The 280138-nt window shown below is 36.6% G+C and overlaps 30 protein-coding genes, 1 long non-coding RNA gene and 6 pseudogenes across 51 annotated transcripts in view; 16 read left to right on the top strand and 21 right to left on the bottom strand.

Annotated features, from left to right (window-relative positions):
• The first annotated feature begins 3448 nt into the window (after window positions 1–3448).
• Window positions 3449–17323, top strand: LOC113050390 (protein kinase C delta type-like). 4 transcript variants are annotated; one of them, XM_026213315.1, is made up of 18 exons: window positions 3449–3522; window positions 10609–10737; window positions 10927–11126; window positions 11220–11286; window positions 12459–12618; window positions 12699–12730; window positions 12959–13044; window positions 13113–13242; window positions 13496–13596; window positions 13707–13797; window positions 13889–14019; window positions 14119–14292; window positions 15007–15098; window positions 15531–15593; window positions 15687–15825; window positions 15910–16098; window positions 16177–16305; window positions 16387–17323. In XM_026213315.1, the coding sequence occupies exons 2-18, from the start codon at window positions 10620–10622 to the stop codon at window positions 16543–16545; spliced, it is 2061 nt and encodes a 686-aa protein (XP_026069100.1). In that variant the 5' UTR covers window positions 3449–3522; window positions 10609–10619; the 3' UTR covers window positions 16546–17323. The 4 variants fall into 4 exon arrangements, with proteins under 4 accessions (XP_026069100.1, XP_026069099.1, XP_026069098.1 ...); XM_026213314.1 differs by lacking the exon at window positions 3449–3522 and adding an exon at window positions 4346–4582 and having other exon boundaries at window positions 10607–10737; XM_026213313.1 differs by lacking the exon at window positions 3449–3522 and adding an exon at window positions 4347–4587.
• A 6112-nt stretch (window positions 17324–23435) lies between these two features.
• On the top strand, window positions 23436–30537 carry LOC113050388 (protein DDI1 homolog 2-like). Of its 2 annotated transcripts, XM_026213310.1 has the most exons (11): window positions 23436–23593; window positions 23700–23912; window positions 24774–24900; window positions 24986–25246; window positions 25330–25456; window positions 25572–25699; window positions 25961–26089; window positions 26189–26292; window positions 26706–26898; window positions 27628–27678; window positions 27903–27973. In XM_026213310.1, exons 2-10 carry the CDS (start codon window positions 23775–23777, stop codon window positions 27636–27638), a joined length of 1218 nt encoding a protein of 405 aa, XP_026069095.1. In that variant the 5' UTR covers window positions 23436–23593; window positions 23700–23774; the 3' UTR covers window positions 27639–27678; window positions 27903–27973. The 2 variants fall into 2 exon arrangements, with proteins under 2 accessions (XP_026069095.1, XP_026069094.1); XM_026213309.1 differs by lacking the exon at window positions 27628–27678 and having other exon boundaries at window positions 27903–30537.
• Window positions 30538–31193: 656 nt separating this feature from the next.
• On the top strand, window positions 31194–34658 carry LOC113050395 (rho guanine nucleotide exchange factor 5). Its single transcript, XM_026213324.1, has 12 exons — window positions 31194–31437; window positions 31654–31809; window positions 31932–32005; window positions 32092–32342; window positions 32454–32614; window positions 33053–33205; window positions 33293–33422; window positions 33523–33597; window positions 33736–33828; window positions 33911–34062; window positions 34164–34325; window positions 34471–34658. The coding sequence occupies exons 1-12, from the start codon at window positions 31292–31294 to the stop codon at window positions 34511–34513; spliced, it is 1596 nt and encodes a 531-aa protein (XP_026069109.1). The 5' UTR covers window positions 31194–31291; the 3' UTR covers window positions 34514–34658.
• Window positions 34655–35289, bottom strand: LOC113050410 (mitochondrial import receptor subunit TOM6 homolog). Its single transcript, XM_026213346.1, has 3 exons — window positions 35133–35289; window positions 34879–35003; window positions 34655–34802 (listed from the first exon to the last, which is right to left on the bottom strand). The coding sequence occupies exons 1-2, from the start codon at window positions 35225–35227 to the stop codon at window positions 34907–34909; spliced, it is 192 nt and encodes a 63-aa protein (XP_026069131.1). The 5' UTR covers window positions 35228–35289; the 3' UTR covers window positions 34655–34802; window positions 34879–34906.
• Window positions 35290–35442: 153 nt separating this feature from the next.
• On the top strand, window positions 35443–36874 carry uqcc2 (ubiquinol-cytochrome c reductase complex assembly factor 2). Its single transcript, XM_026213343.1, has 4 exons — window positions 35443–35614; window positions 35845–35919; window positions 36264–36333; window positions 36492–36874. Exons 1-4 carry the CDS (start codon window positions 35477–35479, stop codon window positions 36587–36589), a joined length of 381 nt encoding a protein of 126 aa, XP_026069128.1. The 5' UTR covers window positions 35443–35476; the 3' UTR covers window positions 36590–36874.
• A 696-nt stretch (window positions 36875–37570) lies between these two features.
• On the bottom strand, window positions 37571–39601 carry LOC113050405 (translocator protein). Its single transcript, XM_026213339.1, has 4 exons — window positions 39420–39601; window positions 38603–38776; window positions 38312–38450; window positions 37571–37967 (listed from the first exon to the last, which is right to left on the bottom strand). Exons 2-4 carry the CDS (start codon window positions 38773–38775, stop codon window positions 37791–37793), a joined length of 489 nt encoding a protein of 162 aa, XP_026069124.1. The 5' UTR covers window position 38776; window positions 39420–39601; the 3' UTR covers window positions 37571–37790.
• A 4780-nt stretch (window positions 39602–44381) lies between these two features.
• On the top strand, window positions 44382–55483 carry LOC113050393 (fibroblast growth factor receptor substrate 2-like). Of its 2 annotated transcripts, none has more exons than XM_026213320.1 (8): window positions 44382–44689; window positions 46733–46857; window positions 47030–47118; window positions 47255–47441; window positions 48096–48257; window positions 49023–49144; window positions 49545–50462; window positions 50844–55483. In XM_026213320.1, the coding sequence occupies exons 3-8, from the start codon at window positions 47053–47055 to the stop codon at window positions 51273–51275; spliced, it is 1887 nt and encodes a 628-aa protein (XP_026069105.1). In that variant the 5' UTR covers window positions 44382–44689; window positions 46733–46857; window positions 47030–47052; the 3' UTR covers window positions 51276–55483. The 2 variants fall into 2 exon arrangements, with proteins under 2 accessions (XP_026069105.1, XP_026069107.1); XM_026213322.1 differs by lacking the exon at window positions 44382–44689 and adding an exon at window positions 44703–45225.
• A 5379-nt stretch (window positions 55484–60862) lies between these two features.
• Window positions 60863–66419, top strand: LOC113050394 (sodium- and chloride-dependent GABA transporter 2-like). The gene is made up of 14 exons (XM_026213323.1): window positions 60863–61272; window positions 61904–62038; window positions 62671–62811; window positions 63092–63179; window positions 63423–63555; window positions 63774–63908; window positions 64065–64168; window positions 64309–64433; window positions 64700–64812; window positions 64909–65046; window positions 65280–65382; window positions 65463–65563; window positions 65679–65849; window positions 66034–66419. Exons 1-14 carry the CDS (start codon window positions 61104–61106, stop codon window positions 66148–66150), a joined length of 1773 nt encoding a protein of 590 aa, XP_026069108.1. The 5' UTR covers window positions 60863–61103; the 3' UTR covers window positions 66151–66419.
• Window positions 66420–67817: 1398 nt separating this feature from the next.
• On the bottom strand, window positions 67818–69739 carry LOC113050404 (peptidyl-prolyl cis-trans isomerase-like 1). Its single transcript, XM_026213338.1, has 4 exons — window positions 69559–69739; window positions 68751–68905; window positions 68415–68483; window positions 67818–68210 (listed from the first exon to the last, which is right to left on the bottom strand). Exons 1-4 carry the CDS (start codon window positions 69612–69614, stop codon window positions 67990–67992), a joined length of 501 nt encoding a protein of 166 aa, XP_026069123.1. The 5' UTR covers window positions 69615–69739; the 3' UTR covers window positions 67818–67989.
• A 7586-nt stretch (window positions 69740–77325) lies between these two features.
• LOC113050398 (alpha-enolase-like) lies at window positions 77326–80514 on the top strand (annotated as a pseudogene).
• Window positions 80515–81319: 805 nt separating this feature from the next.
• rereb (arginine-glutamic acid dipeptide (RE) repeats b) lies at window positions 81320–93230 on the top strand. 3 transcript variants are annotated; one of them, XM_026213305.1, is made up of 17 exons: window positions 81321–81582; window positions 82479–82527; window positions 82746–82870; window positions 83017–83116; window positions 83400–83498; window positions 83645–83725; window positions 84134–84287; window positions 84436–84528; window positions 85384–85580; window positions 86067–86243; window positions 86370–86480; window positions 86706–87853; window positions 88140–88374; window positions 88893–89577; window positions 89647–89787; window positions 91045–91222; window positions 91458–93230. In XM_026213305.1, the coding sequence occupies exons 1-17, from the start codon at window positions 81557–81559 to the stop codon at window positions 91489–91491; spliced, it is 3633 nt and encodes a 1210-aa protein (XP_026069090.1). In that variant the 5' UTR covers window positions 81321–81556; the 3' UTR covers window positions 91492–93230. The 3 variants fall into 3 exon arrangements, with proteins under 3 accessions (XP_026069089.1, XP_026069090.1, XP_026069091.1); XM_026213306.1 differs by having other exon boundaries at window positions 89647–89742; XM_026213304.1 differs by having other exon boundaries at window positions 81320–81582; window positions 88893–89787.
• A 368-nt stretch (window positions 93231–93598) lies between these two features.
• LOC113050411 (uncharacterized) lies at window positions 93599–98434 on the bottom strand (annotated as a pseudogene).
• Window positions 98435–98958: 524 nt separating this feature from the next.
• On the bottom strand, window positions 98959–101348 carry LOC113050399 (RING finger protein 223-like). Its single transcript, XM_026213331.1, has 2 exons — window positions 101027–101348; window positions 98959–100155 (listed from the first exon to the last, which is right to left on the bottom strand). Exon 2 carries the CDS (start codon window positions 100129–100131, stop codon window positions 99445–99447), a length of 687 nt encoding a protein of 228 aa, XP_026069116.1. The 5' UTR covers window positions 100132–100155; window positions 101027–101348; the 3' UTR covers window positions 98959–99444.
• Window positions 101349–102785: 1437 nt separating this feature from the next.
• On the bottom strand, window positions 102786–107267 carry LOC113050401 (uncharacterized protein C1orf159-like). 2 transcript variants are annotated; one of them, XM_026213334.1, is made up of 9 exons: window positions 107209–107266; window positions 106627–106706; window positions 106412–106496; window positions 106138–106224; window positions 105514–105555; window positions 105270–105404; window positions 105053–105078; window positions 104905–104935; window positions 102786–104697 (listed from the first exon to the last, which is right to left on the bottom strand). In XM_026213334.1, exons 2-9 carry the CDS (start codon window positions 106687–106689, stop codon window positions 104600–104602), a joined length of 567 nt encoding a protein of 188 aa, XP_026069119.1. In that variant the 5' UTR covers window positions 106690–106706; window positions 107209–107266; the 3' UTR covers window positions 102786–104599. The 2 variants fall into 2 exon arrangements, with proteins under 2 accessions (XP_026069119.1, XP_026069120.1); XM_026213335.1 differs by lacking the exon at window positions 106627–106706 and having other exon boundaries at window positions 107209–107267.
• Window positions 107268–107655: 388 nt separating this feature from the next.
• On the top strand, window positions 107656–111119 carry LOC113050412 (uncharacterized; annotated as a pseudogene).
• Window positions 110349–113293, bottom strand: LOC113050406 (kelch repeat and BTB domain-containing protein 12-like). Of its 4 annotated transcripts, none has more exons than XR_003276761.1 (4): window positions 113171–113293; window positions 112883–112920; window positions 112618–112715; window positions 110349–112479 (listed from the first exon to the last, which is right to left on the bottom strand). XR_003276761.1 is itself a non-coding variant. In XM_026213340.1 (4 exons), exons 2-4 carry the CDS (start codon window positions 112700–112702, stop codon window positions 111973–111975), a joined length of 438 nt encoding a protein of 145 aa, XP_026069125.1. In that variant the 5' UTR covers window positions 112703–112920; window positions 113171–113293; the 3' UTR covers window positions 110349–111972. The 4 variants fall into 4 exon arrangements, 3 of the variants coding, with proteins under 3 accessions (XP_026069125.1, XP_026069127.1, XP_026069126.1); XM_026213340.1 differs by having other exon boundaries at window positions 110349–112127; window positions 112282–112479; window positions 112618–112920; XM_026213342.1 differs by having other exon boundaries at window positions 113156–113293.
• Window positions 113294–114460: 1167 nt separating this feature from the next.
• LOC113050383 (myosin heavy chain, fast skeletal muscle) lies at window positions 114461–125316 on the bottom strand. Its single transcript, XM_026213300.1, has 41 exons — window positions 125297–125316; window positions 125024–125080; window positions 124471–124677; window positions 124241–124384; window positions 124006–124162; window positions 123860–123887; window positions 123651–123762; window positions 123425–123517; window positions 123266–123329; window positions 123079–123177; window positions 122829–122932; window positions 122551–122689; window positions 122323–122441; window positions 122061–122210; window positions 121807–121977; window positions 121386–121692; window positions 121180–121250; window positions 120994–121081; window positions 120761–120878; window positions 120285–120408; window positions 120069–120205; window positions 119724–119979; window positions 119374–119616; window positions 119119–119295; window positions 118833–118978; window positions 118628–118718; window positions 118161–118550; window positions 117939–118065; window positions 117722–117840; window positions 117441–117637; window positions 117175–117358; window positions 116916–117081; window positions 116683–116807; window positions 116288–116596; window positions 116007–116210; window positions 115803–115928; window positions 115506–115676; window positions 115013–115117; window positions 114837–114932; window positions 114620–114751; window positions 114461–114481 (listed from the first exon to the last, which is right to left on the bottom strand). Exons 3-41 carry the CDS (start codon window positions 124666–124668, stop codon window positions 114461–114463), a joined length of 5808 nt encoding a protein of 1935 aa, XP_026069085.1. The 5' UTR covers window positions 124669–124677; window positions 125024–125080; window positions 125297–125316.
• A 3090-nt stretch (window positions 125317–128406) lies between these two features.
• LOC113050413 (uncharacterized) lies at window positions 128407–130256 on the bottom strand. The gene is made up of 5 exons (XR_003276762.1): window positions 130137–130256; window positions 129924–130028; window positions 129754–129849; window positions 129522–129648; window positions 128407–129409 (listed from the first exon to the last, which is right to left on the bottom strand). It is a non-coding gene; the product is annotated as an uncharacterized LOC113050413 (long non-coding RNA).
• Window positions 130257–134015: 3759 nt separating this feature from the next.
• On the bottom strand, window positions 134016–138212 carry LOC113050403 (actin-related protein 2/3 complex subunit 4-like). Its single transcript, XM_026213337.1, has 6 exons — window positions 138070–138212; window positions 136973–137091; window positions 135955–136066; window positions 135274–135369; window positions 134928–135098; window positions 134016–134837 (listed from the first exon to the last, which is right to left on the bottom strand). Exons 1-6 carry the CDS (start codon window positions 138070–138072, stop codon window positions 134832–134834), a joined length of 507 nt encoding a protein of 168 aa, XP_026069122.1. The 5' UTR covers window positions 138073–138212; the 3' UTR covers window positions 134016–134831.
• A 536-nt stretch (window positions 138213–138748) lies between these two features.
• Window positions 138749–139848, bottom strand: h1-10 (H1.10 linker histone). Its single transcript, XM_026213332.1, has one exon. It carries the CDS (start codon window positions 139760–139762, stop codon window positions 139148–139150), a length of 615 nt encoding a protein of 204 aa, XP_026069117.1. The 5' UTR covers window positions 139763–139848; the 3' UTR covers window positions 138749–139147.
• A 7684-nt stretch (window positions 139849–147532) lies between these two features.
• LOC113050415 (GATA-binding factor 2-like) lies at window positions 147533–153644 on the top strand. Of its 4 annotated transcripts, none has more exons than XM_026213350.1 (5): window positions 147533–148601; window positions 149444–149986; window positions 150851–150993; window positions 152508–152633; window positions 152902–153644. In XM_026213350.1, exons 1-5 carry the CDS (start codon window positions 148343–148345, stop codon window positions 153133–153135), a joined length of 1305 nt encoding a protein of 434 aa, XP_026069135.1. In that variant the 5' UTR covers window positions 147533–148342; the 3' UTR covers window positions 153136–153644. The 4 variants fall into 4 exon arrangements, with proteins under 4 accessions (XP_026069135.1, XP_026069134.1, XP_026069133.1 ...); XM_026213349.1 differs by having other exon boundaries at window positions 147534–148601; window positions 149441–149986; XM_026213348.1 differs by having other exon boundaries at window positions 147534–148601; window positions 150848–150993.
• A 7506-nt stretch (window positions 153645–161150) lies between these two features.
• On the bottom strand, window positions 161151–163774 carry LOC113051180 (selenocysteine-specific elongation factor-like; annotated as a pseudogene).
• Window positions 163775–164730: 956 nt separating this feature from the next.
• On the bottom strand, window positions 164731–165591 carry LOC113051098 (selenocysteine-specific elongation factor-like). The gene has a single exon (XM_026214708.1). The coding sequence runs from the start codon at window positions 165330–165332 to the stop codon at window positions 164964–164966; it is 369 nt and encodes a 122-aa protein (XP_026070493.1). The 5' UTR covers window positions 165333–165591; the 3' UTR covers window positions 164731–164963.
• Window positions 165592–165934: 343 nt separating this feature from the next.
• LOC113050417 (ruvB-like 1) lies at window positions 165935–170838 on the top strand. The gene is made up of 11 exons (XM_026213351.1): window positions 165935–166218; window positions 166601–166687; window positions 166792–166924; window positions 167345–167496; window positions 167614–167703; window positions 168373–168522; window positions 168607–168670; window positions 168762–168960; window positions 169920–170022; window positions 170132–170223; window positions 170368–170838. The coding sequence occupies exons 1-11, from the start codon at window positions 166078–166080 to the stop codon at window positions 170525–170527; spliced, it is 1371 nt and encodes a 456-aa protein (XP_026069136.1). The 5' UTR covers window positions 165935–166077; the 3' UTR covers window positions 170528–170838.
• A 71-nt stretch (window positions 170839–170909) lies between these two features.
• Window positions 170910–172273, bottom strand: LOC113050418 (musculoskeletal embryonic nuclear protein 1-like). 2 transcript variants are annotated; one of them, XM_026213352.1, is made up of 3 exons: window positions 172116–172273; window positions 171924–172041; window positions 170910–171276 (listed from the first exon to the last, which is right to left on the bottom strand). In XM_026213352.1, exons 1-3 carry the CDS (start codon window positions 172122–172124, stop codon window positions 171188–171190), a joined length of 216 nt encoding a protein of 71 aa, XP_026069137.1. In that variant the 5' UTR covers window positions 172125–172273; the 3' UTR covers window positions 170910–171187. The 2 variants fall into 2 exon arrangements, with proteins under 2 accessions (XP_026069137.1, XP_026069139.1); XM_026213354.1 differs by having other exon boundaries at window positions 171924–172038; window positions 172116–172257.
• Window positions 172274–175228: 2955 nt separating this feature from the next.
• On the bottom strand, window positions 175229–179599 carry LOC113050419 (protein RFT1 homolog). The gene is made up of 14 exons (XM_026213355.1): window positions 179363–179599; window positions 179163–179248; window positions 178964–179083; window positions 178545–178734; window positions 178345–178446; window positions 178118–178252; window positions 177964–178042; window positions 177824–177874; window positions 177608–177738; window positions 177376–177520; window positions 177139–177244; window positions 176299–176548; window positions 176031–176211; window positions 175229–175840 (listed from the first exon to the last, which is right to left on the bottom strand). Exons 1-13 carry the CDS (start codon window positions 179423–179425, stop codon window positions 176047–176049), a joined length of 1623 nt encoding a protein of 540 aa, XP_026069140.1. The 5' UTR covers window positions 179426–179599; the 3' UTR covers window positions 175229–175840; window positions 176031–176046.
• Window positions 179600–179660: 61 nt separating this feature from the next.
• Window positions 179661–181569, top strand: LOC113050420 (UPF0739 protein C1orf74 homolog). The gene has a single exon (XM_026213356.1). It carries the CDS (start codon window positions 179999–180001, stop codon window positions 180809–180811), a length of 813 nt encoding a protein of 270 aa, XP_026069141.1. The 5' UTR covers window positions 179661–179998; the 3' UTR covers window positions 180812–181569.
• On the bottom strand, window positions 181459–185044 carry LOC113051181 (NAD-dependent protein lipoamidase sirtuin-4, mitochondrial-like). The gene is given in 5 exon segments (XM_026214764.1): window positions 181459–181560; window positions 182103–182391; window positions 182527–182623; window positions 182626–182873; window positions 185037–185044. Coding segments are annotated over 5 exon segments (744 nt in total).
• On the bottom strand, window positions 184805–192964 carry sxph (saxiphilin). Its single transcript, XM_026213357.1, has 17 exons — window positions 192555–192964; window positions 191663–191826; window positions 191466–191565; window positions 191152–191331; window positions 190325–190487; window positions 190173–190237; window positions 189862–190019; window positions 189381–189567; window positions 189095–189243; window positions 188489–188579; window positions 188330–188380; window positions 188066–188248; window positions 186166–186313; window positions 186003–186085; window positions 185744–185928; window positions 185478–185664; window positions 184805–185306 (listed from the first exon to the last, which is right to left on the bottom strand). The coding sequence occupies exons 1-17, from the start codon at window positions 192610–192612 to the stop codon at window positions 185263–185265; spliced, it is 2196 nt and encodes a 731-aa protein (XP_026069142.1). The 5' UTR covers window positions 192613–192964; the 3' UTR covers window positions 184805–185262.
• Window positions 192965–193202: 238 nt separating this feature from the next.
• Window positions 193203–199192, bottom strand: LOC113051183 (protein SFI1 homolog; annotated as a pseudogene).
• A 2266-nt stretch (window positions 199193–201458) lies between these two features.
• LOC113050422 (eukaryotic translation initiation factor 4E transporter-like) lies at window positions 201459–222575 on the top strand. Of its 3 annotated transcripts, none has more exons than XM_026213358.1 (20): window positions 201459–201599; window positions 202100–202187; window positions 202624–202760; window positions 207187–207260; window positions 207570–207697; window positions 207784–208058; window positions 208153–208351; window positions 209501–209658; window positions 210498–210636; window positions 212590–212766; window positions 212941–213215; window positions 213732–213815; window positions 214869–215001; window positions 215104–215174; window positions 215961–216094; window positions 216228–216303; window positions 219005–219134; window positions 219239–219571; window positions 219686–219862; window positions 221545–222575. In XM_026213358.1, exons 3-20 carry the CDS (start codon window positions 202680–202682, stop codon window positions 221739–221741), a joined length of 2841 nt encoding a protein of 946 aa, XP_026069143.1. In that variant the 5' UTR covers window positions 201459–201599; window positions 202100–202187; window positions 202624–202679; the 3' UTR covers window positions 221742–222575. The 3 variants fall into 3 exon arrangements, with proteins under 3 accessions (XP_026069143.1, XP_026069144.1, XP_026069145.1); XM_026213359.1 differs by having other exon boundaries at window positions 202660–202760; window positions 221545–221741; XM_026213360.1 differs by lacking the exons at window positions 210498–210636; window positions 212590–212766; window positions 212941–213215.
• An 803-nt stretch (window positions 222576–223378) lies between these two features.
• On the top strand, window positions 223379–233744 carry LOC113050423 (POZ-, AT hook-, and zinc finger-containing protein 1-like). 3 transcript variants are annotated; one of them, XM_026213361.1, is made up of 6 exons: window positions 223379–225240; window positions 225338–225401; window positions 227070–227241; window positions 227569–227730; window positions 229502–229711; window positions 231094–233744. In XM_026213361.1, the coding sequence occupies exons 1-6, from the start codon at window positions 224069–224071 to the stop codon at window positions 231555–231557; spliced, it is 2244 nt and encodes a 747-aa protein (XP_026069146.1). In that variant the 5' UTR covers window positions 223379–224068; the 3' UTR covers window positions 231558–233744. The 3 variants fall into 3 exon arrangements, with proteins under 3 accessions (XP_026069146.1, XP_026069147.1, XP_026069148.1); XM_026213362.1 differs by lacking the exon at window positions 229502–229711 and having other exon boundaries at window positions 223382–225240; XM_026213363.1 differs by lacking the exons at window positions 227569–227730; window positions 229502–229711 and having other exon boundaries at window positions 223386–225240.
• A 3229-nt stretch (window positions 233745–236973) lies between these two features.
• On the bottom strand, window positions 236974–239179 carry LOC113050426 (solute carrier family 2, facilitated glucose transporter member 11-like; annotated as a pseudogene).
• A 2310-nt stretch (window positions 239180–241489) lies between these two features.
• Window positions 241490–254397, top strand: LOC113050427 (protransforming growth factor alpha-like). The gene is made up of 6 exons (XM_026213366.1): window positions 241490–241949; window positions 244261–244401; window positions 245477–245591; window positions 246524–246673; window positions 247529–247638; window positions 250262–254397. Exons 1-6 carry the CDS (start codon window positions 241907–241909, stop codon window positions 250267–250269), a joined length of 567 nt encoding a protein of 188 aa, XP_026069151.1. The 5' UTR covers window positions 241490–241906; the 3' UTR covers window positions 250270–254397.
• A 141-nt stretch (window positions 254398–254538) lies between these two features.
• On the bottom strand, window positions 254539–255872 carry LOC113050425 (haloacid dehalogenase-like hydrolase domain-containing protein 3). Its single transcript, XM_026213364.1, has 2 exons — window positions 255391–255872; window positions 254539–255142 (listed from the first exon to the last, which is right to left on the bottom strand). Exons 1-2 carry the CDS (start codon window positions 255718–255720, stop codon window positions 254747–254749), a joined length of 726 nt encoding a protein of 241 aa, XP_026069149.1. The 5' UTR covers window positions 255721–255872; the 3' UTR covers window positions 254539–254746.
• A 3450-nt stretch (window positions 255873–259322) lies between these two features.
• LOC113050429 (ectonucleoside triphosphate diphosphohydrolase 8-like) lies at window positions 259323–265941 on the top strand. 2 transcript variants are annotated; one of them, XM_026213369.1, is made up of 10 exons: window positions 259323–259508; window positions 259794–259925; window positions 261728–261845; window positions 262119–262269; window positions 262349–262508; window positions 262878–263108; window positions 263264–263530; window positions 263870–263980; window positions 264146–264280; window positions 264960–265941. In XM_026213369.1, exons 2-10 carry the CDS (start codon window positions 259803–259805, stop codon window positions 265149–265151), a joined length of 1488 nt encoding a protein of 495 aa, XP_026069154.1. In that variant the 5' UTR covers window positions 259323–259508; window positions 259794–259802; the 3' UTR covers window positions 265152–265941. The 2 variants fall into 2 exon arrangements, with proteins under 2 accessions (XP_026069154.1, XP_026069153.1); XM_026213368.1 differs by having other exon boundaries at window positions 259324–259508; window positions 259789–259925.
• The window catches only part of rab44 (RAB44, member RAS oncogene family), a 31607-nt gene continuing 16985 nt past the window's right edge, over window positions 265517–280138 (bottom strand). Inside the window, exons 2-10 of the mRNA XM_026213367.1 lie at window positions 268096–278652; window positions 267916–267998; window positions 267724–267836; window positions 267514–267636; window positions 266874–266955; window positions 266683–266797; window positions 266487–266585; window positions 266315–266391; window positions 265517–266216 (exon numbers count right to left, since the gene is read on the bottom strand). Of these exons, the coding sequence (XP_026069152.1) occupies window positions 266132–266216; window positions 266315–266391; window positions 266487–266585; window positions 266683–266797; window positions 266874–266955; window positions 267514–267636; window positions 267724–267836; window positions 267916–267998; window positions 268096–278652 (11334 nt within the window). The 3' untranslated portion in view covers window positions 265517–266131. The remainder of the gene's footprint in view (window positions 266217–266314; window positions 266392–266486; window positions 266586–266682; window positions 266798–266873; window positions 266956–267513; window positions 267637–267723; window positions 267837–267915; window positions 267999–268095; window positions 278653–280138) is intronic.

The following is a 280138-nucleotide window of genomic DNA, read 5'->3' on the forward strand; positions in this document are numbered from 1 at the left end:
ATTTCTCATTTTCTAAATGGTGTTAGCTGTCTTGATTTACAATACTGTTAATACATAGGGAATAAACTCACCTCTAAAAAAAAAAAAAATATTCATTTTTCCACTTCCCTTTTATTTAGTGCCTTTTATAATTTTTTTATTCCACTTTAAATTTATAAGTACTTATACTCTTTTCATTGGTTTGTGGTAAAAAGGGGAAGAAATGTGGCTTCTACCAAGGCATTACCAGTCTGTCAGACAGCTGTTTACAGAGTGTTTGTATGTGTGCATCTTTATGTGAACGAGTGTGTCAGACACAAATTTCACTAAAACTAATGAATCTGTATACTTAGTCGAGCTATTTCTATAAAGTTATTTTCATAAACAAAGAAGAAAAAGACAAATTATTAAATATAATTTAATTAGTACTAAAAGGTATTTTACATTTAGCAACAGACCATTTATCTGTGTAGATCTGCTTGATCACAGATAAGGGGAAGCAAATCAGCCCCCTCACCACCTCCAATTCTGCACCAGATATCTACACACACATAGATACTGTTGTTTCTTTGCTTTTTTAAAATCTCACCCACACACTTAAATCTAGGACATTCACTCTACAGCACTGTGGACCAAGAGGAGGAAAGCAGGACAAGACTATAGGCACACACACAGAATGATGCTGATTTTCACATTTTGCATCCTTCATACCCACATTTATGTGACCTTTCAGCATATATTTTATAGGTAATATTCCATCAAAGCAATATAGAAAAGAGACATGGGACCTGTTCTTCATCTTAAGGCATCTTGAGTAAACTATATATAAATCACCAGCCAGCACAATCACTGTTTCTGGTTGCATGTGTGTCCAGCTGAGGACATAACGCTGGCACATGTGGCAAGCTGTGTTAACATTAATCGCTTAATATGGTACTGGTCTTACCAGTATGCTTATTTAAAATTTTACTAGTTACTGTTTAGTGCTAGTAGGGGAGAACCGGGGCGAAAGTAACACGGGACGAAAGTAACAAAGCGATTTTCTCCGAGCCTCTTTCTGCATTTGCATTCCCAGATATGACAGCATGTTCAGCATGCAATCCTTGACGGAGCTGAGAAATATCATGTGATTTCCTCATTGTTTCCCGAAGTTAGGTCCATAAAACTGTTTTCGAGTACAAAAAGTAAATTATTGAAGCAGTAATTTTTTTTTTTTTGTCGTGTTGTTTTTCTTGTTTCATGTGTCAAAGTAATGATCAATCTACAGGTTATTTAGTGTTTTAACACATCCTAAAGTTTTTCATTTTCAAATTTTTTTTATATAAAATTAAATCGAGTTAAAATGTCAGGAGTTCCTGTCGGGACGAAAGTAACAGTTGTTACTTTTGTCCCGCTTGTCACAAAAAGTATTTATTTTGTTCCAGTGCAAGCTATATTGTGAATTTCTGTGTCTTGCATCATTTCTTACAAATGTTAATGTCATATTATACCAAAAGAATATGTCTTAGTAAGGGTCAGAAAGACAGACAGAGGTCTGGTTTTATCCAGATGTTTTTGAGAGGGCGTTTCTAGACATGGAGGAACATCACTCTCTGTGCAGCTGCTACATCACATTTATAATTAGGTTTTAGCCGTATCTTAGCCTTTACAACTCCACCTGTGAATTTGCAGTGTTTCCAGATGTTTTAATGCACATTTTTAATTCATGCATAAAACAACTGGATGGAAACATAAATAGGCCTACTGTTATATTGTTTAGAGTTTTTTTATTATGCTAATGTGATAAAAATTTTATATTGTGCATTCTGTAGAATTTTCTTATTATTATATAAAATACATTGAAATTTACAATAAAAAAATACAGTGAGGTTTTAAGACATCTGATGAAACTTAAACTTAAATTTAAAATGAAAATATGAAAATGTAATTTAATAATATTTTTGCAAAGATAAAAGGACAAAATATGTTTGCATTAATTTATTAACAAGATCACAATCAGGTATACTTAAGAAAAATAAGACTAACAGAAAAAATTCTAGCTTATATTGTTGTGTTACTTTTGACCCACCTGTGTGTTACTTTCGTCCCAACCGATGGGGTCGAAAGTAACAATGTTCAACTTATGTTCAAAGTGAAATTATACTGAAGTCTTTCTACATTTCTACAAAATAGCACCTGGTATTGTTAGACCACACTTCTGAGTTACTGGCCACAGCAGAAATATATCTCTGTATACAACATTATCTTTTAAAATTAAGTTTTTCTGAAAAATGGTACTTTTGCCCCTGCTCTCCCCTATTAAAAAAAAAAACTACAGACATAATTCTGTCCTCTGCCATCTTTTAAGTTTAGGGCCTGTAAGTGTTAATAAAATTATCTAGCTTCCCATTCATTAATACAACTTGAGGGTCCACTCATGTCCACTTTATGATAATTGACCTATTGGTAAGCCACTCCCCTTGATGAGCCAGTGGCATTCGAGTATCAGTTGCATGGGGAGCAGAACTTGTCTCAGACATCTGTAGGTTTCGGCGTCACGTTCAAGATCTGAAGCTTGCATCATTTTGTGGGGTTTGCGCTTCAAAAATTAAAAAACTATGTGCCTGAGGTACTTGTAACAGTGATTCCAGCGATCCTGAGAGGATAGGCAATGGAATTTATTTTATTCTATTTCCTAAACCCAAACAAAACAGAGCAAAATGTCCCAAAGCATTCACCCCCAATCCCAATACAGACAAAAACATTACAGTAGTTTTCTGGTTGTCATACTCGCATTAAGTTGGAGTTTTTATCTTCTCATGCAGAATGTTAATGTCAACTTGTGCTTTAGCAAAGTATCTCTGGCTGAAACTAGCTATCATTAAAGTTAGTGAGTCTAAAACCTAAATAGTGCACTGTTCTCACATCTTTTACAGTGTACAGTTTCACTGTCTCTTCATATTAAACTGGTTAAATGTTAATTAATTTAACCATACCCTGCTGCGATACATGAACAATGTTGGGCTTCTCCCATTTGCACTGTGATCTGTAAACCCTCACTTCCAATAAATACCCACAATATTTATTTTAAAATCTCTTATATATCCCTCCATGGTATGTTTAAATCCCACTTGAATGGTGGTCCTGCTGTGTCAAAAATCTATCAAAAAAAAAAATATATATATATAGGGACAAGGTTTTCACACTGGCAGCTATCATTGTAAGACAGTTAGCAACTCCATTTGCGTTTCTGAGTTCGCAACAGTAACTAAGGGGGGCAGGGCTTACCGATAGGTCAATTCTGACAGCATATTTTCAGTAGTGACTTGTAGCCAATTAGTCACAAGTACTTCTTTATTACATATATCAAGGGCAGATATATTGGACCGATATTTGTCTCTTTTGTTTGTATATAGGCATCGGCCGATTTCCGTGTTTAGTAGCGCCGATTTAAAGTCAGGCACGTCCGTGGACAGCCCTGTGTTATTGGTATGGTAGAAAATGCTGCTGCCATATGTGAAGGACCCCAATCCAAAACTTTTGTTTTGGAAGATTCAACAACAGGTAAGGCTTAAATTCTGATATTTCAAAGTCATATGGACATATATTTACTATATATTACTAGTAAAATATGACCTGTTGCTTCACTTTGTGAAAGAAAAAACAAATAGCATAGAACCGTCGGGAACTGGCATAATGCTACAACTAGTTAAAGATTCAGTTAACTTTAACTTTAAGGAGTGTAGTCATAAACTATCAGCAGCCTTCTTGCTAACATATTAGACCCAATGTTATAAGTTCTGTTTTATTTTTCCTGTATTGGAGTCAGAGAATTTCACTGTGCGTGGAGAAGGTGGCAGCTCTCACAAACACTACACAGCGTGATTGAGGGCTACGTTACTCTGCCCCGCTCAGACTGCACCATGCTCTGAGACACAGAACTGTCCTGGAGCAGCCCAAAACAGTGTATGAAATTTGTTCGGAAGCATGGTTTGATGCAGAAAATAGCCGGGTTTCCATCCAACTTATTTGCATTTAGGGATGTCAATTTTCATTTCCATGATTGATCGTCGTTAAAATTAATGTTCAATAATTTGTTTATTTAAATGTATATTTAAGTTTACATTTATGTTCCAACAAACTTGAAAAACTCTGCCTTGATAAACGCTGTAAAACTGTTATGTAAATGATTGACAGATTCAAGATTCAAGATGTCGGCCCTAAAAATCGGCAGCACATAGCGGCCATCGGCAGAGCCTGACCTCTAAACATCGGCATTTGTTATAGGAATATAGGCTATGTTTAAATTGCTTGCCATAAGTTGGCTCTCAATAGTGTAGACTCTAGAAGTATACTGAAACCTTCGCAAAGAGGTCACTCACATACACACTGGACGGACTCTACAAACCCACCTGTGCTCTCTGTTCAGCGCAATGCGCAATGGCTTAATAAAGTGTCATCTGAGCGCACGCCCAAGACAGAAGAGGGATCGCGCGAAGAAAGAGAGCACCTGTGCGACGTCACTCCGCCCTACTTAGAACTCTACGAGCGATTTGTACTTCCTCAAACAGTTCAATCACTAAAGCAAGCAGGCGTCTCAGAGAAGAGTCTGCTTCTTCCGGAGGAGAGGTAAGTTAGCAGCCCCTATTTGTGTTTTAGTTGTTTATTTTGTAATGTTGCTTGGTCGTGACCGAACTTTGGTAATGTTGCGGAGTGTTTCACTTATTCTCTGTTGCTGTTTTTTTCTTTTTTTCCGACTGATGCGCTGAACGGATTCGAGCGAAGTGGAGGCAGTCTGTGTTTTTGGATAGGCTACTTAAGACTTCAGTCCTTCTCCTCCTCGATGTTTTATATGACTTTCTGTTTTCAAAAAAAAAAAAAAAAAAGGGCGCAGTTTCACACCGCACTCTTGTGTACGCTGCTGTCTAATGGACCTTGAGAGAATCGGTGCTTTCACACTTTGTCTTACTAGACAACACTTCTCCGTAATTGAAAAGGGAACAGAGATTACGTCTCAAGACCTAGTGACCTACCTAGATAGAACTTGATACATTACAGACGAGTTCGCAGTCAGCTGGTGCTACTAAAAAATTGCTGCACGCGCCTGTGAAGTGCAAAGTCTAGGTAATTTGTTACACAGAACTGTAACAAAAAAACATTATTGATGAATTTTAAAATGTTGTTCATAGTCCAGAAGTAACAATAGTTTGTGACATTTAGGTTGTCTAAAATATCGAGGACATGGTCCTCTGAAATATATCAATAATTATTGATCTAATACACAAAACAGATGTAGCGCTGTTCTATTTGAGATGACTAAGTGTTTGTGTGTGTGTGTGTGTGTATTGGGGCATGGTGGAAATGGTTGTTACATTTTTACAGTAATTATGTGCTGCTTTAGTTGTTGTCGGCGGTTTCTAGACAGATTTCAGTTAATTTCCTTCAATATTAAATATCCATCACTACACTAGCATGTGACTGACGTGATAACTCTCTGCAGTGGAGACACACATCCTGCTGTGGTCGAACCGTTTACACCATACTCTACTCTTTCATTCTTTTCAAGGGTGTCGATAGTTCCTTCCTGTCCTTTACATTAGATGTTGAGTGTATGACTCTGGACATGAGTGATGAAACCTTCTGCTCCTTTTGACATCAGTGTTAGGCTAACTGTTAACTCACCGAACTGAAAGACCCCAGAATTGTTGTGCAATCGTTGTGTATTTCATGCACTTTAAAGCTTTAAAATTTCAGTAATGCAGTCGCTAAGGACTAACTGATCATTGCTAGGGTGTTCTGAGTGGTTTCTAGGTGGTTGATTACAGGTCAAATTAAGACACTCTGAAGTATTTATGATTTAAATTCCTAATATGCAAATCCAAATATGTAACACACCTCAATGTCCTTAAGTTGAACCATTTGAGATTTCTGTTGCACTAACAGTGCAAGATCAGTTACACCAGGGGTCTGCAACCTTTTTCGGCATGACGTGCAATTTTTCTGGTTAACCACTGTGCCAACATCCAACCCCACCCCTCTCCCCTTTTTAGTGCATTCTGTATTTATTCAGTAAATACACATTTTTAAATGATATGAGAAAAAAGCAATAGGCCTATCTGATTTTCTTGCAAGTAGTTGCTGAGGATTTTTTCATAATTTTTTTTAAACCTTTCGAAAGTTTCTTGAATAACAGATATATATAGTGTGACCATCCTGAACACCACTGTTTGTGTGTGTGACAGGGCCAATGCATTTAAACCATTCAGTTTGATCACCATTCTATATTAATGCGCAGCTTTAATTGATGCATGCACGCAAACACACATACACAGACACCACTCGCACACAGATATCTGATAAGCTCATGAACTTTATGTCAGCATTGCCATGTGACCAAATCCACCACAACTTTTTAATCTATACTGAATCGCTACATTATATTTCTCAGCAAGGGGGGGGGGGTTGGGGGGTAAAACTGCTGTTTTAGTAACTAAACTCCTTTTCATAGTTTGCAAACGGATGCAAACAATTTACACACCTCTCTCTCGCTCTCAAAATGGCCACATTTAAGAAAAAAAGTTGTTTGCATTAATCGATATAGTGGTTGGTCATTTAAATTTCTGTCGTAAAACATATCGTTACTAATTGACTAATATTAAATTATTTGCAGTTTAATCTTACCTCGCTCTTTAGTCTCTTTAAAGGGATAGTTCACCTAAAAACATAGAGTACCCCCAGGTCATCCAAGATGTAGGTGACACTTGGGGCTTTTCCACTGCATGGCATGGTACGGAACAGTTCGGTATGGTTCACTTGTGGGGGGTTTTCCACTGGTTCACTTTTGGGGGGTTTCTTTATTAGTACCACCTCGGCTGAGGTTCCCGGTGAACCTTACTGTTACCAAAACATGACGTGTAAACTGAGACACAAACACAACAGAACCCCTAGATTTAAAATCAGCACAGCCAGCGAAGGATAGAACACAACTGTTTTGAACAAGCACCTTTTTTAACAACCAAAAAATGGCCGTTTTGTGGTCTGTTGAGGAAGTACAGACGTTCCTCTCATTGATATCAGAGGATCGGATCCAGCGAGCGATTGACGGGGGCAATACGGAGTATTAGAGCAATACGGCAATAGAGGCGGTGCAATAATAACGCCATGTAAATAATCCCGCCTCTCTAAAGCGGTACTAAACGGCAGTGGAAATACAAGCCAAGTTGTACCACACAGTTGAAAAGCGGCATTTGTTTCTTTACTATAACACAAACGAAGATTTTTAACACAAACCATTACAGTCTTTCAGTCTTATAATGGAAGTGAATGGGAATCACGGCTAAAACATACAATAAGACTAATTTACATACAAAAACAAAACCAAATTAAGCCCTGCGCCTTGTGATGATACATTGATGTGTAAAGGCACCAAATGATTGGTCTGTGAAAGAAACTGAACCGTATTTTTTGTTTTTTTGTTTTTTTTTACCTCTGATTCACACAATGTCTGTACTGTTAGAACTGTTAAAACTCTCCTGAGCACGTTCTCAGCAGCAGGCGTGTGAGGCCGACTCACGGGCCTTCATGCTCTGCTTCTGTGAAAAGTAAAGCCCGCCTACTTTGATTTGATTGGCCATCTCAGTCATTTTGACATTGACAAGCGCTGTTAGACTTTAATGAGGCTTTTGCTGAGGCTTTAATCTGAAGTGCCTAGTATGTGCAGCGGATGCGCACCCATCCGTAGACTAGTGCAAGTTAATTCTCACACTTTCTCACACCCATAACAGGGTGTGTGACTATGAGAAGTTATTACCTCAAAATGTACGACAGTATGCAGTTTTCCCTATTGCTCGCGTGCCAGCAATTACTTTGTGTGCCACGTGCCAACATCACTTTGTTGGATTTACTCATCCTCAAGTAGTTACAAATCTCTATGACTTTTTTTTCCTCTGCGGAACATAGGAAAAAATATTTTAAAGAATGTTGCACACCAGTTTGTTTCGGTAAGAAATACAAAGTCAATGGAAAACAAAACAAAAGAAAATCTTTCATGTTTGGGACTACATGACGTTGAGTAAATGACAATTTTCATTTCTGGGTGGCCTATTCCTATATAAAACAAACCACTAATCCGAAGTATGTGCAATAGCACTAGTGATGCTTACCTAACAAGGCCATGCACACACAGACACACACTTCCTACACCCTTGTAATTGTGTGTCAGCTTTTATCATGGCTAATGAGTACAAACATTCTCTTAACACTCATTTTAACTTATTATGCTCAAGAAAGCACATGGAGCCTATTAATCACACCTGCCTACCCAACACCCTTGCAATCTCTCTCCTTCTCTCTATCGCTCTTATTTTCGTGCTTAAACTAACACCGGTCCACAGGCTCTTCTTGACTTTTTTTTTTGCTGAATTTGGTTGAACAGGATTAATTATACATGTGTGATCATCCAGAGAGACTCTGACTGATGTGACATGGATTGTTTTTGAATTCGATTTGTACTCTGCTGCAAGCTTATGTTATTGACACAAACCTCCACAACACAACTGATTTGCTAGCTCTTACACACACACACACACATACACATTTTGGGCTTCCATGTTTTATGTGGACATTGGGATAATGGTTTCTATATTGTACAAACTCTTTTTTTCTATCCCCTTACCCTAAACCTACCCCTCACAAGACACTTTCTGCATTACATTTTGAGAAAAATTTAATTCTGTATTGATTTCTTAGCTTGTTTCCTCATGGGGACCACAAAATGTCCCCACAAGGACAAGGGTATTTTGGATATTGTCCCCATCTTTGTAGGGACATTTTGTACCCATAATGTAAGGTATACCTGAACTACACACACACACACACACACAAGCAGAGATGTAGGTTTACGAATGAGATGCTGCAATGTGTTTGGACATTTCAGACATGGTTTCAGACATGTTTCGACAAGTGCGCTTCATAATTGAAGTAAAGCAGAAGTGTGTTTCTGTGTGTGTATGTATGGGTGTGTTCAAATATCTATCTCCCTGTCTTTCTTAGTATTACACACTCCGTAGTAATACAATTTAAATAGTCACTGCAACACAACAAACAAGTTTGTTCTGAAGCTTCTGTGTTCCAGTCACAGCCTGAGTCATTTCATTGTCTTTCAACAGAAGTGGGTGGAGTCTTGATGTTACACAGGACTGATCAATTTCAGCCCCATAACCTATAAACCTCATCTGGGTCATGTTCCAAATGTTCTGATCCACCATTATAAAGTATGATAATGTAATAGAAATAAACATGATGTACTCATAGGGTAATGCTATGGCTAGGGACGCTTTTTCTGCTTACTTCTGTGCCATGAATGAGAATTAAAACAAGGAACCTTTGCATTGAAATATATTTGTATTTAATCTTAGTCATTGGGTTTGTATTTAAAGAGCTTTTCAGTTACAAACCTTGTTCAGTTGAAAATTTTGATAAGTAAATATTGTGCATAATTTAATTTAAAATTTCTAAATTGAATTTCTTCAAAAATGTAGTTGTAGTAACTCAATAAATTTGTCTTGTTAACTTTGGAAATGTCTAGTTCCCAGCATGCTTAGCATAGAACTGGATAAGGAGAGTAAGTGTTGAAATTAAGTATTATTTTATGTGTTTTTAGTGAGTTTCAGTTATGTTGAAGTTTTTGTGGTTTCCATAGTGCTGAAGAGTAGACCACATGAATGTAAGCACTATATTGACTCTATTAGCAACCACTGTGGTAATGCCAGTGACAACCTCTTACTTGTTCATTAAATACACATGCTAAATAAGTAAAATTAAGCAAGTGCTATGATCGCTGTGGATTTGAATTGAAAAAAGATCATATAAATTGGTTTCAGGCCCACAAATCCATTAAAACGTTAATATTTTGAGTAATTAACTTAAAAATACATACATTACAAATTAAGTCAGTGTTGCTCTAACTCAGTGTAGTTTGCTGGTTGAACTTAATTTCATTAGAAATTGTGATAGTTTTTGTCATTTGAAATGTTTTTTTTTTAGGTAATATATTTTTTTAGTGTGTAGTTTAACCAGTTACCTTTTAGGTTTACCACACTTTAACACACAGACAACTTACATACACTAAATGTGTCACTTAATATGGAATCTAAGTCTTTGGAAATAGATTTTGATATAGAACGTTTAGAAGTTGCATAACCGTAATCTTCAGAAATCAAAACTTTAACTTAATTCCTAAAACACCTTCTGATGTTCTGACGCCTGCATTAACAAATAATTGTCTCTTTGGTACATAACTTGCTCCACCGATTCAATGTGAGGTAATAAAAAGGAAGTATTGTTCTTTTAATTCTAAACAGTGGTAATACTAATGAGAAGAGTTCAGTTGTGATGATACATAGCACCTGCCAGTCTACATTCCTTTTTGATGAATCCCAGTGTTAGAAACTGCAGCTCAAGTGTTTTTATTTCAAGGTCCCTGGTCATGTCACTCTGATCATTTCAGCAAGACTAAACAATTTCCTCTGCATGTACATGCAGTTAATAAAGCAGTTTAATGTTTTTTTCTGTATTGCTGTATGCAGTGATGCTGCTGTACTCAGCATATCAAAACATCAGAATTTTGCTTGTCTGTATCTTTTTTTTTAGGCTGTGTTTGAATGTCTGCCATGGCCCCTTTCCTGAGGATTGCCTTTAATTCCTATGATCTTGGCACATTCTCGCCAACGGCTGAGACGCCATTCTGTGCCATCAAAATGAAAGAAGCTCTCAGCACTGGTGAGTAAATGTGTCTATGTGGTTGTGCGTGTCTGTGTGTGTAATAGGTTTCAAGTACATGGCTATGTTTGGAATGCCTGCCATGCTTCTTGTGCTGATTATAATATAATTTTTCTATCTGATTAATGTATCAAAGCTGGCAAGACTTAACTTAGTTAAATCAAAAATGTCCACCTTTCCTTTTTTAAGAACGAGGAAAAACATTGATCCAGAAGAAGCCCACCATGTATCCTGCTTGGCGATCCACATTTGATGCACATATTTATGAGGGACGTGTCATACAAATCCTACTCATGAGAACCGCAGAGGAACCTTTAGCTGAAGTGACTGTGGGTGTGTCTGTGTTGGCAGAAAGATGCAAGAAGGCAAATGGACGTGCAGAGTTTTGGGTTTGTGATGACATGGTTATGTGTATACATTTGTATTTATATGTCAGTGTTTGCACTTTTACAGGTAATATTATAGTCTTGCTTCATTTTCAGGTTGATTTGCAGCCTTCAGGGAAGGTTATGATGTCTGTACAGTTCTTTTTGGAAGATTCAAATACAGGTAAGACTCGATCATACTCTCACTTAAACACTCTTTCTCTCTTACTGTACAGCGATTTAATGTTCACAGAAAGGGTTTTTCCAAAACTGAGCTAAAAGTCTCATTAACTTGAGACTGGATTGGGACTCTCATAAAAATGTCATTTCAATAAAAACATGGTAGATTTAAATACAGATATTCATATTATGCTCAACCAGTTTAGTACATCCACCCTAAGTTAATGTGTTTTTTTAACCTCAGTGCTACCCTTGAGCTCCTTCTCAATAGACACTGCAACCCCTGTTTGATTCTAACCTGTTATCATTAGCAGTGGGAGGGGTCATTCTTATCTGATCATATGTATGGGCATGTGTGAATTCATTTGGACTCACTTTAAAGTTCTGTGCTCAGGAATGTCTCCGCTGAACATGTTAGAACAGCTTGTCCCTGCATTACACTGTCAAACATTCTGTCTGTCTCTTCTCTTCCGTTTCAGTGTTTTCAGAATACAAAATGTTCAACTGCAGATTTGCAAAATGTGTAAAATTAGATTAACATTCAAAAGTTGTGGTCCTTGAGAAATCATTCTGATATGCTGATTAGTTTCTAAAGCAAAATTTTGTATTACTTTCACATTTGTAAACCGTTGAGCTGCTTAATATTTTTACAGAAATATATTTTTTTAGGATTCTTAAAAGAACCGCATTTATTTGATATTCAAATATTTTTTACAATGTTAAAGTCTTTACTTACACGTTTGATTTATTGCATACTTGCTGAATAAAATAATTCCTTTAAAAAAAATCTTACTGGCCCCAAAAATTTTAACGGTAGTGTAATTAATCAATCAATCAACTAGTCGGTTAATCAGTTTTAAAGAAACCCTTTACAGTACATTAAGGCTGGTTGTGGATACTCTTGAGCACAGTCAGGTGTGTTTCTTAGGGGACATTTACATGAGATGCTTGTTCATAACAGCTAGACAAAATGTAATACAGTGGATTGGTAAAAATTTGGTCAAAAAATGTATCAGGAAATGAATAAATGCATAATATTTAATATATGTATGTAAAAGTATTATTAATTAAATTGTTTTCAGGACATAAAGATTTCATTAAATTATTGTCAAAAGGTTTCCTGTTATGAACTTGATTCTTCTCTCCTGTTGAATTTTTTTTCCCTTCATCTTTCAGACTTTCGTAAGTCAGTAGTGTTGGAAGAGGAGGCACCAACTCTCAATCGCCGTCGTGGAGCAATCAAACAGGCGAAGATTCACGTAATCAAAAACCATGAGTTCATTGCCACCTTCTTCAGACAGCCTACCTTCTGCTCTGTCTGCAGAGAATTTGTTTGGTCAGTCCTGATTGTTCAGTTGTAAGATTTAAGTACTTCGTAACTCAGGCGTACTTACAATTTTGTCTTTTGTTGCCCAGGGGTCTTAACAAGCAAGGTTACAAGTGTAGACGTAAGTATATTTTGATGTTATCCTAAATACTTCTCCACTTATATCTGCAGTTTGTTTTAGTAGGAATGTGCCCTAAATGAGAGAATACGTGAATAGATTGCTTCCCATTGTTCAGTGTTTAACTTGTATGAAGCTTTTGAATGTTTTATTCAGAATATAGCAACACTATGAAAGCACATCCTGTCCCAATGCCTGAACCCCCCTTAAATGTATTTTTTTCTCCACCAGAATGCAATGCAGTTATCCACAAGAAGTGTATTGATAAAATTATTGGAAGGTGCACGGGCACTGCAACCAACAGTAGAGAAACTATGGTATGTTTTGTATTGTATTATTTTATTTTATTGTGCAATGGTTATTTAAAGTTTTTGTGTGCCTACAGTTTCAGAAGGAACGTTTTAAGATTGACATGCCACATCGCTTTAAGACCTACAACTACATGAGCCCCACCTTTTGTGACCATTGTGGAAGTCTGCTGTGGGGTCTTGTCAAACAGGGCCTCAAATGTGAGGGTGCGTATACTATGTGTGGAGGAGGATGTGTATGTATTGAAAAGGCCCGAAATTAACTGCTAGCCATCATTCGTTTATATTGAGGTTTCAGGCATTTTAATAATTAGAAATACTTAAAATGACCAGCCCACTAGTCAGTAACTTTATAAATGAGCTAGTTGTAATTTCTTGGAAAAAAGGCACTTTTGTTATTTGATGCTAGTCTTAATGTTGGACCCTGATTATATGTTTGCAATCACCTCTTCTCTTTCAGACTGCTCCATGAATGTCCATCATAAGTGCCAAACCAAAGTTGCAAACCTGTGTGGCATCAACCAGAAACTACTGGCGGAGGCTCTTACCCAAGTCTCAAGTGTAAATATTAATGTTTGCACAAGGTTGCACAAAGTTACGAGGCACTTAACATACTGTTTCAACATATTAATGCTGTTATGTTTTTAAGTGGTGTGTTTTTGTTGTCACAGAAATCCACCAAGCGACCTGAAAGCAACTCGCAGAGCAACCCCCAGGATCTTGGTGTTTACCAGGATTTTAATAAAAGTCCTGATGATAAAAGTAAGTATGATTGGTGGTAACTAATTGTGAGAATTAAAAATAAGATTCTGATTTGACCTCAATTTAAAAAAACTATTTTTTTTTATTGTAGATGGGGCTCCTTATGGTCGTCTGTGGGAGGGTTCGAGTCCTCGTCCCCCCTCTCGAATCACTCACCAAACACGTATCACTACTGAGCATTTCGTTTTCCATAAAGTCCTGGGCAAGGGAAGCTTTGGCAAAGTAACAAACAACTTCTCTCTCCCCTCAAACACATATTCATATACACTTGTGCTCAGGGTCACACACACTAACACACGTTCATCATCTTCCTGTTGTCAGGTGCTGTTGGCTGAACTAAGGGGCACTGGTGAATGGTTTGCTGTGAAGGCACTGAAGAAAGATGTGGTGTTGATGGATGATGATGTGGAGTGCACCATGGTAGAAAAACGAGTGCTGGCTCTCGCCTGGGAAAATCCATTTCTTACACACACATACTCCACTTTTCAGACCAAGGTACACCAGACATTTACTCAAAAAAACAGCCAGAAAATAGTAACACACAACTTTGTATGTATGCAGTTGTGCCAGTCACATTTATTAAATTATCGCTGGGGCATTTTAAAACGTAAATTATTTTTCTCAATAAAATTCAAATTTTCTACTTCAAACATTCACATTCTAGTAAGGACCTTTTATATGGCACAGATCAAATTTTTTTTTATTATTCTTAAGACAGAATGGATGTAGTTTCAAAGCTAAACTTGACTACATCTTGATCTTAGCTCAGTAAAATAGGACAGAACATTAATATTAGATTTTCCAAGAAAGTATCAGAGTGGCTCAGTGGTCTTTGCTCATGATGTATGTAGGTGACCTGAATTCAATTCCTGACTCATGTGAAGTGACGTGTGGCCAAGTATGGTGACACATTCTCGGAATTTGTGCTCTGCATTTAACTCATCCATGTGTGCACACACACAGTAGTGGACACGCACATCCAGAGCAGTAGGCAGCCATATTGATGCTGTGTACAGAAAGCATTTGGGGTTTTGTGCTTTGCTCAAGGGTCCCACTTCGGTCGTGGTGTTGAGGGTGGAAAAGAGTGCTATTTATTCACTCCCCCCACAGGTTTCTAAATCTTAGCAACAGTGCCAAACAATATATTAATGGAGAATGTCATTATTTGTTATAGTTACAAATCAAATTTAATTTGTTTATCTTTAACAGGAGCACTTATTCTTTGTGATGGAGTATCTGAATGGAGGAGACTTGATGTTTCACATACAGGAAAAGGGGCGTTTTGATCTGTACAGAGCCACGTATGTCATCCATATGCAAATAAAATAGTTTCAGTAATAGAAAAATATAGTTAAACCCTTGATTTAAAGGCAAAGTTCAACCAAAAATGAAAATTCTGTCATCATTTACTCACCCTCATGTCGTTCCAAGCCTGTATGAGTTGCTTTCTTAATTTTGATTGCTGGTAATGAAACAGTTGGTGGTTCCCATTGACTTCCATAGTATTTATTTTCCTACTATGGAAGTCAGCGGGAACCACCAACTGTTTAATTACCAGCTATTTTTAAAATATATTCTTTTATCTTCATCATAAGAAAGCAACTCATGCAGGTTTGGAACGACATGAGGGTGAGTAAATGATGACAGATTTTTCATTTTTAGGTGAGCTATCGCTTTAATGGGCATTATAAATGGCACCAAAGTAATTGTTCTGAATGGAATTCTTCTGCCAGGTTCTATGCAGCCGAAATAGTGTGTGGCCTGCAGTTTCTTCATTCCAAAGGCATCATTTATAGGTACACAACTGTTTTAGTAAATACTCCACTCAGAATTCATAGAAAGGCTTTCTGGATAATTTTAACTATTGCTCTCTCCCTTTTTTTTGCCAGGGATATCAAGCTGGATAATGTGATGTTAGATGGAGAAGGCCACATAAAAATAGCTGATTTTGGAATGTGTAAGGAGAATGTGTTTGGGGACAATCGGGCCACAACCTTCTGTGGAACTCCAGATTATATCGCTCCTGAGGTATGAAACCCACTTTGATGTTGGTTCACTCTCAGGCCGTAATGTCCTGGTATTGACCCGATGTGTTTGTGTGTGGGAAATCAGATTCTGTTGGGTCAGCAGTACTCCTTCTCAGTAGACTGGTGGTCATTTGGCGTGTTGGTGTATGAAATGCTGATTGGTCAGTCTCCTTTCCATGGTGATGATGAGGACGAGCTGTTTGAATCAATCCGAATGGACACACCTCATTATCCCCGCTGGATGACAGTGGATACGAGAGACATGCTTGAAAAGGTACACATGCCCAAATACACATTTACAAACATTACACACATTTAAATGTCTGCAATAACACATTACATCTGTACACAGCTGTTTGAGCGTGACCCATCACGCCGTTTAGGGATTGTGGGTAATATACGAGGCCACCTATTCTTCAAGACTGTCAACTGGTCTGCTTTAGAAAGGAGAGAAGTTGAGCCCCCCTTCAAACCAAAAGTGGTATGTTTTCCCTCTCATATCCAATTCTCTTCTTTTTTGTCTTTGTTTCCACATTATTAAAAATTTTTTATTTAATTGCAGAAAGCTCCAAATGACTGCAGTAACTTTGACCGGGAGTTTTTGAGTGAGAAACCCCGTCTCTCACACTGTGAGAAAGGTCTGATCGATTCCATGGACCAAAACGCTTTTGCTGGGTTCTCGTTCATTAACCCAAAAATGGAGAAATTTCTACAAAAGTGACACATTTCCATTGTAGTCCAAAGGAAAAAGCTCTATTATGTGCATGAGAATGTAGTATTGAGCCAGTTCATTGCTCCAACCAAACCAATCGTGAGCACTCTCCCAACTCTTCCTTTAAAATGACTGAACTATAACCTTCTATGACACGATAGGCCCTTTGTAACCCAACATATATTTTGAGCCTTCTCATGGTGCATCAGTGAGATTGCAGTCTTGTTGCATTTTAGGGTGCCCCGATCTCAATGCAATTTTTAACTTGTCCTCTCAAAGTTAGGATGTCTAAAAATAATTTTGCTGGGCTTGTACAAACTTGACAGTTGAATGCAGGGAGTGTGCTGTTAGCTCTGTTTGGGGAAAGAGCAATTTAAAAAAAAGTGTACAAAAACAAATTAGGTCAGATATTATATACAAGTGTTGTTTAAATCAATATGTGCATGCTACAGTCATAGATTATGTTGTGCATTTCTGCTGTGATGTGGGTAATTATGTTTGAACAAGGGATTGACCTGAATTTGTGTTGAATGTGTGCTTTGTGAGTGTTGTGTGTATATATTGTATCTTAAGTAGTTTGAAAACAATTTGTATATCTGGTACATAAACATAGCTATCTTAAGCTCAGAGAGTCATCAGTTTTTTTAGTGTGTATGTTGTTGCATTATAAGGTGTTTTTATAAAATGTACTTAAGAGACCACATGATTAAATGCTGTACATGACTCTGATTTAAAATTAGAAACTTCACATGGTCCAATAAACATTTTGATGGTGAAAAAAAATGACTTGGACTAAGATTTATTTTTACTGTCAGATTTTGTTTTAAGAAAGTCACTGGCCTTAGGTTTGTTGTATTATTTATACACCTAAGAGGGAAATCCTACAAGTGCTGGTCCTATAATTAGAATATCATCAAAAAGTTGATTTAATTCACTAATTCCATTCAAAAAGTGAAACTTGTATATTATATTAATTCATTACACACAGACTGATATTTCAAATGTTGATTTCTTTTAATTTTGATGATTATAACAGACAATTAAAGAAAATCCCAAATTCAATATCTCAGAAAATTAGAATATAACTTAAGACCAATACAAAGAAAGGATTTTTAGAAATCTTGGCCAACTAAAAAGTATAAAAATGAAAAGTATGAGCACAGCATTCAATACTTAGTTGTGGCTCCTTTTGCCTGAATTACTGCAGCAATGCGGCGTGGCATGGAGTCGATCCGTCTGTGGCACTGCTCAGGTGTTATGAGAGCCCAGGATGCTCTGATAGTTGCCTTCAGCTCTTCTGCTTTGTTAGGTCTGGTATATCGCATCTTCCTTTTCACAATACCTCATAGATTTTCTATGGTGTTAAGGTCATGAGAGTTTATCCCTATTGCTTGTACACTTTTTTTCTACCACATCTTTTCCTTCCCTTCGCCACTCTATTAATGTGCTTGGACACAGAGCTCTGTAAACAGCCAGTCTATTTTGCAATGACCTTTTTGACTGAGACTGAGAGACCATTTAAAGGCTTTGCAGGTGTTTGAGTTAATTAGCTGATTAGAGTGTGGCACCAGGTGTCTTAAATATTGAACCTTTTCACAATATTATAATTTTCTGAGATACTGAATTTGGGATTTTCTTTAGTTGTCAGTTATAAACATCAAAATTAAAAGAAATAAACATTTGAAATATATCAGTCTCTGTGTAATGAATTAATATAATATACAAGTTACACTTTTTGAATGGAATTAGTGAAATAAATCAACATTTTGATGATGTTCTAACTATACGACCAGCACCTGTATGTCAGTATAATAATTTTACTAAAAAGATTAACTGAAAAAATGATTTCTGACCTTTTGGACAGAGGTTCACAGTCAATGTCACACATTTGCTTATTTAATTAGTGATCTGGAAATGGGTTTCTTTGTACCTTGATAAGTGTCTTTCCTCATATTTATTATAACAGTGTTCATTTAATTATACGTCTAATATTAATTAAAACTGATATAATTGTATTTTTTTTTCTCAGAAAACTAGTCAATATCCAGTCCAGGGGTGATGATTTTAGTTGTGCCGTAGCGCCCTCTACAGTAATGTTGTTCAAACAATCAAACGTCTCAGTAATTCAAAATAGTATGCATACACATATTGAATATTATGTAGTAATTTCATGTATTTTTGTTGTGTATGTGCTATTAGTACAGTTAATTAATCTGGTTGTAAATCTTGGAGTAATTACACAAACAAAAAGTCTAAATAAATAGCCTGTGCATTCATGTATACATGGGAATAAAAGTCTAAAGCTACACTGAAAACAGAGCATCTATATACAGGTCCTTCTGAAAAAAAATAGCATATTGTGATAAAGTTCATTATTTTCCATAATGTAATGATAAAAATTAAACTATTTTAGATTCATTGCACACCAACTGAAATATTTCAGGTCTTTTATTGTTTTAATACTGATGATTTTGGCATACAGCTCATGAAAACCCAAAATTCCTATCTAAAAAAATTAGCATATCATGAAAAGGTTCTTTAAACGAGCTATTAACCTAATCATCTGAATCAACTAATTAACTCTGAACATCTGCAAAAGATTCCTGAGGCTTTTAAAAACTCCCAGCCTAGTTCATTACTCAAAACCGCAATCATGGGTAAGACTGCCGACCAGAAGGCCATCATTGACACCCTCAAGCGAGAGGGTAAGACACAGAAAGAAATTTCTGAACGAATAGACTGTTCCCAGAGTGCTGTATCAAGGCACCTCAGTGGGAAGTCTGTGGGAAGGAAAAAGTGTGGCAAAAAACGCTGCACAACGAGAAGAGGTGTCCGGACCCTGAGGAAGATTTTGAGAAGGACCGATTCCAGACCTTGGGGGACCTGCGGAAGCAGTGGACTGAGTCTGGAGTAGAAACATCCAGAGCCACTGTGCAGAAGCGTGTGCAGGAAATGGGCTACAGAGAAGCAGCACTGGACTGTTGCTCAGTGGTCCAAAGTACCTTTTTCGGATGAAAGCAAATTTTGCATGTCATTCGGAAATCAAGGTGCCAGAGTTTGGAGGAAGACTGGGGAGAGTCCAGTGTCAAGTGCCCACAGTCAGTGATGGTCTGGGGTGCCAAGTCAGCTGCTGGTGTTGGTCCACTGTGTTTTATCAAGGGCAGGGCCAATGCAGCTAGCTATCAGGAGATTTTGGAGCACTTCATGCTTCCATCTGCTGAAAAGCTTTATGAAGAGATGAGGAGATGAAGATTTCGATTTTCAGCACGACCTGGCTCCTGCTCACAGTGCCAAAACCACTGGTAAATGGTTTACTGACCATGGTATTACTGTGCTCAATTGGCCTGCCAACTCTCCTGACCTGAACCCCATAGAGAATCTGTGGGATATTGTGAAGAGAAAGTTGCGAGACGCAAGACCCAACACTCTGGATGAGCTTAAGGCTGCTATCGAAGCATCGAAGCATCCTGGGCCTCCATCCAGTGCCAAAGGCTGATTGCCTCCATGCCACACTGCATTGAAGCAGTCATTTCTGCAAAAGGATTCCCGACCAAGTATTGAGTGCATAACTGAACATAATTATTTGAAGGTTGACTTTTTTTGTATTAAAAACACTTTTCTTTTATTGGTCGGATGAAATATGCAAAAATTTTTAGGAATTTTGGGTTTTCATGAGATGTATGCCAAAATCATCAGTATTAAAACAATAAAAGACCTGAAATATTTCGGTTGGTGTGCAATGAATCTAAAATATATGAAAGTTTAATTTTTATCATTACATTATGGAAAATAATGAACTTTATCACAATATGCTAATTTTTTTAGAAGAACCTGTAGAATTAAACAGAAAATGATAGGATTTCAAACAAACAAAGGACAAAAAAAGACATACACTCAATCCAATCCAAATTTCTGATATTAATATGTTAACTTTTAATTAAATACTGGATGATTCACTTTTTTTATTTCATTGTTCAAAATACATTCAGAGCCTGTCTACGGAGTATGGAAGCATATGGGTAGCATTATTCAATTTGGGATGTAATATGCAAAATGACAATGCAATATGTAAAATGGCAATGCATTTCTGTATTTACATTTACATTTTCCAATACATCTGTGCAACGTTTGGTGCAAAATGAAAATGAAAATTAAATTACATAATTTTCATTTGCCATTTACTACACCAGTTTTAATATGTAAAATGAATATTAATTTTAACGCTTTATAAGTTGCAAAATTAAAATGAAAATTTATTACAGAAATGATTAGATATGTCTAACATGTTAAAGCAAAAACTGTGGCAAAATGATCATTTAAATGCTATTTTTCTTAATTGCATTAACACTCACACGTCTCACAGTCAAGACACTTACGATTGCATTTTCATTCGTTGTCCTGCAATGAACGTAGCAAAACTCAATGTGCACATTGAAAATGCATTCCGAGCCGATCACGTGTCCCCGCCCTCGCGCCACGTCAATCATTGTGTGAACAAGGCGGGGCTTACAGAAGGTCAGAGACTCAAATCTCAAGAAGAGGATTCAATCAAGTGAGACAACATGGACAAGACAGTTGGTCCGTGTATGTTTTGATCATTTCGGTTTATGGCTTCAATATTTCATTCGGACTTGTGGGCGGAGCTGAAACGCTGCTTTCATCTGATTGGTCGAATCGGATCGGTTTTCATCTGACAGCCTTCAGCTGAAATGTCTGAAACTACACTCACTGTTAATTAGCATAATATTTGAATCAGATGTAGCTGGGCACATAATTCGTGCTGCTGAGACCTGCAAATTATTTCTAGGTTGTAGTATTGTATGAATATTGTCCCACTGATAAAAAAAAAAAACAGTGCAAATAGTTCTGTCTCTTTGGATAACAGTAAAGTGGAAATAAATATAGTTAAATTTATTAAATAAAATTAAATAGGATTTTTTGGGAAGGAAAGTCTGGCCAGTTATACAAGCAACACGATCTCGGACGAGTCTAAAGATATGAGCTGAATTGGGTGAAACATTAAAGTTCTAGTCTGTGTCAATTACTCTCATTATAAATAATAATAATAATGTTAACTGTATTTTTCGGTATAAGTTGCATCAGTCCAAAAATACGTCATGACGAGGAAAAAAACATATATAAGTCGCACTGGACTATATGTCACATTTATTCAAGACCAAGAGAAAACATTACCATCTACAGCCGCGAGAGGGCGCTCTGGGGTAGGCTACAGGAGCACTGAGTAGCATGGAGCTAATTTTACTATTTTTATTTAGAAATGTAACTATATTCATTTTTACAATTATTTATTAATGTCACACACACACATACCTAGTGCCTTATGACTTAAAAGATGAGAGTGGTAAATGTTACAGACATGGAACTGTTCAGTCTATTATTGATTTTAATTTCCACTTCACTGTTATCCAAAGGGACAGAACTATTTGCACTGTATTTATCAGTGGGACAATATTCATACAATACTACAACCTAGAAATAATTTGCAGGTCTCAGCAGCACGAATTTGCCCAGCTACATCTGATTCAAATATTATGCTAATTAACAGTGAGCGTAGTTTCAGACATTTCAGTGCTTCACTCGCACTGACTCTTATTCTGCCTGAAAGAATGAGAAGACCGAGCTGAAGGCTGTCAGATGAAAACCGATCCGATTCGACCAATCAGATGAAAGCAGCGTTTAAGCTCCGCCCACAAATCCGAATGAAATATTGAAGCCATAAACCGAAATGATCAAAACATACACGGACCAACTGTCTTGTCCATGTTGTCTCACTTGATTGAATCCTCTTCTTGAGATGTGAGTCTCTGACCTTCTGTAAGCCCCGCCTTCTTCACACAATGATTGACGTGGCGCGAGGGCGGGGACACGTTATCGGCTCGGAATGCATTTTCAATGTGCACATTGAATTTTGCTACATTCATTGCGGGACACCGAATGAAAATGCAATCGTAAGTGTCTTGACTGTGAGTGTTAATGCAATTAAGAAAAATAGCATTTAAATGATCATTTTGCCACAGTTTTTGCTTTAACATGTTAGACATATCTAATCATTTCTGTAATACATTTTCATTTTAATTTTGCAACTTATAAAGCATTAAAATTAATATTCATTTTACATTTTAAAACTGGTGTAGTAAATGGCAAATGAAAATTATGTAATTTAATTTTCATTTTCATTTTGCACCAAACGTTGCACAAATGTATTGGAAAATGTAAATGTAAATACAGAAATGCATTGCCATTTTACATATTGCATTGTCATTTTGCATATTACATCCCAAATTGAATAATGCTACCCATATGCTTCCATAACGGAGAGCCTTCCCACTCCCTATTAAGTCCTATTGTACCGAATTTTGGTTGCAGTACCACCAGATATCCACTGGGGGCGATCGCCATGAGTGCAAAATGAATGGGAGTCTATGGGGCTAGACGGCTAAATTTGTCCCTTTCACCCGATTGCCGTTGAGAAATCTCAGATCTGATTGTAGGTTTTGCAAGTTCAACATGTGTTATAGGTCGAAAGTTGAATGAACGAGTACTTATGTCCTTTCGATTTCTTACAGGTTGAGTTGTTGTTGCCCATAACACGCTAGCATTCTGCTAATTAATGTGAATGTGTATGACGTCATTGACATTTTAAAAGACTTTTTAAAGCAAATAAGTGATTCTAAAAAATCTATCACCCAGCAATGTGTACTTCCTTTGCATCTCCTTTCGAATACAACATTCAAATTACTAGACAAAAAATCATATTTTGAGAAAAGTGGATTTTGAGGGGTATACCGTCATTGACCTCCATTCATTATGCACTCGTCCTTTGTGCGCCCTCATATGGAATCAGAGTGGAACTGCAACCAGTTCAGAAGTCGGAAGTGTAGTGAGAGTGAAACTTCTCGCCATATTCTCTGATGCATTACTGTTTTGACGTTGTGTGTTGTTTCTGACTTCCTGTCTCAGTATGCTACGACACACGTACTCGGTTTGCGGCAGTATCTGAACAGCAGTGGAAAGGAAGTGGACGAATTCTTTTTTGGTGAATTGTGTTTGCTTGTTGAGTTGTTTCTCCATGCATTTAAGCTTTTCATAACCAAATATTACACAGCGTTTTAACGGGACGGTCCTGTGCTCATTTCCTACAGAAAAACTCCGGAGTAACGGCAATTTCTGACAGCGACTAAGTTAGCGGTAACCGGGTTCGAGCGACCCCGAGCACAATGCTGCTCACAGTGTTTTGTGCACCGAGAGACCGCTCGGAAACTACTTTCGCCTTGGAAGTGTCCCCGGAGCTTGAACTCAGGGATTTTGTGGCGCTTTGCGAACTAGAATCAGGAATACCAGCCAGGGAAATTCAGGTAAACATCTTTCAAAAGTGTTGCAACAGTTATTTAGCCTCTATGCTAAGCGACCTGACTAAACAAATTGGTGCCAAACAAGCCAGCAGGTCCATTCTATTAATAGCACACGGAGCCTATGTCAACACTTCTGGAAAACCCCAGATCTTGAAAGATTAACCGGCCATATCTGCGTTTGCCACGCTAATTTCAATTAAACCTAGTTTGTTTGCTAAATATGAATCATGTCAGGAAACTGTAATACACGGAATTGTTCAGTTAAACATGGAAGCCCATTTCCACCTCGTAACAAAAACAAAAATCATGCTTTGGTAAATCAAAATCATGACATATATTGTCGTGATTATGAGATAATACGTCAAAATGGTTATTTAAGCCAAAATATGAGATGAAAATTTCATTACGACCTGTAATATGCCTTTATTTACTTGTTTTTTGCCATAATTATTTCTTTCTATGTAAAGATTTCAACTTTTTGTGTAGTAGTAATGATTTATTATCTCATAATTTCAACTTTGACTTTAAATGTAGTTATTATGATTTTTTTTATTCTCATAATTATGATTTACTAAAGCATATATATTTTTTTCTAATGTGGTGGAAATGGGCTTTATTTGAGTCTTTATTTGATATGGGCGTATTGAGGTTGTTAAAATCCGAAAGTGAAACTTTCTTTATTTATGCCCATTTAATGGTGCATGAATTGAAACTGTAACCCGTAATTTATTAACAGAAAAGCTTTGAAGCGTTTGTTGTATATTTTAGACCTAAAATGCTTAAAATTTCTTAGGTGTTTTGAGAAAAAGAGGATATGTTGTATTTTCACATATTGAACAAAATAATGCAACCTTTTCTGTACAGATCTCATATGCTGAGCAGCCTTTAAAAGATCCCACCCGAGCCCTGGGGAACTATGGGCTGAAGGATGGAGATGTGGTAGTGTTACGACAAGCTGTTAGGTTACTAGGGCCACAACCCACAGTTCCTGGTAAACCAGCATATCTTGATCTATTTTAAAATGGATTAACATGAGCTTATCATGGCATTAATCATAACAAATCTTAATATCGTAGGTCTGCCTCGCATCGATTTCAGTTCCATTGCGGTCCCTGGGACCTCCTCGGGCCAAAACAGACAGCACCAAGCCCAGCGTCCCAGTGCCACCCAGTCACAGCCGCCTCCTGCCACCACCACACCAGGCTCAGCCCTTTCTCCTCAGGGATTGGACAACCCCGCCTTGCTACGTGACATGTTGCTGGCAAATCCACATGAGCTGTCATTGCTTAAGGAGAGAAACCCTCCCCTTGCTGAAGCTCTACTGAGTGGAGACCTTGGTAAATTAAGATGACGGTGCTTAAATGCATTTATATAGAAGATTGACTGTTTGGTGAAAGAATCATTTTGATTCCTTTGTCAGAGCGCTTCACCAAGGTGCTGTTGGAGCAGCAGCAGGACCGAGCCCGAAGAGAGCAGGAGAGAATCAAACTGCTGACTGCAGATCCTTTTGACTTGGAAGCTCAGGCCAAAATTGAGGAAGAAATCAGGTAAAAAAATAAAGGGTGAGATTATTTGCACAGCAAAAACATTGTCTGTGGCACAGGGATTGTAAAAACAAAAGAAAAGCACTGAATCCGTGACTTTATGTAATTTAATTTTCAGACAGCACAACATTGAGGAGAATATGACCATTGCTATGGAAGAAGCACCTGAGAGTTTTGGCCAGGTGGTCATGCTCTACATCAACTGCATCGTCAATGGACACCCAGTAAAGGCCTTTGTTGACTCGGGTAGAAAATCATGTTTTTTTTTTTATTCATTTTTATTAAGTCTTCTGGAAATTATGTTGTTGAGTGCTTTGTTATATATTGCTCGGCGTAATGTCACGTTGAACATTATGCCTTAATAACCAAATGCTAAATATTTTGGGTAAATATACAGCATCAAGGTGATTTATTTTAATCGTACGCTATTTGACACTACTTTTAATAAATTTTTGTCCAAGTTATGTACTATTTTTTTTTTTTATCCTTCTGGTTATCCTTCTTTAGGAGCTCAGATGACAATTATGAGCCAAGCATGTGCAGAGCGATGTAATATCATGCGTCTAGTGGACAGACGCTGGGCAGGCATTGCCAAAGGTGTTGGCACCCAGAAAATTATAGGCCGAGTCCATTTGGGTATGGCATTTGAGTCCTGCTTCTTTTAATATTCAGTATCCATTTCATCCCAAAAAAAAATTCCAATCTTATTATACTAAATATATATTTTACAACCAGCCCAGGTGCAGATAGAAGGAGATTTCCTGCCTTGCTCTTTCTCCATTTTGGAAGATCAGCCCATGGATATGCTGCTCGGCCTTGACATGCTGAAGAGACACCAGGTCTGCTTGGAAACTTTGGTTCATAGCCAGTCAAATAATCTATTTTCCGTAATGGAATCTGTTTGCCTAGCCATTAATGTTGCTTTAATGGAATAAAACAAAGTTGAGGATGCAGACTTTTTCCATATTCCCTAGACACATAGACATTAGCATGTGAGATTACTTTGTCTGCATGTTATTGTCAGTGTGTGTGCTCAGAAAAATATTTTATATCTCCTTTAATCTTACAAATATCACCTAAATAGTTTATTAGCTTTATGTAATATTATTTCAATTGTATTTTATTGAACAAAAGTTTTAGAGATTACTAGTAGAAGTTTTCATTGTCTTTCATTCATTACTTGAAATCTGAGCATGCAAGGTTTGCTATCTTCTACTGACTGTTGTTCTTAACTTCAATTGCTTTCATTCAGTGCTCCATAGACCTAAAGAAAAATGTCCTCCTTATTGGGACAACGGGAACAGAGACACGTTTTCTACCTGAGGCAGAGCTGCCTGAGTGCGCCCGGCTGGCATATGGGCCAGAGGGACGAGAGGATACCCGGCCTGAGGAGATCGCTGATCGAGAACTTGCAGAGGCGTTACAAAGATCTGTGCAGGACAGCGGTGAGATGCATGATATGTTGGCCAAGAGATGGCATGTCTAATAGGGCTGGAATAAAGGCTAGAGCTTAAAATTTAACACAATGAATGAATACTCATTAGTGGTTTGTTGTAGAATTATGAGGCTTACCTTATAAAAATAATGTTTTTAACAGTTTTATGTAGTTTGTTTATCCTGGTTGCAGTGCAGAACAACTCATCTAGTTCACAAGGTGGTGGACAATGTATAAATGAAAAAGACTTCCATTTAAAAAGTTTGGGGCCAGTAAGATTATTTGAAAGACATTAATAGTTTTATTCAGCAATGCTGCATTAATCAAAAGTGAGAGTAAAGACATTTGTAATATTTGTTTTTACTGCATTTATGATTATATAAATGCAGCCTTAATGAGCATAAGAGACTGCTTTTAAAAAAATTACACATTTTAAAAATCTTACTGACTCCAATCTTTTGAACAGTAGTGTATGCTTGTACATGCCTGACAAAGTAACACTAATGAAACTATCTGAGGAAGCATGGGTTAAAACGTTAGTAGGACATTGGCTCTTCAGAATATATTCTTCAGTTTTAACATGTTCACCAAAAACTTATTTAGGTTAAACATCACCTTGTGTATCTAATGAGATTTTAGGTGCATGCCTCTTTTCTCTTTTTTCTGGATGTGTTTTTGCTAATTTTTTGCCTCTTATTGCATGAAATGTGTGGCGTTTGTGTGCCCTAACTATGAGCAGGACAAAACTGATGTCATATGGACAGGCACAGGAGAGGGCTCTACTTACCAGGTATTATGTTGACAGTGGGTATTTTTCATTAGCTTAATAAAGTATTTTACCCAGTAAAAATTGGACATATACATTGGTATGAACAGGAATGGCTTCCATTTTGTGAGTAATATCCTGCACATGATGTAACTATTTTGCATGGTTTGAAGTGTTTGCTGAATTTGCATGGTTTAACTTATTTCAGTGTAGACTCTCAACTTCATCAGTTCCTGTTTCTCTTATAGATATCGAAGATGGAAAAACTACCTCACCACAATCCCTGCCATTTAAACCCCTCAGCCAACCTCAACCAACCCACAACAACTTAAGTCAACCCCACAGTCTCACCCACGACCATTCCAAGTCTGCCCCAGTAAACCAAGGAGTGTCCCCAGCTGAAATTCCCGCAGCGATTGAATCCTCTTTACTTCAACCCTTGAAAGTGGGTGAACCCTCTCCAGATCCCTCTGATGACACCTTCAGATCGCAGTCCCAAGGACTGGCAGATCCGACATCGGCTTGCTTGCAAGCAGATGCTCCTATCCCAAGCGCTCTTCCCTCTCAGGAACCACTCTCTAGTACTGTGCCCGAGGACAATGAAGTGACAGGCAACATTGTTTCAGGAGATTCCGGGAGTCCGATAGATGTGGATTTGGGGAAGAATATCACTTCCTCTGGGACTGCAGCAGCAGAATCACCCTCTATTCTTTTTAACCCACGGTCTCAGACTCTCACTCTGGATCAGGAAGTGGACATGGATGTTTCTTCCAATGCAAAACCAGAACCTGGCCATGACTTTTCTGATCAGTCCCAGAGAGACCAAGGTAGTATGATGGAGGATGTTTCAGGGGCTCAACCACAACTCATGCCTGTTTCAGATTTAAACATTGAACCCTGTCATGCTGAACCAGCCATTTCTTCTGTCCATTCAGACTCTGTGAGTGTAATACCCTGTGAAAGAGAACAGCAAGAGACAGAGAACACCCCTTCCTTGGCTCAAGCCCTTAAGGAGCTCCATAAACTTCTGATGTCTAACAGTTGTCCAACAGTTTCTGGAAGGATTCCTCTATCTAATACTAATGATACTACACCAAGACAAGATGTTGTTGAGGTGGACCAGGATCCTGCTGCAACAAACCATGTCACTCTGAACCCAACTGTTGACTCATCCTCAAATACTGCCACATTTAATGACATGGAAGAAAGTGATGCTAAAGCTGACTTGACTTCTCAATCAGTGAGGGACATTCCAGATGTACCAACACCAAGCAATCCAGGGCACACAGAGAACCAACCTTCTAGACCGGTAAATCCCATAGTGGAACAAATGACTGAGTGCCCTAATGTGACTGAAGAAAATCAGACCTTTGTTGTTGAAGAAGGTTCTGGGACAGTGACTTTTTCCCAGGGAGATCTTGAGCTCCCAGAGGGTCAGCAAGGGCAAGACATTGTGGACAAAAACACCTCAGGCATTGACATCTCTGCTGATCTGTTTCAGCAGCACCCGCTTTCTGTAGCAGCTGGCTCATCAGCCAACTCCAGCCTAGAGCCTGTTGCATCTCCTCAAACTCAAACCACTAAGACGGATCCTCTTTTCCTTGGAGACTCCATCCAACCTGCACCACAACTCTCAATGGGACAGTTTCCACTAGGGCACATTCAGAGGATCCAGGCATCAGGGTTTTCAGCCCTTGAGGCTGCTGAGGCATTGGAACAGGCTCAAGGCAGCGTGGAGCTTGCCTTATTGGTGCTGCTTGCAAGAAAGATCACTGTGCCCTCATAGAATCAACTCTTAGTTGTGGCATCAGTTAACATACGAGCCTTTTTTATCATGTGGCTTTCCTTTAGCAGTCCTTGTGGTTTTGTAGTTGATCTTCTTCTGGCTCTTCTTCTTTGCCAACATACAAAATGTTTAAAAAATAGATTTGTGAGAAGCTGGCCATATTTCCCTTTCAACAGAATGATGATGTCTGTGCAGACATTTTTTTTTTAAAGTTTTGGATGTTGCCTCAATAGTTCGTAATAGAGTGTTGATTTTATGGTTTGGTTTGAAAAAGATTGATAAACTGTCAAACAATTTACAGGATTTTGAATAATTACAGGTGGTGGGGCTCAGTACCTGTTTCCAATCTTCAAACAACTGCATGTTTTTACATCTCAAAACTGATTTACATGCCTGATGTATATTGATCTTAAATAGAAACCTCTGAAGCATCAAACTAAATTTATTTTGTAGAAATGTGGTTATAGGAGCAGAAAGTAAACTGGTAAAGCACCCATTTCAGAGTCCCCTTTCCTATTTGAATTGGCAATAATGTTCAAGCTGAGGTCATTTTCTCTTTATTATTTTATTTGATAGTTGCCAATCCTGTATAACTTGACATGTTTTCAATAGGTTGCCTTAGGAAATTATTAAAGAATAGACTTATCATTTCCTATGCGTTCATAGCCCATCCTTGAACAATATTGTAAGCCTCTTGGTAATGATATAAAACAAGTCTAAAGGGGAAGTTATAACATACTTTTATTGTGAGTAGTATCTCTTTTGATCAGATTCATGATGTTGTGGGTGTGAATGTAGTGTTTTACATTGTGTTTTTGATTTAAATTAAAATGGACAGGGAAAAGCTGGTGCTGACAACGTAATCTACAGGAAGTTTTTTTTTTTTTTGGCCATCTACCACTAAGTTGTTTTATTCTCGTATTTGTTGTCCCTCGTCTAAACACTTGATTTTGATGTAAAGTCCTGATGTTCCCTTTCCAGCTGTCTGTGATCTTTTGTCATTCTTATTTTGTAACCTCTGAATCATATAAATCAGTTCAATCTTGTATACAGTTTAAAACCAAATAAAAGGAAAAAAGAGATTCTTATATTTCAAATGTGCAGATGTTGTTGTTTTTGTATTGTATATAGTAGACTGCAAAAATGTGACAAGTGCATAAGCACAATGCCTTCTATGTTTTAATTTGTATTATTTGATAAACTGGACAGATTTGTCAGTTTTGAAAATCTTGTGCTAAAATGCCTATTTACTCTAGTTAAATTACTTAAAATTAACAATGTCATTCATCTTTCATAATAATATGGTGCATTTCACACTGAAAACCAAATACATATATTAATACATATTTTAATTATGAAACAATTAAGTTTTATTTATATGCAATTCTTCGTTTGTTCTTATTAATACATATAAACTGCAACTAACCTAACGAATTAAAACTGAAATTTCGAGGGCGTGAAGTTGTATTTTGTAAAACGTATTTAAATACACTTTGTTTCATTTACATCTTACAAAAATCATTTAAACAGTGTGCAATGTGATGACGATTTTTATTATCTGAAATCATTCTTCAAATAAAAAAATGTTACACGTGATAAGACACAGACATTAGGTTCAGCCAATAATAAAGGGATTTTCATCGTCAAAGCAACGCCCAATCAATTGCAGTAAAATTGGTTGGGCGAAATTGGACAGGTGAGAACGCTCTTCTGAATCAATTAGACTGGTGACTTGCTGTGTAAAAGCAGTATGTTGACTGCAATAATTCATTTAAAAAAAAATTCAGATTCAGTATTGAACATTAAAACTCTTGAAAGTTAGTAAGCCACGAGGAGGTTCACCGCTTTCTTATGGCTCGTGTCGTGGAGGATGAGGGGATCTGGTCCGATAGAGATCTCACAGAAGCATTATTTGGTGACACTGATCGCCCCGGGCTGGATGAACAGCCCTCTAAAACAAATGTAGAGGACTGTGAAGCGTCTGGTGGACTTAACTGGTATGTTATAAAACGAAATGAATACTACATTACATTACATTTGTTCGTTATTCCTATGCTCTAACTTTGGTCCGGTATCACAAGTGTTCCTATCCTGTTGTTTTGCTTCCTTTTTAACCGCCTATCACACAATAAGGACCAAGACTGGTAATGCATCTTTTAAAAAAAGGGTTTAAATGGTGTGTTGAATTTCGTCTTGATTTCTCTTTTTGTTAGCACATCTGAAGGGTTGACTAAAGCTCTTCAATCAGTTGCAAGCTTGCAATTATGGAACTTAATGGGCTTTTCTCTGCCTGTGCCATCCCTCTTCACTCGGGAGAGCTCCAGTCTGAAATCTTCTGACGTGTACTGTGAGGAGAGTGAGGTGAAAAGGTAATGATTATGATTTCACAAAAAGGCATTTCAAGGCACCCAGTGTTGACCATTTATTCATGTTCATCAGCCTCTGCACAGAAAATGAAGCAGTTTCTTTTCAACCATTTCCCTTGTTTTAGGGAAGATGCAATGGAAGTCAGTTCTCCGCAAGAAACATATGTTGCCCAGTTTGAATCCGAGTACATCAATCATTGTAAGTTTACAGATGAGTCTTACCAAACGTAAAAAAATGCGTATCATAAAAGCCTGATATCTGAAGTCTCAATTTTGATTTCCTAGCGGTCCCCTTATATCAGGAGTTTTGGATGAGTTCTATGAAGAAGGATTTACACCGAGTACAGCACACTGGGTTGTCAGAATTTGTGTCCTCTATACGGGTTTCTGGTCTGAAAACTCCCCCTGCATCAAGCCCATCCTCTGTGTTGAGCCCTCCAGGACTACAGGCCAAGTCATACACTCTATGGCATCAGCTACCGCAAGTAAAGCCTCATCTGAACTCTCTCAGTATGCATGAGATCCAGCTTCAGGAGGTGCGTGTGTGTATTGCAGAACACCAACAAATCTTGCATGCAAATTATGACACTGGTCCATCTACTGTTCTTCCACAATACTTATCCCTTGTTTTTGTGCTTTCGGTCAAGGCCATGTTTGAGCTGATTGTGTCCGAGGCCTCGTATCAGAAGAGTCTGATCGTAGCACTGAATGTGTTTCAGTGCTCCGCAGAACTCAAAGGGATCCTGCCCCGTGTGCAGCACCATGTTCTGTTCTCCAACCTAAAGGATGTCTGCAGAGTCAGTGAACGGTAAGGATGGATACTTGAATATGCTGTTATTAACTTCTAGATCTTATTTTATACAACATAGAAGTGAGCATGTAGAATTGTATACACTAATTCGAAAGTTATGCTTGGTTAAGTTTCAGCAAGCATTTACTAAACCGATAAACTGACTGTAGACATTTTGTAACTTTACAAAAGATTTCGATTTCAAATAAATGCTCAAAGAAGCCTGAAAAAATGCATCATGGTTTTCAAAATGTTTAACCTTGATAAGCGTTTCTTGAACACAAGTCATCATTACTAGAATGAGATTCTGAAGACCGCTATAACCACTGCTGAAGTTTTTAAGCTTTGCCATCACTAGAATAAATTTCGTTTTAAACTGGAATCCGTCATTTTCAATATTACTACTTTTTTTTTTTTTTTTTTGCTGACCACTTTTTTTTTTTTTGGTTAATTCAGATTTCTGCAGGACATGGAGTCCCATTTTAGGCAGTATGTGGTAATGTCCCGGGCTGGTGATATTGTTTTGAATCACCAGCAACGTTTCCAAAAAGTCTACGTGCCATATATTACCAACATGATGTACCAGGAGGCTCTTGTCGCTCAACTGACGTTTGTTCTGTTTTCATGCATCTTCCCTATTGAACATAATTAAATGGCATGCTAGCATTCTGATTCCCATCCTGCTCCCCCCACCAGGCAGGAAAATAAGAAATTTGCACTGATCCTGAAGAAACTAGAGGGAGATCCACAATGCCAGAGACAGACCCTGAAGTCTTTTCTGATTCTTCCCTTCCAGAGGATCACAAGGATGACGCTCTTACTTGAGGTCGGCTTTCATTTACACAAGCCAGAGAGATGTGCAGACTCTTCAGAGAAAATCCCTTTTGCCATCATTTAGTGAATGTGAACATTTTTGTTTTGTTCAGAACATCCTCAAACGAGCTGAATGTGTTTGTTCTAATGTCCCTAATCTGATGGAAGCCATTGGAGCTGTACGTAAGGTAGGCTGTATCATGCTTTTGCTTTCAAAATAATAAATGCCTTCCATTTATAATATCAGAATTGGATACTCATTTATTACTTGCTGATAAATATTACGTATAAATCATGTTACTTTACAAATGCATATAAATGTCTAGATAGTGGAAGAGTGTGACCGGAATGTCGAACAAATGAAGAGGACGGAGTTGCTTGTTTGTTTGGACAAGTTAATGGACTTTGGAAATGTTAAGGTATAAAATCTTATTCCTGTAATTCCCTTTTTGTGTTTTCTGCTGCCATATTTAAAACCACTCTCTTCCTGTTCTCAATTAGTCAGTTCCATTAATCACCAGAGGGCGTCATTTAATTCAAGAGGGAACTTTCAAGCATCTAATGATTGGCGGCAGTCAAAGAGGCTCTACAGTGTCTCGCAGAGATGTGTACATACACCTTTTCAATGATCTCTTGCTCCTCTCTGTTAAAAGGTATGATATGCTAGAAGATCTCCATTTTTATGGACCCTTTAATTTAAGAATTACCTAGGTTTGGTAATGGACTTTTTTTTTTTTTTTTATACTCCACTCAGCGGAAACCGGTTTGTTGTGCAGGACCATGCACCATTTCCTGATAAAGTAAGTGTAAAGGAGCTCGAAACAAGTTTGGGATTTCCTCCTGAATCCTTCCTGCTCGATCTGATCAAGAACTACAACCAATCTTCCAGAGGCCTGATACTGGCTGCATCAACGAGGTAACTTTCAGCTTAACTTTTTTTTTTTTTTGCCTTGTCTTGGCAATACAATCTATTGCACAGTGAAAGTGTATTCATCCTTATTTAAAAAAAAAAAATCCTTATTTAAGGTAACTTCTAAAATGGGGAATCATTGTGTCCTCAGGTTAGAAAAAGAGACCTGGATGAAAGCTTTCTCTTCAAAATAGGAGGCAGAGAACGTGGAAACGCAGCAGTTTGTTCTTAAAGAAAAGGACACCATGAAGTGCTCTAAAATGCTAATTTTACTGGACCTTTTAATTTTAAGTTTCAATATTGATATGTATATTAAATAAAAGGCTGTACGCAACTGTTTAAACATGAGCTTTATTTCAACAAAACGCATAATGTACATTGTTTTTACATTTGTAACCATCCAATTGCTGGGACTTATTCCCTTCAAGAATTAAATGGTCCTCAAGACCATCGGAGAAAAGGTCTCTGGCCTTCCATTTTCACCTGTGATGAAAAGACAAAATAAAGTCTCAGATCTGTTTTAGATGTTTAGGGGTGTACAATGCTCAAGATTTTTTACCTGTTAAAATATTTCTTGGGAAATAACATTACGTGACTGGCTGAGGAGACATCAAGTCAAAGTCTGAAAGGTTCCTTGCCACCCAAACACCCGCTGCAAATAAACCCAGGTTCACAAGGAGATTCCTATAACATGGAAACAAAGGAGATGGTCACGGGGTGGCAAATATTTAAAACCATAACGTACGTTACATCTGAACGTCATTTCGAGTAACGTTATGAGTTGCTAGTAATTCGTTTGAAACGGTAACAAACCTTCTGAAGTCATTTCTGTCCGCTGCGAAATGGCAAGCTGAGCTAATCCATCCCATGAGACCACCTGATGGCCCTTCTGTTTCCTTTCCGCTCATTTTATTTGACTTTATATTAGTAATGCCGAGCAAGCCAGAGGCACTTTGACATTTACCTTGAGATTTCTACGTTAAATAACGAGGTTCACGATATCGCGCTACGGATCCTCGACTGGAACAAACCGTATTGAGACACGTGCGGTTTCATTTTATCAGGAATCAATTCTGAAACGCCGTACCACTTGGCCTTTCACGGCTTACATATTTTCAGGACCGTGCATGCATTGAGTCTTGAAACCGACTTTAAACATGGCTGCCACCAGATACCGTCGATTTCTGAAGCTGTGCGAGGAATTGCCAAAGGACGAATCCAAGAAAGGCCGAGATTTAGGAACGTTTTTACGCCAAAGAGTCGCTAGTGCTTTCCGAGAAGGGGAAAATACGCAGGTATTACAATTATTGCAAGATTTACCGTTATTTGCAGTATTATGTATGAAGAATGTATTGTTTGTGCAAGTACACTTGGCAATAAAGCTCTTTCTGATTCTGAAGGTTTATTTCCTCAAGTGTCTAATATGTTATGGTTAATGTGATGTTAAAATATCCTTTCCCAAAATGATTTAAGCAGCTGTTCAAATATCTTGCATTGCCTATGTTGTCTTGTGTTTACACTTTAGATTTCAGATCCAGAGAAATGTGATCAGATGTATGAAAGTCTGGCTCGCATCAACAGTAATGTGTACAAAGAAAAGGTGAGCCTAAACCTTTATGGAGAACAGAAACCTGCATGTGAGCGTGCTGCTGAACTTGGACGATAGAAACCGGGCATATCTGCATTGATTGGAATTATTATTTTTAGATTTATTTCAACTATTACGTTCTTTCGGCATTTTTATATTTTAGTATCCTTTGAAAGATGCATATCTTGTCTATTCTTTAGGGACTTTGAAGTAGATCAAGACACTTACAGTATGTGCGTATACTGGATTTATCGTCAAAAGAACTTTCATAACATTTGTTTTATTTTTCTTATATTGTTGTTTTAATTTGCCCTACCATCTTTAAACATGACTGCATCATAATGTTTGTTTTTCAGTTTCCAAGGGCAAAAGATACAAGTTTTACAGGTGTAACGGTGGAGGAGTGCCGAATACTTTTGGCAACAGGTGAGGATTTCCTAAGCTCAGCTGTTAGGAAATTTCAATGTAACTACATTAATTGGTTGATTTAATTCTCATGCTCACCGGTGATGTGGTGTTTTTAATATATATCTCAATAAAAGGTAAAAAGAAACAGCATTTTTACTTATTTCTTGGTTTTGCAGGAAACACAGATGAGGAGAAAAAAGGATTGTGGAAGACACTAATGGAGCGCTTCTCCTCCAAACCTGAAGATGGAACCCCTGAAAAAGCTGAAAAATAATCCTCATATTGGCACAGCTCTTATTTATTCCCCTTTGCACTTTTTCAAATAAAAGGATTAAGGCGTGTATGTAAATCTTCAATTCTCACAGCTGCAGCTCTCTTCATGTTGATCTTTTATGTTGGACAGAGACTTCTAAGATTTAAAACTGATGGTTTTATTTGGAATGCTGTTAAAAATGGAGAAATGTGATTAATTCTGGAAAAAATATATAGTTATACAATGTTAATCTTTGGTTTTATTGCATATTTTCTCTTGAATCCATAATAAAAATATTTTGTGTTTCACATAACAGTCCAGTATCTCTCATTTTGATTTCACTGGATAAATGCCATGCTGAATTATGTACACTCTTTATGGTTTTTGCTTCTATATGCGTGTTTATGCCCTTCATTTATTTTATATTTTTTAGATTGTGAATTATTTAAAAATGGTCAAAGGCTTTCATTGAGGGATATACAGTTTTTTTTTTTTTATCCCTAATAAATTAATGTAAACTTTTTATTGGCTCAATGCATGCCCCATATAAGACAGTTAGTATGCTGGTTTTTTTATATTTATATAATTTATGATGTTTGTGAACTTTTGTATAATTTAGGTTTATGACTGAATAACAAAGTGCAGTTTAGCTGCAGTACATAAAGCTGATGCACACTGGGGAATTTTCTGGCAGATATTGATAATATGGTTTGTGCCATGAGAAAATATGTTCACAGAAGATAATGATAAAATCTTTGCCAAACCACCACCCTTGCACAGCCACAAAGGTTTATGACGAGATCTTATAGTTTGGGGAAAAAAAAGTGTGATGTTTTAACTAAATTTCCTTCCAAAAAACCAAGAGTCATGAAAACATTTTTATTCATAAAGAATTGTCAAGAACCAAGCAAAACATTTTTATATTTGAAGAGCCTATAAAGTGATCTGTGTGAAATTCTGAACTCGAGTGAATTGATAGAACAAGTTTATATAATTCATGGATGCATTAGAACATTTTAATTTTATTGCCTTTCCTTCTCTTATAATTAAGATACATTGTTCAATTTCTGATGTTACAAAATGTTAAGTAAAAAAAAAATATATAATTCTTCAGAATTAAAAGGTAACTTCAAAATGACCAAAAAGCAAAATAAAAAAAGCATGATTGCATTTGTGCTCTATTCAGTGGTAGTTAGAATAGTGTTTATTTTTATTTGCCTCTTTAGTCATCTTTTTTGGGGTCTGGATTGTCCCTCAAAATGCAGTAGTTGAGGCTGGTAGCGAGGCAGAGCCAGGCCAAGTATGGTACCATGAGAAGTGTTGCAGTGCGGCTGATGGGATACCAAGACACCATTGTGGCTGCCACTGTGCCGGTCAGCATCACTATCTCTATCATTGCCTAGATATGAAAGAAGAATAGAACATTGCTGTAGTTAATCATACAAGATATTATATAAACACTGACAAAAAATACAATAGAAGTCAATGGGAACCATTTGTTTACTAACAGTCTTCAAAATACCACATTGTGTGTTCAGCAGAAGCAAGAAATGCATATAGGTTTGGAATGACAGAGTGAATTAATTTGGAGTTTTTCCAAGTCTTCAAAAAAAAAAAAATCTCTGATACTATCTCACAACAACAACTGCAGAAAAACTGGTCCCGGTTTACCTTTGACACAGTTTCTCTGTATTTTAACCCGAAATATCAGTAGGATTTTTGAAACTCAGAATAATATCTAACCAGTTTAATTTTGTGAGCGCCAAAGAAGATGGGGGTCCAGGCCCAATTAAGCGCCAACTGCATCCCATAGAGCCCCAGTGGTACCAATGCATCCTGGGTGAAGCCTCCAAGCTCTTTCCACACAAGGTATGAACCGTAGCTTTAAACAAAAAAGAGAGAGATAGATACAGAAAATCATTTACACCATCTGGAATTACCTTTAGTTACTCATTAACTTTTAACTACAACTTCCTTCAAAGTTACTAAATGCGTAACTGCCAGATATAATAAGTGGCCAATGTTTGAACAAACCCCATGCCAGTGTAGAGAGTGGTCCACACCACTGGAAAGGCAGCATTAGGTGGTCTCCATGAAGGTTTGTTGAGCGTGGTGTACCAGGTCTTCACCTCTTTCCGTGTAATTAAACCTCCAAATATTCCACCAACGTGTGGCAGAGCAGTAAAACTTAGCATAGGAATCCACATCCTTTCAGAGCAAAGTGGCAAAATAAGGTTTCTTAACGTTTGACAGTGTACATTATGTAACATTTGTTTTTGTGTAAATGCTCTCCACCCTTATGTCTCTATAACTTCTTCCAAGTCTGAAAGCTTATCTCCACAGAATGTGAGACATGAGAGCTTTAGGGCTCGTTTGCAGTAAAATAATTAGGACAACATAATTAGCCCTTCTCTCACAATTAATTCAACTGCCAAAAAGCTCAAAAAATAGCAGCACAAAAACAAGTAAATAAGTAAAACATTCATATATGACTACACTTATGATATAGCTGATGGTTAAACTACTGAACAACAGAACAAAAGTAACATACTAAAAAAAAAATCTGGTTCATTGCCAGTTCAGTTTGTCCTACTCTGGGATCTACTTCACGTATGTACTGGTCGACTCGTAAAATTGTTTTTTAAAGACGAAGATATAATTAGACTTTTTTGTGCAAAGAGTGTGAAACAGTATGACGGGTTTGCATAATGTTAGTCACGAGATCAGCAGAACATTATTTAACGCGCGATACTGCTTATGGAATTCAGTTCACAATTCATACGACGAACTAATAAGAGACATAGCAAAGCAAAATACCTGTTGTATTAAATAACAACGCTGCTGACTTTACCTGAATCGACTGGTCGAAGCGCTGTTTGTAGAACAGAGGCGTCTCGATGGCCTTCTATGACCGGAGTGATCTTGAAATCATGATACAAGTTTGTGTAACAGACAGTGGGCGTGCAAGAAGGCTGCTCTCGCGTTTAATACTACTGAAACGCTGGCCACTTGAGAGAGGCATGTGAACATCTGAAATGTGTTGTGAAACGATCACATAGCATAGTAATGCTTGAAAAGTGTGTTCAAGCAGATCAACGCGGCGCTGCGTTGGAACAAATGCCGGTTTTGAAAATTAGCTTTCCCAAAATGTGTCAAATATCACAAGGGCAAAAAGTGCTGGTATAATCGAAGACGAACCGTTTATTGCCTCAAAAACAACAACAAAACCCTGTCACTGACAATAAATATATGAATATTTGTTGAAATGTGTGTGTATACGTTTATAAATTTAATAAATGATGTGCTAGCGTGAATATTATATGCAAAAGAACACAAAGAGCTCATGGAAATTAGTATTCCCTTGTTCTGGACGTGTAAGAGCACCAAGGAAACGTGCAAACATGCAGAATGTAGCCTACAGACTATGAACACGACTCCCTCAGTAGGCTATCTTCATGTGTTTCATAGACTGTTTCTGTGACAGATGCACTATGTTTTTACTTGTAGACGTGATGTAATGTGCACACTAGCTATTAGAAATGTGCAGTGCTTTATTGTAATTCATTCAAAACACTATTTTATTGAGATATGCACAATAAGCCGCTGTGTCTCATACTTCTGTGGTAAATCAAAATGGACATTTCTTTAGTTCATTATTTTAAGCATGGTTATGTATAAACTTTTTCTTTAAAAATTTTCTTTTAAATAGTATAGTAGTATAGCAGTATAGTGTTATATAAACGTAAGAAATTAATTAAATGTAAAAAACAAAAAAACAATTAAATTAGTATTGTAAATTATTATTTATTTGAATTTTGTTGTGGTCAAATATTTAAAAAAAAGAAAGAAAGAAAATCACAATGGTTTATGCAAAACATTTAAAATCTAAGTATTTAAGAATGTTTAAATATTTAAAAATGTTGAACATGTATTCTGTATGTTATCTATATATCTGCATATTTGTGTATTTTTGTGAACATACATTTTTTGAATTCATGCAGCTGTTAAACTTGAAACTATAAAATCCTAACATTAATCTTTTTATAACAGATGAGAATATTGAGAGCTAATTGTGCTGGTATTATCTCAGCTGAGCATGTGTGTCTTTTTTTTATTTTTTTATTTGAGAGAGCAATTTTTTTTTCACAAACATATACTTTTCAATGATTTCCCACAGCTGGTCCCAGAACAAGCCAGGGCACGAGCAGCCTTCTTGCTCTCCGCCATCTCAAATATGCCAGAATAATGATAAGAAAGTATGATTTCCTGCTTGAACTGACTGATTTAAACCAAATTAATCTACAGTATGTAAACCTTATAGTTCTTAACTTAGTTACCTAACTGTCCGTATTAGCAAGTTATTAAATAAATAATAAATTTTTCATTCTTCCAAAATGCTTTGTTTAATGTATGTACATCAATAATTTAAATGAGATTTAAAGATTTTTTGCAAGTTTAAATTAAATGGCATTGCATAATTCTTAAGGACCAATGGGGAAAGAAAATAACTTCGTCCCCCCTCTCTCACAGGATTACAGAGTAAAGGGGCCATCTACCAGCCAGTTTTTGGTCCTTCCCAGATCTGATGCAATTGAGACCCCATTTGGTGTCATTGGTGATATTGGTATGCTTATTATGGTTTTCATACTTAGATTTGATCTGGGATCCTTCAAATCTACATGAGCTTACTCCACTGAAATTATTAGGTGTTTACAACCTTCTACCAGCCTTTTGACCTGTCAGTCTAAAGGATGAGGTGAAGAATCTTGGCATATATGTGGATGAGACAAACAGAGCTGATGACAGCAGCAACATGAAGAATTCATCCTCCTCTGTGCCTCATAATATGTTTGAGGAGCTTCTTGAGAATTTGGATTTCTCAGCACCTTCTCCTCAAGAAAATGAGGAATTTTTTTAGGCCTCTCTGTTGATGAATACAATGAACATAATGAGACTCATAAAGCAGGAAGAGGATAAGGACAAGTTCCCTCTCAGTCCTTATGTCATCATGCTGTTTATGAATTAAAAGTCTGCAAAGTTTTCTTTTTGTGTGTAGTCATCTGGGCATATTAACCCTAAAAATGTCATATGTGACCCTGGACCACAAAACCAGTCATTAGGGGTACATTTTTTCTGAAATAAATAAGCTTTCCATTGATGTATGGGACAATGGAAACAATATTAGGACAATATTTGGCCGAGATACAACAATTAGAAAATCTGGAATCCGAGGGTGCAAAAAAATCTAAATATTGAGAAAATCGCCTTTAAACTTGTCCCAATTAAAGAGCCACACAGATGGGAAATCAAAAATTACCTGTATTACAGTGTATGATGTAGCTGCCCATCAGTGTAAACAATGTGTAAAGTAATTAAACCAAAAAGTACACGATTTATAAAGTTATTGGCTTCTAAAGTAAGGAGTCGACTCTGAATCGCTGAAACGGGTCGTTATAGATTTCAAATCTTTTGCCCATCTCTATGTACGTCACTAGGAACACTTTGCATAATAATCTCCGCCTACTGTCTTGGGAGAAACAGAACTCTGACCTGCCCCACCCCCCACACACAGATGCTCTGGTTGGTGTGATAGCATCATGTCGAGGAGACAGTGTGTTTTTAATTGTAAAGGCAAGTTTTTTTTATTTTCACTGCCAAAGAATGAAGATCAGAAGAACCAATGGCTTAAATTCGTTTTTACCACAATAACAGAGCAGTAACGTACAACAAATCCCTTTTGTTGTGTTCACAACATTTCACTGATGACTGCTTTTCTAATCTCGGTGAGTACAAGGCGGGATTTTCAAAGCGTTTTGCCATAACAGAAGATACATGAGAGAGATATCTATAGAAAGCTTGACATGTCTACTAAACAAGTGCCTAAAACAGATATTCTGTGATAAAGTAATCCATATGAAAACAAAGCGAGGTCCGTTTTTCACGTCTCCCTTCATTATATCTAATGTGACCACGCCCCCGCGCTTGAACGCGCTATTCAGATTCAAACTGAAGCGCTCGGCTTGAATACGCCCACACAGAAGAAAAAGCAGCAAGACTGTTCAAGTTTTTATTTTACTGTTTGCTTCGCGATGAGAGGAATAAGACATAATTCACCCCAAAAAGATGCTAACGAATTGTTTACCATGAAGTTGTGTGCAAAACAACCAATCAAAACTATGTTAGTTGACCAATCAGAACACAGTATGATACCGAAAGGTGGGATTTAAGGAAACTGAATCTTTTAAACAGTTTCGCGCGAACCGTTTGGGGATCTCTGAGAATTGAGGTAATTTTAAAATGATATTTTGACAAAATGACAATGTTTTTTAACCTATTGTGCAGGACTTATAAACAGTGATAGGAAGCTTAGAATTTTCATCTTACTGGCTCTTTAAGTTCTTAGCAATGCATATTACTAATCAAAAATGTTTTGATTAAATTACAGTAGGAAATTTACAAAATATCTTGTTCTAATAATTTTTGACATAAAAGACAAATCAATCATTTTGACCCATACAATTTATTTTTGGCTATTGCTCCAAATATACCCCAGTGACTTCAGACAAGATTTAAAGCTGAATTCAAAGTTACACTTTCTGGGCGGAAAAAAATGTAGTGGAAAACTATATCTGAGCTTGGTACTTAGAGGCTGCAGGTGAAATCACTGAAAGGGGTGATCCATAAATTATCATCAGTGTTGAACAAGAAAGTCAATGTGAATTACCATTTTACTTCCATAATATGAAATTTTATATATCATATGTCATCATATGATATATGATTTTATATATCAGGAAAGGATTGGTTTTTGAAATCATGTGATCCTAATGTGGTCGCCACAATGATGGAATGTGCTCCATGTAAAACCAACAGCTTATTCTATCCATCTGATATGCCTTTAACTTCTTCAATCAAACTTGCAGCAAAGTTGTTGTTGCCTTTTACAGGCTGACAGACATGTAATTGATACCTGATGTTGATGTATCCATTTACTATAGTTGTATGCCTTGTCTGAAAAAGATTTATAGTCAGGATTCATTTCCTAATTAAATATAATCAGCCTCAGTAAAAAAAAAAGATGGACTGAGGTTAAAAAGGATATGCTATAAGATTGACGGATATTCCTAACTTACTGTATTATAAATAAGAAAACATTTAACCATTCATAAAATATTTTTCAAATATTAGATATTTTACCTATTTATGACTTATTTCCCCAAAAGAGACATTTATACATTTTATCTTTATATATTTCTCATTTTTAAAACTTATTGAAAATAATGATTGTTATCTGTTTTTTTCAGAACTTAACCTCAGATATTTGACCTTTTTAAGAAAAACATAGAAACCCCCTCAAAATCCTTAGTATTTGTACAAATAATATATATATGTTTTTCAAAAACGTATGAAACTAAAATCTATTTAAAAATGTAGCATAGTTTCTAAAAACTTACCTGTGTTTTTTTAGATAAATGTTGAATTATCTTTTTATATGACCTAGGGCATTCTTATTTGTCCATAAACTCATACAAATGGCTCTGAGATTAAACGTTTTCAACACTTAGGTAGCTAAATTTCTATTCTTCTTCTGTGCGCTCTAACCAAAAGAACATGGCACAGTTACAAGCGATTCAGAAGTAAAGTTTTAGCCATTTGTCTAATAGTAAAACACCTGTTTGGGAGAATGCTGAACGCATAAATCCAATGGGAATTTGATTCGTCTGTCTTAAATGACTGCAAGGTGGATTTAAACAGAGCTGCTGCCAACACGTCATCGTGTGATGCTCAAACACATTCACACCTCATCATCTTCTGGTCCTCCAGCATATTCTACCTTCTTGTCGCTCCAGCAGCCCTCGTTGTCTGCCTGAACTCTCACCCTGGTGGTCGGGAAATGTCAAAGAGAGGCCCGTGCCGCAGCAAGGGGGCGTTACGGGGGGAAAACAATTGCCTTTATTGCTGTATTTTCACGCATTTCGCTTTTTCTTAGTCTTGCCACTAGAATAAGCATCAAAAACGACCACCACGCCGACCGACAAGTCCGATGGTGTAGCATCCAGCGTAGACTGCTGTTCGCATCCTTCATCTCTCTCGTCTCGTATTGCAATCATTGCCAAACATGTGAGTAGCAACCGCAGCTGAATTGTTCTGCAGTAGCCTAAACATGTTTTGATGCTGCTGTTAGGCTACAGCGCGAGCTCGATCGCATCCTGCTCTCATTCATCTCATTAGTTGGCGTGAATGTGCTGTGTTTGATGCACAATAGTTACTAGCATCCAGCTGCAAACGGTTAGTGGTAGTGTAACACTAACGTGGATACAAAGGCTGGAACACAGCGAACCTTCTCCTAGAACACCGCAAGTATTGCTTTTACTGGTTCGACTTGTACTTTGCTTTTCTGTCTGAGCATTAGAAAAGCTAGCTCCGCAGATCTGTGCTGCATTTCTCCGGTATTTCGACTGATTTTTGGCGGTGATGTGCTACAAGACGTTCAAGTTGCATCTATTTGTCACTCAGTGTCTATTCGAGAGACCTGCTGCACGAGATTCGGATGTAAGCTTCTGGGTTATTGCGTGAACTGCAGAAAGAAAAAGAAAACACACAATTTTCCAGGTGCCAAAGTCCTGCATAACAGACTTCAGAGAATCAGATTTCAGGTTCGAACTGCTGTGTGAGGCTCTTGTGTGGCCTGATGTTATGAACTGACATGCTCACAAGATATCAAATATTCAATGCATTATCAATATATTATTTCCTTTTTCTGTCTACATTACTTAGATATACTTTGTATGTTAGTTTGGGTGTATGTGGAAAGCAAATTTATGACTGGGCCTTCATGTGCATGACAAACTTTATGAATGAATTGCTCATGAATGTTAATGAAGAGTCTTGCATACTTTTAAAATGCTGCCATCTTCCATCATTAAACGTTTTGTATTTAATCATGCATTCTTTATTTTACTGAACACTTTTATACTGTTGTTTTGAGATGCTCATGATGCTATATTGACCAGTGTGAGCACTGGATTATTAATTTTGAGTGTGGTTAAATTTGATATTAATATTAGACATAAAACAGACAACATATGACTATGACAACTTATGATATGATCATTATATCATGTATATATTAGTTAATAGTTGATACATTTCCTTTAATATAACGTTGGCATTCATAAACTCAAAAAAGAATTTCTCTCTCTCTCTCACCATGTTTAATGTCATTCATTTCGACATGCTTACAAATAAAATTAAGATTCATTAAATGAAAGGGTTTAAAATCATGTTTATTAGGACAGAGGTTCTAGATAGGATTTAGTGGTTATTACACACTAAGTAAAGACACCTGTTGGATTTTTGTCTGTGGGGTTTAATATAATAATGCACCCTTACAGTACCTTAACTAAGTAAAGATTTACTACAGACACAGTAAAACAGCAGTTCATGAATATGGTACTCTGTACTCAGAGTTATGTGCATACTTTGTGCTTCAATAGATTCATAACATAACACAAAATCTCATATATTAACAAAACCAATACAAAAATCTAACTTAAAAGTTGCATTTTTACTGCATGTTCTATGTGTTTCTACATGGCAGCAGAATTTTTACATTAAAGGGATATTTTATTTAAAAACTAAAATTCTCTCATTATTTACTCACCGTCTTGTTCCAAACCTGTATGGATTTCTTTCTTCTGTTGAACACAAAATAAGATATTTTGAAGAATGTGTGGAAGTTAATGGCTACCGGCAACTGTTTGGTTACCAACATTCTTCAAAATATTGTGAGGGTGAGTAAATGATGACAGAATTTAAAATGTTTTGGCTGAACTATCCCTTTAAATTGGAATAGCACAGAACTGATTTGTTCATCTTCTTTGCTGAAGCCATCTGAAATATAAGTTGTGCCTCTCAGTTATTTTTCTAAGTATCTGTGCATATATTATAGGACCTGAAGGTGAAACCAGTTGTTGGCTGATTCCACTTGAGAATAAGATTCCCAGTATAAAGTAATTACATTTTATTTATCCAGCGGGAGTCAAGAGGAGACAGAGCAACTTCATTCCCTGTATCTTAATCACAGCTAAGGCGTTTTTGAAAAAGAGGACAGGATACTCAATGGATTGTACATCAAGTTCTTTCTTTTTTTCTGCTTCATAGGAAAAATGAAACATGTGTGCCCTGGGACTGGATGCTCTTACCAGCACACCCCACTTCCACCATGACACCCAGCAGAGGATTCTGGGATTGACACAAGCATCACTCCCACTGATGGCCTGGACCAGGTGAGCATATAAGCACTCTTTTTGTCTTCAGTCATCTCTTCATGCATTACCCATTATTTTATTTATTACTATTATTTTTATTTTTATTTTACTTAAAACAATGTTTGTTTATGAACTTTCAGTTGTCTCCATATAGTCCCAGCAATTTAGAATCTGTTTGTTACTGTTTAAGGTTTCAGCTGGCCTGCTGAAGCTATGGGGAGCTGCTGGAGCTGTCTATACAGAGACGCTCTCCGAGACAACCATCTCAACAAATTTAAGGTGCATTTCACAAGACACTTTCTGATAAAGCAAACCTTTAAAAAATAGTGTTGCAGTAAATATACATTTTAAGTGCAACATTTGAGAATAGTTAGCCTAGGAGAGCATTGCTGTAATAACCTGTTATGTCTGACAGGTGACCAATGTGGACGATGAGGGAAATGAGTTGGGCTCAGGAACAATGGAGCTCACACAGACAGAGCTCATCCTGCACACACGTAAACGTGATGCCATCCGGTGGCCATACCTTTGCCTGCGTCGATACGGTTACGATTCCAACCTCTTCTCTTTCGAGAGTGGCCGTCGATGTCAGACAGGACAAGGTGAGATGATTTTTACTTTTACTTTGTGCAGATTTAAGTCTAAATTGTGTGTAAAGCAAATACCAAAACCTTCTGTGAACTATTTTTTGATCTTTTGGTAGTAACACTTTCATTTAGGGACCATTTCTCACTATTAACCAGTTGTTTATAAGCATGCATATTGGCTGTTTTTTAGTATTTATTTCTGCATGACCATAGTTTAAATCCCTTAATCTTATCCCATACCTAGAATTAACAACTAACATTTAACTATTATTAGGCAGCAAATTAGGAGTTTATTGAGTCAAAAGACATAGTTAATAATTTGTTTATAGTGAGAATTTGTTCCTCAAATTAAAGTGTGACTGATTTGGTTAACTGGTCTTTCAATGCAGGGACAGAAACCTTTTAGGTTTCATTAAAAAATATATACATTTTCCAGTGGGTTTGGAACGACATGAAAACATGTAAATTTAAACGTTTAGGTGATTTACCCTTTTTTTATGTGTATTTTAGTAATATTAGTTATAGTTAAATTAAGTTCAGTTTAATGCTGTCAATCCTAATTTAGGATTTGCGTGCCACTATATTTTTGCACTTTCTCCCATGCAGGAAAGTAACACTCCACCTATTAATTAATTAATTTTTCTTGCTATTTTATTGCATGTTTGACAGGGATCTTTGCATTCAAGTGTTCTCGTGCAGAAGAGATCTTCAACCTGCTGCAGGAGTTGATGCAATGTAACAGCATCAATGTGGTGGAGGAGCCCATGATCATGACCCGGCCTGGGCATGCACCAGAGATGGACATGCCTCGAACTCCACAGACACCCAATAGTGAGTTGGAATATCTACACACTTGACCACACAGGGTTTCATATCTACTTATATGTGTACATCAAAACTGTTTTCATCAGTTGATCTGTCTTTACTGTTTTAATACGGTCAAAATATTTGAACAGTTGTGATCATGTTAGAAATCAGTTATGAAATATGGATAGACAAGTTAATTATTATCACACGTCAACCGTATTGCTTTTTTTAGCAGTAGAAAAAGTGCATGCACATTTAAGCACCTAGCCACCTGTGTTTACATATTTTCACACTCCAATCATTAAATTTCTCTCACAACTTTATTTTTATTTTTAGGTGTGCTATGAAGCATTTACATTTCTGTCATAACACTGACATTAAGATTTTTATAACATTTATCTAACTAGTCACCAATTTTAGCTTTTTGGAATAAAAGTTTATTTGTAAAGCGCATTTACAATACATGTTTTTTCAAAGTAGCTTTACAGAAAATGCTTGTTTCAATGTTACAATTCAGCTAAATAATCATAATGAATTTTTGAAAGCATAGCTATTTTATGTAGGTATTCATAATTATTTACAGTTTTGTGGCTTTTAGTCTTATAAGCATTTGGCTTTTGTTAGACAGACCATTGAGGTCATTAGGCAACATGGGCCAAAGATAGCAACACCTCATTTAAAATGTTCTGGATTACATATCTTGCCCACATATCAACAGAATGTAGCTTATAGGAGGAAGACCTAAATGTTGCCTGCTTATGTGTACTGTGCTTTGGCCTTTTTGTGTAGCCCCTGCATTCCCGATGCAGGGTTTTCCTAATGGATACCCAGGATACCCAATCAGTGCAGACTCATCGCAGCCCTCTCTCACCAACGATCACAGACACGGCCTCATGGGACTGGAAGACCAAGTGAGAACCAACACCTGCCTGTGCACACATACAGTAGCATCAAATAGTATCTGGATGCTCAAGCAGCATTGCATTAGACAAATAATGTTAGACATTTTCTCAAAACATAATTTGTTTTATTCATTTTTACTTGAAAAGCATGTTGTGTTGCTTTATATTAAGTCAATTATTTTATATTAAGTAAAAAACATAAAGAAAACTTTAAGATTTACGATATCATGAGCGTATGTAATAAGAGTCTATTTACAAATGGACAGCTCAGATCCTGTGCTTCAAAAGTGGACCACTTTATTTTTATACAGGTGTTAAAATGTTTATAATACAAAATGTAGTCCAGGTAAAAAGTGTGTTGTCAGTCGCTTATACATCAATTTAACTACCTTTTCTTATTCGTTTCCAGACCCATACATATGTGAATACAGTGGGCATGGAAACTGACCTCTCAAGCCGCCACTGTGTCCACTCCCTGCCCGAAGTGCGGCCCACCACCTACCCGGAAACCTCAACTACCACCACCATACGTGGGGGCCCAGTCCCAGGACAGCCCAGCATGCACTGTTGCTCCCTGGATGACCCTCACAAAGACCCTCAGGTCTTCCTCCAGCCTGGAGCCCAGGAGGTGAAGTTCATGTTAGGTCCGACCCCAGCACAGCGCCACCTTATGGAAAGAGACAGAGACCGCCATATCACTCACCCCCTTCGAGCACCAGATGGCAGCTCTGAAACAGAAGGAGAGGAGACTCCGACCGTACACATGTGCAACACACACTCTTACCACCATTGCCATCATCTAATCCACCGACACCCTAGCATGGAGCCTTGCCCGGAAAGCCAGCTGACATATGAGAATATCAACGGACTCCGTGGGGCACGTAGGCAACGTCTGAGTCCGAGCACTGTGTCTCAATCTCAGTCTTTGGGCTCCAGTAGCAGTAGCAGCACCACCGGTGATTCCCGCTCACACATGCATCCACACTCTCTCCCGCTAACGCACACACATGCTTCCCCGCTGCCTCCACAGGGATATGGGTGTGACCGGGGAATGGGGGTCGGTGGTCATCGGCGCACCACGTTGCTCAACTATGAGAACCTTCCGTCACTCCCCCCGGTTTGGGAATACCGTGCGCTTCAGCGTGAGGAAGAAGAGGATCAGGATGAAGACGAGGATGAGGACGAATATGAGGAGGAAGAGGAAGAAGAATATGATGAGTATGAGTATTCCGAAGGGCCCATAACCCCAAATGGATACCATCAAGAGAGTGGTGGCAGCGGTGGGATTCATCGTGATGCCCTACAGAACTATGTTAACACTGAACAGGTGCGTCAACAAGAGCATGAGCAAATACATGTAGAGAATACATGCCAAATCTAATCCCAGGGTAATATCAGGGAATTGGAAAAAATTGATTTCCAGGCCTGGGAAGTCATAAATATACAGAAAAGTTGGTGGAAGTCGTGGCCTATTGGTTAAAGAGTTTGACTCCTAACCCTAAGGTTGTGGGTTCAAGTCTCAGGCCGGCAATACAATGACTGAGGTGCCCTTGATATGAATTAATCAAATGTCAATCAAATATAATAAAATTACAAATTAAATAGATACATATATTTAAAAATAAAATTATAATACAAATGAAATACAATTTTATATTTTATATTGACTAGTAACACTGAAACGTACTTACATGCAAACTCTCAACAGCTACAGCCTCCAACACGTCTTCGTCACTCTTGCCCTCCCCACCCTCACCCGCCTGAGAGGGCCAACCGAGTTTTCAACTTCGACTTCAGACGTCAGCGAGCGGGACGTGGCAGCGGCACCTGTGAGCAGCACAGCCGTCACCCGCCTCCTCCTCCCTCTCGCCAGCTCAACTACATCCAGGTGGACCTGGAGGGCGAGCCCTCCATTTGCTCGGGACATGGAGGAGGGGCTCCGGTACCACAGAGACCCCCTCCCCTCAAACGTGGCATGGCTGCCGCCACCGCAGCAGCTCCGTCCTCCCGCCGTGGAGAATGCTACGCCGTGATTGACCTGAAGAAGACAGCAGCCATGTCCAACCTACAGAAGGCTCTCCCTCGGGATGACGGCACCTCACGGAAGACACGCCACAACAGTACCGACTTACCTCTGTGAGCGGGAAAAAGAGAGTTACAGGTATGACAGGAATAAAAATGAGGGAAATGTTCGGGAAAGAGCGTTTTGGTGGTATTTCCTCCCACCATTATAGTGAAGCCTCTATTTTCTCATTTTCTACACTCATACCAACTGCTGCTTGATGAAATAGTAACTCCATTGAGCCGAACACTGAACATTTTATTGTATTTTTTTTTTCTCACATTTTGCGTGGGAAGGTTGGAAGATGATAGTTGACTACTTATCACCGTGGTTTTTGGTTGCTGTCTGGGCTTTGGGCCAAAGAATTGGGTTCAGAAAAAAATACTTCATTCAGGAAACAATCTGTAATGTCTTAATCCTTTTTTCAGTTTTGGTTTGTTTTTTATACTTGTCATTTATGGTTTGTTGATTTAAAGGAATAGATCACCCAAAAACTAAAACAGCGGCCTGCTAGATAACCAAAATATCATATATATTTTGAGTGAAATTAAGATGAATAGTAGATTTTTAGGTGAGCTATTCCTTTACTTTTCAATAAGGCAGCATAGCATTTTGACACTTGAGCAGAACAGACTTGAACCACCGTAAGTGTTTCATTACCACATGTCAGATCATATCAAAACAGATAAAAGTTTCTTCCGAAACTAACTGAAGACAAGCTCTTCATCAACATAAAGCTACTCCAGAAGTCTCTCTCATTGTCTGTTTCACTTCCCATATGTAGCTATTTGGAGGCAGCATCAAGGATGAATTGAGCTAATTGTTCAGTATTTTTATTTATTGATGATTCGATCAATTCAGTTTGCACTTATTAGTCTCAAATTGTAGCTGAGCCTCCCGTTATTTCAGTTATAGTAAAATAAAGTTAACACAATTAAAAGTAATTCTTTAGAACATGATTCATTGTAACTCTTTGGGTTTGTGGTGGTTTTGAAATAGAGAATTCAATGTTTTAAAGTACTCTGTTTTGAGTACTAAGATCCAGACCTTGGCCCAGCAAAACACATTGAGAGGAAGGATAATTCTGATCCAAAAATTAGCTTATTCTGTTCAGTATCTGCTCAATCATTTGCTCTTTGATAGTCCTTTTTTATTTGACTAATATTTATCTTTTCCTATCGGAACACGGTCAGATATCAGAGCAATTTAAGGCAGACATTTACATTGAAGAGTAAGTAAAAAAGTAAAAAAAGTAAAAAAAAAAGTTAAAGTATGATACAATAAAAAAAACCCTGCTATTCTCACATCCCTGAAGTGACAATATACCTGAGAGTGACAAATCTCTGTGAGTTTCGAGAGTGTATTTATGTACATCTATGTTTTGTAAAGCTACGTAAAGCACCATATGCATATTCAGAGGTAAGAATGTTAATTATTTTTTTATATCTTAAAAAGTATGCCAGGCAAACATATTTATTTAATTTAGAATTATTTATCTATCTAGCTGTCTGTTAGTTTATTTATTAATTTATTTGTTGTTTCGTATTTGAATTATTCATACAAGTAGATAACATGTTGTTAGATTAGTTGTTTTAGAGATACCAAAGGAGGTATGGGAGACCACAGAATCTACCTTGGTATTAGTTAATGTCTTTTTTAAACTGCAGTTTCATGTTGAATAATATCTGTATTTGAACATATTGTGCCAAAAATATAATGATATCACTGAACTATGTGCCATTGGTAAATGTTGAATTTTAGGGCTAACAATCAGCAAAATGTAAAACATAAATGCAGCTGTTCTTTACAATTACATCATGATCAGTTCAGGGCTTGATAATATTTTGTCTACAAGTACACTAAAAAAAAACTAGATGTGTCAGTGTATTCCCAATGAAATCCCATTGTATCTATCCTAATTAGTTGAAGGTGATATTTTATAGTCTCTAACATTTACTGCAGTTTTTCATTGGAAATTCATAAATCAGCTATTTTTATAACACAGTGTACTAATATAGTTATGCATATTTTGTTTCTTGATTTTAGCATTTGCTTTCTAATGGTTGTTTATTCAGCCCTAAAATGAATTTATCTCTCACCAACGATACTGATGTAGCTATACATTTCTGATGTTATGAAAATTTTGCTAGGGACCTCCAAGAGCTGAGGTTTTTATCTTACTTGCTGGGCACGGATGTAGACCCAGTTTTTCAGAATCTTATTGGCAGCCATATTGTTCTGAGCGCAAGGCTTTGTGGGCCTTACTTATTGTACATATATTTTTTAGCAAAAAAGTGATCCGAACTTGTAATTTAGAAATATCTAATGTGAGATGGGTTGTACTTACTATTTTAACTCCATTGGAAACTAACAACATCACAGTAGATTTCAATGTTTTGCCCGAAGCCATAATTGAAAGAAAATATTTTATGGGTCAGGTACCAGTAACTTGTTTTTAAAGGAAAATGTTTAGAGTAATAAATGTAATAAATGTGATTTATTTTTCTACCACCAAAATTTTCCAATTAAAAAAAAAGTGAAAATAACTGATTTAAAGATTATATGCTACATCGTTGCAACGTTTTCATTTTGAGAGCCTTGCAGTTCAATACAATATTGCTGCCAAATAGTAAATCCAAATAAAATCAGCATAATACACTCACAATCACATTTACATACTTGTACTTTTAAGAATGCGATGATGAACTATAAGGACATTTTAGACACTTTTCAGAGGATCAATCTAGTTTTTAACATCTATATTTTGGTATTGTGGTATGATAAACATTTTGCAATAACAGCTAATGGATTCATATCAGATATATTTGTTTGAGTTGTTCAAGAGCATGTTCTGTGATACAAGTCACAGTGTGTGTATTCAGAAAGGACTGGATCAGCAGTGGGTTTACTGTCTTTCTCAGGCTCCATCTCGATAAACATGCGCTATATGTGTATTTAAACCAGGCTTGAGGAGAAAAAAATCATCATCTTGTTGTAGGTGTGGGATCATAGAGAACTTGATTGTGCCATAAGTGATTTTCATCCACTCTTTTAAAATAAGGTGTAGCTATAGTGGAAATTTAAAGGTACGGTAGCACGTACTAACTAGAATCCTGTTTTGACTTTGATTGCAAGGGGCCACTTTGGAGTGTAATTGCCTGTTTTGTTGGTTGGTTGGTTGGTTTTATATCTTCCATAAACCTTGTTAATTTCATTCATCAAGGGAAATTAACCTTTGAGTTACATGTAAGTTAGACCCAGGTTAAATGCACTTAAATTGTAATTGGGTGAGCAATCATCTGAAAGTACTGTAAATCCCTATGTGAAATTTTTTTTTTTTTTTTTTTTAATTGACCAAGACGTATAATGACTGAATGTGACTATTGACCTAAATGGGAGATAGTTTAAACCTTTCAGTTTTTTTTTTCGTTGTTTCCAAGAAAACAATATTGAACCTCTTATTTATGGAATGCCAACTCTCATCAGATGATTATAATTCAGTTTCTCATCTAAAGCTGGGAAGGTATTACACTTGAAGAGGGTTTTGCAGTGACCTTATCAAATGACCTGTAAACTTACATTGCCATAATAAAGCTTAGGGTGAAGCTCAAATGACTGTGATGTACTGTACATTAATGTGAATGTGTCTCAAATGTGTCAGAGAACGAGGGCTGCCCATGCATGGACTCTTTACCAGAGACTGCATTTCTGAAGCTCCTCAAACTGTCTCGCTCTCGAACCATATTACTCTCTGTATGAATGTACCACGCAGAGATGGACTTGTAAAATGCTCAGATGAGGTGATTTACACTCAATGTTTTTATCCTCCCTGATGAAAAGATGTGTTAATGTTAATGTTTCGTCTCAAGAATTCCGATTTCAATTCGATTTTTTGATTGTTACTTTATATACAGTATTTACATTTTCTTGTATGTAATTCTGTGTATGTACATAACATATATGAGTATGCAGTTGTAGTCAGCTTCTCCTGTGTTTGTTTGTGTTGGCGCAACACACTACTTTTGCCACAGCCATTTGTAGAAAGAGCATCGCCTTGACAGTCATTCCATTAGATGGACATTGCAGTCTCTATAAACAGATCAGAGATCTCATATAGTATGTTGATGTTGCAGTTGCAACCCTTCCCCATTCTTACAATGCAAAGCAGGCATGCTCCATGTTGAATGTTATTTTCGGTCATATAAAGTTTTGAAAAGAAAGGCTTGTATAATAAAAATGAATTTGATTAAATGTAATGTCAATATTAAAACTGGAAATGTCATCAAGTGTTTGCTCTGATGCATGTTTGAATGTCTGAGAACAAGATGGATTGTTCTCGAAAGAAATGAAACATTATGTACTCTCATTTTCCGTTGTGAGCTATATACTTAGTACACTAGATGGCAGCAAAGGCTACAAGAATAAGTTAAAGACGACCAAAGAAATGTTCGAATCTGGTTGACTTTTCAATGAGAACACAGTAACACACACACACACACACACACACCGATAAGTAAGTAAACGAACAACGGAATAAACATACGCTGTAAAACAATCTTTAAAGTAAATTTAAAATAATTTAATAAAAACATGTTAATTCAACATTAATTTGTTATTAATCATCTGTACTTTTTATAGTATTTGCGGAGTCATTATTACTATTGCTGACTGGGTTGGATTATAGAAAATAATAGGGTTATCTTGTTTTATTTAAAATGTTTAGAGTAAGACATAGTTTTAAAGCAGTTTAAAAGTAAGAAAATGATCAATATAATAAAGACCATGAGCTACTCTTGTCTGATCATTATTACGTTTTCATTTCATCATATTACACTCACAACAACAAGTAGGCTAACGTATATGTTGTAGCCTACTTGAAACACTTTCAGGCGCTTTTCAGGGGGTCAGTCTAGTTTTAACATCTATATTTTGGTATTTTAAAAAATATTTTTAATATTTTGGGGGGATTTTAACAAACTATTTAAAATTTACTATTTAAAAAGTAATAACACTGATAAAAACACTGGGAATGCCATAACACTGTAGGCTAGGCTATACCATATAGGCTATGTATGCATATCTATGGGCAACTGCTATGTAGCCTACACATAGTTGTAGAGAGGCAAGCACCATTCACATTCTTAAGAAATAGTAAAATCAAGCTTATTAATAATATTTGTATATAGGGAGAATTCCAAACGGATTCCTTCGAATGCTACCTATAGTTTAAAAATATTATTAATAGGCTTGATTAAGAAGTTAGCGATGGTCACTTCACTTAAGTGACTTCCGATTATGTGATCTTCAGTTAGAAAATCTTGCAACGCATTTTAAAGCAAAGTTGTGGTTGATTTAAACTTCACATAAACGTTGCCTAGAATCTGTTAATTAAATTTGTCTTTATTTATACAGAAATAGTATTTAAGATGGTAGTTTAAGCAAGTTTAGTTTGAAAAATTTTAAACTTAAACACAATTAGACAATATTTAAATAAAATAATAATGAGAAGAAATATAGAATATTTGTAACAACTGGTAGAGAACTGAATGCTGCACGCACGCGCAACGTTGTCAAAGTCTGTCGTTCCCATAGACAGTAAAAGAAAGGGTCTTTCCCTTCGCCAAATGAGTTCCAGACGCTTTTATGAGACAGCCTTCAATTTGTGGATTTATCTCCCGGATAGCAAGATGTCAAGGCTTTGAGAGTCTCGTTATGGTCTGGTTAGATGGATTTTAAAAAGAAACTAATATAGTTTCGTAGCCTGTGTCATTTACATTTCACCAGGTTAAAATAATACATCATGCTTTATGCTTTATTTATTTGTAACACATTAACCTCGAAACATTTTGAGCTTTTTCTTTCTGCAAATTGTATAGTTGTATGGTGTATTTATAGCGATATGACACCCAAAATACTATCAAAACACTCCAACGAATCTCCATTCTTCGCAAGGATGGTTAAAAAGGCGCAAAGGAAACAAAAACCTCGAAAAATTATATAGGCTAGGCTACGACCCGCCAAATGCTGGCCAAATCACAGAGATGACGATTCGCACGGGACTAATGTCATCACTGGACCTCGGTGCTCGGCGAAAGATATGGTAGGTCATTAGTGTGGGAATTTTTACTTTATAAATTATAGGCCGATTCGCACGGGATTAAGATCACAGACGTCCCTGCAATTATTACAAAATACCGGAGGTCACCAGGTAATACTAATCCCGTGCGAATAGGGCTTTTGAATAGACCTCAAACTGGTGATTTATTAGCGTAATCTCCATACAACAGGTAGCCTAAGAAATAACTTCAATGAAGGAAAATGCTGTCAAATGGTAATTAAAAATAGCCTACAAACTGATACAGGTTATTTTGTGCTGATTGTACATTATTTCTACTTTATTATTTACTCAATATTAAGGTTATTTAGCAGCTAGCAGAAAGCTTCTTAAGTAAATGTTAGCGTAATCGCGTGGAATTGAACTGTAAAGTCACTGGGGAAAATGGGAGTTAAACGAAATGCAATCCCAGTTTAATTGATTGGATTGAGATTGCATGTCTAGAGATAAGATACAGCTTTCAGACCATCCATGAGTCTAGCTTTAATTGGATCTGTAAACATTAGAAATATGCCTACAGATAATCCAAAATCTGTGGTTTCTGCTTTAGCTAAACTGCCTTATTTAATTTATTTTTTGGACAACTAGGCCTATTTGTGATATCATTTAGGCTAATGGAGAGCAAAAAGATTAGATTTCTTAAATGACTAAACCCTAGGAAGCCCGACAATGTTACTTTCCCACAAACAAGATCAGGCTAGAATGTTTTGAGGTCAAGTAAATATTTGTTATTTTGTACTTTTTTCTGTTCTTCTCTCTCTCTCTCTCTCTCTGCCCCCTCAGGCACAAAATGGTCAGTAAAAAAATTAAAAAAAATTTAAATTTATATTTTACTGTTTTACCTATTATAACTGCAAAGAATGAAGGAAAACAAAACATGAAAATGTCAAGATGCACTTCGGACTATGATATAAGCCTATGTATAATGATCTGACGATCAAAATAAAATCTGTAAATGTGTAAATGGATGTGTACATGCATTTTAACAATAAACAAGGCAAAAGAAAGTGAATGTATGGTTAGAGCAATTTTACAGTCATTCATCTTGTGATGAACATATTAATTAGAACCAATAATTCAGTTTCACCAAATTTGGATTCATTAATATAATTTTTTTAATTTTATGAACTGTATTGTAAACATATTGCAACAAAAAATATATAACTTTTATTTATTGTTATTTCACGCTTTACTTTTTTCTTGTATTTATTTTCATTTTAAAAAGAGAAAAAAAAATAGGAGTTGGTCATGCACTACATTCAGGAGCTCTGACATTTAGACTAAGTAAGATACTGTGCAAAAATATCATGATAAAAACTGACAAGCGTGGTAAATTTTTGATGTAATTTTAGAAGAATTTGCCAAAGATGTTGAAAAGGTGTTAAATGTCCATGCTCTAATTTTAATTGTGATAAAATTGTCAATACTTGAATCTGTACAAAACTCTGATCTAAAAAACTGCATTATTGTGTTTAAATCAAATTGCTGTTAATAAACTACCTGAATGATTATTATGATTTCACTGATATATAGATAAATTACAGTTTTTCTCAGTCACTTTGGTGCATTTTTCAAAACAGAAATGAAATTCTCAAAACTACTTGTACAACCTCCACATCATCTAGCCATTTATACACATCATAAAACCAGTTTCTCATTCTTTTGAACAAGTTGCGATTGGTTTTGTACATTCATGCAATTGATTATGCATGTTTATCGGCAGTTTCCTACATTATCAGTTGCTCATGTCATGTTGCTCAAAATGTATTGCATAGTTTTCTGTGCAACAGTCTTACCCTTCAAAACATCTAGTCTTTAGTTCATCATATAAGTCATTAAATGCAAAATGGTTAATCTAGTTATCAAAAACTGCCTAGCACACTTTTTATATTTATTTTTACACATTATTATTAGACTTTTTGTACATTTGGCATGAATTGTCCAAGTGAATCTTGACTTATGAAGAGAATGTAGATGATAAACCAATGATAAACCCTTTCTCTGAAATAGCTCAAAGGTTCATCTCATGAATCTTCAGTTGAAAAGCTTATACTGTATAGACAGAGGACAACACAAGAGTTACACATTCTGAAAATGGACTTATTTTCATATTTGTGTCCATATTTGTTTTTCCTTTTCTATATCACAATGACATTGTAAAGGTTTTTTTTTTTTGGTCAGACTTTGTAAAAGTGTAACTGGGAATTCTATCCAGTCTCTTTCAGTCAATATCCCACACACAGTAATGTGTAAATGTGTACGTTTGAAATGGATATGGCATACATAAGCATATGGCATATTGTTCAATACAGAGGTTTACATCAGATCATCCCTCCAGAGTAAACTGTTATATTGACAACATGACTAAGCAATTTGACTGTCTTATCCGTACACTATGACACAAGGACTTGTCATTCTGATGGCACTGATATGTTCATTGACACAGATATTTACTTTTGAGAGATGAACTAAGGATTTTGAGCAGGAGACTGGCTTTTGCAGGTAATCCATGGTGTTTTGCTATTTGTGCGGGTTGTTTTGAGAAATGCACTTTATGTTTTGCAAATTGTGAGTTTGATTCAAGAAATGTACCAAAGCGACTGAGAAAAACTGTAATATGCATGCCATGCAGTATGTGATCTACAGTGCCTTCTCATCCTTCACCTAATCTAGCAGGAAAGAATCTGTAATCATGTGGATAATTCAACTCTTAAATAACAGTTTTTTTTAAGAATTCAGTCTTGAGTTATATCAAATCCTGTTATAAAAGCTGTTGTGCAATTTACCCATTAGTCATTTATTGTGATGATATAAGCATGAATTTTGTAAGAAGGGCAGAGTCAAGACACTATAAGAGATTGCTGAGCAAGTTTAGAGGTCAAATCAAGTTATAAAAATACTCCATTTAGGACGAGATAATATGAGAACTTAAAGTTTTCATCTATTATTGCAGTGCTTGAGCCTTACTATTATTAAATTATTAATTAAATCACGTTTTTGAGCAGTTTAACCTTAACACAAGGCCATCTTGACCTTGCAATTGTAGACACAACCAAGCCATTCTCAGATATGTCTCCCATGAAAACAATGAACACTTATCAGAAAACACAGTCTTAATGAAAAATTAAGAAAAAAACGATTTAAATGGCAGTAGGAAAAACAACATTTTAATATTAATTAATTGTGTAAATTTATAAAAGACTTCTTATTTATTACATAAACATACACAAATATTTTTAAATACACACACACACACACACACACACACACACATATATATATATATATATATATATATATATATATATATATATATATAAATCGCACGGTATAGACATAGAATATGCCATTATGAAATTCCTTCTCTCAGGACATAATGTTTCCATAAGAGACGTTTATATTTTATATTATAAAATAAAATATTTTTCAGAAATATATTTCTGTTTTATATATGTTTGTTTAATCTCAGTTTTAGCCTACAGGAAGTATACAGTCCTGCTGGTCTTGAGTGATTTTATGGGGAATGAACGTCAAGAAACCTTTTTTTTTTTTACTAAAATGCCTGCAGAACTACTGGACTGAATGGAAGAAGTGAACACATCTCTACTCTCACCCTCAGGATAAAAAAAACCTGAGAGGCTGATCACCGGCCGCCCACCCTTGATAATGCTTAAAAGCTGTGGTGAAGAATCACGCCCCAGCGAGTCTAGATATTCACTGTGTCTAGACTCACTTCTTCAAATCATTCACACACATCTACGAAAGCACTGACGGACATAAACACTGTGAGTATGGCAGGCTCCTCCACCAGCCGGACAGGGAACCAACAGGTTAATCAAAGTCCTGAAGAGAGAGGCCAATGGGCAAACAAGGTTGAATTTCTGCTAACTGTGGCCGGAGCTATCATTGGGCTCGGAAATGTTTGGAGGTTCCCATATCTTTGTTATAAAAATGGAGGAGGTGAGTAGTTTTGGACTAGTTGTTGACAGATTATTATGGTTTTTAATTTATGTGTGATTAAGGGACTAAAACACAATCTGGAACTTTTTATGTGTTATAGTCTTATCATTCACTTCATGTCTGTGATATTTATTGAGAAGCATTTATAAACCATCTGTCAGTTTACATAAATTGCTGTGCTTGTTTATTATATCATACAGCCAGATAACATATTCACTACCAGGTACACCTTTATATGAGATCTGCATTTGTATTCCATTAGGTAGATAACATTAATCCTAAAAAAACATTTTATAAAAATTCAAAAATGTAAACTTTTCCCTAAACAATATTAAAATGTTGATTTTTATAATTTATTTAACATTTTATATTTATACTAATGTGCCCGACATTGAAAAGTGTACAAAATGAATGTGACATGAGGTCACAATAACCTTAGTGATGTTTATTAAAACATTTGACCTTGTAGTACTGATAATGTATGTGGAAAAGTCATATCTTCAGTTGAATTGGGAGATTCCACAACTTGAACAAAGTATGCATAGGGCCAACTGACTGTTATACTGGACATCACTGACCTTCTAACGGTACACAAATGATGTCAAATAAATACCATCTCTTAAATCCTTAGGGGCTTTTTTCATTCCATATGTCTTGTACCTTCTTACTTGTGGTATCCCACTTTTTGTGCTTGAGACATCTTTGGGTCAGTACACGAATCAGGGAGGCATCACATGTTGGAGAAAGATCTGTCCTCTTTTTGAAGGTATGTTCCTCACTTCTTGATTAGTATGCATTGTGTGATACTTATTATAATTTGGTGAAATTACATGTTTGTCATGTTTTTGTGTGTTTTTTTAAATAGATAAATGTCTGAAGCATATAGTTAATATTTAGATTTCCTTTTTTAAAATACTTGTTGCTTGCAACTACAGACGTGATTCTGCTAATTAAAATGCATTTGCTAACAGTTTCTGTGGCCTTTAAGTTAATGTGCTAAAAGTCTATATTTAAAATAAAGCATAGTGAACTGCAATAATGGAGTCTGCTTGAATTATTTTTATTAGACTAATGGGATATGCAGTGACAATTACAGTTCATGTTAAAATTAAAACTTTTTCAACAACTACATTTAGTGGCAGAAGCTATCTCCCTTAAGATAACTAATTTAGTGGCCCATAACACCAATCTCTTATTTCTAACCAAAATAAACCTATAAAGAAATATAATAATAAAATATAGCAAAATATGTAAACAGTATATAGTTATAGTAAACAGTGTACTCTGTCTCTAACATGTACATTTTCATATTTTATTGCATGCTGTGTGTTACATTATTTAGATTTATTGTCAAGTATTTGTTTAAACAGTTAGTACTAACACAAGTCTCTTTTTCAGGAATGGGTTATGCGAGTCAAATGATAATTGTCTATGGCTCAATCACCTACATCATCATCATAGCTTGGGCCTTTCTGTACCTTTTCTCAGCCTTCAGTGTGGAACTGCCCTGGGCCAGCTGCAGCAATCTGTGGAACACAGGTACATTTGGTTAAAGATCAGATGTATGTATATATATACATGGAGGCCTTGTATCACATTTCCTTGTAAGTAAATATGGAGTTTTTAAGGCTATTTTTGTCTCCTCTTTCACCTAACATTGATGCTTATGCCAGGGTTGGGAGTGGGATATCTACTGAATATTATTTAGTTACTATATATGAACCAGATGTTTTGTGAAATTATTGCATCAGGTAAGGTCTTGGTATATGAGTTCCTGATGTATACTTTTTTTACCGTATTTGGATGTATTTGATTTTAGATACTTGTACTGTGCTTGGTGGGAAGAATTCTAGTTCAAAGTGGATGACTCCTCTTAATGCCTCTTCCTCTGTGATGGAGTTCTGGCAGTGAGTTAAATGAAAAATCAATGAACAAACACTAAGATCAATAATAATAATAATTAATATAGCAATAAAATAACAGTCAATATTAAAGTTTGACATTGTAGAAATTTTATTGTACCATGTAAATACAATGCTGTATGAATATGGTAATGTTTTGCTTGTGTCTGTCTCACATAGCAGTTGATTTACATAAGTCTGCCAACTCACCGTTTTTTCATATTGCTTAAACACTTTGTGTGTGTTCAGTCACAGAGTTTTGCGGCTGTCCAGTGGAATAGAGCATTTGGGCACAGTAAGGTGGGACTTGGCTCTTATTCTGTTACTTGTCTGGATCCTGGTCTACTTCTGCATCTGGAAAGGCGTGAAATCTACTGGGAAGGTTACAGTCTTAACAGACATACATATTAGCTGTCATTAAAAAACTAAGGGCGTAATGACAAAATGTTACTGCAAATGACTTGTATAAGAAAATAATTTCAAATCTTTTTATTACCGGTTTTAGAACTGAAATCAATTTCCAGCATGCAGTACCCAGACCGTCTATGTTATTGTCAATTAAAGATCTAATTAAAATTATTATTATTATTATATTTACAGGCAGTCTATTTCACAGCAACATTCCCTTATGTTATGCTCCTGATACTGCTTGTACGAGGGGTCACTCTACCTGGTGCCATAAACGGCATCTACTATTATATATACCCAGACCTGGCACGGCTAGCTGACCCACAGGTAAAGGCATAAGAGAATCTAGAGTGAGTTACAGAAAACAGGACTGGAGAATTTAATCGACCATCTCATCTCAATTTTCAAAATCAGCATGAGTATACATATTCTGTATCCTGTTACTCTTTCTGAATTGTATTACTTGTTAATTTCTTTGAAAAGGTATGGATGGACGCTGGTACTCAAATCTTTTACTCTTACGCCATATGTCTTGGATACCTCAGCTCTCTTGGAAGCTACAATCAATATAACAATGACTGTTATAGGTGAGTGTGCATTGTATGAAGGACAACAATTTATTTGAACTGATAGATTCACTTAATGTGTATCTCACTTATTCATGTTTGAATTAGAGCTTTAATTCAGTGAAAGAATCAGAAATTGGTCCTGCTCACTCTTTCTGCAGGGACTCTTTCTACCTCTGCTTTCTGAACAGTGGAACCAGTTTTTTAGGTGGATTTGCTATTTTCTCTGTTCTGGGTCACATGGCACTGGAGCAAGGGGTGGACATATCTCTTGTAGCCGAGTCTGGTAAGAGAAAACATATTTCAATCGTTCTACCAAATGAACTATTAAATTTAAATTTAAATGGAATAACATTGTTTGTTTTAATACCTAATTGTCATTGCATATCCCAATGGTCTTAAATAATACAATTATTTAAAGCAGACTCCATTATTGCAGTTCACTACCCATTATTTATTTGATCACTAAGTAAGAGTGGGGTAATGCACGGATACTGTAAAGTACTTTAGGTGGTGTTGGTCATTGTACCCCCTTCCCTTGGCTGCCGTTAGGTCCAGGACTTGTGTTTATAGTGTACCCTCAGGCGGTGACATTGTTGCCGTGGTCTCAGTTCTGGGCTGTGTGTTTCTTTATCATGATCATCCTTTTGGGCTTGGACAGTCAGGTTGGACCCCCTTCTCTTTCTTAGCCTAACTTCTGTTGCTTTGCTCTTTTCCCTCTTCCTGCCTCCCCATCCAATGTCCTTTTTTGTGTCACTCAGTTTGTTGGACTGGAGAGCATAATGACGTCAGTGACAGATATCTTTCCCACGGTGTTGAGACGTGGCTTCAGAAGAGAGATGCTACTTTTAGGGATTTGCCTCGTCTGCTACTTGATGGGCTTCTTCATGATCACAGAGGTGAGCCCAACACAATTCAGCTAATAAATTAGAAAGTAACTAATGAATAATTTATGTTTTTTTACTGGAAGTCATTTGTGGTCCTACAGAAGTTCACGATCAACCTCAGAATCAGCTCAGATTTTTAACTCACTTATGTTACACTGATATCAAACATAAGGCTTGTACAATCCATGGCTGTGCATTCTGTTCATTAGAATATCGTTGCTAGTGTTCTACTTTTAATTTCCCAGGGTGGTCTCTACATCATTCAGTTGTTTGATCATTACGTCTGCAGTGGAGCCACTCTCCTGTTCTTGGCTACATGTCAGTCTGTGGCCATTGGATGGGTATATGGTTGGTAGCTTACATTTAAATACTCTTTAAATTGCTCTAACTACTATTTCATTGGACTTAATGTGCTTATTTTCACCAAGGTGCTGACCGATTCTATGAGAACCTAGAAGACATGATTGGCTACAAACCCTGGCCCATGATGAAGTACTGCTGGCTCTATGTCACCCCCTCTGTCTGTGTGGTAAGTTTGTTTCTGTCACATTTTAAAATCAGAACAGTTTAGTGATACATTATTTGATGGGCAATAATTTATATAAAAATGTTTTTAAAAATAATTTGATAATTATTTCCTATAGGGCACCTTTATCTTCTCTCTGGTCAAGTACAGTCCCTTGAAGTTTAATAACTCATATGTGTATCCATGGTGGGCATACGCTATTGGCTGGTTCCTTGCAGTATCTTCTCTCTCCCTCATCCCCATTATCATGATCTACAAACTCTATAAGCAGAAAGGGACCTTCTGGGAGGTAGGTGTTATCCAGAAAAATTTTCAGCATTTCAGCACTATATACATGTCTGGAAATATTTCTGAAACCTTTAACAGAACCAGCTGGCAACTGCTTCACAAACAGGAATTAATTCCTTTCATTTCCTTTGGATTCAAATGCAATAAGGTTAAGTGAAAAATGTCTTTGTATGTGTTGCCCTCAGCGTCTCCAGTTGGCTTGCACTCCAGCAGAGGATCTACCTCAGTCTCAGAGTCTCTCAGCACATCATTATACTCTGTCATCATGTAAAGACAGAGAAAAGACCCCAGACCACCATTAATATTTAAATACCATTACCTCAATTGTCCTTAAATATTAAATAGCAGGTCAGTCAATTAGTCCTAATGGCTTAATTAATTAAGTTTTCCAGTTTGAAGAAAAAAATTGTTAGGTGGCCTAGTGAAAGTTAAATTGATATATTAAAGAGGCAAAACATTAACGTAAGGTATCATCTTAAATAACTCCAGATATCCTTCCTTCTGTATAAAATAAGATAATATGGACTGTAATCTATTAGTGCTGTTTCTGAGCCCAAGTTATGACAAAATACTTTTTAAAAAAAAGTATGCAGATACTTTACAGATGCAGATACTTTTACTATACAAACATATACTGTACAAGATGAACAAAGCAGCCATGCGTTTTGACAGTTGTCTGTTCTCTGAGGACAGCTTATTAGAGATTTTCTTTATGATTTTCTCATGCAAGTTAACCTGCTATAAAATCAATAAAGCAGTCAGGCATTGTTTTTAAAGTAGATCGGCTATGATGAATAAAGCAGTCATGCGTTTGGACAGTTGGGTGTTCTCCGAGGACAGCTTATTTGGGATTTCCTTTAAGATTTTCTCATGCAAGATAACCTGTTACAAGATAAATTGAGCTGTCTGGCATTGTTTTTATGTGATCCCTGGTCAGAGCTTTATTGATATTTCTTTCAGTGATATTCAGTGTTTCACATAACTTGAGGGCATTATGTAAAATTTGCTTAATCAGCACCAAGGTTTTGGAAAGTACAAGTCACAGACAGGAATGATGTATTTTTCTACTTGTATGTTTTGTAGTATGTAGTCTTCAGTCATTTTTTTAAAAACACATATTCTAGTTTCTTTTTAGATTTATCATACATATAAAACAGATTTTTTTTTATACATATATATATAGATTATGTATTAACAGAATGTATAGCAGAATCTTTTTAACATCCGTCAGATTAGTCTACAAATCAAACATATCTTTATTTGTATAGAAGAGAGTTTCATGAATTTTAGAGACACAATGAACAGACTGAAGAGAGAAATAGTTTTTGTTTCTGTCTGGAAATTTTCCAATCTCCCAGATGATAAAATTTGAAACTCTATTCTACTCCTTCTTGATAGGATCTGATTACTAACTTCACAGACAAGCACCCATTTTTAGGCTCCAACAATAGGATTTTGTAGGTCATAACCTCTATGACTTCGTTTACTTATTTCCATAGTCATAGATTAAACTTAATCCAGGATAGCTGCACTCTGAAATGTGGGCTTCCATAAAAATCCTTTGAAGTCTTGGATCATGAAACATCTGTTTAGAAAACCAGGATTATGGTGATAATGATTCAAACTGATGTTGCTCTGCCAAAAAAAGTCACTGCTAGGCCACATTGTGTGCTATTTGTTTAACCCTTTTTAAAGTTCTCTGCCTAACATATATTCAATATAATTGTAAGTATTGAATATTTAATAATTAGCATCACTGGCAGGAGTTAGAAAACACACAATGATTTAGAAAATTGTATGATCAGGTTTTCTCTAATTCTATTCCAAAGAAAGCATTTCAAATCTATATGCAACTAATGCAGAGTGACTGTGTTGAAATCATGATTGTCATCTCCAATTACATTCAAGCTTGATGCCAAATAATTAATAACCATTTGGTGTAATGTAAAGGAATGTACACATTAAAAAGTCTTATTTCTTTAATGAACCCAAACTTGTACTGATGAGACGCCACCATGTGGCCAAGGGTTTTTACAGGAGAATCAAGAGAGCACAGAGTATATTTTATGAAAACTCTGAAAGTTTAATGTAATAAAAGGACTGTACAAAAATAAGGCATAAAGGTTATGCAAGCATACGTCTTAGTTAGGTAGATTCACTCTGAGAATTTTAATGTCATCCATAGGGCGGTCCTGACTGTTGGTTTCAACCATGCCAATACGATTAAGAATTCCAATGCCCTGGCAGACCCGTCCAAATATAGTGTGTTTCCCATCCAGCCACTGTGTGGGAGCCAGCGAGAGGAAATACTGGCTTCCATTTGTATCTGGTCCTGCATTGGCCATTGCGAGAATTCCAGCACCTACAAAATACATAAATAAATCAAGCACTTGCTGATTTGTAATTTAAAAACTTAAGGTGTAACCTAGTTATTATGCTGGACATTTTTGGGAACGGACAAAATACTTCCCTAGCATTTTATTCTTCTTATTCTCCATAGGATCTATTGAAAATAGCAGTGCTACTTACAATATTATTAAATCTACTCATGCATTATATTACTCACCTGTAAATTTTAACTCTGGATGCAATTCGTCTTCAAACTGCTTGCCATATATAGATGCACCACCACGACCTGCAAATATAAAATACATTTTTATATAAATAAATTGTGCAAACTAAACAAACCATTACAGCAAATTAAAATCTAAAGTCTACTGCACTAAAGACAAAAGTAGATGGTATCACTTGATAAAACATATTCACCACCTTTATTTCATCCTTCATGTATGTAGAATTTGATTCCTTTAACATCAAACAGCTGCTTAAATGAGCGTACTGTGTTATATATTGAATGAAATATCTAAAAGGAGTGTTGAATGAGTACTGTTTTCATCCTCACCTGTCCCTGTTGGATCACCTCCTTGAACCATGAAGTCTTTGATGATGCGGTGGAACTTGGTGTTGTTGTAGTATCCTCTTCTGCCCAACTCTGCAAAATTCTTGCATGTTTTTGGCGCATGATTCCAGTACAGTTCTAACACGATAGTTCCCATCCTGGAAAGACAGTGTAAAGCGATGGTTGGTCGTAATATGCATGCTGGTAAAGGTTAATGTCTACTAATCTCAGATTTGTGTGCGAAACAGTTTGTTTTCCCTTAAGTATCTGACTTTTTTTAAGGAACCACTGTAAGTTACAACAGATTGAAACAGATGGTTCATAAAAGACAAGTAAAGATTACTTTAAAATATTACCATTCTGGAAAGAAAAATACTTTTAGAATATTTTTGTTTGTGAATGCTTTAACCTATTTGCCATGCCATCTTGCTTCCGTATATGAGCATGCAACATCTTTCAGAAACTTAAAAGTTAAAATAAACTTTATAATAACAATCTTTTCTTATATATATGATTCATAAAAATGGGACGACGTAATAACGTTCCATTGTAAAATAATCAGTGAACGTGTGACTTTTTAAACGGCTCAAAAGAACCGAATGAGTCGTGAATCACAATCTACGTTATCCATTACAACTGAATTACGTGATTAGATCTTTCCTTTTTAATACAAACATGCGGGAAAGCTTAGTATTTTCAACATCTATAAATAATGAAACAATTACAGCAATGATCAAAGCTTGTTATATGTTATCAAAACGTGTCTCATTCATTCACAGATCTATTTACTAATGTCTATACTGCGACTTACGTTGTGTCCAGCGATACTGTGGGGGGTTGCCAAGAATCCGGCGGAATTCCAGACATGTCTTTTGCTCAGCAAATATGTTTCTGATAGAAACTATTTTTAATTTGTAAATGATGTCGTAAAGCGTGATAAGGAAGTAATAGTTCGGTTTATTCGTTTTTGTAAACAGTCAAGGCCACATGTTGTAAGTGCTGCCTCCTAGAGGACTGGATGTTTAAGTCATGCTGTCTGAGTTTATACATCCACATACCTTTGATCTCGCAATATAAAAGCAGTCCTAAATGTGTGGCTCTCTATTGCTCTGCAAGTTTTTGAGGAAAGTAAACGCTGTCTGACAGATATTGTCTGATAACTAATATATATCTATATATCTATATATCTATATACATATATACACATATATATATATACATACATGTATATATGGTTTAAATCTGTTTGATACATTTTTTAAATTTTTTTATCTGGCATACAGATTGAATTATATAATTTCAAGTTTGTATAAAAATCCTTATCCAGCAACCAAATAAATAGTTAATTAGTTAATGGACCTTATTGGTCAAAGTGTCAATCCGGTTTCATCCACAAATCAACACACAAAGTCACTTACATATTTGATCGGAATTCAGTTTTATTGAGTTTATTGACCAAAATACAGAATAAATTTACATGTAGGGTGCATTTAAACAAATTAAGTTAAACAATATGGCAAGGAAAGGTCAGAACCATATTTATTAATACATGTTATAAGAAAATTTGACATATCAGGTACAGCATTCCTATTAGGCTACTTTTTTTTTAGATAACACCTTTGAACACTGTTTAAAAAGTAAATAAATAAATGGGAAAAAAACACTGTTCCATTGTGGCAGTGTAGGTATGGAGGGAAAAGGAAAAATGGTGATCAAATTCCTTGTGATTGATGGCATTACCAGGCAGTATTAGACAGAGTATCAAAATCTAAACTTGCCTGGTAAGACACAAATCAGTGGATTTTACTGCAGTGGAAAAGCAGAGGAAAGGGTCTGATGTCATGTCACTGCAGAAGAGATAAAAGCAGAGTGACAGAATTAAAGTGGTTATTTTTTCAGGAGAAGGATCTTGAAGGAAACTGTTTAAAGGGTCTGTTAGTAAAGGATAAAGTGCAAGCAGAGGTTCAAAGAGTCACTGTCAGAACCGAGCATCAACATCTAAATGGATTTGAGACAACTTGTCAGTTTATGTTTTATATGGACAAAAACAGCTGCAATATTCTTCCAAATATCTTCTTCTGTGATCGTTTATGTCATACAGGTTTGGAACGACATGAAGACAAATAAAAGATGACATCATTTTAATTTCTAAGTAAACATACCCCTGAAATTACTAAATGAATAGAAAATGCATCATTTCCTTCTTCCCATACAACCAAAAGTTTTACGGAGTCATGCCTGCAGATATATTTTTCATATTTTTGTCATATAAGTTGTCCCATCAGTCTGTTTTATTTATATCTCTCCTGTATTATTTACTTGTTTTATTCACATAAAGATTTTGTCTTTTCTTTGTACATTCCATTGTAGAATACATAATGACCTGAAAAATATGTAAAATGGGTTTAAAATCAGTAACTTTCTCTCTCTCTCTCTCTCTCTCTCTCTCTCTCACACACACACACACACACACACACAGAAAGAAATCAACCTTAATGATTTTTTAAATGTTCCTGACTGGCATTTCTTCCTTTTCGACGTGGTGAACAGGAAAGGTGAACTGGTGCACTTCAATTGGTGCTTGTCACACAGATCTCAGGTGTCATGCACACAATAAGATGCAAGAAAAGGAGGATGAACTGATCGTTGAGTGGCACATAACACATTAGAGGGTGTGTGAGTAAGATGGAATTACTTTTGTGACATTCATGAAGGCATTTGGATATAACAGGGTGGGGTTCAGAACTTTACTGATGGCTTCTTTTAATTATATTTCCTTTAATTATAATCAAGCAGTCTCATCCAGTCTTCCTGTTTTAAATCATTAACTTGATTTATTAAAGTACATTTAACCATTCTGAAGTCAAAATATTCTGCATTCCAAACTTGATCACGTTTTATTTAAAAAAAAAAGCATTTTATGTTCCTTTTCTGTTAAAGTCGTAGTCACTGAGCCCCCAGTGTGCATCGTTACCAAACAGTGTTAGAACATCAGTGAACAGCCAAGCACTGCTGGGTAAGATGTACCCTAGAGACAATGAACAAACTTCTTCTGCATGAAAGTATTCAAATGATCCAGCCAAGAAATGCACATAAAACCACAACATATTTTACTTTGTGTATTTGTATGTGCTTGTATTTGCATAGTCTGCATCTCCACACCCAGATGCAAAGCATTTTTAACGATGCTCGTGGAGGACCATATGCATCATTACCAGGCAGTATTAGAGAAGATATAACATCCAAAACTGCCTTGTAAGATGGAGACGGTCATCCAGTGTTTGCCACATTGTTTTTTTTTTCATCTAATTGTTTTCAGTTCAGCATAAAACATGAAGGGAGACAATGTGCTTTTCTCTGTCACTATAAAATGATAAAAGTTTATATATAAAAGTTACTGTAATTTAGTAAGACATTGTAAGGAGTTTGTTAATGATTATCTTTTTTCCTGACTGGCCCGTCTTCATTTATAGCTTTAAATATTTCCAATGCCACTCATCTTGCAACAGACCCCAAAGGCTTTTGATGCAGGCATATTTACATGTTCATTCAGACTGGACCACTTCCAGTTTCACGATGCATTTATGCATTTTCTTCACAACTATTATTAGAAACAACGAAAACGTCGTAACACCAGAAGTTTATTTCTTAGGTGTACGCCCTGGTCTGCCTCCTTAGAAACCATGACCTTTGAGACGTCTCCATGACCTGGGAGAGTTTGACTAATTAGTCGCACCTTCATCAAAACAAAATTGCGTCTACAGCTTCCAAATCCCATTACAGCCACACAACATAAGTGCTAAGGAAAGCGCTTAGTCATGCTAATCAAAATGGCTGATCTTTGTCACCTATACCGGAGTGTGCACCTGACTGACCCCTCACCTGTACAATAGATTAGATAAGATTCGATTAGATAACTCGCTTACTTCTGAAACCAAGCTAAGACAGTTTTTACATTTTGGCTCTATTGTTGTTTAATGTCAAAGCTTACAGTAACATTAAATATATTAATTTTATCAGGGCATATTTTCTCTTCCCTGTACCTTTTCATTAGAACACGGAAAATATAAAATTTGAATACAGGAAAAATTGTGTGTATGAGATTTTATCAGAGCGTGGGTCCATGTGTCAATCAATTTTAAAAGTCTTTCAACAATTTCTCGCATCCAAGTCTAATTCATGTTTAATTTGTACAATACAACTCTATATTATAACATAAAAAAATTAGTTTCATTATTTAACATCATTTCTTTCTTTTAATGCTTTACATATTCTCCTTCATACCCCTTTGTTTTAAACTGATCCAACAGGTTTGACACATTACGGAAGTGAAAGTTAACATGCTGTGCACTCTTAGTCTTTTATGTTTCATTGATCTTAATGATTCATATTTCATCCTGAAATTCATACTAGATTTTTACATTAAAGAGCATAAGGAAGATTGTGTTTATCTAAAATATAATTTATATTGGTTTACACCTCATTGTGTTTTTTAATAGTTTGCTATTAGCATTTACTATTAGTAAAATATACTAATGTATATATTAACTGAAATACCTGAAAATACAAAATAATTTTTTTTTGTAATTAATGAATTATTAAGTCAAATTGTTGAACGTATTAATTAAAAAAAAAGTTACCCTATGAATTCCTGTTGCCGTCATTCGGAATGGAGTCATGGACAAGAGATGCCATTGTGTCGCAGCGTCGCTTTAGCTGAGGAAGATCACTTCCTGGTCCTTCTACTTGATAAAGGCATGATTGCTCCTTCTACGTTATACCAGACCTCTCGAACCGGTCTGAAGGTACCTGATGAAGATGCATAGACAATAGTAATGGAGTCTCAAGCATGAGAAGAAACACAATCTCCAAAAGCCCCTGAAGCGAAGAAACTGTTCCTACAAAACATCTAGGTTTTCAGGTACACCTTGGAGCCCTGCCCAGGTGTCATTTTTATGCTGGGGCCAATCCCTAGCCTTCTTCTAAGAGCAGGTGTGTCTTGTGTTCTGTGATTGGTTAGTTTAGTGTGGAAGTGCCTCAGGGTTTCTGAGTACACAAATGAGACAAGCTTTTAACCTTCAAAAAGGCCACGCCCCATCCTCAGTTTCTCTTGTTCTGGGACAGACTTTAGGGCAACAGACTAGAATAAGTCCTTCTCTCCTTTTTATTCAGTGTTACTCTCCTTTCCAGTGCTCATCATTAGATTAGAGTTTAAAAAAAAGACATTCAGCAATCAGTAAATGTGTCCTCTGTGTGCCCCTATGATCATTTACATTGTTTACACTGACAATAAACTCCACTGGGGCATGGAATAGGCAATATGAAAACTGCAGAAATGAAACCCAGCTGATAATTATGCCTTTTACACTATTTTTACATGATTTACTTATTTGCCTGTAAAAAGCAATAGAAAAGAAATAATATCTAATTACATGCTAGAGAAATTGTAAAAAAAAATTTTTTTACAAAGATTATGCAAGATTATCACTGTCAAAAATATTTAACATCATTGAAAATACTTTTTCATTTTTTATAGATTTAGACAATTTGATTGTTATATTCAGACTGACTTATCAGCAGTGAGAACTTGTGTTCCTTTTTAGAACTTAAAGATGAAGAGAAAGTAAGAATTCTGCCCACCTGTAACATTTGAACTTAAATCTGGAATATATGTGGGAAAAGGCAGTTTGTCAAAAGACTGTTGACTATAAAAATAAGGATCCACTCCCTATGCTGTCATAAAAGCACTATTAAATTGTGCTGTTAGCATTTAGAGATATATTTAAGGTTTCACTGGGACAACGAAGTACTTGTGCTAAAGGTCTGTTCAGGACAGGCCTACTAAACAGGTTTCAGGGATCGGTAACATCACTTGCATATTAGGCAGCTTCAAAAAGAGCAGGTAACGAATGTCAGTACAGTATTACGGTATACAATAGATTTATGCACACTACACTTTTCTGGCCATGAATCTGCAGATCTTATGTTTTTAGTGTATATATATATATATGTGTGTGTGTGTGTGTGTGTGTGTCTGTTTGTTGCACATATAATCATACTTCTTTAAACAACAAAAACTACTGAATATATGGGGCTCTGTAGTTTTACAGCCTATTATTGATTCACATAATAAATAATTATTCAAACTACTTGTTCAGTCAGTTATCACAATTTAGAGCATGCATCTGAACAAAGAATCTGCGAAATCCAACTCTAGCAGGAGTTTATGCTGGGACACGAGGACTGCATTGTAACCCAGGCAACAGGTCAATGCCTCACCATATCCACAAACCTTTGTGGATTGCTAATGAGATCCCTGAGGTCTTATTTGTGAGGCGAGAGGATGGAGGAACACAGGGATCAGCTGGCTGTTAGGAAGGCCTCCTGAGAAACCTGTACCTGAAAGAAGCAACAAAACATCAAGCATCAACTGTTTCCACAACACAAACATGCATGAGGGGAAATACGCACCTGTATGTGAAACTGATCTACACTAACTTGACTGCTTTGAGCATTTTAGGAAGAGTGAGTAAAAGAATAGTTGGACAAAGGAAGTGTATAAGTGTGAGACGAAGGTGGAAAGAGAGCGGGATAAAAAGAGGGAATGGAAGAGGGAGGGTGGAGGCAATGACCTGAGGGATTATTGGCCCAAGGGAATGAGTTGCCAGGATTCTCCAGCACACAAACACTCTATTGTGCCTCTTGTTGTTGCATCACATTCTCCCCACAGACAAGAATATGGCAGAAGGTTAATGATTTAACAATCTGAGATTTTGAATTTGAGTTATTATATACATTTCTTTCAGCAGCAGATTAGCAGAGTAGGACTGTGCATCATCCTCTTGCTATTCTGTCATAAGTACATTGGCCAACTATTTTGCTGCTATTTTGTTTTTACAAAATCATAAGACCAGGCTTCAAGTCTCAGCAACATTCTACATTCTCAACAATTCAAATTATTTACAGTAAATTATCTATATCAATATGGCATGTAATAAGATTTATTCTGAAAAAATGAATTTCGGTGCATTGCTGGAGAACGCCAATAACATATCGTATTATTTACCCCCACTAGGTGGAAAATATTGCTAGATAATCACCGTTTCATATTAGACAAAAGTTTCTTCCTCAAGGGACGAAGGGAGTGCATGGCTGCTTAGAAAGCCGAATCCTCCATTGACCTGCATTCAAATTTCAGATAGTTTTTATCTTAATGCAGATATTTTTACTTATCTATATAATCGATTATATGGCACTAAATCTATTAATTCCAAAGATTTTACCTGTCATATGAATGAAAATAATTCAAAGCAATCGCTACTAAATTTAATTTTATGATATCTTAGTCTCGTAATAATCAACGACTTTGATTGATTAAGTCTAAGCAGCGTTGCGAAAAGTAACACGTAACACGTGAAAACTCCGTCCCCTTCGCTAGCGTTCTGAACAATAATATACTCCTGACCAGAATCGTATTATCAATTAAATTGTAAATATACTATTAAGTGTTAAAAAAAGAGGTACAATAAAATATATATATCCGACTATTTACCACCCGTGAAGCTGCGCCCATTTCCGCACTAAATGTTTCAAGCCAACTGCCATTCTCCTTAGTTAGTCTTTCATCTCCCCCTATGGGCGAGTTTCTTCTGAGAGTGAGCACAGGTGAGCACTTCTACCCAGAGCCTCTAACTGTGTCTATAAACTTGAGTTAAAGCTTGATTTCTTCATCTTGTCCTTTAATTATACGTTATCTCTGAGGTAAGAAGAACTCCATTATGGACTTACAAATATCCACTTTATTTTGACCATCTTCTAGCTGATATCACATTTGTTTTACATTGTAATCAGGCTTTTCTTTAGTCCCTGGGAATCTCAGTACGCTTATATGCAGATATTTAGACAGAAAGCATTACGTTCTCATAAATTAAAATAACATAAAACTCTGGATGAGAGTCAACATGCATAAGCACGTGATAGAAGACCGTGATGAGTCTTGCTTTCCATCACGCCCACTCATGTTCACACGCTCTAATGGGATTAAATATTTGCAGAACAAACTATACGTGAAAGAAATCCGATTCCAAGAAGGAAATGACTGAATTTGAGATTCACCATTGCCACTCATAATAGTGTACAAATATTTTTTATTATGTGTATGCAAAAACTTATAGACCAGTTCAGTAAGATTTGCCGTTGACCGCATAATGACCAGAGAGTGACTGACATCTGCTAAATTAGATGTAGAGCTTCTCATGATGCCCAAAGGATAGCACAATCTTCAATACACTATGTGCATATTTGAAAGCTAATAACTATGTATTTGCTTGAAAGAGATGTGGATTTATTAATGCAGATGTTTCCCTTTAATATTGATAAGGCCTAATAGCAGGAAAGAGGATTTGACAAAGTGACACTGTGGGCCAGTTGTATTACAGTACTGCAGATGATGTTCTCAGGTTTGCCTGAAATCTCCTTTAGATGTGTGGTTAGATTTGTGGAGATAAACATTTCAGTAGACACTGACCCTTTAATCTGATCTTTTTTTATTATGATTATTTTTATTTTTTTAAGAAACATGTCTATCCTGAAGATACATGCCCATGATATTTTTGATTCTAGGGGCAACCCCACTGTCGGGGTGGACCTCTACACAGAGAATGGTGATTCCCTTTGACATTTCCTTTTTAAAGTGAAAACTAAACTGAAATGGCAGAACTAAAACTCATCTACTGGTTTTGAAACAGGTCTGTTTCGAGCTGCTGTCCTAGTGGAGCGTCTACTGGAATCTATGAAGCATTGGAGCTGAGAGACAATGATAAGTCACGTTACCTAGGCAAAGGTAACTCTGCTTTTTATGTTTTTCGATGAATTCAGAATGATATTAGAAATCACATTTCATCTGGTTTTACAGAATTTATTGTTAATTGTTTTGGAAATAATCGAGACTTATTGAGCTTGATTTGTTTACCAAACACAGGGCTGTTACTCTTTCCCAGCTCTGTTTTTTTTTTTTTTCTATTAGACTGGAAAAGAGGACTTATCAAATGTCCTGATTAGTGGGTTCAGCCTTGTGATAACAGGTACCCTAAATAACTAATGAGAAAACTTTTTTTTTGGTATGACGGATCTGAGTTATTCAACCCAGTGGCGAATTCTGGAGTTTGAATTATTTATTATGAAAAATCTATGTAAAATCTGAAATGCTTGTGCATGTGATTCAGATCAGTGAATAATGCAAGAATCTTTACAGTGACACTTCAATATTATTTAATGCACAATGTTTGCATGGAATAAATCAGATGGCTTTTGCTTGTCTGACATTTTCAGATTTTTTTTCTAATTTGTAATCTAAAGCTTCGTGGCATAAACCATGCAAGGGAATGTAGAGGCATGCATGTGTCTAATTGCAGCACCATACAATTCACAATAACTTGTGCATATACCTGTAGAATACTGCTCATATTGTCCGTCTTTTTGTGTAATGTAGGTGTATCAAAGGCTGTCGAGCATGTGAACCAAACTATTGCTCCTGCCCTGATCAGCCAGGTGAGTATTTCAGAATGTTAACACTGAAACAAAAGAAAGCCAGTGTTATCACTGTAAATTTGTTGGGTTGTTAATTATATTTTATTGTCTGCCTTGCTCTCTTTCTCTGTCACATAGGGAATTCCTGTACTTGAGCAAGAAAAGATTGACCAGTTCATGCTGGAACTGGACGGAACTGATAACAAGTGTAAATCATAATATTTACATGTTTACACATTTAACAATAGGAAAGCGGTTGTTAAAATAGTTTCCCCTTAATGGGTCTTCTCCTTTTTTAAATTTCTTACACCCAATTACCCAAACAGTTAAATTACACTACACTACTGTTCAAAAGTGTAAACCAGTGAGAAGATGATTAGATTAGATAGCCAGTAATTTTTTTTACATAAATTAATTCTTTAAATCAGCTAAGGATGCATTAAACTGATCAAAAGTGACTGTAAATATTGTTTATATATTTCACAATATTACCATACAGCTTTAACTTTTGAACAGTAGAGTACATTAAAAAAATATTCTCACAAAAAAAGACAAATATATACTCAAAAGTGATTGTTTCCCAAATTCTGAGTAATGCGAATATTGTGTGTTGTGTCTAGTCATAGTCCTTTAATTCCTGTGTCTGTTTCAAACATCAGCTAAATTTGGAGCTAATGCCATCCTGGGTGTGTCCCTGGCTGTGTGTAAGGCAGGAGCTACAGAGAAAGGTGTTCCTCTGTATCGTCACATTGCTGACCTTGCTGGAAACCCAGAGGTCATCTTGCCTGTCCCGGTAAAAAAAACATAACTAATACAATTTGAAATTGTACAATAAGAAAAAGTGTCATGTGACTGAATATATATATATATATATATATATATATATTTGTTTGCTATTTCAATCTCTCTAAGAATAGAAAAGCAAATTATAATGTAAAATATTGTTATGCTTCTATTGAATTTTGCTTATTGTTTTCCTAAAGACTTTTAATGTGATCAATGGTGGCTCACATGCTGGCAATAAGTTGGCAATGCAGGAATTCATGATTCTGCCTGTCGGGGCCAGTAGCTTTAAGGAAGCCATGCACATTGGTGCAGAGGTGTACCACAATCTAAAGAATGCTATTAAGGAGAAATATGGAAAGGATGCCACGAACGTTGGGGATGAGGGAGGATTTGCACCAAACATCCTGGAGAACCAAGAAGGTATTTAAAAAAAACAAATCACACTGATTGAGACTATACAGCTGAAATGACATAATTTTTATTTTTTGTTTGCTTATAATAGCCCTAGAGCTGTTAAAAGTAAAGCTGGATACACAGATGAGATTGGTGATTGGCATGGATGTGGCGGCATCTGAATTCTATGGTGATGGAAAGTATGACTTAGACTTCAAGTCTCCTGATGACCCCAACGGTACATCAGCCCCGATGAGCTTGCTGACCTTTACAAAAGTTTCATTCAGGATTATCCTGGTATCCATCAGTCATATGCTCTCTTTTTAATTACATTACCTATTTTTTCTTTGAGCACAGATGCAAAGATGTGATTTTTTTGTTTTTATCATTACTCTAATGGTCTCCATTGAGGACCCCTTTGATCAAGATGATTGGGAGGCCTGGACCTATTTTACCAACAGCACAGACATACAGGTGCTGGGAGATGATCTTACTGTCACCAACCCCAAACGCATTGCTAACGCAGTGGAAAACAAGGCTTGCAACTGCCTGTTGCTCAAAGTCAACCAGATCGGAAAGTGTTACTGAATCTCTGCAGGCTCAAATGCTTGATATTACATATAAATGAAGAATAACAATTTGCCCATATATTTTTTCAGTGATTTTTGGTTATAAACATAGAGGCATAAATAAGGAAATGTGTTTCACTTTTTCTGCATACCTGCTTGTTTTCTTCATGCACAGAATTGAAGAGGAACTGGGGGATAAAGCTCAGTTTGCTGGGAAAAACTTCAGAAATCCACTGAACTGAGACGACAAAAGTAAAGTTTGAACTACTTACCATCCTAGAGTAAATGGACTAATAGTTCAGTTCAAGATGTGGCAATACCAACAGGAAGTAGCAGTCATATTTGCTATGACTGAAGATTAGGAGGATACAGGGACCATATCATCAAGCATACAGATAAAAAGCATCATAAACTTTTTGATTGTGACCATTTGGATGAGTTTTACATGTAGTTGAGTGATAATGAATGTATTGCAAAAAAAATAAAATAAAAAGCAAACCTGCTGCATAGCAGATTCCTGGGGTGCTTGTGATAGTGGATACTATTAAAATAAAAACATTTCCTCAACTAATGAAAGGCCTTTGTGTTGTAGGCTATTATAATTAAAATAGTCTCACATTTGCCTGTTTCTGACAGGTTTGAGCATGTCTTGTGTTTTGTTATACAAATCTTTTGATTCTGTTTAACTTTTCTTTTTTATATACCACAATGGTTGTTAGTTTTCTATAATGGCATGAAGCTTTTAAATTAGAAAATAAATGTATAAACTGCAACACTGGTTTGGGGACCAGTTCTCACTATTAATTAGTTGCTTATTAGCATGTGTTATACTGATATTTAATAACTATTAATACACAACAAATTAGGAGTTGAGGCAAAAGTTGTGGTTAAAAGTGAGAATTGGTCTCCAAACTTAAGTGAAAAAAATAATAATAAGGAAAAACTATTGAGGTTAAATAATAATAATAATAATAACAACAAGTATTATGATTAATAGAAATATGAAGCTGAAACTTACTTGTTTTAATCAGATTCACCGACCCTCTTGTTAACAGTAAAGCTGTAGAGATATGAATCCATCTAAGCATACACAGTTGTATTTATATCCTACAACCCCCACACTGACTATAATAAGACGAGATTGTTATTGTTCATTGTTCGTGCATGGTGCCTTTTTATTAAAGATGCAAAGTAATGCCATCAAGACTAAGGTGGTAATATTGATTGACACATCTATATTCGTATGTGATTATTGACACGGGAGGATGTCCAACACATCTCCCTGAAGCTGATCTCCATAGACAGCGGACACGGAGATGATCCCATTAGCGCTGGCTGCAGCGGCACATGCTCAGTTATGCTTGTTGAAGGAGATCTCAGCAGGCTGTGCTTGAACACTGAGGTCATCGCCTGCGCGGAGTAAAAAATACTCCGCGCAGCCTCCATTTTGAGTAGTATGAAATAGAGGAAAGCATAGTTTTGAGCCGCCGCCGCCGCAAACAAACTGTAAACACTAGCGAAACAGCCTCTGCCATGGACGACCTGTTCAGTCCGCGAAGGTTTGTTGTTTCTTTTTATTACAAATGCATGGTTTTTGCGCGCGCCAGCGCTTTTTGCGACATCGTGAATACTTTTGCATTCTAGTGCAAACCGAGATGATTTTGAACTTGACAGCTCGTCTCGCTCGGCCACACACACGCAGAGGCCAGCTAGGAGCCTGACGAGATAAAATGGAGCAGATGTTGTGCAGATAACGTTACTGTTGCCGACTGCTAAGTATTAATGCACGTTGAGCGCGGTGCTGCTGCTCTTGCTAATTAGTTTGATTCGTCTGTTATTTACATTAAGTATCTGTGCAGGAAATTGTTTTTAGCATAACGTTTTCTTTTGCGCTAAATTATTCGATAGCGTACGGCGTTTGTGCATATCACGCTGTAAGTGCTTTGTACTGATTTTGATTTGCACTGTGTTTGATTCTGCACGCAGCAATGTAATGATTTATGTGTAAATATATGAGCTGGACGTCCAAGCCCCAGTTTATATAACCTTTGGAGGGAACGGAGCAGGCGGACGTTGATTGGCTGGATATGCAACGTAGGCGGGATTTGGATTGATCATCACGACTGCTGATAGGCAAATCACATTTTATGATTAACACTGAAAGGAGGCGATTTAAAAGGGTGGAAAACAGAGACATGAAACAACTCACGTGATATGGACTAAGTTTTTCAACTTATAGTACATTTATACGTATTTCTGTGACAGTATATTATAGTATGTTTCTTTTAAATATGGTGTTTGCATTCATGTATTGCTTATTATAAGCGTAATTGTTTAGTATTTACCTGTGGAATGTTGGCTTTACGTAGTGCTTCGGTCTTAATATTTATGTAATGATTGATTAATGCACTTGGACAGCCATATTTCAAAAAATTAATAATATTTTGTCATTCAGGCAGCTGAACAGCACACAAGGAGAGATAAGAGTGGGACCAAGTCATCAGGTAAAAATTATTACAAAGAGTTATAAAGTCATGTAGATATGCAGTGCATTAAAGACAATGTCAGTAATTGTTGATAATTTAAAAATAAAAAAGTTTTATTGATAAAAGTGAAGTAGGAAAGTTCACAACAAAACATTTACTTAGTGTAGCTTTAAAGATCCTTAAATAAGTTATGTTGTCCTCTGTTTTATTCTTGACCGTTATATTGTCATATGCAGGCCAAACTACCTGAATTACAGCCACCACCTGCTCATGGAACAGAGTCTGTCACAGAAAATGAGGAGCTGGTGTGGGCACCTGGGGTCAATGACTGTGACCTTCTCATGTACCTACGTGCTGCCAGGTAATGGTTTGCTTGGCTGGATGCCAGTTCCTATTCATTGTTTTACATTTATCTTCATAATCGCTTTAAGGGTATGTCTAAAAAGGGATCTGAATTGGATGGTGTATGATTCAACATAACCTGTTCTGTGTTCTCTGAATAAACAGGAGCATGGCAGCGTTTGCAGGGATGTGTGATGGAGGTTCAACAGAGGATGGTTGTCTTGCAGCTTCACGGGATGATACCACATTAAATGCTTTAAATACGGCAAGTGCTTATCATTTTGTGGTTTAACTATGATTTGTCATAAAATACATTTTGATCATTAATTCCTCTGAATTCAAGTGAGTTTCATTTGCTGTAGCATTTTTCAGAAATTATTGTTAGTATAATTGAATATCGATTGTAATTTATGATCTTTGTTGTAATTGCATTGAAGGATAGAATATAAACTAGGACGAATATAAACTTTCAAGATATATATATTACCTCCACTCCAACTATTTGCTGTGCAACTAGATTATATCATTTTATTTTGATTTGTGCACAGCTCCATGAAAGCCAATATGATGCAGCCAAAGCCCTGCAGTGTCTGGTGAAGAAACCTGTTCCAAAACTCATTGAGAAAAGCTGGTCAGAAGATGAAGTGGTGAGAAACTGTATTTTTCACTTCTATCTTGACATTTTTGACTGATACAGCCTGGTAATTTATAGTGGAATGTAGAAGTGTGATACTAAAACTTTTCAAAAAGTCAAAGTTAAGATTTCTGAATCTGTTAACATGTTCATTTACAGAAACGGTTTATCAAAGGTCTCAGACAGTATGGCAAAAACTTCTTTAAGATCCGTAAGGAGCTGCTGCCTAGTAAGAAAACGGTATGGAAACCTGCCATTGAAATCTAACTATAAGTGAAAGTGGAAGTGAAGTGACATGTGGCCAAGTATGGTGTCCTATACTCGGAATTTGTGCTCTGCATTTAGCCCATCTAAGTGCACACACATGGCAGTGAGTAGCATATACACACACACACACACACACACACACGAAGCAGTGGGCAGCCAGTTTTGCTGCAGCGCCCAGGGAGCAGTTGGGGGTTCTGTACCTTGCTCAAGAGTCTCACCTGAGTCGTGGTGCTGAGGATGGAAGAGAGTACAATCCCTGCCGAACCCGCGACCTTTCAATGTTACAAGTCTGACTCTTTGGCTATGACTGCCCCCTTAAATGTGTGCTAGTTTCTGTCAAACTGGAGTCTTTTATTTTTTAAAACACATTTGTCATCTCAGGGTGAGCTAATCACATTCTACTACTACTGGAAGAAAACTCCTGAAGCCGTGGCAGCACGACCTCATCGGCAGCAGAGAAGGCAGCCAGTGTCTCGCAAAGTGAAAACTCGCAACGCGACCGCTGCAGCCAATGCAACATCTCGCACTTCTTCCAGTAAGTGCAGCACTATGCACCATTTGTCTGTTCATTTATTGCAGACTCTCAAAACATGATAGCAAGTCTAATATGGTTCTAATTTAAAGGAAGTAACTCCTCAAGAAGTGAATGTATTTTTTTGCATTTTCTGTCTCTCTGTCTGAAGTGGAACTTAGTTCAGCGAGTGAAGATGATCTGGATAGTGAAGATAGTGAGCAGGGTGGCAAAGGTCAAGCCTGCAGTCACTGTCTAACCACTAGTAAGTTTTTCACCTTTCTCCAACGGTGTATATAGCTTCTATATTGAGAAAGCTGTTTATACTTTATAATTTGCTGACCACATGCGTGTGTCCATCAACCATCATGCTCTTCTGAAAGTGACTTTATGCAGTACTTCGTTAGTCACCCTACACTGCATTCAACCTGCTTAGGTTTAACAGTTCTTGAAGTCAACTTGAGATACAAAATTGACCCTATTTCCGTAATGTAGATTCCTGGGCTTATGAAAATGTTTGCCCCACTTTTGACAATTCAGACAATTCCCGATGGATATAATCAAGTCCTCTCTTATTAAAGTAACAGCAGAATAATAGTACTAAACATGTTGCTGCTTGTCATTAAAGGGATAGTCCATCCAATAATTCAAATTCTGTTATTATTTACTTATGTTCTCCCAAATCTGTATTAATTTCTTTCTTTTGCTGAACACAAAATAAGATATTTTGAAGAATGTGGGTAACAAAAGTTGCTGGTCCACGTTGACATTGATAGTGGGGAAAAAACACAATATGGAAGTCACTGGGGACACTTTAATATTAATAAAACAACAAAACACAAAGAGAAAAATCCCGCACTGCTCTCGACTGAAGAACTTCAATACAGTTGCTTTAATATCAATTAATGTATAATTTATACATTGAAGTAGATATAGTGTTTTATTTTTATATTTTTCATTCAGTTTCTTGAATGCTACTGCTAAATACACCTGTCCCTGAAAAATAATAAACCCCAATTAACTTTGACGTTAGCCTTTTAACTTTTTTGACTTCTGTATATATTTTGAATTCATTTGTGTCGTCTTTTTTCAATATGTCTCTCACAAATGTTTCCCTCAGGCTCCAAAGACTGGCATCATGGAGGGAGAGACAATGTTTTGCTGTGCTCTAGTTGCCACTCTCACTTCAGCAAGCATCGGCGCCTGCCACCTGTTCCTAAACCAGCAGATCCGCCCTACCTCTTCAAACCTGTCAAAGAAGAGGAAGAGGGAGTCAGACATGGGATGAAGACCCGTCGGAGCCGGGTGCCATCACATGTAGGTCTATCTTCCACATTAGTTGTGCTCAGGGTGATGTAAAAAGTAGTCATGCGTAGCCAAACCTTTAGACTGACGCTGAAGGACTGAAATCCATGAATGCTTTCATTGGCCAAGACCCACCCATGAGGCTGTTTTTAAAGATTCTATGCTGTGAAATGATTAAATTATAATGTTTCACATTCTTTTGAGAATCCAGCGTTTATTTGATCCTGAGAAGTGTTTGTCTACGGCTTTCTTGTTTCGTGAGGGGGTTTGGCGCCACTATCTTTGATTCTGGGCAGAATGTTAAAGAACACACCACACTTCCCCCGGAATCCTGTATAATTAAACCAAGCCAATGAGGAGTTTTTCATAATTTCTGAGTGTTTCACCTTTTGTGTGCCGTATGTATCAGATGTTCAGCCAATGGTCTGTGGGCATGACGTCTGAGGCTGAGACTTTATAAAGAGTAGCTTGCTTATTTTAGTCTTACTGTACATGTAGATTTCATCTCTTCGAAGTGGGCGCAACAGACCAACCGGAAGTCCCGAGAGGGACATGTCTCCCACCCTCGAGGATGTGCGATCTAATGGACAGCCCCCCAGAGCCAGTTCCACTGCGATGGCAACCAGGGCTTCCAGCTCCGATATCAAGAATGGAGTGGCTGGGAAGACTAACAAGGTAGTGATAAAAAGGAACCCACTCTGTTTTAAGTTAGCAAAAAGTGCAAACCTGTGTGTTTGTCTTTTTTTTTTTTTTGTGTTGTTTAACCTTTTCATTTTCAATTATTTTCTTATTTAACTTTAGAAGATAAAAGTAGAGGCATCTATAGAAAAGGGTGTGAAAAGACAGAGAGAGTCAGCAGCTCCGGATGCAGATGAGCCTGAAAGAAAAAACATGAAACGACCCAAGAATCATGTAAGGGAAACTCTGTTTTATCTCGTTAGTGGAGTATAAAATCTTAAGTATTAAAAACTTGGCTAAGTGATCATGCCATGCCATTTTTACATGGCAGATGATAAAACTGGTAGAAAAAAATCCATAGACTCCCACTGATGGAGGGACTGAGCCACTGTTAATAATGTCTATACCATATAGCGATGCCATGATGTCTAGTTTTTAAGCGTTGTTTCTCTAACCCAGGAGGGTCCTGATTCTCCATCAGAAGGTGAGGGTGAAGGCGAGAGCTCAGATAGCCGCAGTGCCAATGATGATGGCAGCAGCGACACTAAAGACATTGATCAGGACAACCGCAGTTCTTCCCCCAGTCTGGCGAGTCCCCTGCAGGCCAACGAAAGTGACTCGGACTCCCCAGCACCACCCCCTGCACCAGGCTCAACCCCACAAACCCAGCCCCAGCAGCCTGCTGCAACACCCACAACACATGCCCCCTCTGAAACACCACCATCTCCTCAGCCCTCTTTGCCTGAATCCTCATCTGCCCCTTCACCTGGAGCTTCTACCGCCATCTCGAAGGCACCATCCCTAGAGGTTTCCCAGGAGGTTTTATCTCCAACCACTTTCAGAAGCGGTCCCAGGGGACCCGAAGCCCCCACCTCTTATTCAAACTCCTCGTCTCAGCAGGTGCAGTGTCCAGGGCAGGGGCAGTCATTTCCTGTGCCGCTCAATTATCAGCACAATTCAGGTCAGCTGCAGAATCCTTCATCCGGCGTGAATCCTCCATCAGGATTTGCTTCCAGACCACTCCACCTTCAAAGAGAGAGCCCTCTTCCTCCTCTTCCCTCTACAGCAGCATCCCAAATCAAGCCCCCTCCGACCACTCCAATTCCACCTTCTCACAAGCCGCCCCCTCACCTTTCTGCACCTCCACCCCATTTCCTGCAGATCCATCCCAATTTGCCTCCACCTCCTGCTCTAAAGCCTCTTGCTTCCTTGCCCTCACAGCACTTGCCTTGTTCCCAGCCTCCTCCGTTGCACATAATTCCACAAAATCACCCCGCTCAACCTTCAGTTCTGACTCAGTCACAGTGCCAGCAGGTCAAAGGTCATTCCAGTGGTGCCCCTCCAACTGCATCGAGTTCTCAACCATTGCTCCCACAAAATCGTCCTGCTCCTGAGTCCACTGCTTCATTTCCTCTTTACACTTCTCCTGTCCCTGCCCATCAGCCTTCCACTTCCTCCTCAGCAAGCACTCCTGTTGGACAGGCTCATATCAAAGAGGAACCAATTGATGAGGAGGAAGAGTGTGATAGCCCACCTCCGCCTCGCAGGAGTCCCTCTCCAGTACCAACAGTGGTTGATATACCCAGTCATGCAAGTCAGTCAGCAAGGTATGGCGATCACATTTGTTGGTATTTTACATTTTTCATATTTATTAAATGAAAAATATGCAGATATTTATAAGTTTTCCCAAAGTAGAAGTCTATTTTTTTATATTGCAAACATATTTTGATAAAATGTATTTTAAATTTACTTTTTTTTTTCATTAAGGAATCTGAATTTCCTTTTGAAAACATTTCAAAATGCCATTCACTAAGATGAAACATTTATTATAATAACTGTGCATACATAGCACATTTTCAGCATACATAGTAAATTCTGTTTTGTCAACTGCAGATTCATCAAACACCTCAGCCGAGGTTACAACTCTTGCTCTCGCACAGACCTGTACTTCACCCCACTGGCCTCCTCAAAACTGGCCAAAAAACGAGAGGAAGCTGCTGAAAGATCTAGAAGAGAAGCAGAGCTGAGCGCTCGACAGGGACGGGAAAGAGAAAGAGAAAGAGAGCGTGAGAGGGAGAGAGAAAGAGAGCGGGAGCGAGAAAGGGAGAGAGACTCTGATAAAGCCTCTGTAAGTATACAGTATGTGGTGTTTACTTATGAATTTGACATATTTCACTCTTTAAAAAAAGTAAACTATGGTTTACTTAAACTATTTCTAGCAACATTTGTTATGGCAGTTTCCCCTCAAAGTATTCTTACTGTAATGTAAAAAATGTCATGCTAAGTACTGTAATCCAAAAAAAAAAATTATATTAGTATTTATACATCATTATAGTATTTCTTTTTACTATTAAGATAATGTTTATTTTATTGAATTTATATATAAATAAAAGAATGAATGTAATATTAATTTAAAAACTTTGCAAAAAAGAATAACCACTTTTTGTGGTTTTGCTTTTGTGGTGAAATATGTCTCCAACATGCTTTTATAAGACTGCTCCTTTTTCAAAAATGTTTTTAATATAGTTTGCCAGTCACAGATCTGCTTTCTCTCTAAAATCACTTTTTACTAATTTTGATAAAGAATCTCGCTTTAAAGAAGGTTATAATATAACATCTTTTTTTGTTTTTTCTTTTTTCACATAGCGTGCGTCAAGCACCTCACACGATGGCCGAATAGGTGAACACCTGCTTGCTGCCCATGTGCAACCAGGCCGTCCATCATTCGAACCTCCAACCACTGTGGCTGCAGTCCCACCATATCTCGGCCCTGACACTCCAGCCCTCCGCACACTCAGCGAGTACGCCCGCCCCCACGTCATGTCACCCAGCAACCGCAACCATCCTTTCTTTATGCCGCTTGGGGCAGGTGAGCACCTGCTGGCTTATCACATGCCAGGGCTGTACGCAGCAGACCCAGCCCTTCGAGAGCGAGAGCTTCGTGAGCTTCGAGAGAGAGAGATCCGAGAAAGAATGAAGCCCGGATTTGAGATGAAACCGCCAGAGCTTGAGAACCCACTTCATCCGTCGGCAAATCACATGGAGCATTTTGCCCGCCATGGTGCCCTGCCTCTGCCTCATGTGGCTGGGCCTCACCCCTTCGCTCAGTTCCACCCAGCCATGGACCGCAGCATAGCGGCACCCCCTCGGCCAGAAATCAGCTATGCTGAGCGTTTGACAGCTGAACGGCTTCATGCTGAAAGGATGGCCTCTGTTGCTGCTGGTGACCCTGTTGCACGGCTACAGATGCTCAACGTTACACCACACCACCACCAACACTCACATATACACTCCCATCTTCATCTGCACCAACAGGACCTTCTCAACCAAGGTGAGAACTTATCTAGATCACATTTTTTTCAAGAAAGTAAATGGAAATATCAATGTATTTGTCTTTTAGCCCAAGGGCCTCATCCTCTGGTGGACCCATTGGCTGCTGGCCCCCCTCTGGCACGATTCCCCTACCCACCTGGAGCCATCTCCAACCCCCTACTCAGTGAGTTACCCAATGAGCATGAAATGCTCCGCCACCCTCTGTTTGGTGAGTCACCAAATAGACTCCCTGTTTCACTTTTAGGATAAAAGAAAGTTCAGAGTTAATTCTGAATGATTAACATTTTCCACTCATATAGCCAGGTCCAAACGTAACCCATGTCCACTGCTGAGAAGAACCGAAACACCCTCCCCTTTAATTAGCCATATCTCCGTTAGTTGCATGCTTCTTTATTAATTATGAAGCTTTCAGCAGCCAGTAAGAATGGAGTACTCTCAGCTCCTTTTTTAAACCATGTTTAAATCCATTCTGTGGAATGAATATGTAAGATTAAGATTTAATGTATTTATTATATTTATATTTTAGTCAGTGAGATGTTTTTGAAAGTCTCTCAAGATCAGAAAACTGCATTTATTAGAGAAAAAAATTATTTTGTTTGAAATAAAATGTTTTCTATGTTTTAAAAATGTCATTTATTTCTGTGAAGGCAAAGCTGAATTTTCAGCAGCCATTACTCCAGTCACTTTATTCTTAAGAAATCATCCCAATATGCTTATAGTTTCTGCTCAAGAAACATTCCTTATCATTATCACTGTTGAAAACTGTATCTTAATATTTTTTTGTTAACTGCGTAATTGTTTTTCCAGGGTTCTTTGATGAATAGAAACATCAAAAGAACAGCATTTATTTGCATTTTAAGTATTTTGTAATGTTATAAATGTTTTACTGTCACCTTGATGACTTTAATTTAATTTAAAAGTAATGAATACAAAAAAAACTGACCCCAAAATGTTTAACTGTATATTAAACTAAATTAAATTAAATGCATGTATAAAGCAGACACTTTTATCAAAAGCGACTTAGAGTGCATTCAGGCTAACATTTATTTTACCTAACATGTGTTCCCTCGGAATCAAACCTACAACCTTTTGCGCTGCTAACACAATGCTCTACCACTGAGCCACAGGAACATATAATATTAATGCAATTTAATATAATTTAATATTTATACAAACATATCCTGCTCCAAATCAGTATAACAAATGTCTATAGAGTCTGTCTGCGCCAGTATTTTGCTGCTGATAATAATCAGTTGTGACTTTCATTATTCAAAGAGCCAAAATGGCTGAAATTTACATCCCTAATGTAATGCAATAATGTTTGTAAACCTGTTGTTGCTTTATTGTTACTTCACAAGACTATCCAGCATCTACATAAACATTACAGTACCACGGTAGGAAATAGTTCTCTACTATTTGAGGGAGAAGTAACCAAAGTAAGACATTATTTGACTTTCTTTAATAGGAACACCATTCCCCAGAGAGCTACCAGGACCCCTGGCTCCGATGTCAGCTGCGCATCAGTTGCAGGCGATGCAGGCACAGTCAGCAGAGCTGCAGAGGCTGGCCCTGGAGCAGCAGTGGCTACATGGACATGCACACTTACATAGTGCTCCTCTCCCCAGCCAAGAAGACTACTACAGGTGAACCACATTAACATTCTGTTCTAGAGTGCATGAGTAAATAAGCCTATAGCAAGATCTTTTGATTTAAAGATTCCAAAGATTTTTTTCTTTGAAGTAGCGTGCCCATAAACCAGATAAGCTGTGTTTACTGTGAAATTTGTCACCCCACAGTACACTGAATTTAAAAAAAATGTATTACCTGTTTACTCGGATTCTTAAGTGACAACATTTTGTTCTGTTGTCTATTTGACAGCCGTCTGAGGAAAGAGGGAGACAAGCAGTCCTGAAATGAACAAATCCTCTACTGTGGATTACAGAGTGATTCTGTGTTAAGGGTATCAGGGCTTTTATTTCAGAAAATCCAGTGTGGGTTTATCCCTGTTTTGGCACTTATAAACAGTTGACCGAATCATTTGTGCTGTATGAAATAACTAGCCTTTTGGAGCACAGTGAATTTGCTTTCCTTGCATGAACACTATTTAGAAATTTCTGTAATTTAGAAGTTTCTGTAAGAAATTAAATTCCCACGTAATATTGTTATTGTGCTGAAAGCACAGTACTGTAGATTTACTAAGTATTTGAAAAGTGCTGTCCAGTATCCAGAGTTTATCACAATTTAGTGTCAATGTTTTGCTGAAACATTGGTTTTAAGATTGTAAATATGTTTGAAATAATATATTAACTGTTGAAATGTAAAAGTTGCAATGATAGATTTGGATACAAAAACTTCAGATGTGTGCAAGAAGTGCATGCTTTCCATTCTCTATCCTTCCCTTTCTATGTCAGCCTCTTCATCTATACCTCAGTGAGCTCATCGATATACAGTAAAGCCTAGCTGTAGTAAACTCCACAACACCTTATTTTATTGAGCAATTTAACTTTTTTTGATTTTAATAATGTAGACCAAATCTAGGCTGAGTATTAGCATTATGATTGTATTGTTGATCCTTCCCTGTCTGGAAACAGAGCTTCTCCAGCTCTGCAGAACAGCCGCTTCACTGCCATGGACAGACATATGATGCTGTGGAAGACTGGTCAGGCCAACAGTCACCTGCTTGAAGTGTTTACAGGCATGCTTAAGGACACAATCTGATAGAGGAGGTCAGTTTCTGGGCCCTCCCTACTTGGCACAGAAGTTTAGGAAGTTAATTTATGGAGAGGTACTGTACCTGCAGTTAGCAATAAAATGCATATGGTATATTTAATGGTATCATCAATACCAGCTTTAATTAAACAACCAGGCTACTGTTTAGTAAGTTACATTTTCATAGGCAGGCTGGTTGGGAAAGAGCACAGCATTTTCACAATAAGATGAAATTCATTATACAATACAAGTGTATTGTTGTGCACTACTATTAATTGGTAAAATAATAGAAATCGTGAAATGTAGTGCCATTGTTTTGTATGTGTTGAACCAGACAGTTGATGAGTGTTATCTGTTAATGCCGTTATTGTGGAAATTTGATGGGTCCCTTTTTCCAAAACTGCCAAAAAGTCATTATTTTCTTTGAATTAGTACAAAACATTTGTACTAGCATTTTATAAAGTATATGGATATTTTTAATGGGAAATATATTCAAATTTTTAATATCCATGTCTTTATGTATATTTGTCTGTACATGCACAGTGTTGTCTGATTGCAATTACCTTATAGTTGGACATTTCAAAGATGAATGCATGATTACAAACAGCTCAAATAATTTTTGCTCTTCTTTTAACATGTCATATGAACATAGTCAACTCGGCTCTTTTCATTTTTTCATCAGTACATTTTCTTTTAGTAATAAATTCATTCGTTTTTTTTTTGTAAGCATATTTTCTTGAGGCTGTTTCATATACACTTAATACACTGACATCAGTCTTTGCTTATGTGTGATTGAAATATTTGACACTCAGAATCAGTCATATTTTTCTGGCACTTTCTGATACCTCCTTAACTTCCAACTATATTTTATGTGCAAATTTATATTCTTCATGAAATGTGCTCAAATCTGATTCTTCACTGAAAAACTATATTAATTATTATTATCAAAAATGTTTTTTAAAGCTTTGGCTGCATGATGTTTTCACATTTAATAGATGCATCTAGAGTGATGATCATAGAAATGTTTTTTATATGTACACTGCAAAACGGTTTACTTGTTAGTTACATAAATATGTATAGCACAGCTTGAGTCCTGAATATAACTGACGCAAAACTTAACAGTTTTTTTTTTTTGGTCCATATCAAAATAATATTTAAAGCAATATATGTCTTCTAACTGAACAAGTGTTTGTATGGAAAACAACAACTAATGTTTCCTCCTTTGCTTTGTATGCTTTTCTTTAACAAAATTGTCCTTTGATAAGTTATTTATTGATTGAACACCTATTTTGTAACATGAATATGTTAAACATGAAAATATCAGACTGTTAGTAAATATGGAATACAATCTAATATGTGTATTTACTAAAGTGTTTGTTGTGGATTTGTGCAAAATGAACCCTTTTCCTGTACACTGGCCCCTTGTGAGAAATCCTCAGAAAGCTCTAATATTAGATTTTTATGGTTCATCCTTCTTTTACTTATCGCCGCAAGTACTGGATGGCAGAGATCACACTCATGTTTGCCAGAAGAGCTGAAAAATAATAGAGGGAAAAACGATCATGTTAATTTTGTGTGCTCATATTATCTGAATAAATTGCCTAATTTAATATGTAACAGTCTGGTCTTTGTGTCTTATTGCAGAAATACATGGCGTTCTTACCTGCTTTCACATGTCGTTAGATTGTGGGTTGCTTGACATCAATACCCAAGACGCAAAAGCAATGCAAACAAGGCACATGTCTGCTTGCTTTAATAAAAAAGGAAGCAATCTCTATCTGTAAGCAAAATTTTTCAGTGTTAGACTTGACATTTTCATATCTATTTCATCTATTTGGTCTCAAAAATGCCCTTAAGATTGTACCTGCATTTGCAAAAGTTGCCCCAACATGTATATGATGTGCTGTCATTTGTCCAAGGGCCTGGTTTTCTAGGAAAAGCTCTGGAAGCTTTGGATGTGCTAGACCTTGATGACGTTCTTGTTCTATAACCATAGACTGTGTCAGCTGACTTGGGAAAATACCCAGAGGTGGCCATTCTATACCAACTCCTTCCCATTAGAAGTTTTCTCCAGGTGGTTCTCCAGCTAGTGATAGCTGGACTTTTTCAGAAGGGCTCGTACACCTCATAACTCAGACTGGGGCGTTCTTCACAATCTGACTCTATCACCTCTTCTACCTCTGGAAATTTTAGGTCTTTAATTATTGAGTGAGAAGAGGAATAGATAGGTACCAATGTTTTCTCACTCTTTGTTGAAACTTGAATGAGAAAATTCCCAACCTCAAAATCTGAGCTGAAGTCATCATAATTCTCAGCCACAGATGAGCTCTGTGAAAAACAAAGCCAAGTTTTACTTTCTGGGATCCAAGTCTGGTTTTGGTCTGCTTTGATGTCAGTTCCCAAGATTTCGAAGAAAGACAGCAGACACTGATCGTCTAGAATATCAGTATTTGAAAAAAAAAATGGGCTGTTGTTGTTTTAGCTTTTAAAAATACATCCTGCATTTCTGCTTCTGTCTCTGAATACAAATATAGCGAGGGATCACTCTCAGGGCACAGCTTCACCATCTCATCTATGCCAGACTCAAGAAAACTTTGGGTTTGCTCTTTGTCTTCAAGGATTTCAGGGCTAGGGTTTGCACTTGCATGAAGAGGTTGTACAAACTCATCATTGAAATCAAAATAAGTTGAGAATTTTAGAGTAATTTGAATGTGTGAAATAGTCTGAATCCGTTTCGTCGTCTACCGGGCCAATCTTCTAAACTACCATCTTTAGGTTCCACATCATCCCTATCTGGAAGATGAGCATCGACAGTGACCACAGGGCTGCTTTCTTCTGGAATTATGCTTTCTGTTAATAGAGACCTGTTATTGGCATAGAATTGGCTATTCTAAGCTGCAAAGTATAATTTATTGTCAGGTTTATAACCAAATATGGGTCGAGTTGGACCTGAAGTCTTGGCACTGTTATTGGAGGATTGTGTCTCTTGGGAGGATTCTTCTCTATTATAAGTCTGTCTTAAGGGCTCTTGCGATTCTGTTTTTTCTTCTTCAGTATCTAAAGGAGCAGAGGGTTTAGAGGCACCCAGAATAAATCTGGGACTTTCCAACCCTGAGTCATTATTAAAGTGGCTCAAATTATCAGATGAATGTTGACATTCACAGCTAATATCTACTATGAATTTGTCATATTTATCACACACAGTGCTTTCCTGATCCCAGGCAAAGGGTCACTGAGAAGTGCCATCTGTTTGGGGGTTAAAAGTGAATTTAGGGAGTCGGCAGGATTTCTTTCTAATTTAACGTCTGGCATTTATGAAATGCTTTCCTTTTTTAGAATAATAGGACAACTTGTTTTCCCCCCTTCATCCTCAGACAATCCAGTGGGCAAAATACATTTTACATCTTAAATATGAAGTACCTTTTGAATATTGGGTGAGTCAGGAGAAAAATGTTCTTGTTTTGTCCTGTGCTGTTTGTATCTCAGTAATTTCTTTATCTGGTTCTGTAGAGCACTTCATCACTCTGCTATTCTGTCTAAAGTGATAAGAAAGTGTTTTTTATTTTCCGTCTTTTTTTGAGGGGGATCCTTTACTCTCAGGCGGACTGGGCTGTCATTTACAGTCACAAACCAACGTTCCTTCTCTTTTTTGGCAACTGGTGAACAGTCCGCCACCTCAGTTAATGTTTCTTTACCATCCTTTCTCTTTTCATGCTTTATATCTTCTAAAGACATTTCTCCTAATTTTTGTAAGTTTAACTTCTCAGTCAGGTTGCTGTCTTTATTAGCTTTGTTGTGACATTCACATGTAGCCCATGGTTCATTTGCTCCAGAATCGGACATCTGCTCAGCGGACCTGAACTCTGAGTTCTTAGGTTTATGTTCTAATTTAAATTCTCTTATTTGTTGTTGCTTTTGTCCTTCTTTTTCACAGAGTTGATCAGGGCTGGTCTGGCTGGAAAGAGAGGACAAGTGGACAGAGGTTTTGTCGTCATCAGTGTCACTGAAGCCAGACTCGTCTAAGGCTGCAAGCTTGGCCTGCTGAACAGAACATTCCTTAGTGTCCGTACAGAAACAGTCCCAGTCCTGCTCTGCTATCAGTACACTGTGGTCTAAGTCATCCATTGCAGTTGAGTGCAAAAGGTTTTTTATGACATCTGAAAAATAAAAAATAAAATACAATTATAATGTTCTTTTTTTTTTTTAACTAAAATATATACACTACCATTCCAAAGTTTGGGAAAATATTCATTTTTGAAAGTATTCTTTCAAAAATGAAACTAATAAAAACAATTCACTGACCCCAAACTTTTAAAGAGTAAAGTATTTTATTCAGCTGATCAGTATAAATCAATAAAGTATATATATATGTATGTAAAAATCATCATTCATGCAAACTTTTGAGCAGCAAGGGTTTGAATTCAAAGGCATCAAACGATTACAGTAGAAAAAAAATATTGGACATCCATAAATAATTTAGGAAAAAGTATTGTGTGAAAACAGAAACTATACTTTAAATGTGGTATTTTTAATGCCTTTGCATGTAAACCTAATTTAATATTCTTGGCTGTCTGTGAAAAGTTAACATAAATGACAGATAATAACATTATCACTAATATGAGATTTATTATGGTTGTGAGAATTTTTATTTTTAGTTACAAAAAAAAAAGGTCAAACTCAGCTGAAAGATCTATATTAATCTGCTAAATAAAACTGTTTTAGAAAAGAACAAAGGAAAATAAACTTCAACACTTTTTTTTAAGTGTGATTAGTTAATGAATATCGAACATTTTTGACTAGGCCAATCAAATGCAAAAGATGAGAACCCAAACTCCTTTTCAACAAATTCAAATTCAATTAGAAATATCCTTAAAAAATACAGTAATATGCTTAGACTGTCTCCAAAGCTCCTGTGAGGATGATCTTGGCCTGACTGTCACCTGACTCCACAGCAGACTGTACCGAGAGTATTCACAACAACTCACTGCACGGTGATTTGTGGATTGAAAGATCTCAGTGAGAGAGCTCCATAAAACACATCAGCCTGATGTGCTGTTTGGGTGACTTGCCTTTTACAAATGTGACCCTGGACCACAAAACCAATTTTTCGAAAATTTGTCAATTTTTTGAAATTGAGATTTATACATCATCTGAAGCTTTCAATTGATATGGTTTGTTAGGATAGGACAATATTTGGCCGAGATAAAGATATTAGAAAATCTGGAATCTTAGGTGGCAAAAAATCAAAATACTGAGAAAATCACCCTAGAAATTGTCCAAATTCATTCTTAGCAATGCATATTACTAATCAAAAATTAAGTTTTGATGTATTTACGGTATTAAATTTAAAAGATATTTTCATGGAACATAATCTTTACTTAATATCCTAATGATTTTGGCATAAAAGAAAAACATATTTTCAATAATTTTGACCCATACAATGTTTTTTTAGGGTGTTTCTAAAAATATATCCCAGCGACTAAAGACTGGTTTTGTGATCCAGGGTCACAAATATTTTGCTTTGTCCAGTTGCTTAGAAATTACCTAGATGTGTCTCTTGATGGCAAGAATAACGATCCTGATTTTACAACCTTTAATGAGAAATGGTCTTATCTCATCTAGCTTGTGGTGGGTTTTCTTACAAACACACGTGGATGTGCATTTAGCATACAGGAAATGCATTCAGCTATACTCTGTTTTTTATTTATTTCCCAGGAGCATCAAAACTGTTGTGAAATTATTATTTGATCCAGCCATTGTCTTAATACACAAACTGAGTGTTGTTTGATTATTTAATATTAATGATGCCCTGTGCATGATGTCCTTTTATACTGAGTACATGGTTAAGTGGCTCATTTTGATACAGCAGCACTAGTACACACAGCATAGGCCAATGGAAAATAGTTCCAACCCAAAAACTCCTCTTTGGAGTTCCACAAAGTTCTAGCTCCACAGAATCTGCATAGTCAAATTTCTTCTCAACATCTCATCTCTTATATATTTTTCCTACCTTCAGTTGTCAGTTATGCTTTCAAAACACTTCAATGTTGATCCGACGCTGCCATGGCAGGCCTTCCAAAACCCCAATGCCCTTGCGATGGGAGAGAGGGGCCCTGCGTCCAGGTCTGTTATAAATAGAGATATGTGTCTGATCACATGGATCATGTGTGTGTGTGTGTGTGTCCTGCATTCTGAGAGGGCCATTCCGTTTCACATTTATAAATAGGGTTTCTCCGGGGAGATGGTACGAATCTGTCACTGATCAGCTAAGCTGCTATTCAGTAAAGGGTTAAATCCTAAAACAACATGCTGGATGGAAAATCTTTTGCTTTAATGGTTTAACGGAAGTAAAAGGATCAATAGCCACTTATCTGTGGTAATAAAAGTCTGACAGTGTTATATAGTGTCATGAAGTATTACTGTAAATATGATAAAATCATATTATATTTAGTTAAAAGAGACGTTTACCAAAAACAGTGGATAAATGGCCAATAATTAATCTGCAATAAGTTAATTTAGTTAATAAGTTCATTTAGTGGTGAAAATAATAGAATAGATATAGTGTGACACATTGAATAAAAAGAAATGCAAATGTTTTATATTTTACAAAATATATTTTCATAATACAATCATTTAAAAAACTCATTAGTTAATATGCATGGTTAATTAATAATAATAACGATAATAATAATTTTGCAAATAAGCATACAATAATAATAATAACAATAAGAATAATAATAAATTTCAGGCGTATCATTTTACAGAATGTGCAAAGAGCATTTAAGGGGTTCCAGCCAAAGCAAGCAGGATCTTATTAAAAAGTGTCAATTATAAAAACTCTTTTACCCTAGTGTTTATTTTGTTTATTTGTTTTAGACACAGATAATTTTATATATTTACAGTGGCATTTAGGAAGTATGTGATATGGCAAGGAAAGTTCATGGTAATGACAAAACAAATATTGAGTTTAAAGGAGAAAGTAGCACTTTAAGCATGGTTTCCTGTCATATGAAGCTGTAAAGGTTGTGGCTGCGTTTTCAGCTTATCAGCCATGTTTTTAGACCGATGCCAATCCAACCTGAATGTCATTTGTTATTCATGAACTTCAAACTGTTTTTGGGTTTGGATAAAAGCTTCTTGTGTCCACCTGTGTGTCTTATGTACCCACTGTGGGTCTGGGAGTAGTGAGCGTAGCTGGAATACCTGAAGATTCTCTGAAGCATTCTGACATGGAGTTTGAGATGATAAAGCACTGGAGAGGCCACAATATAACAAAGAAGATGACAAGAAGCATTATGATGAAAAGCACAAGCCTCTTCCAGTTCCCATAAAAACCCAGGAATCGCAGCAGCTTGTGTCCACATCCCTCTCTTGTCTCCTCTCTCCTCGGTGTCTCCTCTGATTTATGCTCACCAATGTCAATGCAGACGCAGTTGGGGATCATTGGGTTTGAGTAGCACAGCCTCTTTCCATCTAGGAAAACGTTCTCCAGGTGTTGCTGGTCGCCAGGAAGTTGACCCAACACTACCTGGCTAGTGGCTAGATCTGGTGTACCATGCTCAGGCACGGATGTTGGCTGCCGACAAAGAGGGCAGGTGATCTGGGTACCTTCCTGCTCTGGTGAAATAGCCACAAAGCGAGACAGACATTCCAGACAGAAGGTATGGGTACATTCAAGAAGCTTTGGTGTCTTGAAGGTGTTGTCATATGCGCAAAAGCAGATTGAACACTCTGGACCGTCATCCCAGGCATTGTCCTGATCATCACCGGAGGCCACTTGTGTCATGTGTTGGTGCCGTATTGAATTGGTACGTGATGCTGTGGATACTTCAGGTTCCTCCATCCTGTTGTGTGATCAGAAGAAAATCTGACATGCAAAATGATATTTAAAAAAAGTTATTCAGTGGCACAATGATTACTAAAAAAAGATACATATGCTCTTCTCCTACACTAAAAAAAAAAAAAAAAAAAAAAACCTTGCTAGTTAATGAAAAAAAGAAAAACTGAATTTATATTTTAAACATACTTCAATAATTTTTGTTTCATTTAAAACATGTTTTTTTAAGTGAATCCATTTATGAGTTAAAGTATGGCAATATATGATTAAAAAACTCAAAATATATAATATGTAACAACAAATATAAATGCTGATGCACTGCTAAATATATATAACTGAATTAAAATCTTAATGCTAAACTTTTCTGTAAATCTTTTGATATTTTATTGGAACGCTTACTATGCTATGTAACTGAATGAATAGTAAAAGAGTAGGATCCTTTTTGAATTGTATAATCCTAAATGGTTAAATGGTAAGCTAGCAGTATCTGACATCAAATGACTACCACATGTAAATGTGATTGCTGTGAGCATCACTCAGTGCTGTATTTGATACATGTATATGGAAGTGATGCTGAGACAAAACATATGCAAATATCTAAAAAGCAATCATGAAAGGAATATATATTGCATACTATTTAATACAAGGACTGCCATGGTGCATATCATCTTAAATTTTAATCAGCATCACATATACATGTTCATCATTTTTACATTTATTGTACTGTGACTAAACAGGAGTACACAAAAAAAAAAAAATTGCTGATCAAAGACAACTGTTTTTAATTATTTTATTCTTTTTAAATTATGTATGTAATTTTATGTATCTATTTATTTATTTTTAATGTTTGTTGGGACAGTGTAAACCAAAAAAAAACAAAAACAAAGGATTACCTTATTACCTTAAAAGTGCAAGACAATATTCTTCTTTTATCTCATAGATGCTTGCTTCTTCTTCTTGTAGATGGCTCCAGCAATGGCTGAAAGGTTTGAAAAGTTCCCCAGACAATTATTTAAATGCCTGACTTTCTCCAGACCTGTCTGTCCTGCTCTTCTGAACTCTGAATGAAACTTCTGAGCTGTGACTCAAGTGAGCATAAATCATTACCTTGTTCTCCCTCTCTCTCTCTCTCTGATCCTCAACCACTCCTTCACACATACACTGTCTGATACACGTACATGTGCCAACTATGGAAAAGCAGGAGTGGTGACAAAGAGAAGGAAGTAGGAACCGATTTCCCGATAGTATTAGGTTACAGTATTAGGTTGTCATTGAATACCTTAGTTAACATAAGAATGACAAAGCATAGCAAGTGACTAAGCTTTAACACAACTTATAAAGCACATTCATTTCAAGCATTGTGAATTATTAAGATTTTAATAGTATCAGCTGGAGAGACACATAAACTGAATATTTTGTATAAGATATAAATGCGTTTGTTTTTAAAGTGGTACTTTACCCCAAAAATGAAAATTCTGTCATTGTTTAAGCAGCCTAAAGTTGTTCCAAAGTTGTACGAGTGTCATTCCTCTGTTAATATATTTTTAAGAGTGATGGTAAACAAACAGTTGACAACAGCCACTGACTTCCAAAGAATGAGAGAAGAAAAAAAAAAAAAAAATATATATATATATATATATATATATATATATATATATATATATATATCAATCAATGGCTGCTGTCAACTGTTTGGTTCTTAAAAATATATTCTTTTGTGTTCAATAAAAGAAAAAAACTCGTACAGGTTTGGATTATCTTGTGTTAGTAAATGATCACATTAGTTTCACTTTTGGGTAAACTATCCCTTTACATAAATAGAATCTTCTAAAAAAAAAAAAAAATTGTGTTGATAAACTATAACATTCTGCATGTTTATTATTATTCATCTGGTTTCACAAAAACAATGCTTACGGGAAATTATAAGATAAGGTTATGTTATTCACATTACACACATAATAAAACCATAATAAGAAATTGATCATAAATTCAAACCATTTTCAAAGTCACATGATGTTTGAATATATAACCACTTTCTCTCACCTGGAGATAAGCAGCCAGGTATAAGGAAAATGGTTGGGATGTGTTTATATGTGCAACAAAAGTCAGGTTTTTTTTTTTTTTTTTCTCACTGAGGGTGTATGCACAGTGACTCGTGTTTTCAGTATAGTGTGCCAACTACTGTTGTGACTTCACTTGTACTGAATGCTTTAAACAATCCCTTATAAATGTGTATATTTGCAATTGTATTAAATAGTGAGACATGATAAAAAATCACATAAAGGATTGAGGTAATGGAAATACAGTCATGTCGTACTTGCTCCATTCTGATCTACTGTCTTATAAGGAAGTGCTTATAATATTTTAGGTAAATGGGATCAAAGTCCCTCCATCTGTTTACCAAAGACTGACGCAAACTGGTGACTGGTGACATTCACAGGAGCGGTTTCCTGAGCACAAGGATAGTTAAGTTTGATTATGTTAAACTCCAACATAATATTTGACCATTTTAATAACTGTTCTACAGATGACAAAGCAATGATGCAACTACAGCAATTAAAATGCTAAAGAGTTTCATAACCAACACTCCAAACCACTTATAAATGATATTTTATGATACAAAGTTTTTATTTTTATTTTTTAAATACAAGTCAATGGTGTCTCATAAATCAAAATATTTTTTATTTCTGTAAACACTGAAATCTTCATCAAATATAATTCAATATGTGATTAATACTCTGTCAGGACATCAACATACAAAAAAAAAGAGTTCATAATCAACACCCATCGAAATGTAATTCATATACAAAATCTATTGACATGCTTTCCAGTTGCTGCACAACAGCCAATAAAATGACATGAGAAAGAAGTTGAATTTAAACCAGTATCACAGATGTATCCCCGTGAAACCACATCATTTACCTCCACCTAAAGTAAACAATCCTTGCTTTCGGTTAATCCAGCATACTAAAGATTTTAAACTTTACAATAAAAATGTTCAAATAAATACTCTTCCCAAAATGAAATAGAAAAGGTGTAGAAAAACCATAATAATACTTTAAATAAACAGAACCATTATTACAAATGAGAAAACCTAAAAACTACACTGAAAATCATCAAAATATATATAGGCATGGGGGATGATATGGCATTTTAAAGGCCGCTATTTGCAAAAACATCTACAAAATAAAGTAAAACAAAGGTAACGGACTTCTCCGGTCTCCTTATATAGAAATACCAGTGTATTACTCCTTTTATAACACTACAGTGATATCAAGCATTTTGCTTTGTCCAACCAAGAAACAAGATAAACTTAATTGAGTTCTTTCAGAATTTGACATTCTAATTTTGTGTAAAATTTCCAAAATCAAAAATGTTGACTGTAGGTCTTGTAGGTCACTTAATGGCACTTTGTCTTGTACAATGGAAAGATGGGATAAATAGTTCTGTGTTTTGCAACAATTCCTTGCTTGTATATAGTGTATTTATAGCAAGTTCACAACTTTAAGGCCTAGCAAATTTTTATTTATCATTATTTATCTTAAATGGAGTTTTAGAGCATGGATTTACAGCAACCAATGTATTCACAATAGTTATGGCTCTCACATATGTGAAATTATTCCAAAGATTCCTGAAGAGAAAAGACAAGAGATACCTTGGTCTCTGGGATTTCTAACACAAAAAGAGCAGCACTGAGGATGTAGTAGACTCTACTCATGATGAGATTAGTTACTCCTGTGGGTTAAATGGAGTCAATATGGATCTGAAGACCTTTATGTTTATGTTCTAAAATGCCCCAACTGGAGGTATGCTGTTTTCTGTTAATTCTATGTCATTTTATAAATAAGAACTTAGGGTGGGAGTTCTTTCAATACTAGGGTATTTTATACGGCATTAATATGTGCTAATGAAATTTGTGGAGATGGTACAGGATTCATAGAAAATATATTTGTGTATACAGGTAAAAAACAAAGATTTCAACTGAATAGTAAATATGCGAATGTCTTCTTTTTTTTACTTGAAGTGGGAGGAGCTGGTAGTGTGCAAACATGACTAACTCCGGAAGTCCTGTTTTGGATCCTAGTTACAATGTCACAAGATTCAAAAGTACAATATCACACAAAAATACTGCTAACAAATATAAATATTACAAAATTCTTTCAAGAACAACTTACTAGACTTAATTACAGCTCAACAATCAAAAATACTCTAGTAGTGCAACACCTGGTCTCTTAAAAAAAAAAAAAAAAGGGGAACAATGCATTGTGTGAAAAATATATAAATATAAATAAATAATTTGCTTCAGTGAAAAGAAAAGAAATTAAGAAAGATAAATCCTACATCAAGACATGTCACTTCTTCATGTAGCCAACAAAGAAAAAGTTTCACAAAAAAGGCGATCCTATAAGAAAATAGTGCTTTGGGACAGACCCATGTTTTAAAAGGTTCCTCATAGCTGGCCCATGAAGGCTGGTCACACATTGTATACCTTGGTTACTGCTCCCGTCGCCACAGTAGCACTGCTGGATGCTGATGATGGCCTCTCCCTCCTAACATATCTTGGCTTGCGGACTGTAGATGATTTAACAAATAAATCAATAAATTATATTATATATGAATGAATGAATGAATGAATGAGATATATATTTTCCTAAAAGTTTTTACAATCAGATATTCTCAATAGAGGTTTTGAAATGTAGCACATTAGGAATTATGACGCACCACCAATTTAAACAACTAAATTCAAAATACAGATTATGTAGTTCAAATTTCTCCTACCTGAAGATGTAGTTTCTGGAATCATGACAGCCTTAGAGGAAAAATTAACAAGTTAATACTTTGGTATCCACACAATGTTGTGTTTGTTCATAGAACAAAAAAGTATTTAGACAAAAACAAAAAAGGAAATTGATTATGGATATCTTACCCTCTCACTTGGTTGGAATATAAAATCTGATAAAAGAAAATTACATAATTTCACAATCCCCCCATAACTAATTTTGAATTAAAACACCACCAATAATAATAACAACAACAATAATTAATATATACATACATAAAATATTCAACACAGTTGGGTAAACAAAGTTAACCAAAGCTTTAACCGATTACATATTTAAGGCTTTTAAGACTTTTTTTTTTACCCTTGTTGCGGCTGTAGAAGACACCAGGGAGGCGGTTGGAACGCTTCAGGTAAAAGAAAGATGCAACCGAGAGGATGAGACACAGGCTGATCAGAAGAGTTCCTAGAAGGACAGAAGCTGCTACACCTGGACCACCTGCCATTACAGACACAACGCACAAAAGATGAGATTACGGAGAGCAATTCAATAGAGAAAAAAAGGTTTTAAAGGTGCCCACATAACTATTATTATGGTAGTAACTTACCAATCACTGAGAATAAAGGTACTAGAATATGACTAGTCCTTGCTAGAGGGAGAATTAAAAACAAACAATGAAATTAATAAAAAGATTAAGAAAACTAAATGCATCAAAAACAACGCATATAATGTTGCAAGGAATAATTCACCAAAAAAAACCTTTGCTGAAAATGTACTTAAGATAGCTCTACATCCAGTAAAAAAAACCATACTGTTTTCCTCTCATATCAATACCCACCAACATATTTGTTCAGAACTGGACTTTTTTTGTGGATTTTTGTGATGTTTTCATCAGCTGTTTATATCAACTCATATATTGCAGAAGATCCATTGGTGAGCAAGTGCTGTAATGCTAAATTTCTGCAAATCTGTTCTGCTGAAGAAACAAGCTCATTTACATCTTGAATGGCCTGTGGGAGATTACATTTTTTTGGTGAACTATTCCTCAAACAAAACAAAAAATCCAAAAAAAAATCAACCAACTCCCAAATTGCAGCTTAAACATTTCAATAAAGCATGATAGAGGAATGGTGCATGCATGTGCACAAAGTGTGTTTACTTATTAAAATACATTATAAGCAATCTTTCAGACTGTACAGATGTTAATTAATGAACATGTCACAGCACTCACTATTGTTCAGTAAAGATGAATTCCCCTGCTCTGTTGAATTGCAGGAAACACAAAAAGTTGTACTGTTCTCCTGAACTTGAAGGAGTCCTAGAGGAGGATTCAAGGTTACAAAATATATATAAATCATACCAAATGTCCATGTCAATTACATACAACATTGCTCAGGAACAAAATGTGCCTTTAAAAATATGAATTTGCTCATGTTGTATTAAAAGAAGGACATTTGTTTGCAGCTGTTTAAATTTAACTAAATTATATTATTTTAGAAACATACCAGGATCACAGAGTGTAATATTCACACAGGTTTCATTCATTCTCTTTATTCTTTTACAACAGTCATTGGAGTTTTCTAGCAGCGCCTGAAACACATACATAAACAAAATGCATCAAGAATGGAATCGATCTTGATTTGAGTTTTCACAATAGTTATGGCTCTCACATACTGAGAGTTTATTCCAAAGATTCCTGAAGAAAAAAGACAAGAGATACCTTGGTCTCTGGGATTTCTAACACAAAAAGAGCAGCACTGAGGATGTAGTAGACTCTACTCATGATGAGATTAGTTACTCCTGTGGGTTAGATGGAGTCAATATGGATCTGAAGACCTTTATGTTTATGTTCTGAAATGCCCCAACTGGAGGTATGCTGTTTTCTGTTAAATCTAGCATGTCATTTTATATATTTAAATGAAAACGTAGGGTGGGGCCATCAGGGTTTTCTGTGGACATTATACCCATCACCTCAAGACTGGCCCCTTCCTAGACGTTTAATTCTACAATCTGATTATTCACGCTTTATTTTTATTGTATTGGTCGGTGGGTGTATATTATGTAAAGAAGCACAATTTAACACCATTATAACGCACGGCATAAATAAAAAAGCTAACGTTACCCCACCAAACAAGTTCTTCAACAGTCTATTTTCTAAGCAGCTGGCTAATTACTTTAGCTTGCTGTGTGGATAACTAGGATGTCATAATACAAAACAATCTATAAATAAAAGAGAAGCCATGACTGTTTCGTTTACCGACGACATAATTCAGATTTTATGATAATAAACACGTGAACTTACCTGTGAAACGCAATGTGTCAGAAATCTGTAGTCAACGGCACTTCACTTCCTGATTAATAAACTGAACTGCCAAAATACAAGTCTCTTACTGTTGTAGCTTTGCTGTCATTAGATAGCGTTTGTTATATAACCACTATTAGAACATTTTCATTATTAATTTATGCTCAGGCTGTGATGTGAATTCTAGTAACTAATGCATGAAAGAAATCTCAGAAGTCAATTTCGTTGTACGATTGAGATTTTATTTATCGTTGTGGCATTTGAAGCATTTAAAGAGTTTCTACTGAAAACATATAGGCGTATTATAAAAATGAATAAATTAATGGACACGAGATGCAATATCGTGTTGCTTTGCATTTGCTAAGCTCTATGACTTTTATTATGAAGACACAAGAGGTTTCGTAGTTTTGGTTGCTAGGATACAGTTTAGTCGACGATTATGGTGAACCATACCATAGATATACATAATAAAGGCCTTTATTATGTATCTCTATGAACCAGAACCACACTGCTTTTCTACGCAGAAGGATGTTATTGCAGTAAGTACGATTGTTTAACAAGACCAGTAACTCTCGAGTAGTGGTGAAAATTTCACGAATCCACACTATACCACCGCACTAAGCTTTTAAATGCCACAAGCATATAAATATTAGATTTAGCTACGTGAGACACTGTACAATGCCTTCATAATGTCACTACAAACACGCAATTTAATAAACTGCAATGTAAAGTTTATGTTATGTTGTACATTAGCTCAATTGTCTTGAACCTAAGTTGTCTGTCTGAAATTAACTAAACTAAACTAAAACAAAAAAAACTAAATAAATAACTGAATGTATGAAAAAAAGCATACATACTAAAATGAAATATATATATATATATATATATATATATATATATATATATATATATATATATATATATATATATATATATATATATATATATATACTACTTATCTTAAATTATAAGTATTTAAATAGCGCCATCTAGCGATCTTTCCAGGGCTAGGTGATTGGTCTATTTAAATTCAGTAGCCCGGGAAAACAGTAACTGCCAGGCTAGGCCAGCATCAGCGAGCACCATAATTTATATCACGTTACGTTGCTTTAGAATCTTTACTGCATATCAAACAAGTAATGTTAAGGTAAGTATCATTTCTTTAAACATTAATTTCTTCTTTAGCTCAGCTTTGATGACGGCAGTCGCGAGAAAATTCATTTTTAACACTTGGCGTTCGCTCACATAAATTCTAGATAGAATATATATATATATATATATATATATATATATATATATATATATATATATATATATATATATATATATATATATATATATATATATATATATATGTATATTATTTTTAACAAAAATCATTGTTTAAATCAAATACACACAGACAAGTGTTTTGTAGTAGTTTTGATTTCATGTTTATTATTTCTAGTAACTCTTGGGTAATTTAACTTATGTCCCTTAAATTAATTATTTAATTGAGAATTTGTCAGGAAACATTTAACGTTACTATTATTTAAACTTAACCAATTAATTACCCTGAAATATGACCTAATAACATAGTGTTTAATATTGATGTTTATTCTGCTCTCTGTTTGTAAAAGACGGATAAACAATGATAAGGGTCTGGGAACCAGTGACTACTCCAGCCTGAGTGACTCCCAGTTTCTGTTGGGCTCTCAGATGTGGCCTGACATTTCACAAGGGTTTACCCACGAGATGAGTGGACAGTGCAGAGGTTCTCAGCATACCTCACAGGAGGTAAATATTTCAGGCCTAAACTATTTATTTGGTATAAATAACATGCCATGTTTTGTTTGGTATAATATAATGAACATGTTCTTGATTGTTTAGTTTTTTTCCTGGTCAACAAACCTTTAATAAATGAAAATGAATGTGACATTGTTGTAAATGAGTCTGTAAATTTTTTTTCATATTAATTCCAAATTGTTTAAATCCTCTACAGATGAAGGAAATGATGGTGTCCGGCAGTTACAGTTCTAAGCCGTTCTTGTTCGGTGGTGATGGCAAAATCTCAAACTCCACTAGTGGCAAATTTGTTGCCACGTTGGACAGATTTGAGGAGGAGAAAAGAAAAGCCAAAGAAAAACATGAAAGGTAGTTAGTCTATTCTTGATCCTTGTGCAATGAAAAACTAGCTTTCCTTGTGTCTGTTTTTAAGTTTCCTATTGCAGTTTTTCACATAGCTCTGGTTCTGTCCTGACATATTGTTTAATACATATTTTATTCCCTTTTTAGGGAAATTCTCACAATTGCAGGAAACTCTGGAAAAATGTAAGTATTGTACTTAAGGCACTCATGCATCTTTAACACATTTAGAATGTTTATATTAAGTCATGGTTTTAATACTACAGACTTTTACTTACATTTTTCCTTTTAGACCAGAGAGACTTTGTTAAATCGCATTGGTGGAAGTAATGACATAACCAAAGTTGTAGTGGAGAAAATGGAAATTTTCCAAAACAAGTATGTTTAGCTTATTCTTTTAACTAAAAATAACAGGTAGCCCATGCTGGCACCCTAAATTCCATAAATACCATATCATCAAAGATAATTATTGATCATATAATAGCAGATACATATTTTAAAAGTATTGTCAGTGTTGTAGCTGTTATTCATAAGGCTAAGACGTTATGTTGTCTATTGCAGTTAAAGGCTTTTTAAACAGTGTGAACGAAGGTATAGCATGTCAATTTGAGACTCTGCAGAGCCAAACATTAAAAAAAATGGCAGACAGGGAAGCCAAGGTAAGGACTGCATATGCGGTATAACAGATGCAAAGCTAATCCTAATGTATTTTATACTGGCCTTGGTAATAAAGCTACATTTATTTTCTATTAAATAGAACAGTCTGGCTGCAAAAGAGTTGAGCACAAGCATTTTTAACCTCCAACGGTATCTGGAGCATCTGAAAGCAGAGCAGAGCAAGGAACAGGACATGCTGGGAAAAATTCTGTCTCAACTTAGCACTTTATTTTCTATTCAGAAACCGATGACAGGACCTGGCACTGCTAGAATGACTGACAGTGAGGTCCAGACATCACCTGGTTTATTAGAGAGGTTCTGTGTCATGTCAGCTGAAAAACACCACGAGAGCCAGATGATATGCATCACGCCTGTCATTTATTCAGGAAAAGCAGTAGAACAGAACCAGTGTCCACTTACAACACAGAATACACAAAACGGAAATGAACATGCACTGCTTGTAGATAGACAGCAGACAGCAGTCACAGATGAGGTTTCACCAGATACTTCGCAGAGATTATGGTGCAAACTATTAGTTGAGACCAGACCTTCAAGCCCACATGTGGATGTTCAAATCACTGGATCCATTGAGGACAATGGAGGACAGTATGTAGACAGACATCTGGAGACTGAAAAACCATTGTTTGGGAGAGAGAACGGATGTGTCACTGATGAGATACCACCTCTGAAAGTACCTAGGAGGCGCCAAAAACCACTGAATTATAGGGGGAAAAAGAGAGCCTTTGTTCTCCCACAAAGACAGATGGTTAGAAAAAAAGGAGCGATGAAGTTCTCAAAGGACAGCCAGCAGAATGTAGACCTTCAGTGTGAACAAAAAGACAGTACCTTTGGCTTCTCTTTGTGACAACTGGAAAATGACCAACAAGTCTACTGCAGAGAATCACTTAAAACTACAGCAGCAAGCCACTGTAGCACCAGTCAGTATGTGTGTAGCTGAACAACCACTAAACCCCTTCAGTTTGTGGTCTGAAGACACAGACAGCTCCCAAATTATTATGGAATACAAGTTGGCTGAATGGGAAAATGTGGTGCCTGAACCTAAAACTAGTGTCATAGGAGCAGAAGGTGGCCTCTGGCAGCTTTTTGACTTTACTAATGACTCAGAATGAGAAGCAGAATTCAGAATACATTTGAGAAGTTGCTTAGAGTATCTCCTATGTTCATTTTTTAAAAAGGTAGAACTTGAAATTGCCTGTGAACAAGCAAACCTTGTACTCTACCCCCTTTCCTTGCTATAGACACCTGTTCTTCTTCTGTTGATTGGCCTTGTCAATTCTTTTCAAAATATGAATATTATAAAAACTTAAAGACAAATAGGCAGACTTTACTACATGTAATAATGTTTTATTCTATTTTACTTGTATCATATGACTCTAAAGCGTTTACATTCAAACACATTCTGTAATTTAGGCATGTCATATAAAAAAATTGGCCTTGCAAATATTTAGGACAAATACAAATAATTGTACAAAATAGTTTAAAAACATATTAAACTGTTTTAAAAAACATATTAACCTATTGTTTGCAGTTGAAACTTGACAGATTTTGCTGTTAACAATGACAAATTAACATGTTTAATAAATTGCATTCACTGCTTAAAATTACAGTACATGTACTGTATTGTGCAACTCTGCAATGTATTTTTACTTACATATTTTAGCACAGTGTCTTGGAGTGTTACTTAATCTGAGCTGTAAATGATGTGAGAGTTTATCATATCCTTCGGCATGTATCTTAACTCATACTTTATACCTCAGCTATTGGTAATATTATCTGAAACCCCAAAATGTAAAGCATATCAAAGTTAAAATCACTAAAAAACTTGCAGCTTTGTAAATCAAAATTGTTTCATAACTATTAAAGAAAGCCTTCTTCTACAGTTTTCGTACAGTCTTGTGAATGAAAAAAAAAGCATCTTGTCTTGCAAAATCACATGGATAGTGTTGTCATTCCTCTACCAAGTCAGCAGGAGGGGGCATGAGTCCACGAGGATTCAGTTTTTCCCACCAAACACACATCATAACTGTCGTGCATCAGCGCCTGCTTTGCCACCACAGTCCATACGTTTTCCCAGGGATCCAACTGCAGGATGTCTTTAGTGATGGTATCGTGACGATCTTGGAAAAAAGTGGAGTACTAACAATGTTGTCTATTAGTTTAATTAAATGTAAATGAGTGTTGAATTGAATTTTTTTTTTTTTGATTGCATGAATTTAAATTCAAGTTGAAGGCTGAAGTAAGTGGACTGATACTGACATTACAAGATTTTACCTGCTCCTTTGTAGTATCCACAGACATAAAGTTTTCCGTCAACAACCCCAGCATTTGATGCATTGCTGCGAAGTGATACGAGTGGCCATGGTAAAGGAGGACCGTCCCTCCAGAAATCCCCATCAGGGTTGTAGATCTCCACTACATTAAGGCAGTGACGTGACTGGCCACGATCCACACCTTCACACCCAATACCAACTGCAGGAGGAGACACTAAAATTCATTCATGGGCTATGCCTAGTTTTTGATATTACTTATTTTTTTCTCTTGAGGTGAACAAACATGCAAAATTGAAACAAGCAACATTTTTGAAACAAACACATTTTTTAACACCACCTGATGGTTGGTACACTCTCGCAGGCCACAGGTGAACATTACACGGAAGTAGGGGCTGAAGGCAGAAAGCACCGCATGGTGGCATGGGAAGCTAACACCTTAAGCAATTAAAACCACATCTGTTAACTGCTCAGCATCCCGCATTCGATTTAGCTGTTCCAACAGCGTCAAACCATGCCTGGCTCTCAGATCCATTTTGTTTTTTGTCTCTTGACAGCGTAAAACTTAGAGAAAATGTTGGAAAAGAGAAGTTTAGCCTACATACATCCTGGAGATCCTTTAGAAGTGTCAAGGAACTTGTATCTGAAGAGATAAAAGACAAATTAATAGCTAATGCAGCTAAACTGGCAGGGACATACTAGTGCACACTTTAATGAAAAATCGACAGAATATTATTGTAAGTTCATTTTGATGCAGCAATAATTTTATCTTGCTCTAAGGGTCAGTGCTAAACAGGTCAATGTTCCGACATGTTAAAAGAAGTCAGTTATTGTTGTATGAGTCACATTATTGGAAAAAAGCTGCATTAAGCACATACATCAGTGAATCATACCAGATCTCTGGCTTCCTGTGATGTCTGCCTTCAGGCAACGATTCGTCCATTACCCTCAGTCGACCCAAACACACTGGCTGCCTTGCGTCTGACAGTAAACACTGGGAGAGAGAGCATGCTCAACCTTCATTGCCCATTCCAGCTAAAACAGAGCTAATTATAGACCATGATTTGTCAAACTACCGAATGGGGGAAACAAGAAAAAAATAATGACAACTGAACATTAATTGTTATTACAGCATGTTTAGAAAGTTTTATATATCTATATATATTGTCAGTTTGCTTATTGTCTTTGCAATGCTTATGTTTTGGTATTTTTGGCATGAAGGTTTGGGAAAGGCCCTCAGTACTTGAGAGCTGAGGTCAGATTTCACCCCGTCATGCTCTTAAAGTGACTACACAATCTATGTGTAAACATGAGGTTGTTAGAAATTAGGTTGTTTTCTTAAAAGAAGAAGAAGAAAAAAAAACACTTTTCTGTTTTAACATTTGACATTTTGCAAATAGATTCTCATAATATGTTGTCAGTATATTTTGCAACAATCCTGTACAGGTAAAATAAAACCATAAAATACAATACAAACACAAACATATTAAAGAGCCACACAGATGGGAAATCAAAAATTACCTGTATTACAGTGTATGATGTAGCTGTCCATCAGTGTAAACAATGTGCAAAGTGATTAAACCAAAAAGTACACGATTTATAAAGTTATTGGCTTCTAAAGTAAGGAGTCGACTCTGAATCGCTGAAACTAGTCGTTATAGATTTCAAATCTTTTGCCCATCTCTATGTACGTCACTAGTAACAAGTAGTAAAGTAGAGGGACACCACTTGCCACCGCAATTGAAGAATGACCCATTTGCTGGATGCTCACATGGCGTTAGGGTAAGTAATGGCTAATTCTGTCATAGCTATGGAGTTTTTAAACCTCTGTTTTTCTCAGTAGGTTTTTCTATAGAAGAATTATACATGTCTTTCAGTTCATTTGTATTCCCACGTATGTATTGGGCAAAAACTAATTTTGTTGGAATCATGTATAACTAGCATTTTTATTTTTGTCAGGTGAACACACATAGATACAGATCTAACCAGTGTTTTAAATTATTATTATTTTTAAAAAATAACATTAAAGCTATACAAATGTACCCAAATATTTCATTAAACAAAACACAAATACACATCAGATGAGCTTTTTTATTAGTTACTGGTTTTCGTGGACATTTTACAAGGATTTCATATTATATGAGTTCTTCTTTCTCTGCCCACTCTCTTCTTTCTCAGAAGGTTCATTCATCAGCCTCTTTACCCTGTAAACAAATGAAAAATAATTAAAAACAAATATTATCAAATGAGCATAATGTTTCATATTGTAGATTCTGTTTAAAATGCTTCTGCACAAAATTTTGTTTATAAATAATAAAATAAAATAAAAGTGTGATATTTACCCTCCCGAGTTCACGGCTTTTAACTCTCAGCTTGTTGACCTGGGACTCAGCGATGTCCGCTCTCTCCTGAGCTTCCTCCAGCTCATGCTGCACCTTTCTGAACCTGGTCAGGTGAGTGTTGGCCTGTTCCTCCTGTCAGTGAAATAACACTTGTTTAGGTTTATCATAGCCAGAATATTTTGTAGTGTACCATACTTCAAACTTTAAAATTACTCACAGCGTCTTCACTCTGTCTCTTGTAGGCCTTGACTTTCAGTTGAAGTTTGTCCACAAGGTCTTGCAGTCTGATAATATTCTTCCTATCTTCCTCAGTCTGTGTCAGGAAAACATAATGCCTTAATTGGACCATTTATCATATCTACATATAGTACATATTTTTGTTTCATGGAGTACCTGATAAGTCAGTTCTTTCACTTTTCTTTCATATTTGCGGACTCCTTTCACAGCTTCAGCACAGCGTCTCTGTTCTGCTTCAACTTCGCCCTCCAGCTCACGAACCTGAAATACAGATTATAATTAAAATGATTCCTGACTTTATGCTTGTGATAAAGTAAATTAATGTGCCATGTGTACATTCAACAAAACGTTTGCACAGCAATCTTTCATCTCTTAATAATTTATTTTGGTCAATTTATTTGATTACCTTTTTATATGAAACCATGATCTGCACTCACAAAAATAGTCTTATTTTTTACATCTTATTTTACATATATCACCAGCAGGACAAAACATCAACATTTCGGCTCAAGGCCTTAAGTGCGTTGAATAATTCAGTCCCTCCACCCACTTTTTAAACCATTAATTATATTGATGTCATCATTCATCTTCAAAATTAGCCAATGTTAAGTCTCTAAAAATGTATTGTACCATGTGTATAGCCACCTACCCTAGCTTCCAGTTTCTGGAGCTGCTTCTTTCCACCCTTCAAGGCCAGACTCTCAGCCTCATCCAGACGGTGCTGCAGGTCTTTGACTGTAACCTCCATGTTCTTCTTCATCCTCTCAAGATGAGCACTTGTATCCTGCTCTTTCTTCAGCTCCTCTGCCATCATGGCGGCCTGGAATAATTTTTATTCAGAAATTCAGTTTCTTTGGTTAAGGAGGATGTGTAAATTAGTAGTCGACAGAAATTAAAAAAACATCAAAATATACACAACTTATAAGTGAACAGTTTTTTTACTTACATCAGTTATTGCTTTCTTTGCCTTATCTTCAGCATTGCGTGCTTCCTGGACTACATCTTCCATCTCACCTTGAATCTGAACAAGATCTGCTTCCAGTTTCTTCTTGGTGTTAATAAGACTGGTATTCTGAAGACATAGAAAAAATGTTAAAAATAATTTTGATTTTGAGTTATTCCTTAAGAAAATACAAATTATTCTTCTTACTTGGGAGTGTAGGAGAGTCACTCGCTCACTGGCATCCACAAGTTCCTGCTCAGCCATTTTGCGAGCTCTTTCTGTCTGCTCCAGAGCAGATCTCAGCTCCTCAATCTCTGCCTGCATCAGGTTATTCCTGCGTTCAACCATAGCAACCTGCTCTTTCATGTCCGCTTGTGTTCGTAAAGCCTCATCAAGATGGAGTTGAGCATCCTAAAGCAATCGAGAGATAATTCGATCATCTGATTCCAGATCAAGATATAGTGATATACTGCTGTAACAGAACAAACCTTGAGATGTCCCTGGACGTTCCTGAGCTGTTTCTGAGCTTCAGCAGCCTGGCGATTTGCATGACTCAACTGAATCTCCATCTCATTAAGGTCTCCTTCCATCTTCTTCTTGATTCTCAGAGCATCATTTCTGCTTCTTACTTCAGCATCCAGGGTGGTCTGCATGGAATCAATGATTCTCTGGCTGTTTCGCTTGATTTGTTCAATCTCCTCGTCCTTCTCAGCCAATTTCCGATCGATCTCCCCTTTCACTTGGTTCAGCTCAAGCTGGACTCGGAGAATCTTGGATTCTTCATGCTCTAGGGTCGCCTGGAAATTAGGATAGTTTGTAGGGAATAGTTTGCTAGAACAGTGGAAATATTGTCAGTAAAAAAAAAAAAAAAGCACCACATTACCTCAGCTTCTTCAAGTGCGGCCTGGATTTCAGATTTCTCCATTTCAGCAGTTTTCTTTCCTTTCTCCAACTCATGAATAGTCTTTCCAGTTTCACCAAGTTGCTCAGTCAAATCTGAGATCTCCTCTGTATACGTGAAAGGATACATGATTAACAGTGGGTTGAAACATACTATTCTGGAGAAGAGCAAAAGAAAAGATCACTGATAATTCTGCAGTGAATAATTCTACATACGCTGAAGGTTCTTGTTTTCCCTCTTCAGAGTCTCCAGGTGGTCCAAAGCCTCTTCATAAGAATTTTTCATTTTGAAAAGTTCTGTGCTAAGAGAACGAGCCTCCTTCTGGGCTCCTTCCAGCTCTGCCTGGCTCTCCTCATACTTCTGCTTCCATTCTGCCAAGACCTTTATGAAATTTAACATTATACCTATGGTGAGGTGCATCACAACAATATTGAATGCAAGTGAAATAATGTGCAAAAGACGCGGTTGCTTTACCTTATCAAAGTTCCTTTGTTTCTTGTCAAGGTTGGCAGCCAAAGCATTAGCTCTCTCCACATCAATCATGAAATCCTCAACTTCATTTTGCAGTCGCTGCTTGGTCTTTTCCAAAGAGGCACATTTGGCATTGACAGCCTCAATGGACTCCTCAGCATCCTGCAAACGTTGAGCAAGCTTTTTCCTAAGAGCAACCATGAAATGTTAGTCATTGCTACTGCTTAATTTCTTGTTGTGAGAACATCTAAACAGGTGATTTCCTTTACTTTGCTTCCTCAAGCTCTTCAGTACGCTGAATGGCATCAGTCTCATATTTGGTTCTCCACTGAGCTACCTCACTGTTGGCCTTTGACATACCACGCTGGAGCTCAGATTTGGCCTCCTGTTCCTCCTCGTACTGCTCTCTGAGCATATCGCAGTCATGTCGTGATGACTGGACAGCATGAGCCAAGGCATTTTTGGCCTTTTTAAACAATAAAAATGTTCCAGTGTTATTCAGTAGGTTCAGTTCATAAGGTCATTAATTAAGAAAATGTTAATTCCTTACCTTGACTTCTTCCTCAATTTGCCTCTTCAGCTCTTCAATCTGCTGAGTGAAAGCCTGTTTGCTTCGAGTCAGCTGAGAAACCAAAGCCTCTTTTTCTTCTAGTTGACGTCCCATTTCACCTTGCATAGATTTAATGATGGTCAATATCTGTAGTGTTATATAGGTGTGTGCATTGAGAATGTCATTTTATTGTCCCTTCTGTAAAAATACTACTTACCATTTTCAGTCTGAAGTCTTGCCTTTTGAGCACCTAGATCACTGATTTGGCGTACATGTTCGTCATGCTTTGTCTTAAACTCGCTCAAATGATCTTCCTGTGTACGGCACATCTTTTCAAGATTTGTCTGCAAAACACAAATGTTTTTTGATGGATTTTTTTATTTGTACACAATACAGTGCTGTTTTATGTCCAATACTCCATGAATACGTTAATACTTGCCTTAGATTTGGCAACAGCCTCCATACTGCTTGACAAGTCATCAATCTCCATTTTAAGCTCACTTTTCTCTTTTTCCAGCTTCTGTTTCACACGCTGGAGGTTGTCGATCTGCTCTCCCAGTTCTGCCATTGTGTCAGCCTGTTTCTTGCGGAGTGCCGCGGCCGTCGCTTCATGCTGCAAAGAGGACTCCTCCAGATCTCGGCGCAATCTCTGGAACTCAGCCTCACGCTTTTTATTCATCTCAATCTGGGCAGAGGTGGCACCACCTGCTTCTTCAAGCCTCTCGCTGATCTCCTCAAGTTCCCTGGAGAGATCAGACCTCTGCTTCTCGACCTTAGCACGAGCAGCACGTTCTGCCTCAATTTCTTCCTCAAGCTCCTCAATACGAGCCTGTGGTAGCAAAACTTTAATGAGTAACAGCTAATTACAAGAAATAAGCATAAAATCTCAGTAGTACTTTGAGTGACCTGAAGTTCTTTAATCTTCTTCTGGAGCTGAATACCAAGAGACTGTTCGTCTTCAATCCTGTTCAGAAGTTGACTTGACTCAAAGTCCTTCCTGTTAAAAGAAAGAAAAAAAAAACTAAATATTATAACTATTCTGAAAGTGAACAAGGGGTCTGAATCATGATGGTAAGTAGGATAGAATGACAATGTTTTATTAGTTCCTCACTTTTTCAGCCTTTCTTCTAGTTGTTGCTTGTCATTCTCCAGGTCCATTATGGATTCCTGGGCAAGTTTGAAATCACCCTCAAGCTTTCTTTTGCCTCTCTCAAGGTCCATACGGAGTTTCTTCTCCTGCTCCAGAGAGCCTTCCAGCTGTTTCGCAAATACAAAACATTAGTAACCATTATTTTCCACTAAAATATTAATTTAATGTTTGATTTCTTCTTCTTGTTGTAACAATAACTAGACAGATAACTACTAGTTTGCACTAATTTGTTACATTTCAAACTCACGTCATCGACTTGCTGCTCAAGCTTTGCTTTGGCTTTTGTCAGAGTGTTGACTTTGTCCTCCTCTGCCTGGAGATCATCAAGAGTCTGTTGATGTGCCTCTTGGAGGGCTTTCTTCTCCTTTGTCAGCTTAGCAATAACCTCATCTTGAGCTGTCAATTCTTCAGTAAGGTTTTTAACCTAAGAGATACAGGGGATAATTTGAGTGACTGTAACCTGATTAAAAGAACACGTTTACCTGTTACTAAAGATATCAACCTTGTTCTCAGTGGCATGTTTCTCCTTCTCCACTTTGGCTAAGGTAAGCTCTAAATCATCGATGTCTTTCTTCAGCTCAGAGCACTCATCCTCTAGTTTTCTCTTCTTGGCTGTCAGTTCAGCGTTGATTTCTTCCTCATCCTCTAATCTTTCACTTGTCTCTTTAAGTTTCGCCTCAAGCTGGATCTTGCTTTTGATTAGTCCTTCACATCTCTCCTCAGCATCAGAAAGGTTTTCTGTTTCCTGTTTATAAAAGCATCTTTTGTTAGATTTATTTTTTTAAGTTGTGTATTTGTTATGTTATAAAGATGAATAGATTATCTGTGATCTTTTCAGCAGGAAAAACTCACAGATGCCACTTGTAACTGCAGGTCATTTTTCTCCTGCAGGAGGGAAACCATCTTCTCTTCCAGCTCCTTCTTCTTGGAAAGTGCCTTTGTTAGATCCTCCTTCATTTTTTCAAAATTCTCTTTCATGGCTGCCATTTCCTTCTCAGTCTCTGCACTCTTCAGCAGAGGCTTGATCTTAAAATACAGCTTCATCCATGGCCAGTGTTTCACATTCATGAATGAGCGGATGTTGTACTGGATGGAGAAGATGGACTCTCTGATTGATAGAATCAGAAGAAATGGTCAGATCCTGTGTGTGAATATGAAGCGTTACCCCCTAAAGTATATTTTTAAGCAAAGACAAACCTTCTCTCCATCATTTTGACAAACTCTTTCCTCATAACATAGCCTCTGCAAAGTGCTTGAGTCATGGTCACAAGGATAACAAGTTTTTCATCTCGCATCTCCTCAAGGGTACCCAGAAGCCCAGCTTTGAAGAACACCTATAATTTGAGTTGGTTTTCACATTGTTAGTGACAGCTTTATTATCAACAGTGATTGCAGTCTTGTAAACATTCTTACCTTGGTGTGTCCGAACTTGTACTGGGTATGATCCACATCAATGGATGTAAGGAGCTTCTCTGAAGCCTTCTTATTGTCAATGAACTGACCCTCAGGAATGACACTAGCATTCAATACTTTGTATCTAAAGAAAAGTCATTCAAAATATGACATTATTTACCTTGAATAAATTCAATAATGTGGTTACAGAATCTTACCAAGTTGAAATTTGCACCTGGATAGTACATACATGAAGTAAGAAGTACTGGTCTTACTCACTAATCTTGTGTACATGTTTTTGTGTGTAAAAGCTGTTTATATGCATTTCCAGTTATATTGCATTTATAAGATCTTGTTGGCCATGCAAGAAAAGCATATATGTGCATGAGAGAAAGTACATTTGTTGCATGCAAATTACTAGCTGTGGATACATGCCCCTCATTTAGAAAAATCTATATTCATCAAGGATGAGATAATTTTTTTAAAAACATATTTACCTCTGCTTAAAGTCACCATAGAGGATTCTGCTTGGGAAACCTTTTCTGCAAATTCGAATTCCTTCCAGTACACCGTTACAGCGCAGCTGGTGGATGACCAGAGGGTTCTCCATTAGACCTAAAATAAAAAGTTAAACTTCATTATTGTTTTAACTTTTTATAAACACAGAATCACTCATTTAAATATATTGCATGCTTTTCTGTATTCTAACATGAATGGAAAAAATATTGACCTGGAGTCTTTGATTCATTTGGAATCAAGCAACGCACAAAATGAGGATGAGTGCTTCTCAGGTTGGTCATCAGTTTGCCCAAGTTCTCCTGAAGGTTGAAAAATAAACAGATAAGCTATCACCCAGTACCCCTTAATAAAATATAATAAAATAATATTAAGGAGTAAAATGAAACCACTTCATTACCCGGAACAGAGCAGACACAGTCTGGAAGGAGCCACCCTTCTTTTTCCCACCCTTTTTGCCACCAGATTCAGCTGTTGATTAAACAGTACAGTAAAGAACTCTCTGGTAAACAATGCCATGTACAGAAATACATTTTTGACAAAACTCCATTTTCATATTTGCATCCTAATGTTACAGTCATAAATGTGTGAATTGGTTTGACAGACCTTCAGAAGAAGCATGAGCAGCATACAGGTGAGCCAACAGTTTCATTGAAGATTTCTGGTACAACTGAACCACAGAGTCGTTCAGAGGGTCCTTGTTCTTATCCAGCCAGCCTGTGATGTTGTAATCCACAATTCCAGCATAGTGCACCAAAGAGAAGTGGGCCTCAGCCTTGCCTTTGGTAGGTTTGGGCTTCTGGAAGCATGCATTTTTACCAAGATGTTGGTCATACAGCTTGTTCTTGAAGGTTGTGTCTGTTGCCTTAGGGAACATGCACTCCTCCTCGAGGATGGAGAAAATACCCATTGGCTGCAAGAAACCAAAGAAAAAAGAAAATTTCCTTAAGATAAGAAAAGGAATCAAAGCAAAGCAGTTATGCTTAAAAAAGGAAAAACACTATGTCCTTAATTAGAAATTTGTTACCTTCTCAATAAGCTCAATGCAAGCAGCCAAGTCCATACCGAAGTCAATGAACTCCCACTCAATACCTTCTTTCTTGTATTCTTCTTGTTCCAGCACAAACATGTGGTGGTTGAAAAACTGTTGCAGTTTCTCGTTTGTGAAATTAATGCACAGCTGCTCCAGGCTATTGTACTGTAGTGAACATAAAATATTTCAGTATAAGAACCAAGAATCTAAAGCACCAGATTCACATTTTTTTAATCTTGTCAACTTACATCAAAGATTTCAAAACCAGCAATGTCAAGCACTCCGATGAAGAACTGTCTTGGTTGTTTGGTGTCCAGCATCTCATTGATACGGACAACCATCCACAAGAACATTTTCTCATAGACTGACTTGCACAGAGCCATGGCTGAATTATTCACCTAATTTAGAAAAAACAAATTCAATTTTATACCATTTAATTGTTTAAAAAACTGCCTATTCATTAAAATTCAGTCATGTTAGCATTAATTATACATTTTCAAATGCACACACCTGAGGAACTGTTTGACCTTTGGTCACAAATTCATTCCCGACCTTCACTCTGGGATAACACAAAGCTTTCAGCATGTCGGCAGAGTTCAGTCCCATGAGGTAAGCGATTTTATCAGCCACTGGAAAAAAATATTTAAAGTAAATTATTAATATATTAAGAAAAATAATACATGTTTTCATTCATATTGTAACCATATATGAACAGCTGAATTTAGACTGAATTCACACCCTCAGTTCCATCAGGCTCTGCTTGCTCTTCCCTCTGCTTCTGCTTGAACTTCATGTTCCCATGATGCATCACAGCTCCTGTCAGCTTGTAGATGCCTATTTTCTCATCAGCAGTAAAGCCCAGGATATCTATGGCTGTCTGCAAGTCAGAGACAATCATGTGTTTCTTGTCATTTGATTCGGACATAATAACGTTAAAGTCTTTTTTGCTGAGTATGCAACGCTATTAAAAATGTTTCTTTTTATGTAATTTACTTGACAAGCTGATTTCTGCTTACATCAGTTGCAACAAACTCTTCCACATCATTGATGCTCTTGACTGTGATCTCACCATGACTGATCATGGGATAGTCGTATGGGTTAGTGGTGATCAGAAGAGCCTCTACAAAAGGAATATGACAAGAAAGAAAGACTTGATTCTACTTCAAAGATTGAATATTTCGTCTTGCATTCTTTAGAAGAATTGTATTAAAATCAAATTAACTATTGTAAAACATGATCTTAATGCAATAATGTGCAATTTCTTACCCAGCAATTCTGGCTTATGGCCAGTGCAGAGCTGGTAGAAGATGTGGTAGCTCCTCTCAGCAGACAACTGGAAAGTTACTCTGGACTTTTCCAGCAGATCTATGGATCAGTAAGATGATTATCAGACAAATAAAAGTAATTATTATAATATCAGTCAGTTGAAATCTAAAAAAAATGAAGGACTCACAAGTTTCAATGTCAGCTGAGGCTAGTTTTCCAGTAGTGCCAAAATGAATTCGGATGAATTTACCCTAGATAATTTAAGGGTAAGAAAACAAATTTTATCAGGAAAATATGTATAAAAAATTCCATTACAGAATCAAAGCACACAGAAGACCATACTTACAAAGCGGGAAGAGTTGTCATTCCTCACAGTCTTGGCATTTCCATAGGCTTCCAGCAAGGGGTTTGCTGCAATGATTTGATCTTCAAGTGACCCCTGGTGGGCACATAATGTGTTAGAGATGCCATTCAAATAAATGTTCTACTGCTTGTTTTAGATTGATGTTGTAACCATACAATCTAATAATTCCATCCTAATTATCACATTGGCAAACAAATAGCATAGATACCTTCATTTTTCCAGCAATGGCATCTGTCTTCTTCTGTCCAGATACAGCAATTGTTGCAAAGTACTGGATGACACGTTTGGTGTTCACAGTCTTTCCTGCACCAGATTCTCCACTGAAAATACGGTCCAATATATTATACCATGCATCAGACTTCACAGATTCTGCTCATCAAACAGTAATGCTTTTGCATCTGTGATCAAATTACTTACGTAATCAGGATAGACTGATTCTCACGATCTACAAAAGAGAAAGTCATTTAGTACAATCTAATACAAGCACAGTTAGTTTTTTTTAAAACAAATCTTTTAAGAATCTTAACCACTGAACTTCAGCCATAAACATTGGTTTTCCGTACCAGTGAGCATGAACTGATAGGCATTGTCAGAGATGGAGAAGATGTGAGGTGGTGCTTCAACTCTTTTTTTGCCTCTGTAGCCTGCCACAACTTTAGCATCATACACTGGGAGCCACTTATAGGGGTTCACAGTGACACAGAACAACCCGGAGTAGGTCTGCAAAAGAAGATTTTAGCTTAACCAAAATAGCATAATGCATTTAGAGTATGAAGTTCTGTTCATTTGATTACTTACGTAGATCATCCATGCTGCATAACGCTCTTTGAGGTTGTACAGCACAGTGGGTTCATTGAGGTGGGTCATCATGGCCATGTCCTCAATCTTATCAAACTTGGGGGGATTCATTGGAAAAATGTCATCCTCCTTTACTGTGAGGGTCTGGAGGGAGAGTCATTTTACAGTCACCAAAGAAGCAATGCAGATGTCTGTAAAATTTATTTTATCAAAGTATCTCTTATACTCACTTTGCCACACAGAGTTTGCACTGTTGCTTTGCCACCCTCCCTACTCTTGAGGACCCCTTTGAGGTACATCTCCTTGGGTTCAGTCACAAAATAGGCAGTTTTGGCATCAAATGGCTTATTTTGAGCTTCCAGTCGTTCCTTCTCTGGCTTGCGGAGGTAGATGGCCGCAGGGCCAAAACACTCCATTTCCGGTTCCATAGTGGTACTCTTAAAGAAAAACAACAAATACTGTTTGTAATGCAAGTTATATTCAAAGGAACATTTACGATTCTGTAAGTGTGATATTACCCTTTAACATTAGGCTTAAGTATAAAATAACCCAGTACTTCATGTAACCCAAAGCCAAAAATTCTACAGTATTGAATCATATATATATATATATATAGATATATACAAATTAAAATTAATATCTGAGGGATGGTGGTTGAGAATGACAAAACTTTGTTATAGAACATTAAGTTATGCATGAATTGTCACAACCAACTTCAAAAATGTCAGTATGTCACATTGGCAACATTTCGTTCCGTTCACTTAAAAGATGCTCCATGTTTACCTTTGTATTGCACCAACTTGATATTGATATTGTGTTGCAGTTCACCTCCTCTGTGTACTGTAAACAAAAGCAAGCCAGTTGTTAGTCAGTTAGTTGAAACTTGCCCAAATTATAAAATAAGTAGTTAAGGCAAAAATAATTTCTTAAAAGTAGCACAGAAGAAGCACAATGTTTTAATTTGAAATAAAAAGCCTAAAAATATCCCTATATAGAAAAAGAAGAACTGTGCGTAGAAAAACCATCTGCTTTGGGGCTTAGCGTTCAAACACTCACCTTAGCTGTTTAGTTGTGAGCCCAAGGAGGAGTCAGGAAAGCCCTGTTTTATACTGAGGCGCAAGTGTCCTGTCAGCACATTTCAGCATCTCATTTTTGGTCATGAGTCCTGTTTGCCCACTTCCATTTGTCCCCTTCAGCAGCATCACTGTATTATTTTTATCTCTTGAAAATGAGAAGGAGTTCCAGGATGGTTTTATCTTTTTAAATTGTTATTGTCGTAGTACAGAAATCTATAGAACTTTTTTTTAAGCCCATTTTAAGTGTTTCAATGTAAATCTGAACTGTTATGAATTTATTGTCTATATTGGTCAGAAATTTGCATTGTTACAGTATGCACAAAAATGAATCGAGAGAGAAAACAAACAAAAAAAAAACTTTTCCAAGAGTCCTGAGTCATGACCCCACAAGGACAACATATTTTTCTTTTTAACTGGAAGTATTCAGCTGGTACAAATAAGGAGAGCAAATCAATAACCACAATGCGCAAATCAGTACAACTAACCCTCAGTCATAAATCCTTCTTATGAATGTCTGGCAATAATAAGTAATTAACCTCGTTGATGAGAAGACTTCAAATGTCACTGGTATAAAGTTGCAGGAGCTTTACAAATTTGACATGTTACAAAGAAATCAGATTGGTATACTTCTGTCCCTTCAAGAAACAAGCAGGGATGCCAAAGGATCATGCCCTTCCTCGCTAAGAACAGCTGAGGCTCACCAGGCCTCTCCTGGGGATGAAACAAAGTCCAAGGTGGTGACAAAATCCTTGATGTCAACAGCTTGAGTCATTGTGTGCTAATAGCTGGACCTTTCTATGCCGAGAGTCCTGGATGAATGTGTGCATGGCCTTTTTTTCACTTTTAAGATTTAAAATAGTGGATCAGGACCTCTTTAGTCTGATGGTCCTTCTCTGTTTGGCTAAGTGTGACATGAGATTTGATTTAAAGTAGGCTTTGTGAGCCTTAAGGTCAGTCTTTCCACTGGAAAGGTGATCTCATACTGGCAAAGAGCAGAAAGCTTTAAAAATTGTGGGGGAGTTACTCCTGAGATATAATGGGCTCCATCGAATAAAAATGTGAAACTTGATCACCCACCCATAACACTACATTCTTATTTGGACAAATTGCAAATATAGCCACCAGTGCAGTCTTTGACCAACCAAATGGCAGCAGGCTCAGGGGATTTATTATGTCTTGAACTTCCTGCATTATATTTCAAAACAAAATCCAAGTGTTTTAGTGTCTGTCAAGAGCCTGCAAGTGTGCGGCTTTAAAGATTGTGGATTGGTATAATGGTTGTTGGATGAGACAGTTGTATCATAGTTTCAAGTTGTTTCTGCTTCTTATTTTAGGACTTTGAAATATAATACAGTGTCTTTGCTTCTTGTGGCAAAAGACAAATGAGTTTGTATTGGCTTTGCTTTAATGTTTAATGTCTGAGTATGATGCCGCATTTACACTTTAAACCATGCAGAGATCAGCTGCTTACAAAGCCTCTTGGTGGATGCAGTTGGGTTGAGTAGCCTACAGTTGAGTAGAACCACAGATAAGTATACATTTTCATTATATTCATATAATTATTATTATATAGATAGAGCAATAGCATTTTAAATGCTTTTTACTCGCCTTACCAGACAAATAGCCTGATTAAAACATAAGTGACAAAAATAACCAGCCAAGTATCGAAGAGCGAGAATGATTCTTCTAATTGTATTATCCAACATTCAGTATAAACTCCAACTGATAATGGATAGTATATTTCTGGTATCAAGGTCGCGCTGTTAAGGCTCACTCGGTTTGTCACTTTGTGAGAGACTTCAGAACAAACGAGCATAATAGCACAAATAAACACGGAAGAAACACACGGAGGTAAAAATTCAAAATGTATAGTTTATTCATAACATGATATAGTTAAATAGCAACATGACAAATGAGCTATTTTGCCTCAATATTCTCAGATGCAAAAAACAAAAACAAAAATTCGAAACAACTACAGAGTGCGCGCATTGTGCGTGTGAGCTTTTAGTACAGTGCGCTCTTTAACGGCATGATTCACTCTATTAAATTACTGTCAGAATGATCACAAATTCAAGACATAGGGGCAGAAAAATGTGTATATTTATACCACTTCATATAGGTAATGAATTTCACACAAGGAGTGCCTTTTTCCACCAAAAATTACAATATAGCATTTGTAATTGCAGGTTAAATGCATTCATGTTCTGCATTAAACAGTGTGTAAATAGGTGCAGTTTATGTCTGGATTGCAAAGATAAAATTTTGTTGATACTGATTTAATTTGCTTGGTAACAGCCCAAATGTCTTATTATTCTAATACACTGATTAAATGTACAAATTTGACTCAAATGAAATGGCTTTATAAAGAAAAAAATGCCCATAAAAGGTAAAAATCTATTTAAACTCATTGAAAAATATCTATTTCTATCACACCACCACAGAATATGAAGAATAGACTATGAAAAACTTTAGGAGTCAGCTGTGACTGTCCATGTAAGTCCTTAAGATACCAGCATGATAACACACTCAATCAGTTGAATGAATGACTCAGTGACTCACTCATTAAGTGACTTATCGCCACTTACTGGTTTAGTTGGGAAGTATGTTGGAAAATATTTATTTTTCCCTCAACATTTCTTATTTGTATATTCATAAATGCACTTAAAACATTAATCTCAAAACATTATTTATTGCAGTTGTAATTATTGTCATTTGCAGGTGAAAATATTTAATCTGACTCATAGCAGACCTATTGAATTTATTGATAATTTGTAATAATTTGGCATGAAAGATGATGCATACATCTAAAAAGTAAAAAAAAAATAGGCCTTTGTAAAGGTAAATACAAATATGCAGATTTAAGTATGTAAAAGCTGCTAGAACACTGATGAAAATATTTCTTCTGAATAAATTGTTTACTCCACCAAAATCTAATGGATTCAGTAATTTTGAAGGGATATTTTGTATGGAATACAAAAAAATTGAAATTGCCTCCTGATATGAAAATTTCACCGTATATCGTAGTAATAAACATAATTTATCACAGCAATGACATTTTGTTTTCTTTTTTATTTAAACACATTAAATATTACATATATGTAATGTAATAAAATGTGTATTTCCATTACAGGTTTAGGTCTTATAAGATGGTATTAATAAGGTCTTAAAAAGTCTTCAATTTAACTTGCTCATGTCTGCGAAACCCTGACATTTTCATTTATATTATATTTTTGATGCAGTTGCATGATTTTGCACATACTGTACTTGCTTTGGAGTGCTTTTAACATTTGTGCTAACTCACAGGGTGTGGTTTTCTAAAATATTGCTTTAAAGCATGACAGAATGAGTACCTGAGGGAGAGAAAGATAAGATCACCACAGAGAAGCAGAGAAAGTGTATGATGACAGAAGGCAACAGACCTGTAGGAGCATGTTGAAGTAACAAGGGGTTATTCTAGTCCTGACATCAGAGTCTGACAGTGTTTTGATGATTGGGAGAAGTAGACGTGCCACTATATTGTGAATCATATTCTATCTAGAAAATTGGCCCACAGCGAATTGCAGTAGCCTATAGTCTTAAAAGGACAAGACGTTGGTTAGCTGATACGACTTGGACACCCTTTAGATTTCACAAGGTACTGCTATCCGATGTCACATTACTTCACAAAAATGTAAACTTTAGGTGACAGAATACCATGTAGGCTGATTAATAGTCATTTATTTGGTTGTAATCCAGTGTGCACCAGTTCAATCGTTGCAAAATGCATTGAGGTTACATCATATCCCCAAAGAAGTACACATGAAAGGACAAATAGGACACCTACTATGGTCTCGTGGACTTCAGTTCTGTGTAAGCAAAGGACACATCACTTTTTAAACAATTTACCATGTAACCATAGGTTCTGATTGACATGGATACTTTGTGAGAAGCTTTAATCTTTATTTAAGATTTATTAGAAATTAAGAGAACAAGTCAAAATGTTAAATAAAAGAAAAACAGCAGCCATTGTTGTTTGGTGGTCAAAGTTATTAATCACATGACTGTTTATTGCTGTCTCTCATTGAAATGTGATTCACTCTGCAACCTCTTTTCCCTGTGAAAAAACCCCCAAACATAAATAACATTCAAATATTATGGACTTTTGGGTTTAGTTTGTGTATACTCAGAAGTCAACAAGTTTGGAATAAATAACTTTTTAAAAATACCTTTCCAACATAATGGCCCTTTGCCCTGAGCTTGTTGAACACTCAGCAATGTGAGCTCTCTCTGGGCTTCCCCCATCTCATGCTGCACCTTCCTGTACCTTGCCAAGTGAGTGCTGGCCTGTTCCTCCTGTGATGATATTACCCAGGAATCAATAGATTATTTAATTGCCAAACAAAATAATAATGATGTCTTGATTATGATGAAATATGACCATTATAATACTGTACTTACAGCTTCCTCAGCTTGTCTCTTAAAGGACTTCACTTTCAACTGCAGTTTGTCGACCGGATCCTGCAGTCTGGTTACATTCTTCTTATCCTCTGCAGTCTGTTAAAAAGACTTGGCATTGTAATTAAATTTGCTCTGTTGACGAGACACTCTTTTTCAGTAAAATCAGCTACCTGGTAAGTGAGTTCCTTCACTCTTCTCTCATGCTTCCGAACTCCTTTAAAAGCTTCTGCACTATTTCTTTACTCAGCCTCAACCTCACTTTCCAGTTCACGAACCTGGGAAATAGATCTAAAATAAATAAAAAAAAATCTAGAGCACCCTTTGGATTTCATAACATTCTTACTGTCCATATTATTATTTTTATTATTATTACACAAGTGTACCCTAGCTTCCAGTTTCCGGAGCTGCTTCTTTCCACTCTTCAAGGCCAGACTCTCAGCCTCATCCAGACGGTGCTGCAGGTCTTTGACTGTAACCTCCATGTTCTTCTTCATCCTCTCAAGATGAGCACTTGTATCTTGTTCTTTGTCAGCTCTTCTGCCATCATAGGGGCCTGCAAATGACTACAACTCTTTTTCAGTGTTTACTAGATGTAATTAATAGGATTTGATCGGATAAAAATGTGTGAACTTTTATGGACATGTAGTCATATAAAACATATCAATGTGCACTTTCATATAAATAGGCACTTACATCAGTAATAGCTTTTTTTTAGCCTTCTCCCCTGCATTCCGTGCCCCCTTAACAGCATCATCCACTTCACCTTTGTATTAAATTGCCCTCAAGCTTCTTTTTGGTGTAGATGTATTATGGAAATTAACATGGTTTACCATTGGCTATTCTATCTAAGAGCCCAGATGAATTAAATTAGAAACACTTGAAAACAAACCTGGGAGTGTAGAAGTCCTACAACGCTCACTGACATCCATCACTTTGCTCTATAGACACTATACGTTCTATTACAGACAAGATGCCTGTCTGAACAAAGCAAATGTACCGCTCGAGAGCAGATCTCTGCTCCTCAATTTCGGCCTGCTTCAGGTTGTTCCTGTGTTCAACCATAGTAGCCTGTACTTTCAATTTCTCTAGTCTATACCCCTCAGAATATCATCAAGGTGCAGTTGGGCATCCAGTTAAAAGATTTATAACTTGATTCAATGTAATAAGTACTTAAGAGGATAAGGTTCCATCTCATTTAGGTCTCCTTCCAGCTTATTCCTTTTGATCTGTTCTATTTCCTCCTCTTTCTCAGCCAATTTACCATCAGTCTCCCCTTTCACTTGGTTTAGCTCAATCTGGATAATAATAATCTTAGATTCCTCATGTTCCAGGGTTCCATGTTGACCAGTAGAAGAACAATATATTGAACATAAGTAATATGAACACATATTTAACATGGTAAAATTACCCTAAACAGTGCAGACACTGCTTCTGAACAGAATAATACATAGTACAAATATAATATATACATTTAATAACACATTTGTTAAGAAATAGACCCTGCAGAATATTAACACTATCAGATATATGTAGTCGTGTTTATGAGCCACTGAAAAAAAAAAAAATTAAATAAATAATTTATATGCATCCATATTGTAACCATATCTGCATGTTTTTATAGCTAAATTTGAAGTCACACCCTCAGTTCCATCAGGCTCGGCCTGTTCCTCCCTCTGCTTCTGCTTCTGTTTGAACTTCATGTTCCCATGATGCATCACAGCTCCTATCAGCTTGTAGATGCCTATTTTCACCTCAGCATTGAAGCCCAGAATATCAATAGCGGTCTACAAGTCAAAAACAATCAAATGTACCTTTTACAATGTATTTGATATAATGTATAAAATATATAAAATATAATATACAGAGTATAAAACCATAAGATTATGCATCAAATGTTAAGTGCTCAGACATTTGGCTTCCACATCATTGATGCTCTTGACTGTGATCTCACCCTGACTGATCATGGGATAGTCGTATGGGTTAGTGGTGATCAGAAGAGCCTCTACAAAAGGAATATGACAAGAAAGACAGACTTCATACTGCTGCACAAATATAATAATTTAATGCTCACATTATCTGTTGTTTCAGATAATCTTTATTTATTTAAAATTATATATTGCAAAATATGATCTCAATGCAATAATGTTCAACTTGTGTCCCCCCATGTTCGATAAGATTCATTGGAAAAATGTCATCCTCCTTCACTGTGGCAGTTTTTTAGGGGGGAAAATACTAGGTTCAGATTACTAAAATGCTTTGTATGGTTTTGAACTTGCAGTAAATTATTTATTTCTATTGTTACTTAGTTTTTAGATGTAAATCATGGCTTCCGGAGGTAAATGGCCACTGGACCAAAACACTCAAGGTGCCACTTTACTGGATTGACCAGATAAACCAAACATCAATATCATTAAAAGGATATTGATAATTGAAATAGTAAGTGGTAATACCATACCTTACTGCAATCAAATAATGATAATTATTGTTTGATGAGGTCATATCATAGGTTTTTACCTCCTTTTGCTTCCAATCAGTAGAAATTGGCTTAAATGATGTGAGAAACCTAAAAGAAGATATCCCTTCAGCACATTGTGATGATTTTTGTTTCTGTACACATAATAAACTTTATACATTTTGTGTATTTTTGCAGGCAGACTAAGTTGATTTTTTTTTCATTTTTTTCATTGTGACTCACCTACTGGAAGTCAGCCCCCGTCAATGGCTTTACACTTGAGTTGTTTTATAGAGCACAGCACAGCACACAATGTGTTTGGTCAGCAAAACTCTCTCTATCTGGTGCTTGGACTGCCCTTCGCATCTCTCTCTGGAATATTATTTTTATCTGATGATAAATTTGAAATTATTTTAAACATAGTATTGCAGTTCTGCTACAATATTTCCACTTTTTCCACTTAGTCTGGAGCTTTGCATATCAAAGACATGTACTGAAGCTTTAAACAAAGTTAAACATGCATATTCCAATTTTTTATTTATTAATTTTTATTATTATTAAAATGATAGAAAAGACATGTAACAATAACTTTAGAATCATGTGAGAAGTTTGATGCTATGTTATACCATTCATAGCATTGTAGTGTTGTCACTTGTGCATAAGCCGCTAATTTATTGATTTCGTTTCTGCATCTTCATATTGGATATAGCTGTTTGAGACAATTACCCATTTCAATGTTTAAATAGAACAGTTGTTAAACTTATGTGACCCGAGGATAATTATTTTACCTGTTTTTTTTTTTTTTTTAGATTTCTATTTTTATGGTACAGTAAGGGCAACTTCATCTCTGCCAGCTTTATTTCTTGACCCATCTCTTTTGGTTGTTAAAGAACTTCCCATCAGTTCAACAAGGGATTAAATGATTTATACCAATTACACTCTGAGTTTTCTTGGGATGGGGAAACAAGATAGGGGCTCTGTAAAAATTCTCAACAGGTTACCCACAAGGATGAGCTCATCTCCCCAATGAAAAGGGATGTATGAGATTTAAGATTTCATATTATCATCTTATAAGGATTAAGAACAAATATAGATGCACTTATGCAGCTGCCCTTCGAAAACAACACAAAATATACAAGAGCCTGAGGGAGAAGAGGTAGGTGAGTACTTTTATTTCTATCTCATTTTAATTATAAAAAGAAAAAAAAGTTATGTAAACATGAGATTGCTATCAATTCTTTGCTATACTACCAAGAGAAAACAGATATTTATAAAAGTATTACCAACTCTACTTCAAAATCTTAGTTAAATATAAAATTAATAATTGCAGAATTCTTATTCTCCCCAAGTCTGTGCAATAATAATGGCATATCCCTAGATTTGTTTTTTAACTGAAAATAATTCTGATTATTGGAAAAAACAATAATTATAATAACACAAATTTCTTAAATTATGATACCAACCTATGGTATTTTCTAAATATCATGTGACACAGAAGAAAGGTCAATTACCTAGCCTTGGCTGTGTGAATAAAAAAACTAAAAATAGGTTACTTCTACTAGTATTTGAATATCTTGTGATGAGCTTTTTTTTTTAAATATATATATATCATAAAAAGGTATTGCGTATCAAACGGTTATTGATCCTTTTCAGGATCTTCAAATATGAGCCATTATTGCATTGTACATACTGTAACATTCAAAGTGTAAAGAAGACCGACTGGAGCAAAACTTACCGCGATAAGCAATTGAACCTAAATTGAAAATTGAACTAAATTGAAAGAGTGGTCATTCCCACAGTACACAACACATTACAAGCAATAAAGGGATTTATTTAGCATCATCATTATTTTGCCATGACCGATATGATTTGTAAAATCCATGTGCACCAGCGTGAGGTTTTTTTTTTATATCAAAACTTACCTTGAAAATTTTGAACACAGTATACGTATTTATAAAAAACACTGACAATGGCAAAACAAACCGTTTTAAATGATTAGACAATTGAATATTTTTCCTTAGTACTCATGAGCATCATTGAGGTTTCATTTATATAGACCCACCCTGATTTTAAGGTTTATTCGAAAGGCAGAGGTAAAATGAGCCTATACTTTAAAATATGTACAGTACCTACTCATTAATATTCATGAGCACGAGGGAAAGCAGTGGCATATTCAGAATATTGCAATGTTGTGAGCGCTTCACAACTACTAAATAATAGCAAAGGGATTTGGGATAAGATGAACAGAGACAGGATACATAGATGGAATTGCAGAGTGTGAAGAAACAAAACACATTTGAAACAAAATAAGGCATTTAGCACAACTTAAAAATTGAGAGAGGGCAAAAAAAAAAAAAGTCAAAAGAATAAAACAATAACATAAGGAGTACTGTGGCTTTCTGTGAAAGCCATCACTTTGCTCTTAAGTTACAATACTGCAATACTCTGAATTCATTCCTGTGACAGACGACACCCTCTGGATCCAGCTGTTCCACCTTCACTGGTGATCCAGGAAACAAATCACACCTTAACTACTTCCTCAGTAGCCCACCAGCTCTCCATCAGTTTTTCCAGCATCCAATGTGACCCAGGTATTGCAGCCAGTAGAAGGTGTACTGATAATTTCCTAAAACTGTTGAGCACAAACAGAATACAGAGTAAGAGAGTTTGCTGGTGTGACGGGAACATTCATTCGATTAAATCAGCTTACAGAGAGACTCACATTTTTGAGGAACTCCTCTGCAACTATGCGAGCCCTGGCATTGACTGACAGTTTCATCTCACTGATTTCCTTATCGATCTCCTCCATAAAATGGATGACAAAGTCCACTAACTTATGCTTGTACATTTGTTCTGTGTGGAAGTTAGTAATGAGGAAGCTGATGTCATATCCCTGACAAAAGAAAGGAAGGTTATTCACTGTTAAAATATCATTTTACATGTAGACATTTCACAACAAAGAACTTATGATATTTTTTGGTAAGAAATAAAAATGAACGGCGAACACAAAGCTTTGTAATCACAGAAATAGGCCTAAGGGTTTTGTAAGCTTCTCCGCTCACTCTCACCTCGACAGCTTTTCTTCGCAGGATGAAGAAGCTCTCAGCTCTCATCATCATGAAGCGCATGAACTTGTGACATAGGATCTTTTCAATCTCATCAGCCTTTAGTGGACCAGTTGAGATGCGTCATCCAATCACAGACCATTAAAGACAGAAACAAGCCATCAAACTGGATTCTTAGCTTGTTCTATTGAAACGCAAATCACATACCTACTGGCCTTCCACAGTGGTTCTCAACCTTTATGACTCAAAATGCCCAAAATCACCAACACACTATTCAAAGGACCCCCTCTTCCAATACTGACATACTGGTATATATATATGTTTGGTATTTCTGCTGTAATTATGAAAAAATGCTTGTTTTCCAATTTTTATATGTTAATTTAATCAGTTACGACTACACCTAGCTTGTTTGTGTTTTTTTTTAGCACATGCTTATTTTAAAACATTAATGAAAATGTATTAAACCCTGGTAAAAAAAAATCCCCTGGTTTACCGCATTCAGCGGACTGCATGTGTTGAGTCAGAGTGAAACTACCCTCCCTCACTTGTCTCATCACCACCACAATACTTCTCTTTTTGTATTATTAGTCACATTTTAAATTTTCAATATATACCAATAGTTCGAGACCCATCTCCGAAAGAATAGCAAAAGTGAGTTGAGGGTAAAACAACAAGGGTTCTAACCTGTTTGACAGCAATGCTGACTCGCACAGAGTTGATAGAGCCTTCTATTAAGACCTTCTCTTTTTCATTCCTACTGATTACAACAGGCTGAAGCAACAGCTCCTTACTGCTCCTGTTGAGATAAGACAGAAATAGTAAAGCATACACACAAACACACTGACATTCTGCATACAATGCAACAGAAGTAGGCTAACTGTCTATTGCAGTAAGCACCACAACTGGTTTTAAAATGGCATGCTGAATCACCATTATATTACCATAGACATTAAATCAGGCTTCGGTTCACTGCCTACTGTGATTTTAATCAGTCATTCTAACACATTTTTCTGATACAAATACAAGGATCAGCATAATTGACATACTATTATAGAAGTTATTAATATTTTGAATTTTATTTTATTTTTATATTTTCCGTTATAATAATGAAGTTTAAATTAATACATTTGAATTAATTTAAGTTTTATTATTTTTGTTAGGCAAGTGTCATTTTATTTATAGCTTCTATTAAGTTTTAGCAATTTTAGTACCGTAAAGGCAACATTTCTCATTTTCATTTAAATTTTAAGCTTTTCATCTAACATTTATATTTTGTTTAGGCTTTAGTGAACAAAAATAAAACTGATTTTGTTAACAATAACAACACGTTCAGGGGTCTCATGGTGTCATGCATTTAAGGACCATGGAATAATCACCAGGAGCAAAAAAAAAACAAACAAAAACAGATGCTCAAGAGTAAAACATTAGAAATTATCATATGTTCTCTATTTCTTTTAAAGCTGAAATGAAATTTTGAAGAATATATTCCATTGGTAGGTTAGGTTGGGCTGTTTACTGCAACTTTTGCTACAGTAGTATTCGCTATTTCGCTTTCAAACTATCTACCACAAATTGTTTATATTGTAAACATTTTTATGTTAAGTTTTAACCAGCCAGATCTATGCCACTGACCTATTTGAATCATGTAACTTTCACACACAAATAAAACACATATGCAAACAGTCACATTATACACACTTACCGGACTTCAACCTCAGGTTTGTTGTGTCTTTCAACCACCTGTGAGGAGAAGTTTTCCAGACAGAGAGCTGCCTGCAGTGTAGCACGCACCGCATTCAGGTATGGGCGCAAAGTTGCCGTCTGATGAAACAAATCAAACTAAATCAGTACTCAGGACGATGAACAATGTCAGCTACCTTACAGCAAGCAAGCACTTAGCAAATGGCTCACAACTTCCACTCGTTTGGTTCCACACACGCCTGAACCTGCAGGGGAGTTCTTAGGATACTGTACTTAAGCACTTAAGTCCTCCAAAGAAAGAAAAAAAAAAAATATATATATATATATATATATATATATATATATATATATATGCTGTACACTTTAAGTGGCTAAGTCAACCTGCAAACACCAAAAATCTTTTCATAGACTGCACACTTCTGAAGCCTGACACTTCCTGAACTTAAATTCAAGACATGGAGGAAGTGCAAAACCTGCATGAAAGATGATGCATATTAAAATCAGAAATAGCTCACCGCATAGAACTAGACTATAAAACAGACAGTTGTCTGTACACATAATTAACATACCTACAGCAAGTTAATATTGTTATACCTGGGATAAGCACCTATAACATATTGTGTTGTGGATAAGTAAAACAAGTAAATATCACATTAGTAACCAGCAACCAGATCAACAGAATTTGCACGTATAGACCCGTTTATGGGTAACAATACAGATGAAATAAAATGTGTAGCACGACACTGGTATATTTAATAATAAAGGGTTGCTTGTTTATTTGCTAGCCATCGATTAAGATTCAATATGAAACAGGTCAGTTTGAGTTAGTTTGCCCATAATACAAAAACCCTGTATTACAGAGCGCTGGCATTGTTAATACATAATAAATAGTCAAATCAGTATCAGTGAACCCGCGACTGGGGAATAAGGGCGGGGATGTTAGCTCTACGAGCCGAATGAGCAACTTCATACCAACGCAGAAACAAACACCAGCAATCAGACATTTGCGTCACAACAGTATAATCATTTATATTATAAAACTTATATATACAAAACAAAATTTATCTTGTTTCTCGACGTGTTGAAAGACAAACCTACCATTTCTGTGTACCGTTGGAGCAGAAGACGGAAGTGCTACAAACACCGGGCGACTTCCGCGTGTAACGCCAGTCATCTCATTGGAAGATACCAATTTTTCACCAAGTAAGGGGCGACGACTGTAAACTGATTTTTCTGAACCTACTCTTTGAAGTCGAAGACATCTTTATAATAAAAAGGGCTAGCATGCCTGTGTTATGCTTCATTCGCTGACAATAATGCTTACTGTGGACTTTTACTTGGTACAGACATTTTTGCAATGTTGTAAGTTTGTATTTTTTTTTTTTTTTGTATGCACAGTACTATTTAATCTAAACTGCTCTACCAAGTAATATTTTTGATTCATTTTTAAAATATAATTTTGCATGAGGGTCTTTTTTTTCAAAGTGCTCCGCACGGATAAAAAAAAACAGCAGAAAAAAGATCATACATTAATAACTTTATGAAAAAAAAGTTTACATCTCCAACAACTTGATTAGATCCCAAATAAGTAGTCTTAAATGTATTTCCCTTTTCACTGGTGACTTCAAATTATTTTTGTGCATGCACCCGTTACTGTTTAAATATAACGTGCTCAGGACAATATAATAAAATTGAATCATTAATCTAATCTTGAGCTATATTAACGCTGTTGTTTAAATGAACGTTTAAAAATGGATCACCATTAAACGGTCTTCAAGAAGGTTGTGCAATCATTTTTATTTAAACATCACATTTTTATTTAAACAAGTACGTTGTTCATCAAAATGTCATATGAAAAAAAAAACGCTGTTCTAGCCACAAAGCGTTCATCTTCGTCTAGTTAGCTAGTACCAAGTATCCTGTTTAGTGCAGCAAATGAAACTTTTACTTTCATTTAAGAATAAGCATGACGTCTTGCAGCACAGAAACTAAAGTGGGTGTGTCTCTATGAAGCAGTTTTCTAGAAGCACTACATCCGATCAAACCCTTAATGAGAGCATAACTAAAGTCAACAAAAACATCAATATACATATATAACAAAAAAATCCCCCTTTGTCTATGTGTTCTCTTTCCAAGAAGCTATACAAAAATATAATTCTTCATTTTCACAGAAAGTCTATTTTGATTTCTTCGCCTTGGTTGCCTTCTTCACCGCGACTTTTGGCTTTTTTGCAGCTGCTTTCTTCGGTTTGGGTGTCGCCTTCTTAACACTCGTCTTCTTTGAGGTCTTCTTTTTAACGGGGCTCTTTTTGGCGCTCTTCTTTGCACTCACTTTCTTGGTCGCTTCTTTTTTGGACTCCGACTTTGCGGGTTTTTCTGTCTTAGTCGTCTTGGTGGCACTCTTCTTTGTTTTTTTCTCGAATTTCTTCTTATTTAGCTTGAATGAGCCGTTGGCTCCCAGTCCCTTCACCTGCACGAGCGTGTCGTTGAGCAGGAGCGCGCGGATGGAGTAGCGCAGATACATGCGGCCGTTCTGCTGATCAAACCAGCTCACTTTCTTCGCTTCGTTGTATATCTTGAAAAGCGACGAGCCGTTTTTCTCGCCCAGGGTTCGGATCGCATCGATGACGAGCAGGCTGTACTTCCCGGGCCCCTTGCTCTTCTTTTTCTTCTTTTTGGCAGGAGAAGCAGTCACGGCAGGTTTTGCCTTTTTCGCCGAAACCTTCTTCGTTTTGGGTGCTGCTGGAGCAGGGGCTTGGGCGGGTGCCGACTCTTCGACCTCAGCAGACATGACCAAATCTGATGCGTTTATATGGGCGTATTCGAGAACGCGAGAATATCAGCTCTAGAATGCGAACCTCATCTCAAGAGTTTTGAATCGTCAGATTTAACGGCGCCACGCGGACGTGATTGAGAACAACAACACCGTCGTCAGAGGCGCTTGTGGAGTTGTGTTTTCTTCCACGACTTTGGGAGCTATTATCTGGTTAGGATGACATGTATTACTAAGTTAAATGATTCATATTGGAAGTGCAAAAGGTGCTCTTTCTGACAGTGTGCAAACGTGGTGAAATAAATGCAAAACCGTGGCGCGAGAAAGCAAAGAAAAGATCTTGCCCACACAATGCCTTGCGATTTTGGGTAGGGGCACTTACTTTGCCAACGAAAAACTTTTTAAGGATATTGAGACGGTTCTTACAATAAACTTGCTGTGAAAATTTAGAAAGTAACGATTCGGAAATTATACTACTCAGTCCGTGTTTACCAAACGCCTTCGAGATGCAAGCAGTTTAATTTCACTCAACTAACACATTAAACGCCCTCCCGTGGCTGTGGATTGGCAAACTTTTTATTTCCTTTGCTTTTTTTGTTCCCGGTGACTGTATTCTCCTGCGCTTGTGTGTGAAAGTGATTTTTTTTTGCTCGAATAAAAACATTATTATTTGACAGTTGCATGGTACGTTAGTCATTAAACTTTTTAGGTTTTAAAAAGGTTTATTATATCAAATAGTGTTGAGTATGGGATCAGAATCCTAGTTGAGCTTCAGTTGCTAGAATTTGAGGATTCTGACAACTCGTTACAGGAACATCTGATCATAGTTAACATCTCAAAAGGATCTTTACTGCATTGAGCAGCTAAAACGACAGATTAGAAATCTGTGAAAGCTAAAACTTTCTGTGATTTAATTTTGACCATCTGGATAAACAGAATAGTTGGTACAGTAAGAAGGGAACATAAAATAATTACGACACGATATAACAAATCAAAGTTTAGTTTAACATTGAGACTAACTAACAATGTGTGGTATTTTTCAAAAATAAAAATACTCAGCAAACCCCGCCCCTATTGTGGCATGAGCTGTTAAAAACTTCAGGGGTCGCCACAGAATACATTTGTATAATTAGTCCTTCCATACAGGATACAGATTTGGTTGATATAACCATACAGTGATACTTCTGAGAGTTTCAAAACATATGAAGGGAATATATATATATATATATATATATATATATATATATATAATATCTTAAAATCACTGGTGTTCAGTAACAGTTGCTTGATTATTTTTCGAAATGTGCATATGATTATGTTGTTGTTTAGGGTATTTTGTGGCCCCACCCATCACATAAATGGCAATAAGCTTCATGACATTTTATTGAACTAATAACTAATGCCACGAAATAAGTAGATATTTGTAAATAATCAAAAGAAAAACCTGAATGCATCATGTCTGATCAACATATCAAGTTGTGGAAGTTCATTATTCTGCAATACCTCAACAAAACAATTTTTTTTAAATTAATCCACTTTCTCCTCTAAATGCCTTTATCCCAGACATTCAGCACTAGATGGCAGTCTATCTACCGATAATCGTATGTGATGAAATTTAATAAACACATGTACAGTAATGTGTTCACATCTTCCAAACCTTGTAGGTGTAACACATAATAACAGGGTACAGACCTCTTAAATTCATTACAAACTGTAAATGTCTTACGTTTCTGCACCCGATGAATTACAATTTTACGGGGAAATAATCCAACATAGGCATTTTTGATCTGTTCAATACCCACTGCAGGTGAGTCATGCGTTGACTGTAATATGCATGTTGGCATATTTACAGTTACAGAGTTGTTGTAGCTACTTCCTGTTGTACACAAGCACACAAAAAGCAAACACCTGTCAAATAAAATAAGTCTAGCACCTTCTCGCTTGAGACAGAGAAAGGTTAAAGGTCAAAGTGCAGCAGAGGTCACGCTATTCAATAGATTTTTCTCCTTCCCTGCCTGTGTGTACATATATATATATATATATATATATTAATAAGCGACTGTCTGTCTTTTAATAAGAGTTTTAAAAGAGGAAACGTTTTACCACCCGTAACAAACTCAATAAACATTAGACACACTCCAAAACAGTAAAAAGGTTGAGTTAAAACCTGATGAGGTTGTTTATCTTTGTATTTGAATGTGATTGTATGAGAGTTTGTGTTTATTTGTAGATCCTAGATGGATTTGATGGTGAAATTTCATGCGACCAATTAAATGTGCATGTAAACATATAGTAACAAGTGTGTGTACTTGTGTATATTAGGGGGTGGGTGTACCAGTGCATTTCAGACAGCAAAGAGCCACAGTTATGTAGGAATCTGAGCCAAAAGAGCCTCACGACAGAAGAGAGTAAACAGGAGAGGAAAAATATCCAGATTTGGCTGCTTGTGCTGTGCAGATCAATCATTGTATGACATTCATTAGAGCTATAGAGAACAGAGCAGATGGCTCCTTATGAATTTGAATCACTCTTTTGGTACTTTGGTGTCATACAATGATCGGTGCAAAACGACGCTTAAAGCTGAATGAACGAACAAATACCTAACATGTACGTGTATTTGCATTCCTTTGATCGTTCTCTGTAGATCTCATCTTCTCACACGCCACGATTGGTTGATTATGTATCATATCTGCATGTTATTGGTCAAACTACTTTGGATGTTTTAGGCAATATAGAAATCCTGGCAAGGACACGTCCTGGGTAAATGGTTCATATGGTCACCCTAGAAAAGATAACAGGAGAGGAGACACTGACAAGCACATAATGAGAAAAAAGATAATGTCTAGGAATTGATAGACTGCAGATGGTACTGATCTGAACACAAGAGTGTGGCTAAAGAAAATCTTATTGAAGGTAACTAGTATAAAGTAGATACTGGTAGAGTAGATAGAGAAATAGACATGGAACAGGTGCATACTATCTCTTTGACCTTGTGTGCTATCCTGAGCAGTATGTGTGTGTGTGTGTGTGTGTGTGTGTTTTGCCCTTACTTTTGCCGGGAAGCGTACATGATGTGTGTCCGTGTGCTTTGTCAGAGGGACATCCTGGTGGCTGGGTCGTCCAACTGCAGATGTGAGGGGAGCTGCAGTGCAACAGCATTATCCCCTAAAATACATCACCCTCACTCTCAGGAATCAAGAGTTAGAAAGACTCCAGAGAACCGCAAAAACGCACAGGCAAGCATGACCTAAATGATCTTCGGTGAGAGATTTGTGAGTGTACTGGGCACAAATATTTTATAAGTTACCCTTATAATGAATAAATGCTGTAGAAATTTTGCTCATTTTTAGTTAGTTTTAACTAATGTAGTTAACATTGCATGCTCAAAAAAGTGAAGCCTTACTTTGTCGGTGTCTGTATGCATTTGTTTGTTTTTTCAATGTTATTAATATTTGTTGCTTTTAATTTATTAATCTTAAATTATATAATCTTTTCATATGTTGGTAATATCCCAATAACCAATAACAAACTTTTGTGGGTTCGTGTGGTGGTGTAATATATATATATATATATATATATATATATATATATATATATATATATATATATATATATATATATATATATATAATATTAAAGAACATTAACAAGTAATATTACTGACACTAAGATAAAGTCTTAGGATATGGAGAATTTGTATACAATGTTGAATATGGTGATTGAGATTCAAAATGCATGTTCTTTGTGTTTTTATGTCTGTGTATTTTTATGTGTGTCATGAAGATGTGTGATGCGTCTCATCCAGCTGCAGCACTGTATGCTGCAACGTGAATCAGACTCCAATCTGATTCTCTCCTTTCTCTAACCTTTGTATGGTCTGGGGGCAAAGAAAGCAAAGGGTTTCTTGTAAGCCACTGTGGCCAGAGTGTTGAGTTTTCAGTCCCATGGCATTATAGGTTACAAAATGTACACAAATTCACATCTACATGGCACTAATAAGACAGCCCTCTGATCCCTGATGCCTGAAAGACAGAAAGTGTGTGTTATAGAGGGCAAATAGTGGGAGTGTGAATCTACTGAATCTGCTCCTTTTAGCCATTTTCACAAATAGATGTAAGTCTGTTCAACACGTTGTCAGTATCTATGATCTGCTGACTACCAACCAGATATGATATTTCACATACACTCACTTAGATACACATTCAAACACACCAAATCATGCTGCAGCACACTGGAGTTTTTCATCCATACTGTTGCATGAGTTCTGTTAGGCCTATGTATACAGAACACAGAGAACATGGGACATTTTGCACAGGGGGATGTTTTTGCTCTCAATGGTCTGTATCTTATAAAGTAGAAATACAACTTTATAATGGCATATTTTTAAGTATGTACAGACCATGAGGATTTGAAGTTCAGCCACAAATGTGGATGGCTTTAGTACAGTCCACTTATTTTGTGGATATTCAGTCCATTATATGCAACCTTGCTTGTTTAGCTGGTGAATGAATCAAGTGGATCAAGAACAAATATACAGTTACTCACACTGAAGGAGGCTTCTCTGCTCTTCTCGTTTCCACCAACAAGATCACTATGGTGAAGCAGAAGCCAGCTTAGCTGTTACCACAGTATCCTGGCTGAGTGCCTGGCTTGTATGACAAGGAGATAAAAGGAGTGATGGGGAGAGAGATAAAAGGAGAGGGAGAGGGGGGACTAACAGTCTGCAGGCACCCAGTCCGGAAACCCAAAGCGGGCAACAGTTACCCAGCACATCCCCTTAAAGCTGAAAACACTCGTGCACACATACACTTACTCTCTTACCACATGTTTTTGCATACTGCACATAGTAATGAAAACAAAGTGTGCATTTGTCCCCAAGGAAATTTCCACATCTAGCTATTTGTATCAGAAGCAGACCTTTTTAAAGTTGAACAGCTACTTAATGTGTGTAATCTTTGCTATAGTGTATTTTTTATCATCTAAGTAAGACAGCATATATCTATATTTGTCATTATTTATGTTTATCAGGCAGATTAATGGGAAAGCAGGGCCTGAAGTAATCGGGAGGCTGAGTGTTGAGAATGTTGTATCGATTTATCTGAAGCTCCATGAAGCCGAAAATGGCCAGAAGATGGCGGGTTTGAGTTAAGAATGACTGAAAATCTGATCTCCAGTCCTTTTGTTTTGATTGAAGCATGCTAAAGATGCTTAGTGCCATCTCAGTAGATTCTTAATAGAAGTCCATTATGGCTTAATATAATGGGGAGATGGGAACAACTGCTGAGTATCACCTAATGCAATTATGAATAAAAATATAGCCCGGGATCCAAGATTTGAGTCGCTCTTGTCCCCATCATTCACTAAAACACCTTCTTTTCTTTAATTTTTTTAGCTTACACTTTTCTTTCCTATTACTTTTGTCCTACTGCCATGGACTTACACAGCCAAAACATGCTCATAGATTTATTTAATTTGGCACTACACTAATGGATAGCATTGACTTTCCTTGAGATCTTGTAAACTGTCACTTTTCAATTTTTAGAAATCTCATTTAGTCAGAGACACATATTTTCATACTGGTAATATTCATTTAAGGGTATAAACATTCAACTGAATGTCAGAATAAAGTTGTAATGTGACTTGCCTATAAACACATGATATAAACAGGAAACTCCATGCTAGGACTTCCCAACTATGATTAAAAAGATGCTGGAATCTACCTTTGGAAAATTCACCTTCAATGGTCCATTAGGGTGAACTACTTACTTGTTAGCATCACAAAATACACCTGACACCATCTCTAAAAGATTTTATACAAGAATACATTTTTAGCATCTTCATAATAAATAAATTAAGACTGAAGTCTGCTAATTTTGAAAATGTCCTGACTGAAATTTGAAGCATCAGCTTTAATATGTGTGATGATGTTTTGGTAATTGTCTGCACAGAGTGGATAAGTGACTATAAAGTTTGTGTGTGTCTGTGTGTGGCATGAAATTAATTGGTGGAATTGGAACTGCATGGTTGCACTCAATGAATGTTATATGTGTGTAAAAGCAAGTGTCCGTTACAGCACCTGTCCATCTTTCTGAAGAGGGATGTGCATGTGTATGACACACAGATTGCGGTGCACCAGCGCTCCGTTTCATACCGGAATTCAGCCAGCAGCCCTGTATCCTGATGTGGTGAAAACCAGGCCTGCAAGGCATTCTGGGTATGGGAGGGGGAGAGGGTTATTCACACTACAACATCTTCACACACATTCAGTGACATTCACAAAAAGATACCCCCCCCCCCCCCACACACACACAATGTAAATCCTTATGATTTCCACATTGTCCAAATCGGGACAAAAGTATGGTTTCAGACGTCAAAAAGGAAAATAATTATAATAGAAGAATTTATTTATTTATTTCACAATAATAGTCCTTCAATTACTGTAAAAGGTTGTTCTTCAAAGAATAAAAAAGAATTAACAATGCTGGATTTATAAAACAAAAAATGTACATACTGGTCAAGAAAAACACTCATCTAATCTCATCAGGAAATCAGGACTGGTAATAACTCTTCTTTTGCCTGAGAAAGGGAAAAGATAACTGACAGATTGTTACTGCAATATGTTATTAATGCTGCCTTCCTGATTTTCTTTTGTGGAGGAAACAAATGGCCAATCATGGGCTACATTGTTGAGCTTATGATGTCAAGTGGAGAGAGAGAGAGAGAGAGAGAGAGAGAAAGCCAAATGTAATAAGAGAGAGTTTCAGGTTAAACATGTTTATCATACAAGTTTTATGAAATCTTAAGATTTGTTAAAACTTGAGCAGATGCTCCATAAGATGCACGAGCACAACAACAAGACTATTGCACACTGGAGCACTAGTCATCACAGAGAATTGACTCCATTATATTTAAAATGTATACTGGAAACGATCAATGCTGCTCTTTCTTGAACAGCATTAAAAAGCCTTTTGATGAGCCTTTAAAAAAAAAAAACTAAAGCAGGAGAGGATTTTAAACCGATTACAAAACATAGAATTTATGTGAAATGTATGTTTAAGCTCTATCTGAAGTTAATTGTCACTTTTTGATCATGGTGGAAATATAGAACGAAGGTATCATTTAAGGGTTTGGTTTATAATTTGATGTGTGATGTGAATGAATGTTAGCAAACAAATATCTATATTTCATTTACAGATCGATTTACATAACACATGCATTTGTCTATTTTTTAAATGGCAGCGGCAGGCACTGTCTATGAAGCAATGTCATCTCTCTCTCTCTCTCTCTCTCTCTCTCTCGTTCACCTTGCCTGACTCCCATTCTCTCTCTCGCTCAGAGTGATGGAAAGATCTTATGAGAGTCAGGGTAGGTGGTCAGCGGTTTCGTGTTGTCATTGACCGCGCACGAGACGTATCTGCCGAGACAGACAATACGTGCTCGCTGGCCAGAAACTTATTCCCTGAATAATTAAAGATCGGGAGAAGTCGATGGAGGACGTTGTATTGCTTCGTAGAGGTGGGGTGGGGGGGGGGGGGGCCTACTCATCTCACCTGGAGCATGCAGGTTTCTACTTTAATAGGCAAACCAGTTTCATAAACTTCGATTTAATATTCTTAAATCAATTTCAAAGCCAGCACTATACGGGCTGTATTCTTTGTATTTTTTTGCATTATGCATATTTTTTGCATATGTAGTTTTTAAATATTAATTTTCTATAAATATTATAAATGTGCACGCATTTTTTTCGTAGTGTTAACATGAATCGTTTTCTGAAATCGTTAACAATCAATGACTTCTCCATTCCCGGGAAGCAAGATGTGAAATGTGAAATAACCAGCAGCGCAGACCTGCAGCCAAAGGGACAGTAGCCCCTCACTGCAGAACACAAGATCCAGGGGGCGTGGTTGGATAAATAGACGCACGGGGTAAATTGGAGTTGCAGGTGTCAAGCTGGAAAAAAAAGTGAACTCCAATTGGCTAGAAAGTCATTTATGCTGACGGGAGGAGTCCGCTCTCTGCCTCATATACAACTCTTTTGAACACTGTTTTTGACTAGTCGTTGGTGTGACTACCTGTGGCTATCACTCTGGCACTTATACTCGTATACGAGGCACAAGTGCCTTTTGAACCGTAGTCGCGTGTCCTGGAGTGACGAGATAAGAAGGTCGGTTACTCTTCTTGGACTATTTTTTAACCTCAGCTTTTTTCCGACGCAAAGGATTTGGTTTTGAACATTATCTGAGGATCTATCTCAGTGTACACCAGCACATATAGCTGAGGTAATCAGCTGTAGTGCCATTTTTGTGGTTTTTGCACCTTGAAAGTGGAGAAGTGTCACAACGCACCCGGTGACTTTAAACGCTCCTGTCACACAACAGACGCACCAACTCTGATTTAATATTTTAAAATACAGCCATTTAAACTTACGCTATCATAGGTGTACTCAGTCATTTGGACTTATATTTAAGACATTCAAGAAAACATTATTTGGGAAAAACGCACTGGATGAACTTGGAATAGCTAACTTAAGAAAAAAAGGTAAAGATTTTTTTTTTTTTTCCGCATACGAAAGTTTGCATTCCTACGGGAAAACTACAGATGATGGAGCTCCCTGCGGAAACCCGGTGGAAGATGCATGCTCATCATTCAGCTTTAATGGGTACCTCAGATTCGGTGTCTCCACACGCTGGTTTAGGACATCATAGTTCGGGATATATGGAGCCAGGTACCCCATTATTGCCACCAGACGAGGTGGATGTATTTCTCAGTCATCTGGACTCTCAAGGATACCCCTATTATCACACACAAGGGTCCCACTCTCATACTCGTGCACGAATGTCTTACAGTCAAACGCATGGTGAGTAGGCCTGGAGTTTTTTTTCTTTTTCTCAGTGTTATATTTTGGCACGATTTTGAGATTTAAGGAAATGCTTTTTACCGCATCACTTAATTATTCTAAAACTGTAGGTCATATTTATTGGGTCACATTACTGCCTTAGCCTTTAGTGTCAAACATATTTAATTTTTTCACCATTATTAGATCTATACTGTTGTTATTATACATAATGTTATTGTGTAATTATGTGATATCATTTTCAATGCACACAAGTTCGAATTCAGTTTGACGACTCCAAATGGGTTGGAGTTTGAGGATGCGCATACTGTTTTCTCATTGTAATTGTGCTGAGTGCATTTACAAATAGCCTACAAATTAAAAACATTTACAAAGATTGTTATTTTTATATTTTACTTTTTAAATTGTTATATTATATTGGATTATATTAATAGACTGTATTAGCCTACATTAGATTTATATTTTAATGTTTTAACGAATGTATTAAAGAAAATAAAGTTTTGCCTCATAGCCTATGACAAAATTTCGATTCGAAAAATATTCTGCTGAATTAAAAATATGTGACGTAAGCCTATTAAAAAATATTCCGAGATGTTAACAATAATCCCAAATTGATAGTTTTCTGTTAGCTTCTTCGCTGAAAAATCTGGCCTCCCACAAGTTAATTTGTCTATTATTTTTGATGCGATTTAAAATATTTTCGAGTTTCCTCATTTGGATTAACAGCCTACTTTTTATCGAGTGTTTTTTTTTTAAACAGTTTTACAGTGTGGTTAAACGTGGACGAAAAAATTGAATCAAACTTACTTTTACCAATGGACTTGTATTTTTTCCCCTTTTAGCAGCACGGCTTACGGGTGGCTCAATGTGTCGATCTCACCTTATCCACACTCAAGGTCTTTCTATCCTGGAAAACAGCAAATCGACCTTTCCAGTGACCCAGCACCACAGCACGTGGACCGTCAACCACCTGGGCAAAGCAGTTCTTCATTCAAAAAGTGCCGAGAGCTCAAACGGCCTGTACACGGGCACCAGAGCGCATGGCCCGGGTTCGATGTCGTGCCTGTCAATGAAGCAACACTGCAGCCCTCAGCTCTACTGCCTGCCCACTACTCCACCCAAAGATGCGTCCTCTGACCCTGCTTGTTCTGTGGTAAGGGACGCTGGGAAGTACCATCTGCCTCTTGTCGACGGGATGAAGATGGAGTGCTCTAGACCAATCCGTGGCAATCTGGCACAAACTACAGCTCATGTACCTTCATATTCTGAATACGCACTAGCTGGGGCGCACGAGTACACAGGCAGTGTGTTTCATTCCAGAAGTCTGCTTGGGAGCAGCGCGAGCAACATGACGTCAAAATACAAAAGTAAAAGCCACGCTTTCTCAGGTAGGTTCAGAGTTCATAATTCATATTAACAGCGGAACTTAAAACAGGTTAATTTTCAAGCGATAAATGAACCAAACATATAGTTTTCATATAGGCTATAATTTCATACCGAATAAACGTTCTACTATATAATTATTTTATGAAGCAGACATTAGTATTGCAATAAATTATGAATACGTGTAACAAGGACACTGTAATGTGTTGACACAACTTTGTTCCAGTAGGTACAGTTTTTCTGGACTGAAATAAAGGAAAATGCACTTATTGTAATATATAACAATGTATTCGATATTATTATCTAAAGATATTCTGTATAAATCTGACTACACATTACTTTTATAATGATATATTCTTTTTATATTCAATGACATATATTCAGAACTAATTTTAATTAGTTTTATTTTAGTTTAAAAATTAATATTTAATAAATAGTCAAATTATATAATTTGCATTACAAGTATTTTTATTTAGAATTAAATAAATAATAATTTAGTATTAGATTTATTTAGGGCTGTTTTGGGCCATGTCTAAAGGTTCGGTTTAACACACTTGACAAGGAATGACTGTAATGTAAAAAGTTAGAAATAACTTTTAATTTATGAAGTCAATGAATTAGTTGTTTTGCCTTTGAATACTGTTGCTTCCTGTTGGGTGTTATTTATTAAATTCACTCCAAATGACGGCAATTACTGGTAGACCCAATTGGAAGACAGATATCCCAAAAGTATGAAAGTGTGCATATCCATAAAACAAATGTCTATTTATCTGATTATCCGTCTATTTGTGCATAATATAGTCAGCATGAATAAGTTATTTACATTGTTTTTCACTTTGTGCACCTCTGTGGATACTGTGTGCCAGAAGGGCGTGAATGTGTGAACTGTGGAGCTACATCAACTCCTCTGTGGCGGAGAGATGGATCAGGTCATTATCTGTGTAATGCATGTGGTCTCTATCACAAAATGAATGGCCAGAACCGACCCCTCATCAGACCCAAGCGCCAACTGGTAAGTGCCATATATATACGTATACACACCCTTGCTTACATTGTATTTTGGGAATGTCAGTGTGTGTGTGTGTGTGTGTGTGTGTGTGTGTGTGTGTGTGTGTGTGTGTGTGTGTGTGTGTGTGTGTGTGTGTGTGTGTGTGTATATATATATATATATATATATATATATATATATATATATATATATATATATAGAGAGAGAGAGAGAGAGAGAGAAAATACATATTTTTTTTATGTTTATGAAAAATTAAACAGTTGATGAATGTGGACCTCTAGACAGTATTACCACATAAGGAAAACTGTAGTAATGGTGTAGTATTTCACTTTCTATGATACTGTGCCCGTGTAATGTATGATGTCTGCTGCATTACATCTTGGTCTGAGCTGACGATGGGACAGAACTCATCAAAGTTGCTGCTAGGACACATGTCCTACGATTAAAATAGAAGCCAGTCCTTGAGGCACATTAAAGAATGACATGTACTGACAGAGTAGGTGAACGGACAATGGTGTGAGAAGGACAGAAGAAGAGTGAAAAGCATGTAATGGACCAGTCCAGTGTGATGGTTAAGCACAGGGCAGCTGCAGAACGGCTGTCACTGGAGGGAAACGTAATAAATCAACTTGAAAGTGACTGCGTCTGTATTTTGTGTGACCCCTCGATTTAAAGTGTATTAGCTATAAATTAGGCTGACTAGCTTGGGGTCTTATTCTTTAGTCAGTGTGTGACGAGTGCTTCTGCATCAGCTACAGGTCGTATATTTGAAGAGCACCTGCAGAGACAGCTCGGTCCATTTGTTTCCTTGGCAGGATGTCTGCTTGGTACCGATAATTTTGTGAGACCCAAAAATACTTCCTTTTGCGGTTGTTTTCTTGCTGTATTTTCTTTTGGCATGTTGAGGATCTACTATATCTCTATAGTTATGTGAATTTATGGTGTTTGAGGGCGTACTTCTGTTTGACATGTGAGTTTGACAGACAACTTAAAGTAAAGATTCTGAAGTCAGTATCATCCTGTTTCTTTATTTAATTATTATTAAGAATGATTATTTCTTATTTCTAGGTATTTTTAAGTTTGGTGTATTCCAAATATGTATTAAATAAAAATAATATGTTATTATAATACTGAAGCAATACACATGCTATATTCTTACTTCTCTTATAATACAAGGCTGCATGCAGTCTATTATAATATATATAATATTTTGTAATTAATTTGGTAAATCTTAAATGTTAATTTATAATATCATATTTCATCATCACAGACAGAATTTTTTTAAAATCTCTTTATTTTATAAGACAAATATGAATATAATCTTTGACAGCATCGGAACTGTAATTTCACCTTTAATGCCAGGCCGACCAAATTTTGCATAGCTTCAGGCTTTTTTTCTTTCTTTCCTGTTCAACCATATTTTCATTCACAAGCTTAATTTTTTCCTCATTGCTCAGTTACTTCCCATCAACCATGTGTTATATCATATTTCTTTTTATGTGTGTTTTATGTTGCAGTCCGCATCTAGACGAGCAGGTACCTGTTGTGCCAACTGCCAGACAGGGACCACCACACTTTGGAGACGTAATTCCAGTGGAGAACCTGTCTGTAATGCCTGTGGTCTATACTACAAACTACATAATGTGAGTAAATGTTTTTGTGTAGCCTTACCGTAACACTTCCTTTATACAGACTACACCAAAATGAATGACAGAATAACATCTCTGCTTACATTTTGAATTTCCACTTTTAAGTGGTCTCCATAATGTATCCATGTTTGCATTAAAAATGTTCATTATTTTTTTTTTATGTTGAATATGCATGCAGTCCTTCCTCCTAATATTTAAACATTAAATAGAATAATAATTATATAATCTATCTTACAGTGTTTGTATCTATTTATGGATTCAGGTGAACCGTCCACTTACTATGAAGAAAGATGGGATACAGACACGCAATAGGAAAATGTCAGGCAAACTTAAGAAGAGGAGAGGAGAACATTTTCAGCAATTTAACAGTTGTGTGCATGAGAAACCATCCACCTTCAGCCACATCGCCAACATGCCCCACCCCTTCAATATGACCCAACCAATCCAATTACATCCCGCATTCAGTCACAGCAGCTTAGTCTCTGCTATAGGCTGAGAGACACTTGTAGAAGATCCTATAATTAATTAACATATTAACTGCATTCTTCAGTTTTAATGTTCAGGTCAAGGACATTTTGTTAATGTTACAGGCTCAAATGTTCATTATGCAAATCTCAAAATTCTACTCATTCTTGATTTAAAATGTTGCACTTTATTTTGTGGTTTTCCGAAATGTGATGTAAACCAACCCAGAATCCGACTGTTGTACAACATGAGTTTAACAGCTTATCATTTAATAAATATCCCAGATTTATTTAAATATAATCACATTTCCAAAATGTTTATGCATCTTCATGTCATCTATAGCACTGCACCTAATGCAACTGAATTAGAAGCAGCCCTGCATTAAAAAAAAGGATAATATAAACCTGTCCCTAAACCATTTGCCATTATATAACTATATTTCTTTTTTTCTAATTTATTTTCTCTTTGTTCTTATTTTCAAGCTTTAAACTAGTATCAACATCAATATTATCAATTAATATTTTCTGTACACACATGCATTAACACATACATTAATACACTTTTACTGTGTGCTTATTTTACATTTTATTTAATAAATGATTTAAACAGTGTTTTCTGTGCGAGTTCTTGCCTTATTTGCAAAAACATTATCAAATTGAGATGTTACAAACATATATAAACAGTCCAAAAGACACGTGTGGCCTTATACACTCGAGACACTCTGGTGCGCTTGCAAACACTTATCAGCATGCTGACTGGACTGAAGCAGTGAATGAAGACCAGGACTCCAGACAGACAAAAGATAAGATATCTCCAGAGAGATAAAAGTGAAAGAGCAGAGAAGGTCTTCGTGGTTTGTTTTTAGGAGACGGTGCAAACAAAAACAGTCCAGAAATCAAGTGAAATCAAATAAATCATTCTTACAATTTGTATGTGAAAAATAAGTATGGAGTACATGTAAATGTATTCAAAGTTGTGTTGATTTATAGATCATGCATTTTATATGTAAAGTAAATCTTTAAATAATATCTAAAAATTAAGGGCCCTATCATAAACCTCGTTTAATTAGCAAATGCATTTGTGGTGATGGTGCCTTTCCAGATGTGTAAGCTGCCCATGACACACTCACTCATGCAACCCCATACCATCACAGATTCAGGCTTCTGAATTGAGCGCTGATAAAAACTTGGGTTTTCCCTATCCTCTTTAGTCTGGATGACATGTCATCCCAGTTTTCCAAAAAGAACTTCAAATTTTGATTCATCTGACCACAGAACAGTTTTCCACTTTGCCACAGTCCATTTTAAATGAGCCTTGGCCCAGAGAAAACGCCTGCGCTTCCAGATCATGTTTAGATATGGCTTCTTTTTTGACCTATAGAGTTTTACGCGGCAACGGCAAATGGCACGGTGGATTGTGTTCACAGACAATGTTTTCTGGAAGTATTCCTGAGCCCATGTTGTGATTTCCATTACAGTAGCTTTCCTGTATGTGATGCAGTGCCGTCTAATGTCCCGAAGATCACAGGCATCCAGTATGGTTTTCTGGCCTTGACCCTTACGCACAGAGATTGTTCCAGATTCTCTGAATCTTTGGATGATATTATGCACTGTAGATGATGATAACTTCAAACTCTTTGCAATTTTTCTCTGAGAAACTCCTTTCTGATATTGCTCCACCATTTTTCGCTGCAGCATTGGGGGAATTGGTGATCCTCTGCCCATCTTGACTTCTGAGAGACAGTGCCAGTCTGAGAGGATCTTTTTATACCCAATCGTGTTGCCAATTGACCTAATAAATTGCAAATTGGTCCTCCAGCTGTTCCTTATATGTACATTTTACTTTTCCGGCCTCTTATTGCTACCTGTCCCAACTTTTTTGGAATGTGTAGCTCTCATGAAATCCAAAATGAGCCAATATTTGGCATGATATTTCAAAATGTCTCACTTTCAACATTTGACATGTTATCTTTATTCTATTGTGAATAAAATATAAGTTTATGAGATTTGTAAATTATTCCATTCCTTTTTTAATCACAAGTTGTACAGTGTCCAAACTGTTTTTGAATCGGGTTTGTAATACATTATTTTTGAAAATATATTAAAATAGAAAAAAAGTTATTTAAAATAGCAATAATATATTTTGATCAAATAAATGCGACCATGGTTAAAAGAGACCTCTTTCAAAAAACATCTTACCAAATTTAAATAACCCTGATCTTTTGAACACTAGTGTGTATATAGTATATTATTTTAGTGTATAGATATTTGCTTACAACATTAGTACACTATGTGTGTCCAATCTGACCTGACAGCTGTAGCTGTTTGCAAACATTCTGTTTGAAAACTGGGACACAACAGAACCCTCCCATACCGGCCAAGCCATTCAGCCCCTTTCAGTCTGTCTTTTCTTCTCCTGATCTTCATTTATAGCAGGTAAATTAATTCATCCTCTGTCTTAGAACAATCACTTATTTTAAATGACAACCCAACTGTGAGTGCTCAGTTCCCCTCTCCAGGGACAGTTTGTGTGGTGTGAGGTGGTTTGTGTGAGAGTGTGTATGTGTATTACTGCCATCCTACTGGAACAGGGTAACAGATCTGCTTACTTCTCTTTCCTTCCTCTCTTTCTCCACTCTTTTATTTTCCCTGTCCTAGTGGTTTTGTCTTGAGAGAAACCTTAGAGGCAGGAAAGTAGGCCGGAGGCAGGAGGGGACTGAGTCTAAATACACTGTTACAAGTTATCTGGCTCAATAACTGTAAATACAGACATGCTCATTAAATCATGAGACTATGATCAAATGATAACATATCGAAGGCCTGAAATCAATAGACAATGTATTTTATCTCAATAAAATAAGCTAAAACTGCAAAAGTTCACATGTTTAATGAAATACATTTTAAACAAAAAATATTGCATTATATCAAGCTACATATATAATAAATAGCACTTTAATCAAATTGATGTGGAAGAGAATTCAGTCAATTACCAAATTAATGAGCAAAATCAAATTCAATTTTTTGCAAACCTCTATGGGTCATGGATAGAGCTGTGTAGGCCAGCGAAGAAAAAAGACAGAAATTAGAAGAAGAAGAAGAAAAAAGAGCGGGCAGAGAATAGGCTGGCTATCATTTTAAGTTAAGTTGGTTGACAGTCAAATATTTGTAAAATATTCACAGAAAGAAAGAAAGAAGATACAGATTTATAGAATATACTGATACTTTTGAGAAATTAAAACATGAACAAGCTAAATCTGGACACACTTTTTAGACAACACAAAGGCGGCTCTGTCCATGAATTGCTGTTGTGTCTTTATTGTTTGAAATGAAAAAACCAAGGGTCTTAGTGGTAGAATAGGTCTCACATTGTTACAGTAACCCAAGAGATGTATTGAGTGACAGCTGGGTCATTAGAACATCAACTATAATTAGCATAATTGTGTTAAGTTTATCTAGAAGTAAAAAATTTTTTTTAAATACATGCAGATCCAGACGTCACATATGTGCCACAATAATATTAAGGATTTTAGTGTACATTAAATGTAAAATATGTATAAGTATGGGAAATGGGTTTAAATGGAGAGGCTGATAGTTGTTATTCTCTGTTTTTGTAATGTATTGATGTTATCGAACTAATTCAAGCCATTACACATAACACTTTTTTTTTAATTACAAGTAAATGGAACCATCATGTTTGCATGCATCCATAAACTCTCTCCACACACACTGTTTTACCCTCTTTTTACCCATCCCACACTTACATTCAGATAATTGTTTGTTTAGAGCCTGTTTCTAATTTAATAGCTGTAATCTAATAGCTGGCTGTTTATCATTCAAAGATAAGATGGAGGGCCTGCTAATTTGATTAGTCTCTTCAGTAAGGGATGTGGGAGGCTTTTACCGCCCTGCTAATTGTAACAATGAATCGGACAGTGGATGAGCGTAACCTGAACTGTTCGAAACAGATTGACCTCTGTTACTTCCTTTCTTACGGTCTAGCAATTCATATTGAAGTGTCCGTCTCGACAAATTGATCCAAAAACATAAAATGACAGTTTGATGCACTCCTAAACAAAGGCATGTAAACCTCAAAGGGCAAAGGTTACAATCTTTAGCCTTTAACACATATTGGCGGCACACATTTAAAAAAAATAACTTTTGCATCTACCACATTAGATGGACTCATACTCTTATCAATTTATTTTAAAACTCATAGGCATCGAATGATCTAGACATACACATAGAACACAAAATACCTGTGTGACAAAGTAAAATTCTTCTGCAGACAGTGACAATGCTGCTGACCTGGAAGAAAAGTGCAGAACAAAGAAAAGGAAAACAAGAGAAAGGTGTGGGATAAAGGTTGTATGGACATAAAAGCCCAAACAAAGGAAACATAAAGAAAAGGTGGGAGAGAACAATGGGGTGACAGAGATAAAGCGCATTCAAAGAAAGGGTGGAAAGTGGGATAATGGACCGGAACAAAGCACCCTTTTGAATGAGTGTGCTTTTTTATGGACGTGGACCTTTATATTATAAGAGTGTGTTACTTTATGACTCTGTGAAGACAACATATTGCAGCACACAGGAAAACATGATATATTTATATGTGTGTGTGTGTGTGTGTGTGTGTGTGTGTGTGTGTGTGTGTGTGTGTGTGTGTAAGTGAGCAGTTCACAATATCTCAGCCTAAAATCACTTCCATTGCGGGCTTTAATAAGATGCGGGCTTTAGTTAGATGTGTTTAATTCTTGCAAAAGTGAACCTTAGATAATAAAAATAAATAATATATATAATATTGAAATGCACTAAAATGCACTAAACTTTTCATTCACCCAGAGACTTAAGCAAATCTATAAAATGCAGAGACACTATGTTCAGCTAAAAGCTCAACTAAGGGAAATTATGTGATTAGTAGTACATAGGTCCCTAGCAGTAGCCCATTGATTTATAGAAGGATTGATGTTTTTGCACAAGTGATTGATTCATTGAGAGATTAAAGCCACTATGCAAAAAACGACTGATGCATTTTGGCAACTGTGTGCCATTACAAATCAAGACTAAACAGATGATTTTCATGGCTTGCATATAATGCATCAGGACCCCGACGCGAAGCAATAAACCTCACAATAAACCTTAAGGCAATAAAATAATTAAGATGAAAATAATAATTAAGATGCGTTTGTATGAAACGAGAGCGAGTCCGCGATACCAGGATGACATAATTAAACAATTGCACAGCATTTTGAATCAAGTCTTAATATTTTATTAGCTAAACAAATGCAAAACTTCCACCAAGAAAAAAATAGTTCAAGCAAGAGTACAGCACCGAATGCTGTTAACCAGATGAGCCTGTGTTAGCTTTTGCAGGTTGTTATCCAGGGATAACATACCACAGAATGTCGCGACTGACCAATCAGAATCAAGTATTCCACAGAGCCGTGTAATAATAGAATATAACCCACACCTAACACTAACAGAAAAGTTTGAACTTAATATAACATGTATAATTATTGGTCAGTTAATAGCTGGGGAACATAAAGACAGTATTTTAATAATTTTTACCCGTGTTTACAATTTCTGAACAAAACAGGATTGCTGTCCTGTTGCTGTGGTGTTCTGGGATTCTATTGCGTTGGGTGGGATTTCGTTACTTACCTACTGTCTCAAGTCAGTATAAAGTATAAGTATAACACTAGTCTGTTCACATAGAAAATAAATAGCTTAACTCTGTTCAGTTCGGTTCGCCATTTGAGGTGTCCAGGAACACTTCATGTCCATCGCAGGTAGTTTCGGTTTTTATTTATTTATTTATTAAAAAAGAGAAACGTAATTAAAACGAATAATGACTACAACTGGACTGGCTTTGGGGATACTAATGCCCTCTACATGTGAGCAAGTGCTATTGCAGCGTCACTACAGAGAGCGCTTTAGGAGGGAGAGAAAATACTCCGTAAGGAAACAATCCATGAGATCAAAGAAAATAATTAAAAATGTACACACACAAATGCCAACTGCCCATGCTGATGAAGCTGATAATGTTAATGTTAGTGGTAAGTCAAACACCGAGCGTGACTTTACCCCTCTTTGAGCTCATTTCAAGATCAGTGCAGGTCCAGGGTCAGGAAGGAGACAATCTGCAGCTTCTACCTCATGGGAGAGTTTATGTTTTTATTTCCCTTTTTTCTCTATTCCCTTTTTCAGCCCCTCTTCTCCCCTCTCTTTAAATTTATGAATTTTAAACAGGCACTCTGAAAGACCTTTCTGATGAAGGACCCTGATTAGAGAGGTTAACAGACTCAAGCTGTCATATCAAAGGCTTGTACATACATGCACTCACACACAAAATAAAAGACTGAGATTCCTATCTGAGTCACAGAAGGGAAAAGGTAAGTAAAAGACTGCGTGTGTGTGTGTGTGTGTGTGTGTGTGTTGTGTTTAGAGCTCTAGAGTCAATGCCACAAACACTGAGCAGCACATAAAAGCCTTGTTGTATTAGACGCACACAGAGTTATTATGCCTGCAGCATTTAACAGTGTTCTGTATCTTTCCTGTTGTAATTAATCAGAGAAAATTGCTTCATTAATATTAGTAAAAAAACACATCCAATGAACTTCTGATCCTTACATAGAAGAAATGAGTGGTCAATCAGACTGCAACAAGCATATATATATATATATATATATATATATATATATATATATTTAGAAAGTTCAAAAGAGCAGTGTTTATTTGAAACAAAAAACATTTTATAAATTTTTTGGTTTTATCATTTTATATATATATATATATATCATATATATATATAGAAAACTAAACTAAACTAAAATCAAGTTTGTACTTCTGGATCTGAAGTCATATTCAGATGAGGCTCAAGGTCATACTGTCATATGTAATGGAACATACAGGAATAGTTGGACAATGAAGTAATAATTCACCTAAATATTTAAGTTCAATAATTTTCTCTCGTGTTGTTCAAGACCTGTATTATTTTTCTTTCTTCTGTGCAACACACCTCATTAAAAGATTCCTTAAGAGGTTAAGTCAAAGGTAAGTAGGAAAAGGTTCCATACAAATCTATTAAAAAAGCTTTAGTCCATTAGCTTAACACATCTTCCTTTTAGAACAATGTGATACTGTAAATTAACCCATGCCAGCACATTTGCTAGTCAAAGAAAGAGTGCGTAAGAGAATTAAAGTTATTTGTGTATGCACTTCTTAAAAAAAAATCCAGTTAATGGCAATAATAATGAAAAACAAATAAAGGCTTTGTTTTTATCTATGGTGTCAGGTACAAACAGGGAAGTATAACAACACAGATGGCATTTAATATTTTAGTACAGCTGCTATTTGTATTCTCGCATATTAAGAACGAATTTGCCTACAGATTCCCCCAAGTTGCGACAACGTAACTGGAATAGATATATTCAAATCCATAAAGCAAATCGCTAAACACTGATAAGACTTATCATGGCCCTTCTTAACATTTTTTACCACTCTCAGTTGCATTTGCACAAAAAAACCTACATACATAAACAGTGGAACAAACAAATGGAAAAAAGGATATTTATAAATGTAGAGTAACTGAAAGTGAGGTGTGTGGAAACAAATTTGGCCTCTGATTTGCCAGCAGAGATATTTGCCTACACTCACAACGCATTCTGCCCTAAAGCAATGTCTCAACCACTCTCGATATGTCAAACACAAAACACAAATACCTTCCACACACTCTTGCAAACAAAATGTAAATCACTAAATATACACTGCAACTACAGCAGTTTAGCTATTAGTTGTTTTATAAGCAGTCATATAACAGCATTTATTAGTCTTTTCTCTTTTTTTTTCAGGACTGAACCATCTTTTTGTGGGGATCAAATATATATAGCGTTTGAAGTTCAGAAGTATGGTGACTGGTTCAAAATTTCATAAAATCAAAATTTTATTTTAAATCTAGACTGACTTACTTTTTCTCAAGCTAGGCAATAATTTGAATTAATGTATATAAAACAAATGCTAAACATCTTGTATAGTTATGGATACATTCACTCTACTCCATTTCACTGGGCCTGAAGTGAGGGGTGTGCTGTAATGTTTGTCTACGTATATTTGTGTGGCTGAGGTCCACCTACACAAAGCAAGCTTTGAGGGTCAGGAAAAGGATGTGAGCTTTTTTTTCTTTGCACTTATATTTAAGATTCAGCGTGCATTTTTGGTGTGTGTAACTTTAAATGAGAGTAGGTTTTATATGCTGTATACAAATGAATGAATGAGTCACCTGACCTGCAAGTCACCTGACAAGAAAAAAAACTTAGAGGAAGGAGGTTAAAGGGGCCAAGAAAGAAGTAAGAGAGAGTAAAAAAATAGTTTTTTTGTCTTTGTTTACCTGGAATTCACTTTGGCCGAAGCCACCTTCAATGGAGCCTGTTTCTCCTGTCAACAGTGTAACATTTAAATCCACGAACAGCTAAAGGTTCGTCTCCTTCTTAAAAATGTTTCGACCAATCACAGAGTAGTCATCTGTCACCTGACCAAAGATAAAAAATTGGAAAAGAAAATTGGAAAAACTGCTTGGCTAGAGCCAGAGTACACGAAGTGTGTAAAAAATGTCAAATCAATTAATGAAATACCGGTAAGTCAAACATGTATGAAAACAAACAAAATATGAAATCAGATATAATTAATTAATTCTAATTTATATATATAAAATCATGTATATTATGTTCATTTCAATTACAATTCAAGGTTTGTATGATTTGGGTTCCTAAGATTATTATAATTTTTTTTAAGTTTCTTATATTCACCAAGCCTGCGTTAATTTGCTTAAAAACAATAATATAGTGAAATATTATCATAAAAAAAGAACTCTTTCCATTTTTATATATTTTAAATGATTCCTGTATTGGCAAAGCTGGAGCCATTACTCCAGTCTTCAAAATGATTCTTTAGAAATCACACTAGTATGCTTATCTGGTGCTCAAGAAACATTTCTTATATTTGTCAGTGTTTCAAACAGCTATGCTGCTTCATATTTTTGTGGAACCCATAATACATTTTTGTCAGGGTTATGTAATGAATAGAAAGTGCAATAGAAACACAATTATTTGTCAAAGGAATCTTTAACCCAAAACTTTTACTGTGACTTTTGATCAACTTAATCCATGCTGAATATAAGTATTCATTCACCTAAAACAAATCTTTGAATGGAAGTGTGAATATTTGTAGTCACCCATTCCACTGCTCCTTCTTTCTGCTTGTCTTTGCTGATTTTGAGCCGAGGCAGTGCTGTCTTCTGTGTAGTTTTTAGGCAAGCCTGTATGTGTTACCATGGATATCAGAGTCCAGTCGTGACTCGTGACCCAATCACTAAGCAAAGTAGTGGACATGTGACTGGGCGTTCAAACTCAAGTAAAGCCCATTGCTGTGGTTCTCTTCTCCCACCTTCTGTCTGAAAAGTCGGATACTCATCCAGGTGATGAAACTCCCAATCAGATGAGAAAAAGTTTGCACTATGCTCTTGAGAGGTGGGGATACAGTCTTCGTTCCTGCGAAGCACTTGACTGAAAAATTAGATACGTGCCGTAACAGGTTTGTGTCCAAAAGTAATAAGAAACTTTGCAAGGCTGGTAAGTGCTCCACGGTAGTATTCAATCTTTTGGACGGATATAATAGCAGCAAAAAAAGTGTGTAATGAACCTGGTGTGCGTACTACACCTCATTCTAACAGTTTTGGGTCAAACTGGGTCACACACACACCGACCCTATCGCCTTGCATTGCACTAGGAACTGGCTTTCGAAACATCTGCACAGGTCTGACCTTGCGATTTACCTGGGGAATAGACAAAAACTTAAATAAGGAGCTGATCGTGTCAATACACTATGTAGCAAAAAATTTGTTCACCTACCATGGTGAAACTGAACATTTGGAAACAGTCAGAGAAATAAGAAAAAATAGACAAATTCTTTACCTATTCATTTTGTGCTGTTTGCGTGTATACTACTGTTCAAAATTCTGGGGTCAGAATCACAGAAATACATAAATACCTCTAGCGCTGGTATCTCCACAGTATCATTGACACTGAGTGACCCTTGATCTTTTGTATAGTCAATGTTAAAATTTGCCTAAATTTGACTTAGTGTCCTATTACTTCTTTGACATCATAACTTTTCTTTTTCTTTCTTTTTTTTGGGGGGGGGGGGGGGGGGGGTCAACCACCAACGTCATCAGATCAATGATCTGAGTGCCTGAATGCAAGTATACAGATGAGAGTAAAACATATAACTTCAACAATGATAACAGTCATCGCTGCTAGACAGTATTACAGAAAGACAGACCAAAATAATAGAAGTAGGAGACTTGCCTATTGACTTTCCTTTCCCTATTTTTCTCTCCCTCTCTCTGGCACTCATTCTTTCCTGAGAGATCCCCTCTGGGGGGAGAGAGGAAGTCAAGCTGGAACCCTGAACAACCCCCTTCCGCCTTAATTAACCACATGTGCCATAAATGCTCTCACACAAACACACACACACACCAGTACCATCAACGCAATTACACTAGACATTCCCACTACACTCTGAGTTCTCTGGGTTTATTTGGACCTGAAGGTTAACAAAAACCCTCTAGACATTGTTTCTCATCATCTATTTCTTCATACATCCCTCTGGGAACATCATACTTATGAAACTGTGTATGCAAGAAAACAAGCCATGTGAGCTTTTAGTATGGAGAAATATTGATGTGTTGCACCCATAACTAGCTATTAACAAATATATATGATTCCACTGTAAAAAAAATTAATTTGTTCATAGTTCATAGATGTAAAGTAAATAAGTATGTTTTCATTTCTACTTCAAAATTTCACGCTTTTTTTTCAGTGTAACTTATTTGATAAATTTACAAGCAATTTTGGAGAGAAAATTGTTTCAAAGTAATTCCCACACCTGTATTTTTTTTTTTTATTTGGACGAGGATTAAATAACAGAATCTGATCATGATAATATGTTGACAAAATGCTATTCTTTGCTGTAACTGTGAAAGGTGTTCTAATTCTAAATGCATTTTTATTTTATATTTTGTACCATTACAAGTCTGTCATTAAAACTAAGCAGATGTCTTTTGATTTGAGAGTGTGATTTAATTCTATAAAGCCTACGGTATCATGTTTGAAACATCCGTTTTTAATGTCCTTAGTCCCTAAATGATCAACATTATCAAAACTTATGAAAAATCTGTTGTGCACTCTAATACTCTTCAAACTATTTTAGCAAATAAAAAGCCATACGATTAATTTTTTTTCAATCTTTAGGTAATAGTACACAGGTGTTTTTGATGTGATCTTTAATGATTTTTATAAAGTGAATATAAGAATAACTTTTATATTTTATGTAATATTTATATCATCATTAACATTTACTGAACTGAAGAAATGTAATATTACTCAATTATCCATACATCTTTTTTATTTTTTTTATAATGTATCAAATACGAAACAGTCTTGAGGAACCAACACATCTTAATCATTATTGTACAAGCATACAATATCATCTTACTAAACACATATCATTGATCGATTTAGTGTGACTAATTATATTTATATTTATTTAAAGCAAGTAGTCTGTAATACTGTAATAGAAATATCACTGAATTGCATTAAAGTTTCATAGAATTAATGTTTTTGCTTCTTTAAATGTGAGCGCCATATTCTTCTGTATCATACTATAATATCAGGAAACATGCATATTTTTAAGATTCCATTTTATATTTTGTATAAAAGTAAAAAAAAAAACTTCCATAAAAAATCTGTCTATTATATCATATTTCAGTCTTTATTAACATGACCACTTCAAATACTATACACACCACCTACTGATCATAAGAGGTAGTTCTGGATAGAGTTGTCAGATGCACTGACAGGTTCTTCAGGTAGTATGCATATGATGAAAGATGGTGCGTATGAGGGACGCATGTCCCGGGCAGTCCATCAGTGTGAACTGTAGACTGTCGTATCCTCTGTCCCCTCAGTATTCTCTCAAGTGCTCCTAAGGGCGCCGTAAACTCACTAAAGCCGGGATCCAGCGTGATGCCCCGCTCTTTGGACTGCGGGTTCTTGTCGAAGGCTGCGGTGGATGCGATGCTGCTCAGCGCATGGGCAAGACACGTTTTTCCGCTGTCCACATGGCCGAGGACACCAAAGTTAAAGTTCAGTGTTTTAGGAGGACTGGAATCTGCCATCACTAGAACCGCGCGACTGTTGGGAACATAGACTTTGATCTGCTGACAGACCGCAACGCAATGCTGCTGGTTCAAACCAACCAGCTCGATATTAACTGTCAGTTAATAGTGTCTCTAATTTGGGTGGTGATATCTTTATTAACGTGCTAACGTAAATATTGCTACTCAGCAAACTTTTTTGAAATTTGACAATTTTCCTGTGCAGCAACTCAACTCCTTTCTTCAGAGCATTTGTTTTAGAAAAAGAAAATGCGTCATTGGTCAGATATATATATATATATATATATATATATATATATATATATATATATATATATATATATATATATATATATATATATATATACGTTTAAATTGTTTACAGCATGTTTGTTACACACTTATAAGTTTATTAACACTATATACGGAATAAGAGTTTTGTGGAACTCACACAGTGGTGCATCTTCGTTCCAGTACAACATTTCAAACAGCACACAAACGGAAAAAAAGGGGCGTATTCGGCGTATTCAGTGAACAGACGGACAATGGGAGCGTCCAATGATTAAACAGAGTTTCGACCAATGAACCAATCGTTGCAAAGATCGACAAAAAAACAAAACATTTCCAGGGCGGTACTTCCTCAAATCGCCTTAGTTACCCACATGGAAACGCGGGTCTCTTGTGTTTGATTTCAACGGCCTTTCGTGTAGTAGGCTAGAAATTATTTTACTCAGTTTTTAGATTGTTTAAATAACTAATAAGGAACATGAAGATCGAAGAGGTAAAAAGCACAACCAAGACGCAGCGCATCGCTTCTCACAGCCATGTAAAGGGTCTCGGGCTGGACGAGGCCGGTAATGCGAAACAATCCTCGTCCGGGCTAGTGGGACAGGAGACAGCTAGAGAGGTAAAATATTTCATATTTTGCCAGTTTGTTAATGAATGCAGAATCCGTTAATTTGATTACACTCATTATTGACTGGTTGTTTGTGAATGTGAATAACGAATACAAAATGTCTAAATAATGGTAACGTTATATGTTAGGATTCAGGAGCAATATAAAAATGCATATGTGTGTTTCACTTTCACCAAGAATATTTTACTGTGGTTATAACAGTTCCTGATTTTGGAGACTTTTAATATTTTCTGGCTAATTTCCTGAAGGTTAGCTACTTGATATTATTATACTGTTCGTTTATAAAGGACGACATGTTGCTGTAAATCCTTCCCATTTAAAAAAAAAAAAGGCAAATATAAACATTTTCTATATTTTTACCCTTGTTTATTAGGCTTGTGGCATCATTGTAGAGCTTATCCGTTCCAAAAAGATGGCTGGCAGAGCCATTTTACTGGCTGGACCGCCTGGAACAGGTAAGGTAAGAACTGACAACCTTTATTTTATCAGTAATTTTCATTAGTTTCAGAGATGCCCTTTGTGAGAGTGTTTATGGTTTGATAATTGTATTTCTGTCCTCTGCAGACTGCTCTAGCATTAGCCATGGCACAGGAATTGGGAAATAAAGTGCCATTCTGTCCTATGGTGGGCAGTGAAGTGTATTCATCAGAAATCAAAAAGACTGAAGTGCTGATGGAGAACTTCAGAAGAGCCATAGGTGAGCTCTCATGGAAAGAACCTGTATCTGTGCACCATAACCTGTAAACATCCATTGATAATAGTGAACAGTTATTCATTTCATTTAAGAGACACTGTTTATAATGAAGGTGAAAAACACATTCAATTATATTTTAACTTGTTATGCTACTAGTTAGTAAATAATTCCCCATGCACAAACATTGTAGCTTGATATTAGTCATTAGGCGAGAGTGAGATTTGCATGCACACATTATTACAGTGCTGACATAGAAATTCATTGGCAATTGAACACACACAGGTTAATAGATTCACTGGTATTTAATATATAATGAATTCTGTAGGTTTTTAAAACCTTATAAGAAGATCCACTAGTATTTAATATGTTAGCATAAGCTCTCTTCATTCTTGTACTTAAAATTCTTATGTTTTGATTGTGCAGGTCTGCGTATCAAGGAGACTAAGGAGGTTTATGAGGGAGAGGTCACTGAACTGTCTCCTTGTGAGACGGAGAACCCAATGGGGGGCTATGGAAAAACTATCAGTCATGTCATTATTGGTTTAAAGACAGCGAAAGGCACCAAACAGTTGAAGGTAAGGAAGTGGAAGCGCTTTTCTTGCACACAAACTTCAAAGATAAAGAGCTGGATGGAAGCTGATTTTGTCTCTGTTTGAAATCATATCTCTTAATGTTTTGTTATGCTTATGCAGCTAGATCCCAGTATCTATGAAAGTCTACAGAAGGAGAGAGTGGAGGTCGGTGATGTTATCTACATTGAAGCGAACAGTGGGGCAGTCAAGGTATGAAAAAAAAACATAAACATCTCCTCCCTATATCTGCTCTTGGCATGTTGAAGTAATCTTTTGTCTGTTCAGGTGAGCAGGTAGTCTGGCAGCAGTGTAAAGGACAAGATTGTCTTTTATATTATTTAAAGAAATTAATATTTTTATTTTATAATAATATATAATTATAAGTGACAGTAAAGACATTTATTATGTTACAAAATACTAATATCACAAACACAATTTTAGCTTTATGTTTTTTAAAGGATAAAAAAAAAAAGCGGCACTTACTACACAGAGCCGTGGTTCGCTGACAAGCTACGCAATATCACGTTCATAACAGCATGTGATTCATCTGCAATTATGACGCGGTGTTGTGTAGCTTGTCAGCGAACTACGGCTCTGTGTAGTAAGTGCCGCTCCATTTGAAAGCAGGTGATGGATATTTGTTACTAATCACAGAACCAGCTTTACTACAGAGACACACATGACAATCGAATGTGATTAATCGTGCAGCCCTTATATATATATTAGTTGCACAACTCTAGTGTTTAAACAAAATCCTACATCACATAAAGTGCAGTCCACTTCCCTTGTAAATAAATTGACACTGTTTAATGGTCCCAAAATCTCTCAAGGCTTTTATTAAGTTCATTCATAATCAGTCCTTCTGTTTTTGGTCTGCAGAGGCAGGGACGATGTGACACATTTGCAACAGAGTTTGATTTGGAGGCGGAAGAGTACGTACCTCTACCGAAAGGTGATGTACACAAGAAGAAAGAGATTATTCAGGATGTTACACTTCATGACCTGGATATTGCTAATGCAAGACCTCAGGTATGTGCACACAGACATCATGTTGTCCAGCATTTCAAGTGGATCCCCATAATGATGGTCATATGAACATACTATGTTTTCCAGGGAGGCCAGGACATACTTTCTATGATGGGTCAACTGATGAAACCCAAGAAGACAGAAATCACAGGTATCATACTTTTTTTGTATTTATTTTTTTATACTGATAATCAGAACAGGATTTTTAATGAAGCCTTGTTGAACTGTCTTTGTGTATTCAGATAAACTGAGAGGGGAGATCAATAAGGTGGTGAACAAGTACATTGATCAGGGTGTGGCAGAGCTGGTTCCTGGTGTTCTGTTCATTGATGAGGTTCACATGCTGGACATCGAGTGTTTTACCTACCTACATCGAGCACTGGAGAGCTCCATCGCTCCTATCGTAGTGTTTGCATCCAATCGAGGAAACTGCCTTATAAGGTGGGTTTTTGATACAGTGGGAAACGTAGTACAGTAAATTGGTAACAATTTTACAGTAAAGTTCAGTTAGTTAACATTAATGGATAAGGTATCATGAACTAACAAACTAAAAAAAATTGTATTTAATTTTTTTGTTAATTTTTATTTGGTAGCACTTAACATAAGGTCCCATTAGTTAATGTCTGTTATTGCTTTAACTAACTAACAATAATTTTTTGCAGTATCTATTCAACTGTTCATTGTTAGTTCTTGTTGGCTTAAATAATATTAACAGCTACCACTATTTTTAATATTTTGGTAAATGTTGAAATGAACACAAACTAAGACGAATAAGATGAATAAACACTTTACAAGTAGTTAACTGTGTTAGTTAACATGAACTAAGCATGAACAATACTTCTACAGCATTTATTGATCTTAGTTAATGTGTATTTAAACATTTAATAATACATTATTAAAAGCTATATTTGTTAACATTACTTAATGCACTGTGTACTAACATGGTCAATGAATAACTGTATTTTCATTAACTAACATTAACAACGATGAATAAATACTGTAACGCATGTACTATTCATTCTAAGTTCATGTTAGTTAATACATTAACTCATGTTAACAAATGACACCTTATTGTAAAGTGTTACCAATAAATGCTTTGGAATTATTTTTCAATGTTAATTCATGTTAACTATTGTAGTTAACTAATGTTAATAAATGGAACCTTATTGTAAAGTGCCGTTTATTTATAGCAATATTGTTCTTAATTGCTTATTTCCATTCATTATGTACATGAATGTTAATTCATACAACTTGTTAAAAATATATTAATATATGTAAAAAGTCACATTAAACTACATTAATAAGTGTTGTAAAATTGTACATTGTAAGTTTTGATTGATCCATTTGATTGCTTGTGGAGTTGATTGACAAGTTAACAGTTATACATAATAATGTTTTAGGGGGACAGAGGACATCAGCTCTCCTCACGGTATTCCACTGGATCTGCTGGATCGAGTCATGATTATCAGAACTATGCTGTACACTCCTCAAGAAATGAAACAGGTGTGCGCAAACTTTTGTGCCTAAACAAGCTGCTTACAAATAAAGCTTTTACATTCTAAAAGATGAATTAGACATTTCATGCTGTTGTTTCATTTGCATGTTGCTCTAGATAATAAAGATCCGAGCTCAGACAGAAGGAATCAACATCAGCGAGGAGGCTTTATCTCATCTTGGAGAGATCGGTACCAAGACTACACTCAGGTAAGACTTTTTAACTGCTTTTTGAAAAACACATACATTTATTTAGATTAGCATTGAACTGTCATATTCTGTGTTGCTTGCATTCATAATTTATGCAATTTGGTTATGTCATTTTGGCTAATGTGTGAGTTTGTGTAAATGCAGATATGCAGTGCAGCTGCTGACCCCTGCCAGTCTGCTGGCACGAGTTCAGGGAAGAGAAGTAGTCGAAAAGGAACAAGTGGAAGAAATTAATGAACTCTTCTATGATGCCAAGTCCTCTGCAAAGATCCTACAAGATCAGCACACCAAGTTTATGAAATAACTGTACAGACTGCTTTAGTGTGCTTTACTGGTTGTTTAGTTCACATTTGTCATGACATTCTAACAGTATGATTAAGCCAACTCAGCATCAATGCATGGCTACTTTATTGTTTTACCCAATTGTGACAGTTGTTAGTCAAAAAACTGGTAGAAAAAACAGGAAAATAATACATTCCCTATTTAACGTGCTTAGACAGCCTGATTTCTTTAGTTTCACCCCCCAGCTATGTTATTTTCCTGCAGGATAAGTTTTTCCATTGTCCTGTCTGCTGTTCTTTATTGTTTTGAAAATAAATCTTTTTTTAATAGTAATGTGAAATATAAATGGGAGTTTTTTATGATCAATATTTCATTTTCACACAAAATCAAATGCTCAACTTCCGTTCAATTTAAAACTAAACCAACAAGTTCATTTATTTACTTATTTAATACATTTTGCAACTTAGCATTCTAGGATATTTTTCAAAAAAATATATTACCATAGTCTGTTTTAATGGTTTAAAGCCTTTTTAGAAAAAGGTACATTTAGGTACATATAAAGAGCAGGTTATCAGCTGTGTTGAATGATGACGATGTTTAGAGTTTTCAATGTTAATGCTTTGGATTTATTTTATAAATCCATGTTTTAGCTGTGCAATTCAGTAAAACTGGTTTTCCACTGTTACTTTCTCTTGCTGGGTTTGTTAAAGGCAGTCTCAGATCCTGAGCGAACTTTGCTGAAGACGGATGGTGCGACCTTTCCAGCTTGTTCTAAAAGAAGAGACAGAAAGATACTCAGTATACACAATAATACAAACTATAATATCCAACACATCTGAATTTGTTACTTCATCACAAAGGGCTCCATTTATGTAAATTATACATTAATGAATTGACAAAAATTCATGCGGTTATTGATACTGAAAAAAAGAAGCGAAGTAAATGCCCCAAAAGACAAATTTCTCATTAATCATGTTTCTTAATGGTTTACAATCTTTTAATAGTCTTAGATGATAACTTGGCGACATTTTCAAATTTAAGAGAACTGATGGTCTGTTTAAACAATGGTGATAAAATAGTACATTGTAAAATGTTACAGCTGGGTTGAGATTATAAAAGGAGGAATCTTTCAGGAATCAGAAACAAATGAGTCAAAATAAACATATAAGACAAATTTGAGATGATAAACATCACATAAATAAAGTGATTAGTAGAAGAATGTCTTCCCCCATGTTTTTGTGTTCTCACTTCCTGCTATATATGGAGTGGAAACATTACAAAAACCACACACACATACACTCAGCTCTTCTTTTTTCCTCTTGGCTCCAAGTCAAAAAACAAGGACACTTGGATTCAGTGACATTTTTATTTCACACACAATCTTTTAACTGAATTATTGCGGTTGCTGCTCGACTCACCGCATTCCTGCATCACTTCAAAGGTCTTGCTCTTCATCTCTGTTCCAGATGCCAATTTATCCTTGGCTCCAACCAAATCCTCTGCTTTTACCTCAGGCCTCTTAACTTCTTCACCCTGCTGAGGAGAAACAGAAAAATGAATGACAAGAAAAAATGTAAACTTAATTTCGTCTGTGGTCATCCTTCTCTTACTTGAGACATGGCCAACTCTCAGTATCAGATGTGAAGTCCTACAGTCTTGCTGAAGATTCTGTTTTATACTGGTCGTAAGTGTACGTACACAAACACACCCTTCCCTTGCAGAGTCCAATCCCAAAGGGTCCATAATTCCTTTGGCCAAAGCGTGAGTCACACTGTTCCTCCTCCCATTTAATCTCAGTCACTGTTCCTGCAGGGATATACAATAGTTATTTAAAGATGACATCTTCAGTACTACCAGCAGTGGAGAAATGAAAAGAGTTCATGGTTTGTGCCTTGTATCTGTTTTACTGCTCATGCTGGAGTGCTTAAAATGACTTCATATGTTTATTTGAACAGTTGTGTTTGTTCTTTTGAGTGTTGCTAAGTGATTGTTTGTGAATGTTAATTAGTCTCAGAGCAAAGAGATATTCAGAAATGACTTAATGTCCTGCTATTCCTAATATTTTTATTTTCTTAGCCCTTTTCACTGGTTTGCAAACTCAGGAAAAATTCATAAAGCTTCATGCTAGAATCTTTGTTCAAAAGTACAAACTTTTCAGTAAATCAAGATTTTTGTATATTTTAGAAAAATTCCCTTATGCTCACCAAAGCTGCATTTATATATATATATATATATATATATATATATATATATATATATATATATATATATATATATATATATATATATATACAGTATTGTTCAAAATAATAGCAGTACAATGTGACTAACCAGAATAATCAAGGTTTTTCGTATATTTTTTTATTGCTACGTGGCAAACAAGTTACCAGTAGGTTCAGTAGATTCTCAGAAAACAAATGAGACCCAGCATTCATGATATGCACGCTCTTAAGGCTGTGCAATTGGGCAATTAGTTGAATTAGTTGAAAGGGGTGTGTTCAAAAAAATAGCAGTGTGGCATTCAATCACTGAGGTCATCAATTTTGTGAAGAAACAGGTGTGAATCAGGTGGCCCCTATTTAAGGATGAAGCCAACACTTGTTGAACATGCATTTGAAAGCTGAGGAAAATGGGTCGTTCAAGACATTGTTTAGAAGACCAGCGTACTTTGATTAAAAAGTTGATTAGAGAGGGGAAAACCTATAAAGAGGTGCAAAAAATGATAGGCTGTTCAGCTAAAATGATCTCCAATGCCTTAAAATGGAGAGCAAAACCAGAGAGACGTGGAAGAAAACGGAAGACAACCATCAAAATGGATAGAAGAATAACCAGAATGGCAAAGGCTCAGCCAATGATCACCTCCAGGATGATCAAAGACAGTCTGGAGTTACCTGTAAGTACTGTGACAGTTAGAAGACGTCTGTGTGAAGCTAATCTATTTTCAAGAATCCCCCGCAAAGTCCCTCTGTTAAAAAAAAGGCATGTGCAGAAGAGGTTACAATTTGCCAAAGAACACATCAACTGGCCTAAAGAGAAATGGAGGAACATTTTGTGGACTGATGAGAGTAAAATTGTTCTTTTTGGGTCCAAGGGCCACAGGCAGTTTGTGAGACGACCCCCAAACTCTGAATTCAAGCCACAGTACACAGTGAAGACAGTGAAGCATGGAGGTGCAAGCATCATGATATGGGCATGTTTCTCCTACTATGGTGTTGGGCCTATTTATCGCATACAAGGGATCATGGATCAGTTTGCATATGTTAAAATACTTGAAGAGGTCATGTTGCCCTATGCTGAAGAGGACATGCCCTTGAAATGGTTGTTTCAACAAGACAATGACCCAAAACACACTAGTAAACGGGCAAAGTCTTGGTTCCAAACCAACAAAATTAATGTTATGGAGTGGCCAGCCCAATCTCCAGACCTTAATCCAATTGAGAACTTGTGGGGTGATATCAAAAATGCTGTTTCTGAAGCAAAACCAAGAAATGTGAATGAATTATGGAATGTTGTTAAAGAATCATGGAGTGGAATAACAGCTGAGAGGTGCCACAAGTTGGTTGACTCCATGCCACACAGATGTCAAGCAGTTTTAAAAAACTTTGGTCATACAACTAAATATTAGTTTAGTGATTCACAGGATTGCTAAATCCCAGAAAAAAAAAATGTTTGTACAAAATAGTTTTGAGTTTGTACAGTCAAAGGTAGACACTGATATTTTTTTGAACACACCCCTTTCAACTAATTGCCCAATTGCACAGCCTTAAGAGCGTGCATATCATGAATGCTGGGTCTTGTTTGTTTTCTGACAATCTACTGAACCTACTGGTAACTTGTTTGCCACGTAGCAATAAAAAATATACTAAAAACCTTGATTATTCTGGTTAGTCACATTGTACTGCTATTATTTTGAACAATACTGTATATATATATATATAACAGTACAGACCAAAAGTGTTTTCTTTATTTTCATGACTATGAAAATTGTAGATTCACACTGAAGGCATCAAAACTATGAACTAACACATGTGGAATTATATACATAACAAAAAAGTGTGATGACACTGAAAATATGTCATATTCTAGGTTCTTCAAAGTAGCCACCTATTGCTTTGATTACTGCTTTGCACACTCTTGGCATTCTCTTGATGAGCTTCAAGAGCTGAAATGGTCTTCCAACAGTCTTGAAGGAGTTCCCCGAGAGATGCTTAGCACTTGTTGTACCTTTTGCCTTCTGTCTGCGGTCCAGCTCACCCCTAAACCATCTCGATTGGGTTCAGGTCCGGTGACTGTGGAGGCCAGGTCATCTGGCGCAGCACCCCATCACTCTCCTTCTTGGTCAAATAACCCTTGATGCCTTCAGTGTGAATCTACAATTTTCATAGTCATAAAAATAAATAAAGAAAACTCTTTGAATGAGAAGGTGTGTCCAAACCTTTGGTCTGTACTGTATACACACACACACAGCAAAAACAGCTATAATGGAAGGTTTGTTGGAGAGCTTAATATGGACATTTTCCTGCAGTTTACGCCTTTTTTATGATGTATTGTTTATTGAAAATCCAAATAAAAAGATTGGAAATACAAAAACTGCAATAAAACAGTAAATACTGTTATAAAAAATACAATAAAAAGTAGTATATTCCTGTAATGACAAAGCTGCATTTTTTATGATAGGGTATAGGGTATTTTTTCCAGTGAAATATATTTTTAGAATTCTTCGATGAATAGAAATTTCAAAAGTACAGCATTTATTTAAAAAATAAAACTGTCTGATAATGTAAAAATCTTTACGGTCACTTTAGCCTAATCCTAACTAAATAAAATTAGTATTGCTCTTTAAAAAGAATATCTTACTGACTCCAAATATTTGAAAACTTTAAATTTGTGCAATCAGGAAAAAAAGGTTTATTTGTTCCCAGATATTATTTTCTCATCTTACATGTTTTCAAAGACAGTGGTACCCAGTATAATTTTAATTTATTATACGTATAACCATTTTGTACATCATTTATGTAAACAATCATTCATACAAAATTTACCACTTATGTATACAGCTAGAGTATATCTAGTAGTAACACTATGCAAAGGGTACAATGTTACAAAACATTTGGTCTAATTAAAAAAAAGCATTACTATTCACAATCTTATTGCATTTGTAGTATTTCATAGTGATGAAGGACAAACAGGCACATTGGAGCAGTAGTTACATACTGGGGAACCCCTTGATATATTTGCATCACATTGCAATATTCTCTGTATGTCTTTTTTAAATCAATCAAAATATTCTATAAGATATGCCCTGTGGGAATAGGAACCTTCAATCCATCAGTATCTTAGTGAACTACTTTTGATATCATAACCAAAACTGAATATAGAAGTACTGCATCTTCTGCAACAAAAATTGAAAAAATGTTCAAGAAAACAAAATATGTTTGTGAAAATTTACACACAATATTTATTTCTGGTTATTAATATTTCTGGTCCATGACATGCTAGTGTCAGCTGCACCTCAGGCATTAGCAGCTTTCAAGTAAAAGCTCATGTATGTTTCTTGCTGTATTTCGATAACAACTGAGTCCTAACAAACTGCACAAGTCTTGTTTCTGTAAAATATACTGTGACGACCACACCCAGGAGACAAACTGCCCCCACGGTAATGTGAACCAGCCTTAGCAACCAGCCATCGTCACAGCAGAACATGCTCTGAAAGACAAAATGGTTAGAAATCCGATTTAAATTGGCTCATCACAACAAATTCTATAATTAAACAATAAGACACTAGCATGATACCTCTGAGCAGGCTGTGAGGATGGAGCTCACGCCAAGTGCAATAATGACAGCAGAATGTGGGCGGAGCCCCCACAGAGGTCTGTATTCACTTAGCAGAAAATACTCATGTATGTAAACAATACTGTGAGTGATTCGCAAAGCCATGTTACAGCAGTTAGCCAAAATGAAGCCAATGCCACCTAACATCCAGGTTAGCCAATAAGAAAGGAGAAGAAATGATGCTGACAGGCCCAGCATCACCAGATTATATCTAAAGAGAGAGAGAGAGAGAGAAAAGCATGTTGTTTAAACAAGATATATATACTGTATATAACACTAGTTTAAATGTTTGGGTCAGGAAGATTTTTCGAAAGAAGTTAATACTTTTATCATGCAATTATGCATTAAATTAATCTGTGAATGATTTTTTTATGTCAATCAAATGCTGTTCTTGAAAAGCCAATAAATGTTGTTGTACAAATAAATGCATTCATACGACGAATCCTTAAAATGCATCATGGTTTCTAAAAAAATATAATGCAGCACAAATGGTTTCTTTCAACTGTGATATTAAGAAGAAATGTTTAATGAGCACCAAATCAACACATTAAAATAATTTCTGAAGAATCATGTGATACTGAAGACTGAAGTAATGACTGCTGAAAATTCACAGAAAAAAATAATACTTAATAATACAAAAAAAAAACATTAACACAGAAAATGATTATTTTGGATTGTAATAATATTTCACATTATTGCTGTTTTTACTGTATTTGAGCAAATAAATGAAGCCTTGGTGTGCATAAAAGACTTCTTTCAAAAACATATATATATACAGCATAGTAATTATGTGTTGTTCACCTGTCGACTTCCTCTTTGCTCATAGCAGCAAAAACAAAACACTCTGTTACTCCATTAATGGCTAACAGCAGAACATAACAACTATAACACCGTAGCAGAGCCGGCCCTGCAAAATACACAAACAGGCCATTTAAATGTTTACAGCACAAATACAAAAATAACAAATGTATCTGCCTAAACTCAGAAGTTAGTATAATCTAGTATCCACTGTAAGCAACAAGTATATTAATGTTTTACCGGCTCCACTGCTCAGAAGCTCCCCACCGTAGATGTCAAGTGCCAGATGAGAATATGCATAACCAAAAACTGCGATGATCAGACCAATCAAAAGCACCAGCTTCAAAAGACATTCCAGTACTTCAGCCGCCATGGAAACTTCCTCCTGTGGACCAATCAACATCTTAGAGTTAGCCAATCCACATCTGGGTGGCTGCACCACATTAAATTAGGAACATGAACAGACACCGACTTGTTTTTGATGTCGTACATCTCGTCCACGCTCCAGCACTTTAGCAAAGAACACGTAGAAACTCTCCTCAATAGGCAAAAAAAGAAATCTAGCCACCATTGAGCCCAGATTGTTTATTATATCATAAACCCCTGTAAATAGAAAGGAAAATAGGAATTATAATATGAATACGCTGTTTGTGTATAATAGCTTGTGTATATGAATGTACAAACTCACCTTGGTCTCCAAAGTTAAGCACATTCAAAAACGTCATCACATAGCGCTCGCCTATAAAATCAAAACAAAATATTTAATAGAAGCATTTGATCATTCAGACAAAAAAAATGACTGCATAATTAAACATGATAGGCACTAACCTTCTGTAAGGATCTGTTTGAGAAATGACTGTTTGAAAAAGCTCCAGGTCAGTGTGGTCAACTTCCAGTTTAACAGTGGCTAAAATCAAAACACAATGTAGTTGTTTCAATGAAACAAAAAAATGATGCGGTGTCGTATTATAAAATAAGTCACCTCATGATCCACTCGAGATGGCAGAAGATCTGTTATGTGACTAACAGGAAACAATTTACGCTCTGCTTCCTCTGAGCCAAGGAAATGGATGAAGTATAACACGTAACAAAGCAACAAAAACCCTGCATAGACACACTGTCAAAAAAAACCCACACAGAATAAAGATTAGAAACCAGATACTATATATGTTGTATATGTTCAGTGTCCAAACATGCAAACATGTATACCTGGGCAGCAGAGAAGATATAAAGTCCCCATTGAGGCGCTGAGACCACCATCACTACAGTAACGAGACATTTAGCAATCATGGCTAAGCTTTCGGCAATCACCTGCAAATATGTGTCATTTGATCAGATACATTCATCTTATTCAATCTACAATGACACTATAAAGTGCAACATAAAGCATGATAGACAGATGCTGACACCTTCAAACGGACGAACATGTGCGCATGTGCAAGAACCCAGAGGGGTTCAGCCAGCAGCTCTGTAAGTGCAGCTAGGCAGAACAATCCTACTGCGGGAACATAATGCGGGATGGACTGAGGATCAGGTGCCTGGAGCACCCACCACCACACACACAATAACAGCACACCCCACACACAACCCACAGGGAATCTGAGAGTATGAGAAAGGTAAAAGAAAGAGAATAAAAATCATTTTAATTTTAGGCAAAATATTCCTTGAAATTTCAGTTATTATATGAATCATCATCTATAAATCTCTGACTTTTTTTTCCTTTTTAATATATATATAATTAGTTAATTAGTGCCTGCCCATGTTTCAGCGTGTTGGTTTCAGAAGTAAGCCAATTTTGGTTAATAAACCTACAGGAATTTCTGCTTACGTGAGCCATAACAGGTTGATGACCTGTCTCCAGTTACGCCCCGCCCCCTCGCTGCTTAGACACGCCCTCCGGAACGCCTCCCTAGACAGAAACACCAATGTAGAATAGAGCAGCATCAACCTATAACAAAAGCAGACGTTGCAGTTAGTGGCCCATTGAGAGGAATGTTCGAGTTTATGATTTGGAATTGCAAACCCACCTCACATTTACCACGCCTATCAGTTCCTTGGACACAAACCGCAAAGAAAATGCATTCAAGAGAAAAGTCAACACTCGAAACATCACCTGCAATGTAAAAAAATATATATATATCAACATACTGGTTTATCATATGTCTCTAATATAGGTGTATTTGATGTGTTCACAATAGTATTGTGTGTGAGTGTAGTAATAAGTTACCTGAAGCAGAACATTATAAGAGGCCAGTGTTGAAGCACTCTTGAGCACATCTTCTGAACCCATTGTAAACTTTTCTCTTTTTTAACTCAACTATTGAAACTCACTAACAACAAAATCACCGAAATCCGTCGGTGGAAAATAAACGTCACCTTCGCTTCATTATACAGCTATATTACTTTGATACTGTACTACAATATTCTCCTGCTTTTGCCATTTAACAACTGTAGCAGTTGTCAAATAGAATATACTTCCGTTTCTCAGTTGAAAGATTTCAAGATAAAAGTCCGCGTAAGTGGCGTTTCTAATGACGCTTTAGGGGAAACTGGACGACGCGCGTTATTTTATAATTATTCAAAATGTTCATAAGATTCTGCAATGAGACAAAAATGTACGTTTGACTGTACATTATGGAACTTTTAACTTGTTACAACTAACAGGAAGTTTTTCTGGAAGGATTTTGATTCGCTAAACTCGAATCATTTACATCAGTGTGTGACGAGAATCTATCTGTGTTATGAATCATTCACTCGATTAATTAAAATGACCGAGCCGATAAAAATGAGTCATTTAACAACGACACCACTACGGACCTGACCAATATACTTTGAGCCTTCATTGTGTCAACAAATATTGTATATGTATACTTGGAAAGAGTTGCAAATGGTTTCTTCATCAGAAATGCTCATCTCTGCAGCACAGAAGTCACTGTGTCCTCGTAAGAAGCGTTTATCTCCGGCCAGATGTCTTGATGTGACTGTTCAGATAATGGCTGTGGATCTGGGCGTCAAACCTGCTCTACTTTACGACAGTAATGCAGCTTCTCCAGAACAGCTTCAGATGTATCTCAGTTCTCTACAGGAGTCTGGAGTTGTAACCAATCCAATACGGATTCTGTCCATTGATGGCAACACGTTCATTTTTAATCGTGCCTCTGTTGAGTCCCACCTGGACGAACTGCTCAAAAGCAAAGATCTCATTCTGATGGACGTATGTCCCTCAAGAAAACAACCCGTCTTGGCTGGCTTTGAAAATAAAACTGAGGATATGATCAAAACTCTTTCAGGATTCTTCATGACTGAGCTGGATAAAGACTCCTCAGTGATTGTACTGGGAGAGGAGTTGTATAATGACTGGAACTTGTGCACTCTTTTTGGAATCCTGTTAGGTTATCCAGCCTCATACTGGTTTGACCAAACTGAAGGATTCAGGAACTGTCTGTGTATGACACCTCTGGTGGTGTGCACCGTTTGGGTCAAATGGCACACCCGTGACATCAATCATCGCTGTTGTCTTTACTCTTTCAGTGTTCCTGAAGAGCTATGGCCACAAGTACAATGGCATGTACATCAGTGGACAGAGAGTCTGAGAGAGAGATTTAATAAACAGCCAGTTCTGACTGATCTCTGCTTTTTTAGGGAAACTGTCACTTTACCCTCTGTGACCCTTTGAATAAATTTGATTTATGTTTATTTTTTATTATTAAATATGTGCTTACATTGTTTATTAAGTTTTTTAATGCATCGACTATTTTCTGTATCATTTATGCTATTTTTTTCTTACCAAAGCAACGTGTAATATTGTGTGAATATAATAAATTTAGGCAGTGAATCCCAACCTTTTTGATTTCAGATCTTTCAGATTCCCAGTTCCATGTTGGCGCTCATAGGGTTCATGTCAGGGAACTGAGACGGACATGGCAGATGATTAATTTTGTGCTCAGACAGTGACACAAATCAGTGATCATTGTCCTGATGGAAGATAAAAACATGGCCCATTCTAAGACTGGCAGTAAGGTTTAGATTTTTTTTTTTCTGTTGGTATTTGATAGAATCCATGATGCCATATATCTGAACAAGATGTCCACGACCTCCGGCAGAAAAATGGGACCACAACATTAAAGATCCAGCAGTATATTTTACCGTGGGCATGGGGTAATTTTCATCCCTGTTTGCACCAAACCCATCTGGTGTTTTTTTTTTCATCTGATCATAAAAGCCAGCTATTTTCTTAGAGCCACTTTATATTTTATAAAGCTCAACAATCTTGCTCTGCACATCAGAACTATATTCTTTGGTTTTACCACTTTTGATGGATGACTAAGGGAATTTGGCCTTCGTGTTCCTCATATTCATAATCATGTGGAACAGGAAGTCATTGGTGGAGAATTTCATGCTCATGTAAGCATGAATGGGAATATACTTCAGAGATATTTTACGAATTTCATGTTTCAATTGTTTTACTTTCAATGGAAAGTTAGAATTTTCACAGTTGCCTTTACTCATATTGGAATAAATAGCAAATAGATGAAATAAAAATGTTTTTTCTTTAATTTCAGTTTATTTTAACATTTATTTTACTTCAAGTATCAAAATTATTTTGTGGTTTTAGTTTCAGTTAAATATTATAACCACAGAGATTTTGATTAAAATCGTTAAAATATTTTTTTCCTCTTAACTCATTAGTGCCAATATGCTGTATTTTTAATTGCACTTTTAACTCTAGCTAACTAACTAAGAACATGTGAATATGTAAAAATAATTCTATAAACTGAAGTAGCAATCTGGTGTATTATGTTTTTTCCCCCAAAAAAACTGTAAATAAACAATAATATGTTCTCCTTTATGTGCAATTCATCATTACACCAGTAGATGGCAGCAAGTCAGTAAGAATGAGTAACCATGGTCTCTAGATGATATAGGAAATGTTTTTTTAAAAGTGATATTGATAAAACGTTACTCACCTGAAGAGAGGATCCAGCCACAAGCACAGCATCAGACTCAGCCAGCTTGTTATGCACAAAGTTAACTGTTGTCCGGTTCACTACATCACCAAAGAACGTCACCTCAAGTTTGAGTACACCACCACAGGCATCACATGCAGATACTGTGAAGTTCAGCACCTACTCATCTTCCAGAAACACATCTCCATCTGAGGTCACAGCACCTGCTGCACAGCCAGGGTTAAGAGCTGCAAAACACCCCTGCAGCTCGGCATGTGGAGTCAGTTGCCCGCAGTCCAAACACACAACCCTAATAGCAGACCAAACTTAAATGAGATAAATATAAATAAAATAAATATATTACCATAATATATATATTTTTTAACTCTCTTAGATTCTCTCTTAACTCTGTAATCAAATAATCTTCAATCATGTCCTGCATTACCTGTGTGTAGATCCATGAAGTTCAGTTAGTCTCTGTTGTCCAGCTTTTGAGTGTAATGCATCTACATGCTGAGTGACAAGCCAGTGCACTTTTCCTTTTCCTCCCAGTCTCGTAATGTGAAATGCGCTGAATTTGCCTGCCGTGATGAGAACTGTGGCCACCCCAAGTAGTTCAGTGCCCAGTATCGTTGCCTCAATTTCGCACTGCACACAAAAGTCTGAGTGCACACTATATAGTCTGGAATTCCAGATTCAGTGGAGAGTCTGGCGCCGCTTACCACAAACAGACGAGAAGCCTGTGACACAAAGGCCTGGAGCTGTTCCAAATCACTGGAGTCAGTTGAGTCACTTGCAGGAACCAATCGTTATTACAATAGCTTGTATTGTAAAGGCACGTCTTCCCACTGTCACATAAGGTGAAAAGTGAAACCTGTATATTATATTAATTCATTTCACACAGACTGATATATTTGAAATGTTTATTTCTTTTAATTTTGATTATTATAATTGACAACTAAGGAAAATCCCAAATTCAGTATCTCAGAAAATTTGAATATTACTAATGAACAATACAAAGAAAGGATTTTTAGAAATTTGGCCAACTAAAAAGTATAACAATGAAAAGTATGAGCATTTACAGCACTCAATACTTAGTTGGGGCTCCTTTTGTCTGAATTACTGCAGCTATGCGTCGTGGCATGGAGTCGATCCGTCTGTGGCACTGCTCAGGTGTTATGAGAACTCAGGTTGCTCTGATAGTGGCCTTCAGCTCTTCTGCATTGTTGGGTCTGGCATATCACATCTTCCTCTTCACAATACCCAATAGATTTTCTATGGTGTTAAGGTCAGGCGAGTTTTCTGGCCAATTAAGAACAGGGATACCATTGTCCTTAAACCAGGTACTGGAAGCTTTGGCACTGTGTGCAGGTGCCAAGTCCTGTTGGAAAATGAAATCTGCATCTACATAAGGTTGGTCAGCAGCAGGAAGCATGAAGTGCTCTAAAACTTTCTGGGTATATGGCCGTGTTGACCTTGGACCTCAGAAAACACAATGGACCAACACCAGCAGATGACATGACACCCCAAACCATCACTGACTGTGGAAACTTAACACTGGACCTCAAGCAACGTGGATTGTGTGCCTCTCCTCTCTTCCTCCAGACTCTGGGACCCTGATATCCAAAGGAAATGCAAAATTTACTTTCATCAGAGAACATAACTTTGGACCACTCAGCAGCAGTCCAGTCCTTTTTGTCTGTAGACGCTTCTGATGCTGTCTGTTGTTCAAGAGTGGCTTGACACAAGGGAAGCGACAGCTGAAACCCATGTCTTGCATACGTCTGTGTGTAGTGGTTCTTGAAGCACTGACTCCAGCTGCCGTCCACTCTTTGTGAATCTCCCCTTTTTGAATGGGTTTTGTTTCACAATCCTCTCCAGGATGCAGTTATCCCTATTGCTATATATCTATATATATACCCTATATATCCCTATTGTACAACACTTTTTTCTACCACTTTTTGCTTGGACACAGAGCTCTGTGAACAGCCAGCCTCTTTTGCAATGACCTTTTGTGTCTTGCCCTTCTTGTGCAAGGTGTCAATGGTCTTTTTTTGGACAACTGTCAAGTCAGCAGTCTTCCCCATGATCGTGTAGCTTACAGAACTAGACTGAGAGACCATTTAAAGGCCTTTGCAGGTGTTTTAATTTAATTAGCTGATTAGAGTGTGGCACCAGGTGTCTTCAATATTGAACCTTTTCACAATATTGTAATTTTCTGAGATAAAGAATTTGGGATTTTCCTTAGTTGTCAGTTATAAACATCAAAATTAAAAGAAATAAACGTTTGAAATATATCAGTCTGCGTGTAATGAAAGAATATATTATACAAGTGTCACTTTTTGAATGGAATTAGTTAAATAAATACATTTCTTGATGATGTTCTAATTATATGACCAGCACCTGTGTATATATATATATATATATATATATATATATATATATTATAACTTAAATATATACATGCATCCATCTTTTGATCACAAATATTGGCTTGTAAATAGCATTCATATCTGACTATGGCATCATATAAACCTTTAAGTGCAACATAAAAAACGGTGTATGGTATGTATTATGTCATAACATTTCTGAATATAAATCTTGTGCAATATATTTAATGGTATCCGGATCATAAAGTCAATTATAATGTTATAAACATAAAAAAGTCATGTCAGTTAATTCAAGTTTGTGATGTTAGTAACGTTAGGTGGAATATAAATAATTTTGCTCACTTAATACTCATTGTACAACTTGACTGAAATGCACAAGTAAGCTAGGACACCTAATAAACATAGCATGGACATTATGCCTCTCGCGAATATACCTTTACTTTTAACAAATATTTCAGACGCACAGCGCCTGTATTAATAAAATTCATGACACCAAAAGTATTTTGCAAACATTAGTACAGTAGCTGTAGCCGCAATCTAAACAAGAACTTCTGTGTTGTCGCACAGGTGCATGATGGTAAATATAGTTTAGTTAATGTCCTCCAGTTTTGGCACGTTGAAACATTTCCAGCTGTGATAAAACCTATAAACTCTCCAGTATTGCACTCACAGATATATATAATATATATTAATAGAGTACTTTATTGTATGTCAGTGATGATACAAAATAAACCATATATAGCATGGCTCATGCTGCTTTAACACAGTCAAAAATTTTGTTGAATAGATGTTTAGAATATGCTGCACACATCTTGATTGCAGAACTGTAAGATGTCTGTCAAAAAAAATAAAAAAAATCATCAATAATTAATTAAAAACAATAGCCCAAATTAAAAAATGCTTTAATAATCAGAGACATTTTTACTTATGTTCAATGATTGAATATAAATGCAAACAAATAATTGGTGTGCATATATAATAATAATTTGTTTCCATTTATTCTCACTTGAGTGTGTACAGTTGAAGATGCTCTCAGTCTGTGAATAGAACTCTTCTCCCAGTATGGTGCGGTAGTCCATGTGACTGGTGTGAACAAGGCACTTTGTAGCATCTTTAAAGAGCAGGTCACTCTCTCCGTACTGCTGAGACTCAAACAGTTGGAACCCAGAATCTGGACGAGCTGCTATGGTTTCCTATAGCACAAAACACATCAGGTTTCGATTCCAAAAGACTCTTAACTCAATCAAATGATAATCACTTCAGTTTGCACACCTGTGACTTCATTAAAAGGTCATAAATGCGAGTTATAAGAACAGGACGTGTCATAACAATATTTGGAGGGACTGCCCCTAAGTTACAGGTCTTCCACGCCGTCAGAGGAGCCCGGCTGCCATCTCCGCAGAGTAACTCGAAGTCCCAGGTAAGCCAACCCTCTGCCCATCCACTGGTGTTTAGACCTGTCCATCAAACACATCACACATATTACCAATGAGATTCATACCGATGACATTTCTCAGCGTTCACATCTTACGTTCAATGTTTCTCTCCAGATTGTGGTGTTCCATGAAGGCCACGTCTCCGAAGCTCTTTCCACTGGGGTCTCCAACCAAGCACCTGTAAAGTAAAAGCCATTTTAAAGCCTGCAAAGCTGCATGGTTTGCACATATTGTCATGTCACAACAGCAATTCCTCACCTTAATGCACCCATATTGCCGTAGTAACGCTCATTATGGTTGTCAGCACACCGTTTGGTGGCAGCTTCCTCAGTCCCACCCATACACACCTTACACAGACTGCCTTTACCTCCTGGCAAACAACCTTTCCAAAACACCTCATTGTACACTGAAAACAGAGTGGGTTACATTAAGGGAGTTGTCCACCAAAAAACTTACACCACCTCCCCCAAAGCTATCTAAGATGCAGATGATATTATAACTTTAAAGCACCATTTAAAACCAGTTTATAATTCCAAAATAACATTAATATTTGATATTTCCATCTCTTGTTGTCCTCTCAAATCAAAATTCACCAACATATTTGTTACTTGTAAAAGATGCTTGATATGTGCACGTCTCGATGACATTTCATCGTGGATAGAGGACTAATGGTTTGAAGTTGAAAACATCTTAATGATGGAATCATTCGTTACAAACATGCAGTTTTTAATTTCACATGAGGTTAACTGATGAACTGTAGTCATGTGGATTACTTCTGGATTAGTGTGATGTTTTCATCAACTGTTTTGATCAGTTGATTCTGACGGCACCCATTCACTGCAAAGGATTCACTGGTGGGCAATTGATGTAATGCTAAATTTCTCCTAATGTGTTGCAATGAATAAACAAACTCATCTGCAATGGCCTGGGGGTGAGTACATTTTCAGAAAATTTTAATTTTTTGCTGAACTATTTCTTTAAAGGATGGGTTGCCACACTTTTTTGGTCATGGTATTTCAAGCATACTGAGTTTTTTTACACTGTTAAAGAGTTGGATTCCCATACTGAACATGGACAAAGATTCAAAAATTAAGTTGTACGTTTGAAGGAGTATTTCTGTTCCAAAAATACTCCTTCCGGTTTGTCACAAGTTTCGGAAAGTATTTTCGAGTATGGCTCTGTGTGACGTTAGATGGAGCGGAATTTCCTTATATGGGTCCTAGGGCACGTCTGCCGGAAGAGCGCGTGCTCCGTATAGCAGAGCACTGAGAGCAGAGGCATTCACTGATCAGAGCGAGAGCGTCACGAAATGTCACAAAAGAAGTGTATTTTTGGTTGCCAGGGCAAGACAACCCTGCACAGATTACCAAAAAAAAAACCAGCATTAAGGGACCAGTGGATGGAGTTTATTTTTACAGAGCATCAACGGAGTTGTGCAAGTGTTTGTGTTTGTTCCCTGCATTTCGAAGATGCTTGTTTTACAAACAAGGCCCAGTTTGACGACGGATTTGCGTATCGTTTATTTCTTAAGGATGATGCAATCCCAACGAAAAGGGTCACGATCGTGTGTTGGAACCGCAGGCGGTGAGTAAAACTGCGTCAAATATCTCTGCCTTCTTGTTAGTGCGTCCACCTCCCATGCCGGAGTCCCGGGTTCGAGCCCCGCTCGGAGCGAGTCGTTGCTGCTGCTGCTCTCGTTCAGTTTCAACCTCGGGATCTGATTCTGGATCATAAATAAACGGCTGAATCTGACTGTTAGCCATTGTTTGTTTTGGTTGGTTTTGTCCTCACGGTAAAGTCACAGCTTCCAAACGCTTTCAACACAAAAGCCTACTGGCGCTCGTGATTCTTTAGCTCCGCCCACACGTCACGCCTCCAGCAGGTCGTGTTTTTCCGGGAAAAATTGGTACAGACTAACTTTCTCTTATGAATATAATAAAACTAACGACTTTTTGGAGTTGTGAAGGATGCAGTACTACTCTATAGGTACTCAAGATTAACAGGATATTGAGTGAAAACGATCATTTCACCCCCCCCCCTTAAATAATTTAACAACACAGTCATTTTGTTATGGTTCTTTGACACCAGTTAACAGTCACACGACATTAAAGCAAACAGAGACCATTCTGTAATAGTAATAGAGAAGAATATGGAGTACCATTATTCGGCTGACATGCGGCGCTGCTGTTGTGCTCTGTGCTGAGCGTGTGTCTTACAGGTAAAACCCAGCCAGCAGGGCTGTACATGTGACCGTGGCAGGATCGTCTGCCACCCAGACTTCCGAAATATAAATTCCTACTTGTCCGACGAACAACTGCCACACCATACACTGATGGTAATTCTGCAAAGATAAAAAAAAAAGTATAAAAGACGTATGTAGAGATGCATCATTTATGCTAAGCTGATTTCAGCCCTTTATTACCATCACTTTCAAAATGGCCTCCAACTCCTTCAGGATTCTCACATTTCTCTCCTAAATTTCAAATGAACCAGCAAAGAGAAAATCAAAAGAAGGTGAGAAGAATGTGAAGATATGAGTGAGTATGCCATGGTACATTAGGATGTTAGATGTTTCACATACCGTAATATTCAGTCACAACAGGGACAAGGCCACATTTCCCAGCTATGAATGCGTGAGTGGCATCCAGAGACACGGCATCCACCTCATCCCGCTGTAAATGAACAATACATTCTGTTCTAGGCACTGATGCAAAGAACAATCACCATTTTGTTGGTATTAACTAAAACTAAAAATCATTTCCATTGACTTAAAAAATATTTGAGAAAAAAAATGAATTACAAAAATTAGAAATATTGTCTTAGCACCTAATTGAAATGAAATAAGTACTAAATTACTAGAACTAAATAATAATAATAATAATAATAATAATAATAATACACTAAAGCAAAACAGAATATATATATTATCTGCTGCTAGTGAAATAGGGGTTGCCGTAAAATTAAGGAAATTAGCACCAGGTGCCAGATTAAAGCCAATAATTTTGAGCTATCTGTAAATGTTCTCTAAAGTTCTTTTTAGAATATTTCATGTTTAGGCCATAAAATATTCTTTTGTGATGAAACTGTACTCTGCATTTGTTTATAAAATATAAAATAAAATAACATAAAATATGTAGATGTTTGCTTAAACATAAATCACAAGTGCTGAAAATATGTCTTACTGGACCTTGATCTTCTCAATGCAGTCACTCATAGAGGAGGCTTTCACACACACCAGTGGATCTGATTTTATGCTAAGAGCCCACTGCTCACATTTCTTCTGTTCAGCATGACTTATACAGCACCACCTCACCACACTGTCCTCCAGTGAGCTGCCTAACCACACACACACACACACACACACACACACACACACACACACACACACACACACACACACACACACACACACACATTAAAGTCTAAGTCTTTTATTACAAATTAATAGGTACAGATGGGAAGCAATCTTTTACCTTCATGTCCAAGGCCCTTAAGCAAGGCCACATAGTCCAGTCCCAGAACCTGGCTCACATCCATGTCTTCCATCAGAACTGATAATTTCTCCGTCACATCTTTGAAGACAAGGTCACTCCCACTGTAGGACGCTGATTCAAACAGCTGGAAGCGCTGACGCTCCCTTCCCCTCAAACCAAATAACATCTTCAAAAGAAGACACACACACAAAAAAAAAAGCAAAGCAAAGATTTTTTCTCTTATAAGATCCTGAAATCCTATCATTACTTTCTGCTAAGACACCAATAACATTAATAAGGGACATCTGCAGGAACCAACTTGAGCCTGACAGGACCATCATTCCATTCGTTAAAGGAATAGTTCACACAAAAATAAAAAAACATATACAGCTTTGGAACAACATGAGGGTGACTAAATGATGTCTCTTTGTTCATAAGGTAAACAAAAGAGAGTTCGGGTTTAATGAGTTCTAAATCATACCTGAGCAGTGACCAAGAACTTCCGAGCAGTTTTACGGATGTTCATTCGTGTGACCACACCCCCTCCAGGGCCTCGTCCAAGATTACAATTTCTAAAACCGCTGAGGGGAGCATGAGTTCCATCTATACATAACAGTCTGAACTCATCTTTCTCACTTTCTGTTTAAGAAAAAAAAAAAAAACTATAAGCCAGGATCAAACAGAAATTTGAAAGAGAGGAAAAAGCTGTTAATCACATATAGGATTTAGTCATTTGTTCATCCACACTGTAAAAGCATAAATGTTTTTGGAAGAGTGCATTATTGTGTTAACCATCTATGCTGTCCAGAGCTGTGTGATCCACAAAGGCTACATCACCTGCCCGTGACTGTAAACATCTACAAGAAAAAGAATGGATACTGTAAGACCCTCCAGGTCACCTGGCAGGGATTCATTGATATAGGTGTAAATAAGATTATTTTAACCTGAGCGCTCCTTGGTTGTGGTAGAAGGGTTCACTGTGAGATGTCTCACAGTGGAAATTTTTCTGACGAATGTATGACCTCTGACCCTGGCACAAGGAACAAAGGCTGGTTGCCATTGTAGTTGCTCCAGGCACACAGCTGGCTTTGAAGAAAGTACTAACCGCTGACAAAACAGTCAAAATATTAGCAGTAGGAATACATACATGCATATTTTTGAAAACTTTGTTTGCTTTGAAAGAGTCCTGAGTCCTGATCTAAACCAAACTGAAATTCTCAGAAAAATACTTGATGACAAAGTTATGACTAGTAAACCGCCTACAATTACTGAAATGACAGGAAGAAGAGTAGACCAAGATCACATCAGCGCAGTGTGAGAAACTAGAGATGTCCTGCGGCTGCAGATGTGCTGTAGTCATTCAAAGCAAGGGCCTCTACAATTCCTACTCATTTTCTCCACTGTTCTCTAATTTAGATCTCCACTGTACATCTTGAATGGCCTGAGGGTAATTTTTTCAGATTTATTTTACATTTTTGGTAGAGCTATTGTTTTAAGTTTTATTAATTATGTTATGCACGTTTTTTTTTTTTACATATATATATATATATATATATATATATATATATATATATATATATATATATATATATTTAAATTTTTAATTTCATTTTTATTTTGGTTCCAGTAATTTTAATACTCATCAAGGCAAGTTTTCTCATTTAAAATCATTTTAAAATAAATATTTTTAAGTGCATTTTTCATGTTTAATAGTATGAGTTTTAGTTAACAGTACCACAGGTCATATATAATTTGTGACCGGTTGTCTTACCCTGACTGAGGGGCTCATCCTCTGCCCAGGGCAGGAGGTTTCGAGAAAGGAGATGTCCCAAAGGGAGACTCCAACCTGCAGTCCAGCGAGCTCCACTATGACAACTCCTACTGCCCTTCAAAGAGCGCATATCTAAAGTACTGTTGTTCCTCACCACAGCAACTGCAAGAATACATCCTCCTATGAAATGAGCGGGAAGACAAATTGAAAAAGGAACATATTTACATGTTACTGCTTGCAAAGTGTGAGGCATATGACCTACAAGACACATAAATATAGAGCAAGAACTGAAACTGTTTTTTTTTTTATGATACCATCTCTGTAGATCTCCTTTGCAACTACTGTGAGTCCAAACTGTTTTACTGCAGAGTACACCTCTCCAGCATCCAGAGTCACAAGGTCAGCTTTATTATCCTGACAATAGGATAGCAGAACATAAAGCATCTACTTTTATGTCCCAGGGGCTGATTTGAAACAGATTTTAGCTTGTGCAATATCATATGTAACCCACCCGTATCTTATTAATGCAGTCCACAGTGCCATAAGCTTTCACACATGAGAGACGGCCGAATGCATTGACAGCCGCAGGTGGAAGGACAGCGACCAGAGCTTTGGCCAGCTCAGCACACTTCTTCTGCTCTGGGTCGGAGACAGTACACCAGCGCATCTTCTTACCTTAAGACAGGCAAACACTAAACAAACACTGATATAATAGGTCACAAATAACATAGGTTTTACAAAAACAAAAACACATTTTTATTTTTTATTTTTTGTGAGACCAAATTTTGTGAAAGTGTGTTTTCACAAAACAGAAGTTACACAAAACAGAAGTCACAAAACAGAAGTTACACATCTGTATGTATTTGTGGAACATAAACTATTTGTTTGGAAATACAAAAAAATAAATAAAAAAATAAAAATTATAACCCATAAAAATCGCACGGTCGACAAGATTTACGTAGTTTTCAAGGCATACTACTGTTTTATACATCATAAATATCGCAAAAATTAAGTTCTGTAAGTTAAAGTGCGTATAGAATTTTTTTTCTTTTACAGTTATTGACAATCTGATGCACTGATAATGTTTTTCAAAATTTTTAAATGTTGGCTAGTTTTATAACACGGTCCCTGCTAACTTTGTCTTGTAAAAAAAGTAAAATAAAAATGTGTGCGCCACATTGCATTCATTGCTAATGAAAATTTTGGCAGAGGTCCAACAACTTTTTCTTCACCAAATGTTTATGTTTATCCCCTGAACATATTTTTTAAAACCATTTTTACTTTCAAAAATATGAAAATTTAAATAGCTTAGAATGATAAAATGCATGCAAAGAATACAACTGGAAAAGGTAAGCGTTAAATTGACAGTTTATTTTAGTTCGTTTTAGCAAACGCGCACTTACCCCAGCTGGTGATGGAGCACAGCAATAAGATACCAATTACTCTCACTCGCTTCATCATAGCATCAGAATCTGCTCCGGGAAAATGAATCACAGTAACTGTCTACTTAGAGTCCTGCAGAGACGTTTCAGTGAGAGGGGCAAATCGCCCACCGAAGATCTCACTGTCTAGGTTTGCGTCAGTCTGAAAAAAAAAAACCTGTTCTGGGCAAGCGGTTGTTTTCAAAGCGAATAGTTCTTATAATAAATGCGCGCATATGGAAAATATTACACTCGAACTCTTATGTCACGTGGAACATTCTCGTCCAAGCATCCTTCCTAGCTTGAAGTAGTAGCTATATGACATTTCCAGAAAGTGCGTTTTGTTCGGAATTGTGTTCGTATTGAATGCAACTGTACTTTCTCCACTGAAGCAGCAACGCAGTCCATGCGAACGTCCAAAAGATGATTCCAAGTTTGAGATCCAACATTTCAACGTCATGCAAAGCCAACAATAATTTTACTCGTGTAGGCTATACCCAGTTTTTAACATGTCAAGATAAATAAGGAATGTCAAGACAACAAAACATGGGATTTAATGCTTTATTAAAAATTTAAATACATATTTTCAACAGTGTCTTTGTATAAATAACTGAAATAAAACGGTTTGTTTTTAGTTTTAGTTTCAGTTTTTAGTCACACAATTTATCTTTTTTCCCCAAGGGTTGCAAAAATTCTGTGTCATCTGAAACTGTTTCTGGCATAAAGTTGACTTTATATTCCATAGCCTACTTAGTGGGTGTTTTTACATTAACATTGGAGGATAGTAGTTGGCTCTGGATGGTGTTAACTCAGGCAGCATGGCGAATCATGGTGGGTTTCTGTTTGTTTAATCTCAAAGATAGAGAAGAAATGCGAATCTCAAGCTGCAAAGAAATATTACAAAAATTATTCTGATAATTAAATAAATTAATAAAACAAATATCTACTGTCTAACATGAGTAAAATAGAATATATATATATATATATATATATATATATATATATATATATATATATGTATATGTATATATTTTTTTCGGACTATAAATCGCACTGGAAAAAACATTACCGTCTCCAGCCGCGAGAGGGCACTCTTGGTTCATGTCAAATTCATTTTGATAAATAAGTCGCACCTGACTATAAGTCGCAGGACCAGCCAAACTATGAAAAAAAGTGCGACTTATAGTCCTGAAAATACAGTATATATATATATATATATATATATATATATATATATATATATATATATATATATATATTAGTGCTGTCAAAATTAGCGCGTTAACGCATTCGATTAATTTGAAATATTTAACGCGTTAAAAAAAAATAACGCAATTAACGCGGTTGCAGTTTTTTTTATTTCCAGTTGTGGCCTATGTGTGTTCAACGTGCAAAGAAATATGGTTAAGACCAAGGAAGGACTTTTAGACGGAAAGTTTCAGTATAAAACTCTGCCGGATTACTCTTCAGTCTGCCACAAGAAACATTACTCTTCATTTAGCCTGCCACAAGAAACAGCAACATTAAAATCATGAACTCAAATGTCATTGTTTAAAAAAAAAAAAAAAAAACAATGACTGTAACAGTGCGTAAATCAGACCTTTCTGTAACGCTAACGTTAATAAGCTTAAACGAAAATAACGAAATAATTGTGTAGCGGAGTTTTTTTTGTACACAGTGCCGCGAACTGTCAATCACTCCTGTGCGCGTGCATCACTGTCCTCCTCAGCTGCAGCAACTTGCGCTCTCTCTCTTCATCAAGCTTTAAAACAAAAAGGGGACAAAAAGATCATATTGTCTTTGTGCCTTGCCGTCTACGGTATTTTTTTTAGAACTTAGAAAAAAGATGCTGCAGCCAATGAACAGCCAGCGGGGGCTGCAGGACGACTCAACCTCCGCAGACAGTTTTTAATGTTTATGAGACAATAAATACTCAAGATTTTGCTTTAGTATAACTCACAACGAGTTGTTGACACTTAACAGTGGGAAAAGCGAAACATGCGCTATTCACTTGTATAACTTAAGGGTGTATGGGTAATGTAGTTTCTGCTCTGGGTGGGATGAATTAGGAAGCTTGCATTGTGAAGGGCGCTCTGAAAATCAGCAGTGCAGGTAAAAGATTAAAACCTCTATTAAAACAGATGTCTAAATGAGCGTAACGGTACGCTACAAGCACGTTCTGGGCGCACGGAGAGGTGGCGGTACGCTCAAGAGCTATATTTGGAAGTGGCGGTACTGAGTACTGGTGCGTACCAGCCCACTTAAAGCACTGGCAATGACTATACTTTGGAATTTTTTTGCAGTCCACTTAGAATTCAACATGGAAATCGTTTTTGTTTTTTATTGGCATTGATTGTTTTGAAATTCAAATGGTACTTACATGCCTTTGTTTTTATTTCTGTAATAAAAATGGCTTTCAAGCCAACAGTTAATTTGGAGGATATTGATGGTTTATTGCAGGTATGTTGTTTACATGAGAAAATCTGTGTTACAAGTTAAACAAAAATTCCAATAAACAATCATATTTTGAATTTAAATAGTTTCTTTGTCTTGAGTTTACATTAATTATTTACATTTTACATTTACATATCCAAAAAGTTTCAGTCTTTTAATTGCGATTAATCGCGATTAATCGCGATTAATTTTAAAAAATTGTGCGATTAATTAGTTAATTTTTTTTAATCGATTGACAGCACTAATATATATATATATATATATATATTTTATATACATTGTATTTATCTTAAATACATAAACACCATACATTATACCTCTACGAGTGTAATGACAAGTATAATTTTATTATAAATTTAAGCTACTCAAATGACTAACATAATAACCTTAGATCTTAAAGCGTTAGTTCACCCAAAAATGAAAATTATGAAAATTAACAGCTTAAGTCATTTGTGGATAAATGTGTTTTGGAGACGCGAACCGTTTCAAACGATTTGGTGAACTGGTTAAAGAAGATCCGGTTACATCGAATGATTCATTCGCGAACCGGATATGACAAAAAAACTTTGTTTTGAACTCTTTCACAACAGACACGGAAGAGAAGACAATGATGAATAAAGTCGTAGTTTTTGCTATTTTTTGACCAAAATGTATTTTTGATGCTTCAAAAATTCTAACTCACCCTCTGATGTCACATGGACTACTTTGATGATGTTTTTCTTACTTTTCTAAACATGGACAGTAGACCATACACACAGCTTCAATGGAGGGACTGAGAGTTCTTGGACTAAATCTAAAATATCTTAAACTGTGTTCCAAAGATAAACGGAGGTCTTACTGGTTTGGAACGACATGAGGGTGAGTTATTAATTACATAATTTTCATTTTTGGGTGAACTAACCCTTTAAGAATGTCTATAACAATTCGTATTATAATATTTCCGATATGGCATATCATAAGCAAAAGCAAGGTTTTATGCAGTCTGTAAGCTTTATCTAGTGGCACTACACACAGCTGTTTTTGAGCATCTCAGATTTATGTTTACGTCAATTCTCTAAAAATATGCGCGTTAAATGTAAACCACCAGTGTTCTCTGTGTGATAGTGTAGCTTGAGCAACCAATGTTTCCTTGTACTGTTATTTCTGAATTTTTTACTGTACATTTAAAGACATGAATACGTGTATGATTGATTGTAGAGAAAAAGAAAGATTGGATACCTTACTTAACTCCTTTAAAATGCTTCCTCATTCCTCAGTTTCTCCCTCAATGCCTGTTGTTTCCAGACAGTTACACAAGACCTTTTGGAGCTTACACCATGTCCTAAACTCACACACACACACACACACACACACCCCACAAACTGGTTTTCACTATATTAGTGAAGACATCTCATTAGGTGCAATTTTTTTTATATATATAAAGCTGAAGATATTTGTTGAAGCCCTTTTGTTAGATCACAAAATGGAAATGCAATTATTCCCTCTAACATGTGCAGAATGTGCAGAATCCAAGTATTTTCTTCTCATTAGTCTCTCAAACAAAGCAGAAACAACTATTAACAACAAAGGCCAAGTTTCCTTTGTGTTTGCTAGAATAAATAACCACTTTAATATGTTGACTCAGTCAAACTACAGCTGGAGAATCAATCACACTTCTTCAAAACAGCTCCAGTCTGAAAACATATTTGTAATGTAGGTTTGGGACTTTTACTGCAGGATCACTTTAGCTGTCTGTTATATGCTATATATAAATCACTATATATGGACTGAAGACTGAATTTAGTTGTTATATCTGATTTCCATAAAAATAAATATAGTAATTTATTTTATACTAAATAATTCTAAATGCAGTTTATTCATCCTATTGAAAGCCAGATTTACTTACTGTAGCTGTTTTATGTCTTGCTGGTATAATTTTCCAGTCTAATATCTAGTAGTTCTTTTGTGAGATTTTCAGTTTGCTCCACATCTACAGTTTCATCTTCCTCATTCTCCTCTTCCTGCTCAGGTCTTCTCTCATGAACACCTGCTCATGATTTAAAAAGAATATCACTCATTAGAGAATGCATAAACTAAGAAATAAATTATTCTATCAAGATGTTTATTTTGATAAGGAAAAATAAATTCAAAATCGTGAAGTGTTTGTCATGTTCTGATCACTTAGAGTAGTTCAAAACGACTTTCACTTAAGAGCAAAAATCTGCCTTTAAGCTTCAAAGAATTAAAGATTATCAATATTGACTGATTTGAAAAAAATGTTGGGCTTTATTGTCGAGCCCTAATTTGAAGAGAGCTTTATTTTACAAGTCTGAGGTTCAAAAACATATTGAAAGACTATTTATGATTATTATTTGTCCGGTTGCCCGACTTTGATGACTCGTATCTTCAGCACTGTTTTGTAGTATGGGCTGCAATATTAATAATATTACATTTTGAGTTGACAGTAGTAGTTTGTTTGATTTAGGATGCAAATGTAAATTTACATTCATCATCAAAAACAGTAACATTTGTATATAATTGTAACAAACTTATTTTTATATAGTGAAATTAAATTATTCTGATTGTTAAATTCTGTCTCCTTTAATACATTTAATGTCTACATTAATAACATAATACATTTTTATAAATAATATAATCACTTTTCTGCTTTATATGAACCATTACATCTAACATTTACCAAACTCTTGTTGTAATCATTTTATCAAGAAAAATTATGTCATAATGATTTTCATTATCGTTTTATCGCCCAGCCCTTCTTCATATTATGAAAGACTACCTGTTTTTACCTTGTGTTAGGAGAGGGTTGGAAGTGAAATGCGTAGAATGCAGTGGGAGCTCCTGATCTTTTAAGCTTTTTTGCTGTTTATACAAAAGCATTCAAACAAGTGTTCTAGCAGCATCGGTGCTTACCTTGCCATGTGCTAAAGAGACAGTAAATGAAAATGGAGGAAGCAGTATGTCCTGGCCATGACTGGCGATATATCCAGGAGGACCAGGTTTAAGGAGGAGGACCTTTGGTTGTCGCACCATTCCAGGTGACTCTGGTGGGTTGTTGGTCAAACAGACTAAGGGTAACGGAGAAGTCTCTGTTACAGACATCCTATGACTACTTGAAAACCATAGATAAAAGCAGATGTTCATTAGTATGTGAACATAGTTATTAAAATACTTCACCTGCTGATCTTGAAGTCATGTGGCAGAGGTTTGAATGGGGACTGCAGCAGGTCATCTGGTCTCCTCGGTTGCAATCTAGAAACCCGAACTGACCACCTGATAACAAAACAGGATGATCAAGCAGAATAGTTTCCCTAAGTTTTAAAAAAATTGAATAAAATGTTAAAAATTAAAACAGAATTTGATGTTGTATCATACACTTTTTTTTATATGTGTTTTACAATTAAGTAATTATACAATCAGTTATAGAAGCTTGTAGTAGATTCAAACACAACAAAACCTAATCCAATTAACCACTTAATCAACAAATATATATAAACAAATAAAATCTGAATTAATATCGGCAATAAAAAGGAGTTTACTCACAGCTGACTGATGATGGAATCTTTCTGCCTCTGCTCTGCTGCTTGGCTGCTGATTGGACAGGGGGTGGTGATGGGGGTGTGGTCTTCCGGCAGAAAAAAAGACACACTCTTCTTGGGGTGGCTGTCTGTTTTACCCTTGACAGGCTTCCATCGTATGGCACAGCGCCTTACCAATTCCTGAAGGTGTTGACAGCTCTGTATGTGACACAGATGGCTTGATATCACTGCAATCGCATAAACAAACCTGTACTCTACAGACCAAAACTCACCTGTTCATAGCTGTGCTGGGCAATATTAGTTGAGAAAGCTCTCATGTGTGCTGTGTGTGTGAGGATGTGAGTGACAACCCTCTCTCAACAGTTCATCTCTGTAAAACTGAGCTGCCTCAGTCAAACGCTTCTGTTTTCTCTGACACTCTGCAATCCAGAACCGCCACAAGCAAAACACCTGAAAACATATAGACCAAACTATGAAATTATGCGGTTGCAGGAACCCTGAATTATCAGTAATAAGTGGTGCATGACCTGGCAATACCTTGGCCTGGAGGTTGAGGGACCAATGCCAAAGGGCAGTCTCAGTTTTCTCCGCTTCTATTCTTCTGCTCTGCAGCTGTATGTCGAAAAACATTAAACCTCAGACACAAAATACTATATAAAAACTTCAAAGAGACAGTAACAATCAATCATAAGTAGCTGCAGCTCAAAAAAAGGATGAGAATGTTGTTGCACTGTCCCACATTTTTGGTGATTGTACATTCATGGATGTCAGCTTACCGTTCTTTCTCTCTACCTCCAAGTTTCTCCACCAGGTGTAAAATTCCCAACTGCAAGTCTGCTGCCTAAATAGGACAAATACATGTACATTTTCGTACAATACAACAAAGACATGGACACACTGTTCTAGCCACAGAAACTTGCCTTTACTGTTGTAAGCAGGCATCAGAGCCTAGTTCCAACTCCTATGTAAATACAATTACACCGATTTTTTTATAAAATATTAGAAGCATTTTTAAGGCAAAAGTGCAATCCACTAACTTCAGGTGGCCTACAAGATAACGAGAGTGCTTTCACTGACATATTTCATTGTTTCTTCCAGTTTAAAAGTATATGGGAACTATCTGTTTAGCTGTGTAAGCAAAGATACAGTTTCTCCAGTGTGAGAACGCCAGCCGCTGGGCGCCGTGCTGGGCCAATTTGTCTGCTCTCTGACCTCTGTCTCTCTCAGCGATCCTGAAATGCAGCACATTAGCCGCAATTCCACTGTCGAGCTAAAAGCGGGCGAGCTAGTGTGTGCCAGGGCTAGGTCGTGTTTCCACTGTCACTTGCGGGCTTGATCATGCCTTGTCGGAGCTTCCTCGGGACCAACGGCCAGGGATTTTTGGGCCGATGAAAACCTCGGGCCAAAGCGGACCAGCTGGGGCTAGAGGAGTGGTTATGAACAAAGGAGGAGTTTCTCCGCGTCTGGAGAGCGTCAGCGCCGCGGATCATTTCAGAAAGAAAACAGCTATAACACCAGCATTAAACTGACTTTCAGTCAGCAGTGAGTGTTTGAAATAATGCGATCCGATCCGATGTGGATTATAATCACCATAAAAGGCAGAAATATTTATAAGCGATGCTAATTTTCAAGCCTGATAAATTAATTCATTATGCTCAATGTATCACTTATAGTATAACATCAATGATTTAAAATTTAAATATTTAACAAAGAATGCAAACAAAAGCCCGCTGTCATCGTGTTAGTTTTGTGATCGCGCTAGTTCCAGTGATTTATTTCTTATTAGTTTTCTGATAACTTCTCTTTGTTGGTGAAATGATGGGGTATCGTGACATTGTTTCTGAGAGGCATGTAAAGGGCAGGTTTTAGTGAAGCGCAGCAGAGCTTCAGGCCTGGCTGTGGAAACACAGTGCTATTTTGGCCTCGGTGCTACTGGCCCGAGTCTATTAGCCCCGCCCGGCCTGTTTAAAGCCCTGGCTCGCACTGGCCCGACAGTGGAAAAGCGGCTATTGTTCCACTGGGACCAATACTTCTCCAGCACAGCAACACGCCATACATCCTGAGCAACAGCTGCAACAAGGAAGACATATGAAATGCATAAAATGCAAAAAGTACATGCATAATTGTGACTGATCAATCTGTCACTGTATCTCAAGTTAAAGCAATTAAAAAGTCTTACATATTAAAAGTTTGGGATCATTAAGATTTTTTAACACTAAAATGTATGCTCATCAAAGCAGCATTTATTTGAAATAATTTTTTTCTATTTTAATACATTTTAAAATTAAATGTATTCTTGTGATTGCAAAGCTGATTTTTTGTTGAAAAAACAATTGTATTTTTGTATTGTGTAATTGTATTTTTGTTGCAAACCATAATATATTTCTTTTTCAGGATTATTTGATGAATAGAAAGTTCAAAATAACAGCATTTATTTGAAACATAAATTGAACTGTTGTATATCCACTGATCTATAATATAGATCAGTGAGTATATCTCATAAATATAAAATGAATGGCACCTGTTTTCTTTTTCTTGTTATTATTACATTTTTATTTTTTCTGAAATGCTGTTTGATTAAATTAAGTACAACGTGGTTGACAATAAAATTAAAACAGAATCCATCGTGTCCATAATATTATTTAATCGAATAAATAGCAGGTAAACATTTTTATCTACAGTCAAAATTATGTAAATAAAAACCCGTTTACATCCTGTCACGTGACTATCATTTACAATGGGTGGCCACGTTGATTGCCTGAAATGTATTCTTGCTCTAAAATTCTAAAACGTCTCTTGTCAACGCCCTTGAATAAAATCCACACTTCTAAACAAGCAGTTTGGTGTTCTGTGTTATTAGATTTTAAATTGCAATCAAACGTGAGTGTTTGTTTCTTAAAACTTTAAAGAAGGCGTGATTAGACACTATATAATCCTTGATTGGGGCCTCTCTCAGTACCAGTCAGAGATCTGAAGAAATTCGCCGCTCTGCGACTGAACAGAGACGAAAGAGAGAGCTCAGAGAAAGTACCCCGAGGTACAATGATTGTTGCAGTCGGACTACAAGCTTTAATTATGAGTAGAACCCAGCTATCTGCTGGAATTGGTCCTAATATATGTGAGCTTTAATGTATTGACGCGCTTTATGCGTGCGTTTTGCAGCTTTATGAGTCGGGATAAGTTTCCTAGCCTGCTAACCCGACTCACTAGCCTATAAATAAACAAACAGAGTCGGAATTTTATGAAGTTTTTCGCTCTCTCAAAAAAACTCCCAAAAGAGAAACAAGCCAACGTATAATTAAAAGGCGGAAACAGTGCAAATAGAGCCGTTTGTGCACATAAACCGAAGTAAATCCTCGGCGTCGGCTAGTTGAGTTTAGCCAGTTTGCTAATGAAATGCTTCACTCTGATAATTAGCGAATAAATCTGGAGTGACAAGGGATATCCGAGTCTCCTGTCAGGATTGAGAAACTTTGTTTTTAGGCAGAAAGCTTAACCTGTGTCTGAAATCTGGACTGACTGCAGAATCTCTTGTAGTTTGGTATAGGACAGATAACGTAGCCAGAAGCTAACTGCGGTATCCAGACGAAGAGAGAAGGTGCTGTGACACCGTTTCTAATATCAGGTGAGTTCATCAGCATGTCGAGAGAGGAGCTTGTTTATTTCAAAACAGACACGTTGTTCGTGCGAGAGATATTAGTGCAATGTTCCTTAATTAGGCTGATTAGTATTGTGTAGTTTGCTTGTTGTCTGCCTCGTCATTTGCTAATAAAACAGCTTCTTTGGAGCCAAACATTTACCTGATGATAGTAAATACCTACACCTTCCAATCCTCATTAAAAATAGATCCAAGTTAAATTTAATTTGAAGTTTTCATAGACTTAAAGGGGTTTATATACCCATTGCTAAACTGATTGTAGCCTGTTTGTACAATCACATTCAGTTGGTAAATGATTTTGGATTTGATGGTTAGTTTTTTGGTAGTATTTTTAAACCAACCAAATAAATGTGCACTACTTTGTCACAGCGGTTAAACTAATGCTATAGAACATCATCCACAGGCGCCCAGAGTGTCTGATATTGGGGCTTCACTTCAGGTTGACCACCCACCTGAGTCATGGAGAAGGATGAAAATGGTGAAAACATGGTGGAAACGGTGAAGGATTTAGTTGTGACCTCTGCCTATAGATACACCAAGGTGAGATCAATCCCCTAAAGGAAACCTCTTTTGAAAACAAATTTGCATTAGTCTTTTGATATTATGCTGTGATATAGAGCTGTAATCGGGCATTAAAAGTTAGGCCCGACAGGACCCGAGCCCGACATGTACATTTTGATTGACAGCTTTTTTTTAAAGCCCGAACCCGTTTACAGCCCGACATTATTCAAATGTGCGCACGCACACAGCTATTTTGCCTTTTGTCAACAATGAGTAATTTATTCATGTTTTAACATAATTTACTCATAACTAACGTAGACTAGACCACTTGGAAGTTGGAATAAAGAAATAAAATAAGTCCTCTGTGACATCGTAACATCTCAGCATTCTAGACATAGGCTCATTTAGCCTATACATAGACCAACGCACCAATAAAAACGATTCATTTAAAAAAAAAAATTTAAATTAAGATAAATTTTAAATTAAGATGGGTATTTGGCAATAACGAAATTAAGATAAAGGCTCTGCTTGATTTGCTTTATTTAATAAAAGAATAATGCCAACATTAGCGTAAATACTCTGTCAACATTATGCATTTAAGACTCAATGAATATTTAGTTATCGTTTGAAAAAACTTTACTCAAAGAGATTAGGCTAGGTCTACATGTTTTTGTGGAGGAAAATGATTGAATCCACTGTAGATGTCTTCAGCGCGTTCCTGCGCTCACTGATGGTGCGTCATTATTCACTCATTATTCTCATTATAAGCATGGTCAAAACTTTTCCACACCTCAGACTTTGCTTTAGTTGCTGGTGCAACCAAAACGTAATCACCACAGGCATGCCTCCGTTACACCTGCTCAGCATTCATTTTGTCATCTTTCTCGCGCTAATCGGAACACATCACATGACTGCTCGTTTACCTCACAAACCGGAGCGCGAGCCCGAGCCCGATCCCGACCCGAGCCCGCGTAAGATGATAGAAATTAAGCCCGAACCCGACTGAACCCGACGGGTCCCATCGGGTTCGGGCAAAGATTTTCAGCTCTACTGTGATATACTTTGAACACAAGTTGTAAGTTTTAGAGCTTTAAATGTCCTACTAATTAAAAGATCACACTTAAAGCCTATGAAACTAGGCTTTAAAGTCATGATGAAATGGATGTAGCGGAGGTCTTTTAATCTGTATTGTGATGTAAAGTCAACTAGGGTTGGTCGATATATAAAAAAAAATGATATCTCTATTGTCAATTTTTACGATATTCGATATATATCTCTATGTTTGCATTTGCATTTAAATAATAAAAAAAACATGATTTTCTTTTGCCCATAAAAAAAAAAACCCACAAAAAAACAATTTAGATTAAACAGCTTATTTAAGCAGTTAAAAAAAATTTAGACCAAGAGATCACTTACTGCTTTTCATTAAATGAATACATGTAGGCTTATATGTAACTGAAGCAGTGCAAATTAAGTACAGAAAGTGCATTCTGTCAACTTTTTAGTGGATGCAATTCACAATTTATACTATGCAACTGGGATAAGTATTTTATTTAAAAAATTTTAACAAGTTTTTAAGCTAAGAACACAAGTCTGTCAACTGTCTGCGGTTTTAAGAGAAGCTCTGTGGCATGAAACTATGTTCCTACTGGCATTAAAAACCCTCTTAGATGGGGAGCTAGTTGCTGAAGCACATAGCTATTTCTTATATATAAATATATAGAAATGAATACCAAAGACTTTTGCATTCTCTCTGTCTATCTTATGGAAACTGGTAAACATAGTGAAATTCCCCAATAGTAATTCCAATTGGCCATAGCCTGTGTTTCTCTATTCAAACATCAGCGGTCGAGTAAGTGCATTTATTTTGCGATCACTAATGCAAACAATACAGTTGAGATCTCACGACAGAACACAGACCGGCTGAACGACGCTTTCATTAGATCGCTCAATTCTAGCTTGTAAGTGTTTTCAGATTATCGTCGGTGGCTCTTCCGCAATGAGGAGTGAGCACGTGTGCATGGTTGCCAGATTGCTTAAAATAAGCAAACACCGGGCAGAAAATGTATCCTTGTAACAGTGTAGCTCTGATTCGGAGATTTAAACTATTGTTATCTGGCAACCGCTATCATTAAGCTCTCATAGTAGAGGGGCGTAGAGCAGTTACAGGTTCCTTTTTTGGACATTCGGCGTGTTCTTTTGGGAAAGTATGCTTGAATTTGAAATATTCGATATTCCCGATATATTCAAATTTTACATCGTCTTCAAAATTATTCCGATACTATCGCTAATATTCGATATATCGCCCAGCTATAAAGTCAACCAAGAAAAATAGAAAATGTAGGGTTCTGTCCATCAGTTGTTGATCAGATTTTGAGAAGATGACTGGAGTAGTCCTGAATGCATAACCAGAAAGAAAGTGTTCAGCAGAAGATCCATTTTGATTAAATATTAAAAGATAAAAAAAAAACATACACCAATGATTTATTAAATAAAAAAAAAAAATCTGTAACCTGCATTTCAGAAATAGTGAATTTTTATTTCAAGGGTGCTTTCAGACTTGGTTTGATTGGTTTGAATCTGAGTTTTATTGCTTCTGTTGGATGACTGTGCTATGTTTGTCATCAAATCAGCAGCTGCTTAAAGGGGGGGGGGGTGAAATGCTCGTTTTCACTCAATATCCTGTTAATCTTGAGTACCTATAGAGTAGTACTGCATCCTTCATAACTCCAAAAAGTCTTTAGTTTTATTATATTTATAAGAGAGATAGTCTGTACACGAGCGACTGGAAGCGTGACGTGTGGGCGGAGCTAAAGAATCACGAGTGCGAGTAGGCTTTTGCGTAGAGAGCGTCAGTGGAAGCTGACATTACCGTGATGAAAAAAACCATCATCCAAAACAAACCATGGCTAACAGTCATATTCAGCATATATTTATGATCCAGAATCCGATCCAGAGGCTGAAATTTAACAACAGCAGCATCAGCAACGACATCTCTATGTGGTATGTACTGAAACTGTATATATTTGCTTAGCGGTTTTGGAAAATGACTAAGTTCCACTTTATGTCGTCTTTTTTTTTTTTTTTTTTTAGGTGTACATGTGGAAAGTGCAGTTTGATGACAACATCGCATGTTGTTTACTTGATGTGCTTAGGTGCCGATAGTTAAGTTAACAACACAGAGATATTTGAAGCAGTTTTACTCGCCTCCTGCGGTTCCAACACACGATCGTGACCCTTTTTCGTTGGGACTGCATTATCCTTAAGAAATAAACGATATGCAAATCTGGAGTCAAACTGGGCCTTGTCTGTAAAACAAGCATCTTCGAAATGCAGGGAACAAACAAAAACACTTGCACAACTCCGTTAATGCTGGGTTTTTTTTTGTTTTTTTTGGTGGTAATCTGTGCTGGGTTGTCTTGCCCTGGCAACCAAAAACACAATTCTTTTGTGACATTTCGGTCTCTCGCTCTGATCAGTGAATGTCTCTGCTCTGCGGGAGCGCGTGCTCTTCCGGCAGAAGTGCCCTTAGGACCCATATAAGGAAATTCCGCTCCATCTAACTTCACATTCCATACTCATTCAAACGTACAACTTAATTTTTGAAACTTTGTCCATGTTTAGCATGGGAATCCAACTCTTCAACAGTGTTATAAACTCATGAAATAGCATTTCACCCCCCCTTTAAAGTTACCCTTGTCGCTAGGTAAGGGATGCAGAAGGTATTTTTTTATTTTTTTTTAAAGTTATAATCTTTTTTTTTTTCCTAAAGTTTCTATTTAAGCACTGGGTGAATGGAGAGAGGGGATCAGGATCACTGTCACTGTGAGCACAGTTGCTCTGTATGTCAGCGCGCTACCCACAAGGCCATCATCCCTGACGAAGTCTTAATCTTATAATCTTTTTTTGACAATACTAAAACCCATTTTTTTTTTTTTTTACATTTTTTTTTTTTTTTTTATTAAATCAAGTTTTTAGAATGGCATGAGAACTTACCTGCTTATGTACTATGTGTGACAAATGAACTTAACACTGAATTCATCTTGTCATGTTTAATTGGACAAATAGCAGGAAAACATTTAACTTTAGTCAAAATGATTGCCTTAAACAACAAAGCAGTAAAAGGCTTATCTCCCTTTTTTGGTTTTGATCCTTTTTGCTTCAGCACTCATCTGCTGTGAATGTACTGCAAATTCTCTAGAAAGTCAGGAGTTGAGATGAAGTCAGAAAAGCAGAAATGGGATATACATGCATCAGTCTTTTCAGAAAATTTTAAGAGAATGCACACAAATACAGTTTTACCGAATTGTATGGCATCTCAGCAGTGAAGCCTATCAGAGTTTAGTAAACTGTGTTCACATCCCATTGAACCAAACTTTGACATAAAACTCTGAAAGCACCCCTGAATATTTTGGATGTAAAGTGTTTTATTAAGTTTTGTAATGCTTCTAATTGTTTATTGCAGGAAGAGCTTCTGGAAATCAAAGAATTGCCGATTTCCAATGAGAGGCCAGAGTGTCTTTCAGAGAAATATGACAGGTGAATTTATTTAGTGTTTGTTTGCCAGTTCAATTTGAATATTTCTGAATGTTGCACCATATTATCCTGCATGAAAAGGAGCATGAAGCTTTGCATGTTGTTTTTTTTTTAAGCTTTGACAGCTAGTATTGTCAGTGCCATACTTTTGTCAGTGGCACTTAACACTCGACAGCTGCTTTCAGTGTTACATGATCAAAGAGTCAATTTACAGCAGTAATTTGTTTGAATACTATTAGTGTCTGGTGCTTATTTTAATTATATGGAAAGCCTAAGCCTGGTATGTGTTTAATGGTACTCTCTTCTTCATAGTGATGGGGTTTGGGACCCTGAAAAATGGCATGCCTCACTATATTCCTCTTCAGAAAACAGCTGTCCAGCAGAAGGATACAAGAAAGATTATGCAGAGGACAGAGTTCCGCTAAAACGAAGAATTGCAGGTAACTGTCCAAGATATTTCGATTGTTATTTGACGATCAGAGCCTTGTTGCTGAAACAAAACCAGAATTAACTTTGCCTTCCCCAGATCCTCGGGAACGTGTGAAAGATGATGATCTTGAGGTGGTTCTGAGTCCACAGCGGCGTAGTTTTGGCAGTGGCTGTCAAGTGGCACCCACTGCCCTCCCTCGTCGCCCCATCAGCCCTCTGGAGAACAAAGAGAATGAGTCACTGCGTTTGGGGGGAGCACGTCGCATAGGGAGTGGCCGTATCATTGCATCACGTGTATTTGAGAGGGACGCACGAGTTGACAAGGAGCGGGAACGAGACCGAGAACGTGAATTTAAGGACAAGAGATTTAGGGTATGGTATAGTGCGATGACATTTTGATGAAACTTTGCCTTTTTTGGCGCATATTCAAAGAATAAAATGTATTGTTTTCGGTGTTCTACCTTAGAGAGACTTTGGAGACAAAAGAGTGTTCAGTGAGAGAAGAAGAAATGACTCCTATGCAGAAGAGGAGCCAGAGTGGTTCTCTGGTGGACCCACTAGTCAGTCTGAGACCATTGAGCTCATTGGCTTTGATGACAAGATCTTGGAGGAGGACAAGCGCAGGACCAAACGTTCCAGGAAGAAGCCAGAGTCTGTTAAAGAAGGCATGTATTGTTCATGTTTAGGACCATGCAAACACCTTAGAAATGCTTCACTTGTTTGATAAGTGCTTTTATCAGCCATTGTTGCCAACTAATTTTCAGAGAAAATTGCTAAAGGTCGAATTGTTGCTAAATGACGTTGTGATGTCATTTGCGTGATAACGTTGTTACGTAATCATGATGCAGAATAGTCACTGCATCAGATATCAGCAAAATACTTTCATATTTTAATATTAAAATGTAAACAACTATTTTTAAACCCTTAACGTTTTTGAAGATGGACTTGAATGTGCATGATACAAACCTAAATTTTTATAATTCATGACTGAAAAACATTTTGTAACATGATATTGATATACCATTTACATGGTAATGCAATGTCTGATTTTAAAATGGGTTTTAAAGGATGAATTTTGAGATTTAAGTTTTCAGATGAGATATAATTTCTGATGATTTCTAAAATGTGATAGAGAAATTGGCATTTTTTTTTTTTTTTTTTACACCGGTCAAAACTCCTGTTATAATGTAGATTTGAGGGTGCACCCTTGGCATAAATTAATGTATTACTTTTCCTACATAAAACAGTAGTAAAATATATATTTGGGAGTCTTCGACCTTTCCAACGATATATAGTTTGTCAAGATTAGATTTGATTGTAATATAGTGAAGTAAACGTAGGCGTCCCGTATTCGGGACGAGGTGACAGTTTTAAATACAATATTGAATTGTTGAACACTTACACATTTTATTAGCTAGTAAACTAGTAAAGCTACAAATTCTGAGCAATAGTTTTAAGCAGTGTACTAGTTGGAATGCTACACTAAAAATCTGTAAAAAAAAAAAAAAAGTTTGCAGTAGGTCTGTGCAAAAAATCGAATGCGATTTTCATGTGCATCTCGTCAGTAAAGGCACTCCTGTGATTTAGAAGTACATCTCCAGTACGTTCTTTCAGATCAGGGTTGCCAGGTTTTCAAAACAAATCCTGCCCACTTGCTTCTCAAAACTAGCACAATCGTGTTCCAGGAGGTTCCCCGATAAAAATTGCCTCCCAGGGTTAAAATATAAATTTTTTAGCAGGGTTGCTTTGGTAAAATTAGCATTTTAGGGGCTAAACCTCTTTATCAGCATGTTTTTTTTCTTTCATACCTACAGTTGAATGTAATGGTGGGCTCTCTGGGGATCGTGAAGCGGTTCAAGAGTTAGCAGATCAAGAAGTTCCACATGCTGAGGTTCTACCTGAGCAAACCCCTGGAGAATTTGACTTCAATGAGTTCTTCAATCTTGAAAAGACCATGCCTGGTCTGGCTTCGGTAAGATATGGGGAGCACTGCATGCTTCTAAGGGTGATGGTCACATAATATCTGGCTTGTCTTAAAGCGAGAAAGAATAGAAAAATCACTCCTCAGGTATTTTGGGGGTTTTGAGAAATGTTTGCTCCATGTAGTTATTAGGGACTTTATGAGCACTTTAATTAGTCTATACAGTACACTATACTGAATGTAAGGTTTTTATGTTTTTTTTTGTTTTTTTAATTCTACTCTGTACCGTTCACTGTGCTCCTTATACGTTTGTAACTCTTTTTGATAGTTATTTTCAAGGCAGTACTTCTCATATGGCTGGATGTGACTCTATAATGAATCTGTTGTGAATATCTCTTCACTTGTTCATAGCTTTAGATAAATGTGCCTACTAAATGAATCTAATGATAGGTAGTTATGTATTTGTGATTGCAGAGCAGTTCAGCAGACCTTTTTGGATTTATATGTTGCTGTTGATTACTGGTGTTAGAAATATGAAATGATTGGTTTTGCGGATGTGTGGCATCAAGCTATTTGTTTTTTTTTGTTTTTTATTTGTTGTATAGAAAGCTCAATGAAATGCAAATTTATGCCCATCTGACTTTTAAAGATTGTACTGATACTTCTGGAATTTGGGATTGGGTTGATGGGGGTTGAGCCAAATTATAATTTATTTTTGGAAATACGTGGGGATCTTGTAAATGCAACTATTCTCCAAAATGCCCATTTTCACCCCATTACGCTAAGCAGTCTGCAGACACTCTTCACGTAAGTGTCATCCGCTCCCCATGGCCTTTTCCTGCTTCTGTGCTGTAACAGTTTAAACCAGGCCTTCACTTTCTTTCCCCCAGATGATTGAAGATGTCCTTGCTGAGGGTCCTGTCATGTCCAGTCGTTTCAGTCGCTGGTTCTCCAGTAACAGAAGTCCCTCTGGCAGCCACTCCAGCAGTCTGCGTTCCACACCACATGAGGAGTTGGAGAGACTAGCAGGTAACCCTTTCCTATTACAGTGCACAAACATGGACATTAGTTTTTAAAAATCAGCTTAAGCAAAAAAAAGAAATTATTTAGCTGTTTATTTTTGTACACTTCCTGCAAACCATGCAAGTTATTGTATCTTTTGGTTGCATGTATTATGCTGCTAATATACACTACTAGGGGAGACCCCGAATAGTTGAAGATTCAATGTTTCTATAGGAGGAGGCTGATTTTTGCTGTGTGGGGTTGCTCAAATGTCTGATTTTACATAGAACTACTGGTTTTTCCCAATAAGTTAATATACAGCCTATTAAAATAAGGCTGTAAATAATAATAATAATAATAATAATAATAATCTGAAAAGTAGCTTCAAATAAATATTTTAAAGTGCATGAATAAATCCAAATAACCCTATAGATTTAAGTTTCACTTTCCATAATCCGTGATCGACAGAGGAGCATCTTGGCGGCAGGGTTTTAAAACTTTAACAAGACACAAATTGGACACAGGCAGGTGAGAAAGACTGGATTTTTTTTTCGATAAGTTGTAATATTAAAGCAGTGTTGGGGGTAAGAAGTTACAAAGTAACGGATTAGTTACGGAGTCGCTGTCCGTTTGTCAAGTGCTGAAATGTCACCTTATAGAATGACTCGTAGTACACGCTCGTTTATTGACCTTAACCTAATGGTGAGTTCCAGACAGACAACTTGGATATAATAACTAGAATACTATATTATATTGTAGTGTATAATATTATACTTGACATAATATATAATATACTTTTTATACAGTAGAGAGAGAGAGAGACGTTACTTCCACGTCTAATACATGCATACTTAGCTGGTTTTCATACACTTCCGCAAGTCATTGACATATTTCCATGCATAAAAACAACTTAATTTATTCAATTATATCTTAAAATAGCCTTATGAAATGTTTTTCCCCCTCCAGAACTGCACTGAGAGTCATGCTGTGTTCACTTCAATAAGCATTTGATTTGAGTAAAACTAGCGTCACATCACATGCACGGAACTGTAAAGGTATTCATGTTAACATGTCAAAATAAGAGTACGGTTTAATTTAAATAAAAGTATTTGATTAATACAATTAAATTTAACCATTAAAAAGGAGTTGAGAAAAAAAAACGGAATCCAGAAAAATTAAAACGGAATTTGGGAAAAAATAAAGCTGGTTTCATAGGGCCCTAAAAAGGTAAAGTAATAAGTAGTGAAGTTACTTTTCAAATGTGGTAACTAGTAATCTCATTACAATTTACAGAAGTAACTAGTAACTAATTAATTTTGAGTAACTACCCCCAACACTGTATTAACGTTATTTTATTTAAATAGTGTATTCTATATGAGATATGGAAGTTAAATCCCATTTATTAAAAACCTGCTATAAAATGCTTTTCTACTGGTCATCTTCAGTGCTCTCAGCTCAAAACAGAAATACAGAACATTTAACTACTGTCATATACATAGCGTTATAATGAGAACACTTGTAAAATTGTGAATTCTTAGGGTTTCACTGACGTTTAATGTTAACTGTTTTAATCAAAACAAAACCCCATGTGTATCTGAGATGTCCGTTACACATTTTCCCTGTGTGTTAACGTAATTATGACGAATGTCTGACTTGACTCTTGGTAATGTGTATTTTGCCCTGCCTCCAAAACACATGATTCGACTATCAGTCGAATATCGGCAACAATGGAAAATAGTCGGGGACAACCCTTTACACTGCAATTTAAAAGTCTCTTATGCTCAGTGTGTAACAAAAAAAAAAAAAAGTGTAATATTCTGAAGTATTCTTTAAATGTACGATAACACTACTTGCCCACTACTTAATACCTCTGATGAAAAGTTAATGTAAATATGGAATCTGTAAAGCAAATGTAAAAAGCTTGCTTGATGCGTCAGTTTGTCCTTTTTTGTTGTATAATTTTGTGCGTGTCTGTGTCAGGTCTCGATCCTCATACTGGATCTCTGAATCAGGGTACGTCTTTATACTTCACCCCCATCTCTTCAGTGGAACGCAAAGAGAAGGTGGACATATTGGAGCTGCTGCATAAAGCCAACGTTGACCTGAAACCTCTACTGTCTAGTTTGAATGTCAACAAGGCTCACCTAAAAGAGAGCAGTGAGTAGCATTCTGTGTTTTTAGCATTTTTGGAATATTGATTTATTTTATTTTTTTTTTAAATATACAACTTTATCTCTAGACAGCAGGCCACAGATGTTTCTCATCAATATATCAAATTGCTACTTCTAATAAGATAATCAAAACAAACTTTTTCTGTTTGCCGCCTTATAGCAAACTCAGGGGTGGTGTTGTCTTTGGAGGAAGTGGAAGGGAGTCTGAAGGCCCTGAAGATGCAGCCTGAACCGGCTCCATCATTACCTCAAAAGCAGCCCAGCGGAGGTGGGGGAACCCCCTTCATGGTGGAGCACCTTGAAAAGGCTCTCACGGAAGGTACCGGAGTTGCGCCACGACCACGAGACCCTGACATGTCTGCATTTAATAAGTTAGTCAACACCATGAAGGCAAGTGGAACCCTGCCCACCCACCCCAAAGCCAGCGGGAGCAGTGTAAGTATGCAACCATCAGTTATGTTTGCATGGTTTTGTAAGAGCTTGCTACATACTGTCCAGCCTCAGGTAAAGCTGCATGTATGAGACCGATGCATTGATCGTCCAGATTGTTGCATTCAAAGATTACCTGCCTTTGCATGCAAGCAGGCCAGCGCTGTTTACTTGCTAGTTGATCTGGGCTAGTAAATGAGTGTTTATTTTGACTAGTGATGGGCATAAATTTGTGTTTAGCGGTTGTGGCTCACTTGTCTGTGAACTTTTGCATGCTTTGCTTGGTATTATCCTGTTCTGACTACAGTGAATCTTTTATAACATGCTTGGCTTATTGTTTTTATTTAAATTTTTTTGCCTCAAGTTATCACTGGTGTGATGTAGGCACCATCAGTGATCAGTGTTTATGGCTTTAGCTAACAAAACTTGATGAACCAAATGGCATGCATTGAATCAAGTCTGCTTTTGTCTGGTTCATGTTGAAACTCGCACCATGATCACTTTTTCCCTGGTTTTGTTCAGTTACAGCAGCAGTCAGTGGATCCTGCTCTTGTGTCCTTATCAGAGGCGCAGGTACCCACCTCCCAGCAGAAAAACATCTTTCAGGTGATCTGTCAAGGACATTCTGTTTGTTCAGTACTAGGGATGCACCTAAATGAAAATTCTTGGATGAAACGGAAAAAGAGAAAACCAAGGCCACAAACAAAAACACCGAAATACATTATGCCAATTATTAGTGCATTTATTGCTATGACTGTGTACTAACTTTACTAAAATAAAGACATTGCAATTGCATAAATGATAAAATATTAGTTTAAAAAAATACATCTATTACGAATTATTCAAATATTTATTAAAGGGATACTCCACCGTGTTTTCATATTAAATGATGTTTTTTCCTTTAACTAAGATGAGTTGATACATACCTCTCTCGTCTCAGCGCGTGCACTCAATCGCTTTGGCGCGCGGTGAGACTTTGAAAGCACTTAGCTTAGCCCATTCATTCAATATGGGCCAAGCAGAGAAGCTACCAAACACCTCCACGTTTTCCCTATTTAAATACAGTTACTCGCGTAGTGTAACTCGACCTAGGATGGTAACACAAAACAAAACGTTGCGCTTTTCTAAGCGTGTAAAATGGATAACTATATTGTGTGGCGGAATACCATGGCAAGTGCTTGTAAGCACTTCGTCTTGGTGCAGTAATATCATAATAGAGAATGTTCTCTATTATGACCCACTGGTGTGAAGTGAATGTCACGGGGAGCTCGTGGTCTGCACTATGCAGGTCACGGTTTCTTTTTGTGTCATCACATTTCGGCCATGTTTCGATTAAAAAAATGCCTTTTTGGGCCATTTTCAAACAAATTTTCGGTGGCCGAATATTTGGTGCATCCCTATTGAATACAAGTTCTATCAAATAATTTTTACTTGTCAGGACATCAGTACACCTAGTTATGTGATGTGACTGACGTGTACCACTGTAACAAACTGTGCAAACTGTTTTCAGTAATCCCTAACCTGAAGTTCATGCACACAAATCAGTGTGTGCCAAAAAAGTTGTAATAACTGAGGCACTAGTATACTTAGTAATTGACATCTGTCCTGCAGTCTTGAGGCAAAACAAAGCAAGAATTGAGAATGAATCTTGTGCTTCAGGAATTGTTGGTTGCCCCTCATGGCCCTGTTCCTGCCCCTGTGCCTGGCCTCGTACACCACCGCGCTTCACCCCCACTCTTTCAACAGAGAGCCCCTATACAGGACTTTTTCCCGGGCATGCCCCCTATAACTGGTAAAATGAGTTCAGTTGATTTAAAACCAATAGATGCATGTTGAATGTGAACGCAAATATGATTTATTTCATGTTCCTCACCCATCTTTTGTTGAATCTCAGGGTTCCCTGCTGGCCCACAAACTGTGTTGGATCAAATTCCAGACTTGAATCGGGCCAGGACTTTACCACAGGTAAAACTCAAATACTATGGGCAGATATCAAAATGTTTCTTTTTCTTTTTTTTAAAAGGATGCATGTATCATTTCAAAAAGTCTACATTTCATCAATTCTGTCTTTGGTTTTAAAGGGGCTCTTTTTCAAAGTCTTTATTTTGTTTTGTGGGTTTACTAGAACAGGCTCCTATTAGGTTGTTAAAAAAAAACCAATATTTTTCTCACATTTTACATTACCATTAACACCTCTCTCCCCAGTCAGGCATGAACGGCCAAAATATCTCCTGTATCAAGTGAAGGCCCGCCTTCTGAAATACAAAATGTGCTGTGATTGGTTAGCTGGGCCAGTGTGTACTGTGATTGACAGCACTCGGCGCCTGATCTGATCTTATCACAGCCGCTTGCTGCAATCTTCACTGTAAATATTGTCAAGATTAAATCAATTTGAGCACAATTTTAAATCCCGAAAATGGTAACCACGTTCGTCTGCCTTGGGAAAACTAGTGCGTCTCTGACATAGTGATAACTTGTTGCCTTTTCTAGTGCAGCTCAACCAGGTCTTGTTCCATTCGTCAATCTTTGTGAGATCACAAATTCCGGAAAATAAGCATTGTAGTCCAAATGAGTCGTTCGTTGTAGTTTTTGAAAAGTGATTTGTTAAAATATCTCCTGAATTGGACTTTGAGCTTTGTAACTTTGCAGATCTTTTTTTCTGTTTGGGGAAAGGCTGTTAACAAATTACAATAAAATGTACTGTTCTTGGTTTTGCATTATTTGTTAATCAGATGAATTCCTTATTTTTAGATTAGAGCTTTGCCAATGGGAGTGGACCAGGCCAATCTGGAAGCTTTGTTTCAGCAGGATCTGGCAGCTCTTAATCGCCAACAGTACCAACAAGGCTACAACAAACAGGCTCACGATATGGTGTTTCGCAACAGGTAATTTGGATTATCAGAGACCATAGCAGGTCACAGGAAGGCACAGAGCATGTCTTGCTAATTGTTTCATCCTTATGAATCATTGAGCTTTCTTAGTACTCATCTTATGCATCTGTATCATCCTGTTTTGTAGACAAACCAGGATGAACCGTTCACCTGGCCCTCACCTGCCTGGCCGGGCCTCACCTGGCAATACAGTAACAAGTGTAGTAAGTCAAATCTGTGATGTTTAATGTAACGGTCATTGAGACATTTGATCATCTAAGGGCCATATTAACAAAAATCTAAGGCTAAAAGAAGCTCCTAACTTGATTATTTAGGAGAAACTCTTAAAAATTTAATGGGCATGTCAGTCCTAATTTTAGGACACACTCCCAACATTTTAGAAGCATTTCACAGTTTCCCTTTAGTAGAATTAGATTCCTTTTCATGTACGAGTTGGGCAAGAAGTAAACCATAATAGGGTCTGTATCTGTATATACTACTAGCCCTGTGTAAATTGCTAGAATTATTCTTATGGTGTGCTTCAGACTGATCCCTTAAAAAAACATGAACAAATACATCGTGAACTACTGTATTAATTACAGTATTTTTATTATCTGACATCAATTTGACTATTTTCTTAAGTGAAAAATAACTTCAAATGCAGCCAAAAATCTAACACTGCAACTAAAAAAGGTATTTTAGTTTTACAATATAACTGTATAAAAAAAACTGCAACAAATAAGTCTAGGAATATAAAAAATGATATATTAATTAGATAATCTCTTTACAACAAAACAAGCAAAAAAATCAAGCAACAGTCTAGGCATAATTATTATTATTATTTTTGGAGACGTATTATTATTACTACATAGAGACATAGCTAAATCTACTGTAGGCTACAACAGTAGCTTAATATATTATCATAAACAGACACTCAAAGATCTTCATGGCAGCCCATTAAAATAAATGGTATAACATGAGTAAATTGACATGACAGTTTTCTCAAATGAAATGAAAGTGACTGTTTATTTGTTCGTATCCTCATATAGTGACACACAGTGGAGACTACAACACAGTGAGCTCCATCTGCGTCAGTCACCCACAGAGATGTAGAATTTGTAGAAGTAATATTTAAATAGTGTTTTGCAGTTTAATATTCACAGACACTAGTATATATTCGGCTACTGTCTGGAGCCCTGCGCTTTAACACGGAAGCAACTGAACTCAGCTGCGGGTACCGAATATACTCAGGAGTTGGTAACTACCGGTACTACAGAGACATACTGCTAACCACTGATCTATAATATAGAAGTGGCTTCACTGTCTGTTGGCAGTTTAGAACGCGATGAGCGATCCAGTCATATATAGATCAGTGCTGCTAATGCGTTTTCATTTCTTCTTCGCTGCTCTAAACGGGTTTCTTTTGGCAACACAACACAACTTCCTGTGTTTGCAATGCATTCTGAGCAGCGAAGTAGAACCGTGCAGCGGTTGGGCAAAGCTAGCGGTCATAACTAGGTTTTGTGTAGGAAAATGGTATTGGATTCGGTATATGGGTTCATGTACTCGCCGATGCCAGAATTTGTTGTGGTATCGGAGATATTTCCGATACTAGTATCGGAATCGGAACAACTCTAGTTGTGACGATAGCATTGTGTATCAATGATAGGAGATCTAGTCTATGGCTGATGCCTTTGAAATTCAGATGAGTCATTGCTGAAACACCGGAGTTTTGTTTAGTGTGTGCGCTCGCTGACTGAATTCTGCTCTTGCAAACTCTTATCATAAACGACAAAGTGCAGACGTACGTGCGATGTGAGTAAGAGATTTATTCATCATACAGTGTTGAACGCTTCAACCAACACTAAGCCATAATGAGCATTTATGGCCTATTCTGCTCTCAAGCACACACAAAGCTTGCCACAAAGTACTGGCAAAGAGATTGACTATGAAGGTGTAAGGAAATATTTAGTTAATAAACTACTGTTTTCTGAGTCTGTGTCATCTGCAAAGATGAAGCTAATGACGCTGACTTGCCATCTCTTCAGTACAGTGATGTGCATTTTCTCTAAAGGCACATTTCAAATGGATAACATAATGTGAGGTTTTGGATTTTAATTAGTTAACTTACAAGTAGACATTACAGTCTTTCTGTAGATATAATTGTGTGTTTAATTTTTATGATGTGCTCCAGTTTAAAGAGCCTGCGAGACAGCAGTAAGCTCATTCCTGTTTTTCTTTACTTTACAAAAGCACAACATTTAGCTAATATTTTGAGTACACCCTTTCAAATTATTACTCCTCTGTATTGAACAAACATGATGGAGGATTTGTTTCCACTGTTGTCAGGAAAAAATGCCAGTGATTGCCCTGGTGCCTCTGTGTGCTAATAGATTCCACACTCTGAAAAAACACTTGAATATGTGCTTAATAGTACACATTTATACAGCGGTTGTAAAAAGTTGCTACAACTTGCAAGGTAATTTTCAAATGTCAAGCCTTATTTGAGGTCGATGAATGATAGACAAACATTTACCTCATTCTACCATATCTCTGAATAAAACACTGACCGAGACCCATCCCCTCTCAGCCAATTACTGTTGGCTTAGTAAGCTTGATGACATCATCCATAGCAACCAGTTCAGCCTTTGACTAAGGAACTGGGAAAAATCTTATGCTACGACAAAATTGGTATCGGCAGTTTTGTGAGTAGGTTTTAAGAGGAAATTCTTAGCTAAAAACATTAACTGTTATTAAGGAGAGCTTAGTGCAAAGATTTAAAATGTGAATATGGCCCCTGATGTATTATCAACTTAAAAAGCCATTTTATTGTTAAGTAACTTAAATGTCTCTATATAGACCAAAAAACACAAATGGAAACGAATGACTTGTTTGATTTAAGCAACATTTTCTCCCCTGCTGCAGTTGTCTCCATCCTTCACTCCCACTTCTGTGATCAAAAAAATGTATGAGTCAAAAGAGAAAAGTCGAGATGATCCTGGGAGTAGACCAGGAAGCAAGGAGGAGACTGTGAACTCCCATAATTCACAGGAGGGTATGAAACAATGCACATATATCAAGAGATTAGAGCAGGTTGAATAAATGGAGTAGCTCTTTCTATTTTTCTTATTTCCTAAAGAAGTTTCCTTCCATTTATAGATGGTCCTCCATCACCCAGTTCATTTCTGGAAGATGGGGACACCAGTGGTCCTCAGACTGGTGGGGTAAAGGCATGCTCCACCCCTGTTCCTACTCAGAGTCGTTATAATAAAGACCCAGACCGACCCAGGCCTCCTTCAACAACAGGCCACACTCCCACTATGCTGTCACCAGGACCATCTTCTCCCTTCCCCAGACCCCAGATGTATCCAGTCCCTCTGCTTCCCCACGTCCCCTTGGTCAGACCTCCACCCCAGCTTCACCCGGGCGTGATGCAGAGAATGCTGGCTCAGGGCATCCAGCCTCAACTCGGACCCACATTATTACAAACAGGTTGGTTTAACACCTTTTTGATTTCTCTTCCTCCTTAACCATTCCAGCCGTATTCCTGTTGGTAACTGAAAACAGTGTTCGTGAAGTTCTTTTATTTTTCCTCTGCATGAATAGGCATGTTCCCTCAGGCTGTAGACCTGTCTCAGCTTCAGGGTTTACCCCCAGCCCTCTTAGGGCAGCCTCTGTATCCCCTTGGTCCTGCAGGGCATCCACTCATGGCCCCTAGAGCTGCAGGAACACACATGCAGTTAGCAGTCATGCAGCAACAGCTTCAACAGCAGCAGAGACCAAGTAAGTACAGCACCAGTGTGTTAAAATTACTAAATTAAGAGTAGTTGCATGTAGGGATATGCAGTTTTCATGTTGCGATTAATTGCTAATGCTTTTATTGCGGTATACTGTATTATCACGATATTGAATCCTAACAGTATAACAGGTTTGATTTTTTTTTTTTTTCTTATAACAAAAATAACTATACAGAAAAGCATATAAAGAGAAAAGAAATTCACAGATTAAAGTGCAAAGAACTATAAAGACCAATAGGTATCACTTTACAATAAGATCTCATTACTTAACCTTAATGCATTAACATTCACAATGAGAAAGTTACACTTGCTACAGAAGTTATTAAACTTTGTTAAACTCCTAGTTCATGTTGGCTCATTAAATAACGCTGTTGCAATTTTTGATTTTAACGTGTTTATTGGAATACATAAGATAATGAATGTTCCGAATTTTTCACTGGCAGTTTATTAAATTAACTGTTGACTAATGAAGCCCTAATGTATAGTGTGAACAAACAATAATCAAAACACTTTCGAACAATATCTAGGGTATGTTGTAGTCCAGATTAAAATGTAAAAAAAAGAGATTGAAAATAGATCATGTAAATATGTAAGTATTTGGTGCTGTGATGAACAACTCCACAAATCTTAATGACTATTTAAACTTACAATTATTTAAATAATTATTAAAATCACTTTAAAGAATAAATAATTCTTTTTAAATTATTTAAAAGATTTGTGCTCAGTGTGTATGTGCACTTTGGATGAGTAAAAAGCAGTGAACACACACCTGGAGCAGCCATTTATGCTGGAGTGCCCAGGGAGCCGTTTGGGGGTTCAGTGCCTTGCTCAAGGGCACCTCAGTCGTGGTATTGCCAGTTCCGAGACTTGAACTCACAACTTTAGGGTTAGGAGTCAAACTCTCTAACTAAGCCATGACTTCCCCCAAATGCTAGGGCTGAATTTTCTGCAGTTTAGCGCCTCTTAAGTACACCTAAGGAAACATTAAAAAGCATTTAAAGAAAAGGAAATAATCCATGTCATGGGACCTTTAAAAATGACCGTAGACAAATATTCCTGCTGCTGTCTCTACAATGTTAATCAGGAAAAATAGAAAATCACTCACTAATCTGGACTCACTTTACTATCTTTAATAAATGTATGATGTTTCATTCATATAGTGAAGACAAAGTACTCAAAATATAAAAAGGACTGCATTGAGTATCATCTCCTTGAATTCTACTGTTAAATAGACCTTCTGTACCTTAAATCGGTTTATTTCATCCGTCTGTTTTATTGTATTGATCCTTTTTGTTTGTTACTTGCCTCTGTTCTTATAACGAAAAATTACCATATCATGATATAAATTGTGAAATTAAATTTACACTTAATATTTTAAAATCATTTCTCAGCTATCTGAAATGGTTGTGCAGCTTAATGTTTTTCTGGAAACTAAAAAAAAAAAAGAAAATTTTGATTTTTTTTTTTAATCAAGTCAAAAATGTATTTGATATGGAAGTCTTTTGAAACTTTCTTTAGAATCAGCCAATTTGCTATTGTTTACTAGATTCAAGCTTTTAAACATGTTTATTACTGAAAGTTTACTTGCAGACAGAAGAGAGCAAATAAATATGCTGATGGTTTATCTTTTTATGGTTTAAAATTTTTATTAAAAAACATACTCCACAGATCTGCCAGTGGCTCCATCAGGAGGCCCACAGTCACAGAGCCACGGTCCCCATCGGACAAACCATTCCCAGCGAAGAGGGGGTAGCCCTCCTCTAGGTCTGGCAAAGTGGTTTGGATCTGACGTGCTACAACAGCCCCTCCCTTCCATGCCATCGACTAAAGTAATCAGTGTTGACGAGCTCGAGTTCCGGCAGTGATGACATCCTCGGAGCAGTCAGCAGGAGCGAAGCAAGACATCCCTTCCCTTCCCCACTACCCTCTAGTTGGAGAGATATGAACTTTGATTTATACCATTATGTACAGATGTCAGAGCCCTTGGTGTGTTTTTTTTTTTTTTTTTTTTTTTTTTTCTTGGAGAAGGCCTGAAGTTAAGAGGGAAAAGACGTTTTTGTCACAAATTTCTCATAGTTTTTGTTTTGAACTTTCTTTTTGCAGTAAAGTAAATAATGTATAGGCCTGAATTTGTACAGATTATGGAAATTTCCACCTTGTACATAGAATTGACTTTTTTTTTTCTTTCTTCTGTCTTCATGTGGGGAAGGTTATCCAACTAATGAGAAACTGCAAAGTTGCTTTTTCTTTGTCCAGTCACACTATCTGCACAGTGTTCCATGTTTCCCATCTAGGGTTGATCTGGGTGGGAATGGACAGTATTGCGGATTTGTTGGAAAGGAGATGTTTGTGTGTAGTGTTTTAATGCATCCCTGATCCAGAGATGCATGCCCTTGAAACTTGCTGGAGTATTGAAGCCAGATTGTTCTGCAAGAGGGGACATTCTTCCACCCCAAGAAGTGAATGCTAGTTGTGCCTTTGTTTCCTCCCCCCTTTTTTTTTTTTTTTTTTAAAAAAAAAGAACCCTCCCATCCTTCCTCCAGCCAGTCTTCTTAGTCACCTTATGAGAAGCACTGCTTTGAATCACATTTGTTTTAGGGTGGCAGGGGATTACAATTAAGTAATTTGCTATTAATTTAGGTAGCACAAATAGTTAAATATAAGAAAAATTAAATAAAAAAATAATAATTCTCACAAAACTGTATTTGACTCAGTGATTTCAAGGTCTTAGAATAAAAAAACGGACATTCCAAATGGTTGATTGAGGAACAAGTCTTCTGCATTGAATGGCTGTAGCTATATTGCAGTGTCATTTGCTTTTATGCCACAGTTCATTCATATTCCAGTGTAACTAGACAGTCATCTTGGTATATTTTTGCCAAGTGTATTTTCAAAGTGGCAAAACTGCTGTAGCAAAAAAATGTTCATAGAATTTCATAGCTTTGCATGTATCTGGTGTCCTTGGTCCATAAATTAGAGTCTGTTCTAGTGTTACCCATGCATGTCCAAGCTATACTCCCTTTACTGAAATTTGCTCTGCACAGTATTGTTCTGTGTTTAATCAGGCTTTTTACAAATCCAAGGACACTGGATAATGCATGAACTAAAACAAACTAAAAAAGCTCAAAAGCAGAAAAACTACATGAAAGTACAACACAAAATTAATATGAATGCAAAACGAAGTCCTAGAGGCTAAATTGATTGTAATAACTAGTAAAAAAGTTTAAGTTTAACTTTTTTATATATAAATAGACATTTGGATTTGCTGTCCAAGAAAGACAATGAACTCAAAAATGGTAAATATTTTGGTGTGAAACCAGTGTGATATGTTTTGGTGACGGAAGCTTCCACAACACAATCTTGATAGTGACAAGACCGATACTAAAAATGGGATGAGTAAATGGGGGGGGGGATATATATATATATATATATATATATATATATATATATATATATATATATATATATACATAAAATCTAAATATATAAAATTGCATTATGTAGCTATTTAATGTAAAAAAAAAAGTATTTCCCTAAAGTATTTGTACATCAGATTACCACAAGTACGAACAATACAGCATCCAGACACACTGCAAGCCAGAGTACAGTCCTCAACAACTACCTTAGTCTATTGTCTGTGTCTTTGTGATTGAAAAGTACACTAGCAGTTCAGGAGAGCAGCTGTCTGTCTAGGCTACTGTGTCATTTCAAGAGTTTTGACTGTTCACTTTAATTTTGTTCTCGTTTACCGTATATTTCCTAAATATGTTAGTGTAGAGAAAGGGTCTGCTGTCATGTATTCAGTGTCTGGCGTACATTTGAGGGAGGGGGCTCACTGGAAAACAAGGATGTGAATTCATAACGCTGCGAACCAGGAAGACGGACACGAAACTTAAATTTCGATGTGGGACTAGTATCCGCGCCTTATCTTTGGATTGAAGTAATGTATTAAACATTGTTAAAACGGAAATTATAAAACGCGAACGACACCCCCCTCCCTTTAAGCAAAGGTCAAAGTTCACAGGAAGCTGGGGGGCTGCCATTTTTCCCCCTGCTAACATGTTAAATGCTAAAAAGGCGAGGAGTGGTGGTCGCTGCTGAGTAGTTCTGTTTATTGGGTGTTTGCCGTTCGTTTGGCTTTGTCTACCTCTTCCGTCGTATGCGTTAGGCTCGGTTGTTAAATAAAGGCGGCATGGAGAGGACAGAACAGCCGTGGAATTCCTCCTACACGTACCAGGTGAGCAAACACAGCGCCGAGATGCTACACAACCTCAACAGCCAGAGAAAAGATGGAGGCAGGTTTTGTGATGTTATCTTGCGCGTCGGAGAGGAGAGCTTCCCCGCGCACAAGGCGGTGTTGGCGGCGTGCAGCGAGTATTTTGAGTCGGTGTTCAGCTGTCAAACGGAAGACGACAGCCAGAGCAAAGAGCTGGAGATGCACACGATTAGCCCCAAAGTTTTCCGAGACATCTTGGACTTCGCGTACACGTCTAAGATCGTGGTGCGTCTGGAGTGCTTCCCGGAGCTCATGACCGCGGCGAAGTTTCTGCTCATGCGATCCGTCATCGAGATCTGTCAGGAGGTCATCAAACAGTCCAACGTGCAGATCCTCGTGCCTCCTTCCCGAGGAGGCGAGCACAGTCTGTTCAGGGCCGCTGAGCAGCTGTCATATCCCCTGCCCGTGGACATGTCAAACGGGAGCGTGTCTAACGGCGCTGTGTTTACCGACAACAATGACAGTGACAGTGGCGATCCGACGCAACCGAGTAATAAATCGCAGGCGGCCGCTCCCGGAGCACCAGCCACCGATCACTTAGCGGTTTCCCCGCTGGATTTTCCCAACAGCGACGGCGCCAAGCGAGCTAGAGGGAGACCCAAAAAAGAGCCCACAACAGAGCCGATCACTTACAATAACAGCACTGCTCAAAGCGAAAATGAGGGCATTTTCTCGTGCGGGGTTTGTGGTAAGATGTTTCCAGACGACGTCCAGTTGAGAAACCACGAGATGCAGCACGGGACGTTCACTGGCGGGGTGAGCACGGGAGTGGAGCTGGTCGCTGTGGACGGCCCGGCGATGGTCTCTCATCCCCAGTCGAAGTTTCAGGAAAACGGTCTGCCCGCGGACAACCGTAAACGCGAGAGGACGAGACGACACGTCGCGTGTGATCTGTGCGGGAAGGTCTTCCGTGACGTCTACCACCTCAACCGGCACAAACTGTCACATTCGGGCGAGAAACCGTACGCGTGTCCGGTGTGCGGGCTGCGCTTCAAACGCAAGGATAGGATGTCTTACCACGTGCGGTCTCACGACGGCTCGGTGGGTAAACCGTATGTCTGTCAAAGCTGCGGTAAAGGTTTCTCCAGGTGAGTGCAGTCATTTATAGATGCATTTATTACAAATATAGCATTCGCTTATGTTTTTGTGTCATCATCATAAATTGTTTGTGTGATGTTTTTGTAGGCCAGACCATCTGAATGGACATATTAAGCAGGTTCACACCACAGAGAGACCTCACAAATGTCAGGTGAAAAATACTAAACTTTATGTACTTGTGTTGTTTTAAATGTGTATGACTTTCTTTCAGAAAGTGAATTTCTGGAATTATTTTCCAGGTACTTGTTTATATATATTGAAAGTCACATAGGAATGTCATACTCCAAAATGACAAAAAGCTCCATAAAGTACTATAAATATGGTCCATACAAATTATGAAGCCATATGAAGCTTTGTGTGAGAAACAGACTTGGGACCAGATGCATAAACATAGCCAGTATCTTCAGACAGTATCTTAAGAACGTTTCCGGTTATGTATGTAATATCAGTTCTCTGAAAGGAGGGAACTTGATAGGGAACTACTTTGACTTACTAGTAGGTATCCAAGTGATAACCAGTCTTAATGCTTTGATTTTTTTTTTTTTATAAATTTTTTTATGTAACTGACTTGAAAATATTTTGACCAGTCTTGCAGAAAATGTTAGTTGACTTAAGACTACTCCAAGCACTATATGCAACTGCCCCCTGAATTTTAATTGTTTTTCACTTAAATTCTTGGCGCAAGAGCAATTTTTTCCCCCAGTTAATTTAATTTATCGCTTTTTGAATCTATTTAATTAATCAGTTGCTGCAGTTCACAAATCTCCTCTCACTTGCTGCGTCCTACGTAATTCTCATGCTATCCATCTTAAATAATATTACATTTTAGAATTAGTGTTTTCCAAATCTTAGTATGTTGAAATTAGTATTCCAAAGGTATACCCTGGTAAATAAATGAAATTACCTGAAATGTGGAGTGTGTACATGTGAGGACGTTTTAAGATTACAGTGAGAGGATGCAAGTAACTATGTGACAGAGTGGTCTATTAAAACTATTTCTCAAAACTAGTCTACTCTTCTGCTACACACTCAAACGTATGTACTTTTTCTTAACAGAAAAATATATACTTTTAGGGTATAGTATAAATTGGTGAATTAAGATGCAACAAATGACTCATTCACAAACCAGATAGATCAGATTAGTTTAACTTGTAGTTGTTATCATGCTACATGCTGGACAAAGCCAAAGTACAGTTGAATTATCTGTTAGTCTGTTAGTTTAACTTTGCAAAAACCTGACTGGCATGATTTTAGTTGGACTGCAATACAACTTTTAAAGTGCATGTGAAAACACTGTGGTCACAGTGGTTAACAATTTGCAACAGGGGATGATTATCAGTAAATAATGACTTAATGTCGGCATGAAACTTAGAATTATCTTCTGTACCCTACTGTGACATCTAGAAAAACTTTTTGGAAAAAGAAAAAATGCAGGGTGGGACTTGATTTAGTTTTTTGAAAATCGTCTGTACTAATGTTCTTGATTTAAAAATTACAATAGTACATGAATTTAAAAAAGTGATGTGCACAGATCATTTTTAGTAAACACTGCAATATTCTATAGAAAAAAAAAATTAATTCATGGTGATATAACATTTTTGTTGGTTCTTCACTCAAAGCTATAATATAATTTGGCTCCAAAATATTTGCAATATGTAACACACAAGTCATATTGACCACTTTTAGGATGGGATGATCATTTAATAATGCCTTTTTATTGTTTCGGATGTTGTTTTGACAGCCCAGGTCCTCATTCACATTCATTCTATGTAGAAGATTGGAATTGAAATATTCTAAACCATATCTTGAAATGTTTTAGATTTGCAATGCATCCTTCGCAACACGAGATCGCCTGAGGTCACACCTGGCGTGCCATGAAGATAAGATACCATGTCAAGTGTGTGGAAAATTCCTCCGGGCTGCCTACATGACCGACCACTTGAAAAAACACAGTGAAGGACCTCATAACTACTGTGGAATATGCAACAAAGGTACTGGTCAAACATGCATTTTAATTAACTAATGTTTCAAAAGCTTATATAGACAGCAGAACATGTGCTGTGAATTTATACGAAATACGCAGCTAATGATCCATGTTTTTATTCCCAATGGCACCATCCTTAATAAGTTAGTTTAGGTTCAATGCAGTAAACTGTCTAAGGGAAAAAAGGCTAAAGTTTTAAATAGTAGTACTGAAAAGGTTCGTGGCATGTACTTTGTCATAGAATAAACCTCTGATTAATAAGACTGAGTATTGTTCTGCTTTTTGTTTTATTGTTTTTATTTGTTTTTCCTACTTGTTCTTCCGATGGTCTCAGGTTTTTCTACTGCATCCTACTTAAAGGTGCACATAAAAACGCACCACAGCTCGTCCATGCTCCCTTCCTCTGCAGCACATCAGTTCCCTGAACCTCGCACCAACAGACCACAGATGCACAACGGCGCCCCCTACCACTCAGGACGCCAGTGCGCAGTGGAAGGCAAGCAAGCCTCTCCCCACAGCGTCAAATTGTTGCTCGCTCACTTGCTGTCTTTTTCACTGCTGCTAATCAGATGCTGCATCTGCTTGCACAGAAACTCACCCACATACACAGATTGTAGCGCTGCACATCTTTCATTTAATGCAGCAGGGAATCAGGGTTATGTTGTTTAGAATTTGGCTGTTCTCCTCTATCACAACATCTTTCAGGACTTTTCTCTCAGTGGATGAGAAAGGATATTTGTTGCTGAAAGTATGGGTTGTGTTTCACTTTTTAAGAGGAATGCTAGGATGAATTTCTTTAGCTCAGATAGTAGAGTTGTGCAAAATGGATACCAAAATGGGCAATTATAATGATACCTTTGTATAACTGATGAAGTATTGCATATGTAGAGTTGTAATTTTGTAAACTTTAGGGTTTTTGATTATAATGTACAGCTGCCAGATGTAAATTCTAAGAAAGTTATACATTTAACGGAGTTGTTCACCCTAAAATGGAAATTTGCTGGAAATGTATTCACCCTTAGGCCAAGATGTAGATGAGTTTGTTTTTGCATTGGAACAGTTCTGGAGAAATGTAGCTTTACTTCACTTGCTCACTAATGAATCCTCTGCAGTGAATGGCTGCCATCAGAATGAGAATGAGTCCAAACAGCTGTTAAAAGCATCTAAATATTCCACAACTGATCCACATGACTCCAGTCCATCAGTTAACATCTAGTGAAGTAAAAACAACAACTTTTTTTTTTAAACTTGAAACCATTACTTCTGTCCAAAATACAAGTCTATAATTTGTTAAAATTGTTATTTTTGATTACTTGTGAATTATTGTGATGTATTTATTACCTGTTTGGGCTCTAATTCTGATGGCACCCATTCAATGCAGACCCAGATCCATTGGTGAGCAAGTTTCTCCAGATCTGTTCCAATGGACAAACTCATCTACAACTTTCATTTTCAGTTTGGGTGAACTATTACTTCAAGTATCTTCAGTGGTCGTGATTTTAAATAAGATGAATTTAGAGATACAGTTGATTTAAGACATGAGTTAAATAATAGATGCAGCCCTATCAATCAGCTTTGTCTGCTAGTCACTTACATTGCTGCTGACCAATTTAGCATGGCCATGTGTCCCATTCTGTGTGGCTTACTATCATCTCCATCAAGTGCTGGCATAATGAAAGCATTTTTGATCAATCATTCATGCATGTCCACATAAGTGCATATGTACACGCTGTACATTGTTTCTGTGGATTTAATGGACCTTTTTCAAACAATTATTGCCATAGAATCCAGCAGCTTGTGATTGGGAATGTCTTTATTGAACATGATGGGAAACATTATGGAGACCACTTTTTTTCTTCTTCTAAAGGAAGTGTTCTAGAATATTTCCATGATTCCTTAGTAATGGAGATGCCAAGAATTAAGATGAAATGTTTTTCTTGTTTCAAGTGAGTTAATAGGCAAAACGTAATGCAGAAATAAAGCAGAAAAGCAGCATTAACTTTACATCAGTACAGAATTGCCATTACAATATCACTCCAACAGTATCATCGAGCTGCTGGCTTGGCATGTAATGAAAGAAAAAGATTCATTCATTTAAAAGTAATTTTTTGTCATTTTAGCTTTGAACAAACAATTTTCACAGTTTCTGAACTGATGTGAAGCTAGTGGTCATCTGACTGTATTGACTGCGAATTGTCCCCCTTGGCCTCTCTGTCTGTTCCTTTATCCATATCACTTACCTCTTGGGGCGGTTACTGGCGGTGTAGACCTTTGCACCAGTCGCCGTCTCCTGGTTACCTTTCCAGAGACCGAGGGGTCTTTTCGGGGGCTAACTGGGCCAGTTCTACCCCAGCCCGTCCCTCCGGCCCTGGGCCTGCAGCCTGAGCTGCTTCTGGGCAAGCCAGGTCCAACTCCCTATTTCTGGGAGTGCCGCTCTTCTGGAGCACCAGGGTTTCCACTTCACGGACCTCTTACAGGTCAGTACGGCTGTTTGGAGGGTGGCAATGTGGTGAGCCAAAGAACTGAGGTTGTCTGGATGCTGTAACTAATAAGTTTGGCACAAATATCGGCTAAGCACTTAAGTTCTTACTCGTCAGCATTTTGCTCATGCTTTTGTTTGGTGGTTCTCAATGCTGCTTGATTTTCATCTGTTTACATTAACAGTACCCACATCTGACCTCTTTTGTTTTTCGTAGTTTATACTTTGGAAGAACTGGATTGTATTTAATAATAGTTTCAAGGGGCCATAAAATAAATGCCCTGTAGCCAGCTTAAATTATATATATTTGTTTGAGTACAAAATAGTGGAATAGAGTTAAAGACACGAATGTCCTTATTGTAGACACTTTATATCATGTACTTACTGCTTATTGCACTTATGGTTAGATGCTTACTGAATTTCGTTGCCTTGTACCTTACATGTGCAATGACAATAAAGTTGAATGGAATCGAATCTAAAGAGCATGGAACTCTAGACCATTGGTACTCAACATCTTGCTCATAGAGATTCAATGTGACTCGTTAATGACAGTGTTGTAGCACAAGTTCTCATTTTTCCCTAATAAGGTGCTTCTAAGCCAATCAGAAATGATCTTTGGTCTCATGCCCTGAAGTGTCACTTTGTTATTGGCAGCTATACATGTGGGAAAAAAAGCACTAAAAAATATTAAAGTTTTGGGTATCAAGTTTCATGATTGGTATTGGGAAAGTGTCTACTTTGTGCCGAAGAAGTCTAAGAAGCTATACTTAAAAACGAAAATTGTCATCATTTACTCATCCCCATGTTGTTCCAAAACTGGATTTTTTTTTTTTTTTTTTAACATAGAATACTTTTTTTTTTCTTCTTATCCATACACTATAAATCAATAGGCTCCAATGTTGTTCGGTTCCCAGATTTCTTCAAAAAATCTTCTATGGTGTTCCATGGAAGGAAGAAATTCATACAGGTTTAGAACAACTTGAGGGTGAGTAAATATTGGCAGAAATTATGAAAAAAATAATTTGTCATTTTTGTTTCCAAACTAAAGTTAAGTGCCACTGCTCTAGACTCTAGAGGTACTCAGCGGACTGAATAATCTGAATCAGAATTAGATTTCCTTTAGGTGCTGTACACAATAGAATACAGTTTCCCTTAATTAAGGATTCAATTTCTCTTTCTTAACCAAAGTATAACAGCACCAAAAAAAATTAGACCCGCCACAATATAATGCTCAGTGATAGACAAGCTAGTAGTTTTTGTGGTCATGAGAGTTAATTTTTTAGATATGTTGCTAAATGTGAGGCTCCTTCTCTCTTCCTATATATCTCTCTGTCCCCCTTCTTCCCTGATATCCCCTTCCCCACTCCGTGTTTACCTCAGACGGGCAGGAGAATGCTGGGAAATGTCCCCATCAGGATTCTGATGGATCGGATGCAGTTTTCGGGGACCTTTCCAACGGAACGGACCTCAAAGCTGAACAGAAAGTTGAGGGAGAAGAAATGGAGGTGACATCTTTCATCTTCAATGGCCAAGCTGAGGATGCAGTGACCTCGCCGGGGGGATCCAAAAACATCCAAAAAATGGACCAAGAAAAGAAGTTTGCCTGCGGCGACTGCGGCCAGACTTTCCGCACAAAGTCTTACCTCAACAAGCACCATCACCGGGTTCATAAGAAACGTGCTGCAGCCGGGTCCGGTCTCGGTGATCTCGGCTCACCTTTTTCCCCCCAACAGAATATGTCACTTCTTGAATCCTTTGGTTTTCAGATCGTCCAGTCGGCCTTTGCCTCCTCACTAGTGGACTCTGAGATGGGCAGCAGTGGAATTGGTTTAGGGGACAAATGACCCCTTTGAGACACAGACATTTCTTCTAACCTTTTTGGATAACCAAACGTTTGATAACTGCGAGTTTATTCTGTTGTCTCATACTCCTTGACGCCATACGTAGACTACTTTTTTTTTCACATTTCTTACTATTGTAATGTTTGTTAATGTTTTGACTTTGCCGTCATGGATGCCATCTTGGTGTGAAGCAGCTAATCTGTTTATTCCACTTTGGACAAATCCTCAATTTCATTGGTCTATCCTGATTTTTTTTATTTTATTATATGTATATTGGGTATTTTTTGACACGCGTGTATCTCAGCTTCCAGATGGTGGATTGAGGATGATGTTTGCTTTAAAAGACAAACTGATCCCCCAAACTTTTTTAGAATTTACCTCTAGTTTATCAGTGCCCAGACTTACCTCACCAAGAAGCAGAACAATAGCAAGTGTTACAATTTTAACAAAATCTAAACGAAACAAAAGTTTTCACAATCAGAAAACATTGAGTCATTTACGCAACTGTTGTAGTCCAATGACCTTTAACCTACAGCAACCAGTCATAACATATAAATGTTTTACACTTTTGCTGAAGGAATTACTTTGACAAATATTTAAATGAATTGAAATCCTTGAAAACTTCAGGCCAAATAATGGCTGTTATCTCTGTATTTGTTTTTTTTTTTGTGGTGTTTCTTTGTTTCCATGTTTTGAGACAAATGTCCAACAGGGACCAATTTCAGGTTTCACAGTAAGATATAGCAAGAAGTAAAGAATATATTTTATTAACTTATTGATACCGGTGTCCAAGTCTCCTTTAAGAAAAGGTATATATTGAGTTTTGTTGCGACGTGCTATTTTCTTGAATCATGCAGCCGACAGGAGGACAGCGTGAGAATGATGACGTGTGTATGAGTACACGTATGTATGCTGCAGTCTCTCCAATGTCCTTTATCTCTAGAATGTAATATATACAGAGGGCTTTGTAATCTTTTTTTAATATATCAAGAGTTTTTCTAAGTGGTTCAGTACATTCCTGCTTAACTTAAAAGTCTTGTCACTATACATGACATGTAACATTCATATATATAAAACAAATATGTATATATGTATGGCCATTTATATCATTTTATGTAAACGGGGTTCTTGTATATATATTTTCCTTGGCCTTGTTAAATGAATGGATTTTTTTTTTCTTTCTTGGAAGAGTAAGTTTTAAAATAATTATTTTAAGTTGATACTGACAAATCCATCATTTTGTTGTGTCTGTATTATTATGCAAGTATTTGAGTGTGTATCTAGTGTTAGACTTATTCTAAATGCAGTGTTAATGCTGGTTTCTTTTCTTTTTCTTTTACCCTGCAGGTTATTAGTATAGTGTACAGTAAATGTATTTGGAATGGCAGTTTGTACAGTGTTACAGGAGTGTTGCAAGCGGCCACTTAAGATGGAAGCTATAGATGACATTGTACACACAAATCTTTATTTTATTACCATATGTACTTGTTCGACTTAATGTTTTCATGCACAGCTGTAAAATCTGAAGCGGACTGATCTGGGCAGTGGAAAACCTGCAGGTTTTTTTGCTTCAGCTTGCTTATTTGACTAATCATTGCTAATAACAGCTCATAACATCTGTTAATTGATTGCAATGTTATGCTTCTAATAGTAACAATCATTGTCCATTGCCCAGTAAGTGTGATTTGAATATTTGCTGCCCTTATTTATTTATACATTTTAACTTGTAGGGATTTGGTCTGTTATTTTTGTTGCTGTCGTTATTTGTCTTGTATGGTGTTCTGGCTTATTACATCACTGGAGACATTTGTTTGTTTGTTTTCTTGCTTTTGTATTTGTATATTTGTATGTTGCAAAGTGCCTTCCCAGTACTGATTGTGAACAGCGATGGGTAGGAAAAATCTGTCATTTAAAGGACCTATCTTATAAAAACCATATACAAACAGAGTTTCATTGACACTTTTGTATAAAGACATGCACATAGAATTTTTGTCTGTTTGGTATTCTACCTTTTTTTTTTTCTGACAAAATGTTGTTTCTCTGCAATTTGTCACAACCTTGATCAATTTTTGGACATTTGGATAGAAGCATACTTTTCTATTGATGTTTGTTTTTGTACACTGTTTTTTTTGTGTCTCTGTCTATTTGGCACAGAGATGGGTATAAAATAAAATTGTATTTGAGAATTTTCTTTCTTGTGATTTTTATTTATTTATTTATTTTTTTCATTGGTTTTATTTTTTTGTACAAAATGTGACTAGTAATCTTTTGTGAAAACAATCATGTAGGTTTTTATTATTTCATACTTGACGGGTGAAAAATCCAATCATAACACATACATTTTATATGTATAAGATTAGTAAGCGAGGATGATGTGGTAAGAAGGCCAAAATGTAGCAGAAAACCAAAGTTATGCTTTTCATTATTGCTAATATTGTGCATACCTTTATGCATACACAGACCTTTGCATGAGTGCTGCCATGATTCCAAAGCCAATCAGTTTCTTGCTCCTTGTCTGATTGAAAGTCAAAATTATAAAGAAACTCAAGTAAGGGCCCAGTAACGAAGACTTGTTTTATTGACACCAGCAGCTACCGTCGGGTCATCTGGCTGGAATGAGAAGTAGAGTTGGGTGTCATCAGCATAGCAGTGATAAGAAAAGCCATGCTTCTGAATTACAGATCCTAAAGATGTCGTGTAGATGGAGAAGAGAAGTGGTCCAAGTACTGAGCCTTGAGGAACCCCAGTAGCAAGGTGGTGTGACTTTGAAACATCACCCCTCCAAGACACACTGAAGGATCTGTCAGAGAGGTAGGACTTAACCCACAGGAGAGCAGTTCCAGAGATGCCCATCTTTCTGAGGGTGGACAGGAGAATCTGGTGATTAACAGTGTCAAAAGCAGCAGACAGGTCCAGTAAGATGAGTACCGAGGATTTTGAAGCTGCTCTTGCTAGTCGCAGGGCTTCAGTAACCGAGAGCAGAGCAGTCTCAGTTGAGTGGCCACTTTTGAAGCCAGATTGGTTGCTGTCCAGGAGGTTGTTCTGTCCAAGGAACATAGAAAGCTGGTTGAACACAGCTCGCTCAAGTGTCTTTGCAATGAATGGAAGAAGGGATACTGGTTTGTAGTTTTCAAGAAGCGCTGGATTTAGAGATGGTTTCTTGAGCAGTGGGCTTACCCGAGCCTGCTTGAATGCTAAGGGAAATGTTCCAGAGTGAAGAGAGGAGTTGATAATGTGAGTAAGTGAAGGTATGACTGTGAGATCGCTTGAAGGAGGTGAGTGGGGATAGGATCAAGTGGACAAGTAGGAGGATGATTGGACAGGAGAATTTTGGAGACGTCCATCTCTGAGAGTGGGGAGAAGGAGGATAAAGAGTGTGCATCGGTCATTGTGAAGTTGTCCTCAGTCTGCGGTGTGGAGAATTGGTCACTGATGGATCTTGTCTTATTTGTGAAGAAAGCTGCAAAGTCGTCCGCTGTAAGAGTTGATAGAGGAGGTAGAGGCGGCGGATTAAGAAGAGAAGAGAAAGTCTTGAAGAGTGTCCGAGCGTCACAGCAGCTGTTAGGATGTTTTAGCTGTGAAGACATTTGCAGAGAAGGAAGAGAGGAGAGATTGATACACACTGAGGTCCATAGAGTTTTTTGATTTCTGCCATTTCCTCTCTGCAGCCCTGAGTTTAGAGCGATGTTCACGGAGAACCTCGGACAGCCAGGGGGCAGATGGGGCAGTGCGTGCTGGTCTAGACAACAGTGGGCAAAAGTTGTCCAAGCAAGATGTTAAAGTGGAGTGTCCGTAGCACTGTTCGTGTCCAGAGCAGTAAACTGAGAGAGTGGTGGAAGAGAGGATGAAACCACAGCAGATAGGCGAGATGGGGAGAGTGAGCGTAGGTTCCGTCGAAAGGTGACCTGCGTTGGAGTGTGTGCCACTTCAGGAGTAAGTGCTAGGTTAGCAGTAATGAAGAAGTGATCAGAGGTGTGCAGTGGAGCAACTGAAGAGGTGTCCACAGAGCAACAGCGTGTGTAGATGAGGTCCAGTTGGTTGCCTGATTTGTGAGTCGCTGTAGCAGACACTAGCTTGAGGTCAAATGAGGTGAGCAGAGTTTTGAATTTATGCATATTGTTTTCAATGAAAAATTATTTTCTTGCATAATGCGGTACAGCACTGCTTATTTTGTGTTTCCATTTGTATTAAATAGCTGGGCAGTAGAAAATGTACAGGAAATGCAGAAAGATTTGAAATGTTGGATATTTAACTTGAAAGAACAGCAGTGTGAACCAGGGCTGAAGTGCAATGGATGAATAAATAAACCATTTAAATGAATCCTTTTTCTTTTTTTTATGCTTTAAATGTATGTACCTCTGTTGAAGAGGATGTTTAACTTTCCTAAATTTGCAATTCTGGTGAAGTGTTTTAATTATTTATGATGATTACTATGATGAATAGACTATATATGAATTCACTTTCAGCAGCACAATCCGCTAGTATAGATCCATTGGTATGAAGCAATAATTTTATATTTTGACATTTCTATAAAAATTGTACAATGTCCAATCATAAGCAAATACCTAAGCACCAACTAGCTGAAAATGTGTCCCATTTTACCTGAAAAAGACACGGAATATTTAACACGGTTTACCAAAAAGTGTTCTACTTTTGCTCACTTCACCCTAATTTTAATAGCTAACCCATTTCATTATACCCCAAAACCAACTGATCTGTTGTATTAGAATTTTCTTTTTTAATGAACAACTTCAGTATTAATAACTGTGATAAGGATAACACATGAATGTCTGTAGATTTTTAACAGCCCAGTCCAGTACAAAACTACATTAAATGAGTCAACTGGGTAACTGGTGATCCAAAACAATTTGTATCTTCAAAGTTCGCTGAAGTTTAGGTAGGGTTGCTATTTTGTGCAGAAATAAGCAACAGATTTAGCAGAATAGCCTTGTTTATCTTTTCTAAACACCAGCCAGAATCACGTGTTCACTGTGAACTAAAGCTCTCTGTTGTAAGAAAAGCTTCAGGGGTTCACCACGGTAAGAGTGTTATGGAGTCACACTGAACTAGAGGAGAAACATTCAACAGAATTGTAATAACTGCACACCCTGAATGACCCTGCCAAAGTCAAACCATCTCCTGTTTCAAATGTACTAACAAAACTAAAAAAAATATTCTGAATCGTGGTAAAGGGAGCTACAGAGCACTTCCTTCCATTCATTTCTAAGCAGTTAGGACTATGGTTAGCAATATATATATATATATATATATATATATATATATATATATATATATATATATATATATATATATATATATATTTTATTAATGTGAAATGGTAATGCATGATTAATGGATGAATCAAGTAACAAAGCAAGTCGATATTTTTTAAATGCAGAATATGACATTTAATCAGCAAGTAATGCACGTACAAAGAAACATGGCAAGATGTAATCTTGGTGTGGTGAAGAACAATTAAGGCATCATTTTAAAGACATTATTCTAAAACATATTAATTTAGTTGGTGAGAATTGTTAACACTCTATATGGAGCAATGGAGTGAAAGATTTCCCCTAGTAGATACTGAGCTTGTTTTCCTTCTGGATCCATCTTCACCTGTCCATGGTAATTGAGTCTGTAAAACTCTTTAGTGATCATGGATAGGGTCTTTCCCTTGGTTTCGGGTAGAACCATCTGAATATATGAAGCAGTCAGGAGGCACACAGCCCCAAATGGCACAAAGCAATACTGTCCTAAACCACTCTGCAAAAAACACATACAGAGGACATTAAGAAAGAAATCTTATTCTTAATGGGTACTTTGTCAAATTTACAGTTAAAACATCTAAAAATCATTTAAACACAAATGAAATACGTGGCATTTATCTTAACGTTCGAAAATATGACTTTTTCCCCCACAAGTTCTCACCACAAGGAAAGGGAAGATCATCCCAATAATGAAGAGGTTCAGCCACATTAGAGATAGGCAGGACAGGTCGTCGGGTTAAAAATCTCTGTTGGGAGCATTCCAGTCACCCCAGCTACCGTATGAAGAATAGGAACACAGTTTTGATAAATATGAAATGACAGTAGGGTGTTGTAATTTACCTGGTCCCATGCCAAAGCTGAGAATGTAGGTGAAGATGCAGGTCATGCTCAGGTAAGGCATCCAGGTAACCATATTCTATTGGGTGAAATGTAAAAACATAAGTAAAAGTCATAGTTAACCAAAGATGATGTTCATTCAGCTGAACACTCCAGATGACAATGAGGTTAAAGCTGGACATTATGTGTCCACTTTGAGGTTAGACATTAGGTTAGACATTAGCTTGTACATAACCTTCCGTGTGACTATGTGTGTGTGTTGGTAAAGGGAAAAAGAGGTAATACAACACTGAATAAAACACAACTCTAGTGAAAGAGCCACAGTGAAGATCACAGCCCATCAACATCAGCCTCCTACCCAACCTTTCTATTATTAACAGGTTCTGACACACATATTTAAAAATTCATGTTTAACCATGTCATTCCAAACAGAAGTTATTCTGTATTTAGCCTAAATCAGTCTAGCATTCAGGGTGCATTAATTTACTCACATCTCATGCAAGTGGGTCAAAGGATTGCCTGTATTGTTCTGAGACAGTTACACAATTGTTAACAGATGAATGGCAGACTCACACACAGAGTGCAAGTGGTGAATTCACACATCCCAGTGCCAGTGGTCACATACTGAATCTGTCCTGGAGATAGAGCCGCTTGTTGGAATACATTTGATGCATAGAAGTAAATCTGAGGATTGAAAGAAAAAGGTCCTTAATCTTTTGGATTTCTGAGTGTGCAAAACACACACCAGGACTAACACTTGAAATCCCTCTGAAGCATTTTGAGTCATGTTCAAAAAAGTGTTAAGTACAGGAGAGATTGATCAAAGCATGCTTTGCAAGTCACTAAGTCATTTGCTGTTATAGTTTCCTCATTTAAGTTACAGAAAAAGATTCAAATGTGGCTTTTAACTGCTATTAACCACAAATGCTAAGTAACCGAAGGGAATTTACTAAAAAAAATATTTATTTTGCACAATATTACAAGTGAATATATATTAATATGCACCATTTTTAAAGATGAAAATTTTGTATGAATAAAAATGAAATTACCATTCATGTTTGTAGTCAATAAGATCTTTTAATGTTATTTTAAAGTCTCTTATGATTTGGTGCAAGAAACATTTCTTATTATCAGTATTGAAAATTTGTGCTGCTTAATATATTTAAGGAAACGTTATGTACATAAATACAGTATATATATATATATATATATATATATATATATATATATATATATATATATAAATATAATATCTAAAGATATTAACATTAGCATGAAACATTAATTCTTGTGAGCTACTGGGTGTGCTTTCTTAGGTTAACATTCAATTTATGAAGCAATGCACCGGTGATCCAGTTACACTTGAATTTCCACCTAAGTTCCAGGAAATATTGACAGGACTGGACATAGGCAGGGTCTCACCAAGTCATTACTGCACAGTTGCATGGCACTGCTCAGTACCGCCACAGTGATGTGCTGCCAAGCCAGCGAACACTGCGGTAAGTGAAGAGCTCCTATGGCTGTTTGGCACGCTCACCTTTAGTTTCATTCTGCTTCTGCAGAATCTCATCCAGCTCTTCTCTCTGCACCTCACAGCCTCGCAGACGCTGCAGTGCTCTGGAACAAACATGATTAATGGATATAATCATGTGTGAGAATTACATGCAGATTTCCAAAAGATCAGAGATGACAATGAGCCAATTTTGCCATTATTTACTTTCCTTCATATCATTTCAAACATATATTTTTACTTTCTTTTGTGAAACACAATATTTTTTATATGCAAAATAAGTGAATGGTTTACTTTCATTGTGTGCAAAAGCAGCTTTGACATTCTGGGAAAGAACCTGATTATCACATTAAAAGTGTATACATATATTTATGCCAACCAAAAATCTGGAGATGGTAAATTTTTAAATTTATATCATATTAAAATAAGTCTAAATGAAGATAAATAAAACAATTTGTATGAAACATGAACTTTAATATTATACTGTATAACAACAAGATTAACTGCACCTCCTGAAACTTACAGACACTGGCCCTGCTATCAGGGCCCCAATAAAGCCACCCAGTGAGAAAATGGAAACAATAAAGGTCCATATCAGTGTGACTTCATAAGCCCCCAACTGTATTCCCCATCGCTCCATAAATGTCTCATTGGCAAAGTTCTGAATGACCTGCAGGAACGAGCACAGAACAGAAAACTAGCAATTGGCCTTAACAGACAAAGAGACTACTAATATGACATAAATGTAAACATTTTTACTCTTTCACAAGCACAATTTAATTTCTAAGTGTCAACATATGATGTTATGTATGAACCTACAAAAAGGATTTTAAGTGCCTTGATGTGATCAACAAATGAATTTTAAATGTATTTTTTTTAATAATATTTTACTCAAATGTCATTATTAGTCGCATTTATATGATTTTACAGTGGAACTAACAGCTATTTATTTAATTTAAAAACAAAAAGCAGACTAAAGAAAAATAACAGCAGCAATTATGACATAAACACTCTATCTTCTTTCCCTTTGTGGTCACGCTGTCTTCTTTATAAGTACTAATAATGCTTTGAGAAAAATAATCCAGAGGATAAAATCTAAGAACTGAGAAGGTAGTTGTCATTTGGGCTCGCCATTAAATGAGGCAGTAATGCTCTGAGAAAGGTGCGTAGAAAAGAGTTCAAGACTATGACACACGTCTATAACAGCCAATAAGTAACCTCAGAATACAACCAACCACCCTCCTGACTAGATAAAACAATGAGAAAACCTGTTGAATTAAACTATACTGTTCCATGCAGACATTGGCATTGTATCCACTTTCAAGTCCATATCCATTTAAAAGAAAAATTAGATGATATTAAACTAGTTCAACTCCACCTATCAGAATATAAATATAACTGTAGGTACTGTAAAACTGAATAGTTACATATTGTTATTATTATTATAATTTGTTTTTAAATACAAATAAATTTCAGGTTGTTTTACATTCAATCATCACATGTACTTGAGAAATATTTATGGTATCGCAGTATATAGAACAGGAGTAATAATATTAGACCATATCCCTGCATTCCATTAGGGGGCAGCATAACATTATCATATTTTTGCACTCTTGAAGTTTGCACTATGATGTTGAATTGCAAATAAATAAATAAATAAGTACTACATAAATAAAGAAATGAAGGAATAGGCAAAAGCTTGGTTTATGGTTGGCCTATGAAATAAATTAGTATTTAACAATTTGGATCAACTAAGAAAATGCTTAAAGAGATGAGTTAAGGTAACACAATAAAATGCTTAACTCACCCTAAGACCTGGACATTTGGGTTCTTCCCCTTATGTGTTGTAACAGCAGACCACAAAGACGATCTATGGTTTCTCAATGGTTTCTCAATCTAGTCTTGAGAAACCATTTTAACCAGGTACGGTAATATGCCTACCTGTGGGAGTGTAGCCTACGCCACAAATACAGTACAGTAAAGGTAAACACAACAATTAAAATAGAGATCAGATGTAGCCAGGTCAGTGTAACCAGGACCCTAAATCTTTTTAAAGACATTACTAACCACAAAAAAAAAAAGTTAAAAAAAGTGTATCTCACATATTTTAGTAGACGTTTAACAATACATTTAAAATTCAACTCACTATGTAGGTTCTGAATATCAAATAAAAAAATGCATACTTAAAGAAAACCAAATAAAATAGTTAAGTCATCATTTATATAATAAATGATATATTATATATATAAATATATATAATAAAATAGTTACAGGGGTTTAAATAAAAATATTACAACACTCCCTGGTCTCAAGCAAATGCACGCCTCTCTTTGGCGCACACGAGTGCACGCGCGCACAAGCACACGCACGCACAACAGAAGGATGTCAAAGGAGTGGAGAAGGTTCTGAGCTATGACTGATTATTAGTGATGTGGTTTTGTAGTTAACAATGTTTTACCTCTTATCTGTATCATAATAGTTAATTAGAAAAAAAAATACAGTTAGGGCTTTATATGACGTCAGTGGTAAGACGGTGGTGCTCAAGTTAGACGTCAAGTTTAAAATACCTGAATCGACGCATGGCGTCTTTTGTCGAGAAAGATTCATGAAACTGTGAAGAAAGAATCACACAGTTTTACTCTGGAATTCAGATTTCCTTAAAGTTGGCTAGAGTAAACGTTTTAATATAAGAAACGACGCTGCGAATCCTTACCACCAAGCCACCTAAACGCCTTATAATGATGTATCGTGCTTTTTGGGATACAATATTCCTTCTCACCGGTGAGTAAAAATATTTGATGTTGTGTTCATTCGATTTAACAGTTACTGCTATTATTTTTATTAAGTAAATAATAATATGCATAAATTATTGAGGCACTAATGCAAACTATTAAAGTTAAACGTTTGAAATATAAAGAAAACAACAATGTCGCCACATTTTTAATATAAGAGAGGTAGATGTTTGTAGCGTCATAATTTTACAGTCCTCTAATCGTCAATATATATATAAAAAAAACAATGATATTAGGGGAAGTATGTGAAGTGACTATCTCCTGACACCCACCGTTTCATCCTCATCAACTTTAATGACAGACTTATTAGTAATGTCCAACATATAATTATTCTGGTTTGTTGTAAATTTTTTGTTTGTTTGTTTGTTTTTTAGCTGTATAGCATGAATAATGTGCTCTCAGTGTTTATCCAAGTCATGGAAGAAGCAGTGGTTTGCTGTCCTTTTTTGTCCAGCAGCTTATTTGGCTCATAAGTCTTGCTTCTAACGAGGTTAACAGAGCTTAGTTTAAATATAGAGCTATTCTTTAGTGTCCATCTTTTATGGCTTTGTTTCTATAATCAAGCCAAGTTCTTAACTCCGTAAACAATTTTGATTAGAGAAATTCAGTAAAGGTTACCGAAGCAATTTTAAAATCAGCAGGACATGATGTCTGTTGTTGCTTTCTGTGCTTTTAATATTAAGCAAATGTTAATATGCATTCAATCATGACCAGGCAATTTTTCTGATGCAGGATGCTCTGTGGTAAAGCATCATAACAGTAAGGCTTTCCGTAAAGCTAGTTTGAAACGTGTTGTGATAATATTTCATATGAATTTGATTTGACTTAATGCCCCATAAAGTCGCTAGACTCGCTACTTTTAATGACTGAGTGATTGTATCTGTACTGTAAGCAGCTGTTTTGGTTTTTTTAAGGATATAGGCAAGGTTTCCTGTGATCAAGGTCCCATAATCTCAGTAAGCGATTTTGGTACAATGATGGTTAAGGAACGGCAGATGGTAAGTTAAGCAAACCCTTAGAAGGAATATCCTTGCAATGATAAGAAAGGGTTTTCTTAACTTAAAGGGCTAGGTCACCCAAAAATACAAATTCTCATGCTCATATTGGTCCAAAACTGATACAGATAGATTTAAATATTTTGAGATATGTCTCTGTATTTTTTTATTTTTTTTTATGTCCTTACAGTGGATGAGTGGACTTTACTTAAAAATAGATTCTAGATTTATAGGCTGTCAATCTTTAAAAACATATATGTATATTTATCAATATTATTAGCATTTGACATAAATTCAGTTGAGAGGCCTTATTAGGTGTATTTATATAGTGACATAATTTAATAGAATTAAATTGACAGCCAGTGTCAAAAAAATATTATTTTTCAAGAACTGATTGTTCTGTATCACTGTCTAATGCCTACATAGGCAGCTACTTCCTAACCATCATGGAACCATCATGGAGAATTTGGAACACACTATAATAGACAGCATCTCTAACCCCTAAACAGAGAGCTCTTTGCAAGGGTTGCTCGACTAAATGTTTTCACTAGTTTGGCATGAGTGTGTTGCTAAGCAAATAGCACAATACTCTAATTGGCATATCAGAACTTTCTGTTTTTTAATAATAAACATTTTCTTAACTCATCTTGGATTTATTTTCCACTGAGCTCATTGCAATGCAATTCTACGCATATATGATACATTAAAACTCTATCGCTAGATAAGTTTTAGAGCAGAGCAATACATTTTGGGATTTGTGGTGGTTCTTCCATTTTCTGTAAATGTACGAGTGAATTAGTTACGCCATGTTAACGATTCCTCCGGCAGTGTCTTACCTGTGTATGCGGAGAGATCCGCATCACAAATCCACTTTAATTTATCTTAACCCAGCCATTCCCTTGTAGCTCTTAAAATAGTCTGAAGGTCAGAAGTCAGTTGCTCCCAATGATGTTCCAGGGCATTTTAATTGATCTCTGAGTCTAAAGCAGGTGGGCTTTAAGTAGCTATTTCTCATTTGCACTGGACGCCACTCAAGCCTTTTTCTCTCTAGTGTGTGATGCTGTTGTTCCGCTGTTTTCTCATTGCTGTAACGGTCATGAGTCTGGCAATTTTTGACTTTGTTGGATCCTCATTTTCCCATTTGGGTAAGGTGTTCACAATACTAGATTCCACAGAGGCAGTAGCAGTGACATTTGAATAGTTTTGAACACCTCGTCCTCTTCTATTTAGCTGTTCTCAACGACAATAGAGTTCCATTGTGGTGCTATTGTTTTTGAATATGTGCTTGCTGTGTTTGATTTGTAGGATCCCTTTTTACATATGGGCAGGTGCAAGAGAATTCTACCTCAACAACAACCATTGCAACCACCACCACAACAACTACCACCACGACCACGACCACCACCAGCAGCACGACCACAACCACTACTACTTCACGTGTCAAAAGTATGCTCTGTCTGCTTTTTCCTTTATGTTTAGCTCATTTTGGGTTTCACAGGCTAGAAATCCCATGTGTATTTTTTGAATCAGTGAATATGGAATATATTAAATATTAGACCACATCCTCATAGAAATTAAAAAGAATGTTGAAGTCGACATTATATGAAAACTTGATGATATCAATCATCCTATGGAAATTACAGACTTCTCTCTGGTGATGTATGCCAGACACCTCCAATCATTTTGTCTGCTTAAACACTGCTCCTCAACAATCAACTGCAATCATTCATTAATTTTTCAGTGCAATGGCCACATTTCAAAATCTTATCAACAATGATGTAAATTCGTAAATAATGCTATAAACCTTCTTTTTTTCATAATGAAATCACACGTGGTATTAGTAGGCTGCTAATACAAAGGCAGAAGCTTTTAACCATGGTCCTTTATTTATTATACTGCAAACAGTTTTCATCCAGTGTAAATACCTTCTACAGGCCAAGCTCACAATGATTAGAAACAGGAGTCTGTCAATTTCAAGAAATCCCCTCAGATCTTGACCGCTAGTCCTGGCTAAGTCTAGCTATTTATTGTCTTACACCATGTCTGCTTTTGTGCTCTCTTTAGATCAAAAGTGTGCCTTAAGGGAGGATAGAGTCTGAGAAAGGGGCAGCCTTGAAAAGATAAAATCTAAAGGGCTGTGATCTATGTACGAAATCTTCTAATTCTGATTCACTGAGAACTTAGAATTATTTTCTATCTTCCACTTCTTCGGTTCTTCAAGATATAACAAATTTGGCTCCAGTTTTGAAGGCAATAAAAGCTGGAAATGTAATATAAGTAGATCATTCTGTTTGTGTTGAAGCGGGTTCAGTAATGATGTAGTAAACTTGTGTTATGTTCACAACTCTATGAGGAACTGAGTTACTGGGCAACAGTATTAATGGTCATCAGGCATAACATTTGCAAATAATTTTTAAGGAATTCTTGCATAGATCTTTGTATTTTATCAACCAAGAAATGGTGATTTATGTCCATATTAAACCCAGGTTCTTTTATTTTGTTTTGTTTGCATACATTTTAGAATTTATAGCAGCCGCTGTCCACTCTCACTTCGATGACTGCCCTGACTCCCATAACCACTTCTGTTTTCATGGCACATGTCGCTTTCTCATACTGGAGGAAACACCTGCATGCATGTAAGTTCTAAGATTGTCTTATTTTCTAATTGGATTATTTTTTTCCATGCATATTTCCGGCATTCTGACTTTCCGTAGTCTGTTAACAATCTGCATGTTCACATTAGCCTTTTCAAATTTGATAATAAAGAACTGCATGTTTTTAAGGAGTCAAAACTGATCTGTATGTTCAAGCAGTCTTATGTTATTTTTATATATATTTCAGTCGTTATAGTGCTGGTTTTGTTTTACAAGAGCAGTTTACAACATGCTTTTAGAAGGTTGGAAATTTGACTTTAATGCTGTCACTACCAACTTTTTATATGAAATACTCACTGAAAAAAAACAACATTACAGAATCCTAGTACTGTGATTGTTGTTTGGGTCAGATTTTTTTATTCATTTATTTTTTAATCTCATTGTATCTTTTGTTCTCTCTGGTCAAACAACATATATTTTCATATAATAATGGGATTAAACGGCTAAACATTCTGACATACATTTTGATTGCTGACTCACTTGGATAAATTCTTCTGGATAAATGCTAACAGCATCTTCGTTAAGCTGTCCTTGTCAAGACAAGAGTGTTTTGTCCTTTGCTAAATTGCATTTCCATGTATAAATCTGGCACAATAGCAGTATTCAACTCCGTGTTGGTGCTTGTGTCTAAGTTGGTAGGAGTCCTCCTGTTTTCAAGGAATTTATTGTTTTTTCTATGTCCATATCATTATGTAGTAGTTCACCACAAAAGTCAAATAAATTGTAGTCAGTTTGAATTTGATTTATATTATGAACATGATACTGGCAGGGTCCTCATTCTGAAATGAAATGCTTTTATGAACATTTATTAAATATACTTATGATTTGCAGTGTTTATTTTCATTTTTGGTTTTAGTTTTATAAAGCTCCCTTTTCAATTATAATAAAAATCACTCTTGTGCATTTTTGTGTAGATGTCATCCTGGCTTTGTGGGCATGCGATGTGAACATGCAGACCTCTTGGCAGTGGTGGCATCTAACCACAGGCAACAGACTGTGGCCACCATGCTGGTGTTGTGTGTGGTGGGCAGTGTTCTACTCATGCTGCTGTGCACTCTACTAAAGTGAGTATGATTCATTTAAATCTACCCATTTATCTGTATTTATTATTCACTTTTTTAAAAATAGAGTAAAAATGTAATAATGTGAAATATGATTGAAATTTAAAAAACTATTTTCTATTTAAATACATTTTCAAATGTAATTTATTACTGTGACAGCAAATTATTAATTAGTCTACTCTTATGTGTCACATGATCCTTCAGAAGTCATTCTAATATGCTAACTTAATGCTCAAGAAACATTTCTTATTATTATCAATGTTGAAATCAATCTTATGCTTCTTAATATTTTGTGAAAACTTTAATACACTACCATTTACCATTTATTATTAAATAATAATAATAATAATAAAATAAAGAAACCTTTTATTCAGCCAAGAAACATTATATTTCTATTCCAAATAATGTTCTTTCGATCTTTGTATTCATCAAAGAATCCTGAATTATATATTTTTTTAATCACAGTTTCGACAACAATATAAAGTAGCAAATAAAATTTTCAACATTGATAAAATTGTCAATTATTATTAATTGGTCAACAATAAAAATTGAGCACAAAATCAGCATATTAGAGTATCTGCAATCGTGTAACATTTACAGTACAAACAATGTTTGTATGTAGAACTGTATAAAAAGTATGATCTCATTATAAGCATTTAAGAGCGTAATATAATCTAATTACAAGGGCTTAATTTATTTATTATGAATCCCAGCATATATCATAATTTCCCCAGAGCAGGTTATTTGTTGGGTTTATTCTGTTATCTGTCTTTCTGTCTTTGTTGAATTAACTGTGCAATACAATTTTTGTGGAAGGAGAAAGAGGTCATTTACAGACTTCACACATTGTCTTTCTAGTTGTTGGTGGAGACGGGGTGGTTGTGGGCGAGGTAACACCATTTCGTGTTGGTCAGAGAAGCCTAGGAGTATTCTGACGGGTGGGACATCCTGCTGTCACTCAGAAACAGGTATTCTGGTGCTATATTTCCATTTTTACACAACTTTTTGCTGAGCTGTAATGTCGCGTGTAAAGTGTCATGCAGTGTCTAATTATGATCATCAATAGGGGGTGTTTGCATACTGAGACCAGCATATGTGTGAGCCCTTTAACTTTTAATGGTCTATGATTTGTCTTTGCTCAAGGGTTTAAGCTGTTAGTTTAGCCATCTGCTGTCACTCTGCCCTAAGATTGTCAGAGACTACAGTAATAGTTGGTCATGGTGAAACAAAGACTAATAAACTTTTATTTGAAATGTGTAGGGCATTAAATGTGTCAGTGCGTTCAATCGGTTCTTTTGTTTAACTCGTAATTAAGCCTAATTAAGATACAAAGATTAAATGTGAAATATGTAAATTATAAACACTGCCAGTTTTGACACACCTACATACAATTTACTGTTAGTTTAAAATGTAGAAAATAAAAATTATAAGGATTGGGGGAATTTTTATTATAGTTTAAAATAAAGTATTTCTACTTTCATACATTTTAAAATGTAATTTATTTCTGTGATGCAAAGCTGAATTTTCCCATCTTCAGTGTCACATGATCCTTTAGAAATAATTTTAAACTTGCTATTTTGGTGCTCAAGAAACATTTCTTTTATCTTCAATGTTGAAAATAGTTGTGCTTATTGATATTTTTGTAGATACATAATACATTTTTCGTTAGGTTCTTTGAAGAATATAAATTTATTTGATATAGAAATCTTTTGTAACAAACTTTAAATGTTTTACTCTCTACTGCCTTTTGAACATTTTAATGCATTATTCTGCAATTAAAGTATTATTAAATTAAAGTGCTTTAAAAAATGCTGATGTCAAACATTTAAACAGTAAAACAAATAATAAAAAAAGAAACCGTTTGTCTAGATCCCACTTTATTTTAAGGTCCAATTCTGACCATCAACAAACCATTAACTACGACTTTTGCCTCATTCCTAATTTGCTGCTTGTTAATATTTAGTAAGATAGTTGTTAAGTTTAGGTATGGGATACGATTAGGGATGTAGTATATGGTCATGCAGAATAAGGCATTAATATGTGCTTTATAAGTATTAATAAAAGCCAATATGTTAATAATAGGCATGCTAATAAGCAACTAGATAATAGTGAGTGTTTCCTTTGTCTACAAAACTATTTGAAAGTAAATCCTTAAAGGGATAGTTCACCCAAAAATGAAAATTACCTCATGATTTACTCACCCTCAAGCCATCTTAGGTGTATATATGGCTTTCTTTTTTTCAGACAAATGCCATCAGAGTTATATTAAAAAATGTCCTTCATCTACTAAACTTTATAATGGCTCTAAATGGTGGTTGAGATTTTGAAACCCCAAAAAGTGCTTTCAGAAATATATCCATGTTTAAAACTTTATTAACTTAATTTCTAAAACTTTATTAAGCTCGGGTGAGAAGTGACGAATGTGGAAGTGCAGAGGAGAGAGCAAAACAAAACCCCAGTCATGAACAATAAGTACAAAACAAGGATTTGCAAAAAAAAAAAAAAAAATTAAATATAAGCCAACTGGATTTCCTTTGCTATTAATAAAGCTTGGCTCCTGCGAGACTAGCATATTCTCACTGGAGCTTAAACTACATCTTCGTCCTCGCCACTCTCCTGTGAATGTGTGTACGAGTTTATAAAGTTTTAAATATGGATATATTTCTTACACACATGCATCACTTCACTTCAGAAGGCCTTCATTAACCCCTCGGAGCCACGTGGAGCACTTTTTATGATGGATGGACATACTTTTTTAGGCTTTTAAATCTCAACCACCTTTTACTGCCATCATAAAGCTTAGAAGAGCCAGGACATTTTTTAATATAACTCTGATTGCATTCGACTGAAAGAAGAAAGTAATATACACCTAGGATGAGTGGTAAATCATTGGGTAGTTTTCATTTTTGGGTGAACTATCCCTTTAAGTTTTTAGATCAAAAGGTTTTTAAGAACGATTTTGAAAAATGATTCAGTAGAGTGTCCAAACTTTAGCTTGGTAGCATATTTCATGTTATGTTGTGAGCATATGTTCCTTGTTTTAGTGGGCAGATTATGTGTAATCACTGGAGGAACTGAATATCCCCAGACATAATTACACAATTAGAAATGGAATTGTTGGAATTTTGTCCATACAAATACCCTCAGTTATCACTGCCAGTCTGCTCAACAGTGCTGCTTGTTGACAGAGTATTGCAAAGCTTTAATTAGATTTGTCAACGGGACGTTGTCACATAGTTTGTCAGCATCGTCAGGCATTTCTAATTGTTAGGTAGAACTGTGCCTGTGTTTCCACAGTAACATATCAGTACATTTGCATGTCATCAGACTATGGCGAAACATTGTGTCATGTTTGTCTTACATGTGTTTGTTTTGTCAATTTTCTCTTCCACTTCCTACTTATTGTCTTCTCATCTCATCAGAAAATGTTCCTTACACACAAGGTATTAATTTGAAAAGTGTTTTGGAGTAGTTTGATCAAACCCCTCTGCCTTTCCTCCTTATAGAATCTTATTATGTGAAAAAAAGGCTTCTACATGACTTGCAATGACGTAATCCTTATATGTTTCATTTTTGTCTATTCCCATGCAGTGGTTTGACATGAGTTTTCTGGAGCTCATGCAGGTGCTCTCTTAAAAATGAGACTAAAAAATATTTCATCTTACTCCTGGACTTCACTATGACTGCGTTTCTCAAACTACAGAGAGTTGAGAGACAACTGAGAGCATTTCGATGTGGACAGTGGGAGAACCCAAACATGGAACTTTACATTCAGACTGACTGAGTCATTCCTAAAAGGATATGGATTCTGGAACAACAACAGCAATGACAAGAGTTCAAGATGGAACTCAAAAACTGAGAAACTCTGAAAGAAGAACTCAGAACAAACTACATGGAACTTAGCTACAGCATCCAGTGATGTAGACACATGGCCATTTGGAATAAGGTACGGATCTATGGCCCAAAAAAAAAAAAAACTTTGAGAGAGGTTATAGAAAAATCATTCTTACTAACAGAGCTTATCTTAAAGCTATAATTACCTTTATAGATGTATAAGACAACATTTTCCCAGTTTTTGTCTTTTAAAATACTGTAATCATAAAAAAACACTGATAATATGCTATTAATGAGATGTGAAGCTCACTAAAAAGTACTTTAAGATATACTTTTTAACAAGGATATAATATCACATTATTTTCTGAATCACATTATGGATAAAGAATGGGAGATTACTTAACATTAACGAGTAGCATGTAATATTAAAACTACAACAGACTCTTTTGCCAATTTATTTGAGCTTGATCTCCTTATAATGTTGATTAAAAATTGTAAACAACTTTTCATAGATTAACAGCAAACATGAGACACTATAGCCGGCTCTGAGGGACAAATAATTTATTTTACATTTATAATTACATTTTTTAAAAAATACAAATATTGGAAATGTATGATAAAACCATTCACAAAAATGACATGTAACTTGAAGTTATGCATAGATTCACAAATCCCACAAAAAAATTGTCTTCATGCACAGAATTTGCTTGTTCGCTATCAAAAATTTGTCAGGATCAGTAGGGTAAATGATTTAGAATGGGAGCCTCAGTATGTTCACTATTTTTAGCCGTGTTATGACGTCACATAACATCTGCATGTTCACATATGGAATAATTGGATGCATGTCTTATCACATAATTACACACATTTCATTGTGCTCTTCTTGTGCAATGTACATTTCAAACACGCTGTGAATACAGTCACCTTTAAATCTGCACCTATATTTTTCATGATGGATGTTGGTGATGGCTATAGTGCATCTTTATTCACGCACTTAAAGAATAACACTTCACTGTATCTTAATTGCCTAATTCACTATTATAATGTTTATTGGGGCACACATATGCATACAGAGGCTCAAACCATTATTGATATTACTCAGTTTGATGCATGCTGTCCTTACCAACTTATGCTTATAAAGATAGATGGAAACTTTTACACTGAAATATTTTAATCCATATGTTCGTTGTTTTCTCATTATCTTATTCTGTCCTCAAGCTTTTGCCAATCTCATGTTATAAAACGAATGTTGAGTGACCGTTAAGGTCAGAAGGTTTATGTATAAAGTATGCCATTGTAGGTTTTATTCAATCTAAACCCTTCTCAGAAGCTGGCAAATGACTGATCTAGCACAGAGAAAGATAGAAAAAAAGGCTTATTTTTGGCCATGTTACTGAAATCTGATCACTGCGTGAAGCCTCATGAAATATTTGATATAATGATCCCAAAAGTCATCCAAGTAAAAAATTTAACGCTTACGCTGTCAGCACGGACAACATTTGTGAATGATTTTGATCAGCCTGAAAAAAGAGATTCAGGATGATTTATCTATATTTATTTATTGATCTACGTGACTGATCCTGATATTTCACTTTAATTGTAAACATAAGGACTGAATATAAAATTCACAAATAGAAGTTGAAAAAAAAATGTGGGTGAGTGTTAAACCTACGATATTCCAAATGTAATGTTTTTTTGTTGAGGAGTTTGTTAAAATTGTAAAGCAAGCATTGGGAATTTCGGATTGAACAGTTTTGTAACATGCAGTCATTGCATAATTTCCATATGTGGAATTACAGTCATCCATGATGATTATGATGATGTCAAACCTAAAGACTAACGGATGAATTGGTCTTAGCACTAGAGATGATGCTCAGTGTTGCATCTCTTGCTTTGTTCCAACTGAATCCTGTTTCAACCCGATTAGTAGCTTATTGACTGACGTTTGTGTATGGTATAATGTAAACACCATCTGTCGTTCTATTGAAAATACTGTCTTGTTTCATGTTGGGGGAAAAAATTGTGGGGAATATTGTTTTGGTTGTACTGTATGTGAAGAATGAGGTGTTTTCTCTGATCATCAGTCAGGCATGAAGGTAAGAGTTAAATGATTCCAATAGGACTGTCACATGCTTCACTGTATGACATTTTGTTGAGTGTTTTGACCTCTGTCTAAGTTTGCATATTTTTCCAAATATCACAAAGTGCAGCAAAATCTGGACTGGACCTGATTCTTACCTATCGTAATTTTTCATTTCATCACACTTTTTATGAAGCATACTTTTCCTCCTTGCCAGTTATAAACTCCACTCTGTTTATTTATATCCTTCATCATCTGAATATTTGAAAAGGGTCAAACAGAGCCAGAGTGCTCTTTTTGCTGCAGGTAAAGCTCCGCTCCTTTATTTACTTACTCAACAATTTATTTATTTATTTGTTTGGCTAAACCTTTTGTGAGATGAGGGGGAAGGCCCCCAGAGATCATGACCTAAAGCAGTTGAGCTTGCACATGAGTGACCACATGAAGTTAAGTGCCTGCTTGACTGGCATTGCGTGACTATTTTTTTATTCACTTGTAATTTACCGTTCGCTTTTTGTGGTCACAGACTATTTTTTGCTTCAATTCTTTCCACTTATTTTATTCTATTTATTTATATAGTGCCCCAGTAAAGAATCCATACTTGATAAATAGATGCCTGTAAAGAAACTTTAACATCCATGGAAACTTTCCACAGCATAAAAGTTTAATTATGTTGGAAAAAAGAATTTTGATTATTAAAATGCTCTTCACAAAATGGTTCTTTAGTGGAACTGTTCACTGAAAATGGTTCGTCTGTGGCATCAATTTGGAAACTTTTTTTTTTTAACCTTTATTTTTGTCATTCTTCTCATCTTTATTTGGCGTATTTCATCTTAACTGCTCTTAACCTCGATCTCCTCTCCCTTTCTTCTTATTTCACGATCCTCTGTTGATTTGGTTTCTCAATCCCATTAAGGTTTTCAATTGGATTGCAGCACAGCCCCTCATAGCCGACTGGCTGAGCCTCTAAAGCCAGCTTTGTTTTAAGCGCTCTGCTGAGGGAACTGAATACACACAACACGCTTACAGAGCAGCGAGATAGAAACACAACAGAAAGGATGTATTCCAGTTGTCGATTATGTGAAGATCGCCTGAGGAAACACTCTGTATAGGCAGATGGAAGTGCACAGTCTGTGTCCTACTGCTGTTTGCCCTCATTTCATAATCTTCTCATCCTAATGCAAATTCCACAATAATTGAAGAGCATAAACGTTATTCGTGGTTTGTTTTTTCCCCCGCCATTCTAATTTTTGGACTAATTTTCATCTTTTTGACTGTACAACCATAGCTGGTATTTGTGCTAGAGCAGATGGGGAGGAATAAGAGTATTTGGGTATTAGGGTTAAATGATCTCCCTCTCCACCAGCCATCCACAGCCTCTACAGAAACTACCTCTATTGTCTTTAATATTATTGTCTGTCTGAACTATTTCACTGTAGAAATGATTTGCAAATGGCAAAAAGAAAACAATTAGACTAAATAACAACTTTTGTTTGTTTTTCAGATTCATAAGGTTTAGTTAATGTCCCTCGATCAGTACACTATAAGACACTTACTAATGCGCCATCTGCTGTTTATAGAGGAAATAAGTAGTTATGAATTTTATTATTCAATTTTATTTTTAGCTATTTAACAAAATATTAATTAACTAAATTTATATACACATTATTTGAATTATTATTTGTTAATTGAATTAAAGAAATGCCTGAAAGAAAACGTATTCTATGTCAGGACAGAGCCGGATGAGATTGTTAATTAGAAATATTTAGCAAATAATTATGTGATTTGAAAATAGAGAAAAGTTGTGTAGGGTTTCTAATTATAATGGATACAATCTCAATATTTTCTTTAGAGCACTATATGTATTGGCAGTCATACATTTGTATTTTGGGACTGATGTCTGAGCAGTATTTTACCAGATACTATATTTACAAAAGAGTGGATAACAACCGAACAATTTTCACAATTAAATATAATTTTTAGCAGTACATTAGGAGTTCATTAAAACTATACAGTTAAAAGTACATTTCCAGAACAATTTCCAATCCTCCTTTCTGATGTTTTTGGCTTACATCTTATGTTTCATCAAACGAAACAAGCATCTGCAGAAAATATGGCCCATTTAAAAATTAGTTTAAGCCTGCAGCAACATTACATAATCATCAGGCTGCATCCTGTTTCAGTCGAGCTGGTAGTTCATCTAGGCTCTGTAGTCTATGCTGTGGGGGAACATTAAGGTGCCTGTTACAGTTTTGTCTGTCAAGCAGGTAACCTTGAATACCCAATGAGCGTGAGGTCAGGTAGTCATTCACATAATGGTCCCCAACATAAACTACACTGGAGGCTGGAACACCACACCGCACGAGCGCCTGGGTAAAAATGCCAGGGTCTGGTTTAGCAACCCCAGCTTCTTCTGAGGTCAGGAGAAATGAGAAGTGAGTGAGAAGGCCACATCCCCGAAGGATCCCTTCCAAACGCTTGTCAAAGTTGGAAACAACGCCTTGCTTGAGTCCCAAAGCGGTGCAGAACATCAGAGTTCTATTAGAATCAGGAAACACCTGATGGTGATACAATAAAATTAATTTCAGTTACTTGAGCATAACCGTATGTACTTCCCTATGTTCAAGTTATTTCAGCTTTTCATTTTAGAGGATAATCAATAACTGGCAATGGAGATTTATAATGAACGAGCGCCCCCTACAGGAGGATCTGTTAATTAGTAATAACAACAGCCGAAAATGCTAAGTTTGACGAATATCTTTTTAATTTTAATGGCTAAATACCTGAAAAGTAAAATACCCCTTACCTCCCAGTTTTCTGGTCCACTAAAGTTATGATAGAGTTTGTTGGCTAGACTATCCAGTAAAGCAGGGTCATCTACCCCACACTGGGCAAAAGTGTCCCTCACTAGTCCAGTCCACCACTCCTGGCTGTTCATGCCCTGAGCTCTGCCATAGTTGGGAAATAGGCTAGATAGCTGCCTGTAGGCCTGTCTGAAAGCAGTTTCTACCTGTGCAGCGGGCAGTTTTAGTCCTGCTCGCTCTGCTTCGCTGCAGTACTGCTCTCCAACCGAGCGACGGACCTTTAACACTGTGTCCTTCACATCCCATAATACCCAACGCACCGGCCCCCGCATCACCAATACGACTAAAAACCTACAAGCCTTATGCTCTGATAATACAAAATGCACACATAACCTACAAATGGCAACGTAGTGTTAGAAAGAGAGGTAACAGAGGGTAAACGTTCAGGTTACTGGATGATTACTAGTAGTTTTCCTCTAGGGGCGCCTGTCGGCTCAAAAAGCAGAATCCCACATTCGACCACGTTTAACTAAATTAATTTTTGGAGTAAGTTAATATTTTTAAAATATATTTGATTATTGAAAAGATTCTGAACTAAATCTCAAATTCGCAAAATAAATCTTAAATCTCAAAAGCCTCACCCAGAATACAAGAACACTGTGGTGTTCTTGTATCCTGAGCAGCGATGAGAAAAGCAACTAGTAGCACGTGAGGATGTGCTGCTTCATCAGAGTCTGAACAATCATTCACAGCCGAGCAAAGATATTTTGAAAATGCAATAACCGTTGTATTGAAAATTTATTTTAAAGAGATACAATTATTATAAACAAGACTAATCATGCATGACTAACTAGAGACAATTAATGGACACGTTGGTTTCACGTTGACAACAGAACCCATTTACTTCTAGTAGCCTTTCTACCAACTATTTCTATCAGACCGCCATGTTGAAATCGAAAGCGAGGCTCCGCGATGTCATATCACCCAGGCCTAACATAGTAGTAATGCTTAAAACACATTTAATTAGCTAGGTGATAAAAAACAACAACAACAACCGATTAACTATCAAAACTGATTGGCTAACACTTTTCAGTGTTTTTATTATTTCATGTTAACTGAAGGCAAATCTGAATGATGCACAATTATAACTTGGATGGACAAGTATACAGTTGACCAGGACATCCTCATCTAATCTTATTACTGAAAAGTCACTCACCCAAATGCTGGATGGAGCTGTGCAGCTGCAGCTCACGTGATGAATGTTGGGAGGAGGGGTGTGCATGAACTAGTTGAAGAAACTTCTTATTAAAATAGGGGTCCTTTGTCAGTAGAGCACAGTCCACATCTGGACGAGTGAACCACAGAGTGAAAATTATAAGACAATGACAAAAATGTAGTTAAAGCTGCGGTAGGTAACTTTTGACGCTCTAGCGGTTAATAAACAGAACTGCTTGCGTCTTGCGGAAGAACATCGTAGCCGGAACTACTTCTCTCTGTTTATGTCTATGAAGAATCACAAAGGTACTGGGTTACTCCGCCGCGGTACCCCCGAAGCAATCTAAAATAGTCCGAATATAAACACTTATTATAGGTGCACCCTAGTGATTCAGGACAAGCTAAAAACACGGTTTGGAAAATGGATTCATGGTGTACTCGCTTATTATATACATTTTTCTACATTTTGAACACAAACAAATTACGGACCGCAGCTCTGATTGGTTGTTTCTTACTGGGAGCGGATGAACTTCTGCAAATGGCAATAGGACCACTGGGAGGAGCCAGAGGAGCTTGATTTTTCACAGATTATTTGTCTCATATTCTACTGTCAGGACATAATGACAGGTTTAACAAATATGTAAAAAATATATTTTTACAAAAGTTACCTACTGCAGCTTTAATGTGTCTGATGGCACTCTCGATGTGCATGTTCAAAGAAGGAAGTCTCTGTCTGTTCAATTAATCATGGTCATGCAGAGCCTCTCACTCATTGTCACAGATGTCTCTCTGTCCAAAACCATCTCAGAAGGAGAGCTTGAGAGTTCATCTTGAGAGTCTATTACCCAAATGTTTTCATGTAGTCTGACTGTATGAAATGTAATATGTAGAATAATATTATTATAGCGACTCACATAATTAAGGCTTTCTGGTTGGCACCCTGGATCATTGCAAGAACTCTTTGCTATATTTATATTATATATATATATATAATAGTTATGAAAGTATAACTAAGATTATTTGTATAATTTTCATGACAAATTAGTATTACAGATGCATCATCGCCCTCTACTGGACGAGATCCTTCAACACCAAGCAGTCAAGTAAACGCTTATTTAGTCTACCGCAAACCCAATTCCTGCTATGCATCACATTGTTGTCTCCCTATTATAAATGTCTTAATAAACGGGATTCAGCGGCTATTAACAAACGGGAAATTGTCACAAGGTTTAAAATGAAAAAAACTTTTGTTACAAACATACAGGAGCGGTTACTTTGGCGAAAAAAGACAGCACAAACATTAAAATTGTTTTAGCAATGGATTTTTATGATAGTAATGTGACATTTTGTGTTATTAGTTGGATGGATTTGATCTCTTGTTAAATTACAGAAATATCAACATTTCAAAACATTGTTAATCAATAGGCTATTTTAACATACCTAAATTGTGCTAACATTATTAAGTAAATTGTTTTTTAACTATCAGACATTGACATTGAAGTACAAAAATGTGTTTTTCCAGCAGTTTTGCATGTTTTTTTCGCCTACCTAATTCAAATTCAAAATCCTGTTGGATTAAAATAATTTTGTGAATTCTATCAAAAGTAAATTGCTAATATAATATAAAATCCAGTCTTATATTTCCTGGAGGTTTTTGTTTTTAATTGATAAATAAACAAATAAATAAATACGTAAGGCATCTGGATTTGATGTATTGTTTGAAATGTTTGAATTGTTCACTGCAGACAAAATGCAGTTGTAGTAAAACTGTTTAAGCAGGTTAAGCAAAGTAAATGTTGAACAAATAAAGTAAGCCTGATCTTGACTGTGTCAGGAATGTGGTCTATTTAAAAAGTCTTCTCCATTATTAAAAACAAAAGCTATGGGAATAAAATTAAGATTTGACCTCCACTTTTGCTATAATTGTTTATTGTAACACATAGTTGACCTGTCAAAAAGAACCCTTTACATATAATGTAGGCTATATCACAAGCCAAAAGATGAATTCATCTAACTGTAATTGCAAAAATATTAGGAAAGCAGAACATATATACAAAATGTGTATATAACACTACTGAATACTACTGAATATTACTGAAAAACTACCTAACTTACGATCGATAAGAAGTAATTAGGAGTTAATTGAGGGAAAACTCCATTCCCTAATCCATAGCGTTACTAAAAGAATAATAGTTTTTCCTTGTCATTTAAAGTATCTAGTCTACATAATCCGTTAAAAGGTAAATTTTGCCAAAAATTCCTCATATAGGAGAAAAAGGAATTCCAGACTGCAGGTTCAGTGAAGGATCCATAATTATCAATGTAGTTTAATCAGATTTCATAACATTGTGAAAGGTTTCGTCCATCAGCAATATTCTTCTACAAATGGTAAAAGGGTGCTTTTCTTGTCTGTGTAAATTTGGGTAGTGCTCTACACTGTTAACCCAAGGACTTTAACACAACAGAGTCAAAAAGAGATTAGTTATTAAGTAACAATGAGGTTAGCGCATGCTTTCAATTTTATTCAGATAAGTAGTTTTTTTTATCAGTTCCCACAGTTCCAGTCAAATTCTTAAAAAAAAAAAAACTTCCAATAAATGATTCAAATTGTGATACTGATACATAAAAATAAGAGAGGATATTTGGTCCAATGAAAATGTGTGTTTGTGAGTATGTGTACTTAACTGTGTGTGTGAAAGAGGAAAAGTTAGTGAGAGTGTTATGTGTGTGTGTAATGAGCTGATGATATACTGGGGAAGTGGGAGTATAACTTCAGTTCCCAAAGGCCCCGGCTGGAGTAAAGGTGTGGAGGTATCAGCATTGCACACATACCTGTCTTCAATACGCGGGCACGTATATGTTCAAAGAGAAAGTTCATCTGGACAGGTAAAGGAGAGGGAATAAGGTAAGACATTTGCTTTCTCTCTAAATTGTTACTGTTATGTGTCTCTATCTGCCAAGCAGCTTTAAAACAACTAAGATTAATTGAAGATCTCGGTTAATAATTGATTCTCTTAAACTTGTACACCTGTAGACATGAATGAGCATGTGAAGTGTAAACAAAGCTATGACAAATGAATGTGTCTGAAACAGGATTTGACTATTTAACTTTGGCATGCATGAAATGAACTTCACATATTTGTGGATCAGCCTTGTACCTGTAGTGCATATTTGTTTTGTTTCAGGACAGATTGCAGATATGGGGATTCAGGTGAAAGCTTTAGTGCTGGGTGCTGCAATGGCAGCCGTAGCTTGTACAACCATCATCGCTTTGATTCTCTCGCTTGCAAATCATCAGACTTTGGATCAATCCTCAACAAAGGTGCAAAGATGTCAGTTACAGTTGTAAAAGGCAATCATACAGGAGATACCTATCAGAAAATGTTCTTTTTTCTGCTTGCACTGCCTGTTGTTTATTAAAAACAGATCATCTTAACAGGTGTCAATATTTGCTTTATCGGATATTATAATAAATATATATTGGTGTCGGATAACTGTTCTACAACTGTGACTCTGCTCATTCTACAATGTGATATCGTTGAGACATTTAAAAAATAAGTTATTTTTTTATGTTAAACTTTTTAACGGTCACAGTTTGAGCTATAAAGGATTTAAAGAAAAAAAAAGTATTCATGTCCACTTTTGTAGAGGGCAATCACCCACAGGAAAGTGGAGGGTGAAAGAAGGGAAATGGGAACAGGACATTTAAACCTGTATCCGTGAAAACATAACTCTTGTATATAACTCTATTGTCACATTAGTGATAATATTTTGACTACACACAATACAGTATGTGTCTATTTGTTTCTAAAACAAGTGTTTATTGTTAAGATATTCATGAATTGAGTTTATTTTTAATAATTTAAAATAAAACCCTTGACACTTTACAACTAACTTTACACATTAACATCTCAAGTGGAAATGCATTCGTATTGAAATTAACATGAACCTAAATTAATAAATTCTGTAGGACTTAACAGTTAGGTTCCATTTGTTAACATTAGTTAACTATAGTAACTATAGTTGTTGAGATGATCTAAAAATGAAAAATAGTTTTAAAGCATTTGTTAATCTCATTTAATGAATTTCAACACTGACTAATGAAATCAAAAGCTGGTCACACTTTAACTAACTAGTAACTATGACGTTTAACTAATTAAACTCCTAATTTGTTGCTTATTAATAAATAGTAAGGTAGTTGTTAAGTTCAGGATTGGGGTAGGAGTAAGGAATCCAAAATATGGTCATGCAGAATAAGGCATTAATAAGTACTTTGTAAGTACTAATAAATGGCCAATATGCTAGTAATATCCATGCTAATAGTAACTTGTTAATAGTGAGAACTGGTTACCCAAAAGTTGTATTTCTTAATAATAATTGATTGCCCTGAGCTAACGTGAACAATAAACCTTTGTATTTTTATTAACTATTTAAGATTAATAAATACTATAACAAATATATTGTTTGTTGTTAGTTTATGTATTAATTTAGGTTTAGGTTAATGATATTATTGCAAAGTATTGCTTATGGTTTAACTAAGGTTAACAAATGGAACCCTGTTGTAAAGTGTTACCAACATTTTCCTTCTCGATGGAGAAAGTGTGAACAACCTAGCTAGCTAACCTAGCTAGTTTTTATTGTTGAGAGTTTTATTCAACTTTAATATCAGACTGAAAAGAAGAGCAAAAATAAACTTTTAGATATCAGTCTGCATATGTGATGGAGGCATCTTTAGTAAAACAGCTCCATATTTAACGAAGCACATACCAAAGCATCGCAACCTGCTTTCCGGAATACAGAAGATGGAAAGCATCTATTTCACACATCATTTACGCAGTCTGTCTCACAAAAACAAACCAATCTATGGTTAAGAAAACAAACAAACTTAAAACAACAAGAAAAAATACATAATTTCAGACCACAAGTACGCCGAACAACCAAATAAGTTCTTTACAATTCCTCAACACAAACTATTTTTATGAATCCTGTGGTCTAACTTGAATGTGATAGTTACTGTCAAATGTTTTCCCTCAGGATGTGTGTGTGTTTCGCTCAGGAAAGTAAGCACACCCAGTAAATCAAGTTTTGTCCAAATTTATGGAACTCTTTGTCTGACTTCCTCAGTATGGGATTGTGTTTGATGCCGGCTCAACTCACACGGCACTCTTCCTGTACCACTGGGTGGGGAACAAAGAGAATAACACTGGAATAGTCTCTCAGAAACAGAGCTGTGATGTGGATGGTGAGTACAGTGCTGGAAACTTGTCCAGCTCCTTGTTCCCTAACATTATAACACTTTGCGGTGATTTAATTATGTCTTATAAGGTGACAAAGATGAATCGAATGCATTTAGTCAATATTACTTCATTCACTGAATAGAAAACAAACTAAACCGTTTCAACAGGTCCATCACAAAACTTCACGTGGCCTAAATGGCTGGGATGCCGGTCCCTATGAGTAGGCTATACTATGTGTACTTAAGTTTTATTTGTCAAATGATTTTTATCGTTTTTAGGTGATGGTATATCCAGCTATGTACATAACCCTCTGGCAGCTGGAGAAAGTCTTAAGAAATGCTTGGATGAGGCCAAGGCAGAAATACCAGAAAGAGAGTGGAAAACTACACCTGTGTACCTTGGTGCCACTGCTGGCATGCGGCTTCTTAGGTGACTGTACTTAACAATAATTGACAGAAGTGTCATATAAATGATATGGATTACACTGATCTTTACATTGGTTTCACAGCTTACAGGACCAAAGTTTAGCAGACAGCATTCTCGAAGAAGTCACCAAAACAATCCAAAGCTATCCATTTGATTTTCGAGGGGCCAGAATACTCTCTGGCATGGAGGAGGGGGCTTTTGGTTGGATCACCATCAACTATCTCATGGAGAGTTTTATCAAGGTGAATAATGGCTTTCCAACACTGAAGAAATTAGGACTGAGTGGCTATTAATGCAGAGTTCTTCAAACTTAAGGGTCAGCCCATTTCTTTTACAATGATCCAATGAACATTGTAAAAACCAAACAATGCAGCATCAATCATTTTAAACTAAAGTTATTACTTTGTTATCATGTCAGATATCTTTATTTGTCATTCTTCCTAAAGGCCACTGAACACATGTACAGTTTTTCATGTTGTTTTGACAACACAGACTCAGTTAATTTAATCAATCAACAGTATAAATTATACTTAATCACTATTAATCATTTCTCTTTTGTTAGAACATCATGTACCTCAATACTGCTAATGTTTTTTTTTTTTTTTTTGCAGCATTCATTTGAGGGCCATTGGATCCACCCAAAAGCAGGAAAGATCCTTGGAGCTCTTGATCTCGGTGGCTCATCAACACAGATCTCATTCACCCCAAAAGACCCAGTGAAAAACAAAGATTCAGCTTTTAATATCCAGCTCTATGGGCACAAATATGAGTTGTACACACACAGCTACTTGTGCTTTGGCAAGGACCAGGCTTTGAGGAAGCTTCAGGTCTACCTTCACAAGGTTGGTGTTTAATTCTATTCATTATCTCCGAGTAGGTTTTTACTATTCTAGTTTGAGCAAAAACACATTTACTGTATGTAGTTTTGGAAAGAAAGTATTTACCAATAAAAATATGGTCATAATTGAATGTCTGATATGGGGTTTGCTTCATTTAGACTTCTGGATCCTCACCTGTTATCAGTCACCCATGCTACCATGTTGGATTTGACCTCAATCTTACTTTGAATGACCTTTACAACTCCCCCTGTGTGGTCAAACCAAACAGTTTTAACAGCACAGCTACAGTCCAGTTTTTAGGAACGGGTAACTCATCGCTCTGTCTTTCTCTAATGGAGAACATTGTTAACCTGACCGACTGTGCATTTTCACCAGACTGTGGCTTCAATGGTGCCTATCAACCTCCAGTCAATGGCGAATTCTTTGTAAGTGTTTCTTTCCTTATCAAATCATCATCACTAATTACTAGTAGCATGATATTAAAGTTATGTGATTTAATGTTAGGAAGGAAATGAAATATATATATGTTCCTGTAGCTCAATTGGTAGAGCACTGCGCTATCAATTGCAAGGTTGGGGGTTCGATTCTAGCCGAACAAGCCTAATGATTCAATGAACCATTCATAAAGAACCATTTACTTCACTCCTAAATGAATCAGCCATTTGAACGAACCAAATGAATAAATAAATGACTCTTGATATAAATGATATTTATATCAAAATGATCCTCTGCTATAATTTTTGGATTCTTCTTCTACATCTCAGGCTTTTTCTGCATTCTTCTACACCTTTGACTTCCTTGGACTTGTCCCAAAAGCTCCACTGACCCAGGTTCTTTCCACTATTGAGACCCACTGCAACAAAAACTGGACCTCTGTGAGTTCACAGACATTAATTGCAGTACTATATTTTATAGTAAAATGCCTGGAAAATTTAGAAGTGAACGTGAATCACATTACGAGTCCATTTGATGATGCTGGTGTTATCTTTTGTAATACTGATTCTTAAATTCATTTTTATGACCATTATTTCTTTCTGCAGCTGAAGGCTGGAAATCCAAAGACTACTCCAAAATATCTGAAAGATTATTGTGCTTCTGCTCATTATATTATGACTATTCTCTTGAAAGGATACAAGTTCAATAACACATGGGATCAAATCTCTTTTAAGAAACAGGTAAGGTTTCATCAGCTTATATTATTAGCATTCCTTTACCGAAATGAACCGGTTCAGTAATAAAAATTTACAGGTCAGGTTTGAATTTACAGGTATACATACAGGTCAATATCCTCCTCATTAATATAGCAGACTAAATATGGATATTCAGTGATTCATAAATCATTTAGAGACTAGAATTTAATTTCAGATTATTTGCATTGCTCAAAAGCACAGTGGAAGTATCTTAAACTGACATCATGCCATGTTCTCAGCCTGACAGTATATATCAGATGACGGTCAGCGTGATTTTGCAGAGTAAGACATTTTCCTGGATCAACATCTTTTGATGATCCTGGATCAATATTATTGTCCAAAAATATAAACTTGATCCAATCCCTACCCCTAAACCTGACCCTACCAATATTTTATTCCTAAAATCAGTGGGAAATATTTTAAATATTTAAGATAGCTTATTAAAAAGGGTGTAGAAGCACCTAACCCTGATTTTAAGCCTAAAACAGATATTTTTTTAAAAGTTATATCTCAATTCTGATTGGTTGATTGGAATGTTGTACTTGGTGAACATGTTCACCATCAGATGACCTCTGCTCCAGACTTCTGGGAATCTCCCTGTAAATGGGCTTACTTTCCCCATCAGTGTGATTTGTACTCATATAAGATTGTATGATGGTTACAGGTGGCAGATACAGATGTTGGTTGGACATTGGGCTACATGCTGAACCTGACCAACATGATTCCTTCTGAACGGTCCAGAGCAGTGACAGGAGTGCCGCACAGTCAGTGGGCAGCTCAGATTGTCTTCATTGTATTTTCCCTCATTCTCATTCTTTTTATAGCCATTCTCTTTGTTTGTGACCTAAACCATTGAGTTGTGTGTCATGAATGTGTGTGTATGCATTAGTATTTATTGCTTAAATTTCAGACAACAGATACAAAGATCGACAAACTTCTCTTTTGACTACTGTTTCTGATGTGATTTGAGACGTTTGTTTTTTTTCAACAAAGACCTCACAAATAGTGAAATAATCTATGCATTTTGACATTGTGATGACAAAATGAGATGACAGGTGCTTTGTTTTTCTAACATTCTATACCATTTCTAGCTAAATGTAGCTTTTTGTTTTTTAAAGTAGTGTCTTGTTTTGAAGGCTTACTAGTCTGTCAATGATTTAGTATGTACTAACGTATAATTCTCAAAACAGTGATTTTTCATCATTCATAAACTCTAAATCGTAAGAGTATAGATTTTTTATTTGCTTGTATTCATTTTTACTTACACTCAGCACTTGCAGTAGGAATTAAAGCACTTAACAGACATTAAATAAATGTATGATTATATTATAATTATGTGTGAAATCATTATTGTACTTTGTACATATTTATAAAATACAGAAATGACATTCTCCTTAAGCAACAAAATATAAGCAGCGTACTTTTTTTTTTGCCTTTTCTTTTTACAAATTGTTTACACATTACCCACAATTTTTTTTTTTTTATGTAAAGTATGCTATACTGAGTAATACTGCATTTAATTGATAAAAACAGTAATATTGTGAAATATTATTACTTTTTATGGGTTTTATTTATTCCTCTGACAGGAAAGCTGATAATTTATGAATGTAAAATTTTCCAGGATTCTTAAATAAATAGATCAATAAAAAAAAAATCACCATTTATTTTAATATTATATTTATTTTATATTTCTCCCTGAATTGATATATTCTTTACTGTCACTTTTGATCAATTTAATGAATAATTGCTGAATAACAGTATTAATTTCTACAAAAAGTATCTACCCAACCCAAACTTTTGAAAGGTCATGCGTGTTGTGTGTGTGGGAGTGTGTTTTCAACAGCAACCGGATTTCTTCTGTGATGGTTCTCTTCTCAATGTTGCGTGTCTCTCCTTCTGTGACTTGCGCTCCATTAACAACCTAGTAGCAACAAGATCTTTATCCTTATGCATGGACAGAAAACACACGTTGAACAAGTAATAATTGGTGTGATGGGTTTTGTCAGTTTCGAGTCTTACTCTGCTAGAGTTGTCATGGATTCTGACACATTCGCCCCAGTTGCAGCACTGCACTCCATGAAATTTATGTTGTATTCCTAATGAAGAGAAAATACAACCAGACTTTGAGTAGAAATATACTCAGGCAAAACAATTGGACAGTACTTTTTTTTGGGTCACGATGATCTCTTACTCTGGCCAGATCTGCTCCTTCTTGAATCTGGACTGCACGCTCTCCAGAATCATTCTTGTTTCCAAGCAACATCATGATGACATCATCAGGAGCCCTTTCCTGCGTAACATTGTCATAATACAATTTAGAGAAGGGGATGTTTCAATATATTTTTAGTAAAATATAAGGAACATGAAGGAATGAAAACATTAGATACCTGAGCTCGAGAGATCCAATCTCGTACAGAAATAAAACTGTTTGAACATGTGATTGCATACATGAGCAGAAGCCCATCAGCTCTGTGGAACACTTGTGTGGTGATGCTGTGAAACCTTATAAAGATTTTTGGGGTTAAATTACACACAGACAACTTTTTTCATCATGTGTTAATTTATTCTGAGTTCTTACCTCTCTTGACCCGCTGTGTCCCATATCTGCAGTTTAACAGTTCTGTCAGGCAGAGCAACAGTCTGTATACAGGTGTCAACACCTGGGTGCAAAACATAAAATATGTAACATAAAATAACTTAAAAAAAAAAAAATATATATATATATATATATATTTATATATTTTATATATTTATACATTTGGAACTGATCATTATCATTAGGCTGCATTTTTTCTTCTTAGAAATAATTTATTTCTATATAGTGTACCATGGCACCTTATACAATACCATTGTAAATTTAAGGTCGGTAAGATGTTTTAAAGAATTTAACACCTTTATTCGGAAAGGATGCATTAATTTAACCAAAATTAACAGTAAATACATGAAAAAGATCCTGAAAAAATGTATCCACAAAAATATTGAGCAGCGCAACTGTTTTGAACATTGATAATAATCAGGAATGTTTATTAAGAATCAAATCAGCAGTATTTGAAAATCTAATAATATTTTACAATAGTATTGTTTTTACTGTATTTTTGATCAAATAAACTGTATGAGCATAAAATACTTTTTTAAAAACTTTTTCAAAATCTTGAATGGGAATGTGAATAATTGCTTCAGTAAACAAGAATGCCTGCTCTCCACCGCAAAGCACCCACCAATAGTGGAGCGGTAATCCTCAGTGAACTGCCCTTCATGGAAGCGTCTGATGAAGGAAGTCTTCCCCACACTGCAGTTTCCCACCATGACAACGTTAAACTGAACTTCTTCAGCATCTGAAACTATATGACAGAGTTTGTGTGTAGATGAGTATCAGATATTAAACTTTAAGAAATAATTACATGACAATGTTTTATCACTGTACTCACTACTGTTGTTTAAATTTACAGTCTGCTTAGCTCCAGTGCTTCTATCAGGTTTAATGATTTGGCCCAAAGAAACGGGACCAGCACCAGTGGCTTTTGGAGCAGCTTCTTCATTTCTGGAGCAGGAAAAATTAAATTAAATAAAGATATATTATATATACAGATAAAGAATTATTATATAGCTCTGTGTCATACTTGGCTTCCATGTTCCTCTGCTCAGAGACTGGATGGGTAATCGGTTGATTCTCTGGTTGTAAGGTGAGGCATGGATCACAAACCTTAGCAATACAGGTATTTGTTAGTGTTTAAAAGCAAGTAGCATTAAAGATTGAAGTACAAAATGTAAGGACATTTTCTAAACAAAGAGATATATACCTCTGAGACATCACTGCACAGCTTGTCCGCTTTATGATCTCCATCTTCTAATTCATTCTTAAAATCAGAAGTGGCCAGACTACTAAGGCCTTGTTTGCTCTTATTAGCACGTCTGGACCCAAACTTCCTTTTTGTTGATGGAGACGTCCTTTCTTGGCAAACAGGGTTAGCGCTCTCTTCTAGCTGGCTGCTACTTGTGTGTGCACTAGAGACATCAAGATACTCTTTATTTAGTTTGTTTTCAGTGATATTAGGCACTATAGACACCTCAACTCTTTCAAGATCCTTGATTTCTTGCTCATCCATTCTTAAATTCGAAATATCTTTCTCCCCATCCTCTTTGTCTTCATCCTCCCTTTCTGCTTTGAGCTGCTGTCTGGAATTCTTGCGAGTTGACCCCATTTTTCTTCTTCGTCCTCCAGGTGAGTTGGGTTCACTGTGAACCAATGGTGTCGGCTGGAGAGATTTGATTTCGGAGTTTTCTTGCATATTGAGATCAGGAGCATTCGCTATGTGTTTTGGCTCTTTGATGATTGATTCCCCATCATTACTCATTGAACTTTGAGACGTCTTATTTAATGCTCTCTCTATCTCACTGAGAAGTGAATCTTCTGACTGATCAGAGTAATCATAAGATGTTTGGTCTCCTAAGCTCATTTCAGAGTCCTGAGGCATCTGCAGATTTGTATCTGTAGTTTCTGTTTCCTCAAAACCTTCTCTTATTCCTTGGTTTCTTCCTGCTCTGAGATTCTTCCGAGTCGAGCCCATCTTTCTTCTCTTCTCAGTAGTAACAGTCTCTGACTGTGGATGTTTGGTAACATCAGCATTCACTAACTGAAGGGTGTTTTCAGGTGTCTCAGGCACTGTTGGTCCACTAGGTTCAGAATTGTTCTGATGGTCATTTTCTTCTTTTAAATCAGTTGCACTACCTAACATTTCTGATTCAAGATCTGTGGTACTGACTGAAGACACTTCCTTGGACTGATTGATGCTTGATGCTAAAGGCATATCATCCAAATCATCTTCTGCTTTCTTAGTTTCGCTATTCTCTGCCACACCAAGTGCATCTGCATTATCGGCCATATTTTCCCCATGTATTACTTTAGGATTTCTCCGGGTTGAGCCCATCTTTCGCCTCTTTTCTTGGGTGGAACTGATTTCATGAACAAAATCATCCTGAGTGCTTTTTAGTTCTTGTGTGGGAAAAACATGGCCTGTGTTTTCAGTTTGTTCAGGCTCTGATCCTACATAAACATCTACAGACACAGTTTGATCAACATCTTTGTTATTAACTTTCAAGACAAATTTGTCCTTTGTCCTGTCATAGAGATTGATTGCCTCATTCTCACTATTACTGTCATTTCCAGTACTTTCCATCCCCTTTTCCTCGCTCACCTCCGATAGGTCATGGATATTTGGAGAAACTTCCTTCCCTCCATTTTCTGATTCAGGGCACATTTTTGAAGAAGCCACTGGATGAGAAAAGTCAACAGGGAAGTTTTGTTCTACCTTTTCATCAAATTTACATTCAGTTTTTCTTGCACTGGTTGCTAAATGTGGTTCGGTATCCTGCTCCTGTGTCATTTCTTTGCTATCTCTATCCATCTTTTTGGATTCTTCTTTTCCCTGCCCTTTGTTCCCTCTGAGCGTCTTACGCGTTGACCCCATCTTACGTTTTTGAAAGACTGGATTCAAGCTCGATTGATCTTCTCTATGAGACTCTTTAGGAATGACACTTTGTTTGACAATGACAATTTGTTTAGGACCTAAGTATGTGTCAGCATATCCCAATGAAAAGTCTGAAATCATTTCAGCTGCAACATTTGAAGAACATTCAGATTCTATCAATAGGTTTGGATTTATGGAAGAATTTGGATAATTTTGTTCTGAGATATCTGTCTGCACATCTGATTTACTAACAATATCCTGGATCTCATGGCCTTCTCTATCAGCAGATGAAATAAACAGTTGCTGGGGTTCAGGAGATCCTGCAATGGCTTCTTCAATAGTTAAATTCTCCTCTGACTTTGTGGTCCCATCATCATTTGTTGTATTTTCAGCTTCTCCCTCTTTCTCTTCTTCAACCTCCTCATCATTCACCATTCTCTTCCCTCTCTTCCGAGTTGACCCCATTTTTCTCTTCTTCATAGACCTTTTGGAGAATGGATGCATTTCAGCCATCTCTGTCGGTGCAGCATTCTCAGATGAGACATACATTTGGGTTTCCTCCATAAGCAAAGCATCAGACAAGATCAGAGCAGAATGACTTCTACAGGCAAATCTGTCTCTAACAAAATCTGCAGTTCTTTCTGGGACCTCAAATAAATGTGAGCCAGTATCATCCTGTGATGGCCCAGATTGTGTTTGAGATACATCTGATCTCTGCTTTAGTTCCAAATCATCACATGGCTCCTGCACTGACATGTCCACTGTCTCTGTGGTCTTTCTGTCCTCATCTTTATTATCTCTTATATTCAAAAATTCTTGTGTTTCAATGTGATCAACCACATTATCCTGGTATTGAACTTCCAAGTGTGCTTTTGTGTCTTCCTCGGATTCCACTCTTACTTTTCTTTGACCATTTTTCCCTCTGAGAGGTCTACGAGTTGAGCCCATTTTCCTCTTGTGAATAACTGTGAATTCTGAGTGTGCCTCCTCTTTCTGAGTATCTTGAGGAATGATGGTGGTGTCACTTTGCTTGGGAAAGGTGTCAGTTTCTTCCTTAACTTCACACTCAGCATGTTCGGATACTTTTATTGCTTCCAGTTTTGCATCAGAGGAAGTGTCATTTTGAATCAAATCTGACTCCGTAGTCATATTAATCTCCCCTGTACCTGTATCTCCAGTAACTTCAACTTCTCCGACTAATGTCACACTAACATCATTGATTTTCTCCTCTGTTCCTTCAGCTTCATAAGTTGTTGTGTCAGATATTGTGTCCTGTGATTCAGTTTCTAATTGTAGGTCTTTGTTTTCCTCTGCTGCCACGTTTTCAGCATCTCCAGCATTTTCCTGGGACTCTTCATTCAGTTTCATGAGGGTTTGTGATTCTGTGATGTGACAGATATTTATTGCAATGGACTCCTCAGATGTTAAATCTGAACTACATGATGACTGCAGGTCGGTGGATTTAGATCTTTCAACAGGACCAACATCATTTTTCTTGCATGTGTCCATCTCCTGTTCTTTTGCTCCAAGTTTTACACTTTGTAATGTAGATTCATCTAGAGGGGGTTCATCCTCCAAACTAATTGTTTCTTCTTCTACATTGATCATATCTTCACTGTCAAGTGTTTCATTTTCATCATGATGTTCTTTTTCTTTTCTTTGTCTATTTTTCCCTCTGAGAGGTCTACGAGTTGAGCCCATTTTTCTCTTGTGAATAACTGTGAATTCTGAGTGTGCCTCCTCTTTCTGAGCATCTTGAGGAATGATGGTGGTGTCACTTTGCTTGGGAACTGTGTCAGTTTCTTTCTGAACTTCGCGCTCAGCATTGTCAGATACTTTAAATGCTTCCAGTTTTGCATCAGAGGAAGTGTCATTTTGAATCAAACCTGACTCAGTAGTAATATTACTCTCCACTGTACCTGTCCCTCCAGTAACTTCAACTTCTCTGATTAATGTCACACTAAGATCATTGATTTTCTCCTCTGTTCCTTCAGCTTCATAAGATGTTGTGTCAGATATTTTGTTCTGTGATTCAGTTTCTAATTGTAGGTCTTTGTTTTCCTCTGCTGCCACTTTTTCAGCATCGCCAGCATTTTCCTGGGACTCTTTATTCAGTTTCGTGAGGGTTTGTGATTCTGTGATGTGACAGATACTTGTTGCAATGGACTCCTCAGATGTTAAATCTGAACTACATGATGACTGCAGGTCGGTGGATTTAGATCTTTCAACAGGACCAACATCATTTTTCTTGCATATGTCCATCTCCTGTTCTTTTGCTCCTAGTTTTACACTTTGTAATGTAGATTCATCTAGAGGGGGTTCATCCTCCAAACTAATTGTTTCTTCTTCTACATTGATCATATCTTCACTGTCAAGTGTCTCATTTTCATCATGATGTTCTTTTTCTTTTCTTTGTCCATTTTTCCCTCTGAGAGGTCTACGAGTTGAGCCCATTTTTCTCTTGTGAATAACTGTGAATTCTGAGTGTGCCTCCGCTTTTTGAGAATCTTGAGGAATGATGGTGGTGTCACTTTGCTTGGGAATGGTTTCTTCCTGAACTTTACACTCAGCATCGTCAGATATTTTCATTGCTTCCAGGTTTGCATCAGAGGAAGTGTCATTTTGAATCAAATCTGACTCCGTAGTCATATTACTCTCCACTGTAACTGTATCTCCAACAAACTCAACTTCTTTGTCTAAAACATTAGCATCACAGATGTTCTCTTCTGTTACTTCTCCTCCAAATGCTGTTGAGTCAAATGTCTGGTTTTGTAAGTGTCTTTCTGTGTCCTCCTCTGCTGGCACTATTTCAACATCTCCAGAATTTTCCTGGGACCCAGCATGAATTTTTGGGAGGGTTTGTGATTCTGAAATGTCACAGACACTCACTGCAGTATATCTGGATTCATCTGGACTGGGTTCATCCTTCAAAATGAAGATTTCTTTCTCATCATGTTCTTGTCTTTGTCCTTTATTCCCTCTGAGAGGTCTTCGAGTTGAGCCCATTTTTCTCTTTTGAATAACTGGACTTGATTTTGAGTGTGCCTCTTCTGTGTGAGAATCTTCAGGAATGAGGTTGATGTCACTTTGTTTAAGAACTGTGTCTGTTTCTCCTGAAACATCTTTCTCAACATTTTCAGATATTTTCAATGCTTCGATGTGTACATCAGGAGAAGTATGAAGAAAATCTGACTCCATAGTCATATTACTCTCCACTGTACCTGTATCTCCAGTAACTTCAACTTCTCTGATTAATGTCACACTAACGTCATTGATGTTCTCCTCTGTTCCTTCAGCTTCATAAGATGTTGTGTCAGATATTTTGTTCTGTGATTCAGTTTCTAATTGTAGGTCTTTGTTTTCCTCTGCTGCCACTTTTTCAGCATCGCCAGCATTTTCCTGGGACTCTTCATTCAGTTTCATGAGGGTTTGTGATTCTGTGATGTGACAGATACTTGCTGCAATGGACTCCTCAGATGTTAAATCTGAACTACATGATGACTGCAGGTCGGTGGATTTAGATCTTTCAACAGGACCAACATCATTTTTCTTGCATGTGTCCATCTCCTGTTCTTTTGCTCCTAGTTTTACACTTTGTAATGTAGATTCATCTAGAGGGGGTTCATCCTCCAAACTAATTGTTTCTTCCTCTACATTGATCATATCTTCACTGTCAAGTGTCTCATTTTCATCATGATGTTCTTTTTCTTTTCTTTGTCCATTTTTCCCTCTGAGAGGTCTACGAGTTGAGCCCATTTTTCTCTTGTGAATAACTGTGAATTCTGAGTGTGCCTCCTCTTTCTGAGTATCTTGAGGAATGATGGTGGTGTCACTTTGCTTGGGAACTGTGTCAGTTTCTTCCTGAGCTTCACACTCAGCATCGTCAGATATTTTCATTTCTTCCAGTTTTGCATCAGAGGAAGTGTCATTTTGAATCGAATCTGACTCCGTAGTCATATTACTCTCCACTGTAACTGCATCTCCAACAAACTCAACTTCTTTGTCTAAAACATTAGCATCACAGATGTTCTCTTCTGTTACTTCTCCTCCAAATGCTGTTGAGTAAAATGTCTGGTTTTGTAAGTGTCGTTCTGTGTCCTCCTCTGCTGGCACTATTTCAACATCTCCAGAATTTTCCTGGGACCCAGCATGAATTTTTGGGAGGGTTTGTGATTTTGAAATGTCACAGACACTCACTGCAGTATATCTGGATTCATCTGGACTGGGTTCATCCTTCAAAATGAAGATTTCTTTCTCATCATGTTCTTGTCTTTGTCCTTTATTCCCTCTGAGAGGTCTTCGAGTTGAGCCCATTTTTCTCTTTTGAATAACTGGACTTGATTTTGAGTGTGCCTCTTCTGCGTGAGAATCTTCAGGAATGAGGTTGATGTCACTTTGTTTAAGAACTGTGTCTGTTTCTCCTGAAACATCTTTCTCAACATTTTCAGATATTTTCAATGCTTCGACGTGTACATCAGGAGAAGTATGAAGAAAATCTGACTCCGTAGTCAAATTACTCTCCACTGTACCTGTATCTCCAGTAACTTCAACTTCTCCGACTAATGTCACACTAACATCATTGATTTTCTCCTCTGTTCCTTCAGCTTCATAAGTTGTTGTGTCAGGTATTTTGTTTTGTGATTCAGTTTCTAATTGTAGGTCTTTGTTTTCCTCTGCTGCCACTTTTTCAGCATCTCCAGCATTTTCCTGGGACTCTTCATTCAGTTTCATGAGGGTTTGTGATTCTGTGACATGACAGATACTTACTGCAGTGGATTCCTCAGACAGGAAATCTGAACGACATGATGACTGCAGGAGAGCAGACTCAGATCTTTCAACAGGACCAACATCATTGTCCTCACATAATTCCATGTCCTGTACTTTAACTCCATCTTTTGTGGTTCTTAACAGAGATGCATTTGTAATGGATTCATCCTCCAAACTAATTGTTTCTTTCTCTACATTGATCATATCTTCACTGTCAGGTGTCTCATTTTCATCATGATGGTCTTTTTCTTTTCTTTGTGTATTTTTCCCTCTGAGAGGTCTACGAGTTGAGCCCATTTTTCTCTTGTGAATAACTGTGAATTCTGAGTGTGCCTCCTCTTTCTGATTATCGTGAGGAATGATGGTGGTGTCACTTTGCTTGGGAACGGTTTCTTCCTGAACCTTACACTCAGCATCATCAGATACTTTTATTGCTTCCAGTTTTGGATCAGAGGAAGTGTCATTTTGAATCAAATCTGACTCCGTAGTCATATTACTCTCCCCTGTAACTGTATCTCCAGTAACTTTAACTTCTCTGACTAATGTCACACTAACATCATTGATTTTCTCCTCTGTTCCTTTAGCTTCATAAGTTGTTGTGTCAGATATTTTGTTCTGTGATTCAGTTTCTAATTGTAGGTCTTTGTTTTCCTCTGCTGCCACTTTGTCAGCATCGCCAGCATTTTCCTTGGACTCTTCATTCAGTTTCATGAGGGTTTGTGATTCTGTGATGTGACAGATATTTATTGCAATGGACTCCTCAGATGTTAAATCTGAACTACATGATGACTGCAGATCGGTGGATTTAGATCTTTCAACAGGACCAACATCATTTTTCTTACATATGTCCATCTCCTGTTCTTTTGCTCCTAGTTTTACACTTTGTAATGTAGATTCATCTAGACGGGGTTCATCCTCCAAACTAATTGTTTCTTCCTCTACATTGATCATATCTTCACTGTCAAGTGTTTCATTTTCATCATGATGTTCTTTTTCTTTTCTTTGTCCATTTTTCCCTCTGAGAGGTCTACGAGTTGAGCCCATTTTTCTCTTGTGAATAACTGTGAATTCTGAGTGTGCCTCCTCTTTCTGAGAATCTTGAGGAATGATGGTGGTGTCACTTTGCTTTGGAACTGTGTCAGTTTCTTCCTGAACTTCACGCTCAGTATTGTCAGATACTTTTAATGCTTCCAGTTTTGCATCAGAGGAAGTGTCATTTTGAATAAAACCTGACTCAGTAGTAATATTACTCTCCAAAGTAACTGTATCTCCAATAAACTCAACTTCTTTGTCTAAAACATTAGCTTCACAGATGTTCTCTTCTGTTGCTTCTCCTCCAAATGCTGTTGAGTCAAATGTCTGGTTTTCTAAGTGTCGTTCTGTGTCCTCCTCTGCTGGCACTATTTCAACATCTCCAGAATTTTCCTGGGACCCAGCATGAATTTTTGGGAGGGTTTGTGATTCTGAAATGTCACAGACACTCACTGCAGTATATCTGGATTCATCTGGACTGGGTTCATCCTTCAACATGAATATTTCTTTCTCATCATGTTCTTGTCTTTGCCCTTCATTCCCTCTGAGAGGTCTTCGAGTTGAGCCCATTTTTCTCTTTTGAATAACTGGACTTGATTTTGAGTGTGCCTCTTCTGTGTGAGAATCTTCAGGAATGAGGTTGATGTCACTTTGTTTAAGAACTGTGTCTGTTTCTCCTGAAACATCTTTCTCAACATTTTCAGATATTTTCAATGCTTCGATGTGTACATCAGGAGAAGAATGAAGAAAATCTGACTCCGTAGTCAAATTACTCTCCACTGTACCTGTATCTCCAGTAATTTCAACTTCTCTGACTAATGTCAAACGAACATCATTGATTTTCTCGTCTGTTCCTTCAGCTTCATAAGTTGTTGTGTCAGATATTGTGTCCCGTGATTCAATTTCTAACTGTAAGTCTTTGCCTTCTTCTGCTGCTCCTTTGTCAGCATCGCCAACATTTTCCTGGGACTCTTCATTCAGTTTCATGGGGGTTTGTGATTCTGTGATGTGACAGATATTTATTGCAATGGACTCCTCAGATGTTAAATCTGAACTACATGATGACTGCATGTCGGTGGATTTAGATCTTTCAACAGGACCAACATCATTTTTCTTGCATGTGTCCATCTCCTGTTCTTTTGCTCCTAGTTTTACACTTTGTAATGTAAATTCATCTAGAGGGGGTTCATCCTCCAAACTAATTGTTTCTTCCTCTACATTGATCATATCTTCACTGTCAAGTGTTTCATTTTCATCATGATGTTCTTTTTCTTTTCTTTGTCCATTTTTCCCTCTGAGAGGTCTACGAGTTGAGCCCATTTTTCTCTTGTGAATAACTGTGAATTCTGAGTGTGCCTCCTCTTTCTGAGCATCTTGAGGAATGATGGTGGTGTCACTTTGCTTGGGAACTGTGTCAGTTTCTTCCTGAACTTCACACTCAGTATTGTCAGATACTTTTATTGCTTCCAGTTTTGCATCAGAGGAAGTGTCATTTTGCATCAAATCTGACTCCATAGTCATATTACTCTCCACTGTACCTGTATCTCCAGTGACTTCAACTTCTCTGATTAATGTCACACTAACATCATTGATTTTCTCCTCTGTTCCTTCAGCTTCATAAGATGTTGTGTCAGATATTTTGTTCTGTGATTCAGTTTCTAATTGTAGGTCTTGGTTTTCCTCTGCTGCCACTTTTTCAGCATCGCCAGCATTTTCCTGGGACTCCTCATTCAGTTTCATGAGGGTTTGTGATTCTGTGATGTGACAGATACTTGCTGCAATGGACTCCTCAGATGTTAAATCTGAACTACATGATGACTGCATGTCGGTGGATTTAGATCTTTCAACAGGACCAACATCATTTTTCTTGCATGTGTCCATCTCCTGTTCTTTTGCTCCTAGTTTTACACTTTGTAATGTAGATTCATCTAGAGGGGGTTCATCCTCCAAACTAATTGTTTCTTCCTCTACATTGATCATATCTTCACTGTCAAGTGTCTCATTTTCATCATGATGTTCTTTTTCTTTTCTTTGTCCATTTTTCCCTCTGAGAGGTCTACGAGTTGAGCCCATTTTTCTCTTGTGAATAACTGTGAATTCTGAGTGTGCCTCCGCTTTTTGAGAATCTTGAGGAATGATGGTGGTGTCACTTTGCTTGGGAATGGTTTCTTCCTGAACTTTACACTCAGCATCGTCAGATATTTTCATTGCTTCCAGGTTTGCATCAGAGGAAGTGTCATTTTGAATCGAATCTGACTCCGTAGTCATATTACTCTCCACTGTAACTGTATCTCCAACAAACTCAACTTCTTTGTCTAAAACATTAGCATCACAGATGTTCTCTTCTGTTACTTCTCCTCCAAATGCTGTTGAGTCAAATGTCTGGTTTTGTAAGTGTCGTTCTGTGTCCTCCTCTGCTGGCACTATTTCAACATCTCCAGAATTTTCCTGGGACCCAGCATGAATTTTTGGGAGGGTTTGTGATTCTGAAATGTCACAGACACTCACTGCAGTATATCTGGATTCATCTGGACTGGGTTCATCCTTCAAAATGAAGATTTCTTTCTCATCATGTTCTTGTCTTTGTCCTTTATTCCCTCTGAGAGGTCTTCGAGTTGAGCCCATTTTTCTCTTTTGAATAACTGGACTTGATTTTGAGTGTGCCTCTTCTGTGTGAGAATCTTCAGGAATGAGGTTGATGTCACTTTGTTTAAGAACTGTGTCTGTTTCTCCTGAAACATCTTTCTCAACATTTTCAGATATTTTCAATGCTTCGATGTGTACATCAGGAGAAGTATGAAGAAAATCTGACTCCGTAGTCAAATTACTCTCCACTGTACCTGTATCTCCAGTAACTTCAACTTCTCCGACTAATGTCACACTAACATCATTGATTTTCTCCTCTGTTCCTTCAGCGTCATAAGTTGTTGTGTCAGGTATTTTGTTTTGTGATTCAGTTTCTAATTGTAAGTCTTTGTTTTCCTCTGCTGCCACTTTTTCAGCATCTCCAGCATTTTCCTGGGACTCTTCATTCAGTTTCATGAGGGTTTGTGATTCTGTGACATGACAGATACTTACTGCAGTGGATTCCTCAGATGTTAAATCTGAACTACATGATGACTGCAGGAGAGCAGACTCAGATCTTTCAACAGGACCAACATCATTGTCCTCACATAATTCCATGTCCTGTACTTTAACTCCATCTTTTGTGGTTCTTAACAGAGATGCATTTGTAATGGATTCATCCTCCAAACTAATTGTTTCTTTCTCTACATTGATCATATCTTCACTGTCAGGTGTCTCATTTTCATCATGATGGTCTTTTTCTTTTCTTTGTGTATTTTTCCCTCTGAGAGGTCTACGAGTTGAGCCCATTTTTCTCTTGTGAATAACTGTGAATTCTGAGTGTGCCTCCTCTTTCTGATTATCGTGAGGAATGATGGTGGTGTCACTTTGCTTGGGAACGGTTTCTTCCTGAACTTTACACTCAGCATCGTCAGATACTTTTATTGCTTCCAGTTTTGGATCAGAGGAAGTGTCATTTTGAATCAAATCTGACTCCGTAGTCATATTACTCTCCCCTGTACCTGTATCTCCAGTAACTTCAACTTCTCTGACTAATGTCACACTAACATCATTGATTTTCTCCTCTGTTCCTTTAGCTTCATAAGTTGTTGTGTCAGATATTTTGTTCTGTGATTCAGTTTCTAATTGTAGGTCTTTGTTTTCCTCTGGTGCCACTTTGTCAGCATCGCCAGCATTTTCCTGGGACTCTTCATTCAGTTTCATGAGGGTTTGTGATTCTGTGATATGACAGATATTTATTGCAATGGACTCCTCAGATGTTAAATCTGAACTACATGATGACTGCAGGTCGGTGGATTTAGATCTTTCAACAGGACCAACATCATTTTTCTTACATATGTCCATCTCCTGTTCTTTTGCTCCTAGTTTTACACTTTGTAATGTAGATTCATCTAGACGGGGTTCATCCTCCAAACTAATTGTTTCTTTCTCTAAATTGACCATATCTTCACTGTCAAGTGTCTCATTTTCATCATGATGTTCTTTTTCTTTTCTTTGTCCATTTTTCCCTCTGAGAGGTCTACGAGTTGAGCCCATTTTTCTCTTGTGAATAACTGTGAATTCTGAGTGTGCCTCCTCTTTCTGAGAATTTTGTGGAATGATGGTGGTGTCACTTTGCTTTGGAACTGTGTCAGTTTCTTCCTGAACTTCGCGCTCAGCATTGTCAGATACTTTTAATGCTTCCAGTTTTGCATCAGAGGAAGTGTCATTTTGAATCACACCTGACTCAGTAGTAATATTACTCTCCAAAGTAACTGTATCTCCAATAAACTCAACTTCTTTGTCTAAAACAATAGCTTCACAGATGTTCTCTTCTGTTGCTTCTCCTCCAAATGCTGTTGAGTCAAATGTCTGGTTTTCTAAGTGTCGTTCTGTGTCCTCCTCTGCTGGCACTATTTCAACATCTCCAGAATTTTCCTGGGACCCAGCATGAATTTTTGGGAGGGTTTGTGATTCTGAAATGTCACAGACACTCACTGCAGTATATCTG

Source organism: Carassius auratus, chromosome 31 (assembly GCF_003368295.1).
Source record: "Carassius auratus strain Wakin chromosome 31, ASM336829v1, whole genome shotgun sequence".
Taxonomy (NCBI): Eukaryota; Metazoa; Chordata; class Actinopteri; order Cypriniformes; family Cyprinidae; genus Carassius; species Carassius auratus.

Coding starts and splice junctions, on each gene's coding strand:
- LOC113050390 (XM_026213315.1), top strand. CDS start 10,620: ATGTCTGCCATGGCCCCTTTCCTGAGGATTGCCTTTAATTCCTATGAT. Junction 15,099..15,530: donor TTTGATCTGTACAGAGCCAC/GTATGTCATCCA, acceptor TTCTTCTGCCAG/GTTCTATGCAGCCGAAATAG. Junction 16,099..16,176: donor CGAGAGACATGCTTGAAAAG/GTACACATGCCC, acceptor ATCTGTACACAG/CTGTTTGAGCGTGACCCATC.
- LOC113050388 (XM_026213309.1), top strand. CDS start 23,775: ATGCTGCTCACAGTGTTTTGTGCACCGAGAGACCGCTCGGAAACTACT. Junction 25,457..25,571: donor AAAATTGAGGAAGAAATCAG/GTAAAAAAATAA, acceptor TTTAATTTTCAG/ACAGCACAACATTGAGGAGA. Junction 26,090..26,188: donor TATAGGCCGAGTCCATTTGG/GTATGGCATTTG, acceptor TTTTACAACCAG/CCCAGGTGCAGATAGAAGGA.
- LOC113050395 (XM_026213324.1), top strand. CDS start 31,292: ATGGCTCGTGTCGTGGAGGATGAGGGGATCTGGTCCGATAGAGATCTC. Junction 32,343..32,453: donor ATGAGATCCAGCTTCAGGAG/GTGCGTGTGTGT, acceptor CTTTCGGTCAAG/GCCATGTTTGAGCTGATTGT. Junction 33,206..33,292: donor GCTCTTGTCGCTCAACTGAC/GTTTGTTCTGTT, acceptor TCCCCCCACCAG/GCAGGAAAATAAGAAATTTG.
- LOC113050410 (XM_026213346.1), bottom strand. CDS start 35,227: ATGAGCGGAAAGGAAACAGAAGGGCCATCAGGTGGTCTCATGGGATGG. Junction 35,004..35,132: donor GACAGAAATGACTTCAGAAG/GTTTGTTACCGT, acceptor TCCATGTTATAG/GAATCTCCTTGTGAACCTGG.
- uqcc2 (XM_026213343.1), top strand. CDS start 35,477: ATGGCTGCCACCAGATACCGTCGATTTCTGAAGCTGTGCGAGGAATTG. Junction 35,920..36,263: donor GTAATGTGTACAAAGAAAAG/GTGAGCCTAAAC, acceptor TTTGTTTTTCAG/TTTCCAAGGGCAAAAGATAC. Junction 36,334..36,491: donor CCGAATACTTTTGGCAACAG/GTGAGGATTTCC, acceptor TTGGTTTTGCAG/GAAACACAGATGAGGAGAAA.
- LOC113050405 (XM_026213339.1), bottom strand. CDS start 38,775: ATGTGGATTCCTATGCTAAGTTTTACTGCTCTGCCACACGTTGGTGGA. Junction 38,451..38,602: donor ACTCTCTACACTGGCATGGG/GTTTGTTCAAAC, acceptor TTTTGTTTAAAG/CTACGGTTCATACCTTGTGT. Junction 37,968..38,311: donor GCGCTCACAAAATTAAACTG/GTTAGATATTAT, acceptor TTTCATATCTAG/GCAATGATAGAGATAGTGAT.
- LOC113050393 (XM_026213320.1), top strand. CDS start 47,053: ATGGGGAGCTGCTGGAGCTGTCTATACAGAGACGCTCTCCGAGACAAC. Junction 47,442..48,095: donor TCGATGTCAGACAGGACAAG/GTGAGATGATTT, acceptor CATGTTTGACAG/GGATCTTTGCATTCAAGTGT. Junction 48,258..49,022: donor AACTCCACAGACACCCAATA/GTGAGTTGGAAT, acceptor CTTTTTGTGTAG/CCCCTGCATTCCCGATGCAG.
- LOC113050394 (XM_026213323.1), top strand. CDS start 61,104: ATGGCAGGCTCCTCCACCAGCCGGACAGGGAACCAACAGGTTAATCAA. Junction 64,813..64,908: donor TTTTGGGCTTGGACAGTCAG/GTTGGACCCCCT, acceptor TGTGTCACTCAG/TTTGTTGGACTGGAGAGCAT. Junction 65,850..66,033: donor AGAAAGGGACCTTCTGGGAG/GTAGGTGTTATC, acceptor TGTTGCCCTCAG/CGTCTCCAGTTGGCTTGCAC.
- LOC113050404 (XM_026213338.1), bottom strand. CDS start 69,614: ATGTCTGGAATTCCGCCGGATTCTTGGCAACCCCCCACAGTATCGCTG. Junction 68,906..69,558: donor ACAGTATCGCTGGACACAAC/GTAAGTCGCAGT, acceptor CTGTCTTTCCAG/GATGGGAACTATCGTGTTAG. Junction 68,211..68,414: donor TCCAGAGTTAAAATTTACAG/GTGAGTAATATA, acceptor TGTATTTTGTAG/GTGCTGGAATTCTCGCAATG.
- rereb (XM_026213304.1), top strand. CDS start 81,557: ATGGACGACCTGTTCAGTCCGCGAAG. Junction 83,117..83,399: donor CATTAAATGCTTTAAATACG/GCAAGTGCTTAT, acceptor ATTTGTGCACAG/CTCCATGAAAGCCAATATGA. Junction 83,499..83,644: donor GCTGGTCAGAAGATGAAGTG/GTGAGAAACTGT, acceptor GTTCATTTACAG/AAACGGTTTATCAAAGGTCT.
- LOC113050399 (XM_026213331.1), bottom strand. CDS start 100,131: ATGGAGGAACCTGAAGTATCCACAGCATCACGTACCAATTCAATACGG.
- LOC113050401 (XM_026213334.1), bottom strand. CDS start 106,689: ATGAGTAGAGTCTACTACATCCTCAGTGCTGCTCTTTTTGTGTTAGAA. Junction 106,225..106,411: donor TATTACACTCTGTGATCCTG/GTATGTTTCTAA, acceptor ATCCTCCTCTAG/GACTCCTTCAAGTTCAGGAG. Junction 105,405..105,513: donor ACCTTTATTCTCAGTGATTG/GTAAGTTACTAC, acceptor CTGTAATGGCAG/GTGGTCCAGGTGTAGCAGCT.
- LOC113050406 (XM_026213340.1), bottom strand. CDS start 112,702: ATGCCACCATGCGGTGCTTTCTGCCTTCAGCCCCTACTTCCGTGTAAT. Junction 112,480..112,617: donor GAGAGTGTACCAACCATCAG/GTGGTGTTAAAA, acceptor CTCCTCCTGCAG/TTGGTATTGGGTGTGAAGGT. Junction 112,128..112,281: donor TGGATACTACAAAGGAGCAG/GTAAAATCTTGT, acceptor CTTTTTTCCAAG/ATCGTCACGATACCATCACT.
- LOC113050383 (XM_026213300.1), bottom strand. CDS start 124,668: ATGGAACCGGAAATGGAGTGTTTTGGCCCTGCGGCCATCTACCTCCGC. Junction 121,082..121,179: donor CTGTGTCTGCTCTGTTCCGG/GTAATGAAGTGG, acceptor TTCAACCTTCAG/GAGAACTTGGGCAAACTGAT. Junction 117,638..117,721: donor AAATTGAGGAAGAAGTCAAG/GTAAGGAATTAA, acceptor TTGTTTAAAAAG/GCCAAAAATGCCTTGGCTCA.
- LOC113050403 (XM_026213337.1), bottom strand. Junction 136,067..136,972: donor AAACCTGAGGTTGAAGTCCG/GTAAGTGTGTAT, acceptor TTATCTCAACAG/GAGCAGTAAGGAGCTGTTGC. Junction 135,370..135,954: donor TCAGCATTGCTGTCAAACAG/GTTAGAACCCTT, acceptor GGTCCACTAAAG/GCTGATGAGATTGAAAAGAT.
- h1-10 (XM_026213332.1), bottom strand. CDS start 139,762: ATGTCTGCTGAGGTCGAAGAGTCGGCACCCGCCCAAGCCCCTGCTCCA.
- LOC113050415 (XM_026213347.1), top strand. CDS start 148,343: ATGATGGAGCTCCCTGCGGAAACCCGGTGGAAGATGCATGCTCATCAT. Junction 149,987..150,847: donor TAAAAGCCACGCTTTCTCAG/GTAGGTTCAGAG, acceptor ACTGTGTGCCAG/AAGGGCGTGAATGTGTGAAC. Junction 150,994..152,507: donor TCAGACCCAAGCGCCAACTG/GTAAGTGCCATA, acceptor TTTATGTTGCAG/TCCGCATCTAGACGAGCAGG.
- LOC113051098 (XM_026214708.1), bottom strand. CDS start 165,332: ATGGCAGATTCCAGTCCTCCTAAAACACTGAACTTTAACTTTGGTGTC.
- LOC113050417 (XM_026213351.1), top strand. CDS start 166,078: ATGAAGATCGAAGAGGTAAAAAGCACAACCAAGACGCAGCGCATCGCT. Junction 166,219..166,600: donor GACAGGAGACAGCTAGAGAG/GTAAAATATTTC, acceptor CTTGTTTATTAG/GCTTGTGGCATCATTGTAGA. Junction 166,925..167,344: donor GAACTTCAGAAGAGCCATAG/GTGAGCTCTCAT, acceptor TTGATTGTGCAG/GTCTGCGTATCAAGGAGACT.
- LOC113050418 (XM_026213352.1), bottom strand. Junction 171,277..171,923: donor TGAAGTGATGCAGGAATGCG/GTGAGTCGAGCA, acceptor CTCTTCTTTTAG/AACAAGCTGGAAAGGTCGCA.
- LOC113050419 (XM_026213355.1), bottom strand. CDS start 179,425: ATGGGTTCAGAAGATGTGCTCAAGAGTGCTTCAACACTGGCCTCTTAT. Junction 177,875..177,963: donor CAAACAGATCCTTACAGAAG/GTTAGTGCCTAT, acceptor TTGATTTTATAG/GCGAGCGCTATGTGATGACG. Junction 176,212..176,298: donor TCCTCACAGCCTGCTCAGAG/GTATCATGCTAG, acceptor TTTGTCTTTCAG/AGCATGTTCTGCTGTGACGA.
- LOC113050420 (XM_026213356.1), top strand. CDS start 179,999: ATGTATACTTGGAAAGAGTTGCAAATGGTTTCTTCATCAGAAATGCTC.
- sxph (XM_026213357.1), bottom strand. CDS start 192,612: ATGATGAAGCGAGTGAGAGTAATTGGTATCTTATTGCTGTGCTCCATC. Junction 190,488..191,151: donor GGATGAGCCCCTCAGTCAGG/GTAAGACAACCG, acceptor CTGTTTTGTCAG/CGGTTAGTACTTTCTTCAAA. Junction 186,086..186,165: donor GGCAATATGGGTGCATTAAG/GTGAGGAATTGC, acceptor TTTACTTTACAG/GTGCTTGGTTGGAGACCCCA.
- LOC113050422 (XM_026213358.1), top strand. CDS start 202,680: ATGGAGAAGGATGAAAATGGTGAAAACATGGTGGAAACGGTGAAGGAT. Junction 207,698..207,783: donor GCTAAAACGAAGAATTGCAG/GTAACTGTCCAA, acceptor TGCCTTCCCCAG/ATCCTCGGGAACGTGTGAAA. Junction 213,816..214,868: donor AGCAGAAAAACATCTTTCAG/GTGATCTGTCAA, acceptor CTTGTGCTTCAG/GAATTGTTGGTTGCCCCTCA.
- LOC113050423 (XM_026213361.1), top strand. CDS start 224,069: ATGGAGAGGACAGAACAGCCGTGGAATTCCTCCTACACGTACCAGGTG. Junction 225,241..225,337: donor TGCGGTAAAGGTTTCTCCAG/GTGAGTGCAGTC, acceptor ATGTTTTTGTAG/GCCAGACCATCTGAATGGAC. Junction 227,731..229,501: donor ACGCCAGTGCGCAGTGGAAG/GCAAGCAAGCCT, acceptor CTGGCGGTGTAG/ACCTTTGCACCAGTCGCCGT.
- LOC113050427 (XM_026213366.1), top strand. CDS start 241,907: ATGATGTATCGTGCTTTTTGGGATACAATATTCCTTCTCACCG. Junction 245,592..246,523: donor GAGGAAACACCTGCATGCAT/GTAAGTTCTAAG, acceptor ATTTTTGTGTAG/ATGTCATCCTGGCTTTGTGG. Junction 246,674..247,528: donor CTGCTGTGCACTCTACTAAA/GTGAGTATGATT, acceptor TTGTCTTTCTAG/TTGTTGGTGGAGACGGGGTG.
- LOC113050425 (XM_026213364.1), bottom strand. CDS start 255,720: ATGCGGGGGCCGGTGCGTTGGGTATTATGGGATGTGAAGGACACAGTG. Junction 255,143..255,390: donor GTGGACCAGAAAACTGGGAG/GTAAGGGGTATT, acceptor TATCACCATCAG/GTGTTTCCTGATTCTAATAG.
- LOC113050429 (XM_026213369.1), top strand. CDS start 259,803: ATGGGGATTCAGGTGAAAGCTTTAGTGCTGGGTGCTGCAATGGCAGCC. Junction 262,270..262,348: donor GCTGGCATGCGGCTTCTTAG/GTGACTGTACTT, acceptor TTGGTTTCACAG/CTTACAGGACCAAAGTTTAG. Junction 264,281..264,959: donor AAATCTCTTTTAAGAAACAG/GTAAGGTTTCAT, acceptor TGATGGTTACAG/GTGGCAGATACAGATGTTGG.